General features: G+C 48.8%; 1 protein-coding gene across 1 annotated transcript; it reads left to right on the top strand.

The window, feature by feature from the left end:
* The first annotated feature begins 97,798 nt into the window (after window positions 1-97,798).
* TOX2 (TOX high mobility group box family member 2) lies at window positions 97,799-252,952 on the top strand. Its single transcript, XM_054845986.1, has 9 exons — window positions 97,799-97,972; window positions 157,904-157,969; window positions 187,958-188,203; window positions 226,580-226,819; window positions 231,203-231,430; window positions 242,047-242,127; window positions 244,089-244,496; window positions 246,597-246,727; window positions 251,836-252,952. The coding sequence occupies exons 1-9, from the start codon at window positions 97,871-97,873 to the stop codon at window positions 251,870-251,872; spliced, it is 1,539 nt and encodes a 512-aa protein (XP_054701961.1). The 5' UTR covers window positions 97,799-97,870; the 3' UTR covers window positions 251,873-252,952.
* Window positions 252,953-287,046: the final 34,094 nt, after the last annotated feature.

Here is a 287,046-nt window from a genome sequence, read left to right as displayed (position 1 = left end):
GGGTTAGGTGTGAAGGAGGCAGCACTGGAGACAGACCTCACAGGTGTACAGCAAACTCCCTTTGCTCGGAGATCGGATCCCTTCAGTCCTTTTTGTCCCCTCTCTGTTGGCAGCATCTTGACCCCGAACTCAGAGCCTTTCCTCCCTTGGCAGCTTTTGACCCAAAATCCTGCCCTCCACTCCAAAAGCTATGCCTTTGGAGAAGTTTGACTCCAGATCAGAAACGCTTTGACTAAGGGTCTTGATGTCTTTCATCTTTATTCCTTCCATCCTCCCATGCAGATCTGGGACCTGCTTTCCAAGACAGGGACATGTCCCCACCATAGGGCACCCCCCAAGAAAAGCACCCAAAACGCGCAAAAGCACCAAAATTTGCTGAAATCTGCAAATCCCCTAAAATCTGTCATTCCCTCCCAAAAAGTGTATTCTGCCTCTTTTGTCAGAAAACCTTCCTGAACCACTAGCCCCTTGCTAATTTTTACCATATCCACGTAGTTATCCCCACAGCAAGGCAAGGACTTCACCCTCCAGCCAGGGCTGTCTGTCCATCCCTGGAATAACGGATACAGTGGTTTCATTCGGTCTTGGGGTTATTATATTTAAAACAGAGGAAAAAATGAATTGACTGTGGAGAAAAATAAAAGTACCGAGGAGAAGGGAAATGCACAGGAATGGGGATAGGAGCAGTTCTACAAGAAAAGAAACTGGATGGAGCAGGACTGGGAAGGAAGAAGGACCAAACCCTGCTCCTCACTGCATGAGAAATCCATACCACGGGTGATGTATGGGAGTAGCATCAGCCCATTTGTCTGGGGATATTTTCCAGCAAGTTTTGTCCCAGAACGGTAGAAATTAAATGCAAATTTTTGTTCTTCCTTTCAGGAAACAGCAGGGATATGTCTGTGTAGGAGGGAGCTTTGAGAGGTACGTGAGAAGGAGCAGGGGGCTCACAGGCTTGGTGTGCCCACACTCTGAATGGGACTGCTTCTCTCTGGTGGGAGAGGCAGAGCAGTCCATGACGAATTAAATCAGACTGTAAAGAGGGCTGAAAACCTTCTTGCTCCTGCTGGCATCAACGGGAGCTCTGGGTGTTTGACACCTCTGAAAGCCAGAAGTGCCTTCTGGGAGCCTAACTCCAGCCTGAAGGTTGCTCTGGTGAGAAGCCCAGACTTGGGCTCCACAGCCAGTGTCCATTGGCATTGCTTTTCCAGTGGGGAAGGAGCCTTTTGTGGCCACGTCGTGGTTGGCTGGGAGCTGAAGGACGTTGGCTTCTTCCAGTTGATTGTCCATGGGATCAATGGAAATTGCAGAAATGAGCCCACAGGGCTGGGATGGAGCGAACTCCTTTTACCCACGTCCACCACGGGGGCTCGAAATGAGCCTTACAGCAGGGGAAGCAGCACGGGCACCCACGCACCCTTCCCCAGCCGTGCTGGACACAGCAGGGACTGCAGCCCCCTGCACTGCTCCTTTCCCCAGGCGATTCACAGACCCCAAAAGGGGTAGGGAACCTAGACACATCCCAAGTGCTTGCCCATCTCTACACCAAATGGTCTATTATTATTAATGATCATAACAATAATTCAGCCTATTACTATTGTTACTGTTCCTGTGGGGAGAAAAAAAAAAAAAAAAGACCTCCCAAACCTGGATATAGTTATGAAATTTTCTTTTGGCCTCTGTAAAACATTTTCAAGTAATTATACAAAGAGTAGAGTTGAAAAGGAGCTGCGCACAATTGTCATAAAATGTAATTAATTTTGAGTAATTCACAATGGAGAAAAAGTGCTGTAGAGAGTAAATTGGACAGGAGACTTCTGTGCCGGGGAGATGAGGTTTTGAAAGGCTGCTGACTAATACAGCACTGACCTGAAAGCAAATCCTTACATTCATGCTGGACCGGCTGTTTCCATGACAACAGTTGTTATTAGTAACTGAAAATGTATTGCTGTTACGAGTGGCAGCATATTTTTTTCAGTTGAATTCAAGAGCAGCTGGGTACTTTACTCATGAAGATAAAGTGCTCAGATCGCTACAACACTAATGTTATGTGCTGCACCTCTCATAATACGAACCTTATACTTACACATGATACAAAGAGATGTGTGGATTGCTTTAGGGAAAAGACCTCAGAAGGCATAGCGTAAATGGCAACTTGTATCAAAGAAATCAAAAGAAAATAACCATGGTCATCACCGTGCTTTAAATTAACTCTTTAGTGAAATTCCCTGGGGATTCAGGCTGACTGGAGTGTTCAAGTAACAGGTAAATCCTGTTAGGAGCTAAGCGAGCTAGCCTGACATCCTGAGATGTAATGCCTGCCTCCTGAGAGGCACTGAGGACATCTTACCCTTTAAATTAAGCTGCTTCTCATGCACTACCCCCTCTCGTTCCTGTCCCGAGAGCAGCAATTTTTATGATCTTTGAGGAAACAAACTTGCAGAGAAAAACCTCTCCCCTGGTCCAGACCTGTGCAATGCCACTAACTTCAATAGCATCGCCCTGATTTTTCCTGATGATGAACAAGACCACACGTCAAAGGGCTCGGGGCTGAGCCAGTGCCACCACCCTGCAGGCGAGCTGGTCGTGCCAGTAGTCTTGGCCCCTCTCCAGTTCACCACCCGTCGACAGTAACCAAAATCCTGCGGGTAGGCACCAATTGCAGCAAAAACAATTTAAGCTCCGTCAAGTTTGACTGGGGCTGTTGCGCTGGTATGTATTTCAGATGTCCCCCTCTGGGTCCTGTGAAGGGAGTGTAAATCTTTACACCGGCGTAAGTGAGAGGAGTGTAGCCCAGGAAAATATCAGTTGTCAAAGTTGCTCATGTAGGCAAAATTACGTGCGTTATATTGTATGAATGAGTCTGCGAATAGCAATAACATGTTTGGGAAGCAAATAAGTTACAATCCATAATCAAAAAATGTTGCAAATTACATCCTTAATAGATTACATTTATAATCTACTTGAAAGAGATCTTTAGGCACTTAATTGACATATTCCAAGATAGCTATAACATATTGGCTAGTTAGATACCAATTGACATACTTATTAAATATCAATTAGCGCATTCCATAATTTGGTACCTAATTAGCTTGCTATAGCTATTCTATCAAATGCCAATTAAATGCTTGAAATTTCTTACAAGTTGGCTGTACTAAGATAATAATTAAGAATGCATTGCCTAAGTAATTTTTAGTTAATTACATGGCAAACTAATTTTGGCTACACACATTAGACCTTTCAATAAATCCCTCTTTATCAATCAATTGGTATCTAATGAACTCATTATTCTTTTGCTACATCTGAATGAAAGGCTGCTTTGCCATTCTCCTGGTAGTTGTATTTAGATGTATCTCAGCATGGATGCGGGGCTCCGTGTGCCTCCCACCCCAAGGTCTCCGGTAGGGATGGGAAATGCCCCGTCCCCAGCCCGGGGAGCAGTCCCTGTCCCCCTGTCCATGCAGGCAGGAGCCCTGTGGAGTCTGGGCAGGGGGGTGGGCATGCAGGAGTCGCTGCAGTCCCCCCTCTCACTGCCACCGCTCCAACCACCTGCGGCATGGAGGGCTCAGCACCGACCCACCTCGTGGCAGATGCACACAGGCTGATGTGCAAGAGCCATGGTGCCTGAGAAAGGATTGAGAGGCATGAGCTTGTGCTAGGAGGAAAGGGCCAGTCATCTGAGGCTGCTCCGTGGTTTGGGGAGAGGGTGGAGGAGGCTGAAGGTGCTGGAGCTCCTTAGGGCGAGATGGAAGAATACGGTAAAATGAACTTGTGCTGATCCAATACAGAAACATGTCTCCCTGAGCTCTTTATGTCCCCTACGGCAACAGAGCACCACTCAAAAAATAAAAATAGCATGCTGTATTGATGTCTCCTCTCTTTTCCCCAACAGTTATGAGTCAGCTGCCTGATTAGGCTATTGCCATATGTGGAGCATCTTTTATGTCGGAGGAATTTATTGCATTAAGGTAGGCAAGTCTCGTGTGTCTTTGTGGATACGATGACCCTCTGGATGCATCGTTCTTTGTTGGAAGGAACTGTACAGTGCCTGCCCCGTTCCTGTGACTCACAGTGCTTAGCTGGGCAGCTGTAGGTCCCACTAGAGCTCAACTGTCATCATGGCCCTTGGAGACCTTGGAGAGGGGAGCTGCTGGCTTTGAATGGCAAGTTGGAAGTTTGGCTACGGACTGCAGTGAATATGAAGACTTATGTGGTAAATGGCAACACATATCACTCCAAGACGGTGCACGTGGGTGGCTTCACATTGTCTGAGAAGATACGCAGGAGATATAGCCCATGACTCTGCTCTGAACCTCTCTTTGTCTCTCATTTTGACTGTAAATAAACGGACTTCTATTGCTGAGCATTTTCCCATAGGTTCTAGTCCTCTTTTTAACTACATTTAATAAATATAATGAAAGACATGCCCGATATACCCATATTTCCCTTTTTTCCAGTTTTTGCTCACATGTATGTTTGATGTGTACATGCTTAATTTAGCAAAGTGATTTTCAATGAAGTGGAGAGGGATTTTTCAAAATGGATGTCTGAGTTTCCTTTGGGCACTCAGAGAGCGTTGCATCCTGCTGCAGAACATGTCTCAGGATGCTGGTGGAGGTGACCTGGGGCACAGCGAAGGGACATGCACAAGCCCAGGAGGACTGGAATGGGTCTTCCTCAGCACTGGGTACAATCAGCCTGGGTGTGCTGCTTCCTCTTCCCCATGGACCATCTGCTGTTTGTTCTCCGCACCAGAGCCCCATCCAAGCAGTGTCTCTGTGGAGTGACAAGACTCATGCCCCTTCATCCCTGTGCAGAAGTGAGGGGTTGTGTGCTCATGCTAACAGGGTGGGGAAGAGCAATTCACTGTGTGGGGCTTGACAACTACATTTTTTACATCAAGCAAAGCCAGAAGCTTGAACAAATGCCTTTGTGGTGACAGAATGAAAGGGCTGCACAATTTTTTCTTCGTTTTGACATAATGAAAAAAGGCTTTTGACAAAATCCATTCTGCCCTTTGAATGAAGTTATTTGTTTGACTAAATGCACTGACTCCATCCAAATTATTTATTAGACTTGCTTGATGTTGCAGGCAACCTGGATTCCTGCAGAGCTGGGGGCAAGAGGTGGGTTCTGGATTAATCTCATCAACCGATAACAAGGCAAACCTAGTAAAGAGCTTCTTTTTACTTAAAAAAAAAGAAGGGCATGAGGGGAGATTCAACCACTGCACTTCTTGCAGGCTTGGCCTGGGACACTCAGGTTGGGCTATTTTCTTTCCACAGATCCATGACACTGTCAATAAAACTCATCACTGGGTATCTGTACTGCTATGGTTGTCACCATCAGTTTTTCAGAGGTTTCACTAGATCCAGACTCTGGAAGAAGGATTCCAGCTCTTCTCCCTGTGGGCTTAGAAAAAGTAAAGAGGAGAAATCTCTGCTGAAGACAGAGGAAAAGGAGAAACAGGAAATAAATAATTGGAGAACACATAGTGGAACAGAAAGGAAAATAAGAAAATCGAGAGAAAAGGGCTGTATGGAAGAAAAGAGCACAGCTAGCCAAAAGGATGACACAATTACAGAGGCAATTGGGAAAGGCTTCACAAAAAGAGGTTAAGTAATATAGTTTAGAAGGTATGAAGAAGAGAGAGAAAGGACAGTAGGAGTGGGAGCCATGCTGAACATTATTGAGAAGTTCTGTTATGTTTGTGGAGGTGATGTGATTTGGGAGCGAGAGTAGAAGCCAAGTCAGTCTGTGTTCATGCTGGTTCCCCAAGCACCAGCACCATCTTCCCTCTCCTACAGTCCCTGCTGTCCTCTTGATTTCAGCATCAAAGCAGCTCCGCCAGCTCTGCAGCATGCCATGAGTGGGTGCAGGGACACGTGAGCCCAGAGACAAAGCAGAGGGGCATCTTTTAGGCACTTAATGCCCAGGTGGTAGTGTGCAAGAATCAAGAAAACCTGAAGAGATGTAATAGCTGAGGTCACTAAGAGCACATACAGCCAGAGCTCAGCAGCAATTTGTGGATTCAGGGGGACTGAGCCCTCTGACAAGCCCTCACTCCTGTATACCCGTTGGAGATCCCTGGGATGCCTCCTGTCCTGGGACTTCTCACCATGTGTTGGGCCACTGACCGCAAAGCTCATGCTATTTAACATAGGGTCCTGGAGCATTTGTCACGTCTGATGTGCCAGGGCCTGCTCTGCCAAGGGAGTTTGTCAACACTCACTCAACCTATCAGCACACTAAGAAGGAGAATCGCCAGTCTGTAAAGCCTTTGCAAGCACTGGATGACTCACGAGTACATGAAGAGGATGCTGAGACCCCCAAGACCTATTTTGGTTTTTACATGTGGCAGTGATGCAAGTTGGTGAAGTTCTCGTTAAGACTGATATTTCTTTGGAACTAGATGATCTTTGAGATCCCTTCCAACCCAAACCATTCTATGATATGATATGATTCTTTCTTGGTAGGAAGAAAACCATTTAACCTGTGCTGTTCAGGAGACATGCCTGCTTTTCAGAGAAGCCAGCAGCCCCTGCTAGAAGCTGTTCTCTTTCCCTGGACTAACAGAAATGACTCCTCCAGCAAGACACACTTGCATCTTCATTGCTTTTCTTTCCACAGCTTGGGCAAAGGAGGTCCAAAGAGAGGTGAGTTTTAAAACATACCTAGAGTATCCACTATTAACATGGTCACAGCTTCAGAGTGCTGATTTTTGGAAGTCATACACTAAATAAACTTCAAAACACATATAAACTCAGTAAATCCGGGTCAAAATTCCACAGTTCAGACAAAGAGATTTCTCTTGGTTCCCTGTCCTTCTCATTTGCTACTGCTCACCCTTTCAGAAAAGAAGGGCAGCAATATAAACATGACATCTCTTACTGGGAGACTTTCATGTTCTGATAGTATGTTGGTTTTTATCTGTGTGAAGCAGGGAATGACAGGGAACAAAAGAAAATATTCTTTACCTTTAGTTTTATTTCATATGTAAATATAGTGGCTTAGAGCCTCACAGGAGCAGAGAGCTCACTTCTGGCCCCTCTTGTGGAGCAAGGAACAGAGAAGTCTGGAACATCCTACAGTCTCCAGATGGTCCCTATACAAGTGAGTCATCTGTCACATCTGCTGGAGAATGAGGAGAACAAAGTGCATTGTCCAGGCCTTTTCTGCATCTCTACTCTGAAATAAGTAGGGACATCTCTGTTAAAGCTCGATACTGAGGAAATACTGTCTATGTATGTGAAACTGTATGGAGGGGAGACCTGTCCCCTGTAGCTGTTGTGGAGATGGCTGGGCCTTTAGCTAGGAGAGAAAGCCCTAGGCAAGGCAGGGGAAGTACAGAAACTTTTATTCAGGATCCTCTACCGTTGACATCCTTGATTATTCACTGTTTTCATGTTTGTGTTTCCCCTTTCCCCATGAAGCTACCTCTTCTCTTCCTCCTTCTCTTCCTTCTTCCCTCCCTTCCTCAGGTGATGGTACTTCACTTCACAGGTTTGTGAGGGTGGCTGGGCATGCTTAAACTGAACATGGCTTCTAAGTGCCCAACATCTCCTAGTAGAAGGGATACCTGAGACTCTAAAAGATGTGATTTCTCCTAGAACTGAGATGATAACATATCACTCACACATGCATGATGCCTGTTCAACCACTGTGCTGATGGCATCTCTTTCCTAGTGTGTAAGACCTTCTGTTGGGTTCCTTATGAGCAGACATTTAAAATGAATGCAGATTTTAATAATGAATAAGACAATGGGGAGGACCAGCCAGCAGAAGTCCTCCCACTGGGACCCTGATGATAAGCCCACCAGGGCTCATGGTGCTCCATGTAATAGGGTTGTGAGTGAAGAGCCCTTCCCACATGTGTTGGGTTTGCGTGGCAAGGTTTTGGTAGTGGGGGGGCTACAGGGGTGGCTTCTGTGAGAAGCTGCTAGAAGCTCCCCCTGTGTCTGACAGAGCCAATGCCAGCCGGCTCCAAGACGGGCCCGCCGCTGGCCAAGGCCAAGCCAATCAGCACCTCTGTGATAACATATTTAAGAAGAAAAAAAACAGTTAGAGAGAGCTTTTGCAGCCGGAGAGAGGAGTGAGAAGATGTAAGAAACTCTGCAGACACCAAGGTCAGTGCAGATGGAGGGGCAGGAGGAGCTCCAGGCGCCGGAGCAGAGATCCCCCTGCAGCCCGTGGTGAAGGCCATGGTGAAGCAGGCTGTCCCCCTGCAGCCCATGGAGGAAGGATGAGGGGGTGTAGAGATTCCACCTGCAGCCCGTGGAGGACCCCACGCCGGAGCAGGTGGAGGCACCTGAAGGAGGCTGTGGCCCGTGGGAAGCCCATGCTGGAGCAAGTTCCAGGCCGGACCAGTGGACCCGTGAAGAGGGGAGCCCACGCCAGGGCAGGTTTGCTGGCAGGACTTGTGACACCGCATTTCCTCCTTAACCTGAGGATCAATTAGTTTGCAGTCTTGTAGCTTAGGGAATCATTAACTTAAAACCCCTTTACCGGTCAAATGCAACCACTCTAGTGCTGTGCAAGGCTCTCCCGTGTGGCTCTCATTGGGGAAGGGGGAAGGCGTGTGCCTGCATCCAGCACTTTGAACACAGCCATCAAACTGGGTTGGTTTGTCAGAAAGGCAGATTTTTCCTGGCAAATTTTTTTCAGCTTCCGGAGCACAGCAGTGTGCAGAAGGAGGTGGATGACCAGAAAGCTCAAGAATCCAGACCCAAACACAGGATTTACCCAAGCAACAAGGCATTTTGCCAGTTTAAGCACCTGAGACCAAACTTCCAGGCTGCAACTCTCCCCGCTGCTCTTCCATGACTGCTACCTACCAATGGAGTTGCCCATACTCTGGCACATTTTTATTGGAAATTGTACCCATACCTGCCCGACTTGGGACAGGGTTGAAGTCATAGTGGTGCAGGAACAAGGTGCTCCTCCATTGCTATGCACCCTGCCATCAGACACAGCTGGCTCTGCCCCAGGGGCTCCCAGCTCTGCAACGCTCCCTCCGAGCATGGCTGGAGATCAGCATGGTGTTTAGGTCTTGACATTGCAACAACCAAACCAAGTCAGTTGTCTTGGGCAAGACCTGTTCTGGCAGTTTACGTGAGAAAAGTGGGCTGGGTGGAGTGATAGTTCATCTAGGTCACTTTGCTGTTTAATGTGACTTTTCCATCAACTGAGCATAAATTTTTACCCCTATTTATTTGTGTCCCTCACTGACTTGGCCTGAGCTTAGTCGCTGTCAGTGGAAACTACTGACATCTGAAATGCTGACTCTGAGGTTACTGAAACTAAACTAAGACAATCAGCCACTCCTGCACCGCGTGGAGGCAAACAGCCCTCTCCCCTTCTCACTCTTCCTCATTGCTTGGTGCTTTTGTGGTGCATCTCAGTCGGGGTTTCACGCCTTCGTGTTAACGGCTCCTGCCCCCCTGCCTGGCAGTGGTGGGTGGCCGGGGCAGGCTGGGATGGGCTCCTTCACTCACAGGACACCTTGGAGTTACATTTTCTTGAAATCAAGGATCGTGCGTCACAGGGAGCGGGACCTTCCATTTACGTAAGAGGAAAAATGAAATCAGTCTGTTTTGCGTCTCTGCAGTTACGGGAATGGGACAGCTCCTCTCCCCCCATCAAAAAACCCAGCCGTGCCGTGGCCTGGTGTCATGTTGACTAAACCTGAGAGCAAAAATTGCAGAAAAACTGTGGAAATTACCAGGCAGAATGAAACCACCGGAGGAAAAGTGTGCAACTTTTCATATTTGACTTTGGTGCGAGGATCCTGCATTACGGGAAATATTTGCCATAGTGCTATTAATAAAAACCTGCTGAACAAATATCGAGCTACTAAACAGTTATCGTGCACACTAATAGTAAGATACAGCATAATATTTAATCCAACTATTTAGTCTGTAACGGGACTAGCTGTTCCTTTGCTTTTAATTACAGCTTTCTTTTTAAGCTAACTGTACGAATTGGCGAGATTTATGAAGCATCGCTGAACACCATACCTCTGCCTGCCTTTTGGCTCTACAATTTAAACGCTCATTTTTGAACACTAGATTTGTTTAATCCACTAAAGAACCCTTGGAGTCATTTGGACAAATATTTTAGCCTTCATTCCTTTCTGAATGAACATTGGTGCATGGGAAATCAAAACCAGTTCAAAGTCAGTGCACTGTAATGGCTGTGGAGCTTTGTCAGACTCTTAAAGGGCAGCAAAGAGACCTTCAGTATTTGGCATGTGTTTGGCATGAGATGGGCATTTCCATTTGTTTTTCATTGATAAATTCTAGTTTTGTCCCCATGAGCAAGTCTATTGCTTCTGTAAGCAAATTATCTCAAATCTAGGGGTAAGTAGCTGCATCATGAATAAGAAAACCAAAGCATCATGTTAGTGAGTGGGAAGCAGGACTCACTCCTGTCCAGGCTGTCTGAAGACTCAAGGTTTTTGTGTGTTGGTGCAGTGCTCATTTGGTTCTGTGTTTTGAAGGCTCTGTTGTTGGAGCACTGCACAAATATGGGATATAGACGTTGCCTTTGCTTTACAAAAGAAATTATTCTCCATGATGAGAAACACCACTTGTTCTTCCTTAGGAGATGTAATGACAAAGACTTAGCTCTTCACTAACCCATCAGGAAAAAGCTCCTTCCAAATGTCCACAATGGGCAGTGAGTTAATCAGCCAAACCTGACTGTCTTCTTCTCCCCCTATCCCTAGGTAGAAGCTTGAAGTTGGAAGTGTCTGCTTTCCTTTTCTGCATTTTCCCAGTAATCCAACTGTGGAAATCAGGCAGCCTCATGTAAGGGCAGTCTGCCTTTGCTGAACTCCTACCCAGCTTGGGTCTGGCTCACATGTGGTCTCCACACTTAGCTCTGGCCATGCGAGGAAGACAATCTTCTGTACACAGGAGATGCTTATGGGAAAGGGGCATTGCAATGTAATTTTTATCAGAGCTAAGACTGAACAATATTGCCTTGAAACAAAGCAAAGCAAGAAGCTGCATCTCCTGGTACAGGTGATGGGAGATGACATGGCAGCCCTGCTGTAACACAGGCAAAGCAAGCAGTTGCCCAGGGCAGCAGCCTGAAGCACTGGCATATGCACACGTGGGATGCTCCAGGGCTTTTAAAAGCTGCTCCACACCCATAACCGCTCCAAAGTGAAAACAGACTAAGCCCCTCCAGCACCGCTTTCTGCAAAGACAAGTGGAGGGGAAGCTCTTCCCCTTCTAGCATCACCTCTCCACCCTTCCTAAATCCCTCCTCTGCACTAGCAAACATCCTCCCTACATTTACCCTCTCCTTCAGAGCTGAGTGGAATCCCAGCCAGCCCCATGTGGTCCCCAGGGCTGTGCCCGCTTTGCACATACCCAGCCCAGCAGCTGCCCTGTCCCTGAGTTGTATGACCTGGCATTATGGCTCCTTGCATCTCAGGCAGCACTGGTGTGTCTCCCTCTAAGTTTCGTTTCTGAGTGGGGCAGCCTGTGTCTACGAGGAAATGAAAACTAGAAAGAGTGATTTCCAGCGCCAGCAGCCCCCTCACATGGCTCCTTTCTCACCCAGCCCACTCCTCATGCCGGGAGGTGGGAGGCTGACTCAGCCTCTGCCGGGCTTCTGCTGCCCGCAGGGTCCCTCCCGCCTCGCCCCGGGGACTCGCAGGGGAAACCTCCCGGGGCAAGGGGTGGGGAAGTCATGCCTGCAGCCACCCGAGACCAGGCAGGTCTGCAACAGCCACGCGTGCTCACGTTGGCACTCCACATGGCACCAGCGCTGTGCTGGCATCGTGCTGCCCTCGCACTGTGCTGCCTGCTCTCCTGCACCCTGTCCTCCTCCTCTCCCTTTCAGTCCTTGCTCTTTTCTGTCACTCTTGTTTTCAGCACTTTTACCCCTCTCTTTCTAGTTTTTTTTTTTTTTTCTTGCTCTGCTCTATTTCCTCCTGAGGAAAGAAGGAAAGTGTTGGCCCTTAAAATGCCCCTTTCCCCGCTGACCAGGCAGTGCATGTCCTGGGGGTGAGGGTCTGGATCGAGGATCCCACTGTTCTTTGCACTCATTCTGAATCTCTTTGCCATCTGTGGTGGGCAACCTGGAAGGTGCAAAGCATGGGGAGAGCAGCCATCTTCCTGAGTTGGAAATCTTTCCAAGTCACGCTGTGGAGGGTGGCAGTGGCTATCTTCATGACAGAGGGCTGAGCTCTTCCAGTTCAGCTAACTCGGGACCACCGAGGCGGATTCCTGTGTGTCTTCTATAAAGGACCCCAGGCCCCACCTGAAGACACCAAAAGTTGAAGGAACACCTCTTCCTTTTGGAATTTGTCCCAGTGCTTTTAATTGCCATCTCTCCTGAAAATGTGTGCCTTATTCCTAAGTTGAAAATGTCTGACTTCAGCTTCCAGCCTCTTCTTCTTGTTCTACCTTTCTCTGGCAGATGTGTAAGCTCTTTAGTACCAGACATTTCTATTCCAAGTTAATTTTTCTTCTTCATTTTGCTAAGATAAACAATGTGTTCTATAAACCTCTCATTTCAAGACATTTTCTCTTGCCCTGTTATGATTTATTTGGCTGTTTTCTGAACATTTCAACATCTGATTTAAAGTACGGATGCCAGAGATCTGCACAGTTTGGCCACACTAGTTTCAGCAGTGCTGGGAACAGAGGTAAAAGCACGGTCTCTCTCTCTCTCCCTCCCTCCTCCAGTCCCTGTCAGAGACACCCCATGTGCTGCAGCAGAGGCTCATGTGCAAGTGCTCAACCATCCTCCAAAGAAACTTGGCTTTGTGAAGATCCTGCTTGGAGCAACTCTTTCCCAGCCTGGCTCTGTGCTCTTTTCTTCCTTGCATTTGGCTGTATTAAAACGCTTTCCTTTCCTTTTTGTTTTTTAATCAGTCCCGTTTTACCAAGTGACCCAGATAGCTCCGTATGACTGTGTGGGACTGGGTCTCTGCTACGTACCTGTTCACCAACCTTTGTGTGATCTGCAAGGCTGATTGTCAGGAGTCTTACCTCCGGGTCTTTGATGGAAGGTCTTGAACTGGACAGCCCTCTGCCTAGCAGTGGTCCTTGCACATAGCCACCAGACATCCTTCCTTCTCACCTTCCCCATGGTGGCTCTTCCCTGGCAGCTGCTCAGCCCTTTCCCTGTCACGTCTCCATTTGCAAAGTCACAGAGTTACTTACAGCCCTGAGAGTTTCAGTCCTGCAGTGCCTGGCACCATGGCAGGCAGGTGGGCTACCTCCACAAGTGGGAGAAGACCCCCTGTGGGCACAGGGTGGAGGTTATTCTCCATTTATTATTAGAAATCATCCTGGAGCCAATCAATAACTGCAGACTTATACATGGGGTGAGACTAGGAGCCTCCAGCAGCTGAAGGCAGCGGCATATCAGCTCATATCAGACAGCACTGCCTGAGACAAAGAGTGTGAAATTAGCTATTGAGTGTAAAACACAGAAAGGAGGGGGTTTTATCAGGGTTGTGGGGTTTTTACCTGGAGCAGAAAATCTGGGGGTTTTTTTTAGTTCTTTCCATAGATTTTGTTATGCTCATAAAAACCATCCTCCCACTCTGTCCTGGAATAAAGGCACTGACATTGGCTGGCAAACAGCCCAAGTTCACGGCTGTTCTGGGATCACCAGATGAACCCAGCTTTTCCCTGGTCCAGCACATGAAATCGTAGCTACCTTTAGAGCACATGGGAGAACCTGGGGATTGCACGAGATGAAACAGGCTTTGTGGTCAGCCTTGGGATGAACACAGCACAGTGTCACACCTTATGTTGTACTTTGTGTCCGTTTCTGGAGAACATCGCAGAAGTTCAACACAAGTTGTGACAGGACTGAAAAGAAACAATGAGGAAAAGGTTGAAATATTGGCATGCCACGTTGCATCGTTAATGAGGTCATTACCACAACAAGTAGTTGGACTATATTCAGTGAACAAAACGTTGTTGTATTGATGCATCCCTGCCCATTATATTTCTATTCTTGTACCTTGAGGAAATAGCAATGAGATGGAAGCTCTCCAAAGAGGACTCTCTTGACCTGGGAGTGGGCGGGCAGATGGCGAAGAAGAAGCAAAATGTGTACACAGCGTCAATTTGTCACTGAACCCAAAATGATGAAGAAAGCAGTGAAAAGTCATTATAAGTCTGTGGAAGAAAGACCTTGTCCAAGAGTCTCAGGGGAGACTCCCACACATATGGGCTGATGGAGATTGGATAAGGTAATTACATATGTAATCTGTGTTATTTCCATAAAAGAGTGATATGGCCAATGGAAATGTTGGAAAGAAAACACAGTTACTCCATTATAAAAGCCCCCACTTTTATAAACAAGTAATTCTCTCAAAGAATATGATTTGGGCCACAAAAAGGAAGTAGTAGTCTGGAGGGAGAAGTAAGATTGAATTAAATTTCAGAACAATTTGAACATCTCATCATACTGTGTGCAATTATTATAACACCAGGAACAGTCTTGGAAGATGTTGGTTCCCCTCCCTTCACTGCAACAAATGTGCTGTGTGAATTGCAAGAGAAGTGAACCACGCCCTTTTGCCACCTTCTGACTTTTTAATTTGGAAGGACCGGTGTTTTCTGCCTGACTTCACTGAGCCCCTTGAAGGGAGAAAAAATTTTTCCAAAAAAATATTATTTAAGGGTAAAAATTTGTCTTTGCAGAGACTAAGGATCAGTTTTGATGTATCTTGTGCATAAAAACTTCTTTTGGAGAAAATATAAGAAACATTTCTTGGTAGTCTTCAAATAGAAGGTTTGGTTTCAAATTTTAGAAGTACTGTAATCATAAAGGCTTTCACTAAGAATTCTAAAATAGAGTCACAAAATACTTATGAAGTTGTAGCTAATCCAAACTGAACTTTTCAGATTCACAATATTTGAGATTTTGACTTTTCAGCTACTTTTGTAATCTGCATGCCAAGGAGTCCTGGCTCAGCAGGGAGCCCTGACATTGTGTAGGAATCTGAAAGCTCAAGGGCGAGCAATGGGACCTGCTCTAGAGTCATCCATCCCCAACTTTCCTCCAAAGCCTGTGGAAAGCAAAATCTACAGAGCCTTGGAAGGAAGTAGATAAGGAGGTCAGAGAAGGGAAGAACAAGGACCAGATGAGCATGTTTAGAAGTAGAGTGTTTTGAAGACTCACAATAGAATTAAAAACTCTATCAAACCAGAAACAAATCAGTGAAAAGGGTGGAAACAGTCTCCCTTTGGATTGTACTATGCCCATCTGACTGTACAATGGAACAAATGGAAGAAAAAGGTGTGTGCCTTTCCCTGCAGCTCAACAAGGTGCTCAGGAAAGATGGAGAGATGTCTTGGACTAACTCCCATCACCATGACTTGCCTCTATAAAATGTTCATAAGTCAAAGGCATTTTTCCCCCCAAACTAGTGGGAAAGCACAAGAAAAGGCCCCAAAAAGGCACCTTTAAAGACAACAGGGGTTTGAGTCTTTTTTTTGTTTGTTTTGCAAGACTGTGAGACATTTGCGTGGGATTCTGTTCTCAAGTCCATAAAAGGGAGTAAAGACTTAAAATGTGAGTGAGAGCAAAGACAGTGGAAAATAATAGCATAGGCCAGTAACCCACACAGACTCAAGAAAGTATCACTGGTGTCTGCTGCAAACAAAAAAGTCACTAATAAGCCATGCACAGGTCATAGAATCATACAATCATACAATCATCAAATTGTTTAGGTTGGAAAAGACCTTTAAGATCATCAACTCCAACTGTTAACCTAGCACTGCCAAGTCCACCACTAAACCATGTCCCTAAGCACCACATCTACACATCTTTTAAATACCTCCAGGGATGGTGACTCCACCACTTCCCTGGGCAGCCTGTTCCAATGCTTGACAACCCTGTCGGTGAAGAAATTTTTCCAAATACCCAATCTAAACCTCCCCTGGCACAACTTGAAGCCATTTCCTCTTGTCCTATCACTTGTTCCTTGGGAGAAGAGACCAGCACCCACCTGGCTACAACCTCCTTTCAGGTAGTTGTAGAGAGCGATCAGGTCTCCCCTCAGCCTCCTCTTCTCCAGGCCAAACAACCCCAGTTCCCTCAGCCGCTCCTCATCAGAGTTGTGCTCCCTTCACCACTTTGTTGCCCTTCTCTGGACATGCTCCGGCACCTCAATGTCCTTCTTGTACTGAGGGACCCAAAACTGAACACAGAACTCGAGGTGCAGCCTCACTAGTGCTGAGTACAAGGGGACGGTCACTGCCCTGGTCCTGCTGGCCACGCTATTTCTGACACAAGCCAGGGTGCTGTTGGGCTTCTTGGCCACCTGGGTACATTGCTGGCTCATATTCAGCTGGTTGTTGACCAGCACCCCCAGGTCCTTTTCTGCCAGGCAGCTTTCCAGCCACTCATCCCCAAGCCTGTAGTGCTGCATGGAGTTGTTGTGACCCAAGTGCAGGACCCAGCACTGAGCCTTGTTTAACCTCATACAGTTGGCCTTGGCCTATCGATCCAGCCTGTCCAGATCTGTAGACCCTTCCTACCCTCGAGCAGATCAACACTCCCACCCAACTCGGTGTCATCTGCACACTTACTGAGGGTGCACTCAATCCCTTTGTCCAGATCATTGATAAAGATATTAAAGAGAACTGGCTCCAGTCCTGAGCCCTGGGGAACACCACTTGTGACCAGCCATCAACTGGATGTAACTCCAGTCACAACTCTTTGGGCCTGGCCATCCGGACAGTTTTTTACCCAGTGAAGCGTAAGTCTATTCAAGCCATGAGCAGACAGTTTCCCCAGGAAAATGCTGTTGGAAATGGTATCAAAGGCTTTACTAAAGTCCAGGTAGACAACAACCACAGCCTTTCCTTCATCCACTAAGCAGGTCACCTTGTCACAGAAGGAGATCAGGTTAGTCAAGCAGGACCTGCCTTTCATAAACCCATGCTGATTGAGCCTGATCACCTGGTTGTCTTGCACATGCTGCGTGATGGCACTCAAGGTGCGCTGCCCCATAACCTTCCCCAGCACCAAGGTCAGCCTGACAGGCCTGTAGTTCCCCGCATCCTCCTTCCGGCTCTTCTTGAAGATGGGTGTCAGATTGGTTAACCTCCAGTCAACTGGGACCTCCCCAGTTAGCCAGTACTGCTGATAAATGATGGAAAGTGGCTTGGTGAGAACTTCCAGCAGCTCCCTCAGTACCCTTGGGTGTGTCTAAGTGGTGTACCAGGTCACTAACAATTTCCCCTTGGATTAAGGGGGCTTCATTATGCTTCCCATCCCTGTCTTTCAGCTCAAGGGGCTGGGCACCCGGAGAACAACTGGTCTTACTATTAAAGACTGAGGCAAAGAAGTCATTAAGTACCTCAGCCTTTTCCTCATCCTTTGTCACTATGTTTCCCCCCACATCAAATAAACGATGGAGATTCTCCTTAGCCCTCCTTTTGTTGCTAATATATTTATAGAAACATTTTGTATTGCCTTTTACAGCAGTAGCCAAATTAAGTTCTAGTTGGGCTTTGGCCCTTCTAATTTTCTCCCTGCATAACCTCATGACATCCTTGTAGTCCTCCTGAGTTGCCTGCCCCTTCTTCCAAAGACCATAAACTCTCCTTTTTTTCCTGAGTTCCAGCCAAAGCTTTCTGTTCAGCCAGGCTGGACTTCTTCCCTGCCAGCTTGTCTTTCAGCACATGGGGATGGCCTACTCCTGTGCCTTTAAGATTTCCTTCTTGAAGAATGTCCAGCCTTCCTGGGCTCCTTTGCTATTCAGGACTGCTTCCCAAGGGACTTTGCCAACCTTTCTCCTAAACAGGCCAAAGTCTGCCCTCTGGAAGTCCAAGGTGGCATTTCTGCTGACCCCCCTCCTTAGCTCCCTGAAAATCGAAAATTCTATCATTTCATGATCACGGTGCCCAAGATGGCCTCCAACTGTCACATCACCCACAAGTCCTTCTCTGTTCACAAACAGGCCTGGTGGGGTGCATTCCCTAGTTGACTCACCAGATGTGTCAGGAAGTTCTCTTCCACACACTGCAGGAACCTCCTGGACTGTTTCTCTTTGCTGTATTGTATTTCCAGCAGACATCTGGTAAGTTGAAGTCCCCCATGAGAACAAGGGCTAGCAATTGTGAGACTTCTCCCAGCTGCTTATAAAATAGTTCGTCTACCTCTTCATCCAGGTTGGGTGGTCTATAACAGACTCCCACCGTGATATCTGCCTTATTAGCCTTCCCCCTGATTCTTATCCATAAACACTCAATCTTATCATCACCATCATGAAGCTCTAGACAATCAAACCACTCCCTAACATACAGAGCCACCTCACCACCTCTCCTTCCTTGCCTGTTCCTCCTGCAGAGTTTATAGCCATCCATTGCAGCACTCCAGTTGTACAAGTCATCCCACCATGTGTCTGTGATGGCAACTATATCATAATTTTCCTGTCACACAATGGCTTCCAGTTCCTCCTGTTTGTCGCTCATGCTGCATGCATTAGTGTAGATGTACTTCAGTTGGGCTATTGATTCCGCCACCTTTTGGAGGGGAGAAGCCCTAATTTCTACATGACCATTCTCAATCTCTTCCATGGTTTCTAACACATCAATAACCCTTGTGTCTTTGCTGCCACATGGATCTCCATCCCCTACCTCCACTGAGATGGCAGATCCCACCAGGGAGCTAAAAAGTCTGTGTTTTCATCAAACTTTGCCATTGCTTCTTTCAGAAAGATGGTTTCCCCATTTTTGTGCTCCCCATGACCACCCCATCTCTGCTGCTGCAGGACCATCCCCAACAAACCCATTGCACACATAGGCACGTGAGCATTGTCTAGAAGCTGTGCCACGAATTGTAGAGATGAATTGCTTGTGCTTCTGGGTGGAAAATGCACGTAGAAGACAGCCTGTAAAATTGGCATACTCTTTCCATTTCCTCTCTCACTTAAGCTCATTATCCCTGCACGTCTCTCCCTGAAAACTGTAAATTAGCAAGTTGCCAAGGTGAAAAAACACTGCCCAAACCGTGAGAATGGATGTGCTCCATACAGCCCTGCTGTTACCATCTAGGGACTTGCACAGGACTCAGCTGCATTGAGATTTGATCTTTGAGATGGCTGATCCCAAGGTGTTTGCAGGCATCAGTACCCTGGGATCTTCTGAGGCGTCTGTGCAAGGTTTCCAGAGTGCTTAGGGAGAAAAAAGTTCTCTAGGTGAACATTAAGGCATGGAAATTTATGGTGTCTGAGTTAGGAGAACTTGGAAATCCAGCGTTAAAGGAGGCTGAAGTCTAATATTACTGCAGAGTGAGTGAGCTCAAGGCTACAGAGGAGGTTTCAGACACTATAGCCAGGAGGAGGTGTCAGAGGGAGCTGGATGCACACCTTGAATTCCTGTCCCTACACACAGACCAGAGCTGCCAGAGATGTGGTAGGAAACCACCTCCCTTGTGCAGCACCTGAGCTGAGCCCCTAAACTCTCAGGGGTAACAAATGCATCTTAAGACCATTTATCAATACTTCAATCCAGGAAGCAGATTTGGTTTCATTTTGATACCATCCCTCCACCAGCACCATTTTATTCACAGAAGCTTTGAAAGAAGGCATTCTGTTGCCAAAATAAACAAGTTAAAAAGGGAGAAAAATAGTTTTAAAGGGCAGGAAACCTGTATTTACTGAGTGACTAACAACTATTTCAAAAGAAAGGGGATTAAAAATTTTGTTTGGTTAGGGGGGCTTAAGTGGGGGAGAAAACCAACAATAACAGAAATGCCCTAATGAAAACCAAAGCATATTAAAAGTCCCTGAGAGCACTCTCATTTCATTTCCAGACCTGTGTCAAGAAAGGATACACAAGAGCTGACCACTTTATAGGTGCATGTAACTCAATACAGGGACATGATTCGCAGCGTGCGGCAGAGTGCAGTTGCAAATAGGTCAATCAATGTTATCTGCATAGTTTATATTTTTGAAGGATGGAATTAGGATATCTTGGACCCAGTTGAACAAATTGATTTGCAATTAGCTCAAGTAATTCAGCCCTTGCTTTGAATTTTCTGCTGTAAACATATTTGTTGTCCCAGCTTCCTCAGCTGCTAACGTACGGTTTTCCAGCATGGAGGCCAGCAGAATTTGCCGGCACAGGGCCTCATCTTGTTAAGCTTTATGCAGAGGCTGATGCAAATGCTAATCTCAAGTGCTTTCACCCTTCCTGGAGATAGTTCGGGTTTGATCTCCCATTTCATCAATGTGCACAAAGGCCGCTGGTTTCAAACGACTGTCTCTGGAGGGAGAACACGCCGCAGCACCAGACCCCCAAAAACAAAGGGGAAATAGAGCATGAGCCAATGCTGAGCCTCCACTACTGGTATTTATCATCAGCTGAACCTTGTGCTTTTGAAAAGCTCTATCCTGTAAGACTCTGGAGGACTCACTCCAGTCCAGGTTACCCTTTGATGATCTTAGCAAGCTGGTATTCAAGGCTCGGCGAAGAAATGTTTTTTCTTGCATCGGCCCTGTTACATGTCTGCGTGGAGTGCGTGTTTCTTGCTGCTAGGCAGCAGCTCTCAGCCCCTGCTTGCCATGGGGAAATGCTTGCCCAAAGACTCCCCCATAGGGTCTTCACTGCTGTTGTTGGACTCACCATCAGAAGAGGCAAGTGAGTTGCCATGGGTATGACAAATCCCCATTCTCCAGCTGGCTGAGCTAGACAAAGCCCTGACCAAAACCATCACACAGGACAGCCCTTCCTCCCCCTTCCCTGCCCATGGGTTTTGAAGCACCGTCCAACAGTGCAGAGACACTGAGCTGAGCCAAGCAGCACAGGCACAAAGTGAAAAGGTTATTTGGTAATACAGTGCTCACTTCCCACACACTGATTTTCACTTGACTAGAAACTGCTAATAAGTTACACCCTGGCTAGCACCAGCCCAGAACAGTACACAGAGGTATCACTAATTAATAGGGGTTTTCAGTATTGATCTGAGATGAAAGTAGTCATCACAAATAGGGGTGGGCGCATTAGGGATAAGAAATAGGCACCTTCACAGAGCAGACTTTTAGCCACAGAAATCTTGACTTAACGGAAAGCCACAAGTATCCGTAAGCGGCAGTTTTCGGAGCTGATGCATTTGTCAGACCTCCCTGGAAAGCTAGGGGTTCTCAGGCTTGAACCCAGCCTGGGGTTTCTTTCTGCATGGGTTAATGAAACAGGCCTGTGGGTAGCTGGGAAGGGACACGTGCTGCTGCTGCCACTGGAGGTTCATCTGGATGGGGTACCCTGTGGCTGATAACCATGAAGGGACCACTTGGGATTAGGAGCAGCCTCACCAGCTACCAGGGGACTCATGAAACATGTCATGAAACATCACTCAGCCCAAGGTGATTCTTGTCTTGTGAATTCCAGGCTGTAGAGAATGTGTGGACACAAGAGCTCCTGCTTGATTTGTGAGAAGATCCTTTCCAAGCTAAGGGATGCACTGGGGAGAGATGCAGGGATCAGGGAGTGCCTTAGTAAACAACAGTTTAAGTAAACCAAGGCAGTGCTCTTGGTTCTCAGGGCTGGGTGGGTCCTTCTCATTACCAGAGTGCTATTCAGGTGTTATTAGCTCATCTCATCTTTCTTTTTGTAGTTCCAACCACCAAGCATATTCTGAGAACATGATCATTGGCCAGCCTGACACCAACAAATAAATGCTGGTTTAAAATATTTTTAAATCCCATGATATTTTAAGTCACTCATCTGGAGTGTGAGCCATGATCACTTGATGTTGACAGAACCAGAGAGGATCATGCTAGCTGTTCTTTGGGAATCGTCCCACCAGCTGAGCTATGAGGAAAAGGACACAGCATCAGGAGAAAAGAGGAAGGAAAGAAGGAAAGCGGACAGTCTGAAAGCAGGGCCACGCCAGTATCCTTGGGGGAACAGAGGATGCCTAGGATCTGTGAGGCCTCAAAGAAAAGAAAATGGCAGGAAATTCAAGGAGGAAATGGAGTAAGACAAAAGAATGCTGTCCCAGGTGCCCAGCCCTATTTCAAAGGAGTGACCATCATGGCAAAACTGGGAGCATGAAAGCAAAGAGATGGAGGGGATTCTCCATCCAGTGTCAGTTCCCATTCTGGGCAGGGATGTCCTGCATGGCACTGGCTCCTTCCTGCGGTGCCAGACCCTGCAGAGGGTATTTGAGCTGGCTAGCAGAGCAAAGGCATGGCAGAGGCAGTGCAATGACTGGGATGCACTGTCAGGGTGGGCTGAAACCTTTCACACAGTGGCTGTAGTGTCCCATCTGCAAGGAGGACCTCACTCCTGAGCTCCTCATAAGCTGGGTGGCAGAGCCCCAGCAATAGCCTGTCTGTTAGGGTGTGAGGCCACCCTGCCCCGTAAGTGCACAACAAGCTCTGTGCATGAGAGGAGTGGCTGCACAGCTCAGCAGCCTGTCACCACTTTGGGGGACTGATCCAGTAATAGCTTCCACTTGTAGGTGATGACAACCTTGCCTTGGTTTTCAGATGCTGCTGTCTCACTGAGTTAACGTTTCTTCTTCCATTGTTTTTTTTGGGCCCTCGAGTTTATGCTGGTGAGTCAGGAGAAGATGCTGATCAGGATCACTAAAAAATGAGTTCTCAGCTGTAAGTCAGCCAAGCATGATGTTGGCTTGCTAGGGACACCTTGGAGCAATCAAAGTACAACCGTGAATGGATGAAGCAACGCCTGGCAGAAGGGTTTGTGGTGGATGGCCAGATTTGGTTCACAAATGATATTTCTCCCTCACCAAATCTTACCAGCAGGGTGTCCAGTCACAGTTATGTGACATTGACCTTCTGCTCACAGTAATTTTTCCTCTTCAAAACCCAAACCAAAGATAAGGAAAAATTGAATTCAGGATGACCTCAGACATTGGCGCTCTGGCTCCCAGAGCATCTTCAGAAGCTTTATCTGGGATCACATAGTATGCAGTTTTGATCCAAACTAGACGTAATAGTTTTTTAATGTTCCCATTGGCTTTGTTGTTTACTAAGAGAAGTCTCCTGATACTCCTGTCTTCCAGTCCTCTTTGTGCACCTTCAGTCCCCGTTAGGTCTAAACACTCAGCTTCATATCTCCTCTTTTTTTTTTTTTGCTAAAGATCATGCCAACTTAGCTTTTCTTTGGGCAGGCTTCAGAGACGGATCTGAGAATCTCAGCTAAAAACTGAAGCCACAGGTGTTCCAGCACCAAGTCCATAAATCTCTCCTTCAAGAAAGTTTTCCGGGTCACGCCAAGGTGATTGTATTGCACCACTTAAAATTCTAACTACTAGTCACAAAACATCATCCTTTTTGGTAATTGCAGACCAAATGCTCTTATGTTTTTTCTGTACCTCCACTGCAGGATTAGAGCTAAAGGGATGGCTGATGGGACCAAAATATTTTAAGTCTTGAAAAAAAACTCAATCAGAACATTCAATTTCAACAAGTATCTCAGTGACAGATGGGACTTCCCATTACAGGCCACTTCCTCTGTGAGAAGGAATCCACTAATATCGGAAGCACAATGCACGGCCTGTACAACCTCTCTGTGCTCATCTGGTCCCCTTAATACATCGAATGTGAAATTCCATCTGGTAACCATGTGCATTCAAAACACATTTATGTGGAGACAAATTACATAGCTGTAGGAGGCATTTCAGAAGCTCCATTCACAATGCCATCAAAGACTGTAGGAAATGGGTGCAGAAAAGCCTCGTCTGAAATGATACCAGTTGCATCCACTCTCATGGTTGGCAAATGGGGATTTTATGGGACTGTGAGAGATGGAGTTGGTGAAGGAATAAGGTTTTGGTTGCTTGTTCTTTTATGAAGTCTGATTGTGTCCTGCCCTATTTGCAATAAGGTCTAACGGGCAGCAAAGAGCAGCTGTCTTGCAGGCTCCTGCCTCCGGTAGCAAGCAGAGGTAGCAGTGGTAGTGGACAAGTGCTGAAAAACCTGGGGGGACTGTATTGGTACATGACTCTCAGTTAGCTACTCTTTGATCTGGTGTACTAAATATGATCCTTTTGGTCCAGCCACCGTGCTTTGATTACAGGCTAAAAGCTGCATGCTTACTTAAATGTGTGAGCAAATATAGTGAACTGTTTCTTGGAAAGCGAGCTCTTTCAGTTTAATTTATCTCACTTATCCCTCCAGTCTGGCAGCTTATAAGTAACTGCTATGATCAGAGACAAGTTGTTTCCCATTCTATCTGGAGGCAAATAATAGTTTCACAGAAAGGGATCTGACACTCTCTGTACCTAAGTGTTTCTCACATATAGAACATTTGAAAATCATGATTCAAGTGCTGAGTGTCAGGCAAGAAGTCAGCCTTTGCTTTTTGTGATGAATCTGCTACCTGGACCTGGGCCAGCACGATGTACCATGGATCAGGTACATACTGCGGTTAATGAGGCAGCGACAACACAACTACCATTGTGTTCTTCATAATAGGAACTAATGGGGCATTGCTGAAGAGTGAATGATGCCATGTATGTAATTGTTAGATGGATGTGTGAATTTAATAGGGCACAGATTAGAAAGTAATCAATAAGTCTGGACCATAGCCTTAATGGAGCTGATAGGGTAGAGAAATACTGGGCAACCTTTGCAGAACAGCTAAAGTTCCTAAATGGGGTTTCCAGGCTGCCTTCAAGAGGGGCTGAGGAGGATCCTTACCTCTGAGCATGCATCCCCTGGAGGAGGGATTTACAGATGCTCCTGAAAAGCTGGGTCTTCCCTAATGCAAGATACTCACCTTTGACTTGATGGTTGGACTTGATGATCTCAGAGGTCTTTTCCAACCCTAAGATTCTATGATTCTATGATTCTATGATTGACTCAGGGACCGACATCTGTAGTGACACTGCACAAAAGTGACTCAATTTCTTCACACCAGTGATTTCTGTGCTAGCTGGGATCCTCACTGTCAATTTGTGACCTACCTGGTCCAGTATGACTTTGCTCAGGAGCTAGCACCCCAGCAAGAAGAGTGCATTGCATGGGATGGAAGTACAAGTTGTGCTTTTACAGACTGATCTATTGGCTACAAAAATATGTGGGGTCTGAGTGAAAGCTCAGCCCAAAGGGCTTTAAAAAACTGTGTGTTGAACATGCATGCATTGCACATGTCCCCAGTGATACCCCTGGGCTGGGGGAGAGTTGCACCATGGTAGAGTATCTCCATCTTCTCTGGACACCAAGCTAGAGTGGATCTGTCTCGCTGTGCATGAAGAACTCTTTGTAAAACAATGTGGAAAGAAGCACGTTACATCCTTCTAACTGAATGACACTAGCTTAGGTAACAGTATTTTACTCCCTGTGGTGCTAAGCAAGGCATAAATCCTTTGAGAATTGAAATAATAGACATAAACCCTCCCCTCTCTTCTTCCCCCTGTGACTGCACTCTTCTCCACTTCTGTATTAATGGATATTTTAAATCTGGAAGGAATTCAAGAGTCTGTAGTAGGTAGTTAAACATCCAGATGTATCAGTAATAATTATGCTCAGCTTGGGGAGGCGAGGCACTTGAATAACAGGCATGGTTTCCATGGATGGCTACAAGATTATAAACATAAAATTTATAAGTGGAATGGGAACATTTGGTTTATTTTCTCTTCTCTTTACAATCACTGCAGTTTAAATTGAAAACAGTGAAGGGTAGCAGAGCCAGGCAACAACCTGAAGACTGTAAACAAAATAATTCATGTCTTACTGATGGGATATGGTCATATAATCAGTAAATTAATTTAGCCTACTCTAGTTTCACCATTAACTTTCTATTTTCTCATTTCATTGGCATTTCCCTGCCCAGTTTATGTCTCTCCTCAATACATATTGTGCTATAAACCAGAAGCAAATATCTTGAAGGGTAAATAAAGAGGTAACAAGTCTACAAAAAAGATGTTATTGAGGTACATTAACTCCTACTTACTATCTTTTAAACTTTTCTTGATCCAAGATTCATTTTTACTATTTGATCGGTTTCCAATATAAAAATAAAATGCCAAGACATTAGATTTTTACACTGTGTCCTTAGTACCTAACAGCACCAAATGTTTCCCTGAGACAAGACAAGTATTTACGACCCGGAAAGGAAGGGAAGGCTTGCAAGCTTGAGGGTATGAAATCAGAGTGACTCAGAACAGAAGCTGGAAAATCACTTCCAAAGGTCTTCCTCGCCATGTCTCGGACAGTTGTTGATCTAAGCCATGGTCTGGCAAGAGAGGAACCAATAATTCATATTGATTTAGAGCCATCTTTGCTACAAAACAAAGCAGACACCTGATATCCATGTGCAAAACCTGTTTGTGCAATAGCACATCTGTGAACGTGTGCAATTAGTGCAATTAGATGGCAATTTATATGTAAATGCCCATCCAGTCAAATGTGCCTTTACTTAATTTGTGTATGCACTGGAATATAATTTCAGAGGGGTTTTCTGCATTTTCAAAATATGCCCGTTAATAATTGAACACAAATGTTTGCACAATGCAAACCACATTTTAATCACCAGCTTGCAGTGCTCTGACACGGCGGGAGCAGGACCAGCGAGGTGCCAGGACGAGGAGTTTTTCCCCGGGCGCAGTAGGGTGCAGGGCCACTCCGGTGGGTCTGTGCCGGGGGAAGCAGGATTCGGCTCACAAGAGCCGGGTTGCCCTCTGGCTGGGCTGCTCTTCTCCACTAGCTCTTCAAGCAGCGAGGTCTGTGAGATGAGCAAGCCCAGTGCCATGCCCAGACCCTACTGACTATCCAAACGCCTGCTCCTCCTGCCCCTGTGTGGGAAGGGTGCTCGGGGATGTCCCCCCCTCCCAAACACCTGAGTACCTCCAACTGCTGCCCCATGCATGCCAGCTGCATCTGGCCATCGCTGCCACGTGTGAACTCAGGGTCGTTTCAGGAACCCCAGTGATGTGGGTATAACCTGTCTGAGTGAAGTGTCATCTCCCGTGGGCCAAAACCTGGGTCAGATTTGGGCTCTGTTCTTCTACAAGAATGAAGTTTGGGTGGTAAAGCTGGGAGTTTGTGTGTAGAGAAGTGACTCAAAGGCCATTGCTGTTCTGAGAGAGACTAGGCTGTTACTCAGGACTGAAGCTTTGGCTCTGACCCGCTGTCCTTAGGCGACTGCCAATTCGTCACTGGCAAAAAATTACACGGCAATACTGCTTTGTGTCTTTGACAAGCACCCGCAGACAAGAGGACCTCAGCCTCTCCAGGTGCAGGAAAAATACAACCTCTTCACTCATCTCTGCCTTTAAAAGCTGAGGAATTTACATTGGTAAAACACATAGGTTCGTGATAATTGGCAGTGCATATCAAGACTAGGTTAGATGATGTAAAACATGACCTCTTCTCCCTACAGAGGTTAGGCCAGGCTCCTGAAGCATGTGCGCACGGAGAGGATAAGTAGCAGTTGTGCGAGTACAATATGCAACTTGTACACACAGATTTACCAAAAAAGAGGATAAATTTTAATAGCAGGAATATTTTAACTGTTCAACACGTAAACAGCATTCTGGGCTGATCTGATCAATGCTGCTTTGCAGACCACATTTGGTATGGTGCTATATATAGTGTTCCTGGAGTTTTATTTAATAGGACGGTACATTTGATCCTAATGTGCCATCTCAGAAGTAATGAAGCAGAAAAGATCTTTATCTTCTGTGAAAGTTGCAGTTATTGGCAACCATTCAGAAAAAAAATAAAAGTAATTGCACAATCTTTGGAGATATTGTATTGCTAACTGATTTTAGCGCGAAGCTTGGGTGGTTTTCATTCTGAGTTAATCAGGCAATGGACCATATATGTTGCAAATACATCACTTTCAGATACTCTCCACATATTGACAAATACAATTGCTGGGGCTGCTGCCTGAATAAAAGCTTTCTGTATCTTTGGATCCCTCTTTTAGAGCAAAATAAATAAATAAATGAGCAGAAGAAGGAAGACTCTTAACAATGTGCTAAAAGCATCCCTCTTCCTAGAGTACAGCATGGTTTGCCATTCAGTTGCCTTATTTTTGAACAACTGATGCAGATGGCACAGGAACTCGTATGTTTGTGATTGCTCAACATGCTAAATATAGAGCTGGGAGTGAAGACAGGGGCCTAAATTCAGAAGAAGGACTCAGTGACGCACTTATTACACTTTAGTGCTGCTACCTGTCACACAGGAGCTGGACATCTTATGTACAGCATGAGGACACCTCATTGCCTGCTAGCCTCAAAGTGTGCATGGGTCAAGTAGCTGATTAGTAGTGGTGGTTATAAAAGAGCAAACCAGGAGGTGCTGAAATGACAGAAGGTGTTGGGGAGAGGTCTGCAGGGTTAACTCTGCCCCCTGAAGATGTGCCTACATGACTCCAGGCCATCCACACTGAGGGGAGGAGGCAGCACCAAGGGTTGCAGCTGGGCAGCAAGTTTCCACTGCACCCTCAGTCTCAAGCTAAGTGAGCATGGGGAGGACACTGCAGGGAATTTTAGGACTTTGAGAAGCTACATTTTGAGTTTATGCCCCAAAATGCTGCTGCAGTTGCTCACATCCCTCTTGCGAATCTAGTTCCATAAGCCCTTTGAACAGTAGGCTCTCCTGAGCGTTGGATGAGCTCACTCTTCTCTCTCCCTGAGGACTTCTGTTTCATTTTCTGAACAGCAGAAGCTCAGGATTATATGCCCAACTATATGTGTAATTACACACCATGCACACATGGATGTGTGGCAGATGTGTGCATGGAAAAGCAGTACCACAACACCCCCCTTTGATTCCTAGCCCTGGAGTCACAAAGGCAGCTGTGGGGACAGCTGCATTTGTGTCACGAAATTGGCTGAGAAATAATCAGGAGGTACAAGTGGATGAGTGGTTTCCTCGCTGCTGCTAGCAGTCACAGAGGCTCTTCTCTGCTTTCTGGCAGGGCTGGTTTCCCCACCATTCCTTCACTTTCTCCTACTATGTTCGTTGCACTCAAGATTTGTCCAGCCTGAAGATGTGATGTGCTCCTGACCAAAGGGCATTGAGGCGATCTGGTTCATGCCATGCCTTGCCCCACATGACCAGACTCGTATTTTTCACCTAGGAACATCACCAATAACTCATCGGAAAGACAATGAACGGACATTGTGCAATAGGAGCTGTTATCAAATGGTCACAAGAGGTCTATCTCACAGGGTTAAGGGTAGAAAGTCCACCAATTTTCAACAATGTTCCCTAAAAGATATTTGGAACCAACCTGAATCCCTCTGTCTACCTATAACTCATTTGTGGGTCACCTCAATCGGTCTTAGAAAACAATGTAGTTTGGATAGGCCCTCTGGAAGTCTCCTGTCCCACTTCCAGCTCAGAGCAAGGACCACCTCAAAGTAAGGCGAGGTTGCACAGGGCCATGGCCAGTCAAGTTTTGAAAAATTTCTAAGGATGGAGATTCTTGGTGTCTGGCTTCCAGCTTACACACAGCACATGTAACGTGAAATGTCCCCTTGCGTATTTACACTTCCTGAGCCGCACAGCGTAGAATTTCACCCAGAATTTGGTAAATTGGCCTAGTTAGAGGCTCTGCTGATGTTGCAAAGGCTGTGGAAATAACCCTTCTCACAGAAACTACAAAAAAAAAACATCACAAAGGCAACTCCTTCCCAAGATGCAAGCAGCCAAATGAACAGCATGCTGTTGGCAAAGTTCAACTAGCAACATCCCCAAAACAGAGGCACAGCCAATGTTGGCACCATGGGCAAGGGCCTGGCTTTGAAAATGAGGCCATGAGCTTCAGGGCAAGACTCTGCAGTGCTTTGTTCCTCCCCAGGTTCTATCACAACCTGGCAATACGGGGTTTGTACCTCTGCTTCACCGTCCTTAGAAAGGATGGTACAGTATGACCTGCAGAACTTTCTGTGAGTGGTGCCCTGCTGAGGCACGTGAGCACTGGTGGAGGTGGAAAATCATTTATTTTACAATGGAAAGTCTATGTAATGAGAATGGTAAAGAACGGGCTATTTCCTAGCAACGTCAAACCTCCAGGTTTCCAAATGATGAGTTAACATCCCTGCCTCTCTCTTTTCAAGATACCTCTGTCCAACAGCGTTACGATCTGTGTTCATGTACACTCCTGAAATCTTAAGTGAAAAACATCTTAAAAGATCAAACGATATCCCACATGCTAAATCTCCTTATATGATCTTTCACACCTCGTTAACTTCTTGGGCAGAGGGGTGTTCACAGTCCTGGAGACTGAGTAGCTGTGCTCAGCATCCTACACTAGGAGAAGTCCAAGATGAGCATGAAAACTTGTCTTCCACAGAACTGGGAGGGAATGCAGCTCTCTACAGCCTCCTTGCACTCTTCTGGCTTTTTGAGGGTATTTCCTGGGAGTTTTGGGGGCTTTGCTGGTTTGAATCACGTTACCGTGAAGCTCTCCACAGCCACTGCGATGCATTCAGCAGCTTCCCCCCCCCGCCCCGCTCCGGTTTGTCATGTAAATGTCAACATGAATCATCAGGACAGAAGCAAGAGTATCAAAATGGCTGGGTTTCCTGCCCCAGCAGTGACATTTAGAGCATTATTCAAGCCAGCAATCTTGATAGTGGGGACTTGCAGGAGTTTGTCAGAGGATCCTAATCGCTTGTGAGGAGCCTCATCGGAAGCCATGTGGTAAAGGGCACCTGATAAACCAAACTGTGCCTAAATATGAGGATGTTTCAGCCTGACTCACAGCACACATATTTTCCCTGGGGTGTTTTCGCAGACCTCTCGCCGTTTCCCTGCCTTGGGCTGCCGCAACGTGTCGGGGCAGCTTGGCTGCAGCTCCAGGCACTTGGGGCTGCTTGTGTAGCATCTCATGAGTGGTTGTGGAGGGCAGATATAAACCACCCTTTCCCTTGTGCTCTCACCCCAAGGCCTCCAAACACCATCCCTGGTACAGCCCAGCCTCGGTCCATGTTCCCAAGCACCCAGGTGGGGGGACTCTGTCTCCCACCCCGCTGTGACTGCCTCACTCTTGAATTGTGGTGGTACCTTGCTGGTTTTCCCTTGGGGGGATGGCTGTCCCAGTTAATCCAAGTATTTAGCAGGAAAGATGCTACTGAACTGGGAGAGTTGTTTCCAATTTTCTTTGGGTGAATTATGTAAAGGAGCTTCTGTGCTCCTACTCCCTGCTTCCAGCACTCAAGCTTTGGTTGCCATCTCAGTGATCCCAGTGAAACCCATGTTTTCCAGGGGTTTATTATAAAGAATGACAAAATTCCCTTTCGGGCAGTAGCTTGGCAAACACTTCATCAACACAAAGAAGGGGACTAAGTTTTAAATGATCCATTTTCAATCATCTTCTCCCTCAAACATGCTCCTGCTTCCAAGATTTAAATGAAGAAAGAATTTTTAGGGGAACTAAATTAAAAATAAAAAATCCTCTCTCCAGCCCCCATACTGGCAATTATTTCTTCCATCCTAAAAACCTGGTACAGCCACTCACTGGAGTGAACTGAGCTGAGCAACACAGTCTAAAATCAGTAAAAGCCCCCTTAGGCAACATCTTTTTAGGTTCGCTATTTTCTTCTCTGAAACTTCTCTCTGTAATTTGCGGTGAAGGAATCTTTCTCTATTTTTAATCACCTTCATCATCATCTCTGCTCTAGCCTTCTCCTCCTGGCTCGGAGACTCCTTCCCGGGAGCTGCCTGCCTGTCTGTCTGTCGGTCATGGCAAGCTGGTGCATTTTGAAGAGTGACAGATTGCCAGTTGGAAGGAAGGCACAGTCTGGGAGTGCAGTCTTTAGCTGATAATAACTATTTCATCAACATCAGTTCTTCTGTTTTACAAAGCATAATTCATAAAAAGAAAACCCTCTTGGAGATTCTCACAATACATAAAAGCATATAAATAAAATATAAATGAAGAAAACAAGACACGTTAATTACATACAGCAGAACAGGCTCATCTAAAAAGCTTACTTGTCAGTTTTGATCTCAAGTTTGCTTGTGATAGACTCATTTTTATGGCTGGTGTAAGCAAGTTGGAGAATAATCCTATCCAGTGATGAAAGGCCAGTGTGGTTTGAGCCTGGACAACAGGGCATCCAAAGGCCCTGGATTTAGGTGGACAAGAGAGCAGAGGAGAACAGAACTTGAGGACACTGGACTGCAGAGAAAGAAAGATCATGCATCCCTTTCAAGGTGAGATGGAGGCTTTTGAAATTCAATGGAGTCTAAGCATAGAGCTAGCAAAGCAGGCACGAAGCCGGGGAGATGAGATGAGCACGTTCGCAGCTAACCGAAAGCTGGGGAGCTGCCTTCGTGCACAGGGAGAAAAGGAATGTAAGGAAGGGACCGCGAGCATAATTAAGCCTGGAAACACTGGCGTATGAATCAATGTCTCTATGAGACATGGAGAAGCTCTGACAACAGCCACAGGGGCTAGCAATAATTCATAAGTGGTACAAAAAGAAGCTGGCCGTGCAATTGATATAGAGACAGAGCACGCATTGACTCCAGGAGAACATGATGCCAGCAGTATGGAAAGCGCAGATACAAACTGCCACCCTAAACCCCCCAGCCCTGGGCACGTACAGTCGGCTGTCACATAGAGCATCTTCCCCCACGCACACCCTGCAAGTCTAACGCCCAGCCCATTCGCACACACCCCCACCGCTTCCGGGTGGCGTCCCCAGCTCTAGCACTGCTGGAAGTGTGGGGTGAGCTGTGTCTGCAAAAAGATGTGCGTGGAGTGGACGGTTAAAGAGAGAGACAGGAGAGGGAGAGTTGAAAGGCTGAGTTAAAGCAATGAAAGGGACCAGAGGTCCCACCGGGGTGGAGTCATAGGGCAGAGGACTGACTGCGGCAGATGCCTCCTCTCTTGGGGACATAGGAGAAGTCCTTCTGAACCCAGAAGGTCGCTGCTGACTTGTTTTCATGTCATAGGACTGGAGGAGCACTGTGGTGTGTCTGCTTGGCAATAAGAGCACTCAGCAATGAGGGCTCGGGAAACATAGACTACTACACTGAAAGCAAATGTGAAGACAGCATCTGAGGAGACCACTACTTGGCCACACAGGGAGAAATGCTGTGGAGCACATCTGGACTAGACATTCACAAAGTGCAGACTCAACATGACTTCTAGCATAGCAAAGACAAATCTGACCTATATTCTCCATGACTTGAGCCCCAGCAACATTAGAAAGGGTTCTACACCATATAGAAAGGCCTTTGAAAAACATTGTGCCATCATTTATAAACCTTGCGTGCAGGCACAGAAATTCAAAAGCTCATCATTTGTGAGGGTAGACCCAGAGGCTATCGCTGTGACTATCAGTATGTGCAGGACATGTGGATAAACATATGATCAAATGAGTGTCACAGCTCCCTGGTGTCATGCCAGAAAGCATCTGTATCAGCTGCTGGCAGTGACTTTTACAAACTTGCGGCTCTCCGCATCCTTGGGTTTATCAAAGATCACACAGCAGCCAACAGCCTGTTGCAGCTTAAAGACCAAATAAATCTGTGGCTTGTCTCCCAAGGTCTTTCCTCGGGTGCTCTTATCTCTGCCAAGAGGAGCAGAGATGTAGGAGGGCGGCAGGTTCACACACACGCTGTAGACTTGTACCCGCTGTCTGAACCCCCTGGGCCGCCCGTCTCACGGGCGTGAGGATGGTTTAAGTGCCTGGCGAGGGCTGAGGAGTCAGCACGAGGCTCTGCTTCCCCATAACAGCCACAGGAGTTCTGGGGGGGAGTTGTCCATGTTGGCAAAACAGAAGTGAGAGGGAGTATTTTTTGGTGGTGGAGATGGCTGGGGTGGAGAGACTGAGGACAAACATTGCCCTACACAGACCTTTGCTGCTTTGAGGACCTGCTAGATGTAGGTTCCGTACTGGTTTTGCTTCATTCCTCTGGGAATTCTGGATGTAATTCCCTTGTTTGCATAGCTGGCAGGGGCATTTTGTGCATTTTCTTTCAACGTTAATACTACTTTGTCAGCAGCACCACTGGGGAGCGGTTTCAGAGAAAGCCCTATTTGGGTGAAAAAATTGCAGGCATCTAAAAACACAAAATGCATTCAGACTCATTATGGTTATGAAAGCTTTTTCAAATTCTGAAAAATATGAAACATATTCCTTTTATGATTTGAAGTTAATGCAGTTTTATTGAAAACATTGTAAAAAATGAAGAAAAAATTGAAATGAACCACTCTATTTTGGGCCAAACAAAGCATTCAATTTTTCCCACAAAGATTTCTTCCTATATTTACTGGTTGAAACACCACTGGGTGGCTTAGATCATGGATCCCAGCTGCCGTGTAGCAAGGCCTGTAGGCATGTGGACTTTCTGGCTGTTCAGGATGTCAGTGGGGAGGGACCTGCACAGTGGGTACTAATGCATGTACCACATATGTGTACCTGTGCTAGGGCACCAGTACCCAAAGCTGGGCACCGCCTGTTATACGTCAACGGCTGCACGTAAAATCCTTCCTTGTGCTGCGCAGAGTTACTTCATGGCAGCATGTAACAAGTGTATGAAGGCAGCAAAGAGTTTACATCTCCAACAGTTGCCACATAAGCTTCTACTTCTAACAAATAACAATCCCAAGTGACATGAAAGCTGACAAAAGGAACATTCACACTTCAGGTTTCTGCAAAACCCACTAGGACAGGTCTTGCTATAAAACCCTGCAGAGATGCATAAGGATTTGAAAATTATACCTGTTAGCGAAAGATGATCAGGCTGAACGGGGAAAACTTCAGACACAACCGAGTTGCAAATGCATCCTATTTAAAATATAGACAATTGCAGAAAATTACACAGAAATTTCAAGCTGAGACGTGAAAAATTTAATCTGCAGAAAGACAAAACAGATATTCCTGCCCATTCTCAACCTGGTTTTGGAGTGAAACCTCGAATATCTCTTTGCTGGCAGCAGAACTGCCATTACTTCAGTCTTGAACTCCACAAAGTCTAGGGTGGGAAGGGGGAGGTTTCTCCTCCAAACTGGAGAAATGCCAGCAGATGCTGAGATATGATGTGGCCAGTATCACACAATTTTAAACCAGGGGGTAAAAAGGAAGCAGCTATATTTCATCAGCTGCTTTTATACTTTCTGTGTCCCAAAACCTCTGATCTAAAGGACAAGCCCGAGCCAGGAAGCGCAGCTGAGCTGTGGATGGCACAAGCGTGCCTGGGCCAGCAGCAGCCCCCAGCTGGGCTGCGTGTGGCAAAAGCCTGTTTAAATGCTGTTAAACTACTGCTACTTTGAGAAACCCCTGTGGGTCTCGGGTTGTGAAGTGCAAAGACTCCCTCAGCACTAACTGCTGTCAAATATTAATGCTGTTCCCCTTCCAGCTCTTATTCACAACAAATTTTCGTTGCAGCAGGAAATGTTGCTACCCACCAGCTAGTCTGAATAGCAAAAATGTGGAATTAATTGACAGCTGTAAGACTAAACAAGGAGGCTTCTAACTAAGAAGATACCGTTCCCTGCCACAGAAGATGCTATCAGTCATAACACGAATAGCAGGGAGGGACAGGGAACATGCCTTCAAGGAGAGAAACTTCAGTGTGATGGAAAGGGGGCTTCTGGTCAGAAATCCCACAACCTCTTGACAACTCTTAGCCTGGGAGAGAGGCCACAACACATGCCCCATCAGCACACCCTGTGCCCCTGCCTCGAGCAGCCCAACTCCACCGGCCCAAGCAGGTTGGACCAGATGTGCTCCAGTGTGGTCCATCGCCTTGCTGGGGCACCTGCAGAGCTGTGGGTGTAGAGGAAACCCCTGATCTGCTCCAGCCCCACAGACAGCACTGCAGGTTATCCTGGATAATGCAGAATCCCCATGCTGCAGCCACCAAGCCCATGGTGCAAACTGCAGCATCTTCTCCCCTCCCACACGTGCTTTGTGCTCCTCCTGCCCTCCTGCGAGGTTGCCTTGGGGGGGCAGAGCCCATTGCTACAGGTGCAGGGCTGCAGAGACCGTGAAGGGCTGATCAGGCCCAGCCCCAGGGTTACTCCTGTTCCTGGACACCCCCAACCTTGCACTGAACTGGTCTGTATTCTCTCGAGCTCGGCAGTCTGGTCTTGTTCTCAAGCCCAGGACCTGAGCCAAGCAAGGCTGATGGAAAAGTAAAACCTTACCAGGGGCCAAATCCAGGTCTGACAGCAACCCTTTGGATTAGGATCTGATCTCACTTACCTGAGTGCATATCTGAGGTCTGTCTTGCTAAAAGTCTCGTTCACTCTGGAGTGGAGGAGCAGCAGGCTTTTTTTCTCCAGCAGCTCTCTGCCCCTGAGGATTCCCCTCCTTTCGCCTGCCCTCTGCGTGCCTGCTGGCTCTGCTTGACAACAGTAATACCCTTCTTTCAGCCCTCACGGAGGGATGGGGATGTGTAAAGGGTGCTAGTTTGCTGAAGGGAGAAAAAATCGTGCTGAAGTCCTAGCTACAGCAAGGACCTCTCCCTCCTGAACAGCAGCTGCAGCCACTGAGCTGCAAGCATGCTGTAGGACATGGGCCAAGGCTGAGCAGATTGCGATGCTGTATAGGCAGACCTTTTCTGCAACTAAGCACGCCCAAAATAACAGGGTGCATGAGTCCATCCTCCCTCTTTACAGCAGCCTTCATTTCCTTGTGACTCATTCAGTCTGGGTAATGAATTTTCTTTATTAGTCAGAAATCAATTCCTCCTACTCCTGACCAGTAGACGATGCACTGTGCCATATTATGTTATCTGTACTTCTGTCTGGCCTGCCAGAGAATGCAGCAGTGACTGGAAACTTCAAATTGAAGATGCTTAGGACGCAGTAGGAGCAGAATGGCCTGTGCTCTCTCCTCCACAAACGTCAGAACTACCCATTTCGTTATTGGATTGTAAATTTCAGATTTAATCGTATCTGTTTTCTCAGGGTGAAGCACCATTAGAAATCATTGCCTGAGTAGAGAGGACCTGGTCAGGACATGCAAGTGTGTTTGCTTTATGTATCCTGGAAAATGCACAGAAAATCTTTGGTTTTCAGTAGTAGTAATAACATATAACTGGTGTGTATCTTTGCCTGCATATCACTTCACTCTTCTTGCAACACTCAAAAAAGTTATCTAGTGTTACAGATTCTTCTTATAATGTGCATTTGCACTTTTCCATAAGCACATCTGCATTTGAATGTTAGAGATATTCACAGTTACGCTGTATGTGTAAATGCTGCAATGTAGAAATGCTATAAGATCCCCAGCAGAACCACAATGGTTTGTTGAACATACACAACTGCGGTGTCCCAGGGGCTTGTGCAACGCATCTAACCAAGCCCTGGAGAGCCATCCACCACCGACAGACCACCGCACGCAACCAGCCCAGCCCCAGGAGTGATGCCTTCAGCTCTTTCCTTTCTTTGTTACCTACAAAATGCTTCTGGCTCCCACTGCTGAGTGTCAGGAAGGTTAATGGCTACAATCACTGAGGTCAAAACTGGGCAAATTCTGGAAGACTTGGGTCTGCAAGGTAAACGTGGGTCTGCAAGGCCAGCAGGTCCTTGCTGTTAAAAAACTAGTTCAAGGGCTTCCTTTGACTGCAGTGGAAATGGGGTTCAGGAAACAAATGATAAACTCAGAGAGAGAAATGACAAACTCAACTAGTCCTACTCATTGCTGTGTGCTTCTTTGCAGTAAGAACTACGAAGTTGTAAGGTTCTCATATTCAAGGCAGCCAAAATTCTTGTAAAAGCCAAGAAACGAAAGGGCAGGTCCTAAATACATATTGATTGCTCGTTAGAGGGTTACATGTTTGAGACCTAAGTATTGCAGTAGCTCTGCTGGGAAACTGCAGTGATCCGCGCTATTGCAATCTGCTTTGTAAAGTCAGTCCCAGCAGAACAAGCACCACGAATAGGTTCAGCCCTTCCTGCCTGGGAACACGTGTGTGGAGGAGGGGTTGGTAGGGATGCAAAAGGTGGTTATTTGCACTAAATTTTTTATGCTTTTGAAGGAACGCACCTGCACAGCCTCATGAAGGATGTATATAGACAGCTCCAGCAGAATGGAGCAAAGGAAAGCTCTCATCTGCAAAAGAGGCAATTTTGGAAAAAAAAAAAAAAAAAAATAGAAGGTCTAAATAGCTGGATCTGAATGAGACAGTGACATTTTTTTTTTACAGGCAATAGTGAGGGGTCTGTAAGCCTATACTTTGCACTAAGGAAGAAAGAAATCACATTGTTCTACAAACAGCAGCAAGGGTTTTCCAGAAAACCCAGAAGAGCTCATAATCCTGGATGGCAGGACATTCCAGCACCATCCCGCTGTGCCGGGATAACCAGGTGCCATTAAGGCATTAACAGAGCTGCAGATTATAAGGTCAGAGGGAACACTCTGATCAGAATGAGATACTCGAGAAAATATTCACTGTTCAAGGTGAATCACTCTCAAAAGTGAATTAATGTTAAGGAAGCTCTGAAGACCTCTGGCAGAAATAATCTCCAGAAGCCTGGTGTAGTAAGCTGGAGAGCTGCGAGGAAGCTGTTTATTTACAGAGTTCAGCAGCTTTGCCTGGTGATTGGTAATATTGCTAGTGTTCGTCTTCACGTATCATCCCGTGTGTGACTCTGTGTGAAGAATCTAGTCCTGTTTCTGGGTTTAACAGGAGACATGCAGAGCCTTGCTGGAAGTGGTGAGATTTGGGGAAAAAGAGAGATTTATTTTACACACCTTTCTGCTGCTTGTGTCGGTGCATGCCAGGGTCGGGTTCTCCCATGTCCCCACTTGCTGTATATCCTGCTCACCGGTCCTTTGCCCTGTGCACGTTCATGTACCAACTCTCTGGTGCTGCAGGAATGCTGGAGACCAGCAGGTACCATCATACCACGTGCATCTTAGCACTTGACTTGCCCACCATCTTAGAAGTGGCACTTCCAATGCCAAGTCCCAAGCCTGGAGGAACAGCTTCCAGCTCTTTGTAAACTCCATGCAACATAGACCTGGGGGCCTGCCAGCGAGGAACCGGCCAACTAAGCATGACAAAGGCATTCGGTATGGGAAACAGGATACTTGGAAGCTGGCAGCACCCAGCTCTGCTGTAGATGCTGACCTGTGAGGTGTCCCCCCATACAGGCAAGAATTTAAAACGTGACCCCCTGTGTGGGATCTCAGAGGTTGGGAGGGCTGGTAGTGGAGTCATCTGCATTCACAATGCAGTGGAGTTCAAACCTGCATGTGTATTCATACAGGGGAGCAGGAGATTGAAAACCACATTGCTAAAGATTTTCAGTACTCACTTCCATCTCTGTGGCATTATTTTATTCCATCTAATCAGAGCAGATGTATTTTTGCTGCTGCAATAAATTGCCCAGTCTCTGATACATGTCTGAGAGATACACATAGATGTCTGACGGTGAATTCAGTTTTGAGTCTGTGTTAAGAATTACAGGCCTAAGGGAATCCAGTCCAGAAAATCATTCTTTCTGTAAGCTGGTATTCTGCTGTTCGACAATAATCCAGGAAAGGTGAGACATGGACACACACTGGAGTTTTCACCAAGGGCAGGATGTACCAAGATTTGGGCCACAAATTACCTTCAAAACCAAGGGATCATACAGCTTCTGAAAGTGACATCCTTAGGAATGGTCTGGAGGAAAAAAAAAAAAAATTAAACATTTAATTTTATTCACATCTTGACTACAGGTTAGAGGTTGAGTTTCCAGATCAGATGCAGTTTAAAGTTGGATTGTGGGACCTCAGCCTTTATTTCATCTGGCTTCATGGGCGCCTATTTGGATAATTCATTTTGCAAGATTTTTCAGAAGCCATCAGAGATGAATACAGTGTTGACATGTGAATGGCGCTGCTCAGAAGGGTCATAGTTTCTACCTAGCCTCCGCTGCGGGGATGCCAACATCTCAGAGATGGCTGAACTCTGGTATCGGCCTGGCTTCAGTGGTTAACAGTCCTTGAGAAATCTATGACAACGCTGGAAATCACCAAGGAACCAAGTCACTTTATATTTACATCTCTGACCTGACCAGGGCTTGCTCCTGAGTCCTCATTCCCTGGCTGGAACCTGAATCTGTTTTTTGCCTTGACCGGAGCTCGGCGAGCTAAGCCGACATCCCAGAAAGGGCAGCTACAGGCAGGGGATTGCTCATGAAGACATTTTGTTTTTCTTTCACAAACTAGTTCCTGGTGCAGGTATTTAAAGAACAAACAGTCCTTTTGTAGACCAAATATAAGCGGTTTGTCATTATCTTGAGAACAAACTGTTTGTTTCTACAGTTGTAAACACACTGAGGACAGCTATTTAGTTCTGCCACTACAATTAATAGCAATTCAGGTCACTTTCGCAAGAGGTTAATGTCTTCTCAATATATACTGGCTGTAGACCTAAACTACCAGAGTTGGTAGCTGTCCTGGTAGCTAAAGGATGGAAGGAAAAAGACAATGTACCACCTCTTCTCTAAAACATACAAGTTATACAACAAAATGCAGAGGAAATGCTGCAAACAAGCTGCTTCTTCATGTCCATGTGTACATGTGTGTGTGCTACCAAGGCAGAAAATATATCCATGTTTCCTGAGAGAATGCTTTTTGTCAGACACCAGAGAGGCTAAGAGCTTATTTAGCTGAACATAGGAATTGGCAAAGCACGTGTATTTACCCCCACTCCAGCAGTCTCGCAAATGTAAACTCTTCTCTCAATCCCTTCCCTCTCTGAAATCAGACAGTCATACATAACATTGTGTGCTCATTTTTCTCCTCTCAAAATATTTCCCATCAGGAGCCATATATTTGTGGGAGAGAAAAAGTCCTCTTCTAAGTGGTAGTGGTCTTACTGTCTTTTGCTATGTTTCTGGGTCATCAAGGATCTGACTTATGCACTGAAAGAAGAAAATAAGTCAAATTCTCCAGTTAGGGACTGGAATTGTGCATCTTGCCTTTCTTGGTTGGACAGCCCACGGAGCTGGGGCAGTGAACAAATGGGTCCCATGTGTAAGCAGGTTGGTTGCTTGATATCAAACCCCAAATTTCCTGACCTGTATGGGAAGCCTCTTTCGAGGTCTGCAGGTGGGTGTGTTTGCACCAGAAAAGGAAAAATCCCAGGATTTAAACATAAGGCTGCAACATTGGCCCCAGCCCTCACTGTACTTAGTAACACAGGCTCAGCACTTCCATTCATCTATCTGTCAATGTTTTGGGGCTGTTTCTCTTTCCAATCAATCAGCTTTAAAAGACCAGTGATAATAGTAGCTGACATCCTGACCTTTTAGGGTGGAGAAGAGGCAAAAAATCACTGTAGCAGATTGCAGAAAGCATAGTTTTGTTTTTCCAGCGCCCATTAGCCACATATTTCATACCAAATGAGAAACAACGGGAAAGACCCAGAAAAACAGCGAATTGCAACGTGGGTGAGGTTTGGTGCTGGTGCAAAGGCGGCAAATGTAGAAGGCAGATGTCATGTTGGGAGGTACAACAGAAGCATACCTGGGGGCAGCAAGAGCAGTTCCTCAGATTGACTCAGCATTGGTGGATCCCCAGGTGTCCTTTGTTGTCCAGGAAAGTCCAGGAAAGAAAAGACCTAAAAGAGAGTCCAGATGAGAGAATCCAAAATGGGCAGAGGAGGGGAAAAACTCCCGGAAAGATTAACAACTGAAATTATAGAGTCTGCACCTGTATCTCAGCCTGTTGCTAGCAAAGGATCACCGAAGTCTTTTGAGAGAAATCCAAGGGGTGTGCTTGTACTTGACTAATATTTGGCAGTTGGAGAATAATAAATACTTAGCTTTCAGATAAGCAAAATGTTATTGTTTTATAAAATCATAATTTGAGTGTTGTAATTAAAAGCATTTTAATTAGTCATTGCCAATTACGCCTACTAGTCAGCACTAACAACAACTTGTCATCCTCACGGGAATGTATTCCAAAGAAGGAAAGGGATTCTGGTTTTTCTCTATTATTTTTTAGACAATTTTCTCCTGTTCTCTGGACTGTTGATAATCCAAAAACTTGTAGCCAAGTAAACTTATGTAGAGGGAGAAAATATTGGGGAAATGTCCACAAATAGAAGAGTTGTAAAGAGGAAGGTAACCACCTATTCTCCATGTCTGTGGTGGAGAGGACAGAAGTCACGTTGCGAAGGGACGGTAAAGTACACAAGGTATAAGGAAAAAAGGCTTTTGATTCTGAGGATAGTGAAGCGCTGGGGCAAATCACTCGGCAGGACTGGGGAGTGAGGGAGAGGATGTGGCTAGGAGTGTCTATCACTGAATTTTAAAATAAATAGGTTAGGCTCATGTCAGAAAGGACATACATGAAGCTGATCTTGTTTAGGATCAACTTTGTGAGGTCCTGTCATGGTTTACCCCAGCTGGTAACTAAGCACCACGCAACCGCTTGCTCGTCCCTCCCATCCCAGTGGGATGGGGAGGAGAATGGAAAAAAACCCCAGAACTCATGGGTTGCGATAAAGATAGTTTAATAGGATAACAAAGGAATATGATGATGATGGTGATGATGATGATGATAACAACAACAACAACAACAACATATATATATATATATTAAAAAAACAAATGCTGCTCAAATGCAATTGCTCACCACCCGTGGGAAAAACCCCCGATGCCCAGCCTGTTTCCGAGCAGCGATCCCCGCTCCCGGCCAGCTCCCCCAGTTACACACGGCGCATGGCGTTCTACGGAGGGAATATCCCTCTGGCCAGCCTGGGTCAGCTCTCCTGGCTGTGCTCTCCAGCTTCTTCTGCACCTGGCAGGGCGTGGGAAGCTGAAAGGTCCTTGACTCAGTGTAAGCACTACAACTACCTTGCAACAACTGAAAACATCAGGGTGTAACACCATTCTTACACTAAATCCAAAACACAGCACTATACCAGCTCCTAGAAAGAAAATTAACTCTATCTCAGCCGAAACCAGGACAGGTCCCTTCTAGCCCTCCTCTTTAGGATTTTTGCCATATATTATACTTTAAGCTAGATGGCAAACTTTCAAGGTGCCTTGTTTGACCACGTCTCAGGTGCCTGATTCAGGGCAAGCTCAGACAGATGACTACTCATCTCATATCTTCAACTCACTCCTTTGGCAAGATCTGGATTCCAGGGCAATAAAATCTGCTGAACCCTTTGGCTTTGCAATGTACAGGAGACTCCACAACCTGGATCAGAGTCACACCTTTAAAATGCAAGGAAATTGCATCTGGCAAGCCTGGCATCTCCCTTGCAGGTTCGTGAGTGTACTGGCAAGCACACAGAAAAGTCAGCGAGCAGCAGGCAGCTGTACCGCTGCATATGGAAGGGAGAAATCCCCGAGGGCTGGCTCACTGTGTCGTACAGTGCTGCAAGAAACACTCACCATTTGGGTCTAATTTATGATTATCCCGCTCACTTCAGAAAATTCTGTTTATTTTTCCAAGACATTAATTTTTTTGACCGCGGAATAATTTTTAGCCGAGTTTGTAGTCAGATGTCTAGAACGATGCTGCTGCGCACGGAGCACGCTGCCCCTGGCATACAGCTGGCACTCGTGGGAGGTGGGAGGACGAGGACACGAAGACAAGCTCCCACCAGACCAGCTTTGTCCCAAGCCACCTGCTCACCTCTGTTCTCCCCGATTAATTCTTTACTGCCATCCCCTCAGGGTTTCTATCCCAAGCACCTCCTGTGCGCTTTATAGGAAAATTTTTCCATAATAGGAAGAGCTTTCCATTAATCTCTGGGGCCTGAGAGAAGATAGAGAGGGAAGAGAGACAGGTCACTGTGTTCACCGCAGTCACTTGTCCACACAGAAGCTCCTGTGGGATCGCTCTGGGCTTTCCTGTCCTGCTTTCACTTAAAGCCACTGAGGACTTTGCCTTTCAGGGCAGTGGAAGTGGAGTGCTTCCGTAGTGATGCTCCAGTATGTACCATCTTGTTCTCACATTCCTGTGTTCATCCCATACCAAGAGCAAGGCCACTTGGAGGAAGCCTGGATTCACCACAAGCCTTTTCAAACCAACATGAAGAAGATTTTAAACTTCCTGGAGCAATAAATTTTAAAGGATTTTTTTCCTATGAAGACATTAATATTGGGCCTAGGATGTTCTCCCCTCTGTGGGTGAGATCACCATTATACCCTTTGTATAATCTATGTATTCATACCAGGAGGAGATGAGTGAAAGAGGCCACTTGCAGGTAATGTTCCCACCACCACCATTGCACTTTCACTCTGCAGACCATGGGACTGAATCCAGCTCAGCACTGGAAACCGATTGCTAACCACCCCAGGTGTTCCCTGGTAATCAAGTTAACCTCCTTTAATTAAAGCAGAAAAAGAGGGATAACCTAGCACCCATAAGTTGCTTGGGAAGCATATTTAAAAGATGCCTTCAATTCACTTTTTCGGCAATAGGTGAGCTGATACAGCTTTTAAGCTGGGAAGATCATATTCTAGAGCTACATGCTACCTATGAAGTCAGGTTAGGATTTTAATAAAGGCGAGTTGAAATGCTCTCAGTATGCCGTGATTGCTGTCTCAGTTTGCATTGCTGGTGAAACTGAAGGGAATGGCATTTCTTCTGAGAAACATTTTTGTGCAGCTAATTATTTTATTTCCAAAAGTAAACCATTTGACAAATCCACTGTGGTTGATACTAGTTTGTTGTTAGCTGGAGAGAGCTGCCTTATTTTTCCATATTTAATAGATCAAGGGAGATGAACCAATAGCCTTTGGGTGCAGTTTCAGAAATACTTGATGTTGACCCTTTACCAGCTCCTGCAGATGTGTGACCTACAAAGCAGATCATCCTGCTACACCTTCTTCAGAGCATTTTATTAGGCTGGAAAATACCCAACACAGGACCCTGTAGGGAGCTGCCTAGAAGCCAGAATGGGTCTGCGCTAGGCTAAGGAGCTAAGGACAACCTAGGGCACTGGCTTAATCCATGGATTGTAATCCAGTCCTTCTGGGCTGATTTGAGGACAGGACTCCTCCTCCACTGGGGTGGGGGACAGAGATACCGCTGGCTTCCCCTCCTGGGGCGGCAGATCTGGGCACTGGGCACAGAGCTGCCCAGCACTTCTTCCCCTGCCAGAAAAGAGAAAATCTCCTCATTCCAGAGAGAGATAATTATCCCTGATCGACCAAGTCCTCAGTCTCTAATCTGCAAACAGCTGCCAGTACATAATCACCCTCCTCATTAAAAGTGACAATGCTCCTGCTCCTAGCTTCACCCACACCCTCTCCTGTGCTTGCTTGACATTCTCTCTCATCTCCCTCTGCTTCTGTCTGAGCGATCTGATCTCTTTCCAGCAGCTCATCCTGAGCACCACGGTCAAAAAGAAGTGGTGATGGCTCTTCCTTCTGCGTGCCCTTTCTGGCAAATTAAGGCAGAGCTGAATCCATGAAACTCGGATCGACGCTGGTTGCCTTTTGCTGCTGCTTGAACCCGCGATCCTGATTCAGACTCAATTGTTCTCTCACACACGAACGCTCCTCATTTCATCTCAGTGCCAGAGATGTTGCTGAGGCCATCATGAGGAAAAGGACTGGATGTTTCTGTGGATAACGAGAAAAGTCGCTACAGGAGAATGAAGTTCTGGCGTTTGGGCTGGAGCATCAGCAGAGAGCTCAGAGCAGAAGTTCTTATCAGGGCCAGGAGGACACTGGCTGTCTCGGTTGTGTTGGGACTGCTCTCAGCTCTTCTTCCTTTGAACCTGCTCCTGCCAGACATTGCTCAGAGACAGGATATGTGGTCACCTCTCCTCCTCTGCTTTTACTCAGCAGTATCTAAAAGAGTTGCTCATCTGGGATGTCTCCCAGCCTCTTCTATCAGCATGGCTCCTGTCTAGCACAGGCTTAAATAACAGCCATCACTGATGTCTCCTGACGAGTATTTGCCCATCTAAATCGTCCTTTTCAGTTCGCAAATGTTCTCATGTTATTCTGAATTAAATGAGACACCCCTACCAATTTTCTATTTGGAGCAGACTAATGTCTCAAACTGCCTGCTCCTTTTGGAGCAGAAACCAGAAAAAAACATTTGCTGACTGGCGAAAGGCCTCATTGTGTCCACGTCTCATCTTTCACACCCATGCAAAAGTCTGTGTGCATGTGTGCCTGGGTGTGTGTGTGTGGGGGGGGGGGGGGAAAGCTATTTGAACGCCACTTGCAAAGGTGGAAATAATGACAGAAAGTGAGAGGCAGGTCTCATTGGGTCTAAGACTTAAGGCACCTGCAGTACTCTGGTGCATATTGCCGTGGGAACTGGGTTTTGCAGTCTCTGGGGTCAGTTTTAACGTCTCATTTTGATGCAGTTCCAGTCATGTGTGGGAAAGGCTGCTGGAACCAGCTAATGGAGCTGTTTGCTGCCTGCTCTCTTCGTCCCTTCTGGGGCCAGCGTTGGGCACGGCATCTTAATAGCTGCGAGATCCAGCTAATCCCATCGCATGAGCGAAATAGCCCTAAATCATCCCTGTCTGATTCTTGACTCCAAAAAGACATTTCATGGGTGATTGTGAGTGATACAGTGTGCAGTAATGGATGTATTTAAATGGGATTTATGGGTGACACCTGTCACATAGACCCTTCCATCAGTGACAGGCTGGAGAGATTTACACAGTGACACTGAGATGTGAGCTTGTTGTAATAGCTCCCTCAGTCACCGTCGGAGTGTTTGAGCCTTACAGATTTTGTCAGAAGCACAAACTGGGCTGCTTTGGCCACTGTATGATATGGCACTACACAAAATTAGTGGCAAAGACTTGAGTGCATCTTGGCATCCATCCACAGCAAGCGGATTTCCTTAAACCCAAAAGCTCCACTCGCCTTTTCAGCAAACATTGTAGGAGGTGGTTTGTTGAGCCATTGGTCACAAGAACTTCATGGGAGCAAAAAGCAGTCAATAAGGTCACTGCCACACGATTTCTCCTCTCTCCTGTGTGCTGCCCGCCTTCCCCTTGTCCCTATTTCCTGGTGACTCTGGCTAAGGCTGTCACTCCAAGGGTCCCAGCTTGCCTGTACCCCCAGCTGTGCCACCAGGTTGCCTCCTCCATTCCTGCATAGACCATCCAGTTCAGGTTCCTACTCTCCATTTCTCCAGGCAGCCAGTCTTCTCCCTGCATCTCCAAGCTGCGGTTTGAAATGCTTTCCCCCACCTCCTTATTTACTTCATCTGCAGGTTCCACAGCAGACGTTTCTCCCAGCCCCATCCAGAAAAACCTTCCTGCCCCTTCCCGCTAGAGGATTAGTGAGGATATCTGCAATGAGATTATTTCTAGGAGACCACTACTGCCATCCTGATGCTAACTCACAATGTCAGCTCCGCTCAGGCACAGCCAGGCTGCAGGAAGGTTCCAGGCATGATTTCGATTGTTTAAGATTTTATTTGGGGGGTGGGGGGGGAGGCTGGAAGACTGATGTATTTTTTTTCTCGTTGCTCTTTCCCCAGAGATCTGTCTTTTGCTATTTATGTGAAGCAGTTCATATCACAGCACACACAGACACACACACAGACGCATATCAAACAACTGAAGTCACCAATCAGTCTAAACATGCACAATGTACACAACATTTTGCTCCCTGAGCTATCAAAGGCGGCTGGATACTACCTTGAATTGACCTGTGGGAGTTGACTCTGCAGGAACATTTTCTCACTAGCGACATGATACATTTCTTGGTTCTTGGGCATTCTTTTTTTAATATATATATCTTTATAATTCTGCCATAAGGCAGCCATGGGTTTGTAAAATTAGCCTGTCATAACAAATTCATGTCCTCATCAAAGGCTGCTGCTGTGCTTCCTCCCAGACTGGAGCATTCACAGACTAAAGCTGCATTATCACAGTAATTTCAAAGTTCAATAGTGTATTTTCAAAAGCAATTGCTTTTAAATACAGTTTGTTACATAACAGCAAATTTAGACTTACACTTACCTCAAAATGAAAATGAAATTCTTTAAATAATAAGTCAGCTCCTGTTCACTCTTGTCTTTGCTTTTTTTTGTTCTAAAATGATCCAGTTGCCCTTGGTGCCCCTGAAAGAGCAAGGTTAGAAGGACTATATAAAGCCTTTTTATCACAAAGAGGAGGATTTTCAAACCCAGAGGAAAGTGGATTGCGCATTTTTAATCTCTCAAAAGTTACTCTTTCACATGACTCCCGGGCCTGAATGAGAACCTCTTCTGCAGAGAGGTCCAGGGCAGACTGGGATTAAGAGTTACAGATGGCTATGCCAGAGGCTATGGTTTGAGGAGAAGGGGAAGCTGTAGGTTAGGAATGATAAGGACATTGGTGGAAACCTTTCTGATTAGTAAAACCCCTATCACTAATCCAAAAGACCTCCTCCTTCTGATGCAGGACACAATCGTTTTGCTTCTGGATGAATCAAGTCCCCATCTTGACAGAGTTGAAAATGTTCTTCTCCTTGAAATCTTTTCTCCTTGCATTTCCTTGTCTCCTTGTTCTCCTGACTTTCCCCCTGGCTCCACAATTGCTCTTTCATTATGTTGGTCAGAAAACTGGCCTCCTTACCCAGGATTTCCATGGGTATGGCCTCTTTGACCATTTCTTGCCCACAAAGAACAGCCCAGCCTCCCTCCCTACTCATGCTCTTGACATCCACCCCCCTACCCCAGACAGTCTTGCTGAGATTCATCGCATTTTCTGAGCTTGAACGTGTACAACTCAGCAAGCCACTGTGAGCATCCTTGGCTGGCAAGAGGAAGGAAGACCTTGGTGAGCACAATTCACCTGACCTGTCGGAGATGTCTGCTTTAGGTAGTTGTCTTCATAAATATCATCCAAACCACCTCGATACCATTCTGCAAATCCACCCTGAAGACTTCCCTTTTTCCTGGCAGCAACTCACAGGTCCTGGGTGCATTATAACCACCATCTATCACATTAACCAATAAAGTCAGGCTGTTTGCTTGTACTCCCTCCTCTGTCTGTACTCCTGTTTTATTTTTCCTTGTTTTATTGTTACGCTGTAAGTTTCAGAGGTGCTGTCTTCTAATCAAATTCCTAAGTGCAATCAAAATAATAATAACAATGGTGTCGATGATACATGTTTCCAATTAGTTGTGACAGATCTTTGATGGGTGAATCTACACAGGAGGATGCTGGCTAATAAGCGTTTAGATTACTTCCCACTGGAATCACTAGGAGATTTTCCTTGTTTTTTTCACAGGTTCTGGCTTGTCTCATAATATAATTTGAGAACACAAGCACTGAGCCCTCTTACTGCTGAATCAACATTGACATGCCTATTGGCTTTTGTAAGAACTGTGGTCAAGCGGCCAGGTTTGTGAGCCTAAGGGCACTTTAACTCCAGATGCTGATCATCCCAACCTACCATCTATGTGCAAAGACATATAATAATTTATACAAGCGTGAGCTGAAAAGCTGCAGGAATTTGAGCCTGTAAGCCCAGCACTTACCCTGTGGTTAATTAAGGTTATGTCTTTATTCGTCTTTTCCTTTGTGGGGTCTCAGACAGCAACAATCCAAGTGAATAGAAGATGGTCTTAAGTTAACCTTTCTTTTCTTGGCAGTTTGGGAAATTATAGCTTATTGATTGCAAATAAATTCCCTACCACGTGGTGCCCTAAGTTACAATGTGTAAAGAAATAAACTGTACCAGATACAGAGCTCTCAGGTCCCCTTGCATGCTGGGGGTAGATTGTTTTATCCAGACCCCTCTCATGAAATATGCTCAGTAACCAGGAGAGGTAATGTTAGAAGAAGTAGAAAATGAGCTTTACCAACGAGCAGGCAAACAGCGTGACTGATGTGATGTCTTTCGGGAAGGGTGGGTGTTGAGCATCATGAAAATGTATAGGAACAGATGCTGACTTTTGAATGGTAACTGCTGCATTTTGACTGCAGGGTTTGAATGCTCAGAGGTGTTGAGGTGCTCCTGGTTCTACTCAGGCTGGGGGAAGTAGGGAAAGTGTAAAGAAGTGGGGGGGGGGGGGCGGGGCGGGGAAGGGCAAAATTGGTTCCCAGGATCACCGCCACCAACACTGCTGGCCTCTTGCATAGTGGTGAATCTTACCCAGTAACACTGTGCTTTACAAAGTGCTTAAAAATAAGAGAAAATTTCCCAGGAGGCTTCCAGGCCCAAGAGAAAACATTGCTGCTGTGGTTTGGAAGTAGGAAAGGCTTTTTCCGTGCTAGGCTGAGGGCACCCGCAGACTTGCCACTGGAGCCATCGTGTTGGCTTTTCATGACAAGCAGGCAACTATCGGTCATTCAATGAAAAGTTCACAGGCCTCTCAAGTTTTAGATCTTTGCTAAAGGCTGATTCAATCACAAAAGAAACAAAATACTGGCTATTAGCTGCCAGTCACTCCTTGCTTAATTTTTTCATCATCCAGCTATGTAGGAGGAGCCGTACTATAGCACAGAGGTGAACCAACACCAAATAGTGAGTAATAAGGAGCAAACAGTGAAAGCAAAAGGCTGAATGTCTCAGCATAAAATTCACGGGATGAATTAATGAATGATTTTCATAGAGAAATAAGAACTATATTCTCAAAGGAGATTACTCACAATGAACAATTCGATCAGATCCAGCCTGAAGAAAGGAAAACGGTGAGCATAAATAGTCCTTCTCCAAAAGGAAAGGCTATTAATACTGCAATGTCTTAATGGTTCACATGAGGACCATTGTTAACAAGTGTATTTATTAATAGCCTGAATGCCTGAGCATTCATTTCAATCCATGAGCAGTAAAAAGAAAATTTGTGAATAAATATGAAAATATATGTAATGTCCAAGTCTTGAAAGCTCAGTTAAGGAATTCTGCAAGTTCCATGAAGGGGCAATGAGGCGGTGCAACAAATTTGGTGCATTAAAGACAAAGTAAAGGAAATTGGAAGGGACAATCTGAACTATTCATGTCCTTTAATGGGTTCTAAATTGGCTGTAACTGCTCAATAGAAGTTCATTGTCAATGTGAATATGCAATGAGAACATCTGCTTGGTGTGCAGGAGTGAAAAAGTAAACAAAATTTGTGAGCTAAGAAAGGAGACAAGAAAGAAATGCAATCAAACATGGTCTAGGAGGGTCACACTGCCAGAGACCTCCATGCTTGGTGGCCCATCCCCAGCTCTCACAGCACTGTACTGCAAAACCACTGTTGTCACCTCCCCTAGCTCACGACAGCGAACAGATCAGCCCCAGGAGAAGGCTTTCCAGACCTCAGTCCACCAACGGTTGCGAGAAGTCCTTGTTTTCCAGCCTTGAAGCAAGTGCATGTATCTCTGCTGTAAGGTCAGATGTCCTCCTGCACAGAGGAGATCATTCAGACCTACCCTTAGTGTTTCTCACCATGATCCTCCACCAAATGAACTCAGCAGGTACCAGCCCTGTGCACTGTTAATACCAAAATAACAGCCGCAATGTAAGGGACCATCCAAAAAGCCCTTCCAGAGTTGGCATCTCCTCCCTCACCCTTGCTGTTGGCCTCAGGACCCAGCAATGTCCTTCAGCTAGCCAGGTGCTTTGTCATCCTTTAATAGTACTAATTGCCTAATTATCTGCTCAAGCACTGTGGTGAAGCATTTGAGTCTTTTAATCTCCACTTCCCTGGGCTCCTTACTTTGGAAAATGAATATGTGTCGCAGGGAGGTGAGTTTCTAACTCTTGCATGAAAAAAAACCCTCACCATGCAGCAGCGAATCCCAGGCAGCAGCACCAACCTCGCGTCTCACCCCTTTCCACATGGATTCCTCCATCACCCTTTCTGCTTTTGTTGTCTCTGCCTGCGCTGCCTGCAGAGCTGTCTAGGCTGGGCCTTTGGTGGTTTTCACAAGTCTTTTTTTTTCCTCCACCTCAGCCAACAACAAACTTCACATTTTCTGTACAAGAAGCAGCTCTTACCTCACCTGCCCTGAACCCTGAATGCCCTAGAGTTGCCTTCACACCAGCGCGACCCGTTTAAATTGGGTGTTTACAGCTGTTTGGGTGGTTTGCATTGTAAAACTTTACATATGATTTCATCAGACCCTGAACTTTTGCGCTGGCTTTCCGCGCTGGCTGTTAGAGCACCTGTCAACAGACACTTGCAAGTTCTCCACGTTTCCTGCTCCAAAATCTTCCTTTATCCTAAGCCTACCTCTGTGGACATGGATGTTTGGCAGAATATTTTCCCTTGGAGTACAGCTTGTCTTCAATCACCTTCCATGTAGTGCAGCACTTAATACAAGTCACGTAGCTCTCCTCCTTTTCAGCTGATACACATAGTAAGTTAAAATGCAATCTTATGCCAATTCCATAAACAAGCTTCCAGCTAGCATTCTCTCCCTAATGTCCTCTACTTTCTGCTTGGGTCCTTAAAATCTTCCATTACTCTGCTCATTCTACATATTTTATTGTTTGTTCAAATCACCTTCCAGTCCAACCTTTTTCTCCTGTATAGAAAAGCAGAGATGCTTTTCCCATCCTCCCCTTTACTGCATATTTATCTCATAAAGTATGTTGCTAAGCAGGTACTCATGGTAGAGTCTTTCAAATAAAACTGATGCATGTAAAATATTGTACAGGTAGCAGCGATTACTGCAGTAAGGAAGGCCCCAGTTCTGCATAATTCCACTGGCTTCACTGGAGCAACTCTTCATACAGACATGGGGTAGGGAGAAAGTGTTTCCAGCACTGGCTGCATTAGAAGTCGTTATTTTCAGGTGCTCTTAATAGGTTTGCAGAACGTTGTCCTTTGGGCTGAAATTGCCTATAATCAGCACCTACCCCACAGTGATTTTTTCCCTTGTTTTGAAAGTTTGAGCAGAATTAGGAGAGATGCTTTTGAATACGGTAAGAGGAGATTTTTTTTTTTTTTTAAATCTTTCTGACCTTTTTTTCTTGGCAGCTCTACAGCAGAATTGGCTGTGGTTTGAAAGATGCAATTTGGCAGGAAAATAACTCTCATTGGGGAGCAGTGCAGGGCTTTGTATTGCAGGAAATTGGGTTTGATTTGCCCATGCTACAACTATTCAAAAATTGCAATCTGACCATATGCAGTGCACGGCTTTTGCTAAGCTTATTAAAGGACATGGAGACCAGGGAATAGAATCTGCATGTCTGCCGAGCCAGAACAGAAGTGAGTTCCTGAGGCATGGGCAAGGACACCCCAGCGTGGCAGAACAGGATGCTCCGCTCCTTCCACCCTCAGCACCACTCTCTGCAGAAGGCAGGAAGGACGAGCTCCTGCGGGTGAGATGGGCATGAAGCAAGATCCAACCACAACCTGCCTTTATGTCCTGAAAAGCATTTTCCCCAAGCTTGTACCTATGGTTTGGTTTGGTATGTTGAAGAGTCTGATCTCTGCACCCCAATGCATGTAAACCCATGCTTTTTGCCATGTGTGTGAACTATACCACTATTTTCAATGGCTTTTTTCTGGTTATTTAAGATCTTGCAGGATCAGGTCTGTGCTGCATAATGAAATGAGACTTTTTCCTAGGCTGTCTCCAAGGCTGAACACTGGGAAAACTGAGTCCACTGAGTCCAATAAACAGGATCCATGTTTCTGATCCATTTTAAACCAGAAAAGAGATTTTTCACAAACTTCCTCAGCTATAAGGATTCTTCAAATCCTCTTCACTCTCTTTAAATATTAAATCATTCTCATGCAGACACTAGGCATAGCCCATTTCAAAAAGCAGTGCATAGAGCTGCAGAACTACTGGCAAATCATATTCACATGCACATTCTTTGGAGTAGTTGTGGGACAAAAAGGAGGATTTTTTTAAACTTTGTGGGTGAACTGACTGAATTAGTGGAACAGAATATTTGACTAAAATAAAAATATCTTTGGACCTGGCAACTGGAAATCAGTTTGCAACAGTGATTTCTGAGAGACAGTTGTACTGCATGAGCAAATGCCATGCTTAGGGAAGAAAAGATCAAGAGACAGGATGAATAAGAGGTACAGTTCATAATAACTAAACATCAAAAAACACGGTCCTTCTGAAACATGGTGCTGGCCATCCTGGACTGATCTGCTATGGCATTGTTCTCTTTGTTACTAAACTGAATTTTCCTAACAGAAGTAATTTTACTTTTTTTATTCAGAGCCAGTTTCAAGACCCCTGATTCATGCTGGTTTGTAGCTTACTCTGAAAATATCCCTGCTGAAACCAAAGTGGAGGGATAAACTGACCAGTATACATATAAATATATACACAGAGAGAGGGAGAGAGTTGATTAAATTGAGCTCTTTGCCTTACAAACACTTTCCACTTTGGTTTGCCAGGGAGATGAAGATGAGATGTAACATGCAGTTTATCTGATCTATACCCTACCTATGGCCTTTGCCATTCACGTCCACTCAGTAAGATGGGCAATTCATACATTTTTTTCATTCTACTTTGAGAATACTCATTATTCACAGCATGAGAGTACATAAAGCATAAAAAGTGAGGCAGCGCTATTTCTGCCCTGTGCTGCAGTAGAAAACCCATTAATTGCATTTTTGGCAATGAAGCACAATGAGGTACATGCACATAGGACTTCAAGCTCTTTAAATATGCAGGAAATCTTCCTCTGACGAATAGCCTTCACTACTTTGGAGCTGCTCTGCGAAGTGCCACTGACACAGGAGTGACTTCACCAGACCCCGTGTAATTGGGATGGGTGATCATGTTTAGGGCAGAGGTGACAGCAGCTGGCCAAGGAGTGTGAAAGCTGCTTTTTAATCCGGTTATCAGGAAACCCTGTACCTCCAGGAGTACTGAAGATAGTGGAAAGGAGGATAATATTATGCAGCTCAATATAAGTTATAACTCAATGAAAAAGCTACATCAGGGACCCTTGAGATTACACAGATGGTCATTCTGTACCTTATGTTAATGCTCTGTGATATGGGCTTTAGTGTGTGGCTGCACACTGTTTCTCTCATGATACAGTAAATCATATTGGGTTTTTTTCTTCATTTGCAGCCTGCTCCCCCTTGACAGTGGATACATAGAGACAAAGATATGGTATGATTTCCTGCATCTCCATGTATGTCCTCTAATTTGGATCCATCTTTGCATTTTATTACCTGTCCTCAGTTCTTCTCGAGGCACGGATAAAGACCTACAGGTTGGATTTCAGGGTGAAAGAAGGTAACTGGTGCTCACAGCAAGACACGTGTCTGTGCAGGGCAATAGGAGCTCGAGATGACTTGGTCCAGCTTCCCATGCCCGCGCTGTTCTGCTTTGGGATCCAAATGTATCACAACTGGAGGTGGGCTTAGGAATGAAACAGCAACTAGTAGGACCAGCTAATCCTGGTCATTTTAAATTCAGAAATGGCTGCTGATCTAGAGGAACTGGGAAGAAGAGCCCTTAAGAGAGTGAATTTATATTCTGAGCTTTTACTTCTCATTCACAGCTGTCTGAAAAATGTCACTCCCCCACCCAGCTACTCAATGAGGAGAAGAGAATGAGAAGAAGGAACAGCTCAGATCTGGATGGGCTGTTTGTCAGGTATGAATTCTCTCATCCAGCCACTCTCACTTCTATTCAGCACATGTAATGAATGTCTGAAAAATCTGGAAATTTATGTTCAGATCAATGGGAGCTGATTAATTACCTAAGATGTATTCAGATAACAGAGTTGAGAGGAAAAGCAAAGGCAATGCTTTCAAAAATGCTCAATGAAGTAAACCAAGTACATTGAGAATATGTTTAAAGGATAAGTGCAAAGACGACCCAGGCAAGCGGGGTATCAAAGAACGGAGACATCCAAAAGCCAGTCTTACAATCAACAACATAGACATGAAGGAGAAAAGAAATCTCTAAAGCTATTAAAAATCTGGAAGCCTATTAAAAATTGATGAAAAAAGGTACAAGGAATTCAAATCAAGAGACATGGAGTGGCACTTACGAAAGAAACCTTTACCAGAGTGGAAAAATTACTCTGTGATCCAAGTGAATTTAAATAGTGGCTCCAGTGATGATGGAAATGGCACTTCCTTATTTCACAGACCCACTCCTAACGGATGAAATGTTGATGTGTGTTCAGTCTATGCAATACAGCCGGGGGCTCATCCCGCATGTCCAGCCATACCATTCCCACCTCAGTTGATCAGTGACCCAAGTGACGCTTAAAAATTTAGGCTCTGCTCAGCCTCCTGCTTCAGCAACAGGATCAGCTCATCCTGCTCATGTCTCGGTTATGTATTTTGAATCAGGAAGACCACCGTGAAAGCCAGCAAGGGTAAGGTTAGTGCAAGTGAAAGATGAATCTGTCTCTTAACTCCTTTCTGCGGTAGTAACCCTCTCAACTCCATGATCTGCCAAGGGCCCTGCGGAGATGTTGTGCCCAGCCTGCGATGCTTGCCACGGCTCGGCACTCTGTGGGTTTTAAGCTCTTTGCCCGTGGAGCTGACTGAGCAATGGAAGGGGGAGAAAGCTGAGATCATATTGGCACACAAGACAAAGTTGATGTTTTTATGTCTAGCCTCAAAGTACAGCCCTTCTGCAGAGGACTAACATTTTTTCCAAGACGTGAAGGGAAGTCCCTTCTGCCCCAGCATCAGCTGCTTCTAGCAATGCACCAGACTCAAGCACCAATACCTTGGATGAAGGCAGGTACTTGTGGGGGTTAGAATGGCCTTGCCCAGTCCTGTCTCTTCTAGGTGAATATCGCCCAGCTCTGGCTTCCTCTCCCTCATACCCCATCTCTCCTGGGTGAAAATCTACTGGCAGCTCTGCTTTTCCCCACTTTCTTACTTTCAGCTTTATTTTGTCTGCAGAAGCATCAACACTAACATCCAAAACATGACTCCAGTGGCAAAGGAATTTAAAAGTTACCCCAAACCAGGAGATTTTTGTAACAGAATCATGGGGCTTTTTATGTGAAAGGTTGAATGTGCAGAGACATTGGAAGCATTTGAGTGGTGACCGTCATTGCTGCGCCTCCAGGTGAAGCAACTGGGCAAGTCTGGCTGTGCCACAGGAGCTGTGACCCACACCTTTCACCTCCTGCCCAGCCACTTGTTTCACATCCCCCTCCCTAGCCGTAACACCGGAGGATGAGAAAAGACCTCCAGCATCCACACCGTATTTCTCCGTCTCTTCCTCAAGCCTAGGTTTAGTTTCCTCCTTCCCCTAATCTTCAGGAGTCTGTTCCAGACCATTATAACTCTTCTATTAAAAATCTTCTTATAACTTCCTAAATGCTTTCATGGCCAGCATGTTGCATTTGTTCTTGTTCCAAGATAGTCCTTTAGCTTAAATAGCTTTCTTCCTCCTCTCTGTTTATTCCCCCTTCCCTCATCGCAGTCATGTCTCCCTTGGCCATTGCTTTTTCCTATTACACCAGCCAAGCCCTTCCTCTCCCCAGGCAGACGAGCTCTCAACCCATATGGCCCCTTCTGCAGCCTTTCTCTGCACCTTCCTGTTCGCTGTCCTTCGACAGGGGTGGCGAGAGATGTCCAGTGGTCCTGGATGTGGTCGCACCTGGGCAGGGATGCAGTTACTCATATTCACCCATTCCTAGTGGGAAAACATTGCCTGGGATAAAACATTTGCCTGTTTCAGAGCTGTACCATGCCAACAGCTCACCATCCCCCCATGATGAAGTTTCTCTCCTCTTCTGTCATTTCCAAGTGATGAGGCCCAAGCTTCAAGCAGAAGTTTGTGTTATTAGTCCCAGTGTGCACAGCTCTGCACTTTGTACTATTACATTTCATTCTATTTCTATTACTTCCCTCGTCAGGATCATCCGAGTGTTTTATTTGTTATATTTGATCCGATTTTCCATTTACCTTCAGGTCTTTAATTATTCTTTCCTTGCAAATTTATTCTAAGCTTCGCATACTGTCGATGTCTCTAGTTGCCTGGATCCTTTATTTCTTTTTTCAAATGGGAGAACTGGGCTTGCCATTTTCTCCTGCTTGATTCATGTATTAAAAATCCTTACGAGTGGACTCGTGATTTCGTGTGCCAGTTCTTTTAGGAGTCTGGGCTGGATTGTTTGTTCCCCCTGGCTCCAGTGCATTAAAGCTCTTTCAGTTTTGCTTTCACCTTGGATACCGAAATTTCCATTTTTATAAATCTTATGCCCATTAGCTATCATCCGTGTGCCCTTGTGTCCTGAAGCATCATCTTTATTGAAAACTGAAGCAAAGTACTCATTTAGGTTTTTTGCTGTAACTACATTTATTTTTATTTCATCCATCTTGCTCTCTTTTTGTCTGTGTGACCTAAGATTTTTTTCTTTTAAAAACATAAATAGTTGCAAGTTGTAACTCAGCTTGAGTTTTGGCAAGTCTCATTTTAGTCTTGCAGTTTCTGAACTCTGAGGGAATTTGTTGATCGTTCTCTTCTTCTGTCCCTTTCAGGCTCTCTGCTTTCTTGCAATATCTCTTCCAGGAGACCAGCTGCATATGTACTCCCTTTGCCTGGAATGTACCTTCCAGATCGGTTTGCACTTTTGACTTCCCAAGGTCTCCTCTGTATTCAGGCCCTAGCGCTTTCCTGTAGAGAGCATGAGTAGCGCTGGCTGCATTTGTTTGCTCTGTTTCTCAAAGTCTGCCCTTCCCAAATAAAGATCCAGTTTAGTTCATCTTTCTGTTTAAACTGAACCAATCTGTGATCACCCCAGCGCAGTTCTTCTCTACACCCAGCTCTTCCATATCGTCCTCACTGGTTTACCAAAACTGCCTGTGAAAGGGCTTCCCCTGCAGTTCTCCCCGCTCGGATGCAGCCTGGGGAGCTGTAGCTCCAGCCAAGGAAGCAGGGGTCTTAACTGGCTGGAGCTTGCAGCTCGGCCAGCATCAGGAACATCTGCCAAAAGGTTGATGGGACAATCCGGATTCATGGTCAGCTCATGGTCCCACCTGAGGACCATGCATGGCCAGGACAGGAGGTGGGAATCCAAGCTCCAGAAAGCTGTTCATCGTGACTGCACGTCACCCTGTCCTCTCTCCCTCTGGGAATACTCTGAACATTGCTACCTTTGACACCACTGGGTAGTTGAAGAAAAAGTAGCCAGATTCTCCTCTTCTTTCTTCGGCTTACCCTAGAGCAAAGTCTTATGGCAACAATAAAATAAAAAAGGAAACAAGAAACTTTTCTAAGAAATTAGCAACCCTTCCCCTGCACGCATGGTTCCTGTGGTTTGGTTAATGTTTAAAAGAGCTCATGTTACTGATATTACAATTCAGATCTGATTAAAAAAGACTTCTCTGTTGAAAGCTGAGGTTTCTCATCTGCATTTCTTCTCCTTGAAGATTTCTCATTTGTCTGCAAATGCAGTGTCTCTGGATGTTTTTCAAATGACCAAAACCAACCAACCAAAGAAAAAGCAGTTTTAAGGTAGACCAGTGTTAGAGGAGACACCCTGGAGAGTCTTGTTCCATGCTAAGATGTTCTGCAGCAAAATAGGGCATCCTGCATCAGCCATCCTCATCCTCTGTAAAAGGGGACGTGGTGGAATTGGAACGTTGCATCTTTCATGCATTTTTTTAATTAGGTTCATTATTTCACTGAAATCTCATGATGAGGGAGAGAGAGCAAGCTCCACTAGTTGTTAGAGTCCAGTGGGAAGCATCTCCCATCCCATTGAAAAATATTGAGATGTTAAAGACTTTCGCAATTTACGCTGAGATGAAACCAAGACCTTTTTGTTAAAAAGAACGAAGCCACATTCCCCTGTGTTTAGGCCCACTCCTGTGAGACAATAAACCTGGACCCAGCTCTGTCTTTTGCCTAAGCTAAATCCGCAGCTCATGTCCAACCCCATCCCATGTTCGCTTGGGAGGTGCAATACTTTCTCACGCTCTGCTGTCCCCAACATTTAGACAACATGCGGAGAAGGGACAGGAGTCTCCTCATCTCACACAGAGCCAGGGGAGCGGAGGTGTGAGGTGAAACCAAGGGAAGAGTGAACGCCAGTGATCGTGGGCATTGGGTGGATGGGAGCAGGCGTCTCAGGGGGAAGGGGAGGCCATCGGAGTAGTGGTGGTCCCCAGAAGGGGACTGATGAAATGCAGTTCCCTAAGCAGGGAAGCAAAGGCCGAGAGATTTTCCAGCATATGAGGGATCCTCACTGATGAACCATTCTTGGCCCTGCCCAACCACAGCAATACTGACGGAAATCGGGGCTGTGGAGGAAGGCTCCCCTCCTGTTTGTTCCTGCTAGTATATTGCTGCACATCTCATTTACGGCATTACCAAATGCAGAATCCAACCCATGACGTAAAGCAAGATGCTGTTAGAATAGCAACATAAATCTCTGTCTTTGGGATGACAAGTCAGCTCTTATGCAAAAGGGAAGGAGGAGAGAGACAATTTTTTAAAATGCCTTTGGTCAAGTAAAGAGTTCTAGCTTTTATTCAAACTGTCGACTTTCTTCAGAATAAAATAATTCCTTTATTAATGAGATCCAGCCCAACTCAGGAAAAGAAAGTGAGTTCATTCAGCAGATGCGTCTTTGTTATTCCTCTGATTAAACAAAAACATGATTTCTAGACAATGTCTTTTTTCTATCTGATCTCCCAGTTCTAATTATCTGCCATGCAAAAAAGTTTTTTCTAATGAAATCCAATGTGAACTAATAAAGACCAGCTTGTTGTTGACAACGACACCTTTTGCTCCAATTCATGCAAACAGTCCCAGGGAATCAGCTTCTTAATAGCGCAGGGAAGTTTTGGTGAGTGCTGTTGATAGACCCTGCGACGTCGCTTCTGTGCAGCCGCATTTTCCGTAGGCTGCATTAGTGGGACTGAGCCAACACGAAGGTTCAATCTGAGAGCTCATCAGATACTAATTTACTGCTAGTCCTGCTATAAATAATGCATGCCAATGGGGAGCCGCGATGGCCCTTACTGGAGTAATGCACTCAGGCTTTCTTCCTCCCGCAGAGGCCAAACCTCGTGTCTGTGCTGGTACCGCAGCAGAAATTTTTCAAAACCGCCTCAGTGACTTAGGATCATTATAGGAAAGTCACTGGGATTTAGGAATCTTTTATCTCAGTCAAGATATTTATACCTCCGTCAGGCTATTTCTTCCTTTATCGGCAAGAGACTCTGGCTAAAAAGCAGAAAGCAGGCAAAAGATCTATTGGGATTTCCCATGGGGATGAGACGTGGATTCCCTGCAGGGTTTTCCAGCCACTCCCGTGAGGGCCAGCAGGTCCCTGGAGTGGAGGATGAGGATGGTCTCTAGAGCTGCTGGGGAGGGTGGTCTGAGAGACCCCCCGAAGAAGCAGGAGGATGCTCCTGGCATGGATGGGGAGGAAGTTTCATCCTATCCTGCGTCTAAGCCCTGGAAAATGAGAAAATTATTTGTCAAAATCAATTTTGAGAAATACGGTCAAAATATTTTCTGAAAATCCATTTGAATGTATTTTTCCCCATCCAAGAGGAGAATCCAGGTCATCCAGTCTTCCCGGTATTGCAATGCCTGCATAGTCAGGGTGAAACCTCGAGCTTCTGCTACCGAGCTGTGCAGTCTGTGACTCTCCAGGTTTTCAGCACAGGGGCGGTTTTAGTGACAGACTGGATATTTTTTGTTTCTGTTCCACCTTTTCTTTCTGCAGGATCTTAAGAGATCTGGGCTGACACCTTCCCTGCCTTGTGTGTTTGGTGGTTTTTTTCCTCCTTATTTCTTAAGTTAACTCCCTCTTGTGTCCCCTTTACAAAACCCTGATGGAGCTTTGGCCTTTCTACCCATGAACAGATCCAAGACTGTGTGGGGCTTGTTCTGTTCATGATGAATAATGTAGCTTCCCCATAGTTTCCTTCCCTTCTCTTTACTGGTATTTCAATGGTGCTGCAAATTTTCTTGCAGACTTCCAGTGTCTGATGCAATAATATCTCTTGCTGCCTGTTTCTCTGTGGGTATCTGTTTTGGCCTCAAGCCCCTCTCCCCTCCTACCCTGAGTTTCAAACATACCTCTTGCCTGCCATCCTCAATGCTCCCTTTTATAGGATTAATTAAAATTGGATTTCCATTTTCAAGAGAATGACTGTGGTTTAATAATGTCTTGAATTTTCTCACTAGGCAGAACAGGGCTTGGCGTTTGCTTCCACCCTTGTTTCTTTCCTGTTTTTTTTTCCATGAGAAGTTTAAGCATTTATGTTCTTTGAAATTTTTTAGATGGTGGTGGTGGTATTTAATTCCTCTTATGTCCCTAAACATTGGCTTGCCATCACCTCCAGGGAGTCCCCAAGGGGTGGAGGCTTCTTCTGGGGAGGACTGTGAACTTAAAAAGGAAATAATGAGTTGTGTTGCATCCTCCACTTTGCATTCATGCTGGGGTGATGTCATGCACATGCCTGTGCAGGGATGTGCTGGTGCGGCTGAAGGTATGAGGCGCTCAGGGATGGTGTTGGTAGACTTTCTTGGGCAGAGATCCCCAAACCAGGGTCATCCCGGTGCTCTGCTGTGCATGAGCAGTGCCCGAGCCCCTCATCACACCTTGGTGGCCAAGGGAACAAGCTGGATCCCCCAGACTCGAGCCAGGAGTGGTCCAGCGCATACAATGGGGCTGAGCCTGGGCAGCATGGGGTGCAGGGGGTGCAGGGGGTGCAGGGGGCCATGCCCACAGCTAGTGAGGCAGTGCCTGCAGATCATTCAAACATTCAGAAGCTGTTTTTCCTCCTGCAAAGCTAGTTGCTCTGAAGAAAACCCTTCAAGCTGTCATAAAAACTACCATACATTCCATATAGCTTCTTGGGACCCTTGAGATGTGTCTCCTGTTTGTATGACAGCATTGTTAAATAACAACATATCTAAAGGCCCTGAGAAATTTGCAAGGTTTCTCTTGGGTTCTAGTTTGAGATGTAGACATATCAGGGGCACCAGCATCTCCGGCAGCCCTGGGGAGCTGCCCTGGGACTCCACCTGCACCCCCTGGGCTCCATGCCCAATCCAGCCTGCCCCACAGCTCATCCTCCCCTACAAGATCCCCATCCCCAAGGCAGAGCCCCACAGCAAGCATTTGGGCCACAGGGCCAGGAGGAACACAGGTCCCATGCCGGGCAGCAGCCTCCACCAAGTAGTACCAAAATTCAGCTGCTGAGAACTTGGGTTGGAGACAAATCCCCAGTCACACCATGAGAGTCCCCAGCTTATTAACCACCAAAGCAGCAGCCCAGCTTTGTTTGAGAGAGGATTTAGGAAATCTAGCAAGCTGTTTTGTTGTTAGATGCTGAAAGGGGAAGAACGGAGATGTAGTATTTTTTTCTTTTTTTTTTTTTTTTTTTTCTGAGTCCCTTTTTATCTTTTGGCAGCCCTTTGTACAATTAAATAGCTCCACGGGGATGCCATATGTTGCCAATAGTTTTACACTTCTCAGTAGTGGGAGGCTGGAATGCTTTCCAAATTGACATGATAGGAACCCATTACAAAATTCTTCTCTAAGAGGAACAGCTAAATGTTCTGTCAAGGAACTGAATTAAAAATAGACCAACTGGTATTGTTATCTCCCCAAAAGAATGCACTTGGCACCACGCATAACATGGTACATCTGGTGGTACATCTCTGAATCTCTGGAGCCCAAACGCCAGTCCAGTAGGGCTGTAAGAGGCAAGGTGCAGAGCTGGGTGCAGACCCCAGGTCAGGGTAGTGGGATCAGGATCTATCTTCTGTTCCCCATTGCAGCTGAACAACGTTAGCTTGGTCCTGCCAGATCCATTGCCCTGGGCTCTGTGCTCTCCCAGAGACAGTCCCTGCCTGGAGAGGTTGTCACCATGAAGGACAGCACAGGAGGACCTCATGGGACTGGCTTCACTCGCCTAAGCTCCAGCACCTCCCAGATGGGCGTCCTCCTGGTGTTCTGGAGCACAAATTCACCCGAGTGCTCCCCAGGTCAAAGCTAGAAAGTGCCAAATCTAACTGCACTTCAGTGCAGTCTATCTGTGCACACAAAACTTGCTCCAGATGAATTTGTTTTCCCACCATTGTCTTCATGAAATTATGAATTTTTGCCCTCCCCCACTTCACCTTATCTTTGATTGCCTCGTTCTTTACTTGTTTGCTCAGTGACTCCTCTCTGCTGGGTGGGTGACTTGTTCTGCTGTGGGACTGATGGGGACACATCCAGCACACAGCTGTGGGTGGTGGAAGGGGGATCTCATAATAGCTTGATAACAGCTATTAAGTAAATATCGCATACTGGAAAAAAAATGCTTCACTTCAACCTCAAACAGGGTGGGGTTAACTATCAGAACAGAGTTGTTTACCTTAGGCTGAAGCGCATGAATAGGGGGACTTTGAAAATCTGCTCCCATGAATTACTGGTTTCCACAAAGGTTTCTGTTCTATGGTAGTGACAGTTTAAATAAGCAGACATTTCTCGGAAGGATTTTCTCTTTGTCTCAGTTATGCCTTTACTACAGTCCCGGAGCATCATTCACACAATCAAAAATTGCCAGTGTGCCGGGTACTGCAATTGCCAGTTAGAGCTGCCCCTTTATTTACTCTGATGCAGTGTTGATATTGAGCTGCTTTAAAAAAAAAAAAAAGGGAGGTGGGGAGGGTGGGGGGAACCAAACCACGTCTGATTTCTGCTTGAGTTTGAACTGAGAAACATAGTAAAACAGCAGCAAAATGACGAGTCTATCCGGTGGCAATCTTCGGTCTGATTAGGAGTAGCTCAGCATAAGGCTATTTGGTTTCTGTGTGCCTGTTCCTGGGAATGTGCGGTGCAAATCCTCCCTGGACCTCCAGGATGAACCTGCTCTGGGGTTATGTTTGCAGAGTGTGTGCTGGGCACAGGGAAGCTCTGCCGAAAGGCAAGGTGTATTAACTTAAGCTGCGTGACATGTTAATGGGTTTTGGACATCTCTGTGAGGCAAGTGAACATGTATCTGTGCTTATGTACCTCTGCAGGTCTCTCTGAAGCCTGTATCCACTGGCCAGATGCAGAAGGAGATCAGTAGTGTAAAAGACAGACTGTGGCCTCTGCACAATTCAGACAACTGGACCGTTACAAGACCGGTTGCCAAACCAAGGGATTTCTTGTGCGTTTGCCAAAAAACCTCAGAGAACAGTACCTAGTGTGATAGAGCATACCCAGAACAAGGCTATATGAATGCCATTTTGGTAAAGAAATCAAAAGTTAGAGGATAACAGATTCCAATTACTATTTTTTTTACCTTTTTCCCCTTGGGTCACTAGACAGAATGCACACTGCCACCCCTGGCAGTTCCTTCTTGCTCCTTCTCTTTCATGCATCCCACCACGATGGCCCACAGCTATGGGGAGGGCTGGTACCCACTCTGTCACCCCACTGCACCTCACCACGGAGCCTCTGAGTGCTTGAGCCTCGTGGGCTGAGGAAGTTTTTGTTCATGCATTTCCGTGGGGGATGTTACAAAATGCATGATGCCTTTGGTGGGCACAGGTAGGGACCACACTTGGCCAAGCGGGTTGCTGCAATCCTTGTGTCGAGCACAAGCTAATATTTTGCCTTCTGGACAGGATTAAGTGCCCATAGGCTGGAGCAGATCAGCCTTTCAGCTCTAGCGTCTGAGACCAAGTCTGAGCCCAGGCAGGATTTTAGGTACTCCCCTCTGCAGAGGGCTTCCTGCTGCCTGGCCCAGGGGTCTCTTGCTCATGGGCTGGCTGCTCCGGCTCCCGTTGTGACGCTGCCAAATTTGAGTGAGGCAGAATTCAGGTGGCCTTGCAGGACCACACAGAATTGAAGTGACTTCCCCTTCTTCTCCTTCCTAGGCTGTGCAAGCCATGAGTGTGGTCCCATGCGGGAGGAACCAGCCACCTCTGCAGGAGGGAGATCCTTTGTGCTGTTCCCACGATGTGCAGAGCTGCTTGGCTCGTGGAGGGGGCTGTGGGTGAAACCTGAGCTATTGCTATGCAGGAACTCAGGCTGGATCATGGAGTCCTGTCTCTGAAGCTCAATGAATCTACAAAACCATCTCCCCTTGTCATCTGTGCTAAGAGATTCACAGCACCTGCACAAAAGTGCTTTTATGTCTACTTCATGCATATTGAGAGTTGACATTAAAAGAGAGAGAAAGAAAGAACAATCCATTAGGCTCTGTGCACTAAATCCTACATTTCAAACTGACACATCTAAAAATACTTATGATATGAAAGCAGATACAGCATGATAATTATATACTGCAGGTCTGTTGTACTATTGTACTCTATGTGGGATTCCTGCTCCAGCATCTACTGCAACCGTTGTAAGAGACAGGAGCAAACCAGCCTGGCTGAAATGAAGAACCATGCTGTCAGATAGCTTCGCATCATCAGCATCCCAAAACGCTCTGGTCCTTGGTCCAGGGCTCTTCAGTGTGGAGTGCTGGGATTTGGCACTGGGTAGCTCTTCCTTGCCCAGGTTTGACATATTTCTTTAAAGAGTCCTTCAGTGGCTGACCTGAAACCAATTTCTTGTCTGAAGTGGTTAGCATCTATGTTTTCCCACTTTCTGGAGAGATTTCTCATGTCCTTGGATGTGGTAGAAAGCATGCGTCATGAAACTACTGACCTCGAGTTGGTATGGGGGGAGCCACCCAGGCTCTGAATCATTTAACTATGTGAAATGATGAATATTGTGTGTTTCTGGCAATTTCCTGTAGTTATAAACTCCAGCAAAAATTAAGATTAAATTGTAGTCTAATTAGTTAATGATCTAATTTTATATAAATAAGTTCAGTAAATCATGTTCATTATCGTACGAAGCTTGTGTTTAAAACGAGCTCCATAACATGCACCATCCGTATCCATGCGTACAGACCGTCCCCCAGCTTTCACACTCAAACTCAGTGGCTGTGAAAGCATGGGACAGATTTATCTAAAAATCAACTCTGCTGCTAGAGGTCTGCTGCCTGCCTGAGAAAACATGCAATATCCTCTTAGCCCAGACAAAAACCAGCAATGGGCTGGTTTGGAAACGGCTATTTAAGTGAGGATGGCAGGGAGCCGGAAGGAAGAGGGACCCATGCTGCAAAGCGTCACCCAAGTGTCCCTGCCTCCGATATCTGTGTTGCATCTTCCAGCTTCTGCAACAGTTTTGAAAGGAGGTGTTGGCCAGGTGTGGTCAGTGAAGATCCATCACACTTTGCAGAGGGTCGTTTGGGAGCCTCCGGCCAATTCAGCGGTGGGCAGCGGTGCTGTGCCAGCCTCGCCTCACCTTGCGCTTTCAAGCGGATGGGACAGATGGGCTGCTGTGATGAGCTGGCGATATTTCTGGGTTTAGTTGGTGAAGCAGGCTGAGTTCCTCCAGATGAAAGACTCTATAAAAAGGCAAGTTATTCCCTGTAATTTGAGAGTACAGCCAACCCCAAATGCTAAAAAATTCTGAGGTTCCCAAACCACAGAACCAGCCAAACTGTCACAAGATTTTCATTTTTAATTGGAGTTCCTTCTTATTTTCCTTCTGGTTTTGAGCTGTTGGGTCATGTTCTTATTTGCAGAGAAAAGTCACGATGAAGCAGAAGCTGTCTGGTTTTTAGAAGTGAAACCTGAACCTCTCTTGTGTTTGCGTGTCTCCTGGAGATGGGGCTTCTGTAAAATGTCAAAGAGGGGGGAGCATCGTGACAACGGCACCAGAGTTGAGCAGGTGCCTTTTTTTTTTTTCCATCTGACCGCGGTGGTGTGTGCCCGTGCATGTCTCACGCTGCTCCTTGCACCTTTGCCCCCACCCCCCGCAGCTGCTCCCAGCGGGGAGCAGGGCCCCCGAAATGCAACCTTGTCCTTTCCCAGGGAGAGCCGGGGCAGTGAGCTCTGCGGGAGGAAATCACTCCTCCTGCTCTTTGAGAAAACCACCTGCATTTAAATGGGTCAAAGTAAGCTGTGAAGTTCACACGTCCCTGCGGTGAGAGCAGGGGACGTGTTACAGAGAGGGTGGGGCTGTCACCTTTGGTGCTGAGCCTCGCTGGCAGCAGCAGGGACCGGGGCAGTGGTGGCTGAGACAGAGTACGTGATTGCTATTGGTGCTCACAGCCAAAATTGCTAGAGGAAACACCAGGAAGAGTCCCAGAGGAAGGCAGCTTGGTTTTTTTAATTGTTTGCTACCTCACAGTGATGGTCCCTCATGCGTCTACCCCACTCCTGGCAGTGACCACCTTGTGTTGTAGGGGTACTAAAAGCAAACACCATCCAACCACTGCATTTCAAGACCAAAGTTTGAGCCTGTGCTGATATACAGTGCCCAACGTGCAGCTCTCATGCTCTCAGCTGGGGTTCTGGAGGCACCACAGCATGATCAGAGGTTTGTGTGTCCGCAGACCCACCAGCTGGGGCACACGAGCAAGAGTTACAGTCCCCTACCAGGGAAATGAGCCCTGACTCATGTCCCTTTTCTCAGGAAATGTAGGAAACAGGTCCCAGGTCTCCCACATCCTTGGCTTGTGCTGAACATCTCTAGAAGTAACTCCTGCATGAGGCATGGCCACATGTCCAGGATATTGAATACCTGGTGGAAGCATGAGTTGGAAGTGAAACCTTCAGGGGCTGAGATGGACAGTGCCATACTCACAACGATGAAGCTGGTGGAATGGGATCCCCCAATCTGCTGTGGAAGAAACTGCACCTTTGTGCCTCAGTTTCTCCATCTGTAAAATGGGCACATGGGTGCTGCTTCTGTAGGCAGAGTGCTTTGACACACATTCCTGCTAAATGCTGGATGAAAGGCAGGAGCAGCAAACCAGAAGGGGACAGAGCAAGCCCAAAGTTGCTCAGTAACCCTCCTTGCAGTGCCAGGATCTGCAGACAGCTCTCAGATGTGGACAGGGATGGCCCTGCAGATGGGATGCCTTGGCCCTAGGGCCTGCTTTACCATTACAGCTCTTTCTGTCAAGCTGCTTCAGCATCTGACTGGAGCAACGAGGCCCTTTTCCCCAGTGGATACACCTTCTTTTAGCACTGAGCAAGACACAGGCCTCGAAGGAGGGGTCAGGGAGCAAAAGGCTATGGGGCGGGTGAAGGCAGAACGCAATTTCAGTGTCTGTGTAACCCTGGCTCTCTCTGTATGTGCTTTTTCTTACTATTCCTCCCAGCTTTCAAGAATCTGTCACAACAGTTTTCCACTGAAATACCTGTCCTGGCAGAAATCTTATTTTGGGTACCATTATTCATACAATTTCCTAAGTAAATGCACTTCTGTAAGGACTTTCCTATTGTATAAGGTCACCCACCCTGCAGAGGTTGTGCATCTCTGTCTCCATCAGTACCAGGTGCATGTGTAACATAGAGAGAAATTCTCAGAAACAGGAGCTCTGAAATCAGTCCTACCAGGAAATTAGGACAAGGGGAGATACTACACCTTCCCTTTTTTCAAAGCAAGAGAAAAGTTGCAAAACAGGAAGAGAAAGGGTGTTGTGCGAGTAGTGGAAAGAAAAAGGGAAAATAATAATTGGAAAGGAAAAATAAAATGTGGAAGGAGACAGACAACATATGTGCAAGGAGAAGGAAAAAAAGAAGGGATAAAGCTGCGTGGGGGAAAGCCCAAGCCACCTGGCAGCCTGTGCTCCGTTACTCAATGGGCTGTGCAGCCAGGTGTTGCTGATCCCCGCATCCTGCCCTGCTCCACAGATAACCGCCCACGGGACCTTTGCCAAGAAAACCGGCCTCATCCCCTCGGGTTTATTGTTTCTTCCTGTCTCAGGTGGATCTCTGGGTGTGCAGTCCCAGGTACACGTTGTTTGCAAACCACCTGCGACGAGAGACGTCGTGTGTTGTACTCCTCTGCTAGGGCCGGCTTCACCACTCCCTCTTTGAACTAAATCCTGCTCCAGCCCCCTTGAAGACAGAAGGGGAATTTGGGTGAGGGGCTTCAGCATCCCCTCCCAATACTGAAATGAAAATGTCCCATGGGTAAACTCCAGAAATCCTGTGTAGCTTGGCTTGCTTTCTATAGGATTAGCTACTCCTGTGCATCGTCGCATAGGGATAGATGTGTCAAACGACCATAGATTACTGTCGCTGTTAAGGTCACCTGCAGGAACTACTCCGGATCCTCTCTGATAGCACAAAACCCCAGCCTATTCAAGTAACATAAAATAAGACAGGCTGTGACAAATTTCTAAGCTACTTCCCCATCGCTTATCCTGCCACCACCACGAATTCCCACCGTCAGTGCGTTGAGCAGAGGCTGGCAGCGCGGGCATGGGCTCGGCAGGCCAACGTACGGAAAAATCAGGCGTCTCCAGTATTTGCCATCATGAATTGAAACGATATTTGTTTTCTGATAAAAGGTTTGTACTTTGCTCTTTTGCAAGCTACATTTAAAAGCAGTTACTCTGGGGAGCAATTTAACTCCTTCCAATAACTTCTGTCCCTGCCTCTGCCAAAGCACGTGTAGGAGCTGACATAAAACTTCATGAAGCTCCTGAATACTCAAAGATATCCAGATCCCCTTGCTGAGGGAGAAAAGAGCCATCCCCAATGAAAGTTATTATTGCTGAAGCTTTTAGGAGCGTGGCAATGACTGTGTAATACAAAGCATCTCATCCCCGACAGAAGCGCCTTCAGGTCTGGTGGCCCTCTCTGCTCTCACAGCTCCCTGGTGGGAGAGGGGACCTGGAGGGAGCACCCGGGATGCGGAGCACAGCCCCACACACAGCAGTGGCCACATCGCCCCACGGGGACGGGTTCCCTGGCGATGCACATCCTACCCAATGCCCACAGCACTTCTTTCAGAGGAGGTACTAACTAGTTAATCTGAGAAAGTCAAATAGGAGAAAATTATTTTGGTGAGTGCTATTTGCCAAGTGACAGGGAAAAAAAAATAGTGATTCATTTTTGGGGGTAACTGTAGTTCAAACATCCTCAGAGAAGGTTAACTACTCATGACAATATGCCCAGAAATAATTTATTTGGCAGTTGATGAGGAAAAAAAAAAAAAAGTTGAATAAACTATTTTTGGACAGCGCTGGTGAGCCAGGAACAAGGACCAGAAAGTACTGAAAGGTGGGTCCGTGCAGCCAAGCCCTGACCAGGCACCGGGTCCCGCATGCACCTGCACTCACAGAGTGGTGAGCTGGCCCCTCTCAGCTCCCCGTCCCGTCCCACCACATCTGCCTGGCACCCGGGCGCCCGGCTCTGTCCCCCCTCCCTCTCAGCCCCCCTGGGCTGCTTCGATGCTACGTGGTGGGCACAGGGCCAGTTTGCTGGAGGAGCCTTGCAGAAAGAAACCCTTGGTCAAGGGGTAAAATTACTTGGAAAATGAAAGCCGCGGTGTCAGGCAGCGGCAGAGCCGTAGGAGGAAAACCCTAATTAGTATTCCTAGAGCCCTGCACTTTTTCAGAAGAAAAGCACCTACATTTAGCAACTAGAGTAAATATCATGCCTTAATATTGTGTGTTAATAGACTTGCTTTTTCAGCTACTGATGACTGTAGTTTTGGAAAATTTATTGTTGCCATAAAGTCTCTCTCTCTCTCTCTTCCCTCTCCCTCTCTCTTCTGCTAATTGACAAAGAGGCCCAGTAATTAAAGGACAATAAAAGTTTTCCAGTAATTAGTTTCTGTTGTTTGGTTACAGGCCATCAATTGTTCTTTAATAATACCAATCGTTAGCATGCAGTAGTCAGTGGGCTCTCAAAGGCTTCTGGGGCACAACCACTTACCAACACTACACATTCCATTCCCATGAGGGCATCCTGCATCCAGCGGGAGATTAACCCTCTCCTAGGATGAAGTGCTCCTACCCTGCCTTCCTAGTTTTGGGTAAACGCCTCACATAACTAATGACGGGGAGCCAGCAATTAGGGTAAGGTAATTATGGGTAGCTGAGGAGCAGGAGGTGGGTAGCTCTGGGTGGTAGTGCAGGGCACGGGCAGCCCTGGGGGGTTATATCCTCACCTCTGTTGTAAAGCTGCTCTTCAGCATGGCATGCCCTGCTAAAACTTCATTGCAAAATACTCTTTCAAGGCCTGGTTTTGCACAGGGGCATTCCCAGTGATTTCAGCAGGATGAAGTGAACGTATAGGCAAGTAAACATATGCCAGTTGATTGAATGGCTTCATATTTGCCTGCCTGAACGCTACATTTTATGCTTGAGGCTCAGCGTGTTTGCAGGATTTGGCACCTGCATAGTGATGGCTGGAGACGGTGTTCCCTGTTGGCCTCCTTTTTCTTTTGCTGGACCCAGCTGAAGCTGCAATGAGAACAGATCCAGTGAGCCAGACATCACAGCAATGCAAAGATGTAAGGCTTTGATCATCCTACATAAAACTTTAACTGTGAGATTAGATCCTAATTTAAAATAGGTGCCTAAGATCCCCCAATGGTGTAAGATGCCACATGCCAGAGATGTTGCCCCTTACAGCTCCTCCTCTCTACTGACTGCTGAGAAGGTGCAGGCACCTTGCCTGGACTGGGCATCCAGCCTGGACTGAGGTCCCAACCCAGCCGAGCTCCCTACCGCCTAGCTGCCGGACATCAGGAAAGATGAATTTGAGGAAAGTCTTTAATAAGGAAAGGAGAAATTCAATCCTTCCCCTCCACGAGGTTTTTCACGCACACCTTATTTAAACACCTGACTTGGAATACGTGTGGAGGCTCTACCTCAAAAGAAATCCCATGTTGGTTATGTGATTGCTAATAATCTTTGGTGGCGTTGCTTCATTACAGGTGTCCCTTGGAAGCCATGGCTCCTGGAGCTGGTAACTGCCCAGCAGTCTCAACCATCAATAAAAAACCCAACCCAACCCAACCCAAACCAAACCAAAAAACCCCTGAGCCTCAGCATTGCAGAGAAAAGATTAAAAACACAGTCTTCGAAATTCAGAAAGCAAATTACAAACACCTCCCCATTCCTTATTCACACGGAGATACACATAAATACAGAGATTATTTCTGTAAGGCAGAGACCCAATTTGGGGATATATGACTCACAATTTTTGAATCCTTAGGGTTGCAATGGAGGGGCATCTTGCAGCATCTCTCCTCAAGCTGCAGCCTTTCACTAACATTTACAGCGTGGCTGAATTTAATATTTCATTTTCCTATTTCATTTTCTCCACCTAGCCTTCTGCAACAGGTCTGATGTGAGGCGGGAGCAGTTCTCCAAGGGCATGGTCCTCAAACGCACCTCTCTAATGGAGCTTTTATGGCAAACTTTTCTCAGGGCTGGGGTTGACCATCAATGGAAACCAGTGGAGGCTGTTCCCAGGGAACAAAAAGACTACTGCTCCAAAGTTTGGGTCCTCCCTGGCCTGGAAGACCTTCTCTCCTGCAGGCAGCTGCCTGCCCTGCCACTGCCTGTCTCTGCTTTCGATCAGAAATTCTTTACGTGACGCTGCTGAACAGCCTGCTGCGCTCCTATGAAAAATCTTGATTTTGCCTAATCAGAATTTTGTGACATTTCCTGGAAGATTCCCAAAGAGCACTTAAACACTTTTGTAGCCTGGATTCTGGGTATAATTTCTGTCCATAAATAGCCAGCCTGAAGTTCAGTTAAATAATCATAGCATCCAATCATGTGGCCCCTGCCAGAAGCTTGGCATGACGCTTGTCACCCTGGGACAAGTGCTGCCCGGTTGTGCTGCGGTATCTGCAGCTGTCCCTCAGTCTCTCTGGTGACCTGGTCCACCCAGCACCTCTTCCTTGCAGTGTCCTTTGCACAGGCTCAGCCTGGACATGCTCTTGCCCCAGGAGGTGCTTGGGAAGAGCTTTCCAGATCTCCCACAGCGCTCAGATGCAAATGTGCTTGGGTGGGGGAAGAGATGTGGAACTGCAGATCCCATGTTACCAGAGAAGACTGCATTTCAACACCGCACTGAAACCAGAGGCCATTATCCCTCAGATCAGTTGTCCTGACCGAGGTGTGTTGCACCACCGCAGTCTCCAGGGAGGTGGATGTGGGCAAGTGACATAAAAGGCTCTTAAGGTGGGTTTGTCATGCTTCAGGGCAGGAGGAAGAGGCTGCTGAGCACACACAGAAGGACGTTACCTTGAAGATGGGCACACAGGCACTTGCCAAGGGCTTGGTCCATTGGGCTCTGCAAGCACCTCGTTACCTCTTCTCTAGTGAAGACGAACCACTCAGCAAAGCCCATCTCCAATGCTGATGCTAAAACCTTTTTCCATACAATCCTTTGCAATGAATTTGCCTGCCCAGACCAAGCTGGCAGAAACACACAGTGAGACCTTGCCCAAAAAAACTCATGTCATATTCAGTTATAACTTTCCCCCTCCTCAGTTTCATGGTTGCCTTGGTCCCAGCCTTGGCACACATTGCACAGTTTTCCAAGGGACTTTCTAGTGTCCCCAAGACTGGCAAGGGTCTGGCATCACTTTGTGATGGCACCTCCATGGCTCAGCATGAGGCCCCTTGCAGGTGGCCACCAGGTGCTCTCTGGAAGGATCACTCAGGGCCGTTGCAGGGCAGGCTTCATCCTCCCCTCTTATTTCAGTCCAAATGGCGTAGAGGTCCTACTGAAAACCCCCAGGGGACTGAACTGCTCTCCCTGAGACATGATGTTTAACCCTTCCAGGTCCTCCTTAACCACCTGCTTTCCCTCCCCTCTCCTACATGTTCTGGATAAGACAGTAGCTGAAAATCACCTCACAAGCAGAGAAACAATTAATGCTATTTTGGAACCCATAGCATCATTTCTGCTCTTTCTCAGCCTTCGACAAACAGTTTTCTCAAGGAATAAGTCTAGCTCCATCACTGTTGGTGCTAAGGCATGGAGCACTCCCAGCACAAGGGATAAATCTGCAGCGTGCCCGTCCTCGTGCTCAGAGGTCATTGATGGACCCAGTAAGACTTTCTGTCTGTATGCCACTGTTTTCCTTAGTGACAGCAGATTCTGGGACTCTGCCAGCAGTTCACTAGTGGAGAAGAAGTAAGTGCAAGGGTACATGGATACTTTACTAATGTCTCTGCTTTCACCTACCTCCCTAAATCCCTCCCGGGAGAAAGGTCATCAGAAATGGGAGGTGCAGCTTCTTTTTCAGCCATCTTAGCAGCAACATCATTCTGCAATGACAGGGGCATCACAAAACGCTGAGAAGCCTCAATTCCTGCTGCAGCTGCGCAGGATGGAGAGCTGCTTCTGCTGCCCAAGCAAGATAGGCCCCTGCATGAAGTCAGACACACGTCATCACTTTACCTCTTTTTTTTTTTCTTTTTTTTTCTTTTTTTTTCTTTTTTTTCTTTTTTTTTTTTTTTCTTTTTTCTTTTTTTTTCTTTTTTTTTCTTTTTTTTTCTTTTTTTTTTTCTTTTTTTTTTTACAACAAGAGAGCTGAGTGTTATCAATCAATTTTTGCATGAGTGGCTTGCTCAGCTCTGCCTGTGTCTGGCAGAGCTGGAGAGGCCTTAGAGACTCATGTTGAATTCCACTGTCCATCCACCTGCATGCAGCCCTGGCTTGAATCTATACCCCATCCTTGGCTTCAGGGACTGCAGAGTGAAGGTATATACTGCCCGTGTGTATATACAAATTATTCTCAGTTACCTACAACTTACATGCACTGCCCTCTTAACGATGTGACCTCTTCTGGTGGGCAGGGTTGGGTCCAGGCACTCCTCCGTCCAGCTCTACACAACTTTTTAACCTCTATTTCATCTGATGGCAGCGGGTTGAGGAACCAAGGAGAAAACCTCAGTGCGTGCGCAGTGCAATTATTATTTCTCAAAAGGCTGGGGGAAAAGCTGGCAGTGCACCCAAGGAGTGAGAAGCTGCTAGCTGTGTCCTGGCTCAACGAGGCCAGGGCATCTGGGGTGGCAGGCAGGGCTGCGAAGTGCCAGGGTTTTGATAGAAATCGACTCTCCCAATTCTCCCCTTTCCCTGTGATGAAGCTTATAACGAGCTCTCCAATGGCTGGGTTTGACCCCGCTGCTGGAGTCATATAAAAAAGCTGGGAGCATCTTCGGACTGCGCGGATGTGGTGTATAGCCAGAGGAGGATTGTTTTTGGCAAAACCTGAGGCGTATCAGACAATCCATTTCTGAGACATGGGTCTTAGGGAAAATAAGTGTAATTCAGAGTGTTTGAAGCATCTCCTAATGCTTTTTCATGTCATATCTCAAAAATGGCTTGGCCTAGAAACTTCAGATTTGTTTAATTCAAGAGCCCTTGACGTAATCTAGCACAGATGAGGGTTTCTGAGAGGCTGCAGTGCTTATTTGGAGTTATTCTCCTCCAAATTACGAATATATTAGAGTTCTATCAGCAGCTGTGACAGTGAAAAGTTAAGACAGGCTTTCCAGACTTTGTCAAAGCATCCTTGGAGTCCTTTTCCAGGATCCCTGTGTCAGAATTGTTTCACCCACAACAACCCTGGGGCAAGGGCTGCTAAAATGCCCTGGAAACCAAATTCAGCCCGGATATCTACATCAGCCAGACCTCCTCAAACCTGCTTTCTTCCTCAAAAACCAGGGCTTTCCTTTCTTCTGACTTCAGTGCCCCATTCTGGTATCACTGCTTCCTTGCCAGATGTATTGCTGGGTGGGAGGGATTTGCAGACAGGGTGAAACGGGCTCGGCCATATCCAAAGCACGGGCTGGTGCATGTGTGTGCACAGAGCACACTCAGAGAGGGGTGGCCCGGCTTCTGTCCCAAGAGGCTGAGAAATGCCTGCTGTGCTCCCACCAGAGCTCCTCTGGGCACGAGCGCAGCCTTGCACAGGAGATAACAGGGGTGCAAGCTCAGCTCCTGCCGATCCTTCCAAAAAAAAAAAATAACCCACAAAAAATGCAGATCTAGAAATGAGGCTGTGGAAACAAAACATCCTGGAGGGCTTCACCAGGGAAATGCTGTAATAGACAGGACTGATAGCCCGGCACAACCCCGTTCCCCGCTTCCCAGCCCCAAATTACAGCAGGACCCCTTCAGAAGCTCTTTCCTGGGACTGCCCACCATCAGGACCGACCGCCCTACCATGCCTGTGCCACCCTGCATTGCTGGCCCAAGGGCGTGCTGAGTTTCCAGTCCTCATCCACATCCCGTTTCAGCCAAACCTAAATAAAATGCAAAAGTGTCAGACAACTCTTGGCAACAATTCAGCTTAGAGAAGGAGGAGTGAGCCAGCATGAAGTTTCGGAAGAGCTCTATTTGCAGTCATAAGACTGAAAAACTACTGAAATTCGTTTCTTCTCTACTGGCCAGGGTGACTGGGAGAGTGTGTATTTTTTTCATAATTATCAGAGCTAAGGAGAGATGTTGCAGACGGGGTGTTAATTAGAGCTGATATACTTGGGTATATTGCATTTCATTAAGAGAGTAAATAACCCCAGCAGATTTTAATCCTGCTGGCAACTTGCCAAGTGCTGCGGAGAGATTATCCTTGAGGGTTAAAACTAGGCCAAAGAGCTAAAAGCAGCCTTTCATGAAAGAAGAAGGCCAAGGACCCAGGCTAGAAGTGGTTGGCCAAAGCTCTGGGATAATCAGATTGAAATTCTTGGCAGAAAGTACATTAAAAATGAGATAAATCGCAATTGCCTGACTTCTGTGGGCGAACAGGCAGGCGGGAGCGAGTCGAACCCGGACACTTTGTGCAACTGGGAGGAGACCGTTGCCTGATGTTATTTGCCTTCTCAACCCCATCGCACCGAAACGTCTGACAGAGCTGCTGTGGCCGTGGAGGCTGAGGGGGGTGACCCAGCACCGACACTACGGAGCCTCGAGGGCAGCAGAGATCCCCTCTGCTCAGCCACAGCAGCGGGGACGATGGTCTCAGGGTGCCATAACACCTCCGTGTAGAGGTGGGTGAGATGTCCCCCATGGTGAGGTCATCCAAAAAGCCTTCTGGTACCTCCGTAGCTCTCTCACACCACCACAAACCCCTCGGGGGCGACAATTGCTCACGGGTAAGGAGACGCTCAAGGGAGATGAGCAGAGTGTCCCTGGAGCGCTTCAGGTGTGATTTTAGGTCAGCCCCATCCGTCTCGGAGCATTTGATGCATGGGGGTTTAGTTACTTCTGGAATGAGCGTCTCTCATAAATGTACACACAGAAATGAAACCGAGAGGTAAGGTCTCGAATTGATAGGAAATGGGATCTGCGCATAAATTTAACAGCACCCAGTCCTACCTGACGCAGGCAGTGCAGCTCCTCAGAAATCAGGGGAGCTGGTCCCTTGTCTCCCCAGGGCTTACTGCAGCTCCTTCTCAGACCTCTCAGCCTTTTGCCAAGCAAGTGCAGCAAACACCATGCCCAGGGTTCAGGTAGCATCGGGGAAAGAGGACACACTGAGAAGTCAGGTCAGAAGCATCCTGGCCCCTCTCCTGCTCCATGACCCGGTTCACCAAGGGGAGCTGGCTGCTAGATTACAGATCAGGCAGGTAAAGCACAGTGGGCACATGTGTGCTGCGCTCTGAAGGAGCGAGTTTTAGGGATTACCGTGGGTGGGTGAGAAGTTGGGGTCAGAGGAGTTAGTTGTAAAGGGCACAAATCTGCATCCTTCAGCAGAGAAGGGAAATGTGCCACATTGCAGAGGATCCAGCAGATGCTTTGAAAGCAATCAAAAGAAACATGAGCAGACAAGAATGCTCCACCTGGCTTTGTCTTCCCCTCTGCTCCCGAATAAATTAGCACCGGTAACGTGGCCTTTAGGCAAAATGATCTGCATTTGCAGGAGTGCAGCAAAGCATCGCCCTCTGCAATCACAGACGCAAGAAAAATTAAGTAGATCAATGTAAAAGGTGCAAATGAAAGGAAAAAAATAAGCTCGAGCTGTGACCTTCTCAGAGCATTAGAAAGCAAAAAGTGTTGAAAGAGGTTAATAGGGTCTGCGGTCAGTGCGAATTTCCATGTCCCGCTCTCCACCTGACTCTTCACTGTCAGAAATTTTTGAATGTTGAAAGTCACTTCTGAAAAACGCAAGTATCAAAAGTTTTCAGCCTGTAAATGAGGTAGAAATTAATTTTTGTCCTTTCTACTTGAGAGCATGAGTTGTAAATCACTCCCTGAGCTATTTCAGGGCAGGACCGGAGTGTGATTATACGATGGCTGGATTACTTTGACATAGCTTAATTCAATTAAAATGCAGTTGTATCCTGAGAAGGGACCCAGATTCCTCGCCAGTGACTGCACAGAGACTTGCACTGAAGTAACCACAGGAGGGAATTACACCATTTTATGATCTCAGCTCCAAGTAGAGACGGTCTAACCCTCCAGCACCCACAAGTCATGACATCAGTGCTGGTCCCACAAGGGCACCTTGCAATCAGTGGATATCTTTGGCTGGAGGAACCATGGGAAAACCAGGGTTTGCTAAACAAATCAAAGAACCAGAGAGGAGCACAAACACAGTCACATAAATATCTCCATCCACCCCTCTGCAGTGGATACAAAAAGACTCGGAGCTCACTGGAGCATGAGGCTCAGCGGCATCTTTGGTGTCTCTGGTTACTGCTGTCATTAACTTTGCTGGAAATCCTGCTCATTTGTCCTAGACTAGAATTTGAAATGAGTACTTTGAGTTTGGATCTTCTCTTACATCTTTGATGTAGTGATCCTTTGGAAATGAGAGGGGAATGAAGCCAACCCAAAGGGAGGAGTAGATATCAGGGATGATTTTTGCATTTATTGAGAGATCAAGCCTAGGAAATTGTTTCCTTCCCACATGGCTGCTTGTAAGTCCCCTTCAGAGATGGTACTCATTAATGCCTAAGAGGCTTCAGTGCCGCAGGTGGATATGAAATAACAGCAGAGCATCTGTTAGTAGGTCTCAAAATACCTTATGCTTTGACATAATAATTACTTCTAAAGCTGAACGGGGATTTGGTATTGTAAAATTCAGGAAAATAAATTAAAACTAGCTCCAGCTATAGGAAATGCCCAACTGCAACGGGAAAGGACTCCTACGCTGTGCCTAAGACCACGGCCGGATCAATTCAAAAGGTATCTGGTATTTAAACGTGGGTGATGTTTATTCTCAGAATGTTGCTAGAAACAAAGGATCAGCTTCTCCCATACCATAGCTATTAGATCTCATACACGGGATGACAATCCGATATGGAACCCGATTTTCATGATGGAGTTTCTTGACATCAGTGTGATTTAAACACAACCCTAAAGTTAAGTGTGTTGAAATGCTTTCCTACACCTACTAACTTTGATGTAGCCTGTGCCCAGTACTACTCCCTCCAACCAAAAGGAAGCAACTCCTGGTGCTAAATGGGAATAAAAAGGAGAAAGCAGTACAGCCCAAATAACAAAATCCTTTTAATTAAGTACAAGGGAACTCTTCATCACATACAGTAGTTCCTAAAAGCACCAAACTGAAGTGAAAAGGTAATGGATGATTAAGCACAAGAAAAAATAGGAAGCAAACAGCAAGAAGGGGTTTTTAGTGGCTTTTATCACTGCATTACTCAAATCCTTCACCTGTGAGCCCTGGCTCACCTGCTGCTGGGGAGCACTGGGCTGCTATTTAACAGCCGTGGGCAGCCAGCCCTGGGTGAGGTCATGGGTACTGAGGAGATCCTGCAAATTGGGGTCATGGCATGGAGGGAGAAGGTGTTTTATTGAGCAGTGTTTTGAAAGGGCTCTATCATCTGAAAGAAAGAGGGGCTTGGGGGGGGAATAATGCAGTGTTAAAGGGGCTCATTCTCCAGCTTTATCAGATGTGTGTGATTCTTTCTCTCAAATACCAGGTAGGTGCAAGCTACTGACTTTCTGTTCTTTTGGGGTTATTTTACATCTTTTGGATTCAAGGTCAGATGATGATGCCTAGTACAGAGAAGGGAAATTCAGGCTAGTGTATGTAGTTTAAAATTTAAAAGAAAAAAGGAATGGGGATAGAACAGTAAGTTTGGGAGTAGAGAGTTGGGGGGATAATTTATTTAATAAAAAACAGCCAAACCTCATGGAAGGGAAGAGGCCTCTGAGGAATACCAGGAATGTTTATTCCCTAAAGTGTCTGGATTACAAGCATTTCCCCAGCTGGTATGCAAACCTTTCCCTGCTACTACAATTAGTCACACAATAGACTAATATTGAACAATTAGGACTGTTTGCAGGTAACTTAAGAGTAGAAAAACTTTCCTGATTAAGGAATCTGGGGCATTTAATTGGTGATGAAAACAAATCTCACGTGATTGAGCTGTCTAGTCATGAGGCTCTTAAAAGCATTCAGAAAAGCACTACCTACTGAGGCTCTGTCCATCCAGCCAAGCCCTGTGCTTGGTTCATGGACCTGTCAGCCTGGCTGGCCAAATGCCTTCTGCCCTTGGTCCGTACCACGTTAACTGATGTGACTTTAGCCCCATGGAGTTACAGTGCCCACCTGATACCAACCAGTGGTGAGAAACTCTTCACCCCATGGCCTGGCTTTTTTGATACTCATGGCACCCTGTGGAAATTGGACTAATATCAGGGTTTTTTTCCCCCAACAACCTCTTTGGAAAGGATGTTTGGGAAAAGCTGGAGCTGGCTGCTAGGGATGGTACGGTGATGGGACAGGAGCATGGATACCGGGTCACTCAGTGCCCAGATTTGCTCAATACCAAGCAATTCTACTTTGCCTCCAATAATTTCAGGATGTAAATGAAGAAAAATGAACTTGGCTTCCAGGTTATTGGAGACAGATGACATTCATTCAGTCTGGCACTTAGCTATTTCAGTTGTTTACATTTGATGCTTCTCATAAATACACTACTTCTGATTAAGAAGAAGTCTTTTTATAAAGGTTTGCTTAATTTTTCACTTCAAAGTCAATCTTTAAAAACCTCTGTGCCATTATCAAGCCTGCAATGGTTTCATCCTAATCCCTCTCACGCTCTCCATTCTTATCCTTTGCTGAGGGGAAATGATAAAAATTTTTCTGACACAGAACTTGGATCCAGCACTGAAAGATAAGCTGTTTCAAAATAAAATTATGAATTTCAATTTCAAGCATTGGTTAATATTGCCACTTTTATAGATATTTTCCTACTGCAGATCGAACAAAGCATATTAGCTAACAGGCCTTCTCCTGAAATAGTAGCTCATACTTTTCTAAGACTCCTTCTTCATTCTAAGTTTCCATTTTTAAGTACTGTCTTTCTCTAGTAGCTAACATCCAGAGATCAAAACCATCTTTATAATTAAAATTCCATCAAAACTAGGTCTTGGAAATTTCCAGTAGGTGAGAAAACCTAGTTCACCTACAGCTAAGACTGCTAGATGTCTTTATTGCAAGACTATTTTAAGATGCTTAAAAGTTTGCATGTTTTAACAACTAGCATTCAGACTTTGTCAGACATGCTCACAGGAAAATTGAATTGAGGATGCACGAGTGGCCTTGAACACTTGTCTCTGCAAATTCAACAGTCTTTCAGTGCAATTTCCATTGGAGTAATGGAGGTGTATGTTTACAGTTATGATCTGGAAAGGTCTGTCCAAGGGTTTGGAAGAAACTGTCTTGTCTAATGGAATGAATTGTCCCAGTGTAATTTTTTTTTGGTGAGTATGAGCTGGAATAGTTTCACTAAGGCCAATAGCTGGGTCAGCATCACCAGCTGGAGAGTTCTGAATCAAAATCATAGGAAACTGCATGTGCATAACACAATTCAGTTAAAGCTGTGTGTTTTGAAGGGAACCAGAGGGAGGAAGGTCTGCTCTGTTTATGCTCTGGCTATTCTAGGTCATTTCTAGAACAAAGCATCCATGATAGTGTGCACACACACCGCCACCCCCATGAGCTGTGCAGACAGAGTAGGATACGTTGATTGATACGAAATACAGAGTTCACTGCATCTTTATCACTGGGGGAGTATTAACCCAAGGAGGGAGTGGTGGTTCAGGGGGTGTTCTGGGGGTTCAGCTCTCCCTCCCCTGCCCCTCCATTCCCTGCTTGACACCAGTCTGGAATCAGAGTCTGCAAAGAGCCAGTGGAGAAACCCCCTGCCCTGGGGCTGCTTGTTTCTGGCTTAATAGGGAAACAGTGACGGTGGCAGCTGGAGTCCTCCACGGCCCTATTCAGGTTGTAGCAGGACTATGCCAAACCACTACCTGCCCACTAATGCTACTGCTGCAGGGTCCTGCTCACTTGCTGCAGAGTTCGTGGCTGCAGCCATGAGAACATTTCCATCAGGCAGTCTCCAGCTACAAACTGCAGCATGTTTGCAACACCGTCTTGTAGATACAAGCAGCAAATAGTCCTGGAAACTAGCACCTGCACTTAAAACACTTCTCTTTTAAATCGAAGTATAGGTGTGGCAAATACTAGGTGTGCAGAAAGCTTCTGAAGTCGTGTGTTGCGGAAAGTGCTCTGGTGAATACTGTGCAGTGAAAATGTTGTAGAGGTCAGTGAGGAACATCCCTGTCCCACAAAACCTTCCAACTTCCCCAAAATGTTCCTGCAATGGGACAAGTAAGAGGGCTTCACTAGTGTTTTCAGGTTTAGTAACACTGAGGAAGGTGGAGACTAACCCTCAGACCCCAGAAAAAGCACATTTTCACTTATAGCCTTAGGTCAAGTATGTTTCTGACCAGCTGGCCAGGAACTTGACCCCAAGTGATGCACAGAGCAGTTGTGTGATTGACTGTGGGGCTGCTGGCTGCCTCTGCTGGTGTAGGACCTCTGGGTGCAGTTTTTCGCAGAAAACTTAGGATTCAGCAGAGGTGCATCAATGGAGTTGGTTGTCAGTAGTCACGACTTTCAGCCTTTGGTATGGAAAATGAAGCTTAAAGTCACCAAGTCAATGAAGACTTTACATTTACCGTGTGGAGATGCTTCAACAGGAGATAAGGGGAGAACCATACATCAGGAGCTCCTGTGTCCCATATGCAAGTGTCTGTCTTCATCCAGCTCTTGGATACGTTGTGCTGTATGTTCCCAGCTTTGATCAGAAATTTCATTGTTGACCAGAGACGTCTTTTCTTAAGCAAATTTTTGTCAGAATCAATACATTCCCATCATTTGGATTAATCCTACATGTCTGATATTTAGAAAATGTCATAAGGAAAAAACCCAACCCACAACAAACCAATCCTGGTCTGATGTTAATGAGATCTGCATCGCTGTTTTCAAAGTGTGAAATTGGCAGTGATATCTTAAGCCTGAAAATGCTACGCATGCAGCAAGAGGAAGCGGGACCTGTTTAGTTTGTGAGATGCGTGTTTCACAGCGTTGACATGTCTTATTTGTTGCTGTTTTGCACATAAAACCTCTCTCCTCTTTAATGGCACAATAAGGTTCGTGTCCACATTGGAGACTTTTTTTTATTCTTAGGCATGATAGCCACCGATTCTTCTCCATCTCTGCAACGCTCTGTATTTTCTAGTAACCTTTGGAAATTGTTCACTTCAATTTTATTCACCAGAGACAAAATGCTAATACCCTGGCACTTCAAATGGTGAGGGGAGAAGGAGGGGAAGGAAGGAACGAAGGAAGACCTATGTGATCTATTCATTCATTATTCCACGGTGCATGGGAAGTCATCTCTTTACATGATTGACCTGCCTGGATTTGATTACAACACACAGCAAACCTTTTCCAAATCTGGTTGTGTCATACAAGAAAAGGGTTGAAGGCTGTTGCCATGGTATTAAGGTATCTCTTGAGAAAGAAGAAAAAGAGAGAGAGAGAGAGGAAATGATGCTTCTTTACTTCCTAGCCAAGTATAAACAAGAAACACACGCACATGTTTTTGTTTTGGAAGAGCTTTCAGCTTCTTATCGAGCCTCATCTATCAATGCATTTCCTCGGGAAGGGAAGGAGGAATTGTCTGCTTTGCAGATCAGTGTCTGTTCAGGGGGTGGGGGGGGGAGATGACAATTGGAGGGAGAAAAAAAAAAAGGAATAAATCAGTCTTGCTACCACTCATGATTTATTCATGAGACACGTGAGTTTTGCATTTAAATGTGACATTCTCATGATCTCAATATTGTATATGCAAATCTAAAGATTTCTGTATCTCTCCACATGCCCAGCTTAAGTCTCCTCTCAGATGCGTAGCTCTGTAAATGCAAAACCCGCAAGGTTCCCGCAGCTTCTGGTTTACTCCCCATTTATTCTGTGACTCAAAGACTGTAAGCAACACTAAACTGCTCTTAATATCAGAGGTATAATTTAGATGTCACTATTTTTTATTTTTTTATGATAGTGAACTCTCGCAGTCAGGAAATTACCTGTAGATTTATTAATGGTTTAACTTTCTCGGGTCTTGCCTTGCCTGAGCTTTGCAAGCGCTTCTCTGCTACGGCAAACAGTTACCGCTCAGGAGAGCATATCGGGATTAACACAGAGTAAATGCCGCGCAGCTCTGAACAAAGCGTTTACACCTTGAGCCGTGCCTGCTTCAACGCTTTCAACACAAACGGTTAAGTTGTCACTCACTAAATAAGGGGGAATGATCTTGTTTGCAGTTTTTTAATGAAGATATTATTGATATATATTAAAAGAAACGTACCAAGTACGCCGATAGAGAGAGGAGAGGCTTCCCGCAACAGTGGTGCTCGATTCAGGACATAACCTGAACCCGGGTAAAATCTGTCGGTCTTTGTCCCTGGCCAAGACTCCCACTTTGGGGACACTCAGCAGCAGGAGAGGTGTGAGGGCATGACTTTGCAAAGCAATGCAAACTCTGCTCCTAGCTAAACCGAGACGTACAAGCTCCCGCGCAGGAGAGACCTTTGGCCCGGTATTTGCAAAAGTGGATTTTGTAGGGAAAATACCATTCTTGGGGCTTTGCCTGATCCGTGTGGCTGGAACATTGCTTCATTAATTACTTAGGGCATCTTGTTGCTGCTTAGTGAATAAATCGGAGCATAAATAATTTTTATGTGATATTGGGTCAGTTCTGTCACTAGGTTAATGCAAATATCCCTCAAATATGTTATTGACAACCAACCATCACGTTCATCCATAACAATAAAATTTGTAGGTTTTATAGCACTTCTCACCTTCAACTCTTGCCTCCTGTTTTCTTGTCAGATTGAAGGCAGAGCTTGCTGCAGCTGATCACTTCGTATTCACTTGCGGTCAGGGCCCATATCAGGAAAATGATTTTAAAGCCATAAATGTTTCCTAAATATCCATATAACCTAGTATCCTATCTCTAATGGTGGCTGCTTAAGGAAAGTGTAAAAGAGACAAAGCCTGCAGTGAATGACACTTCCCCAGGGCATTATCTCAGATTTAGGAAAAGATGAATGTAGAGCGTTCCTGATGTTATATATTCAGGTCATCGCAACTAATTGCTTTAAAGAACTTGTCTCTCTTAAACCCACCCGTACGTTTGGTCCCACAGCACCCTATGGCAATGAGTTCCACAATTTGATTTCCTATGGAGCAGACAACTACTTTCTTTTGATTAATTTAATATGGGTCCCACTGTTTTTTCCATTACGAGAGATATTAAATGGTAGCTCCTGAACATCTTTCTCCATGCTGCTCATGTTGTTCCACACCTTTCCTCCAGCAGCAAAGCTGCCCTAAGACAATATGTGAAAACTTTTCATTATCTGCAAACATCTTCATCGTGTTAATTACTCTCTTTTCCAGCTCACCGATGAACACACTGGCCCCAGCCCACGTCCCCATGGGGCTCCACTGGCATCCTCCCTGCACAGGTGAGACCATCCATTTGTTCCTGTCTTTTGTTTCCCATCTCAAAACTAATTATCTAGCTCTACAAGGCACCTTCTTTTAGCCCACGACACCGGCTAGGAGCCCGCAGCATGAGCACGTGTTTGCCTCTCCCCGTGATCCCAGAAACTTGCGTTCAGCTGAAAGACAGGGGAAGATTACCAAGCAAAAAACCATCTCACTGGAATTAAATATTCAAAAATAACGTACAGATGTTTTCCCCATCATTCTCACATCCTCTTTTGCCATGTTTTCAGTACTTTGAAAGGCGGGTACTGATACAAGCACCTGAAATAGCACATTTAACAGCCGGCCAGACTGGGAGCCCTGTCTTACCAGCCAGGGAAAAGAAACTCACAGAGAGCTTACATTGTTATTTAAAGATATGCTATCAGCTCATTTTAGCCCCCATTTAAAATCTGAGAGGGATAAACATTTCCTTGCAGAAAAAACCATATATACGAGTACTAAATTCAAAGACTCAGAGGAGACCGAGTTTGCCAGGTTTTCATCGTTTACTTGTTTTTAATATGGGTTTAGTGGCTGGTGTTTGCAGCTGCGCTCAGCAGCATTGAAACAAAGCAGTTTACGCCTACGAATGCCACAGCGATGTGCTTGCTCTTGCACAGAGCTGCTCGCTCCCTGCCTTTGAGGAATGCAAGGACCTTTTTGCTGAAGGGTGCTGCTTGCAGAAATACTGAAATGCATGTTATTAACCAGACTGAGTGTAGCCCAGAGCTGGATGAAGTGGGTGCTCTGGAAACCCAGGCCATGAATGATTTCACTATTATAATTTCATTCTCCAGCAGTGGATGGGGCAGGCTTCTCCATGCCTTCCAGCTCCTACAGACCTCGGGCATTGCAGCTCTGCCTCCAAACCAAGCAACTTGGACATCATTTGAGGCTGCATTTCTGAAAAAAGGGGTGAAGGGAATAAGCAGAGCTGTCACACACGCTCAAACGTGATTTAATTGTGCTGTGCAAGTGGGTCTCACCATGTTAAAGTCTGCTCGTGCCTGCGTTCGCGTGGAGCAAGGGTGTATTCTTAATGCAAGCGAAGAACGCACTCCCTTGCAGACCTTGGTTTCTGCAAACGTGGCCCCTGTGAATATAATCGACGTTGTGCAGAGCTGCTGAAATCGAAAACAAAGCCAGAATGATCATTGTGCTAAGTTTGGGTTCCTCATTGTTCATCGAATTACATCAGTGTTTTCTTTAGTTGCACAGTCAGCTGGCAAAGGTTTGTTTGAAATCTCGAGACTCTCCCCTTTCAGGGGAAAACATGAATTTCCGGGAGATGTGGGCTCTGCTCTGCATCACGGTGTTCGGTCTGCCGTGGCCTGGGACGTGACATGACAGCCCAGAGCCCGTGGGTACAGGCTGCAATGCATCCACAGGAAAAAAAAGCCCCGGTTTGTTTTGTGTTGTTTTGTTGTGGGTTTTTTTCAATCTTTCTATTTAACTTGCAGAAACTATTTTAGGAGCTTTACGAAAAAAATAATTAACCATTAAAGCTTATTTTGTAGAAAATCCCTCTCCCCAGCGCATGACCATAATGAAGTATTGTGTTTCACTGGCATTTTATTAAGGTGATCCTATGTGGCAAAAATCTTGCTTTCTCCAAAGACTCCCTGGGTGCAGAGTGATCCACAACCAGCGCAGCCTGACCTCCCAGGGCACCTCTCCCTGCGGCGAACCCCGGAGCCTTGTTCCCCTTCCCAGTGGGATGGTGAATGGCTGTTGTGTCAGGGTCATGTGGGATCCCCTGAAATTCCCCCTGGAACATCAGGATGGGGTAAATCCTTCTTTCCCCCTGCTGCGTTCACGTACAAAGTCCTCCAGCAGCCAAGGGGAAAGGAGCGACTGATGCTTCAGATCCTCAGCACAGACTGAGTTTGGGTGCGTGCCTGTGCCAACGAGCACACGTGCTGCCGCATGGGAGTCACTGCTCGTTTAAATTCAGCTTGACTTCCCTCTAAAAGTCTGATTTTCATCACCCACAGCCTAACCTCCCCCAGAAGCCATGTCTCCTGGCCCGCCCCCCCATGCCATGTCTTAGAGCAAACTCTTCTGGCAGGTTGCGGTGGTCAGAACACGAGCTGTGGGGCGGTGGGGTTTGGCTTTTGGAAAGTTGTAGATTTGTTCGATCCAGAGCACGTCCCGAGTGGCTCAGCCTCCGTAGCCCACGCTCGTTCCGCATTGTTTGCCTTGCTCAGGGAGCGGGTTTCTGGCTTTTTTAACTGTGTAGAGGAAAATAGTGGTAAAATGGCAGAATCTAGGAAGACGTTTATTAAGAGTCAAAGCAAACGTCTAGCGTGGAAGAAGCTGCACGACTTCCATGTCGTACAAGTTTCTTGAAAAGCCTGCAGAACTTAGGAAACAAAGACAAAGAAACTTTGCCAAGTCTTGTGATACTTGCTGCTTTTATTTGGGGGGTGGAGGTCTTGCATAGCCATGGAGAGAAGCTGGCCAAGGTGAAACTCAAGTCCAGTAGTACAAGGAGGGGTGGAAGAAAGGGGCAGAGACTAAAAGGAGGAAGAGTGTGGGTCGTGGTTTGGGGTATTTTACCAGGGTGTCCAGAGCTGAGAACCAGGGTCTCTGCAGCTGGGCCTGAAGGCGATGGGGCTCGTCCTTGGACGTTGAGGGGAGGAGGTATCTTTTTGGTGAAAACTGAATCTATCAGAGTTAAACAATTTGTGATTTGTATTAATTTTGCAACTTCTTTCTGCCAGAGAAAGAGAGGATGGGGAAACAGATTGAAAGTATTCAAAATACCTCATTTCAACATTCTCAAAAATGAGCCATTTCCAGTTGTCGCTTGGAAAGAAGGCCTGTTTCCTGACTGATGCAATTATCTTAAGATACAGAGGGCAGGAAGTAACCTGACATTTAGCTGGAAGTTTTGTTTCAGACACAGGACGTTTTGGGGGTTAACCCGTGATAATTCCCCACACCCTCCCTGGCATTGCTGGAGTCTTTAGCTCTGTCATTGAAATGAAAATCCATTATTTGTCCGGCTCAGCTAATAACACTGACCGGCATTTCCACGGGCAGCAGAAACCCCGGAGGAAGGCTGCCAAGAGCCCGGGGAGTCAGAGTTCCTCTTCGTGTTCAAAGCTTCAGACTCACAAATGCTTTAGCGATGCCATTACAAATGCCTGATGTCAGACTTGTGTCAAACCTCTCCTCTCCCTCACTCCATTAGCCCCGCAAGGACGACGATAAACCATCTGAAGAAGCAGGAGTCATCCCAGGTCAGGCTGAAATAGCTAGAAACCACTGATAATCGCCACGTTCATTAACGTTTGTGGGTTTTAAAAAAGGTAACTTTCTGTCACTAGGAATGTATAATATATATAGCAAGTGGAACCTGGGGTATAATTTTAGCCTTGTTTCTTAAGGTGATAATATTTTGCGTTGTCGAGTAGGGGCGCAGTGTGTGTTAATGTGCAGGAATACATGCAAAAATGTTTTTAAAGTGAAGTACGTGTACCTAACTTCAGATCAGAGGCTACCTTGGGAAATTCCCACCCTGCCACGAAATGCCCAGTGATGATATGTTGGGTGAATGCAAAAGCGGAGGCTTGGAAACATTAGAAAAAATTGCAGCAATGAAACTGAGCTAAAATGAATTTTGACATTTAATCCTAGATCAATTGGCAAATCTCACAATAGACAATTTTTTTCGTGTCACTCTGGCAAAGCAGAGCCATGTGAAACTGCTTTAAAAGATAAAAAAAAAAAATTAAAAAAATTAATTTTGAAGATCAGCCACCACTCTCCTCACAGGGCTGAGGGGCGAGCACAGGAGCTCCCTCACACCACCAAAATATTGAGTAAGTTTAGAGAAAGCAGCCAACTACCGCAAGCTCAGGAGATCATTTATAAAACAAAAATCACTCTCTGCTGCATTGAAGAGCCTGAGAGATGCTCTCAGAAAGATTAATTTTCTGGGTAGAGGAGGGGAGCGTCGGCTTCACCCCTCAAAATGAACCGGCGAGATGATTCAATTGCATCACTTTCAGAGCGTGAGCCCGAGACATTCATTCAAAGCGCAGTTATAAGAAATGACTCCTTTACTTTAGGAGGAAGAATACTGAAGAAACTGTTAAACTTGGTCACAGTATGTGACATCCTTGAAATCAAAAGCAATACTTCTTCTCAGCGACTGCACAGTAAAATTAAAGATACGAAGCCAAATTCATCTCTGGTGTAATACTCCTGCCAGTGGCCGGGGAGGCACCTGGGATTAATTTCCTCTATTATACAAGTGGCACAAGACCCTGACAAATTGTTTTGAATGTTTTTTGTAACACTTAGTTACAGAAACCTTATTCACTAAGTGTCCCATGCGTGCAAAGTCGAGCGGCTCCGAGCTCCGCCTCGCCGAGGATGGGACCGCGGGGCTGACGGCAGCCCACGGGGGTGACTCCCACCCCATTCATGTGGGCGAAAGGTGGGAAATCAGTAAATTCTAGCGGCTTCTCCTGTAGAAAAAGTACTGGTGATCAAGGAGGGAACGTGGACCTTGGCGTTCCTGCCTCGGTGAAGGGGCACGTCTTTGATGGCTGGATTACAGGCGCATTGCCCTTGACCGGCGTGTCCCTGGCAGAGTTGAGCATCACCCCCTCAGACTCTCCGGTGACACCTTCCCCCGAGAGCGGCAGAGCAAGCTTGCCTCTCTATTCCAGCGGGCCTTCGCTTTTTCTTTGGAGTAAAGCTTGTAAGCTCAATCTGTGCAAGACAACGCCTGTATTTACGCTCCTGGACATAACCCACTTCTTTGCTTACAGTTTGCCTGTGGAAAGCTTACATTTTCCTGGAGGAATTATAAACGTCAGCGTGGCGTGCCGGTGCTCGCCGTGCCAGCGTGCCGAGGTGAGAGCTGGGGCAGCGCTGGGCCAAACCCCCCCCCCCCCGAGATGGGTCTGGTCCTCCTCTCCAAACAACCCCAGGTCCTCATTCCTCCCCGGAGTGCAATCTCCTCTCTCTTGTAGCCACTCTTATCTTTCTGCCCCAAATTTGCATGAGCACCGCTGGCCAGGTCAGGTTTGAGCAAGCACATTCCATTCAGATAGTCTTCTCCTGCCATGCGGCAGCAGTAGGAAGGAGGGCAAGCTGTTACACTTTCCTGTGAAACAAGGATGCCAGGCAGCCAAACAGTCAAATAATGTCCAAAGTCAAATGCAAACTTGGGACAGACGTGAGTACGGAGCCCATGGTCAGGGCTTTTCAAGCAAGCCACCTGCAGCTGGCCTCCCAAGGCTGCGTCTGGCGAGTAAATTCATTTTCTGCAGTGCCGGCTCACTTCTTGGGGGATGGGGTCTGCTGGTCACTTGATGCTTTGAAAAATCGGGAGTGTGTTTAGGTATGGGTTTAAGGAGGTAAGGTTAAGGAATAGGTGCTCTCATCCTTTATTAGTGAAAGGATTTCACCCCACGTGTTGAAACTTCTGGCCAGCAGAAACAATACATACGACCTTTGAGAGGACAGGTCTGCTAGCAAACCATAAAATACCCTCCTCCTGCCACATCGCATGTTTCCTAAACTGAGACCAGCTCGCCGTGGCACTCTGGAGCAGAGACGATTGACGCAGTCCTGAGCTGACTCTGCAAACCATCAGCTGTCATTCTCCAGCCCGTGTGTTGACATTGCCCCAAAGAACAGATTTACCAAGAAAACTCAGAAAGAGGAGGTCTCGGGCAAATGCTCGTGCCTCTGAGCACCGTTGCCACCTCCCCGTGAGGCCGAGCTGGCCGTCTGGCACTCTGCTGGCACGTGGCATCTTCACCTCGCAAAGACCTGAGCTGCTCCTCCGAGGGTTTTGACATTCGCTGCCAAATCGCTTCATAAACACCAGGTAATCAGTGCAGCCATGTTTGCTACGTTTGGCGTCCATGAAACGTGCTGAGCTTGAGCTTTGTTATATTGTCATTTCATAAAAAGAAAGTCAGGTGAGGATCTTACAGGTTCCACCTACCCGCGACTCCGTTTGGGTAATACCCTAAAGGTTAGGAGGAAGCGCGGAGGCTTGACGTATCAAGGTATCCAAGCACTCCTATCACCTTGAACGTGAGAAGAAGCTTGCTGATATATTTTACAATATTGGCACCTTTTGTCTTCAGCATATTCATGTTAATGGAGATTTTTGGGGGAAAATAATTTGCTCATAAGCATCAGCCAGTTATTTAACCAAAGGAGAGCAGGTGTTTTCACTTGGGCAGAAGAACAATGTGAGTTAATGTGTGAGCATCCTTAATGCTTCTCTGTCTTGTCTGAGCTTGTTTTGTTTTGTTATATTTGGGTTCCTGGAATGTTTTATCCTATCAATGACATTAATTATGGAGTAATTGCCTTAGTAGCATGTAACAACTCTTCTCTTTTTTTTAAATAGATTTTCACACAATGTGTAAACTTTGCTGTATATCTGCTACGTTTCTTGTGTCATGAAATAATGTGTAGACAAAATAATGTTTTTCCTGTCAGAAATTCAATGGGCGTCTAAAGCAAAGTGACAGGTGGTTAAATAGCTGCATTTAAAGGATGTCAAGAAGATTTTTTGGACAGGTACCAAAACCCAATGCCAAAAAGAAGGCCTAATACCATCAGTTTTGTTAGCAGAGATGCAATTTTACATTAGATTTTAAATGACGTGAAATGCCAAATTCATAACCTTGATTTGTGGGTCAAATCTAGCTTATCTAGATTGTGGATGTTTTTATTTACTGGCACAGTTCCTGACCCAGAGCACACGCAGGTAAACGAACACACTTTCAGCCAGACCCGTTTTAAAGTAATAGGAAGCTCTTGAGCTGCATTTAATTTTGTTTTGTATTACATGTAAATCCAGATGCAATGTGGATTTAATTAATCCAATTTCATTGCATTTTAATGTACACATTTGCATCGTGTTTATTGGCAATTGGTTTTATCCATTTGTTCAGCATTTTTATGACCAATGAAACTACTGAATATTTAGAGATCTATATACTTTCTAGAAGGAATGAGGAGTGTAGCTCTGAATTAAATAGTTCTTGGAAATAAACTGGGGATAAGAATAAAATGTCAAAATATAGCTGCAAAATACAGTGGAAAAATGATATCAGTATTTTAAAGTAATAAACTGTGTTGTGCTAATTTTTTTTTTAAAAATCATTTCGGCAGGCATTTTAGATGGTATGTTGAGAGGAGGAGGACTACTCTGAAACAAATAATGAAACTGATAGATTCCGACAGTTTTTCCTGCTTCTAAAAGGTGCCTTTGAAATTATGATTGTTCAGGTTTAGCCTAATATTTAGAAATACTCACTGTCGAGTTTTCTCTTCTTTGTGAGGAGTCCGTGTGGCTTAAATGGGATTGCTGAGATAATCACACTCTGCTGTTTCTGTTCCAGGGCTAATGTTAGGCATGAAATGTGAGTTGTCATGTTTGGAGCTCCTCTTTCAACGACCCGGCCAAAGCAACTACAAATGTTCTGGGTTTTGTGAGGAGTCAGTTGTGAAAAGAAGGGAAAGAACGGCATCTTTTCGTTTCTGCGTTTAGCTGCTTGGCTCGGCTCTGCTCTGCTCTGAACGCTGCGGCTCGGGTGGTATCGCTGGCTTTGCTGTCCATGCAGCCATCCTGGACCGTTCCTTTCACCTTTTGACTCTTGGCCAAAACACAAGGCCTTGACTCACTTTTTTTACCTTGGTCCTCTATTTGTGGATCCAGGAGGTGTTTTGTTGATCAATGGCTGATCCACTGAGCCACGTGAAAGCTGCTCCTCTGCTGAGCATATGTCGTGTTGAGGGGTGAGGACGTTCCACCTGCCTGGAGGTCTGGCCTTTATTTCCCCACTGCAGTGAGAGATCCCCCAAGGATGGTCTTTTGAGGTCTAACTGACCTCAATTATTCCTACAGGTTATGTTGGTGCCGGTAACAGGCGCATGGGCTGGGGCTGATCCCTGCAATTCTTTGCACCCTTGGGATGCTCCTTGCTCGGCTGGTGATATCTAATGCAAAGTGAGCTGAGTCTCTGCGACTGGAAGGTAAGACCTGTCCAACATGGGCATCGCTACAGGAGAACAAGCATGTTGTCATCGTGAGGCTCAACATCCCCCTGCTGCAGTGGCTCCTGCAGAGCTGGGCTTTCCAGGGATGCTCAGCCTTCTTTCTGCTATCACCAGCTCTGAAAAAGGAGAAGCTGCTTTCTCTCTGACCTGCTGGGAAAGACTGAGACAGGATAGATATCAAAAAGTAGGGTCTGGGTAGAATTTAGGTACCTGCATTCAAATCCATGCCCAGGAAATTCCCCCACTTGGGGCAAAAACTAGTAGTTGCCTGAATTCATTCGGCTCTCTCCATTCGGACAACAGAGATCCCAAAGAGAGACCTTCCAGGGGCATGAGGCACCTTGCTCCTTCCTAAGCTCTGCTGCAATCCAGATGTGGGTGACGCAGCAGGAGCACATCTGCTGTGTGCACACACCGTCTGGCGTGGAGCTCAGGAGATGCAGTCATCCTCATCGGAAACTTGGCCAGCGCTGGCTGTACCTTTGCAGTCCCCTCGGGGCAGCCTGGCAAGCCCAGGTAAGATGTACGGTGTGTCCTACGCCTGCCAGGAAGAAGCTCCGCACCATTAATCCCCCTGCCTTGGTGGGGAGAGGTTGTATAATGTTGGTCCTACGCAGAGAGGGACACCAAAGTGCTAGGGGAAAGCAGAAGTTCAGACAAATCCGCATCTCCTTGTAGACCCCCGCTTGCTCCATGGGGCAGACGCCAAACTGCCGCCAGGGACAAAATACTTTGAAACGCAGGTAAAAACAGGCTGAAGCAGGATTTAACAGCAGGTACAAGTTGGAGGTTTCCTGAACACGTGGTGAGCCCGGGCAGGTCCCCCCCGCCCCGGCGCAGCGGGAGCTGCTGACGCAGGGGCAGAGCGCTGCAGAGGCTGGAGACACCTCGTGACAGGTCATTCTCCAGGCCATGGCCAGGGGTCGTGCTGGGAAGCCGACTGATGCTCCACTCGACCACGTTATCTTCTTCTGACAGTCTAACGAGTAGAAGCACTGAAGACACGAGGTGAGCTGTAAGAACATTTGTTTGATGAAGAGCGTTTCTTCTGCCAGCTTCCCTTGGCATATATCAAAAAAAAAAAAAAAAAAGGCATTTATGGATATTAATAGCAATAACACTTTGTGACGACGGGTTTTTCAGATCAGTCTCTGTTTGAGGTCTAACGAAGGCAGAGGAACGTGCAAAGTTTGACAGGGCTGATTGTTGTAAATCTCGTGCTCCGGGGATCTGAGGAAGCATTAAGAAAACGGTGCTTCGTTTGGGAAAGACGAGCTTTTAAAATGGTTTGAATGGGACTGTTGCGGTGTCTCAGGCACTGAAGAGAAATGGGGTTATAGCTGCCAGGGAGATGCTGCAAGTTTGGTGACAAAATGTGTTAATTTTTGTAGGAAACAACAGAATTAAATCCCGCTTTAAGTGAAAAAGCCAATTCAGCCTTAACTGTAAAGCTGCTAGCAATGACTCCACAATATATGAAATATAATAATTATGATAATTAATAAAGATAATAATACAGTAAAACCTTTCTAATTCATACTAATGACTCAGAGGCTGCTTACTAATTACTGAATTTCGTGGATAAACAAGCTAGAATAATGCATCATAAAATACACTTTGTTCCATTATTTTGACAACTCTCATTTAGTTTTAATTATTTATACTTCATAATATACTAGTCACTGTACTTAGGAGGGTTTTACAAAAATATTGAAGCTCTAATAATTTGACATGTCGCTCGGTATTTGCTGAAACAGGGAGGAAAACCATCCCTCTCTGGATGTGTGCAAATCAGGAAGAGCGCAGGTCAGCTGAACACAGATCTTCGAAGTTGTAATGCAAAATATTATACGTCTCTATAATGCCTTTGACCGGGAGCCCTCGGAGCAGCTCGCCGCGTGGAGAACTCCCGCAAGCAGACCTGCTTCGCTGCTAAACACAGAAGGATCGATGCTGATTCTCCAGAAAATTCATACGGTTTGAAAAATAATAATAAATGTGAAGTAGTTTTTGTGCCCAAATCAATTTTTATCCTCAGATCAATTTTTTCCACCATCACGAGGGCTAAAAGCTTGTTTTTCATTTAAATGAGAGCTACGATTTTTACATAATCACTCGATTCCCAGAGCTGGCATTCCCTCGAAACCCCAGCCCGCCTCCCCGCTCCTGAATTTGGCAGGAGCTGGCCGCACTCTCGCAATGAAAGAACTCAGCGTTTATTTAACTCCGTTTTCCAGCTACAGAGTCCTGTAGGGTTCATGTTGTAACTGTGCCTTCATAATCAAGATTTAAAAAAAAAAGGGGGGGGGGGGACATTTCCATCAGAGATTTGCCAGAAAACCGACTATCAGCCCTGTCCTAGCTGTCTGCGAGCATATGGATCAGTTGCGGTAACTCGCTGTATCTGGGAATGGAATAACACACTGCAATACCGCTCCGTATATAACATTATCTTCCACTGGGATGGTTTTCTGAGGGGCCTGTCGGGAGATGTGCAGAAGGGAGCGGGAGAGCGCAGGGCCTGCAGTGGTGTCACAGAAAGGGGGTAATCCTGCACGGCCCAGGGTGCTGGGCAAGAGCTCAGCCTCTCCGCCTCAGAGCATCCTCCCTCCCCACCTGCTAGATTGGGGCTTTCCGTGCCAGTCTGCCCTGCCAGCCCCGGCCTGTGGGGACTCAGGCGGGAGAGGGGGCTGCCGGTTGGCCACGGCTGGGTGCTGCCTTTCGGGGTCCGTAAAGACGGCGAGGTGTACGAAGCCGGGTGACGGGAGGCCGCAGGTCTCCACGCCTTGGGGAGCAGGAAGGCAACACCGGCGTCGAGGCTGAGACCCGCTTTTCATCCCCCCCGGCTGGGAGAGCGTGTAGGGAGACGCAGGCCTTTGGGAAGCGAGGCCTTTTGGTGATGGGGTCCTATTTAGGGTGGATCGGCATGATGGAAAGCATCCTTCTTCAGGGGGTGGGCGCCAGGGGCTGCGCAGGGGGAAAGGAAGGCTTGCTCGGCACCGTCCTGCGTCGGGAGGAGGGCAAAACCGGGCACGGCGTTTCGGTGAGGGCTGGGGGGACAGAGCAGACGTGACAGGGTCCCCGTCAGAGAGCGGGATCCGGTGTCTCTGCCGGCCCCCCGGCGGCCGTTGCAGCCTTCCCCTCCCTGGGCCGGCTGGCGATGGAGGGGGAGAGGGCCCGTCCCGCTCTCCCCCCCTTACTCGGCGCCCCCGGAGGGGCTCCAGCCCGGGTGCCCCAACACCCGCCGGTACCGGCAGCGTGGGCGGGGGCGGCCCGGCCGCCGGGGGGAGCCGCCCGGCCCCGCCGCGAACAATAGCGGCCCCGGCGCGGGGCGGTGCGGAGCGGGGCGGGCCGGGGGCCACCGCCCGCCCCCCCGCCTGCCGCCGCCCGCCCTCTCCCCGCCCCCCGCGCCAGAGGCACCGCCGCCGCCGCAGCCGGGTCCATGCCCGCTGGAGCCCCCGCCTGCCGCCGCCCGCAGCCCCGGCATGGACGTTAGGTTTTACTCCTCCGCCCCCACCGCCGTGGGCTCCCTGCCCGGCGCCGACCCCACTTGCCTCGGGCCGCTGGATTATTATCACTGCAACAAGGTACCGGTGCGGCGGTGGCGGTGCGGGGAGAGGAGGGGGTGCGGGGGGCGGCGGTGCCCGGCGGGGCTGCCCGGGCGGCTCCGCTCTGCGCGTCCCGCAACTTCTCCGCGGGCGGGGAGCGGGGGTGGGGGGGGTTGTGTGGGGAGAGGAAGGAAAGTGCCGGCGGCGCCCGGCTCCTGCGGGAGGGAATTTTGAAAGTGGTCGGGAAGCGGCGCGGGGAGAACCGTCCGGTCCCCGGCTCCGGCCCCGCCGCGCTCCCCGGTGGGGCGAGCGGAGCTGCGCGGCGGGAGGAGCCCGAGCCCGGGGCGCTGCTCGGCGGGGCAGGCTGGAAGCGGTCGCGGGCGGGAGAGAAACGCTCCGGGGTGAGCGCGGCTCTTTGGGGCTGTTCGTGTGTTCGTTTTACAGCGGCGGGTTTATCTCGCGTTCTCCCTACGGGCGCGTTTGGCCCGAAGCGATCCGCGTACGTGGGTCGGTTTTGGTGGTGGTGGTGGTGTTGTGGTTGTTGTCGGGCACTTTTGGTGGTGGTGGTGGTGTTTGCTGGGTTGTTTTGTACCTTCTTCGCAAGGCTGCGGAGCCGCTGGGCTGGGGCCGCTGGCACCTCCCGGGGGGGGGGGGGGCACGGAGCCCCCCCCCCCCCCCCCGGGAGCTGATGCTCCCGTGAAGTGCCGGGTTTGGGGGTGTGTGGGGCGTGCGTGTGCTCCCCAAGACCCACAGCACGGCGGGGAAAGCTCCCTAACCTACATTTTCCCCGCTCGCTGCAGCTGCAAGGCAAAGCACCCTCCTCTTGTAACGAGAGAGGGGTCCGCGGGGGATGTTTGAGAGCGCCGCAGGTGCTGGAGGAAATTTCCTTCACCGGAGAGAAGCCGGAGCGGAGCGGACAGATGCTGTAGTTCAGGGATAAATAGTTCTCTGCGAGTATCGCCCTCCTCGCGTGTAGGTAAACAGCGCTGATGTTACAGCAACAAAGCCGTAGGGAGCGAGACCTGTTTGGGGGGGGGTGGGAATCAACCGAGACATCACCCTGGCTGCCTCCTCCTGGGCCAAATTCGGGTGATTGCGCTGAAAAAAAGTTAATAAAGGGAGAAAACACTACCCGGCGTTGGGACTGCGGCTCAGGATGCCCATGGCTCATCTTGTTGCTTTGAGGCTTCGGGATCAAACTCTTTAGAAACAAGCAGAGAGAAACCTTTGTGGCTTCCCAGATGCAGCAAATTAATCTTTATGTATCAATATATATATTTAACTGTTCTCTGTCATGTGGGTTATTTATCTCTTTTTATTAAGTTGTAGCAAACTTAATAGTTCTAATTTATTTTGAGATGCCTGATTATGCTGAAAGAAAACAAATTGATTTTTTTTCTGTATCCACGTACTGCTAGTTTCAAACTGTTCTGTTATCATTGCCGTTGCTCTTAAAACACTAAATATGCTCTTAAAATACTATCGAGAGACGGTCACCTGGGAGCAGGTCTTCTGCGCTACTGAAACCTCAGCCGATAAAGTGCGCAAAAGCTGGAAGTCTGGGATCATGCAAATGTGTGCCGCTGGGAACCGCGGCAACCCCAAAATCCTGCTGGCTTTAGGAACTCGGATTTTGCCAAGAAGTTGTTAGATGTGAATATGATTTAGTTTGCCTTCCAGTTTTCCGTGCAGGAGCTGGTGGTCTGTCGTGCACGCAGTGCTGCAGGCCCTTGCCGTGGGGCTGCGTGGTCCAGGCATCCCCCCAGCAGCGCCTGCCCGAGCCTTGGGGTGCGTGGGGCCCCACGTCGTCAGCTCATCCGTGGCCTGAATCCCTGAGATTAGTCCCGGATTAGGCGATCGCAATTGATCCACGGGTCCTTGCTGTTGTGCGGCGCTGTGGACGGGGAGGCTGGAGGAAATCACCTCTTCTGGGTCTCCAGCGAGCGCAGCCCAGGAGAAGGAGTGGGGTGCGTTTTGGTGCTGGTGCTGGCCGGGGTGGATGGGACACTGAGAGGAGCACCCCAGGTACTGACCACTGCCACCAGATGCTGCTGTTGTCACTGCTACGGAGGATCTTACGGCAGCAGGAGGAAGAAAGGAAGTGACTTACCCTTTTCTGCTATTCAGGGCTCTTTTTTTTTTCTTTTTTTTTTCCTCCTTCTTCATTTCTTTTCTGAGTTATCAAATGACATTTGCTTATGCGCAGCGGTGCACGTTTGTCTGTGGGGTGAGGCTGCTGGAACGAAGCCAGAGATGAAATGGGTTGACTTTGTTTTCCCGTCTAAAAGCAGGTACAACGGTTGTAACTTCAGCATCAAAACGTGGCCCAGTGCGGAGCAGGCAGAGGTATCACCGGCTGCCTTTGCTGCCTTTGCTTCGGAGAGCTTCTCTGGCTGGTGTGGGGTGGCGTACGGCTGAGGATCGCCACCAGCGTGCTCTTATCTTGTGCCCGCTACGGAGAGTGCTGTCTGAGCACACCCGCTTCCTCAGAGCCGCATGGGACCTTTCTGGGAGACTCCAAAAACTCATACTGGTCCCAACCCCGTCACTCCCATCCTGTGCTGGTTGCTCAGCCCAGAGCTGAGCTAAGACAGTGTCTGCCTCAAAACATTTCCACTTTAAAAAGCTACAGAGGAGGGTAGGGTGGGCTGGAAAAATCAGAAGTTGTCCTGCTACCGCATGCAGGTATCCCGGGTGAAATCCGGCACTAGGAAGGAGCTGGGCAAGGAGCACTTACAGGCTCTTTGCCGTCCTCCTGCTTTGCCGAACTTATGGTGGGGCTTTAAAGCCCTGCGATTTAAAGGGCTTGTCTTGTTCAGGTTTGGCTTTTTTTTTTTTTTTTTTTCCCCTGAAGGGCTGCTTGGTTTATTTATTTATTTAGGGGGGAAGCAGAGAAGCCGGGAAGGAGTGTGCACTGTCACTGTGTATAAATAGCTGGCTGAGAGCACGGCAGAGCTCTGCCTGCGCACCCATCGCCAGCGAGCTTGCCGGGGAGAGGTGCTTTAGCCCAAAGCATCCTGAAACGTTAATGTAATTGTTTCGTGCACTTACTGAACATGATATTGTTACCGTGAGGTCTCCAATCTCACTTGCACGCTGCAGTAAGCCACAGTTTCTCTTTGCAGCTACAGAGGTGCCTATTGCGTATCAGCAGTTCCATTTTTAAAAGGATAAGGGATGTTTGGAGGGATAATGAAACGGGAGCGTACGTTCAGCCGAGGCCTCCCCAGAAGAGGGCTGTTTGCACCCTCTCTTTAACCATTTCTGGAGCATCCCTGTTTTCCCTTGAAGGGCTGGCCACTGGGAGGGACCAGTGGTGGGGAGCGAGGGGCTGGACACCCATGGGTGGAGAACAGGGTCCCTCATGCCCCGGCAGGCAGGGTGAGAAGGAGCCTTCCCCTCTGCTGCCTGCATGTGGCGAGGAGTTTTTATGCATTGGGCACGCTGCTGGCATCGAAGCAGGGGAAAAAGGGCTCCCCACGTAAACCGGTCCCCATCACAGGTGATCCTGCGTGGAGCAGCTTGCCATGGCAGCTGGGAAGCAGAGCCAACCCCAAACTTCCCGGTGCCCGGGGAGCTGCCGCTCGCAGCCTGGAGGACTGATGCTCCTTGGCAGGATTTTTAGGGTTGCACTGGGCTCAGCCCAAGGTGCAGGGGTAATAAGAAGCGACACCTTCCCGGAGCCACCCAAAAGCCTCCCTAGGGCACGCTGCCGCAAGTGTTTCCTGCTCCAGGGTGCTGGCCCCTCGCCTCCTTCCCCTGGGCCGGATCCAGGACCTGCTCCATCACTGGGACCGCACAGAAGAAACACCTCTTGTGCGTTAGGTTGTGTCTGCACGGCGGCGGCGAGGGGCTGGGGAGGTTCAGCTGAAAGTGGTACCATCTCTGCAAGGAGCCCTTGTCCAGACTGCGACACCCGTCTCTGTCATCGGCCACCTGAGCCCTGCTGAAGGGAGCACCTACCTCCATTTCGGATTCCCCTTTTAAATCTGGGTCTAAACCCCCTTTTTCTGTCCTCTCTGGCCTTTTTCCTGGGGCATTCGTACCTGCTGCAGACCCCCCTCCTGCTCCCTTGCCGGGGAAATGAAGCTTTCACGGTGTCTTGCTGCTGCCTGGGTGTTGTGATGGTGTTACGGGGGAGATGCAGCGCGGTCCTGCACCACGTAAGGGGGTTGTTGGTCTGTGGTGGGGTATTTTCATGTCCCTCCAGTTGCTTTGTGAAAATTTGGGGATTTTTCCCTCTTAAACTCTAGGGAGATTCTTTGATTCTGTATTTCACGATAAGTAAACCATGGAAAAAAATCATACAGTTTAGTAACACAGGGGCTCATTCTGCTCTAAGCAGAGCTTTAGCGACAGGATCTGGTGTGCTGGTTGATGTACCAGCATGGAAGGATTTTCCCAGATTTTAAATTGTGTAGGTCCACAAAGTACAGGAGGGAGATTCTCCTCCTTAGCCCGGGGAAAATTGCTTTTACAAGGGAGGGATACGGCAGGAATCCTCACGCGGTGTATGCGGTGGTGCTGTGCTGTGGAGGAATGCTCCTGTTCCCTACGGGTAACTTTGGGGAGTGAATTAACATCTCTGTATTCTTCCTGCAGAAAGAAATTTAAATATAAATTCTCCTTAGTTGCTTGTGGTATTTTGATGATCAGACTCGGTTAGCGCGGTGCCTGATTTCCTCTGAAGGCACTTGACGGGGAGGAGGACCCAGCGTGGGAATACGCGATCCTTGCAGAGGAAGCACGCTGCTGCGACACTGGGGGTGCCCATGGTCCTGGGGGACCTGCAGCATCTCCGGCAGTTCATGGGAGATACGTGCTGGGGAGCCCTGCTGACCCCGTAGCATTTCTGCAGGATTCAACAGCACCATCAAAACTTGTCCCAAATCTTTCTAACAGGGCTCTGTGCTTTGCATCTCCAAACGCACTCTGTGTCTTGCCTGATGAATTGACAAAAACTATTTTGCCAATACACCATCATAAATTATGGATAATTAAAATCTACTAGTCATGAGATGAGTATTAATCTGCAACCAATGCTCTCTTCTTCTTTTAAGAACCCTTCAGAAATGGGATCTGAGCTGCTGGTATGAGCCCGGGTCGATATAGCGAATGCATTTCTGTGGAACATTCTGTTTTGTTTTGACTTTTACCATAAATTGTACTTCGCAGTGATAAACACGGTCCCTTTTTCATCGTTCCAGAACTGCTTTGCCATTCTGGAAGATAAAATATATTCTTTTCCTTTCTACTTTCTAAGCCAACTCTGTTTTGAAGTAGCATAAATCTTTCTTTGGAGATGGAGGATTTTGGATGGGGAACAAAGTCAGGCAAATTTTTAATTTGGGGCCTGTTTTATTCTCATTTGGCAGGCAGCTCCTGTTGATTTGCAAATGTGGATTTTTTTTTACTTTTTTTTTTTTTTTAGGCCCTGAATATGGGCAAGGGCTTCTTCTGAAAAGTGTTTGAGCTACTCAGTGGGACAGCCCTGCGTTCTGCAGAGCGATCTTTGATGGGCTGCGCAGCAGAAAGTGTTTGAAGCTCCGTTTTGCCTTGGGCTTTAAGTCAGGGACTGGGAGCTAAATAATGAATGTCCATCCATTCATAGGAGTTGTTGTTCTCTCCGTATGTGCAGAGAGAAGGCTTTAATCTGGTTGGTTTTGGAACAATGGGAGATATTTTGAAGACTGGTCCGACTTGTATATAACAATGTGTTTGTTAGGGCTGCTTCTGAATAACCTTGTTAAGGGCCTGATCCGTGAAAGTCCCTCTAGCAGAGGAGGCATCAAGAGACCAAAAATTCAGGATCGTAATCTTTTAAGTTTCTTTGATTTATTTATGATGCTTCAATTATAAACACCATCCCCTAAATCAGTGGTCCAAAGCCTATCGCGTGTTACACCGCCATAACCACGGAGTAAATCCACGCACAGCTCTGCGCTTACCCCTCTGAGCTTGCAACAGGCACCGGGATCAGTTTGTGGATCCCTAATGGAGAAAACATTTTCGCTGATAAATTGTATTTTGCATGGAACAGACCGGAGCATCCCATAGCTCGCGTAGCGTGTGGTTGCTGCTCGCTCCGGGGCGGTGGGGAGAGCACCTGTAACCCCTGCAGAGCTCCTTCAGGCTCCTGCTTTTGCCAGTTGTAAAGATGGGTGCTGCTGGCTCCTTTCCTGGTGGTGGCTGTTGCCATCGTGGTATTTCTGGGGCGTTTAAAGAAAAACCTCTCTTTTCATTCTGCCTTTGCTTTGCACCTCTGATGCTGGATGCAGGGAGTGGAGGTGAGGACCGCTCCACCGCTGCGTACGGACTGGCCGAGCAGGAGCATGCTGCGGTGGGGGAGCGTTATCCCCTCTAGGTGCACAATTTTTCCCAATTACCTTTGTGCTCATCTGTTTTTTTTACAAAATGAGCTCTAAATGCTTTTACCGTAAGTTGGGTTATATCTTTCAGTATAAATGAAGCATATAATTGTGTTTTCCTAACAGCCCTACATTAAAAATAAGTTATTGTGCTGCTAATGTGTTTTCCTTGACAATTTTCCATCCAGTGAGTGCAAGGCTTCTGTCTGAAGCTGTTGTGTACCGTGTTCTCTGCCTCCTCTTTACGTTTTATTCTGCATTTCCAAAGTCGGGGTGTTAGTGTGATTTCAGCTTTGATACCATTAACTCCTAATAAGGAGGTTTGAGCTCTAATGTTCCACCTTTGTGATTTTACATGCACTTTTTCATATAATTAAAGCTTATACTTGGGGATGCACAGTTCAGCTGCAGGGGGGGAGAAATCTCGCAACAAAACTTAACTGAAACAAGCGCTAATCAAACCATTCTTTTTTTTTAAAAAAAAAAAAAGTGATCCAAAACAGTGTTAAACTGCCTGGTTTTGCACTTATATGACCAGATTTAAATATTTTAATCATCTGCGCCCCCCCTGCTTCTATTGTTTCCCTCCGGTGGTTTTGTTCTGATGGATGCCGTTTCTTCTTTGAAAAATGGCATTGGCTGCTGCGTCGCCTGCAGGCGAAATCTTTGCATTATGCCACGGAATATCTCTCCGCCGCCGTAATCTTTTGCGTAGATTTGTTGACCTCTGTAGATATAATTAAATCTCTTCTTGACGACTGTGCGATTTCAGTTCAGCTCTGTGGCGAATGTAACTGTTAGGTAAGCGTTAAATTAGGGCCCTGGACCCGTAATTGTTATTATGGAAAGATGATTTGAGCATCGGTTTATGCCGGTTGCCGCATGTGGCTTCTGAGGAACCTTATCTGCAGAAATCGGGTGGCTCTTGGTCTGAGGCAGTTTCTTGACCTCTAATTATAGCCTGGGTGCAGGAGGCTGGTTTGCACGAGTGTTTAAAACGTAGATATTTTAATTTTTTTCTGTTGGTTTAAGGACCCAGCTTCTTGCTCTTATGGTGCTTTTGGGTTTTTTTTCCTGTGTTTCTAAGGATCTGTCACCTAGCAGGAGCCAGAAAAGGGGGGCAGCAGTATGGGGACCTATCTCCAAGCGGGGTGGATGGTGAAACTTTCTGCGGCTCTGCCCTGAGCCTCTCCTCCCCGCTCCCGATGCGCATCTTTGCTTCCACGCGGCTGAAGCCACCAGCCCTGGCCGCAGCCCTGGCACCTCGGTCCTCGGGGGAGATGGAGGAGGGAGCACCGGGCGCGCTGGCACGTCCCACCCTCGCCTCTGGTGTGACATGCCGCCGTCCCCTCTGTCGCCCTGGTTGTATTTTCCCCCGGGACCACGCTGCCCGTGCCCCGTGGATGCTGTTCCACCTCGGCAGCGGCGAGGAGCGCTTTTTCTGTCGGATTAGCTGGATCGCATTAGCAGGTTTTTCTTCCCACCAAACCTACCGATGACTCAGAGTTTCCATTCCCGTCTGGACCCGTCAGGGAGGCTCCGTGCCCCTTCTCCCCGGCTGCCTGCCTGCGCACCGCACTCCTCCTCTCCTTTCAGCTTTAGAGGGAACCATCGTCTTCCTCTTCATCTTCCTCTTCATCCCCTTCTGCTTGCGGGGTGGAGCCTGCGCTTGCCTGCGGTCAGGCTGGGGAGATAAGGGCTCTGCCACTTAATCTTCTGCGTGAACTCGCCTAGGGCTCCCGTTTCGGGGTACCCCAGGCATTTGAGGGTTACGTTTATTGATAATTTGCGCCATCCTGAGTGCTGGTCATCCGTTGCAGGAGACCTGGGTCCCTGGAGAGGTGCAAGCAGAGCCCAGGGCACCCCAAAAGGCTTCTCTCTTCCAAAGATGTGGATCTCCACATTTATACCTGTGAAAGAGTTTCCCTTTTCCAGCCTGATTTACCCAGTGGTTTATTCCCTGAGCATCTCCTCCCTCTCCCTAGGGAGCTGGTAGAGCTGTACAGCTCATTAGAAGTTGGGAAGCCATTTGAAAACCCTCAAATGCAACAGTTTTAAATGTAAAGGACCACCCTGTGCAGGGGAGGAGATGGGGCAGGGGGTGGCAATGGAGAGAGCTCGCTGTCCGTGCGGGTGGACCTCAGTCCTGTTCCTAGCAGCGTGCAGGCTGAGCTCCTTTCTCCCCCAAAAGCTGATCTCCAGGTCGGCGATGATCTCTACCGTCACCTTTCCTTTACACCACAGGGAAGATGCTGCCGGGGCCCCGGGGACCTCCCTGCAGCCGGGGGGGCACAACGTGGGCTGATGAGGGTCCGAGTCCAGCGCTGCCGCACCCGCGGGGGTGTTTGTGGGCTGCGGGTCTCCCCGGCTGACGCTGCTTGCTGGCTCTGAATTAAAAGACTTTTTGTTTCATCGTTTACAGCTACTGAACCCTAAAATAAAGGTAATTTTTTTTTCTCTGTTAAAAAAGAACAGTTTAGAGCCATTCTGTGTTTCTCATTTTTCACGGGTGCTTCTCTGAACAGTGGGTTTTTATACGGTGAGCCGTCTCAGCACGGCGTGCCTGCCGTGGAAGAATGATGTATTTTTTGGGAATTCGATTTCTAGTCCCTAGCGTCAGAAGAGGGGCAGCGTGCCCCAGAAAGAAACTTTGACAGTGTGGGAATTTAAATTTATGCAAACTTCAGAGGAAGTTTTGTATGGAAACAATTAAATGATCTTGGTTTGTCCCAGTTTATGCGATGGGTGCAAAAAAGCGTTTGGATGTCATTTGAAGAAGAAAAAAACCCCACCAGAAATCCTGGTGGGGGAGGAAACTTGAACCACAGAAGCTGGGGCTTGTTGTAGCACTGGGAAATACGTGTTCCTCCTGATATGATCCTGTTTGGCAGTGTTAAACCCAGGGAGGCAACTTTTCCCCTGATGCATTATCTTGTCTCTAAATAGCATTCAAAGCAGAAGAAGAATGTGCTGTTAAAAATATCAAACTTTTGGGAATGGCTGGCAGACTTTGCTGCTGATAAGCATTGTTGATTGAAGATCAAACAGCCCTTGAAAGCAGAAGAAAAAACCTTCCAAGAAGCGCGGTGGATCTAACCCTGCAGCCAGACAGCGAGGTCACGCAGGCTTCGGTCCGCGTCTGTTTAGGAACCTGCACTGGAATTACGGTCTGGTCTCCAACGCGGTGGTTTTAAACCTGATAAATCTGTTAAAGCTGAGAACAACTTTTATTACATGCCAAGAAAACCAGAGTCATGTTTTCATTATTAGGTGGAAGTTTTATATTCCCCCTCCCCTTAAGATAAAGAGTCTGCCCAGGAGGAGAGACTGCAGGTCATAAAGTGAACTGAAGACTGGTGGCATGTGTTTTTTAATTAATTGACAGCCTGCATTTCTGTGTCAAGGTGGCAAATTAATTGTGGGTGGCCGTCTGTTTGCAAACCAGATAGTTCTGTCGTGGCTGTGCCAAACGGTACGTGTGGAGCATCGAACTATTGGATTTAAATCAGACCAGAGCGTAGGTTTTCTGAAAACTATATTAAATCAGCTTTTCCACTTAAGAGTTGGGCTTTGAAAAGGGGAAAAATATTACTGAAATGGTCTTTTTAGCTTGATAAACTTGCAGCTCGTTAAGTAAGGTGGTTGGTGTGTAGTGGCCTTTTTTTGGGGGAGGCCAGACCCTGGTGGGAATAACAACATATAACTTCAGTCATCCGTGGAAGTGGGGCACCAACTTTGTGTGAGCGCGCAAAAGAAACAAATACATGTTTAAACTCATAGCTTAGATTGGAAGGGACCTCTGGATGTATTTAAAATAATCCCAATAGCACCTTCTGGGATTGAGATGGCAGGAGAGAAAAATATCAATATACAGCCCACACCGACTGCGAGCGATGGATTTTCTGCTCCGATACAGTGAGAGTCTCAGCGGTGGCGGCTGCAATCAAATGCTAAATAGGAAGTTTGTAATAAAAAGGGCTTTAGTTAGAATTAATAAAATGTGAAACGCCTCATTCCTTGGAAAACATGCGGTATTGACTGAGATTTAGAAACACATCCTGTAGGAGCAGGGATCCAGATTGCTGGCTCCGGCATCCTTTCCCTGCATGTGTTACTATTCCTGTTAGAGTGCAGGGTTTCATTTATTTTATTTTCTGCCTGGAAAGGTCACAGCGTGCAAGTTTGAGAGGAAATTAGTGAAGAGCTGGAAACAAGGGCAGCCCCCTACAAAATTATCATCCTCTTCTCCCACTCTTGCGCCTTCCCGTACCCTGCGTGGCGGTGCGATGCCACCCCACGCACGCGACTTCCCTGCTCCGAGGCTGTGCTGGAGTCACGCTAACTCCTTTTGTAGTAGTCCTGCTGTGTCCAGCTGGACCCGAAAACCTGTTTTGGTGTTGATAGTATCTAAGGGCTACCTTCCTGAATGTGAGGCGCCGCGCGCTAAACCAATGCGACGGAGGACGTGCCCCATCTCAGGTATAACTCTGTTGGGTCCTCTGTAAGCTCCCAGAGCAGAGACTGAGTGCTGAATTTCAGGGGATATAGGCAGGATCTATATGTAAAGATGAGGTAGTCGTTAGCAAAATGGGATCCTTGTATCACAGGCAAATCCAATTTTATCACGGAAACTTTTCTGATTTGGACTGAGTTTAATTAATTTTAAGTGCTGCTATCTGAAGCCATTTTCCACGAGCTGCTTGTGAAGCCATGGATGAGGTTCCCACTTGCAGGAAGGCGCTGCTCTAAGTTAACTGTCCGGGAAATGTTGATTTCAACATCCTTTTGTCTTGTGGAATTGTCTAATGATGTTCTGAAGCTCAACTGGGGCTTCTCATTTGCCCCCAGAGCTGGAAATCTCGGGTAGCTCAGAGGCAGGAGGAGGATGCTGCTGGACCTGGGGCTTTAGCTTGTGTCACTGTCATCGTGCCAAGAGCATGGGGATGGTGCCAGCTTGGAAGGAATCCTCTGCTTGGCAAAAAAGGGTCTCGAGAGCAGGCTGCCTCCTTGCTTAGTGCAGTTCTAGCAGGAAGACTGTGGGACCTGGAGGCTTCTGAAGAGCTGCTGTGGCTCTTCCCATCGCTAGGTCACCAGGTCAGAGTGCCGAGGGACCAGACGTCCCCAGATGCTGTGACGCAGAGCTGGTGGTTGCCGTCCTGCTCTCTGAGATGGGTGTGCGTGTCACGGCTGCTCCTGGTGCCAGTGTGGCACGTACAGCAGGACAGGGCTAGCCGGGCCACCTGGAACTGGTGGCCTCTTCCCTTTGGCCAGAGCTGGAGCCACTAGAGAGACCAAGGGGGGTTTCTGCCGTATTTCGGGATAAACGAAACCTCTAATACTTCTAACCCAGCAACACCCAGGCTGAATTGACTTAAAAACGACAACGTGAGGCTTCTGAGATTGAACGTTTCCGAGCGTGACGCCTGTCGGCGCTTTGCCCGATGCAGCGGCAGAGCCGGGCTCTGCAGGGCTGGTTAGCCAGCGCGATGGGCGCCTTGGGTCCCTGCCCGGGCATCGCTGAGCTCTGCAATTAGCGGCCGCGGGGCCGGAGGCGGCTCGGCAGGAGCTGCGCAGACCTCACAGCTTGAAGCCCTGTGCAAGACGGCTTTCCCTTCGCGGTGTTTAAGTGGCGCAGGCTTGACTGGAGTGCCTTAATAAAGCCGAAAGCTTAGTCCGACGGGGGTGGGAAGGAGGTGAAAAAGGAAAGCTTAATTCCCTGCTCATCTCGGCTGCGATTCAGGTTTCATTTCCTCTTGTGGAGGTTTCCCCTCTTCATCCCTGCTGTCCAAGTGTTGCTTCTGTTGCATTTGTTATTTATTTTCTTTTTAGCCTGAGGGCTGCCGCGAGAGGTGTCTCTTTGCTCTGCCGACTGTTCCTGATGCTTCGTTTTCCTTGCTAATACCAATTGTTTCTGCCAAAATCATTTGGTGGTGTTATGTAAACCTAGAATCACACGCTAACGCTCTAATCCGGGTGCTCCTAAACACGCTGGATCGGATTCGCCCCCGTGCTGCCTCCGCTGCCGTCGGGCACCTTGTGCCGGGGGGGTCCCCTTGGCTCCGCAGCCCCCGGGGGTGGGGTGCCGGCGGTCACGACATCCACAGCCGTCTGAGCCAGTATCGCCGTTGTTGCTGGTAGCTTTAGTGGGAGGCATGAAAACACCCCGTAAGGCACTCAGGGCTGTTGGTAGAGCGTGGTACCTGTACAGCAAAGCTTATTTTTTTTAGCACCGGGGTCTGTGTTTGTGCTGTTGGGTTTGCAGCAGCGTTGGTGGATGCTACGTGCGTGGTTCCCTGCTAGCACCAAGAAGTGGCTCGCTGCATCTCCGCCCCATCGCTGCCCACGGTCAAGGGCAAAGCCTGCCTGCATGGTCCCTGTGCTTGCCGCCAGCCAGCCGATGGGATTTGAGCTCATGGAGCATCTTTGTGGAGATACTGTGTTCCTGCAAGATGCTGCTGGATGGGCACCTCTTCTGTGCCAAATAGCGTGGGCTCTCCTCTGAAAAGCGCACGCTCTCTTGGTGGCAACCGGTTGTTTACCTGGAAAGTGATATTAGCAAAGGTCTTAATGCATTTCCAAGTGCTGCTTAAATAATTCTGGCTGCCAAATCACATTTAAAAAAAGAAAAAAAGAGATCCACCACTGTTGTGTGCACAACCTCTTCTCCATAAACTCTGTTTTTGAGAGATTAGAGAGAGATTTAATCCTGCGGAGCTGGCAGGTGATGCTGATGAACGTTTGGAGGGGATTAGGGTAAATCCATTCCTCCTCCTGATTTAGGTCAAGATTTGAATTAATTGTTAAAATTTGCTCAGGTAACATCTCTGAAACCTCCTCTGAGCCGGTGAATCTGCAGAGGTGTAAGTGAAGGCAGAACTTGTTTCTGGAGCAGAAAGGTTGATGAATGTTTAAGACAGCTGTACATCTATGCCTCTTGCAGTGTCCAATTAATCCGCAGTGCCACAGAATTAAAGGGTGCCTGGGCTGGCTCCTCAGCCTCATGCCCCTCACCGCTCTGAGATGCTCTGCAACAACCGACTTGCGTGAGCAGGACACCGTGCTCGTGTGCCGCTGGAGCTTCAGCCAAACATGCCGTCTCTCAAACTAGAGGTGAAGTGGAATGGGTGCAGCTATGCATCGGGGGCTCAAGGGGTAGATCCAGCCAAAGCTGTGTTGGTGTCCTGGCCGCTGTTTTTCTTCTGTGGTGGCATTGCAGTGGGTCTGGAGGTTAAGAAGGATCTTCTTGGCAGCCTCCAGCAGCTGTTGGACCTTCTGGTATGTCTGCATGCATCCTATGGCACAAGCGCAGGGATGGCAGGACTCCAGAACATGCTCCTCTAAGGTGTCCTGGCATCAAAAATGTTGTCTTCAGAGGGGCGTTGGCACCTGCAGTGTTGCCGTTTGGGCCGAGGACCAGTGCTGTGACTCTCACCAGCAGTATGTAGTGCCCTGTGCTGGGCATCGTGCTGGGGCTGCGGGAGGGAGCACGGCTCTGTGACAATTCCAGGGATATTTTCAGCATAAGGTTCAGCAACAGCATCGAGCGACTGTCCTGGTGGTGGGAGAAATAATAGTCTTCACTTTCTCTTCTCTGTGGTGTGCATAGTCAAATTAAGTTCCTGAGGACCAACAAGACCTGGGAGCGTAGGGGGGTGCAGCCTCCACCCAGGAAGAGCTTTATGAATTGGGTCTGCAGAGGGGTCATTGCAGCTGGAGATCTGCACTGCCTGCAGCATCTGCAGGAGAGGAAAAAGTATTTTGCAGAAGCGACTTCAGCGTTTTTGGCTTTTGGAGAAGAGCAGCTCGCACCTACAGCCCCGTTTGGAGCCCTTACGCTGGGGCTGCTCATGCAAGAGGGCTGCAGTGTGGCTTGGCCATCTCAGGATTTCATATCACCTGCAAACCTGCGCCCACCTCGGCTCTGAGTTTCCCTGCGAAGAAATAACCGTGGGATTAGTTGCAGTGGCAGCTTTGGGATGCTTCGGAGAAGGTGAGCCTGTAAGCAGCAGGTATCTTCATGCTGCAGAGCAAAGCTGACATTCAGAAATCACCTGAATGCACGTACAGTTGCACGTAGACCTTTTTGACCAAAGAGATCGACCGTGCTCATGCAAAGCCTGTCTTGGAAGCCTGGGGAACCTCAGAGCACGGTGGACCCAACATACGAATTCAGGGTAAATTGCTCAATAAATTTGTGGTAACTCTGGAGGTGCAGGAGCCAGCTGGTGTGTGTCTGGTGTGTCTGCTCACTTCAAAGCCCGCAGCTGCTCAGGGAATCCAGCGAAAGTTGGCTGCTGCTGCGGAGCTCTCTGCTCTCTGTAACTCCATGACTTGTATATCTCGTGAAAGAGCGCGCTGTTAGTGCTGGCGGGGGCCAGGTGCACTTATCCTGAGCGTGAGCTGAAGTGCCAGGCTCTCTCAAATAGGACTGAAGTCAGAGACGGTCTGAACAAGTGGTAATGTGGCGTGGAGGATGCAAGGATCAGGCTCAGAGCAAATCTGTTTGCTTCCTCTGAGTTGCTTTGGATTTGTATGGCTATAGCAGCAAACGCAGTCCTCTTCCCATCATGATAGATGCTGGTGGGATGGGTGGGAAAAATGAAGCCCAGTGGCAGGTCACAGACAAGTCGGAATCCTTTCAAGAATGTAATGCTGGGGAATAATTTAGAAATAATGTGGGTTTTTGATGGGTCATTGGAATTACACTTCTCTAGAAAGTAAGGGGAAAGAGAACTTGAAAGTGTGTGTGTGTATATATATATTAAACAGGGCTTTCTTAACTGTCATTAGGCATGAGGATTTTGAGGGAAGTGTTTTCCAGATTCTCCATCGTCTTGCTGCACAAGCTGGTGTTTGCCAATGACTGTGTCTCCTTCAAGAGCAGCAAAAAATAAAGTCGAATGCGCCATGCGGAGGGGGAGAATATTTGGTATCCGTTTTTTGTGGTGATGGTAGTTTGTTTGAAATAGTTACCTTTGTATTTGCTTAGTTTAACTCTAAACAGGAAAATAATGGCTGTTGTAATGTCTCTATTAGAGGAATATGGTTTTAAAGCACTTTGGGGTTACATTAGTTGAGTGCAGAATGAATTCCCCCTGTGGAGCAAATAAACCCCAGGGGGCTGAACGCTGGGAGCTGACAGCTTGATGTGGGGATGTGCATCCCAGACGGGTCTCCGGGGGCCGGTTCTTGATGTAATTCTGCATGCTCCTTCTCTTCCGTCCTCCCTTCACTCCCCTCAGTGAAGTGGCATCTTGCCCCAACAAATTGGTTAAAGCACTTACATCTCAAACTGGAAGGCACTGGGCAGCGTGGGGGGGCCAGCAGTGCTAACCAGAGGTGGAAGGAGCCCGGAAAGCTTTAAATGTTTTAAACGTGGCCTCCCCATATGTCAGCACACGAGTAAATAGACTTTCATGAAATATATTTTATTTTATCATCTGAACACCAAGTTATACTTGCAGTTTGGGGAGTTTTCTTGGTTTTCTTTTTTCCTAACTATACCTAAGCCTGACGGCAAGCGGAGGGATGCAGCAGGAAAGCGCTCGCTGCTGATGCTGTGCGTGTGTGTCAGTAACTGCATAAATAGCTCTTGGGTGCGAGGTGGCTTGCACAAGCAGCAGCCCGTCGGTGCACAAAAGGCTTCTCCGCACCTGAGTCAAGCCCCATCCAAGAGCCAGCTCACCAGAACTGCAGATGCACACGTACAAAGTGAACTTATGCCTCTGAAAACTTGGCACGGGTTGGTTTTCAAGCAGCATCCGATGATGTAATACAGCAAATATTAGGAGAGCAACATCTGGTAGCTCTGCTGTCTACATGGCCGTTGCAAACAATTTTTCAGACCTGTGTAAATGTTCGGTTTAGTCACACAACAGTGTGGTAAGAGACCCGTGCAGTCAAGGCCACCTGCTTGCCTCTTTTTCTTTTGCATAAAATAATGAGGACAGTTTTTTGTTTGGTTTTGTTTCCAGTGCATTAAGCGACACTTTAAAAGCAGCTAAATGCATTAGAAAGAGAAGTCAAGATCCCTTTGTGCAACGGTGTCACCGTTTTTATTTTAAGCTTAATGTTCCAGTTAATTCGCTGTCTCCGAATTGTAAAATGTAGGTGGGGATGACTTAAATATCCTGCTGGAGGGGTTAGTTCCCAAGGGTGGATGGGAGGTGTTTTCTGTGCAGGGTTGGGTGTGATGTGCTGCTCATGCAGGTCTGGGCTCCGGGGGTCCTGCTCTGCAGCCTCCCCCGTGACGCGGGTTCCCAGTCTTGGATGTGGCAATGCCCCTTCTCTGTCCCCTCTCGTCCGAAAGTGAAACGGAGCTCCTAGTTGGTGTGAAGCCATGAAACTATTGGTGGTAAAAGCGCTGTGCAGCCTCCAGCCCTTGGGATGCAAACCTCCCCGACCGGTTTGCAGGCAAGCACGTAGTGGTGGCAGTGGGGCGTCCCAGCTCTGCATGAGCAGAGGGGATGGACGAGCTCTTCTGGCTTCCTTTGTGGGTAACGTGGCTACAAGGCTTTGTTTAAACTTAGAGATCGCAAAAATTGGGGTTGGGTATTATTGCAACTACGTGTGGTCCAGCAGAGTTTGGAGGCCCCAGCTGAAATGGGTTCTACTGGGCACTGAGCAAACACCTGGTAAAGGATGGTCCCCAAGAAAAATAGCAGAGATGGACAAAGAGCGTGTATATAAGGCGGAAAGAATTGACATTGCTCCCAGAAAATTTCTTTCCGTGAGTATTTTTTAGATGAATCTCAGTGCTGTAAGTTGTGCATTACCAACGTGTCTGGTAGGTGGTACCCAAAACCGTGGTCCTGCGCTCTGAGAGAGGCTGGTGTCCGACATGAGACTGGTCCTTCCTGATCTGCTGCCGGGGAAATCATTGTTCTTGCAAATCACACGCTTGGTGAGATTGCTGCTGGGCTGTGGCTTCTTCCTTCACTTTGATGGGGAGTTTGCACTCTGGGGAAATCATTAGATGATCGTAAGAAAGTACAGGTGTGATGCAAGTGAGAAAGTGTGGTTTAAGCTCATCTTTAGCTCCAGAAGACCTCTGGTGACGTAGATGCCATCAGCATCCTACAACTATGTTATGCAGAGTCTGATGCAGCCGCGAGCGATTTACATCAGGCTGCTGTGTTTCAGCAGTGCTGACTTCAGAAGAGGCTCTGTAACAGATAGGACTGGTCAGACATCCCTGGTGGGTTGCAAAAATGGGACTTCAGACGTCAAAGAATCCATTCCTCTTCTGAATTCCCTGGGCACTATGGTCGATTAATTTGTGACGTAGTCTCCCAAAGCGTGCGGCACGTGGTTTATGGTTTTACCAAAGTCATCAAGGCTGAAAAATTCAGGAATCCTATTCCTTCCTCCCAGTGACCACACACTTGGTGAAATTTTCACATTCTTCCTTCCCCTTTCTCTCTGTGTGACGTCCCACCTTCTCATACAAAACGCTGCAGAGAGCACGTGGCTGCCTGCGGTACGGGAGCCCTGGGCACTGCTCTGCGCCACGCTGGAGTGTAGCTATGGCTCTCCAGGCTTGCAAGATGCTCCATGCTTAGTGTGTCATCTTGTTTCTTTTCCTTTCGGAAAACTGGAGGGGGAGGAAATGGTAGAGGAGCTCATCCACTTCCATGCTTACCTCCTTGCTATAATGATGAGAGGGTTAATAGGAAAGGTGACCGTTGAACTGGTAACCACTGTCTGTGTGGGTTTTGCTGAGTTCCTAACACACAAACTTCAGAGCTGGAGCAAGATCCATGTTGTTGGTGAACATCATGAATTGCATGTCTGTCCTGTGTACGTAAAAGTTGGGGTTTATGGGGGAAGGGTAACGCTGGTAGAGGCAGTTTCCCCAGTCGGTGAATGGACAAGCACCTACTGAGCAGTGGTGTTGGAGGAGGGTCCCCTGGTCCCCAACAGGGACCGGCACGTAGGGGTTGGGGTTTCTGCATCTGCCTGGGGAGGAGGGAGCGGCAGAGGAGAGGAAGGGGTTAAAATGAAGCCGACTGTTCAACTGGTGTAAGCATGTGGGTGTGAAGGAAAACAGACTTTTCTGTTGCGTTGTGTTGTTTTCATTCAAAGGATCAGCTCTGGACCACTGCAGAGACCCCGCTCCCCTGCCCCGTCCGTACCTGGTGGGGCATTCCTCCCTGGCGCAGAGGGGGTACCCAGTCTCCATCCCCAGGGCTGGGCCTTGGGCATCCTCAATGGCATGAAGCCTTCTCTGATGCTCTAGGACTTCAGTTCACGTTGCCCTTTTCATTGATCTTGGGCATCAGTGACACGTGTGAATGGGAAAGAAGGCAGTTCCAGTTTGCCTGTGTTTGTTAAATTTTATATGAGCAAACTTCATTTAAAAAAAACCTGAAACAACCCAACCTTAAAACATGAAGCCCAAGAGATGGGTGAATTTAAATGCTGTTAAGAGATTATTGGTAACGCCTAGCTGTGCATGTTGATTCAGCTGCGGGGCAGTAGGAGCAGTTCATCAGCATTGTCAAGCCTACCCCCTCATTTCTCTTCCAAGCGCAGCTCGTCCCTGGGCTGCAGAGCCCCCTCTCTTGGTGACGAGGAGTATCTGGTTTCTCCTGTCTCCTCTGCCCTTTTCTCCTGCCTTCGCTTTGCTGTCTCTTCCCACCTTCGCTCCAGGAGCCCGCCAGCCGCCTCTGTGGGGACAGGAGGGACGGTTGCCCCGAGATGTCCATGCTTTGGTCAAGCAGCATCCCGCTGTTGGACATGGCCGGGGCTCCGGAGCTCCCCGTGTTGGGGGTAAACCAGCTCCCAGCACTGCTCCCATGAGTGGCCTGAGGCCAGGGTGAGGGGCCTCGCCTGGAGGGCATTTGTTTACAGGCTTTAGTTTGATCCCTTTGCAGCTCCTCCCTCAGACTCTTGACAGTGAGTGCTGCTCTCCACCAAGTCACTTTTGGTGGTGAATTAAATCATTACTTTTTTTTTTTCCTCTCCAGTATTCAGTGTTCTGAGCTAAATTGGAATAGAAACCTCTTCAAACTGTTCCTTTAATAAAGTATTTAGTTAATAGATGATGCATAGCTCACAAAGCTTGCAAGAATCTGACATGGGGTATCATAATATTATGATATTTAACAGCAAAACCTACTGCATTATCAACTTACCTCTATAGCATGGAGGAGGCAACAGCTGAGGCATAAAAACTAATGCTTCAGTATGACAGAGCTAAAATTGAACTTGGCAATTACCGCGTGCATGATTCGCAGTATTGTGAAGTGAAGCTACTATATAAATCAGCTCCAGTAATCATAGGGTTTAAAATTAGTCAGTTACTATTAACTCTGCCAGTGTTAGCATATGTTGAAGAATTATAAAAGTGAAAGGTATGGAATATCTGAAGTACAGGTTTAAAGTAAACCACTTGAACAAGCTCCCAGTGGGAGGATTTTAAGTTCATGCAGAAGTAAGGTTTTGGGTACTCTGACAAAGGTTTGTGGAACACATTTAATTGCACATTGCAGTCTAATCTTTTGAATGCTTAACATCCTTTAGAAAGCACCTTTTCATGTTCCCAAGACTTTCACAGTTCACAGAGGGTAGAGTGATGATTGAATTTAATTTTTTCTTCCTTACAGAAATTTTTTTTTTTTTTTTCAGAGCAGCGCTATTCAAATAGTTTGCAGGGCTCTTCAATGCCAGCATAGAAAAAAGGAAACAGCAGGATAATGTTTTAAAATCATTATGGGGAAGTGAAAGGCTGCTCTGAGCACAGCACAGAAATTAGCAACTGCTATGATTGCTAAATTTTTATTCAATGCAAAATTCATGGAATTTGCTGCTATGAAAAATACCGGAGTCAAGTTATTTAATAGGATTCTAAATTATGTAGGATGCACAAATATTTTATATGGGGCGTGGGGCTGTGTGTGTTTCTGTAGGAGAGCAGGAGCTGGGAGCAGCTCTGCTGGGGTCAGATGGCTGCTCTGTGTCCAGCTCTCTTCCCTCGCTCCTCTGGTTCGTGCTGACGTTTTCAGCTTAGCTTCTGAAATAACACCGTTTTGGTCTTGGTGACGCACGACTGTGGTGAATGTACACGAATGGAGGTTTATAACCCATCCGAAGGGTGAGGATAGGCGGCCGACGTGCTGCAGGGCTCGCACCCCTTGCTCCGGACTTGCCGCGTCGGGAGGACACGTCACCCTGCGGTACCTCCTGTGCTTCAGGGGCCTCGTCTTGCAGCTACCGGTGTTGGGGCTTTGCTGTCCGTGAGTCCTTCTGAGTGAGTTGCATCCAGTGGAGGGTGACGGCACGGTCCTCTCGGATCCCCCAGCCTAGCCTGGGCTGCCGCAGGCAGTGTCCTAAAGGATGCTGCTGGCACTTCATCTCTTTCCGAATGCCTCAGTCCCTGGTTTCTCCCTCCCCACATCCCCTCCGGGGAAGGCGGGCTGTACTCTGATGGAGTTTCCTAGCTGGATGCTTTTCCTGCCCGTGAATCTAAAAGCGCCTTTCCTTGGCTCCGTCCGTAGCTGAGGCTGGGCCCCACGCACCTTGCGGTCCTGCGCTCCTGTGAGGTGGCTCCCATCCCGCTCTCTTCTCTTCCCACATCTGACCTGCAGAGTCAAACGGGAGTCACGACGACTTTTCTGGGTTTTCTTTATCCCTACTTGCCTCCTGTCCGTACCGTTTTGTTCAGTTACAGCCACGTCTGATTCCAGAAGAGGCAACTTGTGTCTTGTTCCTAATTCCAGTGAAGTGGAAACGTTGTGGCAAATCTGGGCTTTAGTCTTTCTTTAGTTTTAGTCCCCCCATGTGTCCTAATTATTTAGTGCAACTCGTTCAGCCAGTGTTTTCGAAGACGTTCGTGCTCTGGCAGGGAGAAGGATGGGATGAGACTGTCTTCTCTCTTTCTCTTTTGTTTTCTTTCTCTCTCTTGCTTTTTTAAATAGAGAAATAGGAGGAGGGGCGTACAGTGGGACCACGCTATGCTCCGGGTAACGTGCAAGCAGCACGCAGGAAAAATGCTTTGTTAATCAAAATGCAGCCTGATCGGAGGGAGGGATGGAAAAGTTAACACGGAGGGCTGTTTGGGTGCTGCTCCGGGGCAGCGCCCGCACGTGATAGAGCTGGTCGCTGTGCTCGTGATAAAGACTGAAGACTGTGAAGGTCACTGTGCACAGATGAGCCTATTTACCATCATATTTGGGACTTCGGATTTTGGAAATAGGCTCTGTTATTTGTCTCACCAGCAGCAAGGTGTTACCTTATCAGTCAGAGATAAACCTTGCTGCGTTCTGTTAAAGGATTTTGAAATATGTAATTTTCAATTGGCTGATACAGGGTAAACTGCGCCCGTTCTCTCTGCCAGTAACTTTTAAGATTCACGAAGAATTTATCAGTGCATTTAACACTTCCATTGAAACTATATTTCTGAGGTTATGGAAATGAGCTTCAAATGAAAGTCACAACTCAAAAAGCAGGAAACATGCCTGTAAGCGAGGAAAAAGCTGTCACTGGCATTGTGAAGAAAGAGAGGTATAAATAGGGCATTGGGTTAGAAAGCAGGAAATCTGCGTGCTGTGGGTTTTACTTGGAATTTCTTCTGGTGACCCTAGATAAGATTGTTAACCCTTGTCTCTGCAGACAGTTGTACGTGCTCATTTACGGGCTCTGTTTCTGGCTTTTGGGATTGTCTGCATGAGCTAGCTGTTTGAACGCGTAGCTGCTCCATCAATCATGGGTGTGTGGTTTTCATGCTTAGGAAGGATCACTTTATCAAAGAGGCTGGATTTCTCAATATTTCCTATATAGTTTAGTCTTGTCCTCACACTGCATGGCCTGGGGAGGGATGATCTCGTGGCAAAGTGTGTGTCCTTACAAGCAGGAGAGGGGCGGGTGGGCATCGCAGATACAATTCCTGCCGCCGATGGACTTAATGCAGCCGATGACCGCAACTTCACGTTCAGTTCTATTTTTATAGACAAGATAAAATAAATAGCGTCAGTCAGGAGGGACTTTCTCTTATCTCCATGGTAGACCCAAGAAGACCCTTCCACGTGCGCCAGTGCCGTGGATGTCCACGCGTGTCGGTCCTTGCAGCCTGCGCAGAACCGCAAGTGAAACGGCTCCGGTCGTGACACAAGGCTGTGTCCTGGGAGATGTAAAATTCCAGTTCCTGGAAAAGGACAGGTTTCTGCCCAAAACACGTTACAGCCTTTCAGCCTCCTGCCAGCACTGCTGAGTGTGTAGCGTATTGGCAGAACGTGATCTGGTATTTGTCATGCCCTTCTAATAACTTTGTTCCAAAGCGGGTTGTTTTTTTTTTTACGGTGTATGCCAGATAGAGCGATAGGCTGGGGGAAAACCATCGAGGTGGATGGTTGCAATGGGGAAGCCAAAGAGATAGGACAGATCATTACCGATGAGGTGCTGTGCAGCATCCCACCCATGATAAGATGTGGGGATGTGCATTACGTCATGTCCCCCGTGGCTGGAGACGCAGGCCTTGGAGCATCCCGGCAGTGTGTATACCAACGCGGTCCCGAGGGAACGCTGCCTCCCTCCTGCCCATCACCGCCTCAAGGTGCTTTGGGTTGTTGTGGTGCCCTGCTCCTGGGGGTGACCCAGCACCGCTCTGCCAGGCAGCCAGGGGAATGCCGCCGTGGAGAAGAGCCATCCCATCACGGCGTTTAATGACTTAAAAACCATACTGCGACAAAACCAATAGTGTGAGAAGGGGCCTGGCCTCTCTGACACTGATGCTTTTGGTTCCCGGGCTGACAGCTCCGGTGCACGTGTAAGTCAGGGGGTCATGTGGGTCTTTAATAAAATGACAGGTGGGTATGATGGTCCTGGCTGTTACAAGTTATAAATTTGGCCTAGGGAGTTATTTCAGGCTTGTGCAGTCTAAAATTGTCTCGCAGCCTGAAATCACATCTCAGATGGAAATAATAACCTCCAATCTCTCTGATCCCTGCGTGCTCCATAATAAACAAACGGTGGCTTCCCCGGAGGTGTCAGCCCAGCAGCGGCACAGCCGCTTCCCGCGAGCGCTGGTGTCCAGGAGCGCTCGTCTCTCGGATGAGATGCAGGAATCGGGATGTTTCCCGCACGGCTCATGACGCTGTAGAAGTTGGTAGTAGTGTTTGTGTGTGTGTGTGTCTTGGCTCTGTTCTCTGATGGTTAAAAAGAAAAAAAAAAAAAAAAACGGTGAATACTTCATACCTTGGCAGGGGGGACTGATTAGCTCTTGTGAGCTGAATCTGAATCTTTCAGAGGAAACCATGAAGGATTCCCCATGTTTCTTGTTCTTTGATGTCCTTCGTACCACCTCGCTGTTAATCCCGGTACTTTCATAGGAGTTCCTAGTGTCAAACCTGCATCTGGTGACTCAGTGCAGAGCGCGACTTTCCTGCCTGTGACTATGACTTAAACCCCCAAAGCCGAGCATATTTGGAAAAGATTCTGCACCGCATGCGAGGCCCTTTGCAGAAGCTGCAACCGAAATCGGTGGGGACGGAGCTGTCGTACCCCCTCAGAAGCAAAAGCAGAATTTCTCTCGTCTGCGGAGCGCGCAAACATTTGCTCTGCGGGCTGTGCTGCAGCGCGGCTCTTCTCTTCGTACAGGTTGTTTTGTTTCCTGTGGTGTCTGGGTTGCTGTTGAGGCAGTTCCACGAACCTCCTGTTTCTCCCAGGGCTGTTTGCGTGGCAGGTGTTTGCTGTGATAAAATATCGACGGGGAGGAGGAAGGAAGGCAGGCAGGCTTCGTTCTCTCTCTGTCCCTATCTCTTGTTATTTTTCAGGTGGGAGGTACAAAGAGGGCCACATCTTGATTTTAAAATCAGCCAAGGATTTCTAGGATGTGAATATTAACTGGGTTTCGGTGCGGCTTGGGATGACTCTGTTAAATTCTTGACGTTGCTAGGAGTTGGAGCTGGATGCTGGCGGGTCTGTTTGGGCATGGATAGAGGCGCAGGGCAGAAGATGTGGTGGGCGGTGAGGTGTCCCGGGACGCATGTTGGGCGTGCGGCAGCGTGTGCCAACTTGTGCCGCTGTGCTGGATGTCCCAGCAGCAGAAGGAACCGTGCATGTCCTGTGCTGCCCCACCACTGCTGCTGGTCTTCAAATGCCCCAAAATGCAGCATGTTCCTGCTCACGTTGTCCTCAAACTGTAAGGAAAAAACTGAAAAAGCATCGTAAAAACCTCTGAACTCCTTGAGGAGCAGAACTGCCCACTGACCTCTGGACTGCCTGGATCCTTCTGGTGCAGGATGAGACCCCAACGCGATCCCAGCCCGTAGCGGTTGCCACAGGCTGAGCCCCCAGCTTTGCCTAGGAGCCCGCCCGAGAGAAAAGGTCTGGCAGATGTGTGGGGTGTCAGAACATCAGCCAGAACAGCGCCTGGGCCGGGCGAGCCAGCTGGTTTGCACCCCTGCAGGAGAGGCTTTCTGAAAGGCCAGCGTGCAGCAGGACTAAGATAAATGCTTATAGGCGGGTTATTGGGCACCATCTACGTGACCATGGCAAAACCAGGAATAAAGGGGGAGAAAATCAGGTGAGAAGTATGGGTGTGGAGGCTTTCCTCTGGCAGGGAAGAAGGAGCATTGGTGCAATGCAGAGTTGGATGGGTTTTAGGGAGAGCCGTGGAAGGGAATCGCTGGGTTGCACGCATCAGGGTGGCCTCCAGTGAGACCGGTGAAGCTCTACTGGGTGCTGTGCCTGCTCAGGTGAGCCGTGTGCTGCAGGCTGCCCACCCAGAGCAGGGCTCAGGATCTAGGTTACCCTTTGGTAATATTTTTTAATACAGAAACTGAAAAAAAAAAATAGCCAACAACTGCTTTTGTCTTAATTGAAACAAAAACCAGGAGGTGAGTGCCCCAGAAACTTCACTGTGCACAAGCTTTAAGTGGCTGTGGTTTTAGTTTCTAGCTAGCTATAACTATCTGATGAACCGTTTCTGATGTTTTGGGGTTTTTTTTCTCTTCTATTTTTTCTTTTTCTATTTTCCCTGTGTGAAGGAAGACAGAAATTTTTCTGGCCAGTTTGTAACTCTGCTGTTCCCAGCTCTTCCCATTAGCAGCTGTGTTCATGCTCGGCGTGAGCGTGCTCTGAATCCCCGTGCACGTGCCGGGTCTGAATGTGACCTCCAGCAAGGGTATTAAATGACTCTAAAAGCCTTTCTGCAGTAGTGCGTGTGTAACACACCACGGGTTTGGTGTTACTATTGACTGATGGCTATAACGTGAGCTGCAGGATGAGGATTGCAGGTTGTCCTGCCCCGTCAGCTGGGCTGGGGTTTCCAAGTGCCTGTGGGAGCTGAGTGCCTCCAGTGTGGGCATAAGGTATGTCCAGTCTTCTGCTGAGGGTTAAATATCTGCGAAGAGTTAAATATCTGATGAGAGTTAAATATATTTTCAATCACAGTTAAATAAATGTTCAATCACTCTTAATACTGAAGAGAGAGGTACCTATGCTCAACTCAAAGGGACAAACCACTAACTGATACGCAGGTTTGGGTTTAATTTTTGGTCATTGCAATGAACACTTCTGCTTTGTACTTTTTTCCCCTCATTTCTATGCACCTTTGGACTTGCTGTTCCTGTTCACTGTTGCTCGTGGGCTGTGCTGCCCAGGGACTGCTAACACCCAGCAAGGGAGACTGGCAGAGCCGATCCCCCAGCGTTGTTTCAGCTGTTTGCAGTTCCAGGCAGTATATAGTTTTGTGTCGTTATCCAGACATCTTGGCTTCTGCTGTGGGGCGTTTGGAGGTTTTTTTTTGAAGCTTCGCAACACAATGGCTGTTTCTAAAGGAAAGGTGTTGCACTAATTGGTCTGACCAGCTGCAGCAAATCCTACTGCGCAGGATTACTTGACACTAGAGTGATGTTCCTGCTTGACTAAGTTGGCATGTGGGTATTGAGACTAAATCCTAGAGCAGAGAGGGAGATGAAATTCAAGTTTTGCTGTAGTTGGAAAATGGGAGATATGTGGTCTCTTCAATATTCTGCTATGAAATGGTGGTAAAAAGGTGATACTCTTCAGTGGAAGAGTTTTGCCTTGTTGCAAGCATAGATCCCGTTGAGAAACGGGCTTAGCAGCTTTTGCTGACTCGGGAAAGGGATATTCTAGCTGGGGTTGTCCTTACAAGAAAACTTTGTTCTCTGCAGCCTTGCAGTCTTTAAGTGGTGGTACCAAACTGCCAGTGTAATGAAACGTGGATTAACAACACATAAGTCCTGTCTAAACCTTTGACTCTGGTATTGCCAGGAACTGATGGAGTAATGACTCTTAGGTTAACACTTCTGCCACTTGATCGTGGTTTCTGCATTGGCCTTATTCTGGTGAGGATACGCTTAGTCTTAGTTATTACTCGTGGTTGGCATTGAAGTAGGCTCAGAGAGAAGCGCTTGTTGGTTTGTTGGTAGTGCTGCTCATACCGTGCTTCTGCTCCATCCCCCTTTCCATCGCAGTGCCTCGCTGGAGCAGGGCCAGGTCGCCCACCTCTGCGGTGGAGTCCAGGTACGCCCCGGGGCAGCTCATTCTGCTGCCTGGGTTTCTCTCACCCTAAGAAATGCCAGCTCCTGTTGTCATTAGCATCTCATTACAAAGAAATGTATCTATGTCTTATCAGATAAACGGGAGAATGTTGCCGATAAGGATACAAAGACAAAGTCCTTAGATAAGATTCTTCTGAATTATGAGGTCTCTCTGAAATAGCTTATTCTGAAGGGTTTTCAGCCACCGTTCTCGCGTGATCCAAGACAGAATGTCCTTGTGCATCAGACCAGTAGCAGATGTCAATTGAAGGACGTGCTGAATTACAGCCAGTTCGTGTGCCAGGAGAACAGGCCAAGTTTGCAATTGTGAATGAGGTTCCTGTGCGACTGTGATTCCTCTGTCTGCTCACAAACTGGGTGTCGACGCCGTCATATTTTACTGAATGTGTTTGCCTGGAGGTATTGTTTAAGGAGTAGTTCTGTATGACTGAATTCCAACCTGTTGGATGTTTGCAAGCAGTTTGGTGTGGCTATTTATTGGGTTTTGTGTGATTGGTGCACAGCTGAATAAACGAATGCTCATTCCTTCGGGTGTTTGCAAGAAGCAGCCCGGAGCCAGCTTGAACGAGCAAGTGTCGCTCCGCATCCTGACAGCCGTCCTGAACTACACCAGGAGAGGTGAAAGCAAAGTCACCTCCTGGAAAGGAGAGAGAGAAAAAAATAGTTGTGTCATTAATAAGTCTTGTTGGTAATTTTATGTTGGGTTTGGGGTTTTTTTACTTTATTTTGAGGCTCCTGATGCAGCTTACCACTGCTGTAGCCCTCGCTGGCCTCTCCTGGGGATGCCGGCTGTGGTCAGAGGTGTGTTGCTGTCGGGTGTCCCAGCCGGATCGTGGCTGTCCCACCTGCCAGCCTGGGGTGTTGGGGTCAGCAGTGACAGCCATGGCAGGTCCGGCTCGGTGCGTAGCAGAAGCCGCCGCATACAGCCACGTACCGCTTCTGGGAGCAGCAACTGCGTGCGCTGGCCACAGGAAGCTTCTCCCAATGGAAATACTATTTATTATGGCCAAAAAAAAAAAACCAGTTAAAGTAATGAGACCATCACATTATGTACACCCATCCTTGTCTTGCTTACCAAATATTTGACCATCCTACCTCTGATAGGTCCCATCTTCCTTGCAGTCGCTGAGATCTGTGTCTGGCTGACGCAGCTCTGATCCCTTCACTCACAAACGACTTCTCCTCCTGGCCTTGGGAGCTGCGTCTGGTTAAAAGCCACCCATGCCAGCCCTGCCCCTGTTCCTGGGAGAGCGGCACATCTTCATTCTCCGTAGTCCCTGGTGCGTATTAGCCCTGACAGGAGCTCTGTGCCCCTTCAGCTCCTGATGCAGAAGCACGTCGTTGCCTTGCAGTTACGTTCTCATGTGCTGTCTCGAAGCCGGAAGGATGCACCCTGCAAGAGGGGCTGGGACGGCAGCACCCTCATTGTTATGGCCACCGCACACACAAAACGCTTGAAGTCATCGCTTGCAGATCGTTATCCTGCAGTTCTATCACGTCCCGTAACCACCACCTTCCTCTACCGCGAGCAAAATGCAAGATCTGATGTTAAAGGGCTGTGAATTCCCAATCAGAGAGGATTTGAGGGTGTAAAGACAATTAGCTTTTATGCTTCTGTGTATGGCACGTGGCTCTGGACCAGCATGGGACTGGGAGGGCAGCGGCCTCCCCAGCTGGGCAGCGTTTTGGCGTTGATTTAAGCCTTTCCATAAGGCATGAGGTGTTTGCAATGATACTGTTAATTTAGCAAACCTTTAGAGTGCCTGCTGCCCCATGATCCGTATTAGTGTGACTTCATACCCTCGGGCAAGCGGATCAGCATCCACACCAGGGGGTTTTAGTGGAAGTAGGGCATCCGCGTCTAAACAGAGACAAATGAAACGATGCAAAAACCCGTGCGAGGGGAAGCCGAATGCTGGCGAGCGCGGCGGGGTCCTCCCCGGGGCTGTGTTTCAGGTGAGCTCATGGTGGGGACGCGGTCATCGCTGGATGGGGTGAGACGAGCGGGGCTCTGTCTTGGTTAGCAAAGACTACAAAGAGCAAACATATTACTTATTTATGCAGCCCGGATCCCGGTGTGACGGAGTGCGGCGCAAAAGCTAAAATGACAGTAATTAGAACGGATTTGCACTCAGTGACCCAGAGAAAAGTGAAAACCCGGGAAGATAATCATGAGTGAAAGAGGCAACACAAAACAGAAAATGGTGACGGTTACAATTTGAATGAGAAAACGAGCTCCTAAAGCAAACTAGCTCCTGGAAATCCCATTAACGCTGACAAATACCTAGCTCCGGGATTCGGGAAGTATCGCAGCGAACATCTGTTCAGGTAAATAAGGAGGACGAATCCAGTTGGTGTTTGAAAATCCTGCCTGCTCCTCTGTTTAAGGTGAGCCTGTTAATATAGGCTGCCTGTTAAAATTGCTCGCTATCATTACAGTGCTAACAATTATAATATTCTCTGTGGTTGGGGATTATTGAACACCTGGCTCCCCAGCATTAACAGCAGCGTGGCACCACAGCCGCTCCCGCAACAGCAGCTCTGAGGATAACCCACGTTCTTGGCTTTAAGGATGATAGATTACCAAAGAGTTGTTGTGTTTGAGCCCTCTAAAATGGGTGAGATTCCAGTAAATTCAAGTCTGGATTCTGGTTGACTTTGCTGCTCCATCCAGCTATTTCTGGTTGGGTTTTAAATCCGAACAAATTTTTAGTCCTCTGATGTTTCTTGAAACTGTTTGGGGTTGGTTTGTTTTTAACGAGGAGCCCGGCTCACGAGCTGAAAAAGACCTCAAAGCCCCCATCTGAAGATGGCTTTGCACTCAGTTGAGTGGAGGGACTGATTCAACATCTCCATTTTGTAGGCATCGAGCACAAATAATTTATAGCCATAAAAATGACCCTGAGAAGGATCCCTGTTCATCCAGAAGAGCTGGGAGGGTCAGGCTGGCTTCGAACTTGGCAGTCCTGTTAACTCTATGAGGTCTTCTGGTTGGCTTTGACTTTGTGAAGATAACTGGAGGTGGATCGGAGACTCGACTCCTCCGGGGACACGTGGGAGCTTGTATGTGTTTGGAGGAGAGGCTTGCCTCTTGCATCCCTGCTGATACACCAAGTGGCACTGTCTCGACTGCTTTGGTACAGAAAAATAACAATAAATTGGTCCGAGTTGCCTCTCAGCTGGAGAACAAAGCTGTGTCATGAGTCCAGAGGCATCGCCTGGCTGTACCTGGACGGGGAGAAGATTGCAGGCTGATCTGTGAACACCGGGGGTGGCAGTTGTTCGGCTTCGGCTGCTTTTCCAGGGGGTTACTCATGTGTGAGGCCCGTTCATGTGTAAAGGAAAACGGCGTTGCGCTGGAAGCACTGTGCACGAGTCGAATGCCCCGGTGCAGCCATCCCTTTGCCTCTGCTCACTGGTGCCATCTTCTGAGCGAGAGCTCCGGTGCTCCTGCTCTCACCGGTACCTTGAAAAGCAGCAGCTTTTGTCCTCAAAATGTTTGTGATTCCTGCAGGAGTAGGGGTATTCCTGGGCCTGGGAAGTGAGAGGGAGGTTTCAAGCTGTGGTGGACACTTCTCCCAGCAGTTGGCATGGGCTGGAAATGGCCACCTTGAGCCAAAGCAGGTCCAGGAGGTGGGCTTGGGCCAGGAACCAAATGCAACATTATCTGTTCGAAAAGGACCACGGTAGGAAGAGATTCAAGTAGCTCTGGTGTTCTCCGGAAAGTCATGAGTGTTCATGGGGATTTCCTGGGGATCTGAGGACAGGTTTAAGTTCAGGGGTTAGTCTGGTGGTCTTTTAACAGCAGGAGGTGAAGTGAACGGTGTAGCCCTGTCACCCCTAATGAACAGGGGTGGCAGCAGCTCTGTGGTGGATCTTGGTTCATGCTGCATATGAGCCCAGGACTAATGATGGAGAAAATTAAGCAGGAACTCCCTCTCTGGAGATGTCACACATCTTGTAGCACATCTCTGGATCTTCTGAGAACCAGGGCCCTGCAGGCTGTGGTAGCCATCCTTGGTAGTCTGAGACCCTGGCATGGTGACACACCATGGGATCCCTTGGAGAGCTCTGGGGCAGCCCAGCTTGGCCATTTTGGCCATGAGGAGCAACCCAACAGCAACGGTCGTGGAGCTCAACAAACCGGGATGAGAAATTGCATTAGAAATATCTGACCACCTTTTATCCACAGGCTCACAGCATGTGTACATGGGTTAAGAAAGAGAGATGGTGGGCAGGAGAGGGTGTAAGCTGCAAGTGAAGGAACACAGTTAAACAGAGAAGGCTCTTGCTTGGGTTGCGGGGCTTTGGCTGGAGCATGGTGTGCAGAAACCAGCTCAGAGTGAGCAAGGTGTGATCACTGTGATCCCGGAGCAATGTGGGCTGCGTCTTCAGGACCTCATGCCGTCCTCGCGCAGGCAGAGCAAGCCTGCCGTCCTCCACGGGGATTTTTGCCACAACAAGACTCCAGGATTTCTCTTGGCTCTAGTTGCTCGCCAAAGGCAGTGGGTGCAGGAGGCCAACCTGCAGGAAGGGAGAGTTGGAAGAGATCCTATTTCTTTTCTATTGTTTTATGCTACAAGTAGGAATATTTTATTATTATGTTTTTAAATGTGAAGTGTGTTAAATGTTTCGGAAGTGCCAGGGCTGGGATGGGACCCAGCACACGCAGAGAACAAAGCGTCTGAGTGAGTCCCTTGTCTCTAGGCTGGCTGACAACCCTCTGTTCTGGCTAATTTTTGGTGTCATCAATCACGAGTACCTAGACAGCAGCCTCGTGGTGCCCTGTGTGCACCGCGGAGCTCATTGAGTGACCTATTAGTGCTTTCAGTTAATTCTGGTGACATATTTATAGCACGGAGATCTACAGCACCGATTTCCTACAGGACACATCGTGGTTTGACATCAGATTAAGTTATAGAGTACCCTTTCCTGGCTGGATCAATGGGTAGCATCACACAGAGCCGTGTCTACATGCAGATGAGGAGGATTAGATTTACATCAGCAAATGTCAGTAATGGCTGTTTTTCCCACCAAGGGAAGAATAGGCAGGGAAAAATTTCCATCATTAATAATTGAAGTTTATAGAGGGGAAAAAAAATGAATGTATCATATACCGCTCCTGCAGATACTGGGGCCCTGCTTTGCTGATAATTCTGTCTGGCAGACAAGTGCTAAAAAATCATTATGATTATCACTGGGTTTCTGAATCTGCTATGAATCTTCCGCACTCGTGGAATATTTTAACAAATGCCCTTTTGTAGCAGAGCTGAAAATACTGTTGGTAGCACAAAAATGTCCATAGAAAAATACAGGCACAATAGTTGGAAATGAGAGTTGGTATAATTTGCCAGAACAAGGAGAATAACAAATTCTGGTGTGGACTTTGTAAATCAGGGTGACTGGAGTGGGTGACTGTTTTCCTCACCAGCACCTGGCACGGTGGGTGCTGGGGATGCAGAAGGGCCCTGGCGATCCCTCCTTCACCCATCCCGCGGGAGAACGCTTTGGGCTGGCGGCGTGGTGGTGCTCCGAGGCTGCCCAGGGGCTAGCGACAGACCTGTGGAAGCAGTTAGAAAGGAGCTTTTCAAAGCTGTTTGCAGTGCAATGTGTGAAAATGCAAAAGCTGTGTTTCCACAGGCTCGAGAAAGTGTTTTCTGTTCTTTTTTTGTATTTTTAGGGAAAGCTCCCGGTGGTAGCGCTGGGTTTACATGTGCAAGCCATATCTTCCAGGCTTGCAGGCATGGGACTGCTTTCCCATCATATGTCCATAAAACGTTCTGGTCACTTTTTGTTGCTGCTACTCTTTATGCTACCGACAGTTTCTCCAGGCTGCAAAGCACTAGAGGTCGTGGCGCTTTGCAGTGCGGTTCTGTGCTTCCTGCTCGCTCGGCATCCAAGAGCCTTCATCCCAGCAAGCATTCGAATAACAAGAGCTCGTGTAAATCAAGCAGGAAATAATACATGAAAAGAAGTGAGCATGAATTTCTAATTAACTAAATTTGCAACTGGTACACACAAGTTAAAGGGCATGTGATTTATCACCTGTCAGTAAAAATATAGCTTATATATTGCTTATAGCTCGTGCTTTGGTACCGTAGTGTGTGCGTAGCTCAGCTGTGGAGTTAAAGTGCATCCGATTTATCACCCGACACCAGCCATACTGGTTAGAGCCATCATGGCCGGGATGGCAGAGACACCAGAGAGCTATTTCCTTGGTTATTCCTCCAGCGGAGCTGTGCGAAGGAGTTTGTTTCAATGAATGCATAAATAAAGGGAAGTTATAGTAAGAGCTGTTGTTCACCGGTTGAAAGGGAGGTCTGGAGCACAGGAGAGCAGCCAGTTTGGGCAGCGTGAGGTGAGGCACGATCAGCCTTGGTGATTCTTCAAGTATGTTGGTGGGTGCAAGCCCTTCTCTTTGTGTTACAGGGCTTCACGTCTGATGTTGGCCAAAAGTGCCATGCTGGCCTCCCTTTTCATCTTTGCAGGTCACAGTCTTGGCCTGAGCGTGAGTTTTGAAAGAGTGTTTAGGCCCTAGTGGGGCTCGGTGGTCGTTAACCAGATCTGTGGGTGGTCGTGGATGCACAGTTGACTGAACTCCTCTTCTTTGTGCCTGGAGGTTTAACTGCGTATGCGAAGACCAGGCTTTACGAGACCTCTTTAATTCCAGGCTCTTTCCTAGATACTATGAACTTGGGTTGTGCTTGTTGGCCTCACTTGGGAGCTTAAGCTTTTAGTCCTTAGGAAAACTAGATCCTTGGTGCTAGCAAAAAGATGAGCAACCTCGCACAAGCTGTGTATTGTAGTGTAGATATAACTGGCCCCTTCCCTGTTGGATAGCAATGTCTAGAAAATGGAAATCCGTTAGCTTCAATGCAGAAAGTTCAGCACAACTTAATCATGACCAAATCAGCCCAATTATCTCCATATATCGGATGCTGATTTCCAGGGGGCCATGTAGAAACCTGTGGAAGCTGAGTGTTCGTTGTACATGGAAAGGTTGGCAGAACTGAATTCCACCCTTGGGTATCGATAGATATTTGCAGTTATCACCCCATATTTTTTTGCCCGTGTTCTCCTCTTTTGTACCGTGATAGACTCCAGGAAAGTTTTGAGGTTTATGTGCTTTCTGAGAAAAAGCAGCTGTTGCTAAAGGTGGAGTACGTGAGTTTCTGCTCTTCCTTGTGAGCCCGTGCTGAGGCTAGGTTCTTCCTAGCTCCTCGTGACCTTAAACTGTCACAGGACCCTTTGAGTAACCCATTGCTTTCCTGGGTTCGGTGTGATCCGCCACAGCTTCTCTGCAAAGGTAAACTGTGCTTCTCAGCACTAATCGCTTGAGAGGGATGTGAGAAATGATGCCAACACAGTTTGTACAGTTTGGTCCACCAGAACATAAACCTGTTGCATTGGGATCATTTTAACCCCGAGTTGCCATTAAATGTTAAGATAGTTTGTGGTTTTGTGGGTTTGTGTGTGTGTAATATGACAGCTTTTGGAGTATCTAGCATAAAATATTGAAAATTTTCTATAAATGTTTGTGCGCGCAGTCGTTGCCATTGGCTGCATCAGCAAGACGTTCAGTAAGAAAGCTCTATGGACCACAAAAACCTCATTACATAATGTCTGGAAATACAAGACATGTATGAGTTCAAGTAACAGATACAGTAAATCATGAGGCTCTTGAGGATGGAGGAAACTCTTTTAAGTGGGCTTTAATTACCAAGCTCAAAAAATCTCCTAACCCAATGCTGAGTAGAAATCGGTGCTGACTGGAAGGGTTGGGTGCTGAGGCTGATGTTTTCAGCTGAATCGGTTCCTGGATGAGGCCTCCAAAAAGCCCGCAGAGAATGAGCAGAGGCTGAGGGTGGTGGGAAGCTGTGTTCCTCACCTCCCTGCTCCCCGTTCTGCGGCCGCGGGTGACTTAGAGCAGCACCGAGAGGTCCCACCAAGGGCAAGGAGAGAAGCCCTGCTTCCCCACGTCCAGCTCTTTGCCCCGCTCTTCTCCTGGGCTCTCCGGTGCGCTTTGGTCCTCATGTTCCCCAGGACCCATATGTCAAGATTTAGTTTCAACAGGTTTGGTTTTTGTTTGGTTTTCTGTGGGGTTTTTGTTTGGTTGGTTTGTTTTTTTTAATTTTTAGTCTTCCTCTTTCTTTTTGCTCCTCTCCCAAATGTTTTGCAAATCTGGGCAATTATCAGGGCAACCTAAGTGCCCTACTAGCGAGGGAAATATTCCATCAGCATTGTGTCTTTTCTACATAAAAATAAAAGTGCAGCGGGGTCTTTCATGTAGCCGGGGTCTTTCATGTAGCCAGGGTCTCAGAGGGGGTGAAGGAATGAAAAATAGGCAATGCGATAGCATTTTCCTACTACCTCAGCTGAAGGATGGAAGGAATCAAGAGGCAACACGTTTATTTGACAGGGAATATTTTGTGTACTTGTGTAATCTGTTGATCTGAAAATTAAATCACTTTCTTCTTCATCTTCTGTGCCATTGATCTTGGAGTCATTAGTGAAAGTACAAGCCGTCACGGTGACATGTCCCCCTGCCTCGCACAACCCTCGCGGAGGAGAACATGCATCAGCAGATGCTTTTATTCGCGTGAGTCAAATACAGGTTGTGCTTGTCCCCAGACCACGTTAACTATAAGGAGAAAAAAAAAATAGAGAGAAGCTGGAAGACACTAATGAATTTCATTTATTTTCCCTAATAGTTGCTTTTTCCCTTGTTTTTTGCAGCTGACCCCCGTGCAGTGGAGTCCACTCTGCTCCTGTGAGCCAGGTTTCGTGGTCCCGGCAGTTGGGTGCCGGTGGCTGTGAGGAGCTGGTGGAAGTGGGGCTGTGGTGGGGTGCCCTGTGCTCCTGACACCCCAACCCTGCACGACCTGGGGGGCAGCAGAGGGAAACTGGGGGCTCAGCGTTTGTGTGTGTACACACACACACACACACACACATATATATATAACCACATGCCCACGTGTATTACCACGTATGTGTGGACATAAATACATGCGTGTGTAACAATGTGTGTGTGTACGTATGCATTTATAACTTCTGTAATGTTTTGGCTCTAGATAACCTCACTAACTGTGTTTTCTAATTGTAGAAATGCAATACGGTTGTGCTTTAAATGATGCAGAGAAATGTGAAAATTTGAGAAAGTCTGCTGGAAAACTTGAGCAATGACTTATTTAAACATTCACTCTGTAAAGAGAATTGAAGGCAACCTTACATTTTTAGGTAGAATCAATACTTTCCCCCCCCCACCACATCCACCAGCAACCTGTACGTTTCCTGACGTCTCTTCTGAGCATCCCTGGGGATTGCTGTCCCAGTGCGTACCCCTGCAGGGATGGTCCTACCGAAATATCCCTGTGCGCCGGGGCTCTGCCTGGAGCCCTCCGTGCTTCTCTCTGTGCGGGTCCCTCCATTGCCGCAGAGAAAGCGCAAGCTGTAGAAAAGTGCGATGTAATGCTGGATGATAAGCTACCAGTTGAGGAGGACATGGTTTTTTGGAGAACGTGTCCCAGCCTTGACGTCAGGAGTGGCCGTGGGTGCCATGCCACCACCCCCTCCCCGGGCTGGCACCCTCTCCCCGCATGTCCGCTCTTGGCTTTCCAGAGAGGAGCTCTTGTGCTGCTAAAGCTGTTATTTAAAACCCTCTTCTGCTGGTTTACTCCAGCTGTGAGCGGTCCCTTTAGGAACCCCAGTATGCTATTTGCCCACGAGTGCTTTTGGGCTGAAGGCAGCGTGAGACCTGAGCATGGCCAGGAGGGACGTGCCATGGAGTGGGACGGATGAAAGGAAGGTGGGCATTGAAAACATCGGGCAAAATAACACAGCACGTGGTATTTAGGATTGAATCTTCCAGCTGCGTTTCAGTTGTTTTATCGCATTTAATAGCTCTGCCGCGGGGAATGGACGCAGTACCAAAAAGCAGGGGCTCGCTCCCCACCACGCCTGCAGCGCTGCTTCCCCTCCGCCATCACCCTCCTCCTGAGCTCCCGGCGGGTTTTCCTTTGTCGAGCAGAGTGCCAGGTAACCGGAGGCAGGTGCCAAAAACCCGGCCCCATGTTGCTGCCAGTGCGGAGCGTCGCCCTGGGAAGGGGGGCAGGCAGCAAACGCACCCCGCTCTGCGTGCACTCCGTGCATGTGCATGGGGCTCGGCGTCTCCCACCGCCGGGAGGGATAAAGAGAAGGAAGGTGAAAGAAACAATAATGTTTTTACACTTACTGTAACTCAGATTCAGTTTCATATTTCATTAATTATTGTTTTGTCATGTTAGGAGCCTGGGGAGGAAAATATTAATCACGGGTTTTGCTGAGTGCTGTTTCAGTAAGTAAATTAATTTCAGACGGGAAACTTGTTTGTGTGGATATTTGGCTCCTTCCCACTGTCGGCAGGTGAGCTCGCCGTGCTTCCCGGCACCCCACCGAGCCGCGGCCCGTTCCCCGCTCGCCGGGCTTTTGGGCACGTTTTGGTTGCAGCATTCGGCTTCACTGCAGCGAGCAGAACTTGCAGGTCCCGTTGGGTTGTCTTTTGCTTGGTTTTGTTCTTTAATAACTTAGAGGTGCCTTTTGTGGATCCATCGCTCCTGCCCCCTCTCTCCGTCCTCTCCATCCCAAATCACTGCTCTGCAGTCACCCGGCGTATCCCAGGGCTGCACCAGGGCCGTTTCCTTCTGTGCACCATCGCCTTCTTTTGCCGGCTCTTAGCAGCGGGGCAATTCCAATGACACGTTTGCATCTTCTTTTATAATTCAAAGCCAGCTTTTCTTTGTCAGGGCAGACAAGCCTGAGGTAGATCTGATTAATGGCATGCAGCATGCTCCCCCCCACCAGGGATAATTCCCTCCCTGTCTTAAAAGCAATTAAGGAGCTGTGTGGGTTGTGTATGGATCAGAGCAGTTACATCTCAGCTACTCAAAGCAAACCTTTCAGGTGCTTATTTTGGGAGAGGGCTTTGCATCCTTTCTCACTTCTGGAGTCCGTGACCCCAGGCAAAAATAAATACCATCTAACTGTTCCTGCTCTGGTTTATTTCTGGCAGCATAGCCAAGTAACTGAATTTCAGAGGGCTGTGAGTGTATGTGTATATAAAACAGTAGATCTCGGTAAGATAATCAATTATATGCAAGAGGAAACCAGAATTTTTTCCATTGGTTTTATCAGATATTGTGGTCAGTCAAGGCAATTCAAAGCAACTCAGAACCCTATTACATTCATTCTTGCTATAATCACTCCATCTCTGTTTACCATATTCAGTTAAAGTGGCTTGTTTGCTACATCCGCTCTGCTGCCAAAATAACCTCATTTACTCTTGCAAACGGCTTCTGTTGCTGCTGCTGTAGTGTTCCTGCATTGCAAATATATTCTTGGCCACAGCACTGAGGTTTGGATATATTGTTCTTTGAATCCTGCCGTAGAGTTGATTGGTTGGCATTCTCATTCACTTTCGAATAGCATTTGAATGACAGGGGTGCGTCGCTTTTTTTTTTTTTTTTTTTTTTTTTTTTGGAAACACAGGCTTTGCTTTCACCTGCTGTGGAGCTGAACAGTCTCTGAGCTTGGGGCTGCTTCGCTGGGGTGTTGGTGTTTTGTTTTGGGTTTGTTTTTTTTTTTTTTGTGGTTGCCATTGTTTTTGCAAATTTCATCTTCAAACAGAAGGGTCTGTTAAAAATATTCAAGTCGCTGCTTAATGGAAAGTTGGACCCAAAGTTCGCAGGAGGCTGCGACGACTCCAGCAGCGTATGCAAAGGGCAGGTTTGCCCGCAGAACGTGCAGCCGGGAATAGAACGTGCAACTGGGAAGAACCAGCAGCCAGCGAGCCGCTCTGCGGAGCTGTGTCGTTGGGCTCATTTCCTCCTGCCCTTTGCCGCTGCCGCGTGCGCGGAGCCCTGCTGCGATGGCTGCCTTTGGTGCAGGGCGTTGGGGCCAAGCTGGAAGAGCTGTCGCACTTGGGGAAAGGGGGAGGAGGGAAGGGAAACCTGGCCGAGATGGCCAAAACCTGGGTTTTTGCCTGGCGTTCTGTCCCTTTGCTAAGGCTCAGCCCTTGCTCCTCGCTCCGGTGGGTTGCGTGAGCCTGGCCACACATCGCCCGGCCCTGCGGCCATCAGTGCCAGTGCTGGATGTGTCTGAGGAGGGAACAGCAGTTAATGAGCTTCCCTCCTGGTTGCTTGACCTTGGCGTTGGTGGTGCGTGGAGGTCTGTCCGGTCCCAGGGGCTGGGCCAGCGGCGGAGCTGCTGTTTTGGCAGTACTGCGACCTGTGCCATCCCTTTTGAAGGAAAACCCTTTCGCTGCCGGTTATGTCGTTGGTGATGGATGATGCCAAGACAAAGAATGACGCGATACGCTCGCCTCTTCTGCTCATCTTTTGCGCGTTGTTGGTGCAACCACAATTGCTTTGTCCTGACTACAAAAGCCATACTGATGGGCAGCAGCTCCCTGGTCCCTGAGGACCGTGTGCTGCTCTGTTGCCTGTCACCACACCTGGGACAGGGGGGGGCAGCCGGTGCTGAGCACCAGCACGCTGGACCTTGGGGTGGGATTTCATGTCTCCTCGCTGGGCGCCTTGATTCGCTCCCCTCCCTCCCAGCCAGGCTTTGCCACCCTTGGTTGAGGTAGTTGAGGTGCACCATCGCTTGGTGGAAGCGAAGAGCTTTGTCTCCGTGCAGCTCAGGAAACAGCTGTGGGAACAAAGCCCCCAGAGCAACCTGAAGCAGGGACGGGTTTATAGCGCTGATGAGTTTCTCATGCTTCTTGGCTCAGAATGTGATTTTAGTGCCCTGAAATGAACCATCTTGAAAACACTGTGGGGTTTTTTGGGTTGTTTAGGCGGGGGGAGTGAAACTTGTCATAGGTATAAATCTAAAGCCAGAGGTGAATTTGTCCCCTTTTGTTTTCCTATGGGGGTTATCTCCTGCTTTGAGATAAATAATTTTTTTTTTTACCCTGGCATGCTGTGAAATTCTGCTTTCAGTGATCAAACCTTGATTTGTTTCACTATGAATCGCGCCTCTGACCCAACCCCAAGTGGGATCTGCGTCTGCATTACCAGACTTGTTACTTGGAGATAGGAAGCTGAAATGGCAGGACACGGTTTGGTTTGCGGGGGTTTCTCCTTCCAGCGGGCGCACAGGCATCGCTCCTCGCAGGAGCATCGTGAAACGTCTTGCTGCTGTGCTGGAGATAAACGTGGTTGTCCCTATTCTACGTGTGGGGAAACCAGCAGCTTCTAAACGAGCCCATTTCGGGTGAGATCAGAGCAGTTTTGCCCTGCACGCTGGGGGTCCCAGCCAGTGCCCGCCGCCGTGCTTTCCCATGGGGGGCACGGGAACAGCCCCTGTGCTGGGGACTCACATCCCTGCATCGAGCGATTTGCCAAAATTAGTGGGGTTTTTAATGTCGTCATCAGGTCTCTTCCACCTCCTTTTTTGGGAAAACAAGGTCTTTTCCATTTTTCTTCCATTAAATAGCTCCATGTTTCAAATGCCCTCTGTTGCCACAGGGCCTCAGTTTGCCATCTTTCCACCCTTGTTTTCCCATCTCTCTTCTCTGAGAAGGGGGCAAGTGGAGCTGAATTCAGCACCTGAAGCAAGAGTGTGCTGACAGTTTGGATAACAACATTACGGTATTTTCTTTATTATTTTCTGACCTGTTATTTTTACACTCTATCATTTTGATACTGCTGTGCTTTCAGTCGAGGTTTGCGCGGGGTGGTTGATCTGATAGTTGGTCCTACCGCTTAATGTTCAGTTAATTTAAACCCTGCTAAAATCTAGAAGGATTTCAAACCATTCCTTCCTGCATGGACTATTTCCAGCATAGGGTTTCTCCTGCTCTGATGTTGCCTTCTGCTTGGTTAGGTGGCTCTGAAATTCCCAAGATTTCCTCATTTGTAATTAACCTAAATAACGTTCTTTTCATCTGCAAACTTTGTTTCACAACGCAGCCTAGTTTCCAGGTCATTAATAAAGATGTTAAGCAACAGGAAACCTGGTTAAATACTTCTGTTGGTGTGTTGTTTATTATTTCTGTCTTGAAAAACAAATTGCCTGCTTAGTCTTGTCATGGCCTTCAGCAGTGTTGGGTCTGCGTACAACATCACCCACGTCTAAACCCCAGCTTGGCTTAAACCAAAGCACAGCTCAGCGTGGGAACTCTTCACTCAGTTGAGATCGGTCTTATATTAATTTAAATTTAAGTCAGTTCCTCACAGAACAACCGTATTTAGATGAAATTTCAGTTGAGATCATCCACGCCACTGGAAGTCGGTGCAAAGACAATGCGCCTTTACTGAAATGGGTTGAACCTCGAATCGAAGTAGGTTCAAAGCTTTGGAGTTTTCCTTGTAGAGAGCTCCGAGAAGAAACCTTGGAAAGCATCAGCACGCCCGAGCAGCTGGTTGTCCCCTAACGCTGGGTCGCTGGGGGTGAGCCGTGGGAGAGGTGCCCATTCACCCCCCCTCTCAGAAGCACCGAGCTGTTTGCTGCAGCCTGGGGCCATCGTGATATCTCACACATTCCTCTGGGTCTGGTGTGTTGTCACCAGTCTTTCCTCACCCCACGGTAAAGCTTAAGTTGTCCCCACCTGCAGGTTTGCTTTCCAAGTTTCTCTGAGGGCCAGATGCAGCATTCGCCGACCTGGAGCTCTTGTGCAGAGCAGCTGATTGCGCTCGTGATTTTGTACCTGACGTTTTAGAGGTTCCTGTGGGACTGTTGGGCAATAACATTCAGAGGTTTTGGCTCCGAGTGACAGGACACTGCTTTACCTCTGTCTGGCAGGTGAAAGAGCCACCGTCTTCATCCTCACGTATCTGCAGGCTGAACAAATCAGTGCTCGCTTTCCCGGGGGGACGATAGACCGACCTCCTTGACAGCTCTGCTGCCTGACGCGGTTTCCCCTGTTCCTTAGCTGTTGTTTGAATCATCCACGAGCTGTGCCTATGGGAACTTCGCTCAGCGCTTGTTGCTGGGTCTGATACACAGATAACTGAGATGTTAATGCCCACTAGAAGTTTTTTGGGGGTTTTTTTGGGTTTGGTTTTTTTTTTAATTTCTCAGTGGCTCTAGCAGTCCTGGGCTGTCAGGGCTGGGCATCATGTGAAGAACAAATCAGCTGCTATGGCCCCAGCTGTAAGTGGGGACGCGTGTCCTTGGGAATTACCCAATCCATCCCCTCCTCTGCTATCTCATTCCTGACCATCTGTTTAGTACTTAAAAAGAAGTTAATACAGGTATCTCCCTTGTGCTTTGGGATGCAGGGGGTAGGAAGACTGCCGCAAACAAACTCATTCCATCTCTTTGCATTCCCCATGTGTCCTGCGGTCCCAGCGAGGTCTTCTGGCAAAGCTTCCTCCTCCTGGTGTGCCTCCTGCGTGCCCGGGTTGTGCTTCTCCATCGCTTGGCTCTCAGTCCTCCTGCTTTCCTGCTCACGGTGTGTCTGCTTCAGCACGTGCTCTTTTCTCCAGGCTGAAGTTTCCAGTATTTCACAGCAGAGCTCGGCTCTGGCGTACGCCTTGGGCTGGAGATGCTGGAAGTGGTGGTTTCCTGTTGCTTTGACCCAGTAGCTCGAGGGCTGTGCTCGGAGAGGAAAAGCTAAAAATGACCTCACCGTGGCCTAAGCTGGAGTTTAAGCTGTTGATAAAATGCTTCCATAAATCTTGTCCTGGTGGGATGTTTGGGGTGGTTGGTCTGAATTCAGAGATCCTGTGCCCCAGAGCTGCCCCAGCCCCTCTCCCCCAGCGTCGTTGGAGAACCCGGCTGGGAAGCCGTGGAGAAGGGCAGAGCGGTGTGACTGATGCCGTCCTCTTCGCTGGCTGATCATGCAGTGGTGGGAGAGCAGAAGCTCCCCAGGAGTGAGACAGTGAGCCTAATTTTTGAATTCAGAAGAAAATAATTAAATACACTCAGGTGTCGTGCGGGGTCGGGGGCTGTTGGGTGCAGGCAGGGGTTGGTGAGCAGCGCGTCCCAGGCTGCTCTGAGACGCAAGAGGTGGATGGATGGACAGAAGGGATGTAGTAAAATGATGTTTTCTGTGCTGCCTGCAGTAAATATCTTCGTGCAGACTGAAACTACAGCCCCGGCGGGCGGCAAAGGTAAACGCGATTTGCACATAAAGTGTTTTCTTGGGGGTTGTCTGCGTCAGCCCTTGTAGCATCCTTCAGATCCGACCGTGTTGTGTATTGTTTCCGCTATGACTTGCAAAGATTTAGATATATATTTTTACGCTTTGTATATTAATACACTGTTTTTCAAGAAATATAAACTATGAGCTTTCTGCTCTTTGGGATATTTATTATGTTTTGTTTAAAGGAACCAAACTTGTTTTTCTTTCCAGTGAGCGCACAAGTGTCCAGTCCCACTTACCGGCTAGAGAAGGTGATTAATTCTTCTGTTTTTCTAGTCAACAGCAAAACGCGGTCTGGCGATACATAACCACTGTGCAGCCTCGCTGGGGCTGAATTATCTGGCACAATGGAGCCTATAATTAGCAGGTGGAGAAGATGCTGCACATGTAGTGTTAGAGGATTGCAGAGGGACAGGTTGCAGGGCAACCAAGGGAAACAAGAGATTATAGCCAGGCAGTAAAAAAATTAAGTGTTTTCATCTCTCCAGGATGCTTAAATCTTCATAATACAGACTCAAATAAAGAAAACCTTCATTGATGCGATGGTGTTTAACCAAAGCAGAGTCTGCGGCTGTTGTACCGCGTCGCGTGTGGCGCAATTCCTGCTGCTCCCTGTGGGTTCAGAACAAAGAGGAATCTTTCTCTTAACAGTTATGAAAAATTTGAAAGTAGGGAAAAAAAAAAATCATATCTTTTATAGAACTGCGGCTGAAATATAAATGAAACATATCCACTGGAGGGCCTGAAATCTTGGCGTGACTTCCAGAACTGGGATGCAGAGTGTTTGGTGGAAATCACTTTCCTCTACTAAATGCTTTTGGAGAAAGTATGAGAGAATAATCTTGTTTACTGTTAAATGTGATTTTTCAGGTGCCTGACTTAAGCACTGTGAGGACCTGAGTAGAGGTTCCCAGTCTCTGGAAACGTGTGGCTCTAAAAGATCTTGCGAGGCATCAAAGCTGAACTTGAGTATCATCTCGTTAAAACCCCGGGTCTGGAGCCGTAACGTCATGTTCCGTTTCAGCAGCGCATCCTTCCTTGCTGCAGAAGGACCACCACACCCCTGCAAGGCTTCAAGCAGCCCAGCCGGGGAAGCCTGTGAGGTGGTACCCATCCCTCATGTGCCCTTGATGGGCATCACAAGGATTTGGGGAGCAGTGGACTCGGTGCAGCTCAGGTCACATCTATCGGCATGGTCCTATCTCTGCATTTAGACGCTCGTGGGGTGGCATGCGTAAGGAGCTCTCTCTCCTCCCATACTGCTAAGGCGAGGAAGGAAAAACAGCTTTTCCTACTCATGTTTTGAACTTGTGGGCAACTTCTTGCCCAAGGCCGTGCTTTTGTATGGGTCACTGCTGCTTTGTGGGCTCTTTGGTCAGTGGGTCCAGCCTTCTGAAGTTGGATGGGCCGTTGGAGACATGCTCTTGATCCTGTGGCTCAGCAAAAAATGGCAACCAGGAAAGAGGCAGAAGCTGCTGTTTGTGCTTCGTGCAAGCACACCTACTCCCCCTGGCTGTCCTAGTTTTGACCTGGGAGGTGTTGGGCTTTTAACCATACCTGGCCTTACAGCCTGTTTTGCAGGTGTTGGCTGCAAGTGTGCTCCAGGCCAGGATCTGTTCCAGGGCTGAAAGCATGCTTATCTGGAGCGAAACCACCGGTGGGTCCGTGCACGGCACCCCTCAGGTGTGCTGGGGGGCAACGCATCCTGGCAAGGAGGGAGGGATGCTGGCGAGGACCCGGCCCTGGGGTCACTTTGGTTCTTCAGGTGATGTTTGCTCCTCTGCGGGAGGCCGAGGGTAAAGCCCACGCAGGCAGCTGCTACGACAGCCAGACCCCCACAAACGTGGAGAGCGATACCCCATAATACCTCTCACAATCATTCCTCTAACAGGCATTGCCTGGATTATGTACGAGAATTAATAATTATTAAAGTGGATTTAAGAAAACCCTTCGGTGTCGGGAATCACGACTGCCAGCCAGGGCAGGGGGGTGATTGCAGCCGCCGCCCCCAAGGCGCGTCCCCTCCGCGCGTCCCAGCGGGCTCCGCACCAGCTTCTCCTCCTCCTGCAAAGTCCGTGTCGGACTCCTCAGGGCCGTTCTGGTGGCAGCTCCGGTGTCACCGCCGTGCCCGTGGCTTCGCAGGAGGGGTGCAGGGTGCCGGAGCAGAGGCTAACGTTTCCCTTTGCCTCGTTAGTGCAGATGTGCTGATTAGCGGGCTGCTCCCACGCAAACGAGAAGGGCCAGGTCTTTGGGGTTCCCAGCCCATGCCAAAGCCGGCAGCAGGCCAGTCGGGGAATGTCAGCGCCCGGCATAAATCCCGCGTGATTTTGAGGGTAAGGGCTGGGGGAAAAAGATGGGAACGCAGCTTGTCAGGGGAGCTTTGGCATTTTCCCTTTGTCAGCGCGAGTTCGTGTTGAACAGGGCAAATGCTTCCCCGCCGGAAGGAGCCTAGCAAGACCTTATTTGTGAATATATGAATACCTGTTTTGTAAATAGCGCATCTGAATTTATGAATGATCTGGCACCGACAGGTTGAAAAGAACTCTGTAATTTCGTTGCGTTAGATTTAGTAGGTCGGACATATACATGCCGAGTCAAAATGACCTAGAAAACCTTTCGAAGTCAAACTACGGCTTGATAAGTTGTCTTTTTTCAAAGGCAAGGCTGAAAGATTTCATGCTTATTCTGACACGTTTTCCTTCTAACAGTGCAACACAAGTCTTCGGGACGTGGCAGAGAATTTGTCATCTCCTACGCTGAGAAGTGAGAAAGAAACATGAAGAAGGGGGACACTAATTTCTTAATGTAATGAGGCCTTTTCTTGCCACCTCTCTTATCCACTATACTGTCTCAGGACGCCTGGCCGGCAGGATTTTAGGCTAAAAGTCTCAACACCGATTGTATTAACACCTTGCTTTTTCCAGCAGTGCTAAAACCTGCCAGACTCCTGGGTCCGGCAGCAACCAGCACCTCCAGCCTACCTTTGGAGCCCTAACCCTTCATTAGGTGGGAAATTATTTATTAGAAGGAACTTTTTCTCTCCTGAAGAGGCTCAGGGGAGGCTGGTGAGCGAGGTTGGCACGCAATGACTTCTTCACCAGAGCGATGGGATGGGGCAGAGCCGTGCTCTGCCAACCTGGGCACCGCAGCCCGGGTAGTCGTGGGGTAGGGGAGGTTGGAAGGACCCAGGACCTGGATGATGTCGTCCTACAGCTTATGCTGGCTCTGTTAACGCTGCTGCAGTCTGAGCAGATGCAGCTTTCGTGCTGTGAGAAGGAAGCCCGAACTTCTAATAAAAGCTCGGCTGTTCGTGTGGGTTACTTCGTATTTAGGTGCAAATGTAATCGTGGCTCCAACCAGCAGTGAGAAGGGCTACCTCCCACCCCCCGTATAGTTTTGGACTGAGCGGAGCGTATTTGTCCCGCGGTGACGCTGTGCAGCGTGGCTGGACGAGGAGCTGGTGCTGGTGCTGTGCTGGGGGCCAGCTGCCAGGCAGAACATGCTGAGGTGCTGGGCTGAGACGGCGGCATCCTTGGAGGTACCCGAGCAGGAGTCCCGCTTCCCGGCCACGGCCGAAGGCAGGCAGCACCTCCACGTGTTGTTTGCGCATCGTGCCCTTCCCTGGGAAGGACGGCCGTGCCCCGCGTCCCGTCCTGTGCCCGGGGCTCCCCCCGCTCCCCTCCAGCTGCCCGAGCCAGGCACGGTTAACCCCACAAGCAGGGCTCAGCGCAGGTACCGGCACGGGGAGGGGGGGTGATGCTGCGGGGGGGCCATCCCGGCTGCTTCTGCCGACTCTCTGGCATCCGGCGATGCTGCCCTGCCGGCGTTCCCGCCGGAGCGGCACAACCCGAACTCCACAGGTTGCACAGCGTTTGTTCAGCCCAGCCGTGACCTACTTGAAAGTAGCTTTTGCCATCCCAGGAAAGTGGGTAATCAGAGGCTGCGGTGCCTTCTGAACAATTACAGCTCACAGCAGTCCAAATGAAAATGTTTGTTGAAAACAACATGTGCATAATTAAGGCTTAATGAGCCCTTGTCTGTTTGGAATCTGCAATTAGATTTATAATAGAAAATACTAGCAAATGCCAAATAGCTTTAAAAGAAGCTGAGATAAAAGATAATTTTGCTGCAAATCTATAGTAATACTGTAATTTAATGAGCTGGAAGTGGTGCAGAGAAAGGCTGTAAAAGCTTTGGACAAGTTTGTATTGTGCGTGTTTATCTTATCTGCCCATTTCCCTATCTATAAAGCTGTCAGTCTTGCTTTTAACGGCTTGGAAAAAGGCAGGACTTTGCTAAAATCAGGAAGACTCCCTTTGTTTATTTTTATTTAAGTCATTAATTAGTCAGGCGAAACTGCTTTTTCGCTTTCTCATCAACATGCTTTAAACTTCTTGTTAGGGTTAATAATAGTAATAATAATATCTCTATTCAATTATTTACAGTGAGGCAGGGCATAATAATAATCAGAGGTGCCTCTTTCTGATTAGTTTCATTAATTTTAATGAGTTTTCAACTGTCTTTTTAAGACATTGAGAATTTTCAGTGCTAAGGTGTGTATTTTAAGAAGTAAACCGGCTTGGCTGCGGTAAGCACGAAATACCTTCTCGCCCTAATAAAAAAAAGTTACGCAGCAGTAAAATTTGCTGGAAAGATTAATAAGAGGAACAGGGAGAGGTCTCAAAAGAAAAAAAACAAAAAACAAAAGAGCTGAAAGTAGAAGTGCTCGAGAGGAAAGGTTTGTTGTTGTCAGTTTTGTTTTTTGGTTTTTTTTAATAACCAGAAGTTGAGGTTGCGAATGAAGCGGGACCAGCTTTGGATACGACGTGTGGATCTGGTGGGGGCTGGAGGCCGGGGCGATGCGGTGCTGGGGCTGTTCTGTGCACACCCCCCTGGAAACGCAGCCCGACAGCTTTGACAAACCTAACTCAGCACTTCATCTAATAGGACGTACGAGGATGTGGTAATGCTGCCCGTGGAGATACCGTTCCCATGTGCTTTTGTTGCCCGTGTGAAATGTCGCTGAGCTTCAGCTTCTGTAAAACCGTGGGTTTGCGTGGCTTGAGTCTCGGGCACGTGAAGTCACGACACCGGCGCCGTGTTCGCAGCTTCGTGCCCGCAACATCTGCAAAGCTCCGAGCCGTCTCCCCGCGACCTTTCAGCTGGCAGATTTTTGGCTCCAGCCTCCGGCTTGGCAGCGGCGATGAGCGCCCGTGCCCCGAGCGCGTTCGCGACCCTGCGCCCGACCCGCCGCGACTGCCGCTCCGTGGGGTTTCGCTGTTCTCACGGACGTGGGGCAGCACTATTGGAGCAGGTTATTTAACCCAACCGCACTGCTCGCGTCACTGCTGAGGACAGAGCTGCCCTTCGCAGCCCTGCAGCCGTGTGTCGCTGCTTGGGGCTGTATTGCAGGTGCTCCTTGCACCAAGCTTCCAGTAAAATTGGTTTTTTGGTTTTGGGGTTTTTTGGGGGTTTTTTTTTTTGTTTTTCGGAGGCCAGGATTGTGAGGCTTTTTGGGGATTTTTTCCCCAAATGGTTTGCTCAGCTCGTAGCCTCTGAGGCAGTACCCCATCTGCTTGGCCCCACAATGATGCCTCGACGGCAAACGTTCTGGTGATGAAAATCTGGTGTTGCTCCTTTGCTCCCACCACTGGAGGGGACGGGGTGATAAACGATGGGGGCTGTGCATGGCGGTGGGTCCCCTGGGTGCAGCACAGGCTGCTGGAATGGCTTGGGGGGGGGCTCGTTGCTCTTCGTTTAAGAAGATAATTGCGATTTTTGTTAAAAGGCAGCATCGTTGGTATAGTCAAAAGGAGGCCTGTGTGCTGGAGACGATGCTCTTCCAGAGTTGGGATCTGAAGTCTGGCCGCCTTCGTGCCTGCCAGAGACTTTCATCTGAAGAGGGAGGAGGTTTGGGTAACTCCCTCCGCTCCCCAACCATCTCGGCGCGTTCGGGCTCCCTGCGCGCCCTTCCCGCGGCACGGTGACCAGGCGTGCCATTGTCCTCTCTGCGTCAAAACAGAGGTTGAGGTAGCGAGTGGCCGCCGTGGGTTGGGTCGCGTGGGTTTAGGGACAGTAACGCGGTGGCGATGCTGGCAGGGCGAAGCCGGTACCGGCAGCTGGGTGCTGCGTTATTCTTCGTTGTTTGTTTGCGTTGGACCTTCCTGGCTCCCGCTAGGATTAGGGTCCGGTTAGGTGGTGTAAAAACACGTCCAGAAGATGCACACGGAGACTACGATTTAAGTAAGATGGGGCCAAGTAAGAGAGGGAAAAATGCAGAGAGCTCTACTGCTGTATGGAAAGCTGGCAGTGAAGATGCTCCCGGACTTCCAGGATGTAATTTCATAAATTACCTTCCTACCATCCTTGGGTTTGGGGGTGTTTTTGTCTTTAAAGGAGATCTCAGTTTTTATTAGTTTTTTTTTGTTTTTTAATCACGAACGTGTCCAAACGTCTATGGTAAAATTGTGAAATGGATTGTACTTTGTCAGCCTTTTTTTTTTTTTTTTGCAAGTCATACTATGTATCGCTGCAAGAGTTATTTGAATACACAGTTGAGTGCAGAACCACAGAAGGCAGGTTTTCACGGGTGCCAAATATTTGTGTGTTGGAAACTGCTCTCTAAATGATTAGTGTGGAAGCTTTCTGATTTTTTTCCCCCCTCCTGACTAGCTGGTTTTGCATAACGCTCTCCGTTCTCACCAAAGTTGTCTTGAAAATCGATTATTCTTCTCTCTTACGCTTCGCAACAGAAGAAAAAAAATATGATCTTGAGTTCCAGGGGTGGGGGGGGCACAGAGATGTGTTTTTGCTTTTGCTAGTGGGGCAAAGCTACAAGTGATGGAAGTGCTCGGCAAATAGCGTGTGCTTCGGACTGGCTTTGCTGAATTAACAGCGGCTGTAGAGAGAATTAGTTCCTGTTTTTCTCCTTGAATGGCGATTGAGTAGCACCTGCGATTTTTGTGAATTACTGGAGTGAGTTAGGAAATATTTGGGAGCCAGGCTGTTAACCTGTACAGCTGTCAACAAGGCATCGGCATCAGAAGCGTAATACACGGTCTTAAAAGGTTAATAGCTTTAAGCAATCTTTGCATCGCTCCGCTGACACCTCTCTTCCTCTCTGCGACGCGCGCTCGGGCACTTTTTATTTATTTATTTACTCTGCAGTCGAGAAGAGATAAATGGAGATTTCCAAAATTATTCCCGCACCGCGCGCGTACGTCAGACCCGGCGTAACCACAGCGACTGCCGGCGCGGGGCTGCTCTGCCCGCAGCTGCTTCCCACACCGCCTCGCCCGGCCCCGCGCCTCCCCGCTCCATCGCTTTCAGCCCACCCAGGCGTTCCCGTGCAGCCCCGCGCTGGGGCGCGCGCCCAAACGTCGCTGCCCACGCGGGGTCCCTGGGCCCGGCGAACAAACCCTCCTCGAAATTACGGGGTGGGAAAACTTTCTGGCTTAATGTTTGGGTTTTTTTTTTTTTGCCCCGATTGCTCACTCGCTTCCTTGGGCATTTTGGTGCCAGCGGCCGCGTGTAGCCCCTCTCCAGCGATGCCTCTGGTTGCAGCGAGGGCTGCTGTTCTCTATCGAGATCAGCGTCTCCATAACAGGCTTCCAGGGCAGAGCCTGGCTGGTGGCTGCTTCTGAGGCAGACAGGTATAAGCTCTATTTTTATCTCAACCCTGAGGTTTTATCTTGCAAAACCCAGTGTTTCTAGGTGCCTTTGACGCTGGCATGGTTCCTTGCACAGAGCCTCCACGGCTTCTTTTAGATCTTTGTACACTTGCTGCCTTCGTTTCCTGTGAATTACAAGCGTTGCTGGTGAAGCAGGCGGCGCAGTTCACTCTCATTAGCGCTTACTGTATTTGTTTCCGACTGTCTGCGCACCAGCCCGGTGCCACGAACGTGCTGCGTTCATTTACCTTCCTCCTCCCCAGCACCGCCCGGGGCACCTGGCATTTACGGTGCGAGCTGGTGCCTTCAGCTGCTGCCGGGACAAGGAGCAGCTTAGCAAGAGCCCGTTTTGGGTTGTTTTCTGTTGCTTTTTTTTTTTTATTTGAGGTTTGTTGGGTTTTTTGGGGGGTTTTTTGGGGTTGGTTTTTTTTTTTTTTGGAGATAAACTCCTTGAGCACCTGCGTAAGTGTGATAAACAATGCAGGATGTGCTTGTTGTTTGGCTTCAAAAAGGAAGTGATGTACATGCCCGAGACTTGCAGCTACATCGGTGCGATCGTATCTTGCAAAATAAATAGTGTTAGGCATGGTCATCGATGGGCTGGAGGGGTCCCGGGTGATGGCAGGGCTGTGCGGGGTGGGGGGGGTGTCAGGGTGCTGCTCACCTCCCAGGAGCCTGTTTTCCTTATCCATGCCCGGTCTTTGAAAGAAATCAGGAAGGGTTTGGTCTGGGCAAAGCTGCAGCTCTGGTGAGCTCTGCACCGCGGGAGAGGAGCAGGATGGAGATCTCCCGTGCAGCTCAGAGCACTACGCGACACCACTCCCAGCCAGCGTTACGTCGGGGTGCTTGGCAGACTGCAAGCTAAAAACTAAACGCCGTCAGCTGAATATGATCAAAGTGTAGTAGATCAAGATCTCCCCTCAGGGGCAAAACCTCCGAAGCTAAAAAAAAAAAACCAACCCCAACCCCTCCTCCATGCACAGCAGAGGTGAGAGCGTGAGCAACTTTGGCCTTTAAATTAATAGTGCGTTTCTCTGAGCATCCTTCTCCTCCTTGCTGCGGCTGGGAGAAGGAGAGGGGGCTGGATGGAGGATTAGCTGGCTTTGCTGCTCTGCTTCTTTTTGGAGTTGCACGTGAAAGGGTTAAGCAGAATTTTGATCTCGGCAATATTTTCATGCTTATACATTCTGTTTCTCATTTCCATGACAAAGATGGTAGGAAGAGCAGAATAAGGTACAGAATTTGCAGAGCAATTTTAAGACTGTAATGAGAACAGAAAATAGTAGGGGGAGAAGAATTGTAATTAGAATATGAAATGGGAAAAAAAATTAATCTATTTCCATGTCAGTCTTAAGACTAAATTCTGCTGCTCCCTGTAGCTTTCAGGACGGATTTTTTTTTGTGTGTGTATGTGAAGAGCTTGAACTCCTTTGCAGGTTCTGAAAGGTCCAGGTAGATGAGTTTAAGTCCTCATTCCCCCCAAATAATGTAATAACAATAATTTCGTGTGCAGCGTTCGCAGAAAACCAGCAGTCTCTTAGATAAATGAATGCTGCCACTTGAATAGCAGTGGCATTCAAGATCTCCCCAGCCTCGAGTGCCGGAGAAGGAAGGGGGATGCTGGAGGTCCGTGTGACCGCCTGGGTAAGCATCGCACGACCACGTATCACCGGAGCACCCAAACACCAAGCGCTGCTGGCCAGGAGGGACGTCTGCGTGTCCCCAGTCCCCGAGCAAAGCCAAGCCGACCAGATGAGGTTGCGCAGCACCTGGTCCAGCCGAGCTCTGCGTATCTCCAGGGATGGAGATCCCACAACCTCATGGTCTAATATTTGACCACCCACACGCTGGAAAATGTTTTTCCTAATATCTAATGAGATTGCATCTACGCACAGAGCTTCCAGCAGCCCACAGGTCAGGGTCATCTTGAGCTCAGAGGTTTAGCTTTACTAATCCCCTCTCATTTGTCCAGTTGCTATTCTGGATCCTTCTAGGCTGCAACATCCTACAGCAAGAGGTTTTGTTGTTGAGTCCTGTATGAAGAACTTCTCTGTAAGGTGTTTAATTCCACTAGCTAATGATTCCAGTGTCTGCCTCCTTGGTTTTGGGCTATGAGAACCAGAGAAGAGCCGTTCCCTGTTCTCATCTCGTGACTTCGTGTACATCTCTGTCAAGTACTTGCCTCTACATCTATCACCTCTTTTCCTCATCCACGTACGCCATTCCACACCTTGGATCCTCCCTGCTATTGCCCTCTCTCTTTCTCCTAACCGTACGAATGGTAAAATAATGCTTGATCTTTTATTCTCTGTTCTTTTCCTAATTGCTCCTAAAACTTGAATGGCGTTTTTGGCAGCTGCTGAGGACTGAGCAGAAGTTGGAAGTGAACTCTCCAGAACAAATGCACGGTTTCTCCTCCGGGCAGTAACAGCTATTTTAAGGCCCATTGTTGTATCTGTATTGTTAGGATTGCTTCTCTCCAGTGCGTTACTTTGCATTTATTGACATTAAATTTAATCTTCCACTTCCTCACCGCCACTTAGTACTGCGAGAGTCTTAATGCAAAGCCATTCGAAGTCGCTTTTAGTTTTGGCTAGCCTGAATAATTTTTGTCTCATTAATAAACTCAAATCCTTCTAGATCACTTATATTATGAACTGGATAGATTTTAGTGGAGATGGATCGTGGACCATGATCCTTCTCTTGCTAAATCCTAATGAGGATCTTTTCACTGGCTGTGAGCAAGAGGACCTTTCCTTTTGTCCCACGACAAGTTGGGTTTGGTTTTTACAAGCTCTTTGTTGAGGAACCTCATGAAAAGTCCGGCCACAGAGGTCATTCCCCCCTTTCCAGGCACTTGTTGACCCTTGGGCAGACACTGAAGTGTGACGTGAGTCACGCCGTTCCTCACCTCCCATCCCTCTCTGCTCCTCGGTGGTGTGCACGGCTCCGGCCGGTTTCACGCTGAAGGAGTCAGACGTGCTGCTCTGGCACCTTCCCCCTGCCACCCCGGGTTTTTCTGGCTAGCCATCCCGGTGTGAGACCTGCTCAGATGGGTCTTTCCAAGGAAGATGCTCTGGTTTGGGAACCACTGAGAACTCCTTCAGAGTGCAAGCCAGTGCAGATCATTCCTGTCTTTCCCACCCGGTTTTAGATTCCTGACAGTCTCTGTTGTACCTCGGTCAGCCCTTGACACCACCAGCTGTGCAGTAGGTTTCCTGCTTCTGGGATGTTTGAGAAATAACTGTTATTAGGCTTTTATCTTATTTGTGAATTGCCCTTAAAACAAATAAACCAACCAAACCGCTTTTTACTAGCTGCTTTTAAGCCTTAAGACTTCATCTGCATCACTCTGATTTTACCCTTGGATAAACTATGGGGATGTTGACTGTGTGAGCAAACCCAGCCCCCGTAAAGCCCCAGTGACTCTTGCGGATGCTCAGCTGTGCCACCCGTTAAGGATGTACTGCCGCTGACACCTGCTGTGGTGTCGTGCTCTCGCGTAGCGACATTTGTCCCGGAGCGAATCGCAGCGAGCGGTGAGCGCGGTGGCCGGGATGGAGATGCAGAGCTTCCCTCGCAGGAGGGTCCTTGCGGGGGGTCGTAAATCTATCGCTGAACTTTTGACCCTCTTTGACAGGATCAACTGAGGGGCTATCCAAGCGTTTCAGCGGACAAATAAATAATGCTAAGTAGATCACTTTGGGCCAGAGGTTGTGTAAAGACCTTAATGGGGAAACTGCAGTTAAAGAGATTAAGCTAACCTCAGCGATGTATTCCCTGAAGAAGCGTGATGCTAAATTACTCCTATAGGAAATCACAGCAGCAGCTCTGCAAGCAGCAGCGCCGACAGGGTTGGGCCGAAGCGAATATTTCACATCCCAGGGACGTGGCGGAGGTGTGCGCTGGCAAAGAGGATCCCTGCCAGCGCCGGGGTCGTGGGGCTGAGCCTGGTGCACGGGGGTGCCTCACGCCGTGCGGAGCAGCATCGTGGGGATGCGGGGCTGGAAGTGCCGTGGCCAAAATGCAGTTACAGCGGAATGTGGTTATGCCACTCAGATACTGCTTGCCTGATAAAAATTAATTGTGGGGAAAAAAACCTACTTCTGTAAAACTTTCTGGAGAAGAGTTCTATTTCTGCATGGTGGGTAGGGTGCCATCGGAGGCAGCTAAATAAACGCCAGCATCACGTGGGCTGCGGTAATTTTATTGTGTTTGTGGGGTTTTTTTATGGGGGAACATTAAATGTGGCATTGACTGTGTTATGCAAGTTTTTTTTGTATCCTAACTTTTATTCCCTGAAAACTTAAAGGCATTTGTTGCATGGCATTATTGTGGGTCACTCTCTGTCGTGATGCTGGGGTGGCTGAGGTGTAGCTTGCTGGACACCGAAACCAGCTACGTCCCAAACATCTCCGGCGAAGGGTGATATCCCCAGTGCACCCAGTTTGGGAGTGAGGTTGTCGTGAGCGGGGACCTGCTGCCCGTCTTCTGCGTCCTGGCACAGGGAGGCAAAACTGAGAGGCAAGTGCTTTAGCTCTGAGCAGTCGGAATCACTGGAAGCATCCAATTTGTTCTTCACAGGGCGTTTAATAGCTCCTTGATGATGATGGCTTTTAGTTACCGCTGGATTTGCATTAAGAACTTTTTAAAAACTCCAGATCCTCAGTAGATTTGCAGTTAAGGTGCTCTGGTCCAGTATTACCAATAATGAGTGTTAAAATTTAGGCAAGACCCCTCAAAAAAAAACCCAAACCAAAACCAAACACCCAACCCCTCCCAAAAAAAAAAAACCAAAACCACCCCAAACCCAAATCCCACCACACTTAAAAAATTCAAATAAAATCAAATAAGAAGTTTAGATTTTTGAGATCTTGTAGGTGTCATTGAAGCCATTCCTGGTATGAGTGCTGCCAACGTATTTCTTACAAAGTTGAGGATTTCAGCTCAGCTCCTGACTCTCAGGAAATAAAAGCACGCAACGAGATTCGTAATAAAATTGTACAAGCTGGCAGTGCCATCCATGAGAAAGTAACACCTTCTCTGAATCTTGGCAGGAGGTTGTGTTTCTTTCCACTGGGTCCTTCCCAGTTAACAAACATTTATTCTCTGTGTTTGCCCAGAGCCGGAGATCACACAGCTGCTTTGCTCTGGGCTGTCCCAGCTTGCAGCATGCATTTATTTTTCTTACTCATTTTCATCTTACTAACATCGGACCCGAATGACCTCTGGGCACATTTACAAGTTTGAAAATAATGTTGTGTCGCAAAAATAACAAACCAAAGAGAGTCTAGAAAAGCAATAAAAATAAAAAAGCGCTTTGTAGAACGTCCTCTGAGTGAAGCCTGCGCTCGGCTCCCCGTGTGTGCTGGTGGATGCACGGCAGCGGGTGCACGCAGCCTCCCCTCCGCAGCCGCGGTGCCAGCTCCGGCTCTCCTGGAAGAGCCATGGTAAAAGAGTTGTATTTTTAAGTAAACTCTCCGCAAAAAACTAAATTTCAGAGGGTGTTTTCTCGCAGAACTGCCCTTGTATCTCTTGCTTGGACCCAAAATACACGGTAGCGTGTCCGATGCCGAAGTCACCTCCTATGGCAGGAGATCAGGTCACGCCTGTGCTCCTCTTCTTTTGGGTTGGGGTTCGTGTCACCTGCGGACAAAGGCAGCTTGCTGGCCTTCGTTTGGCAACATGCCTTTGTTGCCAGAGTTGGTAGGAATTTGGGCAGTTTCCTCTGAGGGTTTTTGTTTCTGTCCCGAGCGCGTTACGTGAGGCAAGGTTGAGTTGGGATTTGGCAAAGTGGGGCTTTATGGGTCCTTCTTGAAGTAGAGGTCCTTGATTCTAGTTGGGGGGGGGGGGGGGGGGGGGCACCATCCCTAATGTAAGTCAGTGCAAGTTAGATAAAAATGAGTCCAAGCCCAGATGAAGGAAAGTCAATTAATCGCATCTTCTCGCCTCTCCCAGTTTCCCAACTGGGTTGCACAGGGTTTGTGTTTCCCCACGTCTGGGATGCAAGGTGCTACGAGCAGAGAGTGATCCCAGCTCACCGCTGCTTCACACTCGTTCCATGCAGGAGAGGGTGAGAATTAGCCACAGCCGCTGATTTGTTTAATAGGCTGCTTCTATTAGCCAGAGAATAACAAAAAGCTAAATAATTACAAAAGAGCAGAAGGATGATTAAGACAACTGCACGAGAGCACGTTCCTTTCAAATTGGGACTTGAAAATGATGCCCGCCACTCCGCGTGTGCACATCGTTCAGTACCGGTTTGATCAATTTTGGGGGGCACAGAGGGTGATGAATGGATGCACCCGGGTCTGGGACTGCCTGGGAGGCTTGACACACACCGGGAGTTAGACCTAAGCAAAAAGGGAGGAAGCGTTTGTAACCAAAGGGAAATATTAAAATGTCTGTTTCTGCCGTAAATCTACCTGGAATGATGGGGCTGATTGTTTTGAAGTGCATTCTGTAGCGAAACAATAATGAGAAGAGGGAGAGCACATTACTTATCTGCTCTACCTGGCTGGTGTATAAGTGGCAAACGTCTAATTGAAAAAATATCCTGATGGGAGAATTTCTAATAAATTTGTTTGCACCCTCATAGCCTGGAGGAGAGTGAAAAAAATCCAATCAGCACTGGGGAAGTTCTAAAGTTTCCATTGCATTTTGAGTCTTGATTTTCAGGCTCGCTGCTCAGACTGGCAATCAGAGGCACAGTAATTTTGAAGGCAGGATTCATTACCGTTATTACGAAGGCATCAAGGGCAGAAGGAAGTGTGGAGCGGAGGTAGGAGAATAGTAGAAGGCCATTAAAAAAAAATAGATTCTGACAAACAGAATGACACAGAGAAAGCAGAGTGCTTGTCCTGCCCTGGACCTCCCCAGTGAAAGATACTTTTTGTTTTCTGAATGTAGATTTGCAGATGACTCTTGTTTTCTGGAGAAGAGCTGTTTGACACAAGTTTTAGGCTAGATCTGCAAAATACCGCACTGGAGTGGGACAAAAGTGGGGGGGGCAGGGGGCGGCATGAGGAAGAGGGATGGATGGACGGATGGATGTGCATCACCAGAGTATTTAAGTCTCTTAAAGAGGCAAAACTTTTACTCAAGAGCTCTTCCTTTCCTGATGTGGAAGTAAATATTTCTGCAGTGCAAATTCCTGACTAGTTCCAGGGATGGACAACGCTATTTCCCCACTGGAACATTTTCTCTCTCTTCAGGGCTGCTTGCTGGAAAGCTCCTGTGCAGCTGACCTGCCGCATCTCAGCGTGTGGTCTCAGGATGCAACGGCTTTTTAGGGTCCCGCGGTGCCGCAGCGTGTCTGTGCAGCTGGCCCGACACAACGCTCTGCCGCTGCAGACCGGACCACAGGGAAGGACCCTACATCCACAGCCTTGGCGTGTCTGCTCCAGGATCCACCTGATGATGTTTGGTGGGGTGCTCAGGGGGACCTCAGGACCGTAATTTTGCCTGTTTCAAAAAGATTGACTCTCCAAAAGCCAGTGCTGCTGCCCGTGCTGAGTCAGAGACCGGCTCCTCTGGCAGAGCCTGGATCCTGGGGCCACAGGGCTGAGCATCTCCACCGAACCGTGCCACCACCTCTCCTGCAAATCCAGCCTTCTCTGCTGGGCTGGGCAGAGGGTATTTAGGCTGTGGAGCTGATTGAGTCTCCGTGCTCGGAAGCGCAGCGGCTCCAGCTGGAACTGTGTTAGCAGGAGCCGGCTGTGTCAGGAATCGTTTTACAGGTGGAGGGAAATTCAGTTTAAAGCTGATAGCACCCAGCTGGCTTCCCGGAGAGCTGCTTGTCCCAGCAAGCCCGTGAGGCTGCCGATGCTCGCTGCATCCCGCGGCTCCTGCCTCGCTGACGAGTTTAATGAAATCCTGCATTTGCACAGGGATCGCCTTCCGCCCTGCTGCAGCTGCTATCGGTATTAGTTACTGAGCGTCACAATACCCGCTCTAATTTTGCTGCCTTTAATTGGTTTGCTGTGCTATCCCAGAGGATAATTTGGCAATTAGAGGATGTCTGTGCACTCTAGCGCCGAGCAGAGCTGTGTTACCCCCACTTGGCTTTACTAACTCTGCTGACTTTAATAGCTAATCCTGTAGCACTCTGAGAAATGGAAGTGTAATTAATAGTCTACACTGAAAATCTTCACCTGGTTTTATTTAGATTCCTCTTTCATTGTTCTTAATACGGCCCATTTCTGTTAAGGCGTAGCTGGGATCAGAGAGCGAGAGGACACACGAGGGGTGAAGAATCTTCAATTCATCATTCAGCTTGTAAGGGCAAGAGGGTTGGCTCTTCCCCTGGTTAAGTGTACGGTGTCATTCACAGCTGGTACCTTCATCCTTGTCTCGGGAGTGTTTTATGGCACAACCCATTTTATTGCCATAATTAATTTGTGAACTTAGCCTTGAGAACTGCCCCAGCCATGCTTCGAGCCGGAGACAATCCTGGAGGGCTTTTTTCCTTCGTTTGGAATCGGAGCAAGTGAAAAGCTCCCGCTGTAGCTAATTAATGAGAAGAGTTTTGCAGTTCTCCACGGGGGTTTTGTAGCCTAGTAAGTGGATTAGCAGTTCAGAACCGGGTGGAGGGGGCAGGCGTGTTTGCCGGAGCCGGGGGTGGGGGGCACGGGCGAATGCGCTGTGCTCGGGCTGCCCTGCCGTGGAGGCAGAGTGCTGGCAGAGCAGGCAGGGGAGGAGGAGATGGGGGGAACGTGCCTTCATGCAGCCAGCGTTTGGGAACAACAGCAAACTGGTAGGAGGGGGAATGGGGCTCTGCATGGAGACCCCCTCGTGTACGGCCCGGAGTGGCTTTCTGCATTGCTGCTGTGGGGTTGCTCTGGTGGTTAAGGAGTGTGTAGGTATCTGGAAGAGGATCAAATGGGACCTGCCTGTCTCTGACATTTCCATCAATGGAAGTTGGCTTTTTAGAGCTGATTGCTGGGCTAGTGGGAATTTTAGCAAGAGCTTCATTGGGGTGAACTTTGCTGCTGGGTACATCTGTGGTTTTGCACAGGTTTGGTTTATTTGTTTGAATTGGAGTGATTAATTCATTATTTCACTGAAAAATTAACATAAACGTGCTATGTTACCATGTCCCATTGCAATAGCAGTGACGTATGTACACTCACACATGCCCAAAAGTTTTAAGGGTCCAGCTCAGGATTTTCTTCTGGGAATCTTGGTTTTTTACATGAAGAGCCAGGAAAGTATTTGGGGCGTGCATAACCCTGGTGTGCAGACGGCATTTCACTAACTCTAACTTTCTTTTGTCTTTCTAGTTTGATGGGGAGAACATGTACATGGGAATGAACGACAACGCCCAGGAGTTTCTATCGGCGAATCAGGTAAGCATCAATTTGCTTGGCTGGGCTGTGTGCTTAGATTCTCTCGGGGACTTAGGCTTTGCCTAAGCACAAATTCTAAGAGCTCTTCATGAATCTGCACTCCTGGGACACCACGAGGGTCCATGGAGGAGGTCAGAGCTGGCTGTCAACCCGGCTGCTGCCGAGGAGCAGCGGCAGATGCACTCGGTACGGGGAGAGGGATGCTCTTGGTGCCTCGGCTGCTGCGTATCGCCGGAGCCCGCCAGAGCCAGGGTTCTCCAGTGAGGCATCCTTCACTCCAAATGAAGGTGCAATTGGTGTTTCTGGACATGGCGAGGTTTCCAAGTATTGTGTGTAGGTCAGGCGTCTCCTTCACTCATGTAGAGTATTTCCTGCAGCTAAATAGATTAACAGTTAGCTGACTCGGGGAGAAAAAGGAATCAAAGGTTTCCTGTTTTGGAGCTATAAACCCATGGAGGACCAGAGTAGAAGTGCTCACATCTCACAGGTGCCTGAGCCTTCAGGGTGCTCTCTGGGCTTGGATACACTTGAAACAGAAATGTCCTAAACAAACATACATAAAGTTAAGCCCATGCTTAGGTCCTGCTGGGAGGTGAGCACGTGCTTACCTGTCCTCCTGACCAGGCGATGAGAGATGGTCCCAGCTGCATCCCCCTGGGGGGCCGGGCACAGCTAGCGCGTGCTGGGCACTCGGTGCATCTTTGAGGTGCCTGACGCTGCACCCTCGGGACGAAGCGTCTCATCCCGTCCCGCTGCCTTATGAGGGAAAGTGCGACTTCATTGCTGATATTTTTCAGCCCATTTTTTGGGCTGTGTTGAGCCGTTTCGTTGTGGGGCCCTGTTGACCACGGACACGAGCATCGTGGGCTCTGCGGGGTTATGTTGTGCGAAGGCGATGCACTGCAAAACATGGAAGGCAGGCGTGCAACGATTTCCATCCAGCGCAAGATGCTGCCGGCTTCCCATTGCCCCGGACCTGGCGTGCGTGCCCCGGGGCGAGGTTACGGTGTGCTCCTGCGCTGGGGTTTGGTACTTCCCGCAGCATCGCTGCAAATTGCAAGGCTAGTGAGCCATCCGCGGTGTATTTAACTCAGAGACCAGCGGCGATTTAAAATATATACCTATTAAACCGAAAACAGGATGAAAACCTGTTGTTTGCCGCCTCAGAGTGCGGCAGCGCGTCGGCTCGTTGCTCGGGAGAGTTGTTCCTGCTCTGGCTTTTGAAGACGGCACGCGAAGCCGCTGCTGCCGAGGCATGGGGAGAGGGCCCTGCTCGCGTGAGAAGGGTTTCCAGAGGGTGGGGAAGGAACGGCAAACTTTGTGCTATCGAGTGATTCAGCAGAAACAAATATGTAGTCGATCAACAGCAGCGTGTGGTTGATCGTTAGAGCCGGGAATTGCCAGAGGTTGAGTAAATGCGGAAAGGAGCAGGGCGACCCCAAGCAGCCCCGGCTGGGGGTCAGCCCCGTCGTGTCTGTCCGTCCCCCCTCGCCAGGGCTGCGCAGAGCCTACGAGCAAGTGGGGGGATGCTAACAAGGCAGTTGCCTCAGATACTCTGCCTTTAAAACCTCCCAGGGGATGACCATTTCATTTCACAGCCTCATTGGGAAGGGCAGGCAGCACCGGCTCGGCAGCCAGCCTCACTCCCCGGCCCCGATGCGCCTGCGGGATCAGACTGGGCTGGGTCTGAACCACGGCCGATGGGAACCGTTCGTGTTTCCTCCTCTACATCGGGAGAAATCACCCCGCAGCCCCTGTCGCATCCCGCTCCCCCCACGGGTGGGCAGCTGGAGGGAAATCAGAAGGGATGCCGCGGGGTGGGGAATGGTTTGCTGCACCACGATCGAGGAGGAGGAGGGCTGGCTTCGAATAAAAATAGAGGCTGTCGTTTGGTGGAGGATTCATGTACTGTTTGAACCTGGGAGAAGGATAAACCAAACCAGCTTAGATCCCCGTAACCTGGGAAATAGAAGTTTACCCTTCATTTGTTCTCTATTTACCTGGTGACCTTTATTTCCTATTTTGAAACAGCAGTTAAGGATGAAAAGTAGCTCTCTGTGGGCAGGGGGCAGGTACCCCCTGTTACAGGGATGGTTCGTGCGTGGGGGCCGTGCCGCTGCTTTATCTGTTGGAGCGAGTCCAGAGGAGGCCACGAAGATGATCCGAGGGCTGGAGCACCTCTGCTATGAAGACAGGCTGAGAGAGTTGGGGTTGTTCAGCCTGGAGAAGAGAAGGCTCCGGGGAGACCTTAGAGCCCCTTCCAGTCCCTGCAGGGGCTCCAGGAAAGCTGGAGAGGGGCTGGTGCCAAGGGCAGGGAGTGACAGGCCAAGGGGAATGGCCTGAAGCTGCAGGAGGGGAGATGGAGATGGGATGTGAGGCAGAAATTCTTCCCTGTGAGGGTGCTGAGGCCCTGGCACAGGTTGCCCAGAGAAGCTGTGGCTGCCCCTGGCTCCCTGGCAGTGTTCAAGGCCAGGTTGGATGGGGCTTTGGGCACCCTGGGCTGCTGGAGGGTGTCCCTGCCCATGGCAGGGGTGGGACTGGATGGGCTGTGAGGTCCCTTCCCACCCAAACCAGTCTGGGATTCTGTGATCTCCTGGAGCAAAAGCTCTATGGGGAGTGGGGACTGACATGAAAAATAGACGGGGAAGTTCATTTTATCTTGCGTCTCCAGTTCCCCTCCTTGTGCTGCTACGCTTGGGACAGTCAGAGAGGAGCTGGGAGCGGGACCAAGGGGTTCAAGGTGGCACCCAGGGCTCTGCCAGGGTGGGTGCCCCATGGGATGCTGCAATGACCCCCCATAACCTCACCCGGGGCGGAAGGAGGGGAGGGAAGGCGAGGATCCCAGTTCACGCCAGGCAAGGATGACAGTGGTGGTTCACACCCAGCATGAGCTTTGCCCGAGGAGGACGGGGAGCAGCCTTCCTCCCTCACCCTCATTAGTTTGTCATCTCCCTCTATTTACCTGCACATCAGCGCTTGTTTACCAGAGCGCACTTTATAGCGCTGGTCATGACTTTATGACTAGTAACACAACTCTCCTATTTAAATGGGAGTTCCAGATGTTTTTTATTGTTCGCTAAACCTGTCGTAACCTGAATGAGTACATTAAACAGCAGGAGCACAGTTTCACAACCCCTCTTGAGAGACGGCTAAATCGTCGGCCCCAAGATGCCTGTGCAGCACACGCGGGACATCGCTCAGCCCTTGGGATCCTTGGGGACAAAAATCGTACACGCTAATTACTGAAGCCATCACATTGTAATAGATGGGCCTGGTGGGTTGGGGGGTTTTCCCCATTTTTGACTTAAACTGGTTGCACTGGGCACCGTGAGGCATCTGCAGCTCTCGGCAGCAGACACAGCTTCACGCTGAGCCCAGCTCGGGCGCAGGGGCTGGGACGTCCAGCATTAACGGTGGGAAATCTTAGCTTCACATTGCCTGTTTTAGGGCACGCTTGCTTATTTACCCCCGTTTTGCACTACACAATGAGCTCCTCCGGTGCCAGCGCACTTGTGATGGCTTGGATTGAGACTGCCACGATGAAGTCCCCCAGATCTGTGCCAGGGCTTCCAGCCCCTCCATGCTTCGAGGTGGGTGGGAAGGGCTGGGAGAGCAAGAACTTCATCTGTGTACGTGGCTTCATTTCAGCTGGAAAATTTTTAGGGATCCACAGATGGAAGAAGTTCAATAGTCTTTGTTGTAGGAAATTCTGTATTGCCTTGCCATTTTTCTTTCAAAATACCTAGAAGGAGATAGGTGGAAAGCAGAATTCAGGGGGGTTTAAATGGCTCCTGCCTGTCAGTGCAATGCTTCACACTTTCTGCCCAGAGATCCAGCAACCGCTTAAGCTCTTGAGTCATCCTTTCCCATCACACGGATAAGATGATTCTCATTTTACAATTGGAGCTACAGAGACGGTGTGGTTAGGGCAGCTCCCGTGCTGAGCAGTCCTTGGACAGCAGCGCGATCCTGCAGCACCTCGACACCAGCCTTATCTCAGCTTTTTGTACGGTTTTTGATCCTAAGGAGCTTCTGCAGTATCTCATGGCAAGAGCGTGGTAAAGCCAGGACCAAGGTCTGCCGATCTGCTAACTTGGGAGGGGAAGAAGGAAAAAAAACAACAAAAAAACCCCACCAAACCAAAACCCCCCAAACCCCCCCAAAAAAACCCAAACAAAACACCATCCAAACCATCTGAAAGCCAGCTGATCTGCTCCCTCCCCTCATCCTTCTGGCTGTGATTGCTTATGTGCTGTCGGCTGCATTTCTCATCGTCATCCCGAAAGGGGTTTGTCTCAGCTGAGAACAAAATACAGAAATACAGGAGCCTAAAACATAATGAGAGCGCTGACAGATCCAGACTCACGCTGGCACAGCCTGCTTGGGGAAAATAATTCCTCTTGTTCCATCAAATAGGAGGGACATTTGACCCCAGGAGTGAGTCAAATGTGAAATGTAATTCAACCCCCAACAGGGGCCAGAGTATAAATGCAACTTGACATCCGATCAAACCATCGTGGACATTCGACCCCCGAGATGAGTGAGGTATCTGTTGTGTCTCATGAAGTCAGCGGAGCATCATTCCTCACCCCTGTCAATTTTCCTTCCTTTCTTCCATTCCCCCGCTCCCCAAACCAAGTCCAGGAATTAAGTACTGCAAAAATCCCAAGGATCGGACAGATTACCAACCATGTGATGTACTCTGAAAGATGAGTGAAAACGCAATGGCTCTGTTCAAAGAAATAAAAACACCCACGACATCAGTAAGAAAAGGCATTTATTAAGTTCTTTGTGATAGGGAGAGTAACCCCAGGGAAGGCAAAGGTTGGGAAATTCCTCGTGTAGCTGGACAGGAATGAGGTTGGTTTTATTTGGCATCGAGACTTTTGCACTCGCAGGAAGAGTCCACTGGTGCTTTGTAAAGACGAATTAACTACGCCTGGGAATACCCTGCAGGGAGGTATGGTTATCCTGCGTTACGGGTGAGTAAATGCAGGAAATACCTTGCCGGGGAGCTGGGGATGATGTGACGTTTGGCATGGTGTGGAACGGGCCGGGCCTGGCACGGCTTTGGGGACAGTTGTCCCTTGGCTTGTTGGGAGCAGGGATGTGACTCTGGTCCATGGAGGAACATTATGGAAAGCTTTAGGGGAGTGTTTGCCACGTTTCTCCTCTCTCCACTGCGTCTCTTTGGCTGCTGGCAGCTTCGAAGGAGGAAGGAGCTGATGACTTACCGCTGGGCATTTCTGACCCTGCGTTCTGCTCATCCCAGGAGTTTTCAGTGCAGGGCTTGTTCCAGCTGAGCAGCATGACTGTTTCTGTACCAACAAGTTAATTTGTGTGACTCCTCGTGCAAATGCCGTTATATACCAGTATAGTTTATTCAGGCCAGGGACATGTATCGCCACAAGCGACTCTTTGCTTTTGTAACTGAGAGCACAGATAGGACCCCACCGCTTTACCTGCGAGTGTTGAAAATATGACAGTTAAATTGACTGAAAGGTATTTGCACACTATCTCCTCCTCCTGATGCTATTCTTATAAGATGTTCTTGCTAGCACACTCATGCTGCCCATCTGCGTACGAAAAATGTCAGGTCTTGGCTGCCAGGAACCACGTGCGTCCTATGGACGTGCGTGGGGGCTGTAGGCTTGCACGGCAGCATTGAAAAAGCGTGATTTCACCCAACCCTGGTGAGCCACCTGACGCTGATGACCCCGCAGAGCGGCGAAGAGGGCTTTGGTTTGGGCTGTGTGCGTTAGGGCGAGACTGGGTAACTCACGGATGGAGCTGCTCACGTTTATACCGCCAAGAAAGTAGATCCCTGGGCAGAGACGTGTTTGTACGTGGCAGCACGTGTGTAAAATAGCAGGTGGGGTTTTCTCTGGCTGTGTGCATCGGCGGGAGCTCAGCTGAGCGCGGGGGTTGTACCGATGCACCAAGGGAAGTGGAGTTGAGAGATTGTATTTGTCACGTGCGTGCACGTTGTCTGTCTTCACGTGTGTGCCTGTGTAAACGTTACTGTGGGGTCATACATGCCTGCCCCTTTCTGCACACGTGAAATCCATCTGCGTACGTGTCTGTGCGCTTGGATGTGTATAAATCAACATTTATCTACGGCGTCTATTGCCCTTTATCTGTTTATCTCCATAAATCTTCAGGCTCGGGTCTGTATTAGCCATAATAGATACAGTAAGTCGCTGATCTGGTGGGTCAAATGGTCAGGGCTCTTTGATCAGCCGTCAGGATACATTACCACCAGGGCCTCCGGTGGGGCTTGAATTACAACTTACATTTGACTCATTTCTGGGGTCAAAACTTCCCTCTTATTTGATCGAATGACAGAAATTGTATAATTTGTATATATCCCTGAGCCATATGTGCTCTGAGTGCCACTCTAATGTGTTTTATAAAGGCACAGCTGTCTTGGTGACTTATTTAAAATGGGATTTTGAAGTAGTGTTCTTGCCATTTAATGTCCTCATTCAGGGTTACACAAGGTTTATCAAATAATAAATAACATTTAGAACATTCATTTTAGCATAACAATGGGCTTGCTAGTTATAAGGAACTGGACAGTACAATAAAGCTGTGTTTGGTAAATAAGCAATAATGTAGAAAGCAAGCGATAGCATAATTAGAAATTAATGACGGTGCGGGAAGCTACAGACACCTTCCTCACATTCTGCTAACACTCCAGACTAGACAGAGCTCATCTTGGCAGCCTCTGCTATAAAATGTGCCATCAAACCTTGTCATAACACCTGCAGACACGTTGTCCTCCCACCTCCTGGGCCTCCCACCGATCTCGACTGAATTGCAGCATAAAGTCAACAGTTGATAAAATAAACCCAGGTCTGGGGCAGATCTGCACTGTGCAAGTGCCGGGGGTCCCCTTCCCCGCTGGGGACCGGGGAGCCAGGACACGACCACTGCAGTCCTGAGGTGGCCATGGAGCCCCGGGCAGCGTGAGGGCAATTCCGTGTTGCTAATGAAGACACAGGTCGTCCTCCCGTTGTTCTTGCTCCTTCCTTCCTAGTAGGAAACTGTAAAACAGGACCGATACGGACCTCGGTTTTCGCTCCATCAGTGGCAGATGCTCCGTCAGTGGTAGAGATGCTCTGTTGCTGATAGTGAAGCTGACAGTGAAGTGACGCTGTGCAATTGCTTGGGTGTAACATGTTCTCATGTTGGTTGGTCCCTGACCTACTAGGACGTGTGAATTTGGAGGATTTTCCAGCAGTTTGTCCCTGAAGCTCATGAGGTGCAGCAGGTTGCTTGTAGTCACTACAGCTACTGTCCCAGACCTGGGTTTTCTCCAGAAGAAGGGCTGGAAGAAACCAGGAGACCATACACATGGATGAGCAGTACCTTAGGGTGATCCTTCTCTTGAGTCTTGTCGTAGTAAAGACTGCACAGCAGAGTGGTGGAGGAGAAATTAGAGCCCACCATGAGGTTATTCTTCATGTGATTTCCACTCAAGTGCCCTCATGAACTTTTGTTGTGTTTCTAAGGAGTCTGATCAGTCTTTGTGTATGAAGAAACTTGTGTTTGTTTTAACTTTGAGGAGACATGTCTCAAGGTCTTTGTAATCTGTTGGTTTTGGCTATTGACTGGCTTGATCTATTGATCACAGGAACAGGTGATGGTCAGAGGATGGTCAGGGTTAGAGAAAATCACTGAGGGTTTAAAAAAAAACCACAGGGTTTAAAAAAAAGGGAACCTGTCCTCCAGGCTTGGAGAGCTGTGATGCTCCTGAATTCCCAGCAGTCTTGTGCTCCTGGGCTTCAGTTTCTTGTCTCCCAACAGCATCCTGGTCTCTTCCAATCTGCAAATAGTCTGCATTTTTGAAGTCTAGAGTCAACCACAGCAGGGGCAGAGTACCCCTGAAAGTAAAGAACCTGATGACTCCCCAATCCCTTTACAATGATCTACTGCAAATATTGCTAGAACCTTCTATATATAGAGAAGGCACCTAGCGAAGAGAAGTGAGAGCTTTATATGGACTCAAAGTTGAAAGGGGATTAAACAAGAGTTTGGCAGTGCAGTGGAAGCTGGGAGTGCGCGCTGCAGCAGGCACCCATGCTAAGATACAGATTTTGCTCTTTCCCTGCTGTTCTTTGAGTAATGCTGTATAATTTCATATGTTGTGCTAGAGAATAAAATACGGAGGGAAGACATTGATAGATATTAAATGCCTTTCTTAGCAAACGATTCAGGAAGAATCTTATGTACTATTTTGGAATGAACAATAGAGTGTTACATGTCATTTATTATAATCAGCAGCTAATGGAAACCCTTCCAGGCGGGGTTTTGGAGGTGAGCACAACTACAGCTGATGATCCAGGCTTGTGAATTTTGCATGAGCTCCTATGTGACAGTGAAATTTTTGAAAGGTGCAGTCAGAAAGCGATTTCTGTAACTTGGTCATAGCAAGAGAAGCTTCTATTGCTGGTGGAGGGTCAGCTGCAGCGCTTAAATAAAATAATAATAAAAAATCCCTTGGTATTACAAGCAGAATGAGCATCATCTTCAACCCTTGGTCTCAAAGGACTCCTAAGTTGCTAACAAAGGGTGTTTGAAAAACAGCCACCAAGCATCACAAAGTGAAAAACTAATGTAACTGAGCAGTTCCTAGACTAAAATGGATAGTCTCTGTTTCTATTGCATTTACTCTAGGGGAAAAAAAAAAAGAAATAGCTTCTCATACAGTTGAAGATATCTGTCAGGTGACACAGTGCCTTGTAGGGACAGAAAACTCTGAAATTGTCATGGTGGTTGAATTTCATGTGTAGACATTTCATCAAGGAACTGAGGTTCCTGAATAGATCCAGGTTTAGGGGCAAAGGCGGGAGGGAGGAGGAGATCCTCGGGTGCATCGGAGCAGTGGTCGGAAAGCAGAGGGACAGCACGTGCCGTGGCTGGCAGCCTGAGGGCTAGGCACAGCGTCCACCAACGTCTTCCAGGTGACCACAGCCAGCTATGGCCTCGGGTCAGTCCGAGCAGTAATCTTTCCTTCTCTTTCCCAAGTCTTTCCCAGGTTTTCTGGGATCTGAATCAGCTCAGAGATTGGTTTTGACCCAATGGTAAAGAGCGTCTGTATTAAGCAGCATGCCTCACTGTAGCCCTCAGTCTGCGAGGTGTGTGATCAAACTGTGCATGAGGACCTTCAAACAGGGCTCTGATTTCTTCTGCAGTGAAGGAGTCCATTAACCAGTGAAACATTTAAAAATTAATGGTAAAAACCCAATCAATGTAGGAGAGTGGTCCAGGGCTGGAGGCAGCACAGCTCCAGCCCGTGGTCCAGCTGCCCGGGGGCTGGAGAGGTGGTGGGTGCCCAAGGGCTGGCAGAGAGAAGGCAGCAGCAGCAGGACGATGTGTATCCCACTGAGGAACAGTGTTTGCCGCTGCTGCCTCTTGATCCAGTTTTACATGTAAAGAGTACTGATACCGAGAGGAGCTCTGATAGAGGGTTGGACATGGGTGTTCCTTGGTGCCGAAATGCCATGGTGCCCACCAGTGGGGCTGAAGGAAATGTGGACCTGAGATTCCAGAAGTGCTCCCTGTGTGCTGGAGGGAGAAGGACATGGAGTAACTGGGTCTGCTTCAGAGCACCGTGGGGCACAGCTGAGGTCTACTCAGACTCGGTAACACTGAAGGGGATCTGCTGGTGTGCACGATGACTCCTGCGGTGAGGACGCATGCGCTGGCTGTCCAGCAGTGCTGATGAGCTCATAAAGCCAACAGCTCATAAAATAGCACCAAAATGTAGAGGAAGGTGGTGTGTGGTATCCTTTAGCCAACAAAGTGTCGCTTCATCAAAGATTTCCCACTGTGCTCAGCGCTGCTGTAAAGGGACTGCATGCGGTGTAGGCAGAGCTGCTGCCTTTGATGGTCAGCGTGACCCAGGGCAAGGTGCCCCCAAACCTGGGGCAGCTCTGGAGGGAGCAGGTCACCTTCGAAGTATAGGTATCACGTTAAGATGGTGCTTCCGTGTCCTTAAAGCCTCCTGACTGTGCCCCTCCGGTCAGCTACTGCTGCTCCTGGGGAGGGTGCTGGGTTGTCCTCTAGTGGTGGCTGTCACTTCAGACAAAGGCAATCCCAGAGCTTTTATGCACAAGCTGTTTCTGCCTTCAGATCCTCCAGCTCCCTGCACCGTGCTAATTCCTCGCCGCTTGTCTCCCGAATTACCCGCTGTGACACAGCGTGATTGGGAGCCAGGTCTTTACATGCTAACGATTGATGCTGAGCTCTGATAACGCGATAGCATCGTTATTGGTTAGCAGTGACGAGCAAGATTTTCTACCGCGCCCTGTTGGGGGGTTTGGTTTTGGCTCCTGCAGAGGTTGGTTTGCTTCTGTAATGGACCTCTGGGGAGTGGCTTTGGAAAATTGTGTTTATTTGTGGAAACATAGCAGTGTGGGCTGCAGGAGTATGAAAAAAAAATCTGGCCTGTTGCTCTTGGGATTTCCTTTCCCAACTGATTGATTACTTTTTCTCTTCTCATCGGAGTCCTGGCCTGAGCCGGTGTTTGGGTCTGCCGTCACAACAGAGTGATTAACTGGGGAGCCGCTTGCTTCCAGCAGGAAAGTGTTATTTTCCACTCCAGAGGTTGGATGAAGGTTGTGCAGAAAGGAAGACCCCTCCATAGCCCCAACCGAACGAGCCCTTCGCTCCATGTCGGCTCTGGGGCTGCCCTGGGCGTGTGCGGGGTTCGGCCCCGCTCCAGCTCACGGTGGCCTGACCTGCTCAGCAGAGCATCTCGGGGCTCTGCGGGTACTGGAGGATGATGAGGGGTCTGTATCCCAAGTGCAGGCGTTCGCTCCAGCCCCTGCTCACTCGTGCAGTTGGGCAGAGCCGTGGACCCGAAGTGGTGTCCAGTGGTGCTCTGGGAGCAGGTCTGTGAGCGCGAAGTGGTAGCCAGCCCCCCACTGCTCTAGCAAGGTGTTGGGACCCCGTGGGGAGCCATCATCCCCCGTGGGGAGCCATCATCCCCCGTGGGGAGCCATCCCCGGAGAACGGGCTGGCCTGGCACCTGCACACCACGGGTCGGTTGTGTCAGCTCTTACGCTTCTGCTGCGGGATTTGTTCAGTACACCCCTGGGCATCCCCCTTCTTGGAGCCTGAGGGGCTCAGAGTGGGTGCAGCCGGCAGGTACCTGGGCAGGGGAGCGTGGGTGCCATGGGGAACCCGGGCAGGGGAGTGTGGGGGCCATGGGGTACCTGGGCAGGGGAGCGTGGGTGCCATGGGGAACCCGGGCAGGGGAGCGTGGGGGCCATGGGGTACCCGGGCAGGGGAGCGTGGGGGCCATGGGGAACCCGGGCAGGGGAGCGTGGGTGCCATGGGGAACCCGGGCAGGGGAGCGTGGGGGCCATGGGGAACCCGGGCAGGGGAGCGTGGGGGCCATGGGGAACCCGGGCAGGGGAGTGTGGGGGCCATGGGGTACCCGGGCAGGGGAGCGTGGGTGCCATGGGGAACCCGGGCAGGGGAGCGTGGGGGCCATGGGGAACCCGGGCAGGGGAGCGTGGGTGCCACGGGGTACCTGGGCAGGGGAGCGTGGGTGCCATGGGGTACCTGGGCAGGGGAGCGTGGGGGCCATGGGGTACCTGGGCAGGGGAGCGTGTTGCGGGTCCCCAGGAGGGGAGCGTGCACTGTGGGTACAAGGGAGCATGCACCATGGGTGCCCGGGAGAGGGGAGTGTGGGATGCAGGTAACCAGGGAGTAGGCAAGCGTGCGATGTGGGTACCACGGGTGGGGAGGGCGCATTGCAGGTACCCAGGGAGGGGAGCACGCGTGCCACCAGTCCTGTGTGGTTCTGCTCCTTTGGGGAAGGCTTGGATCCTTCCCTATCAGGTGATGCACCAGGCCAGGCTGGTTGGAGGTGTGATGGGAACCAAAAGTCAGAGACAGTTAGGGATGCGCCAGTCTTTCGCAGGGAGGTGTGCTCTGGCACTGGACCCGGCTGAAGGACCGCTGTCGCAGCGGTCTTAGCTCCTGCCGGCGAGGTGGAAGGTGGCGAAGCTGACCCAGAGCTCTGCGTTTCACCTGTGCGTCCGTATCGCGGTTCTGCCGAGGACCGTGCTGGGTCTCGCTCGTCGGTGACACCGCTTTCGTGATCAGCAGCCTCTGAGGAAGCCTGAATTAAATTTATCTCAAACTAGGAAATCCATCAGCAGCCATCAAAAGTGTCTGAGCTGATGCTGTATAGCTCAGGTCTATACATCTGTGTACACTGTAAAGGGCAAAATATGACTTGGCTTTTATTACTTTAATTAAAACATGAGTGAAGAGTATGAGATTCATATTAAATTGTATTTTCCTGGCTGCTGTGTGAAGGAGCTAACTGATCTGATTACCATGAAGATTACAAACTATCAAAGTGAAAAAGAGCTTTTTGCAAGTATTTCATATTAAACCTTCAAACATAACACTTTAAGAATAATTATAGTTGTATTACTGGAAAATGATTCATGAATTCTGAATAAATATAAGACCCTTAAAGGGAAATGTTCCAAGACCACAGTTTTCGTTCCAATCTGATGAAATTTAGTATCATTTTGCAGCTGTAGAATAAAATGAAAAAAAAAATGTACATAGACTGTATTGAGTATATGTCAGACTAAACTAATGAGATTTTTTTCATCAACTCTAAGCACGCACACAGACAAATGGAATAGCCATTCTCATTTTCTGTAATAGAAAGCACCGAAAGAGAAGGCAGAAAGGATCTTACTGCTCACAAGTCTTTATTCTACCCTTGATTGTTAAATAATATATTTTAAGTTCTCATTTCTCGACTGCAGAAGGTTTGAACCTGACATTAATGGGTATATAAGAGAAAAGAGCAAGCTAAAAAAAAAAAAAAAAGTGAGGAAGGGCTAGGATCGGGAATTTTATTAGTATTCCCAGTGGGCTGTAATAAAGATACTTTTCACACAATACAGTGAATGTTTACAGCAGACAATTTAGTTTCCTTCCAACAATTATGAGAGAAATTGAATCTCAGGAAATGTTAGTTTTCTCTAAAATTAGACATAACAATAAAGATACCCCTGAAAGTTTATTAAGGAGGGAAGAAAGGGAAGAAAAAAAAAAAGCCATCAGTCTCTGGAAGACAATTTAGCAAATTTATTTTAAGAATTCCAGATGACTTCTAAACAACACCAGACACCTACGTGGTGCTGAGGGCTCACGCACCCCACGCCCCCCACGCCAGGCTCGAAGCTGCAGGCTGCTTTTTTCTTGGAGTTTTGGGGGTTTTTCCCCAAGCTTTAGCAATTCCTGGTGCATTTTGGAAGCAAAACGAAACCAAAGTTGCTTGTTTCCACCGCTCAGCTGGCTGGAGGAGGATGCCCGTCACTTCTGCAAGCAGATGGGGCGCAAGGTAGGAGCAGGTCACGCTTCTCTGCATGCAGGTCAGGATGCTACGAGCCTGCACCAGTATCACAAGGAAGATGTGTGGTCCTCACCTGCCCAGCCCTCGTGCCAGGTTTCCCTGCACTGAACTGCAACGAAAGGGAAACATCCTTATTTACAGCAAAAGTAGCAAAGCTGTCGGAGACCCATTTCATAAAATCAGCGGGATGTTTGCTCACCTGAGCGGTAGAAAGTTGAAAACTGTGTGGTTTTGTGTGAATATTTGCAGGCTTTCTTGCAGGTGCAGTTAACGTTGGTGCTTGTGCAAACGCAGAGCTCCGCGTGCAGGCGCGCGTGAGTTTGCATGCACAAAGGGCTAGTTAGGAGAACACTGTCAGCTCCGGCCTTTAAGTTTTTCTCAAGAAAATTGGTTGTGAAATGTCAAGAGAGGAGCTGCAGGGAAAGGATGGAAATTACTTGGCACTTGAATGCGGCTTCAGGAGTGAGTTTATCATGCTCACACAGAGATGCGGGGGATGGAAAAGGGAAAGCCGCTCTGTAAAACGCAGAAAACTCTGAAGCTCTTGGAGCAGCTCATGCTACGGTGTTTAATTTTTGAAACGCTGCGATTTGAACGTTCAATGTAGTTCTTCTACTTGCCCTGGTTTCCAGACTTCTGCATCAAGGACTGGCTGCAATGTTCATGGTAGAGACACCTACTCTCTTCTACTTGTGTGGTTTTTCTTTTGTCCACACGGTCCTCGATTGCTGACTTCTGCCTTGCTCTGTTCCAGTCCGGAAAGAGATTCCTGTTATTTGATATCAAGAATAGGGATGGGAGGAGAAATGGTGAAAGCCAGTGTAACTTAGCGTGCAGCCAAGGTTCTCTAGTAATCTTCCTTGAAAGGATCTGTCCCATTTTAATCATATTTGTGGCTAGACTGGGGTGATGCTTTTTGGTAACACCAAGTAGGACTCTGAGGTACCCAGCTGGTACCAGTAGTAGCAATAGAAGCGCTCGGCTCTGAGTCATCACAAGTCCGTGGAAATAGTTAGACTTTGTGTGGGCTTGGGTTTGAAAGATGGCAGCTGAAGCCCTTGAGTACACTGAGCAAATGCAAATTTTTACCATGGGGTCATTGTTTTGGCGTTGTTACCTGCAGCTCTGTTGTGCTCAGCGCTTCCCCCACCTCTCTGTTAGTATCCCTCTCTCACTTTGACTCTTCCACTTCTGCCCATTTCCCTTGGAACAATTCAGGTTCTACCTGGCATGTTGTAAACCAGGAAAAATAATAGAAAAAGCTCTCCAGCTGCTTAACGAATGCAGTGTTTCAGTTGTTTTGGCCTCTGGATAGCTGGGGCTGGTTTTCTTTGGATGCAGCTGCTAATGGAGTGCCTTCCACCTCGTGCCTTGTGTGTTGGGTTGGGTCCCTCGTGGTCATGCGATGAAGGCCGTGCTGGTGTTAATGCTCTTGCACCTTCATCTCCTCTGCAGAGCTCTTCTATTGCCTCTAGAGCTGCCAGTGCCTACAACAGGTCCTTTCTCACCACCAGCGTTGGAGGTGATCACTGCTACAGGCTCCTGGCTGTGACCAGCAGCTTGGTGTCCTGGCTGTCCCTCTAGATGGAGGCTTGTCATTACTGTCAGGAAACGTTGCTATTTTGTTTGTTAATTTGATGGTTTTCCTTTTAGCCTTCCTTCTGAAAGGATGGCACCTACTCTAGCTATTCTTTTGTCCAGCTTGCGTAATGCTTTAGCAGGTATTTGATGAGTATCTGTGATTGAGGACGTAGATGAGCCCCTCACAGCAATGTGTGTGTTCTTGCCTTTTCTTAGATACCGTACGTAAGCCTTTCTTTTATTAAAGAAAAAAATTGTTAAAATTGTTAAAGATAAAATCTGTTTGTTTCCCAAAATTCACATATTGGAGGCTTAAGGCTGAGATTTTCACACCTACGCTGGGGATTTGGGTACTTGGCCGGGCACTGTGTTCCAGTTCTCGCAATTTTGTCATGGGTCTCTTGGTGCTTCGTGCTTTCCCTAACAGCCCGGCACCTTTGTGCTCTTGTGACACGACAGCTTCTGCTTTGGATAAGTGAGTAAATGAATAAAATCCTTGCGCTCGTGGTCGTGGAGGAAGGCTTGTAATTGTGGCTCTCAGCAGCTCAGTAAATGCAAAGGAAGTAGAGGTCCCAAGTGATTATCTTGACATCTCATGGACTGGGAGGACTGGCACATTGATGAGTTTTGCATATTTAGGGTCTGCAAGGAGTGAGTCATGCTGATCCCATAATTAATCTTTAATATCTCCTTTGACCAACCAAAGCCAGGTCGTGCTTGCTGCAGACACACGTTGCCTGCCCTGGCTTTGCCCAAACCCAGTCATTGAGAATGCAGTCGGGTGGATGCTCTCGCCTCATCTCAGGGTTTACTTTGGCAAAGCTGACTCAGAGGTATCTGGCTTTGGCACTTCTCCCTCGTGCTGGAGCCAGGTTCTGGGGCTGAGGGTCTTTGGGATAACATGGGAGGCTGATTTATTGTGCTGGTGGTTTCACTTAATTTCCTTTTCCCATCTCGGCAACTTCCTGGCAGTCTGAAATGTTTTGCAGTGGATGGACGGGTAAGGGATTTCAAGCTCCTCTTGGGGATAAAGAGGAGAGAGGGGAGGGAAGAAGGTGGCGTTTTACAAAGCATTGATATGTTCTTAATTTTAATAAAATGAAAGAAAAAAAAAAGGTAAGCAGCACCTTAGCTGCTAAGGCGACAGGCGCTTAAGAAGCACTGAATGAATACATAAAACATATTTGCTGAAGGCATTTGTCATTGGAAGTTTAAACATTAAACATGCCTGCTTCCTCTGATACCGTAATAAAGCAGAGATGTTCAAAGAGCCATTAGCAGTGCTCTGACTACGGCTTTACATCTTCACTATATGTACCAAGGAAGCCGCATTATGTCAGCGATGCCTCAGTGAGTTTTGCCCCAGAAGGGAAAGTAAGTGAATTCTGGGAGAGATTTCAACTTGGGCTTGGGCTTTTCGTAGTGCTTTTCCCCTTTCATATTGATTGACGTGGATGTTTTGGTATTGTTCCCTCATCAAGTGCCGGGGCAGGTCCACGGGAGGCAGCAGCTCTGCCATTGTCCCCATATCTCCAGGCTTAATAAAAGCTGGCTCCAGGCCTGATGAGACAAATAAACAGGTTTGTGTATTTAGTTTTCTAAATTACAGGATAAGGAGGAACACAGATACTCAATCCATTAAGAAATAACTAGGTGGGTGATTCACTACCATTTGTGTAAATGGCACTAACTCTGGTCTGCCTGCACAATTTATTAATACTTCACGGGAGGAAAAAAAAATTATTTTAATCTCATAATGGATGATGAGCTGTGAAATTGCTTCTGCAGCAGCTGGGCACCCTGGGGGAGGTGCTAGATTGCACCACATTATGCAAGCTCTCCCCACATCTCTGCCTTCCTCGTGCTAATCAGACATGTCAAATCTGGGCGATGGGGAGGGGGGTGCCACTGCTTCTGTTGGATTTTATTACTTTTTTTTTTTTTAATATATGTAGGTTTTTTGTCAGTTTGCTTTGAGGTCCCATGTCTGACTTTGGAAGCTGAGTGCGTTTGTGGTGAGCGATGCTTTGGGCTTCAAAGGTCCTGGCCTGATCCCTGCCACCACTGGCCACGCTGACCTAGCTCACGACGTTAAATAACTAGAAATTTAGTAAACGTATACTGGGGCTGACCCGGTTTGTGATTCCATCTGGCTGATACCCTGACTTTGTAGGCAAGGGCTGCTACTGCTCAACAGCAGCTTTACTCTGCCTTCGTAGGCTTGCACTGGGATCAGGAGCGGTATCGACCCTCCAAGTGCCGTGAAGATTCGTTTGTGTGCTAAAAGGAGAGCCTGGGGTGAAGCGCTTCGGTTGCCTACGGGAAGGCAGCGCACATGTATAGTGCAGAGAGAAAACCAGGTGTAGTGTTGGACCGCTTGGGAAAAAATTGCAGATTGGCCCCTTAGGCTCTGGCAAGGGATTTGCAGTGTTTGCTTCTGCAGTTGTGTGCTCTCCGTCGTACACGCGTGTCTCAACACCCTGCAAGCACCAGTGCTGGTGGCTGCAGATGTGCCCTGGGGTGAGGACCGCACAGGGCTTCGTTTGAAAATTTGTCTTTGCTGATGGGAGGTAAAAAAAAATAATAATCAGGGCACATCTGGGAGAAAAAAGACTTGATTCGAGATGGGTTGGATTGCTGGAGGATCTTACTGCAGATGTCTAGGGAAAGCAGTATTTGCCGTGCTACCCGCGGCACAGAGTATGGCTCTGCTGGCTGTGTGCAGAAGGCTAGGACGCATCCTTTGAGATAAAACCCTGAAAAACTTGCTACAAAGCATCTGTGCAAAGCGTGCCACAAAGGCGTGTTTAATCCCTTAACCCCACACCTTCAGTTTAGAACATAAGGGAAATACTCTCTAAGACAAAAACCGAAAGGGGACAAGTACGGTACAGAATATCGTTTCCTTCCTGCTCTGGGTCCTTCGGGCTCGACTGAAGCCAGGTTGAATTAATTTCTTAGAGTGCTTTTTACTAATTCTTCCTTGCATGCACTCCATTACTGTTTTCAGGCCGCCTTATCTCTTGACCTGCTTACAGTGCATTATACATCATTATATAATGTACCCTTGGCTCAACACAAAATACCAAATCCGTACAGTCCAACAATGAGTTTCTGTGAAGTGCGCTGATCTTATTATGCAAGTTCAGTATGCCATGAGACAAAAAAGGCAATTATGTAAAATCTTAACTCCTCAAATAATTCCCAGAAATGCATGATATTCTTGAGTAGAGCATTACCATATTCCTCGTATTCACTTCCAGGCGAGATACGAGGAAAGAAAGGGGGTTATATTAGCCTGGCCCAGTCAGTCTAATTTTAGATCCCCCTTGGCTCCTCTCTCGCTGGATGTACAGTCCCTTCAATATCTTCTAAAAACAAGCAAAAATCATTATAAACAATTTTAAGGAGGCCGATTGTGGAACAGATGACAGAGGGTACACTTTGCCAGCGTGGAGCGGAGCTTGCACATCTCCTAGCTTTCCCTGGAGCACTGCCACAAAAACCCACATAGTGAAATGAAACAGTTCTCAATGTGGGTAGGTAACTAAAACATAGGTGAAGCTAGATATTACTATGGGTGAGCCAGGAGCAGCTACGCATCAACCATGCCTTGCAGTCCTGGAACTGCTTACGAAGATACAACGAAGTTTTCAGGAGCTCTGGTCATTGCCGACGTTTGCATAAGCCAATAATGAATGCTTCTGAGAACACTGTCAGCAGACTTTGAGCCTTCGTATCCCATCTGCTTATTTGGAAGTGGAAGGTCTCTGTTACAGGGATGTGGTGTTGCCATACAGAGTTCAGCCTCCAGAGCTGGAGCTGGGGTCCAGATGTAGCACCTCCACGTGTGCCACAACGTGAATACTCCAGCAGGGATCAGGACAGCGTGGGGCTGGGGAAGGTGATGCCTGGATGTGCTCTGTCTCCTGAAATTTGCATTTCTGAGAAGTAACAACAGCAAATTTGCAAAGCGATAGGTTTCGGCGAATTTTGTAAGGAGCCTTGGGAACTGTCTGCCGCTAGACGTTGATGTCAAGAACATAGTAGAGATGCAAGGAGGTGGACGGACGATAAAATCAGATGAGGTAGGTGAAAGGGAGGGATGAATTGTTCTGTTCTTTGAGGAGCTTCCATAATTGTTCACCAGGGATTTTTAGATCTCCTCCAAAGTGCTCACTAGTATTGGCTAATTTTTAGGTCAGCATGTTTGACCAGACGAACTGCTGGTCTGATTGCTTACATGGGTCTTGAGTTCTTGGGAGGACGGTATGTGGTTGTGGGTTTCCATTCCTCCCTGCAAGTGGTTTTGAGAGCTTTTCCTGCCAGGATGTACTTGGTGGCATGAGAAGGTGGATCTGGAGGGACAGTTGTCCCAGCAGGTCCAAGTGGAGCTCTCTTGGGACATGCTGTGGCTCTGACAGTCCTTCCTGCACTCTCTTAACAAGGCAGTTCCTGCCTTGCAATGAAAGGAGGAAAGGCTGAGATATCTGAGGTGGATTACATTTTTCTTCCTCTTTATTCCCGGGGGTAACTACTTCCAAAACTCATTTTTGTCTGTGTCACTGGGGAATTAGAGGTCTGTCTCTCTCTCCCTTCCCCAGAAGGATAAACGCAGCATTACTAATCCTTTATATACCATTGCATGCTGCACTGCTGCTTCCATGCATGTATATCTGCCTTTATGGTAACTGTAACCTTTTCCTGAACCAGAGATTTTCCTGAACAAGAGCCCTTTGGGATCTGTGTGGGCTTTCCTGGATACATTTTTAATAAACACAATAATTTGACTGCAAGCCCATTACCTATCCCCTGTTTGTTCTATGGGATAGTCATTTCCATGCCTGCAAAAAACACTAACTCATAGGGCAATCAAAGGGAGAATGACAACCAGAGCAAAATTGGTATGTGTTGTGATAAACCAGTCCATCTTCAGCATCATGCACCATAGCTTTATATATTGCCTGTAAATAATGGCCTCAAAAAGATATTAAATCTTTAGAAAAAATCAAGCCTAATTGTAACTATATTTTTGTTTTCCATTTTGGTTTATGTACAGTATGTGACTTTTGCAGAGACATTTTTATTCCAGGAAAATGACAGGCCAACAAGAAGCCATAATTGCACTGATTTTTAGAAGTGCCTGCATTACTACAGATCTGATGTACTGCAAGACATGAATCAGAAAAATTCTATTAAAAAATCTCTTGAATGGCTGACACAGGAGTATTATCCACGATGATTAATTTGACTTGGTCATTATGAACACAGACAAGTCTGACAAAATTGCATTTCATTCCCCACTGAATTCATAAAATCACTATACACATAATAAGAAGTTATAGTTCTCTGCTATCCACTATTCTTGACAGGATTCCAGTTCTGGATAAGATGCTGATTAAAAAAAAAAAAAAGTAGGGGGAGAGAGGGAGTTGGGAGCCTTTTTAAAAGCCTACAATAGGGCTGATTTCTTTTGCTATAAATTGTTCATAGAACTCCATTATTTTTAGCTTTTTTTGGTGAAGTGGTGATGCAGGTCAAGCGCAGCTTGGACTGTAAGCTCTTATTTACATGGGAAGGGGTGCGGCAGAAATGCAGGGATGTGCTTCCCATCGTGAATGCCGAGAAGCCCTGTTGGGCTGTACCTGAGGGCGCGGGGCAGGGACCGTCACCGCTGCTGCCTCTCTTCGACCACAGCCACAAGTGCATCCTCACCCAGAGTGGATGGCGGGGATTGTCCCTCACAGAGATGATTATTAATAACTGGGAACTTGTTCTTCATTTCCAGCCCACATAAATGAGGTACCAATGGGCAGGTTGAGGCCGGAGAGTCCCAAGAATGTTGTTTCTGGCTTTGGTGGCATGTAAAAAAACAAAAAAAAAAAACTTATCCAGTGAGCAGCAGAATTGGATGCATGCCTCTCAAAACTTTGTCTTTCTGAGTGAACTGAGATTTTCTGTTGCCTCTGAATATTCCTGGCTGGTTCCCTTCACAGTCCCCATCCTGCTGAGCACCGCGGCACCACATCGCAGCCATCCCTTTACTGCTGTAGCGACTGGCCAAGGAGATCAAAGATTATTAGGGAAAGTATGAATGTTTAGGACCCTGGTATATCCCTTCTGTGCACATGTGGTTTTATGAAACTTGTAGAAAAGAGACTTTTGTGTGCTGTCAAATTTGATGGTTGGACTTGATGAGGTCTTTTCCAACCTTAAAGATTCTATGATTCTATGAAACCTTCTGGCAGGCTCAGCTTTTGGAAGACCCACGGCTGTGGTACCGCATGGGATTTGTGTCTGTGGGAGATGGGACACGGTCAGCTCATGTAAAGTTAGAAGGTAAACATCCAGCTCCATTCCAAGGCGAAGCTGTGCAGCAGCGCTGCGGTTGCGCTGGAGGCTGGCTTTCTGCTGCAGAGTCTGCATCGAGCAATGCCTGCACGATAGGAGGAAATGGTGAGAAACGGGGAACGTGGAGGTGTGTGCTTGATCTTTGGGTGAACCGACGTTTGCTCGGGATTTAAAAACCCACTACTGCAGGTATGGGAGAGGAGCACAGAGGCAGGCAGAGCCCAGCTTTCCCACAGGTTGCCTACTGCTCTGCTGTGCTCCCAACCTCCCCGGCACGGCCGCCTCTTACTGAAGATTGTGCAGACGCTTCCAATGCACATTTATGTTCATGCAAGAACTCATTTTTCCCTTTTCAACCGCATTCCCGTAGTCAAAAACCTGAGCATGTGAAAATTAATGTAAAAGGGGCTGGGAACACTTCAAAGACAATTTGTAGATTGTATGTGACTGACTTAATAAATACTTCTTCACAGTATTTATCCAACTCTACCCAAGTAATTCATTGGCCCTGCTATTCACATGCTGGATCTCCGTGTGCGAAGATGAGACAAATCAATTTCCATTCCTAAGACCCAAAGCTGCTGACGCGGAAAATCAGCGCTACTTCACTCCTTGGCACGGGGCTTTGGGAATCACAGGTGCGAGTGCAGCCCTCCGGCATCCCCCCCCCCCCCCCGGAGAAGTGCCGAAGGGGTCTGCACTCCTGCCCGCAGCCCCCCGGGTCACCCTGCAGCGAGCACCGAGCCATTTCCCTTGCTGGCCCCAGGGAATTTCTCTGGAGTTTGCAATGTCCAAGTGAGTTCCACCTTCTCCTGACACCTGAACTAATGTTTCTGTCCCTGTGGCTTCAGCGCTTTGCGCCAAGTAGAAAACCTCTGTGGTTCATGTGCCGGAGAAATGTATGAAAATCCACTTCTTGCAAATATGATCGTGCCTGTGCCAAGTAACGTGTGTGGTGGGAGAGCAGTTCAGAGGCTTTTAAGGAAATGTGGAGTAGCTTGCCTTCATTAAGCTTTGAGTTTCACTTTTTCACTATGTTTGGACTCTTTTCCTCTTTATATGCCCCATGGAAGATCTTTCTTTATATGGAAGACCTTTCAACCTGGCGTGTCCTGCAGCTTGCATGAACACTGGCGCACAGTGAATCCTTTTGTATGTATGTAAGAGAAACAGAATCCCAGACTGGTTTGGGTGGGAAGGGACCTCACAGCCCATCCAGTCCCACCCCTGCCATGGGCAGCCTGTCTCCATAGCAGAGGTGCTCCAGCCCTCGCATCATCTTTGTGACCTCCTCTGGACTCGCTCCAAGAGGTCCATGTCTTTCTTGTACTGGGGACCCCCAAGCTGGAAGCAGTACTTTAGGTGGGATCTCACCAGGGCAGAGTAGAGGGGCAGAATCCCTTCCCTCGACCTGTTGGTCACGCTGCTGGGGATGCAGCCCAGGACACGGTTGGCTTTCTGGGCTGCAGGCACACATTGCTGGGTCATGCTGAGCTTCTTGCCCACCAACACCCCCAAGTCCTTCTCCTCAGAGCTGCTCTCAATCCATTCTCCACCCAGCCTGTAGTCGTGCTTGGGATTGCCCTGACCCATGTGCAGGACCCTTGCACTTGGCCTTGTTGAACTTCATGCAGTTTGCACGGGCCCACCCCTCAAGCCTGTCAAGGTAACCTCTGGATGGCATCCCTTCCCGTCTGTCCAACGTGTTGACCGCACCACACAGCTGGGTTTCATCAGCAAACTTGCTGAGGGTGCACTCAATCCCACTGTCCGTGTTGCCGACAAAGATGTTAAACAGTGCCAGTCCCAATACTGACCCCTGAGGAATGCCACTTGTCACTGGTGTCCACTTGGACATCGAGCCGTTGACAGCAACTCTTTGAGTGTGACCATCCAACCATGAGCGGTCCATCCGTCAAATCCATGTCTATCCTATTTAGAGACAAGGATGTCATGCGGGACAGTGTCAAATGCTTTGCACAAGTCCAGGTAGATGACCTCAGTTGCTCTGTGTAACCCCATTGTAGAAGGCCATCAAAGTTGTCAGGCACAATTTGCCCTCAGTGAAGCCATGTTAGCTGTCACCAACCACCTCCTTATTTTCTATGTGCCTGAGCACAGTTTCCAGCAGGATCTGCTCCATGATCTTGCCAGGCACAGAGGTGAGACTGACTGACCTGTAGTTCCCTGGGTCTTCCTTTCTTCTCTTTTTAAAAATGGGGGTTATGTTTCCCATTCTCCAGTCAGTGGGACCTTCACCAGACTGCCACGACTTCTCAAATATGATGGAGAGTGGCTTACCAACTTCATCCGCCAGTTCCCTCAGGACTCATGGATGCATCTCATCAGGTCCCTTGGACTTGTGCACCTTCGGGTTCCTTAGATGGTCCCAAATCTGACTTGGGCGGTGTGGCTAGAGCACTTGCTGGTGAAGACTGAGGCAAAAAAGTCATTAAGCACCTTAGCCTTCTCCATATTCCAGGTAACCAGGTCTCCCATTTCCTTCTGGAGAGGGCCCACATTTTCCCTAGTCTTCCTTTTATCACCCATGTCCAGCTGGGCTCAGGTGGGAGGGTGGGGATTGCCATTGCTGCTTGTGGGACGGCATGGGCACCCCATAACTTCTCTGTCCTCCCTGCTCTTTATGCACACCAGGAGCTCAAGGTGTAGCCCTTGGGCTCAGCCTCACAAATAGCAATCTTTTCCTCACTTTGCAGACTTGCTGGTTTTGGTCTGCTTAGACCCATCTAATCTCCAAAGTGTCTAGAGGGTCACGTTCCTACGGCAGTAAGCTCTTGCGTTAGCTGCAGGAAAAAGCCTGGTTAGTAGATGAGGGATGGTACAGAGTCCATGGTGTTTTGTGTCATCTGGATGATTAGGGTGGGATGGATCATGCCAGCGTACATATTTCCTTGTACCTTACCAAGAATAAATGTTCTCTTAGGCTCATATTTACTGTTGAATGTTATTTGACAGGGCAAATATTTACCTGCAATAATACTGCAGATCTCTGTCCTTCTCACTGTGAGTAATACTTCTCTGAATCAATGCTTGGCTGCAACTACTGCATCCCTGCGGAGAGTCGCACAGAACACGACTCAGTGGAGAATTGGGGTCACCGGACATTTGCTGTGCTGCCGAGGAGAACGGTTTCTCAGGTCCTTGGTCAAGTCACGTCCTCTATGATTAATACCAGCGCGCAGTGGAGAAGTGATGCTGGCCGGCTGTGGAGTGTTTTGTAAAGAAGGACAGCGCTTTCCTCCCCTTCCAAGAGGGGAAAGGCAGCACAAACCTAAAGGCTTAATTTGTAGATGTGCTCAACACTTTGTAGCTCCCTCCTGGGTCACCTGCATGGTGACTTCATAGTGTCTTTCCACACATGGCCGTGGTTATGGCTTTGGCTGAATCGCAGCTGGTCCCCCAGGAGCTGCACAGCGTTAAGACGTCTGGACGTCCCTTAGATCAGCTGGACATCTGGAGCCACCTGGCCACTGCGCAGGGGTGGGTGGATGGATCCAAAACTCTTTGCTGTGGTTGCTGGAAACGCTCCCCTGGGCTCGGGCCCAAGGTTAGGCAGGGTGGTTTGTTACCGGGTGGTTGGTGGGAGCCCCTGGAGCTTGGCTTTATTTTCAGTTCAAGAGGAGGTACAGCGTAGGAGCGAAAGATGAAGCAGCAGCAACATAGTGTGGTTTTGAGTCTGATGGTAGAGGGCGTGCGGGGTCGTCGTGCCCATCGGGCCATCTCGCAGTGCAGAGGTGAGGGACACCCAGGGCGTGTTGATAACCCACAGATGTGCTCCATGATTGCAGCAGAGATGAGCTGCTTGCCATCGATAGACCAGTCCCCAAACCTGCTTCCTGCCTGAGAGCCTTCTCCTGCGCTGGGCTCTGCGTGCTGCAGGGCAGGGAAATGTCTGGGCCCAGCATACACCAAGTACAAGAAGTGGAAATCTGTCCCAGTACTTCAGATTGATCAAAGTGAGAGCTGGGAACGTGTGTCTCCATTCCCGTCCCTGCACGCTCCGACAGTCTCAGGTGTGCTGGTGATCGGGTGCAAACGCATCCAGGGGTGTTGTAAAAACGCCGAGTGACGTGGTCAGGCGTTCTCAAAGCAGGCAGGATGGGTTTGTGGCTGAGGCTGTCACTGCCCGCCCTTCTGCCTGCTCCCAGGGCAGCCCCCGGCGCTGTCACGCACCCGGCCCGGGTGGCTCCAAGGCAGCTCCGGCACCGCTCGCCTGACCTTCCCCCAGCGCTGCCTGGTGCAGCCTGCTGATAAGAGCAGAATAACGGTGGGATTGTTTCTCTCCCACCCTGGAGCAGCAGCAGCAGAGTGTTCCTTTGTTGGAGGTGTTTGCCCTGCGTTACATCCATGGTAGATACTTGCCGTGAAAATGCTCGGCGCTATTTCCAGTTTGCTCGTCACTGGATGCTGACAGTCTGGAGTGAGAGCTCCTCACTTCTTTCCACCCACAGTAATTTTCAGATGCAGCTTAAGGGCATGTAGAGAAGATGTTCCACAATTTGATGAGCTTATAATTGAGGTGCTTAACCAGCCGTATAAAAGAAGATCCAGTTTTACTGTTAAAACTCGGGCTTCTGTGCCTGGGACGCTGGAGACGGGCAGAGGGACCAGCTCGTTCCCCTGTAAAGCTCTTGCTCTCCACCCACTCTCCTGATTCAGCTCCATGTCCGTATGTGGCACCCTTTATCTACAACTCCTGCTCCTTCTGCACCCGCAAACGTGCACCGCAGAACCACCTGGGCCCAGGTCGGCACCGCTTTGCTCAGGGTGTGCGCAGCGCTGGTGCTTGAGCGTGCATGCGAGAGGCAGAGACCCGTGTCCTCCCTCTTCATCCTCAAATAGCTCTGCTCCCCTCGTTGGCCAGGACCTTCACGCAGGGCTCTGCTGTGTCACCCTCTGTTCTTGCTTGCTCGTTCTGCCCCCACGGACTTGCTCCTGCCAGCTCCTTAACCCTTTTCCAGCCCCACCGCTTCCCCGTCCTCCCTCTCGGTCTTCTGCTGCACAAGCTGTTGTGTCCTTCCCCACTAGCCTCATGTGAATCACCCCCATCCTGGGGTTTTGGTTGTCTCCTATCCATCTGTCTCCCTTTCCTGGAAAGCATCAGGGAGTACAGGAAGCCTGGGAGATCCTGGCACATCGTTCCCGTGGCGGGAAGCAGCGTTGGCAGGAGACCACGTTGGGATGTCTCCAGCTGGTGATGTGGTTACCTGTCCTGACTCCTCCTGGTCCTGTACACGGCCTGGGTGTCACCTTGCTGGGAACCAGAGCCCTTCTCCCCGTTACAGACCCGTCCGTACTCCATGCCTTTGGGAAGGGAGCTGTGGCCCAGCAAGGCGTGATGAAAGGGTGGTGGAGAAGCCACGTGGCATGAGCACAGCCAGATGGATGCGTCTCTTCCTGTCCCCGCACCACCTCTCCTTCACCTGTCTGTCCTCTGCCCCTGAAGCTGCAAGTGGATGGAGACGGTCCAGGGACGCCTGTTCAAACTTGGATTTCAAGAAGGAAAAATTGTTTTTAAATATGACTTCACTGCTGTTGGAGGTGGTCATACCTGCTGCAATGCCATCCTGTGGCATCACTGCACGTAGCCCCGGTGCCGTGCTCGGGGCGGTTTGGTCCGTGCCCGGTGCCTGGCCCTGCAGCACAGCCCCTGTAGCTGGGGCACAGAGGTGCGCAGGGGTCTGCGGGCCAGAGAAGAGGCACCATCCCCGCTCCAAGAGGGCTTGGCTCGATCCTGTTGCTCCGTCCCGCTGCAGGCAGAAGCAGGCTTGGACATTCCAAGCAGCACCCGTCTGCCCTGCAGCGCGAGCCAAGAGAGGGTTTGCAGGAGGCTTCTTGTTTCAGCTGATTTCAGTGTTTTAATTTGAAGAGGAATAATGTGTAATCACAACAACTGTCATCTGTCTGACAGTGGAAAATCCTGGATCTTCCGTGGGTTTTTGTGTGCCGTAATGGGCAGCCTTTCAGCAGAGCGAGCTTCTCTGCGCTCGCGTTCGGAGTCCTGGTGGGATGAATGGGTTCAGACCAGCTCGCTAATCTAATTTGTAATGTATCCTTATAACGTATAATTGGCTGTTTAATTTAATTCAAATTAACATAAGAATAGAAAATAGAATCTGCGGCATAGCCCACATGGTGATAGAAAGGAGTTTTGGGTGTTGCTGGTTGGAGATGACGGGGTTTGTGCACGCGACGTGAGACCACCCTGCGTGGGGACGGGGAAGTCACCTCGGACGTGTCAATAGGCACAGTGTGTGATAATAAATCACCCCCCCTTTCCCACCCTTCTGAGCGTCTGTCTGTCTCACCTCCCTTATCTTTCTAGCGATCTATTTAAAACATATATAGAATAAACGCGGCTTGCTTTGGAAAATTGTTCGTAGCGATAGGGTGGAAAAGCTGGCAGGCGCCGAGTCTGATTATGTTGATTGGATATTGTCTAATCTGATTTTGATTGTGTACAGCTTTGGTTGTGATTTTGATATGTCTGCACAATACTGTAGCTATTCAGAAAGCTTTGTGATTGAAGCAGGTCTCTTTTTTTTTTTTATTTTTTTTATTTCCCCTGACTGAACAGAGCAGAGGCAGAAATGTGCAGGGGGTGAGCGGGGCGATGGGGCTTTCGCGCTCCTTACAAAACCACCTCAAAGCCCTTCGGAGAGCTGCTCTGCAGCAACACAAGGAACTTGTAGTTTTGAAGAGAGCTTTAGGAAACTTTGAGTGGCTTTTACATAATTTAGTTAAGTACAGCAAAGCCACTTGCTTATATACCTGATACCAAAATAAACCAGTTGGAGGAACAAGTTTGCTGTGCAACGATTTATTTAAATCCCTTTCCGTAAAGCACGGAGCGAAATCCTCTTAAATAACTGGGAAAGAATCGGTGTACCTCGAAGCGCGTAGCCCAAACGGAAACCTAACTACTAGACGTATTAGACGGGATCTATCTGTCTGCTGTTGTTACATCCTCGCAGCCCCCTGCCTTCCCCGTATAATACCGCTGCTAGACAGGAGGTTGCTGGAAAAATAGCTGGGCTTGAATTTCCCCCGAATAATAACCGTTGGTACGGAACTATCTCAGCCCGGGCTCCGTCTTGTATTTCTTGCATGCTCGTATTTCCCCGCAGCCTGTGGGAATCTCAGGCTGAAGGGCCGGGTGGGATGTGCGGTACCTGCTCTTTCCTCTGTCTCTTTTTGCAACGGGACGAGGGGAGGCGAGAGGTGGGGGGTCCGCCTGAGCAGAGGATGAGCCGTGACCCCCTGCTCGGACACCCCGAGGGACGCGTCTCTCCCAGAAGTGCTGGAGCGTTCCCGCTGGGAGCCCTTCTGCCTTTCCACCGACACCTCCTGCTCCCCGCTGCCTCTCCCACTGACTTCTGTATGCCGGTTAAATATGAGCTGTATTGTATTTTATTAAGGGTTTTCTCCCTGCGGTCTGGGGCGATGAAGAGCGTGAATCCGAGTGTGAGCTCTGGGGCAATGGATTAATAAAGCCTACAGTGCTTAACTGGTTTTGCACACATCTGGGGTTTTGCTCTTAAATCAAGTATTAAGTCAAAATCCAACCATGAAACTAGGTGATCTGAGAAATTTAGCTTAAAATCCATGTGTATAATAGTATAGCTAATCAGAATTTCATATGCTATAATAATATGTGAAACAGTAGATGTTTAGAATAAGCCTGCTCTGCCAGAGACTCATTCTATTCAGCTTTGATAATTAATAATTTTGGATAGATTCGCACTTACATTACGAAGCAAATATGGTTTTTGTCTGAAGTGAGAAGGATTGCACAGGTGCTGTAACATATTCTTTCTCCATATAAATTGGAATGCTTAGAAGTAAACAGGCCACCAGAAAACAGGGGAAGCACAAGGAGCACCAACATCTCTGCGTGCTCCTGGTTGCCTCGAGGGAGCGTTGGTAGGGAGGTGGGGGACCGCTTCCCCAAATACAGTTTGGATGAGGATATAAGGAAGGACAAATCTCCCTGTGTGGTGGAGTCATGCAGGCTTTCTTTAAAGGATTTAAAAAACATGTGATGGCTGTGTTTCCAAATCTCTCTCCCTGATTGTAGCTTCTGTGCTGGAGATTGTGAGGAATCAACGGGAATTTTGTTCCCAAGTAGTAGTTAATTCTACAGAGATAATTCTCCTAAACACTCTTGAAAATACAAACTGGAGATACTGTAAGAGCTGAGCCGGGTGCCCAGAGAGGGACTTTACCTTAAAAATGCAGCAGCTGGTTGGGAAACGGCCGTGCTCTTTCGTGGCTGTGGGCCCTGCAAGCATCGCTTGCCTGGCCACGATCCGGGCGGGGAGGTTTCTGCTGAGGTTTTGGTGAGCTAAAGATGTGCTAGAGGGATGCGGCGTGGGAGAGGGCAGCCGTGCGGATGCCCCGGGCAGGTCTGAGGTGAGCGAGGACCGGTGGTGTCCCTGACGGACGGTGTCGCGCTGCCACACTCTCTACACGGTTCCTATGTGGTTGTGACCTGCTGGTGTCCCAGGCTGGAGAGTTTTTACTAAACCAAAACCATTTCCACTGGAATGGGCTTTTGTATTTCTTACACAAATAATCACTTTTCTTTGCTGAAGCAACAAGGCAGTGATGCATTGCAAAATGTCTTTTTCGTGTTTTAGACGTATAACGGTCAGAATGAGAATAACGAAGACTATGAGATCCCTCCCATAACGCCTCCTAATCTCCCCGACCCTTCCCTCCTGCACTTGGTGGACCACGAAACTGGATATCACTCCCTGTGCCACAGCCTCCCTCCGAACAGCCTGATACCAGCGTACCCCTACCAGAATATGGACCTGCCGGCCATCATGGTCTCCAACATGTTGAGTCAGGACGGGCATCTTCTCTCCAGCCAGCTACCCACGGTCAGTGACTTTCCCCTCTTACGATCTTTCGCTAAAGCCGCTCTGTGCGTCGTGTTATGAGTTCGACTGAACGCAGAAGGATGTTAACGATGAGATGTTTGCACTGAGGGTTGGGAAGAGCTGGCGATACAGCCCTGCCTTGCTGCGCTGCTGCCCGCCAAGGTCAGGGTGCAGTGGCAGATGCTGCAGTCAAATGCATGGCCATGCTCGTGGTGGCAATTCTACGTTTCCAGTTTGGTGTCTGCCTGAGCCTCTCAAGAGCAGGGGGAAGGTAGTTTTCCTCCGAGTATGTAATGTCCTCACTGAACTGAGCAAAGTGCACGTGCTCCAACCCCACGTGAAGGTGGCCAGCCGAAGCCCGTAGTTCATAGCCCCCATGCCCTGCATCCTTTCTCCTGCTGTGAAAAGCCCGCAGCCCATCACCCCTGTGTCCTGCTGCCGGGGTGGCCGCAGTGGCATCAGCAGGAGGAGCACGGATGCTCCGTGGAGGGAATGCTGTCCTATTGATTTCAAGGGCAACAAGATCCCTCTTGCACTTGCAAACTCAGATTACCTCTTGGCTCACCCCGTGGCAAGGGGATACCTTGCGAAGTTTCAAATGACTCTTCTGTAGGGATAAATACGGCGGGGATAATGAAATAAAGTGCAGCTCTGGGAGGAAACTTCAGGGCTAATTAGACCTTACGACGCTTCTGTATCAGCAGCACCGGGGAAAGGTTGTGACTTGATTTTGACAGTGATATTGCATTAATACCGTTGCTGTTTAATAATATTTTCCTCTTTAGCAGATTTAGCCCTGTGGTTAGTTTTCTACATTGTTTCTCTCTAAGATCATTGATTTTCATGGATGCCGTTGGAAGGCATCAGTATCAAACAGAGTTAATTTTACTTAAATAGCATGCCTGCGAGTCTGCCACTGCGCTAGCTGGAGAACATTTGGTGTTGATTGCTTGAATAGATAACAGTCTGAAAGGTAGTGATATTTAAATATTTAAATGGGATATTATCTCTTAGTCTAGGAAAATCCCAAGGCTTTCTAAAGTCTCGATGCGTCTCCAAGTTTCATTGTTAGTGTGTTTAAGAAAAATATCATGTTCTGCCCATCAATATTGAACGCAGGCATATTTCTATGAAATTAAATATTACTTAGGCCTCTGTGTTAGCTTTTAGGTTTTTAGGTGATTAAAACATTCATTTCTGAGACAAAAAGAGTCAATTTCAGCTGAAATATTTTCCCCAGTTTAATTTAAAGCACAGCCCCTTTGCCTGACCCCTATTTTCATAACACGATAATTTTATCCTGTGTTGATTGTCTCATTTTTGAGAGGTGATATTGCACTTATAAATCACTTTCTAAAATACCTAAAGAAACAAGAATAGTGGGATTTATTAAGCAGCTTCTGTACGTCTGAAATAATTTATTTTGGAGTAGTCCTTGGGAAATGTTCTCTTTCTTACTTTATGGTACTGTTTTACAAATGCAGCATCGTGACAATAAATCAGGACTGAGCCAGAGAAGATAAGAAAGGGGCTTAGTGGGCTGTAAACGTAGAATAGAGAGATTAAGATTTGTTTGCCCCTTACCACGAAAATAAAAAATCCAGTGAACCCTGAATTTTCCAGCCGATACTGAATTGAAACTGTTTAGTTTTGAGCGGAAACCCTCAGAGCTGTAATACATCTTCAGAGATCCCAGCAGCAAAGAAGTAGACCAGGGAGTGAATTGTGCTGCAATTTCAGGTCAAAATTAAATCCTGCCGTGCCCTCTCGTCAAAGCCTTTTTTCCATGCCGTCAGACTTCTCCCACCGAAAGGCAACACCTTCAAGCCCCTTTTGGGTGTTTTGGGTGCCCTAACCAAGTCTCCCCTTGCTCCAGCCCCAGCCCACCGTGGCAGCGTTCATCCCGTAGCACACGTAGAACTCTCGTTAGCGTTAATGGGAGCAGCACACGAGACCGCGATAAAATCCCGGAGACAGAGCAGATTTTTGAAGTCACATGGTGAACACCTCCTGCCCACGTGCCCGTCGAGCCCCGTGAAGCTACGCGACGGCGCAGGGCGCATGACGTGCTACAACCCTGCCCGAAAGTCACCCGCCTCCGGGTGGGTGTTTGCAGCAGGAAGCCTCCAGATGAAGAAAAGGGGCTTGTTTGCTAATGTTTCCAAAAAGAAGGGATTTATTGCCACACGGGTCGCGGTGGGATGCCAGTCTGGGAGCGAACCTTGCCTGAGCGCTGCGGAGGAGGCGCGTAGAGAATTTGTCTTTGTTCCAGGACCGACGTCGCTCGTGCAAATGCCGGAGCCGGGAGCCTCTCTCCTTGCTGCTGCTCTTTGCTGTAGTTCATACCAGTTTTTGCATACGCAGCTATTTCCTGCCTTGGCTGCCGTGTCTTTTGGTTTGAATACAGTGACAAATGACAAACAATTCAAGGTAAAATGTTTAGACGTTGGTTAGACTTTTCCTCTAAAAAAGTAGCTTGAGCCTTGGGATTCTTTTAAGGCATCCTCATGAAAAGATCTCGAGCTGCTGAAAATACGTGAGCCAGGACTCACTGAGAGCTAAGGGCTCGGGATTTTGCTCTACAGCTCAGAAGCGAATAAGGAAAATACAGGTGCAGGTTGCCGTCCCCTTCGGTGTGTCTCTTGCCCTGGGATGTCCCAACATTATCCCTGGATTGGATTAAGCCTCCCAGTGCCTCTGCAAGGGAGGAGCCCGCTGCTGCCATTATGCAGATGAATGCCGAGTCAGAGCGGGTTTAAATCAGCGCAGAAATTCCCATGGCAGGGTGAGAGCTGGAGAGCGAAGGCGGATTTGCTGGGTGCCAGACCCTGCTCCTGGCTCCAGCCCGTCCCGGGGGGTCAGGAGCTGGAACCCCTCGTTCGAGCAAAGGACCTGTACCCTAATGGGGAAGAACCAAAGCCACTGTCACCTCTGCATTTCCTTAGCCCTTCAGCATCGCCTTCCAGAGCACCCTCCACACCTCCGGCCCCTGCACCCCTCGCTCAGCCCCGTGGGCCAGGTCTGCATTTACACGACATGGTTCTCCACTGCTGTTTCTGTCACTTTATTTCCTCGCTATTTTTATTTTTCTTTTTTCCCATCAGCTTTTTTTTTAGAAGTCAAGGGAATTTTCAGACGCTGAAGGTGGGGTGCAGGGAGCTGGAGAGGAGAGAAGCAGGGATGGGTGGACCAGAGTAGGGAAAGAGATGGCAGAAGATGTGACATTGGGAAGACCGATGGAGCGAGGAGGCAGGGCTGGCTCGTTTGGGGAAGACGTGTTATTTTTTGTGTTGGTGACGAGGAACAAACAGAAAATTCTTAATACGGTGGATTATTTTTTTCTGTTGTCCTCCCTTTTTCTGTGGGGAAGGAGGAGGAATGGCAGGAGGGAAAGAAAATAGGAGAGATGTGATTTTCATTGAGAAATGGGAATATTTAGGAAAAAATAATCAGAGGAAAAAAGATGTTTTCCTTGGAAAGAGAATGACTTTGCCCACTGTGAGCACCCCAGCAGTGTTACCGTGTGGACGAGCGGCCCCTGAGCCCCCCGGGGGTCTGCAGGGAGACCTGCTGGGCTGGGGCCACACCGGGGCCGGGGGACGTGGGGACAGCAGGGGAGGGGGCAGAGAAACACCGTGAATCGGCAGCGATCGCCGGCGAGGTGGGGTGCCCGCTGGGTTCAGGAGCCGCCGTGAATAAATGAGATTTCAGAAGGGATTTGGCAGAACGTATTTGACAGAAACAAAGGGCGATCAAGGGCAGAGCCCAAGAATCTCCAACGCAGCGCAAACGTATTTCCATAAATATTAGATAGCGGCCGAGCGGGCTGGGGGTGTCTCTGCTTATCAGGTGGGACAGTGCCCGGTGCTGGGGTGCTTCCGGGCTGGGGGGAGCCGGGAGCCCCCGGCCCGGGGGACAGCACTGCCCAGAGACCCCCCTCAGACCTCTTGGGACCCCCGTAATTTTGTGCTCCTCCAAGCCGGGTTGAGGGACATTGCCACGCTGGGGCATGGTGACAAATCAGCCTGTTGTCCCATGGCGCGCGTTGTGGGGCCACAGCTGCCCCGCTCCTTTCCTGCGCTGCCGTGTCCAGGTGAAACCAGGGCAGAACCGGTATTTTTACGTGGGGGAACCATCGTTTGGACATGTGGCAGCTGGTATGAGCAAACATTGGCTTTGTAGCAGGTTTGTAGAGTTGGATTGGAGAGACTGGCAACTATCCTCATGTCTGCATCTTCCCGGTGCTTCTCATGGTGGGAGATCTTTGTGACTATTTTAAAGGCACTAACATTTTCTTGAGCCCAGTGGGGTAATTTTGGTTTTTTTTTGCTCGCAGCAAGCTGGAGCATCAGCTTGAGTGAAAAAAGGCTGCAGCCACAGCTGGGAAGTTCTTTGTTTCAGTTTGTTGAGTGAAAATAGATTATTTGAAAAATATTTTAAAAATCTCTATTAACTAAAAGCACATTCATGGTGTAAAAATGTCAAATTTCCAGTTATCCGTGGAACCTGTTTATGTAAAGGGAAGAGAGTAAAGGGTAAATGGGGGTGAACTGTACTACCAAGGATGAGTGAAGCCCTGATGTTCCTGAAGAGTTGGTTGGTTGACTTTGCAATCTGAATAACTGTGTCCCAACGCTATGGGGCTTTGCTGCGGAACAGAAAGGAAAACAGTAAAACAACTCAGCAGTAACCCGCCTGCCTGTCTTCCATGTGGGAAACGGAAAGGAATAGAATCACAGAATCGGAGAATCATTTTGGTTGGAAGACACCTTTAAGATCATCAAGTCCAACCGTTAACCTAGCACTGCCAAGTCCACCACTAAACCATGTCCCCAAGCACCACATCTACAGGTGTTTTAAATACTTCCAGGGTTGGTGACTCCACCACTTCACTGGGCAGCCTGTTCCAATGCTTGACATCCCTTTCAGTGAAGAAATTCTTCCTAATATCCAATTTAAGCCTCCCCCGGCACAACTTGAGGCTGTTTCCTCTTGTCCTATCACTTGTTCCTTGGGAGAAGAGACCAGCACCCACCTGGCTACAACCTCCTTTCAGGTAGTTGTAGAGAGCGATCAGGTCTCCCCTCAGCCTCCTCTTCTCCAGACTAAATAGTAGAATAGTTGCCTGTTCCCAGAGCTGGGGTGTGCATGCGCAGGCTGTGGGGGTGACATAGGGCTCCAAGGAGAAGCCTCTTCTCTGGTGCCCACCAGAAGACCTTGAGCAAGGTCTTCCCACAGGCAGGTTGCAAGACCAGCCCCCTGGCCAGCTCACTTGGCTCTGCAGGTCTCTCCCCAGCTCCCAACCTTCCCAAGACCGCTGCTCCCTGTCAAACACGGCAGCGTTTCTTATTTACAACCTGAGCTGGAGGCGGTGGGAATCGCAGCGGTTTTCTCTGGACAGCCCAGGGTACAGCCCTAGGAAGGCGGTCAGGGCTGAAGGCAACACAGTTGGACGTGGCTGTCCAGAGCTGGCGAGCGTTAAAAGTTTTCCGATACAGGATATAAGAAAGAAACCAATTAGATGTTGACACAAAAGCCAAGTAGAAATGCCAATCATTTATCTAAGTCATTGGAGATACATGATCCCGGTAGGCAACCCAACTTCCATGTCGTTGGTAAATACTTCCAATACATAAATATTTCAATAATTTTAAATCATTGCCTGTTAAAGTAAGTTATTTGAAGTAACCTGTATCCCAATGCAATGTACATGCAGCAGTGCCCTTTAGAGCACATCCACGCTCATCAGAAGAGCCTTAATAAATAAAGAACCAAGCAGGAGCAGCGGCCGGGCAATGCTCAGCCGGCTCCGTCAACCCGCGGGCTGGCAGCGTGTCACCAGTGACAAAAACTTCTCAGAGTCCTCCTGTTTCGGTCCTGGGCAAGTTTGCACTGGCAATTTTGTGCTGCGTGCTTCAGGTTTTGACTAATTTGTCTTTCTGCTTATTAATGGTTCAGTATTTAAAAACTAAACTCCCGAACATGAGCCCTTGGTGGAAAATAGTAATAATACAACCATACACGAAGGGTTCTTTGTATTAAACAGAGCCCTGTTTGCAATTCCCTGCTAGTGTTTTTCTCAGAGGCAATAAATGAAAGAAATATGTCTTTTTAAATTTTATAAAACTCAGAAAAATGGTTTTAAACAGCTTTTCTTCACCTCCTATAATTATTTATTTTCAAACAGTCCTTCAGGGTAATGTTCCGTTTTCTTATTTCACACTCCTTTTTCTCATAAATGAACCATCACTTCAATAAATCATTATGAAAACAGAGACTAACACAAACCCTGAAAGGTTGAAAGATTTATGTAACACATTTATGTTTTCCATTTTCTCATTCTGGTACTCCACTGCTAAAGCTAAGCTAATAAAAGCTGCTATTAATATTTCTTGTTGCCTAGCAACCGCAGAGAGGGAGTAATAGCTTTAGCTAGAAAAATAGATGACCGATAAGGAAAAATTCAATTCTTTTATTATCTCAAGGGAAAATGGGCTTTTACTGGAACATTATGATGTACGAGTGTGAAGTTGAATACAAAGGATATTTTTTCAGTTGTTTTTCTATTTTTAATGAACGTTATTTTACCTTCACAAACTCGTTTAAGGCATTTGCCCCACCTACTTGTGAGCTTAATTTAGCAACACCCACACATGCTTCTGGCTTTAAGTATCTGTTGGCATTTTCACTTGAAAGCCCCCTTCCCTCCACATCCCCCCCCCCACCTCGAGCTTTATCGCTCCGTCATAAAATTTCACTCCAGGTCAGAACCTGGGAGACAAGATTCCCAATCAAAGAGTAAATAGTTCTCGTATGTATTTAAAAAAGTGCTTTCTCAGAGGAAGGGGCACGTATCGGTAGTTACTTGCTGAAGTTTTAGCCGCCGTGGCTGAGCTGTCTGTGTTCGGGGAGAGCAGGGATGCTGCTGCTCCTGCCCGTGCGCTCAGAGCTGGAGATGCTGGTGCCTGCAGGCAGAAGTGCGGGTCCCTATGGGAATACGGGGTCCTCTTCTCTGGAGAGGTCCTTCCTGAGCTCCCCCGTCACCCTGCACACCAGTACATGCTCCCTGCAGAGCAGCAGCCCCTCTTCTCACATAGCTGATGAAGATGCTTCGAGTGGTCCCTGCCAAGTGCTGCTGGGAGAGAACTGGGGGGATGGGAGTCACGGTCAGGTCCCAATTCTGCGAGTGCTCAGACAGCAGCGGAGCTTACGAGGACTGCGTTGTGCATGAGAGGAGGGAACCTGAGGGACCAGGCTCCTGCCAGTGCGCTTGCGCGGTTGGTCTTTGGGTTCACCCGTGGGTACCCCATTTCTGAGATACGAGGAAGTAAGGTGTCATGATACGCTTTTCACACAAGTGAACTGTTGGGGTAGCTGAGAAGCAAAGCAGATGTGGGGTTTGCTGGGTAATGCAAGATGTACTGCCCGAACGAGGGAAAGGAAGAAGGCAAGGTGTCATCTTGGCCTGCAGGGTTTGGAAGAAGGTGACCTTCACCTGCCAGGGTGGGGATCTTGCGCGGGAACCTGTGTTTTTTCCTGAAAACCTCTCAGATCTGCCTCCCTGCAGGACAACTGCTCCTCAGCAGCTCAGCTGGGCATGAGGGGAGGCTGCGGGGACTCTGGTGACCCCCAGCGAGGTGATGCCCCAACTTTCACCCGGAGTAGCTTCTCCAGAGGCAGATGCGGTCCCAGCTCCCCTTTCACCCTGGTCCATCCCCTATGGCTCTGGTCAGCTCCCACCAGAGCAAAAGCACATAAATTAATTTACTCTGCAATAAACCAAGTTGCTTTTTCCAGTAGTTTAAAATCCTATTTTTGTCTCGTGCTGTGAAGTCCCCTTACCTCAGCGTGCCTCCTGCCTGCGTCTGGCCGGCGCTGTGCACGGAGGATGGCCACAGAGGAGGAGAGGGGCTGGGGAGCGGGCGCTGCAGCGGCAAGAGCATGTTGCACTCGTACGGAAACGGCCAACGGGTTTTTTGAGAAGTGATCTTCCAAAAGGCGGGAAGATACCCAACCTGGGGAGGAGGACACTGTGTATCTCCTCCTTGGTGCTTTATAAAGTGGGTTTTCCCTCTGCAGACAGTTTCCTCCTAACAGCCTAGATCCTCCAAGAAAAGAGGCTTGATTGCAGCCTCTAAATTTTATGGATGGCTGAAGGGTCTGGACAATGGTCAGCACCTCTCAGGCCCAGTTTCCCTTTGGTGTATCTGTGTGGAGGTGGGCTCTCCGACCTGCCATACACACAAAGTGCTTGGTGTTTCCTGGGAGGCAGCAAAAGTCTTCCTGAGCTTTGCAGGCTTCTGCCAGCCCGTGCCGGATTCTTGCCTGGGGGGAACCTACCTCAATGTGACAAATTCCACCTGGCACCTCTCAGAGGATGAGTTGGGTGGGATTACTGCGTCCTCTAGGAGGTCTCACCCTTAGGAGAGTTTCTGTGATATCCACCTATAAATTACTTTATTATTTTTGCTGCATGATCTTCATCATCATCATCATCATCATCATCACCACCACCATTATTATTATTATTATTATTATTATTATTATTATTATTCAGTTGCATGCTGTTACAATTGTAATGTCATATATGTTATACATACCTGAGCCAGAGCCACGGGTGCTGGACATGCTGCAAAACCTACAGGGAGGAGATACCTTGGAGAACTTACTACCCGCAGAGGCAAGACAGAAAAATAATATACAGGTGCCAAGTAACAGCCAGAGGTGCACAGGAGACCTGCAGCCTGTAAACCACAGTGCTCTTGCACCCACACAACCTGTTCATTGCGCCCTTGATCTAGATTTCTTCTTCCCCGTCCGTCCCTCTTCGTGCTGCAGCCACTGCAACACGCTCACGTCCACCCTGTTCTGTCTGTCCCCTGACAGGGGTGTAGGAAAGCATTAAAATGTGCTCTTTCCTACAGCACCACATCGTGCCGTGCTGGAAGGGCCTTGCACAGTGCGTGTAAGTCTGGCTGCAGCAGTGTCTCTTTTGGGTTTGTGCTGCAAACTGGGTCCTTATCTCCCCTGCTCATCGCTTGGCCAGAAAGACAGCAGGTCCCTTCCAAGGTGGTGTAACTCCTGCTTCCGATTCAGCAGCGTCTCTGCGCCACGCGGTCATCCGGTTGTGCTGCACCTTTTAGCTATTCCATAGAAATTCATCCTCCTAATCTTTCCTTTCCTCTCCTAGAGTTGGTCGCTATCTTTCTGATAAGCCGGTCGCTCCGGGGCAGTCCCACTAGTCACCTTATCAGCCATAAAATAACCGTGCCATAACCACGGGGAGGGTGCACGTGTTATCCCCAGAACATATGTCGAGTGAGATGGCCCCTCTTGTTTGCACTGCGCTGCACGTTGCCTGCCGTTAAGTATTTGTGAAACAATTTGGTTTGCTTTTATAGCAATTTAAAATCTTACCGATTGCATGTAAGTTTGCATTTAAGCAAACTTCTCTGGAACAATAATCAGCGCTATAAATACACGGTTTGTGTAACACCAATGAGGAGGCTCCTTGTGAACAGCATGTATGTATTAGTGGTGTAATTAAAATATCAATTACGCTGTGTTGACAGTTTGCCAAATAACTGGCTTTTGTGCACAGTAAACTTAATCACTCTCAAGTCTGCTCACAAGACCTGATGCAATCTTGATGCCAAACTAGTACAACATAAAAACAGCATTTGCTAAAGACAGCTTCGATATTGCTTTGTGTAATGGTGCTGCACTCCATAGCTGGTATCATGTTCTGAAAATTATCTTTTAATGTACAATTTGTATTGCTGAGAAATGTCACTTACTTTGCAGAATGTCTTGCCAACATAAAACCCAAGATTTATTCCTGTCATTTTTTGTCTCCTATGCCATGTTGATAATAAGAAGTCTACTTTATGTGTGTAACGCTCATGTCAGGTTTGAAATTTGGGGTTTCATAAAAGATAGTAGTATAAATAAAACATAATATAAATTAAAAATGTAGTGGAAAATAAAATTGTGAATTACAGTAGCAGATAAGATGAATACAGCATGAAGGAGGTTTTCAGAACAATATCACATAACTGGAGTAAATAGGATCAAGGTATGGGATGGATCTTTTTTACGAACTGATTCTGATCTGAAGATGCGTTTGTCTCTAGTACGCAGACGTGTTAGCCTGTTTTAACCCTTTAGATGTAGGTTGTGTGCTCCTGCAGGGCGACATTTTTTCCCCTTCTTATCATGCAACCCAACTTCAACAGTTTTTCTGGGTGAGGTTAAAAACGCGTTGTGCCGACATCAAACAATCCCGCAAATGAGAAGATGAAACCTCCATGTTTTGAAAAATGAACTAGGGGTTTAGAAGAGAGTTTCTCTGGAGTCCGGGATGTGGCTTTGGGGAAGGAGTGCCCCAACGCGGCCAGTTCCCCATCTCCTGATGGAGGATTCGTTGTGGTGGCCCCAGGAACCGGGGGCTGGTGCCTCTATGGGCTTCCCCCAGCCGCTCGGGCTCTGGCGTGCTTGTGGGACCATCTCTGCCATCTCCTTCCCTCCTGTCACAATTTGTAAAAATGTAGGAAATTATGCCGAAAGTTATCATTAGAAAAGATAACAAGATTGAACAGTCAACTAACAGTCAGAAAGTGTCGGAATTACCCTTGCCCGTGCGAACTTATTTAGGGCGTTACAAAGCGTCTTTGCCTTTAATTGCAGCATGAGATAAACCTGGCGCGACTGTCTTTGCTTGAAAGGTGGTGGTCTGTGGTGCAAAGGTTTGAGGTCCTGTTTGGACCTCAGAGACCCCAACCACTTTGGGAACAGTAAGTAAAGTTGACACTAATGTGCTTCCAGGGGCTCTCTGCTAACGAAGACCTGTGCTTCACCGCCAACCTGGGCTATAGGGATGTACCAGCGCTGCAAAACATCCATGTGAGAGCTGCATCCTTACTTCTGCCTCTTACTGGATGTGCTCAACCCTCTTGCAGCTGCTCAACCAGAATCTGCTTCCACCCTCCCCAAAATACTGTCTTTGTGCCTTACTGCGTGCATGTGGGTCAAACTTATTTTTGTTTGGGTCACGCACAGGAGAGCAGAGCAATTTCCAGGCACCGATAAATCCCCAAGGCACGTGTGTCTGTGCCTTGCCCCGCATCCCGTTCCTGCTCCCTGCGTGTCACTTCTTCTGGCGTGGGGGTGCAAAATGAAGCCGAGCTTTCGTTGCCACCTCTCTGGAGTGACAGTGATAGGTCTGATGCGAGGAAGGTGGCTTTGCCAAAGAGGCAGAGCTCCCTCCATCCCCCTGGGTGCTTGTGCCGTGTATTCCCCATGTCTGCTGTCCTCTCTGTCCCATGCTACGCTCCCCTCTTTGCAACGTGCACTTGTTCCGTGGGAGTAACAAGGAGATGTGGTGGCTGTGGCTCTGTGCCATATGGGAGAGCCTCCAAAGGACAAGTGAAGGGTTTTAACTTGCATCATAACCTCTGCTGCACTGTCAGGTCTTCATGCTCCCACATGTGTTTACACCCCGCATCATAAGGCAAGTCTTTTTTGAGGTGCATCAGGCAGCTGTAAATAAAATAATTTTTGCCAGTTTTAACCAGCAGCAGCTTGGGTGCAGGAAGAACTGTGTGCTGTCAATTATCCCACCAAACTAGCGTGTCTGGCAACTCTTTGCCATCCATCTTGCATGTTTTGATCAATGTTGCAGCCCATCTTTAATTGCCCTTATCCCTTAGATCAATCATATTTATCTCTTAGCTGTCATTTGCCTCTGCTTTGCATGTTGGCGGGTTGTATTAACCTGCTCCAGCAATTACTCATCGCCCCAGATTTTCCTTGCTGACGAGGAGGGTCCGTGCAACTTTTGAGGCTCGTTTCCAGTCACCGCACATGCGGCGTTACTTGGCTTGCTTTTGGTTGCCTTTCCAGAAGTTTCATAGTCAAATGGCCCTGCAGTGGCTGGTTTCGGAGGCAGAGTCCGTGCCATCCCGCAGCGCGGCTGCCGCCAGCACACGCCTGGGGCAGGGGAGCACAAAAGGATGGAAATTTCCACGGCTTTTGTTTCAGCTGTAGAGGTTATGATGACTATTCACTGCCGTAGGTGTGTGCACGTTGAGTAAGTCTTTTTTTATTATTTAAATGGGAGCCGTTTTTAGAGGCAAATAACAGAAAGTGCTTACAATAAAAATAATCGGCTGTAACGGGCTTTGTTATGCAATGAGGAGATCAAAGAGCTACATCAGCCACTCGGCTGATCGCGGGGAGTGAAGGGAGAAATGGTTTCTAATTGGTAGGTAAGGTTTCCTCAGCTGGTAAATATAAACGGTGATCCTAGCCTTTTCAGAGTTTTCTCCCGCCTGTGGACTCGGTGGGGTTTGCTGTCAGCGTGAGTGATGGTGGAGAGCAAGGAAGAACACCAACACGAATCTTGAGTCAGATTTCCCATTCTTCAAACACACACACCAAATCTCTACCTGCGTTTTACCGGTGGGGTGGGTGTGGATCTGCGTGGGTCCAGCTGCCAAATTCAGACCCCCCCAGAAGCCCAGAAGTGTTGAAGCTCTGAAGCAGACCCTGAAAAACACAGCTCAGAGCAGCCCTCCCTTCTGCCTCAGTGGTACAGGCTGAACCACTTCGCATCCCCATAGCCCAGAAAAATCAAAGTTCCCATTTAAATGAAGAATGCTACTTGAGTCCTGCCTCTGTGAAGAGGTGTGGGATGCAATGTCAAGAGAAATTATAATGATTGCTACAGATGCAGCTTGTCACAGAAAGAGAAAAATGTTTCTGCATCCGATGCATGGCAGCGAGCCAGTTGGTAATGTTATATGTCCGAGTGTTCCACTTTGGCTCTGCTGGCTGGAAAGCAGTCCTTAGTGCTCCGCGTGGCTGTTCTATTTGTCTCCCAGCTCTGCAGAATCCCATTAGGAACCTTCCGTTTACACCATGGAAATTGTTTGGTCTCTGCGAACGGCCGCGCAAGGGAGGGAGAAGTGTATTGCTGCAATTCTTCAACATCCGTAGAAAATGCCAGTGTTATACTTCTCACTTATCTCTCTTGCAGTGGGCATTTCTCATTATGGATCGAGATGTCCTGTAACCCACAGCAGGCAGCTGGTAAACACCGTGGTGCTGTTAGAGGGAGCAGGATCTGCTCCCTTCCCCTCCAGCCACCGGCAACGCAGCACCCGGGGCAGGCACCCGGCAGGGAGGCACCGGTGTTATTTTGTCTGAAACCTGCTGCTTTTGTGTTGGTTATCGCCTTGGAGCTGGAGTCCAAAGGCAGAGACGTAGTGGCCAACGTGGGCAGCCCCGAGATGCCCATCGCGCCCTTGCCGCTCGGGGCTGTGCTGGGCACGGCTCCCCCCGACCGATCCCCCTCCCATCTGGTTTCTGCAGAAATTGGGACCAGAGCAAGTGGAGATCCTGGGGTGGCTGGGAAGAACATGCCTTCTCCTTGCGACGGCAGAGGCAGAGGTGGATGAATTTGGGGTGATTTGAGGTGTTGCAGCAAGAAAAGGGAGTAGCAAAGAGCGAGGTCAATCAGGGAGTGACCCACAGGACATTTTCTGTGGAGAAGCAGCACTTTTTCCCAATCTCTCCTGTTCTTTATTATGTTGTTTGGCTAACATTAGAAAAACCAGTGATTAAAGACCCGTGCACATCATGATTTGTGGGGGTCTCTCAAGGTTTTGTTGTTGCCCCGGATGCTAAGTTGTTTATGCTTTTTTATTAACGATGCTGGATGTAGGCAGTGAGGAATAAAATTTGAGGGTGACACAAAGAAATTGGACATATTTGGGACAGGAGAAAGGGAATTCGGAGAGATTTAAACATAGGAGGGAAATGGACTGGAGGGTTGCTGAGGCAGTTTGTTCAGTGTTGATAAATGTGAATTAGTGCGTGTTGGGGAGAAAAATATTCGCTACTCATAAAACTTGCAATGTTCTAAATTAACTTCCAGAAAGCAAACGGGCTGCTCCCTAAAAACCCCTGCACAGGGACAAGGTGTTAGAAGACAGGAGAAATTCATGGCGGGGGGTTGGAGAGCTGTATACTGTGTGCAGTGCTGGGCAGCCTGTCTCGGGCAAGGAGAAGGAAGAAAAAGAGACTCAGAGGATAGAAACAGAAATTATCATGGGCCTGAAAAGCTCTTCTACGATGGCAGATGGTAGGTTTAAGAAGGGGGTGAATAAAATAACAGAAATTATGAGAGTGCATAGAACAAACAAGCCAGAGCGGCTAGATCAGGAATATCCCTTAACAAGGGAACTTCTCAGGAATTGCGATTTGGAAGTTCAGAGCAATAAAAGGAAATACTTTTTTCCACACAGGCCAAGATAAACTCCGGGACTTACTGTCCCAGAGAAGTGAAAAATGAAAACACCAGATAGATATTTTTTAAATGTTTATGGAGATAACAAAAAGATGGAGAGTTGCTGTAGTAAACGTTAAAATGCGTGTTGGTGAGGAGGAGGAGGTAGCTGTTACACATAATAAATCCAAAGCTAATTTCTAACCAGAATTAGTCTGAAGCTGAGGAGCACCAGGTCCCATCTCACCCATATTGTGTCTCATTCGGGGTAAAGTATGGTGGAATTGGGCCATGTCTGCCTTGGGCTACCGGTAACACTTTACACCTACTGATTTTGCCGTAGACCATCGTTTAAAAAAGTGACCCATCAGTACTGACTCTGCTGTCCTTGCCATGCAGCAGCACGAGCCAGATCTGTGAAGCTTCCCTCTGCATCCAACACTTAGATCCTCTTCACCTTGACAGAGTAGGGATGGAGATTTGGGCACATTCCCAAATTAAACCTCGGAGCATTAATAACTTCTTATTACTTGAAAGATTTTTAACGTGCCTCATCAGCATCGTTTTCTCTAACGCAAAGAGAAGGTCTGTCCCTTTGCTCTTTTCCAGTTCGTACTAATGCTGACCCATCTGGGATAGACCAGCCTTTGCAAGCCACCACTTTGAACGTGCATTTTTTCATGTGCGCGTGGTTTGCATGTGCAGAAATGGTCTCTGGAAAAGCCGAGCTCCAGTTGTTAACACAGCGCAGGTTTCATGTTCTTAGTGCAAAGCATCCATCTGCCATTGCCGATCCACCTGCTTTGTGGCAGAAGGTTTCTGCCCAGTGCTGGAGACAATCCTGCGCACAGCTCCAAGTTTCTCGCTTGTCGGGCTTTTTCATGGCGTGTTTCCAGTTCTATATCAGTTTTCTGTGTCTGTCCTAGAGACTCTCTGATTATTTCAGCCTGTGTTTTTTAGCAACAGTCTACAGACAGTTGGCCATCTGGTTAGCATTAATCCGAAGGAGGAGGTGGCATGCTTACCTGCAGTAAAATCACTTTCCTTTCAAGACAAGTCCTGTTAACTTTCATGTTCGTGTTGAGCTGAGCTGAGGTCATCCAGTTCTGGCAAGAGGGGAAAAGAGGTGAAAATGGGATAGCTGGGACCCATTCCCTTCCCAGCTGTCCCTTGCAAAACCCAAAGCTGGTATCAGCAACTGAAGTTGAGTTCTTGCGTTGATTTCTTGTCTTGGCAGCCATGGTGAGACAGAAAGTAACTGCCTTCTCACCCAGAATGACAGGGCAGGCCACCCCTCCGCCTCCAGAGCCAGCTGGTTTTGATTTGGTTGGTAGTATTGGCCAAGTTCTCTCTTCAGGGAAATCCATTCCTTTCTGAGTTTCCATTTCCTGATAGGATTTGTGGGTAGCACAGCCTATCTCCCCTTGCAGCTGCCCCATAAGAGCATATATTTGGGTTCATTTTTCCTATGACAGAGCTGAGGGTACAATCCAGCCTCTCTGAGGGACATAGGATGTCCGGAGGTCCATGAGAAATGTCCCGAAATGACCCACACTGTGGAGCTCAGAGATGGTCTGGGCATTGAGCAGATACTTGCTGGAGACAGAATCATCTTTGTGGCCCTAGAAGTGACTACAAGGCTCTCACTGGGGTGTCTTAGATGGCAGACTGCTATAACTGAAGAAGCAGTTTAATTTTAATGCATCCGCACTGCAGATTGAAGGACAGAAAGATCTGTACTTATGGGTCCTCCTATTGCCTCCTTCCCATGAGAGGACCAAGCACTTCTTGCTCTGCTTTGTCCTCCCTGGGGGTGGTCCTTGCTTCTTCAGCACCTGCCTGTTGCCGGCAGAACTTCAGCCCCGCCATGGTGGCCAGTAGATGCTCTACAGCATCTACAGAGGGTCTAAGCAAGAGTTGCCTTAAGAATGAAATCCAAACAGTAGAGGCCAAGACAAAAAGAAAAAGTTTTTTTAATCCTTCCACTAAAGCAAAGACTGAACTGGTGGTGTCCTGGTTGTGCTGAGGACCCGTACAAACCGTGTCAGGGAATTGGCAAGACAGATTAGAGATCCCTGTCCCACCCGGGTACAGCTGGTTTTGAACGTCCTCCTTTTATAATTCACCATCTGTGGCTCCGCCGTGCTGTTTTACAAGGCAGAAATCCAGTTCCTGAAGGGATGGAAGCCAAAGTTCAGCACCGAGTGTGGTGCCCCGGTGAGGGTATTGTATTAATGCCAAGTGGAAGAGCGATGCCACTGCTGATGTACGGGACGTGTGTGGCTGAGCAGCGTGGGTCTGTAAGCATTTCCTCTGCTAACCCAGTGGATATTCGTTTTGCAGTAACGATCTGTGACGTTAAGCTGGTTGTGGAAGGGACTCTCACTGTGTAAAAGGTCCAGCAAGCGGGACTTATAAAAGTAGTTTTTCTCTTGGCTTCTCACAGTCCCAGAGCGTTGGTGAAATGTGACCTGCTAGAGCTTCCCCGATGTGAATTTCCAAAGAATTTGAGGGGGAAAAGCCTGAGTCTGCTGGGATCACACAGAGCTGTGTTTCCAAGCCATATCCTGCAATGGTTTGTGTGTCCATGTCTGTACACGCTGTCGTTGTGCACTAACAACTTCAGGTTTGCACAGAAAGTCTTTTGTCTGTGGCAATCCTGCCTTTTAATTGTGTGCTTTGGGTCTTATGCCTCAAAAATCCAGGACTAAATTGGGACCCCTTTGAAAATTTGGATTTCCTGATCCATAATGGTTGATTGGAGCTGGAACTCTCCTGAGTGACAGTTTGCTTCATTCCCTTTTGCATTGCTTTCTCACTGAAGTAGAAAAGTCATATACAGTACAATGAATTTAGTGCAGTCAGCAACAATTCAGCCATGCTGATTTATTTGAGCCATTCACCGAGAAGTAGTGCACTTCTCTGGAAGTGCTAGTGCCCGTGAATTTCATGTTGATTTTTACTGTTGCCCATGAATGGTCAAAGGTTTTAGTTATTACAACTAGGTTTTTTTGCTCTCGTGTCCTCTGGGCGATGCTGAACTCTGTTCTTCAGCTGTCCTTGGAGGATGCGTGCGTGGAAGCAGAGCTGGGTCTGCAGCCAAAGGTCTCTGCGAGGAGTCAGGAGTGGGGTTCTCGCAATAATTTTACATCATGTTCCATTGTATTTAAATTTTTGCAGTGTTTGTGCTGCGTGGGATGTTGGCCATATGATTACAATAAAGATGTGTGAGGAAGCAGCCAGTAACATTTTTAACACCGATTCAGTTGCTTGGCACACGCTGATGCCATGTACACCATGAATAATAATAACTGCACTTCAGTTATAGCTTACATTGAAGGTTTGCTGGGGAAAAATTAGAGGAATTATGGCTGTAGCAAGATGGCTCCTTTGTAGTACATAACCTACAGTAATTTAAAAAACATGGATCATTAAAATCAATACATATTGCAACCAGACTTTATGAGCTTGATTGTCCCTTACGTGGAGATGTGTTGGTCTTGTCAAGAGGTGAGAGCCAAAGTTATGGAAAACAGCATTAGCTCAAGGAAGGTTGGGCTTACTATTTCCTCCAAGGAACCTTTTCCTAATTCACTTCTTCCTTGTATTTATCACTGAATAGAAATGCAGGTATTTAACACGAGCAGAGCGAACTTCTCAACCACTTTGAATTTGGCATGAAAATGGTGTAGCCAACAGTGCAGCAAAGTAGACAAGACTTGAGCATGCGTCTGGTTTATGGGACTGTAAGGCTTGGCTCCATGAGCCCGTTCCTTTGGGGTCAGTGCTGTGAAGTTCCCTGTTTTCTGGGGAATGGGAAGCTGGTCCTGCAGGATGGTGCCTTGATCAGCAAAGAAACGTTGCATGATATCAGGAGTCCAAGGCACCTGATATGGGGCAGCATGGAGCAGCAAGTATTTTCGAGGTCAGCAGGGTTGGTTTTATTGAGAAAGGACATTGCCTTTGAGCCGGCGGCTCTAAGCATGCATACCACAACATCTAAATAACCCACCATGAGGAAAACTGAGGGCACTCGGTCATAGTACAAATAGGCATTTAGGTGACTTCAAAGCCAAAAGGACCAAGAATGTGGAGATAGAAAGAAGTCCGCTGCCTTGATGGAGATTGGGCCAGAGGCATTGGGTATAGACAGTGTCCTTCTTGCTGGAGGGTCTGACAAGGGAGCTATGAACAGTCCTTAAGAGACAGTAGCTTACAGAGTCCTTAGGAAATAAATTATGAAAAAGCAGGCTTTCCAGCCGAAGCCAAGGATAAGATTGCCAAGTGCAGGGCAGTGTCAGTGCTGAGTCATGAGTATAAAAAATACTAAATATTAAGCCTGGCCATTTTGTTAACAACATGGCAAATGTGGAAAATGCCTATATTGATAAGCCAACTTTGTGGAGTGATATCTGGGCTGGGAGCCACTTACCGAGACTGAATTAGTCATCCAGGTTTCTTTGACAGTGAAGAGGCTCTTCTGGAGTGTGATTCATTGGACCTGTCTGAAATATCTACCTTGGGATGGAGCGAATGTCTCTGTAGGGATGCAAGGAGGACTAGACATCCAGCTCAGATCCATTAGTCCACATTTTCGGTGCCTGTGTTTGCATAGCTGTTAATTTTTCCAGCTATTCAGCAGAAATGAACAGTTGCATGTTGAAAGTGAAGGTTAATAAAATAATTCACATTCTGTCTTTGCAACCCACTGAAGAGACATTAGTAGACATGAAGATGATGCAGAGCAGCTAAAGTAGGAGAGAGATCCTGTTGTGGGCAACCGATCCTGGTCCTCAGCAGACAGGCAGTGATGCTGTGGGATGAGCAGTGGCTGCGATGCAGGAGGGAAGGGGCTGGAGGTGTAGGAGATAGCTGGCGTTCGCAACCTCTTCACCTGGTACGCAAGAAAGGAACACAGCAGCATTCCTGCTGGTATGGCAGGAAGGGATGTTCCTTGGTGTATCATCCCCCTGCAAACGTTGCAAAGGCAAAGCAACAGGGTAAGACGCTGCAGTTGTGCATCAAGGGAAGTTTCTTGTCTTCAGTTTGTGTTTCTGAAGGGCTGAGGCAGCCAAGTGCCTAGTCTGTACCACGGTCCCGCAGCTCAGTCCTGGGTGGGTTAGCCACGCAGCAGGACTGCGTGTTCACAGGGTGAGGGTAACCTCTGGTGCCACACGAACCGGACCTCTGAATATACACAGCATATATCCTGCCCTTCGGGACAGTCGGTGTCATCAAGGAATTTAGAAGAGTGGCAGAACGTCCTAGCAGATAGCAGCACCGATGTGAGGAGGTCCCTTCACGTACAGCTGTGGAGGAAATAAGGGGCATCTTCGACTTCCCATCAGTCCCAGGGAGACAAGCGAGAATTTTAAAAGGAAACATTGGCACTTGCCCACAAAACCTTGTGTTTGCCAAAATGGCAAGAACCAAATTCTTCCACAGGTTAGGAGCGTCTTTCCCGCTTTCTCCTACATCTACAGCCTGCCAAATTCCACTCTCTGAATGGACCACCCGTCCTGCCTCTGCAGACTCTGCTTCTGGGCTGGAGGCAGCAGAAAAGGGGACACCAGTAGTGATCCATCCCCTTTAGGGTGCTGGATACCAGGATCTACCCAGGGCTTCGGGGAGAAGACGCTTCAAGCTGAACAGAGTAAAGTGGCAGTTTCCAGTTTACGTGAATGCAGCTCACAGGGCCGGATGGATTATGGCAGAGTTTGTAGGAGCTCGGCCAGCTGCCCCCTTCTCAGGGAGGCACAACGGGCTCTGGATCTGGGAGCATAAAGGAAAGTGTGTCTGAATCATGCATTGACATCACCGGGAGGCTGCAGCTCTCCGACTCACGTCAGAGCTGAATTGATATGGTTACAGGAGACCGCGTGGCTTTTAATATTCTGGGAGAGCTGCTACAGTGGCAGAAAAAATTATTCATGGATCAAAAAAAGAAAGGCATTAGCAGTACAAAGTGTCATGATTATCTCTGTGCTACCGCAAGGTTGAAACGAGATGCCAGCTGCGGTACATGAGAAATAGCTTGAAGAAACACCAACAAAAATGCACTGATTATTCTTGAAAGACCCTTGCAATTCAAGCCAAGGTATCACTTACTAATTTATGGGGAAGTACAACGGGTGCACAACCCTCCACTGACTCACAGGCGGTTGATCTGGAACAAGAGGCATCACAACAGAAGAGCGTAACAGTCGCATGCTTTATGTCACTGGAAATAAAGGTTGAGGTGAACAGAGGAACTGCCGGCAGCAAAGCCACAATTAAGAGATGCCAAACCAGCTTTTTGTCCTAAAGGGGGGACAAAAAAGGAATACAAAGTTCACGGAGGAGACGGTGGTTCCTGCCGTGCACACAGGGAAATAGAGGAGGGAATAATCTTCCCCGTGAGGAATCAAATTCAGATGCCAACAAGCGAACGCCACGCTGAATATTGAGTCCTGTGGTGGAAGCGTATTGTTAAAAAAGGAGCAGATACAAAATCACCGTAATGCCTTCTCCCAGGATCTGTTCAACGTTGAGCGTTAGATTTTAGCAAGGTGGGTATTGCCAATGAAACCATGGGTGGTTAGCAATAGTCCACCATCGCCACTGGTAGAAGAAAGTTTAAATGCATCTAAAATACTTGTGGGTGTCTGCTGGAGGTGCTGTGAATGCCTTTTGGGGTTATGAAAATCTGAATAGGAGAAGGATGTACAGAAGGAACTTTCCTTGACACTGGGTCTAAAATCCTTCCAATGACCCCAAGCCGACTGAAACGCGTCGACACAGTAATAACTTTATAATAATGTTGTTTCATTAAACTTCTGCATTTTTGAAGTCGGTCACTCAGCTGATCCATGTGTAATTAACGTTTAAACACTTTGTGAATATTCATCAGCTTTGCCACCCCTCCTCGCAGAAGAACATCCCTCTTGGTACCCAGGAGGGGCCGAGGTCCTTGCCGGGGGTGTCTCGGGGGTGAGCCACGAGCTGATGGGGGACCCTCAGCCCAGCTCACCCTGCGGTGTTACACTCACCTCGGGACACAAAAGCCTCGGAGCGGCTCACGGTCACATCAGCAACCAGGAAAATCCCCTGCTGGGATAAACTGCTTGGCCTTTGGTCTTTTCGTTCATCCACTCGCTAATAAGATTACCCCGTGCAACAGAGGGACGGCGATATTATCCCCTAAGCAAGCAGGAGGGCTGCGCTGTGGATGTGAGAACGTCCTGGCTGGGTGTTCACTCAAAAAAAAAAAAAAAAAAAAAAAATTAAAAAAATCCGCATTTTTCTGGAAATAAAGCAGTGGCTGCAAAAGCTGTTATTTCTCACCCGGCAGCCGCGGTCTGTGCAGGTGAGAGTCAGTGCCTGCGAGGGTGCATTTGAGTACTAGGGATTTCCCTGAGGCTCACCGCCTTGCTGGAAATACTTTGCAGATTCAGTGATGCTGAATCGCTGCTACCTTCGGTCTCCCGTCACCAACCCTGTTCGCAAGGGTGGCACTTGCGGGGGGTGGATATTTTAATTTCTGATCTCAGCCAGCGTTACGTGGTGCTGCTGAAAAGCTGCAGATGCAGAGCCCCACAAGGCCGTTTTTACAGTCTCTTCTCAGAGCGGGACCTTGCTTTTAAATGAAAAAGTTCAGTCTTAAAATAGAAAACCACACTGAATTATACAGCCACTTGATAATTATTTTTTAGTGCTGCTGCTAAAAATGCCCCATTAAAGGACTATAAGTCATCGCAGAGTGCTGTCAGGCTACCACACACGAGGATTTTATTTCCAGCTGCATTTTATTTCCTAATTTTGGCGGGCCAAAGTCTTGAGACCAGAGAGTAAATATTTACATCCATCTCTATTTATCTCTCTATTTCTCTCTTCTCTGCGTGACGGGAGCAGAGCACGGCGTGGGTGGCGGGCTGGGATGCCAGCTCAGCGCTGGTCCCCAGGGGCTGCGGGGTGCCGGGTGGAGCATCGCTCGGGGGCACCCCGAGGGTGACACCCCGGGATTTGGCCGGGACAGTTTGGAAAGCTGCGGTGGGTGGACGTGCCAGGCTTTGAAAGCGTGCCAGTCCGCGTGTTCAGAGGCAAACAGGAGGGAAAGGATATCCGCCCGATATTAATTATGACTTTTGAAGCTTTGCCTAATTACATTGTCTCTCTTAAGACAACGACACAAATATTTATGAGTGGGACTTTTTATTCTCATTGTAATCAGTGACATAAATAGGTAACACCTTTATAAAGAGTTAATAAAAATGTGTCAACACAAGCTCGAGCACAAACTATCGAGCAGCGTGCAGTAAAACATTCCAGTGTTTATTGTATTAATTGAATATTCATGAGATGCCAATTTAAATTACAGTTCACAACTGTTGCTGTGTCTAATGAATAATTTAAACAAGTGTGGCCAAAGAGATTTCAACGCTGCATTAGCAAACTGCAAGGGATTAAGCAACAGAGAATTTATAATTAGCTTTGTATATCCTATAATAAATTCATTGGAAAGATGGTTTTAATTATCCCACATGTTAATTCAGAATTCAGTGCATTAATTTTCGATTGAAAAGTAACCCTTTCTTCCCGGATAATATATTTATATCTTCGTCTTCTGCATCGCAGGAACAGGAAATTGCAAGCGTGGAATGGCCTCATCTTTGCAAATCTCGTCCGTCGTGACACAGCATTTGTGTCTGCCCCTCTCAGGTCTGGGGTAATTTTTGCTTTTTTTTGCATTTCCAGCCAGGGAGGCTGAGACGGGTGAGATCAAATCCCTTCCTCCAAGTCTGGCTCGCAGAATCCCGCTGTAGCTTCTCCCAACTCTATCTGCTATGGCGTGTCCTCTGCAATGCACTTCTGGCTACTTGGGAAATGTTGTCTATTCCTGGAAAGCAAGTCTGTGAAAGTGATAAAAGATTTTGGCAGTCATCTCCTACAATCAGCTTTAAGGTTTTGTTTGAAAAAAGAGGATGCGCGTAAATAACAGTCTAAACCCCAAAGTTCGAGCTGAGATTGCGGGATTTTTTTAGAGCAGAACAGGAATAGGTTTTTTTTCCTCTCTTTGGCGTTTATGAACTGCTTTTTCTACGGGAGATGGGGCCCCTTTGGTTCTGGAGCAGGGCCGTGCAGCCCCCGCTGCTCGCCCCTCTCCGGGGCACGGGGGCAGCCCCTGCCGCGGCGGGCGTAGGGCTGGCTGTCGCGTGGCTTTACCCGCTGCGGCTGCCGGCGGGAAAAGGGGATAGCGATGTCCTCGGCAGCAGGGACAGCTGAGGTCCTCATCAATTGTGAGCCCCCCACGGAGATGCTAAGCCTTCAGAGGGGCGAGTATTGTCTCTGCTTTCCCCTCCACCTGCTTCCCCTAACCTGCCGTCTTTGCCGCGCTCTTTGGTTAATTCATATGGATAGAGGCAGCCATAGCTCTTGAAGAACCTGAACGCTTGTGCTGAGACTCGCTGGACAGGAAAAAAAAAACAAACTGGCAAGTATTCCAGGGAACGCAAATCCTTACACCTACATGAAGCCGCCCGTGTTCAGAGCTTGGCTGGCAAACTTGGAAGGTGTCTAGGTGTGCGTCGTGGAGGAATGCGCTTCCTTTCCAGGTGGTTTTGTTTAATTCCAGGTCAGCAGGTTAATGAGATCTCTGGGATATGCTATTTGATCTGGAATGTAAACATTCGCTTGGCATGTGTCCTTGATGTCTGATCAGATGGAAATGCAAATGCGGCGCTGAGCGTGGCACGCCATCCAAAATGTTTTGGTGACACAATGTGTAAGACAAAATAGCGCTCACTTTTTTAAAGAGCCTAATTGAAATGTTTTCTGTTGCCTTTGAGTCCTGCCATATCTATCAAACAGCAGCTCGGCACCGAGGGTAACGTGCCTCATGCTGAGGTGGAAGCTCCTCCAGCTCCCTCCGGAGCACCGAAAGAAAACCCCGGGCTGACAGACTTCCCCTAAGACCTTAATTGCTGGTTTAGTGCCTCTGTCTTTTGGGTGAGTGGAGTTATTTAAGTTGATAAATGGATAGCATCACTGTACTGCAGTATGTTGTCGTTGACACTTATTGATTGAACCTCGGGACTCAATTGATCAAGCTCCCCAGTGCCAGCATGTAATCCCAGTGGAAAAAAATCAAACCTTTAATGGGGTCATGTGTTACTCTTGGCTTTCCACTTGGGGTTATACATTTTGGGAGGGAAGGAAGTGGCTTTGATGGCCTGAATCCCCGCTGATACCTGTATTAAATAAAGATTGGCAGTAGGAACACTTGTTATTGTGGCAATCTGGTCTTGGGCAGACCCAAGCTTCATTAAATATGGCACATCTCACCTCCAGGAGCTGAGTGTCTTGATGTTAGAAGGAAAGAAAGGAATCTCTCAGGTGTCTGTTGCCCATCATGAAGAAGCCCAAGAGGACAGAGATGCTGCTGGTCTGAATATTCTTTCACCGGTCCTCCTTAATACGCTACAGCTGATCTAATAAACCGTATTGCACGGCGCGGGCAGGCGGTGCAGCAGCTCAGGTTAACGTTGCTGCCGGAACCTCAGTAAGCACTTCCTACAGTTGTATGGCTTTAATTCTGCATTTATTGCAGGTTTCTGCACGTCTGTCATTTCTGTTGGAATAGCATCTGCAGTTATATTAGCTAGTTAAGAAATGGGAAGGGTTTGTCGTTGTCGGGAGTCAGAACAGAAGTTGCGGCATCTGGCTCTTGTGGCAGGAGTCGGTGCTCGAGTTTCTCTTCTCTGTTCCCTCCTGCAATTAGTTTTGTACATACAGAGTCATTTGGGCTTTTCGTACCTATCTTAAAAGTGTTCAGCATTTGCTATAATTAAAGACGAGAAGATAATAGACTGTGCCTTCTGTTAACAGTTTACGCGATGCAGCAAAGTCATCACATACCTTGCAGCTCTCAGAGGTTCCCCTCTGCTGAGCAGGTAAATGCCACGCTCATCATTTTGCTGGTGGGGAACTGGTGTGTGGGAGATTCGGTTCCCCGTCTCACATTGCTCTGGCAGAGCTGAGTTTTGAAACTCAAATAGTTTCTCAACGAATATTCGGCCACAGAACCATCCTTCTTCCCTGGATGCTTGCGTTCCTGGTACTAGGAGACTCTTATGAAACACTTATTACAAACCAGCGCAATAATCCCAGCAATGTCTGGCCACAGAGGGATACCGAGGTGGGGGGCAAAAAAGGGGGCAGCTCGTTGCGGATGTGTAAGAGAAGGGATGTGGTTCGTGTGCAGATGTGGTATCAACACCGGGGAACCCAACTCTTTCTAACACTGCCGGCATTTCTTACAGTGCTAGAAAAGTGGGCTGTTAAACTTTGCAATAGAAAAAAAAAGCTTTTAAAATTCATTCACAGAGTTTAATCCCACAGGGACGATTTTTCTATGTAGTCTTCCCATTTTCCTGTTGTGTTCTGAAGTTACTTCTTTTTTCTTTTTCTTCTTCTTCTTCTTCTTCTTTAATGCTTCATGCAATAAAACTTGGAGGCCTGTCATTACTTTTGAGTCTATTGCTTTATGTGAATGCAATATCTAAAATGTCTGCAAAGAGCCAGGAGAGACATAAACCAAAGTGAACCGGACTGTGCAGAAAAGCTTCAATAAGCCGCAGGGGCTCCCAGGCTGGGGCCAGTAAATACCGCGGGAGATGATGGGGCCGAGGTGGCTGCAGGTCCGGCCCGTGGGTGAGAGGGTGGATGGGGGAGCGTGGAGTACAGCGGTAGGTGAGCTGGCTCTGGCAAGTCCCGTAGGAGCTGGAGGTGTTCTTGCCAGCGTTAATTTTTATCCCCCAACCGCACTGAGAAGCAAACACCAGGATTTACGCAGTCCCTACGTTGCCTAGCATCTTCTCCATCAAAAGTGAAGCTTCTCGCCCCTCTGCCAGGCTGGGGTGGGCTCGAGTCCACGTGCTCCACGGCTGTCACCCAGCACTGCAGAGCGCTGCGGCGGGGGGTCCCCCGGGGGCTGTCCCTTGTGAGCAGGACGGGGTGGGGGGGCTCAGCGTGATCCTGCCTTGGGCAAGGACGCACGGCAGAGCGAGCTTCAGCTCCATCCGTGGTGGTGTCCCGTTTGACAGGCAGGATAAGAAAAACGAAACGAGCGGCCGCCAATCCACCAGCAGCTTTTTGTCCTATCGGCAAAGAGCCCTCGGCTACCCCGAGCCCCGTCGGGGGCTGCCAGCAGCGGAGCTTGCGAGGGACAGAGGGACAGCAGCTTCCGAACGGCTTTGGGGCTGGCTGCCACGCGGGAGCTCTTGTCCTTCCTGCAGATCGGGCGGCGCTGAGTTTGCACCTCCCAGCCTCCCCCAGTGCCTCCCGCCTGGGGCTGGCTTCTTGGTGGTAGAAGGGCTTTCTCCATTACTCATTTTTCTCCTTTTTTCTGTTTTGCTCAGGTTTTTTTTTCATTTTTGGCATTGTCCTTTGTTGCGTAAGGATTGGAAGTGGATGTCAATTCTATTGCGTTTTCTGAGGAACTGAATTCTTCCTCTCCGGCCAGCCCGACTGCCGTGCTGGGAGTGCTGGGAGTGCCAAAGCGTTTGTGGGATGGAGCCCGTGGAGGAGGACTTCTGTCCATCCCAGCAGTTCAAAATCCTGTAAAAAGGAGGCTGAGCTGTAACTCAAAATGTTAAACATATAATAATGTCAAGGATCTGGTAGACCCACCAGGAAAAGCAAACTCCCCCAGGGAGTCTCTGCAGAGCTGGACATGTGAAGCAGAAAACTTTGTGTCTCTAGTATTTTCCTGCTTTCCCTTTTTTTCCATCCCCAAGGTTACTTGCATGAAACCAAATCTGTGCTTCTCAGGAATCTATTTGCATGTCTCAAATCCCATCTTTGACCTGTGGGACGGCTTTGCTGGGCAGGTGATGGTCCCCTGGAGTGCACGGCTCAGGATCAGACCCACGTTCGGAGGGGACCTGGGAAACGTGTCCGGGGACCGCCTGTAGCACCACATGACGTGTGGCCTGCCATCCCAGCCCTGGGTAGCACACAGCCACACTTATTGTCGTAGAAGGTTTTAACACTGGTTTCCGAATCCATCTCCCCACCAGTATCTGTGGGATTAAAAAGTGAAAGCCAAAAGTTAGAGAAAATCTGATGTATAAACAGGTCTGATGCTGAAGAGCTTTTCCCCCTTGCTTCCCGCGGGGATAGCGTGCCTCTCCATTAGACCAATAAAACGCAACAAAAATACTCCCCGAGACAGTTTGTCTGCTCCTCCATCCGTCTCGAGTGCGGAGACAGAAATCTGGAGTAGGAAATCGTTCTGGGTGGGCTTCAGGGCCGGTGCAGACCCTTCCCCGCTCCCGGGACCGTCTCGGTCCCTCCCCCTGCATGCCTGCAGGTATTTCTCATCTACCTGCTTTGCTTCTTTTCCCCTGCGTAGCTGGTTCTCGCTGGCTTTCCTCCTCTCGCCAACACGCGCAAAGGGGATGTGACAATTTTATTAAGTTTTATACCCCCCGTGGGCTGGCAGGGGGCTCAGGGTCTGGTGCCATTTAATTACCTCCCACTGTCCGTTACAGGGAAATTCTGGCCCCAGCTTTCGGGATGTGATGGTGTTATGCCTGGATGAGTGGCAATTGCCTTCATCTACAAATGGTTTTTACAAAAATCGCTAAATAACGTATTCAGAAAACATGCTGGAAATTAATGGAATAGATTATTTGCAAACATGTTCACTGAATTATCAGGCTTGTTCTTTATCTGTAAAATAATGTACTTAAAAAAAATGAAGTTTATTGAATGCGTTATTTACAGACCGTTTTCCAGCTGAGAGCTGCAGGAACACTGACGGAGCACACCCGCGACCCTGCTGCTTCCCAGTGGCTGGGGACAGTCACCCCCTGCCCCCCCAGGCAGATGCGTGGTCCAGGACTTTGTTTTCATTTTGCTGCACCATTTTGCTCATCCCTGACCTCAGGAGAGTGAGTTTGGAGAGGGACGCACGCCGGCTCTCCCCTGCTCCCCGTGGCAATAGTCACCACGGTTGCTTTGCTTCGTGCATCACCTTCTTCTAAGACTCAGTGCTGCTCCTGGTGAAGAGGCGAAATACCTCTAGAAAAGTCAGTGGAGGGGAATTAAGCCGTTTTGTGTGGCGTTGTCACACCGTGGTGCCCTGCTCTGGCAAGCAGCGAGGGATCGTTTGGGGACAGATGGTTTTGACCTCCCGCCTGGCCAGTCCCCACGGCAGCACATCGCCCTGCAGTGAGGGGAGCGGGATGGGTGGGAACCCCCCTCGGAGGAACCGTGTCTTATGGGAGGGGAGCAGTCTGAGCTCCTCGTGCCCAGGAGCAGTCCTGCCACCAGTCTTGGTTGCTTCTGCAGTTCTGCAGCGTCCATCCTGTTGAGTTATTCCTGAGCACCTCCAATGCAAGCAGCAGGGTTTATCCCTCCCTCAGGTGAAAGGAACACTGTGTGACACTGGGGTACAGGGATGGTGTCACCTGTCCACTGGTGATGAGGCAGTTCAGGAGCGTGAAGGTCAGCCCTGGGGTCTCCATAGTGCAAGCAAGGCGAGGCTGCGGGGCTGCAGGAGGTCAGCTGTAGGAAACGTCCCATGTGCAGTCCAGGGCCCCATCTCAACTGTCTTGTTTCTCCATCATCACACAGCTGGTGGGATTCGGGACTCGGGCTGGGCCAAGACCTTAAAATACTTTGGTCTTCTCCTTAAGAAGCAACGTCCCAGCTAGGGGTGCAGGTCTGCAGCAGTGCTGAGATGGAACACAGGTCTGGAGGTCCAGCTAGCTTGGGTTTGTCTTTTGACGTCTTGAGGTGCTTTAAAACCATAACCTTTTGCAATCTGTATAGTAACTCCACTACCCCAAGAGAGAGGGAAACACGCTCTGGAGCAGGACTCCTACCTGGTTGGCACTCCTTGGGAGGGAGTTACTGGATTTGGGACCCTCATGGACGTCTCTGTTGTACAAGTCCACAATAATGCTGCAGTTGGCAGATGACCACACGGGGGGTTGTGTCATAGGAAAATAACAAGATTCCGTTCATGCCGTACCGAGTTGGGCTGTTCCGTTTGGCTGTACCGTTCCAGCACCGGGAACGATGAGAATATAAATGAGAAATATTTCCCGTTTGCCAAGCACAGTCTCTATCCTGTTTTGCACCACTGTTCGCACCCAGAAGTTACAGTGCTTTATCTTTGTGATGAAGTGGTAATTGTGTTTGGAGGATTCTTTCCCCTGTAATAGCAGGATATCGTAACACAAGATCACAGCCTGTCAAAGTGCTGAATTCAGCTTGTCAGGCAGGTGCTTTCCAGAACCAGCCCTCGGTCCTGCCTTCCCCTGCCCGCCGGGCGCCCGGGGGCTGCACGCTGCAGGGAACTTCTCATCTGGGGGTGGGGGGAAACATGCAGAGGTCGTCGAGGCTGGAAAAGACATGAAGCAATTTATGTAGGAACAGAAGCAGATCAAAAAAATACCCCGCGGGTGCGGAGACGGAGATAAACCCAACTGAACTGGGAGAAGCCCTGGGAGCCTGGTCTGGGGTCGGCTGTATGGCTTTGCGGTGAAGCTTCGCGTTTGAAAACATTGCATTTGAAACTGCCAATATTAATTGGGAAGGTCGGGATTTCAAATTATGTAACATTTAAAGCAGACCGTAAAACTTTCTTTTCTCCTATATGGCTGCTCAAATCCTCTTTAAGTCACCAGGCTGAGCTAGCTTGTCTGCACATGGCTTGAAATAACTGACTGAGGAGCTCTCGGTTCTGCTAATTCTGGTATTTAGTAATTCTTGGAATATTGGGGAAGCTCTGGAGGACTAGAAAAGAGCAATGTGCAAAATGTGCAAATATTTAAAAAGGGAAACAGAACAGCCCAGGTAATTACAGACCTGTCAGTCTGTCATCAATCCTCAATGAAATAATGGAGTGGCAGATCCAGGCCTCAATTAATAAAGAATTAAGGGAAGGTAATATAATTAATGCCAATCAACATGGGCTGATGGAAAACAAAACTTGTCAAACTAACTTGATATCTTTTTTGATGAGATTACAGGTTTGGATGATAAAGGTAACAGTGTTAACATAATACACTTAGACATCTGCAAGACATTTGACTTGGAAGCACAAAGTATGTTGGAAAAGTTGAACAATACAAAATCAATGTTACACAAGTTTGGTGGATCGGCCTGTCACTCCGTCTTCCCAGAGTTTGTCATATTTTTGCCAAAGAAAGCATTAAATAATTGCCAGTGAAGTTTGTCGATGGTGCAGTGAGTAGGCAAGCAGCAGAAGATAGAGATGCAGAGCTTTCGGCGTGGCCTGGGTCACCAAAAATGAGCATGTGTTTGGAGAACCAATATTGTCCCACTTGCAGGAGCAAAAAAAGCCTTTCAGGATGAGGACTCTTCTCCTCAGAGATGGTGGCTGTGGAAGAGGGATGTGGGAACAGCGATGCTTCGGGGTGGGTGCTGGCTGATGGAGAAGTCCAAAAAGCAGCCGTAGCAATGAGCAGGGTCAGAAAGTTGGAGAGAGTGCAGAGGACTGCTCTGTGCCTTTGGCCAAAGTGGGAGGGGTTTGATTATGATCTGCAAGTGCTTTGCAGAAGGACAGTCTGGTGAGAGCTCTCTGGTCTGGCGAGCGATGGGATGCAGAGCTCCCGGGGCTGGCAGTGTGGGCTGGCCTTGCAGGCTGCACACAGGGCTTGCTCCAGGGACCACCCGCTGGGCGACTGAGCGAGTGAATCCATCCTCACTGGCGGCTTTTGAAACACACCAGGCAGGGAGGGGTTTGGGTGGTGGGCAGCACCTGCCCTCCTCTGCTGCCTCCTTGCAGCCACCCCTGCTCCATCCTGCTCCATCCTGCTCCGTCCTGCTCCATCTTCCTCTGTCCTGCTCCATCCTGCTCCATCCTGCTCTGTCCTGCTCCGTCCTCCTCTGTCCTGCTCCGTCCTGCTCCATCCTGCTCCGTCCTGCTCCATCCTGCTCCATCCTGCTCCATCCCCTCCACCTGCGGGTCCAGTGTCACGCCCCGTGGGCTCACAGTGCCACTTTAGATCCCGTGTCACAGGGACAAAAGTAAGAAGGCTGATGAAACCGAGGGCCTGGGAAAGCTGTGCCTTCGACTCTGCCCTGGGGCACGTCTGTGTCTCAGAAATGCTCTTTTCAAATCATGAATGTGGATTCTGTCTCTTTGCTACCTGGCTTTGAATTCAGAGATGCTCCTTCAGATCACGTTTGCAAACTTGAGTCTGTAAAACCTTTTTTTTCACTGTGTTTGATGAAGACAAACTGCAATCTCATTATAGTTCCAAAAAATTTCCACGTGCCCAAACCCCCAAAGCCGGCCCCACCGGTTCCCACGGGCTCCTGCGCTGCTGCCGCGCAGCCCGATGGGGTCACACATCCCCAGGAGCTGCAGGGGGGTGCTGGGTCCCTCTGGGGACCGGGAGCATCCGGGAGGGAGGGTTGTCCTGGGGAGTGACAACCACGGCCGGGAACCCCACTGCATATAGAAATCCTCTGCCGTATGCCAAATGCCCCCCACCCCTACAAAAATAAATTGCTTCCTTTTTAAATCCTTTCCTCCTGTTCCCCTCGTATTCGTAATAGGATGATCGGTGGAACCAAAGATGTGGCTGTTACTTTAAAGGATAAATTAGTTTGACTCTTAACTCAATAATTAAAACTGTTATGGCTATGAGCCTGCAGGGATAATGTACTATTATTATAGTCATTTGTTTCAATTAAATGCTTACTGATTTTACAATAGCAGCTGGGCACCTGTGTGAGATAGCTATTACTCTGAACAAGACATCTCAAATTCCAGCAGAAATTTGTCACTGCACTAAAGCATTTTACATAGACCATGAAAGTTTATTAGGAGCAGTTACAAATCGGGAAGAGGAGGGGTGGTAATTGGGGATATATTTTCTTATCAGCTTCTCTCTCTCCTGCTCTCTCTCTTTTTTAAGTAAATCATCTTTAAGCATTTCAGCTATGGTGATGCGTTTACATTTAAACTTCAATACAGAAAAAGCCTGCTGGGAAAACTTTGCTTCAAAGCTGTTCAGCAGATAATTTCTCTCCCTGGTTGATTGTGATTGTAGTGGCTCGTTCTGAGGAACAAACCTAAGGAGAGGTAGGCTGTGCCACCCATGAACCTCGTGGCCACCCCTGGAATGGCTACTCCCTGCACCGGGGGAGGCTGCGGCAGCTCTGCTGAGCCCACCCATCTGAACTCGCCCCAGGAATGGTGGCAGTCATAGGATCATAGAAGGGTTTGGGTGGGAAGGGACCTCACAGCCCATCCAGTCCCACCCCCTGCCATGGGCAGGGACACCCTCCACCAGCCCAGGTTGCCCAAAGCCCCATCCAGCCTGGCCTTGAACACTGCCAGGGAGCCAGGGGCAGCCACAGCTTCTCTGGGCAACCTGTGCCAGGGCCTCAGCACCCTCACAGGGAAGGATTTCTGCCTCACATCCCATCTCCATCTCCCCTCCTGCAGCTTCAGGCCATTCCCCTTGGCCTGTCACTCCCTGCCCTTGTCACCAGCCCCTCTCCAGCTTTCCTGGAGCCCCTGCAGGGACTGGAAGGGGCTCTAAGGTCTCCCCGGAGCCTTCTCTTCTCCAGGCTGAACAACCCCAACTCTCTCAGCCTGTCCTCATAGCAGAGGTGCTCCAGCCCTCGGATCATCTTCGTGGCCTCCTCTGGACTCACCCCAACAGCTCCATGTCCTTCTTGTCCTGGGGACCCCCGAGCTGGACGCAGCACTGCAGGGGGGTCTCACCAGAGCGGAGCAGAGGGGCAGAATCCCCTCCCTCGACCTGCTGGTCACACTGCTGGGGATGCAGCCCAGGACACAGTTGGCTTTCTGGGCTGCAAGCACACACTGCTGGGTCATGCTGAGCTTCTTGCCCACCAACACTCCCAAGCCCTTCTCCACAGGGAAGCCTGGTGGTCCCCATGTACCGGCCTCCCTGGCACGTGGGGTGATGCCTGTGGGCTGGGGCGGCACTGTCTGCCTGCTCCCGCTGGTCTTGGCCATCATCTTTTACACATCCCACTTTATGCAGCTCTGCTTTAGCTCGGGGGCTGCAGTGCAGCAAGGGTCGGCCAACACTGTATGGCAAGCTCCAGTCAAATTTCTTCCTTTCCTGCTGGGTAACATCTGCGAGCGCTTCGGCACAGATCCCACCTGGGATCGCAGCCCAGCCGCGTGTGCAGCAAGGGCAAAACGCGCCATGGGGGAATAACACAGAACTTCTGAATTTGTACCTCTGCCACCAACACATGGTGATATCTTCAAGGTGTGGCCGAGACCAAGAAAGCGGGAGGAGGAGGAGAAAAAATCCCATGCAAAGCGAAGGCAGAAGGTGGTTACAGGGCTGGGACCTGCCTCAAGGCTTCAGTTGGGAATTTGGATTTTGCAGGAGAGGACATTTAACACCAGCAAGCACCCCTGCCCGAGCCTGGCACCAGAGCCCCAGGTCTGCTGGCTGGTGCCGTAACCCTTACTGCTGGAAAGAGCTGCCTTTTACTTATGAATGGGGGGGGGGGGGCAGTTAACTTGAAGCTGCATTTGACATGTTTCAAAACATTATCTTTGCTTGCAGAGCGCCCAGGTCCCCAGCCAGGCTCTGCCTTGCGGCGTTTTGTCACTCGCGTTGGATTACCCCTCTCCCCAGAAACAAGGAGTGCAGAGCACGTGCCGTTTGTCAGCCTGTTTTTCTCTCCTTCTTAGGATTAGCTGGAGCGTTTATAGGCCTGATATGCATATTCATTAAAAAAATTGAAATATTGTGGAAAAAAAGAAACTGTCTTTGAGTTAGCACAGCCTTTGGGAATCTGCTAAGTAAGATGCACTTAATTACTTGAGCTATGACTACATCACATTTCACTCCTGTTTCCTCTGAGATGCAAAACATCTTTTCAGCGGAGGCTGCAAACACGTCCTGAGCCTTTTGCAGCACCTCGCGGTGAGCTCGTTGTGCTGAACGCCCGGGATGGAGACAGGATCTGACCTGGCTCTTGGAGCCACCCCTCCTGGTGACGGAGCTGATCACGATTGCAGGGTGGTTATTTAATTACACATGTGCCTCCGTTGGGCTCCGCGGGGATGCTGAACGCGTCGTGGAGGGGAAAGGCGCGGGTGCAGCCCCGGTGAGCCTGCGGCAGGGGTTGCGTCCCACGGGACCGATGTGCTGTGGGAGAAGAGGTTGTTTGCTTTTGCAGGGGGAACGTTGCATTTATTACCTTCTCTCTCACTTCACTTTGCTATCATCGCAGTTTCGTTCATCGTTTACTTGCCTAATTAGGCAGTTTGCTGCAGGGGAGCATCTCTGAATCCTGCTCCTGGGTTTCTCTTTCCTTAGGTCTTTTTTGGGCGGTGGGTATTAGCTACTTCGGGTGCCCAAAGCAGGACAAACCCCTCCCCCAGCTTGAGCAAAGCCCGTTGTTGCCCAAAGGCCCACAGAAGAAGCGCTGGGGCCGCACACGAGCTGCTCGTCTTCCTCCTCACCCCAAACATTTTACATTTGGAGAACGCAAATGGCTTTTCCACCGCTCGCCCTCTCCTGTCCTGAGGACATTGAGAGCCGTGGGCAGGGGCTATGGGGAGGTGGCAACCTGGCGCGTTGTTCCAAAACTGTATTTTTTTTTTTAAAAAAAAGGGAAGTGGAGAGAAATTTAGCGAGCGGCAAAAGGTGGGGCCAGACCCTGCCCCTCCAGACAGCGGTCAGCAGGGTTGCACGTGGGGAGCGTAGTCGCACGTGGGGAGCGTAGTCACACGTGTCCTTCTGCAAAACCTCCTGGCCAGGGTGGGAAGAGATGGAGACGTAGGAGAGAGAGGGAGTGGTCAGAACCAGTGATATTCAGCAAAGATTTGAAGTAAAACCGCAAATTTTTAATGATGTAAAGAAATGGGCAGCTACTTGGGAAGAGGCCTCTGGGCTAAGATATCCTTGGGAGGGGGATATCCCAGGAAAAATGCCAATGTCTCCGCTTTTTAAGAGAGGGCTGTGGTTGGGTTGCTGTCAGCAGGAGGTTTCTGCCTGGATTCTGTGAGCCAGGGCTCAGGTTTCTGTTTTTTCCTACAAATTTTCATAAGCATTGGCAGCACGTGTCCCATATCCATAATTGCACTCCTGGACTTGTTCTGCTCTGATGCATAAATAACATGCACTGTAAAGAAAAAGTGTATGATTACATCTTTAATGGATAAAAGGAGCCGTTTTGGTCTATTGGCCACATAATAAAAGTTTCAAAAAAATTGTCTTAATACAGTATTTACCCAAGAGACTGCCATGGCTGCAAATGTGAATGAGCTATTTTAAATTTTAAAATTTTTTAAGCCACGTTGCATAGCCTTCCCCATTTCTAAAACACCCATCTTCTAAACTTTTTCTTCATTTAAATTTAAAATAAGGACAATAAATTATTCTTTTCCTTAGCAGCTGGCAGATCTTCTCCAACATGAAAGGTCTGGATTAAACTGACAAAATCCAAGACAAATGGACCTTTTTCACTGGAGTCTGGGAAGGAGCCTGCTCCCAGCAAGGGCAGGAGCAAGCACACGGCAGATGGGTGCTGACCTGTCTCCCCACCTTGCAGACTCCCCGTTGCTGCCTATCTAACCCCTGGCCAGTCCCACGACGTTTGCAAATTCAATTGAAAAGGCAAAAATTGCCTCTCCGATGCCTCCTGTGCTGCCCGAGCCCGTTGTCCATCCCCATCTTGGTTGGCCGCAGTGTGCACGTCCTCCATGTCTTTTTGGCCAGGATTTCCCACGCACATCTCTGCAGCAAGGCAGGTTTTAAGGCACATGAAACTTGCCATAGTTCGAGCAGCAGCGAGTTTTCTCAGCTCCGTGACGGAGCAAAGCCAACCCTGCTGCTGGTGTTCCTTTGCAACCACCAAAGCCGAGGCCAGCAATTCAGCGTGGCCCCTAAGTCAGCCTCGGTCAGGCTCCTCGTGCTGTTGAAATGCAAGACATTATTTTCTTCCTGCGAGTTAAAGCCCTGCACTTCGTAATTAATACAGAAAAAGGGCAGATCTAGGAAAATCTGTTCCCCAGACACACGCTCCTCTACTGATGGAGAATCTGAAAGAGAGCAGAACGTGCTGTCGGGTATTGTGTAAAGCTCTTGATTCCTGACCTGCAGGAGTAAATCTGGTCTTGAGTTTGGATTTATTTCCTCTGAAGCCTACCGAGCCCTCGGAGGTCTTCCCTGGGTTTCTTTCTGTGTGCGCTGCTAATGGAGTTGGCAAGCCTCCCCTGGTAACGAGAGATTGCACCTCAGCAGGCTTATCGGAAATGAAGATTGTTAATAAATAAAGCCTGGGTCTTTAAACTCATGTTAACATGAATCAGATTAATATAAAAGGGAAAAAGTCTGGAAAACGTTGCAGGCAGGGTTTGCTCTCCCTCCCACCGGCTGGATGAGGCTGTGCGGCAGGAGGCAGCTTGGATCTGCCCGCGGGGGCTGCGTGGGGCTGAGCCCTGCTGCCGGGGGGCGGCCGGGCAGGGACGGATCCTGGGGTGAAAATGGGGTTTTCAGGGGAAATGGTACAAATGGAAATGGGGTCTTGGCTGAGCAGACAGCAGGGCAGCCCCAAAACCTTCCATGCACCGACAACGTGGCCAGGTTTGTCCCCATCTCGTCTCATCTTCCCTCCTTGGCCAGGGCAGGGGCTTGTTCCTGCTCCCGCCTGACCCAACCACTTGAACTTTGGTTTATGCCACGACAAGGGGGAATATACGCTCCACAAGATATTTTTATTTTGTCTAATGTAGCATTCGACATGTCTTATTAGCCATATATATACGTTTCATTTTTCTTCTGAATCTTTCAAGGCTGTTGGGCTCAGCACCCTCGGGAGGCAGCGCTTGTGCCGCTGGCCTGTGCCGTGTCCGTGCGTCCCTGCGGCCGTGTGCGATTAGTCGCCTTTCAGTCCCATCAGATGTCCCCTCGCTCTTGTTTTATGAGAACAGATAAATAGGTGTTAGGAAACTTCATTTTTGGGGATAGCTCTATCACATAGCCACGTCTCTCATCTCCCGTGCGTGCATATACACGCATCGCTTCTGGTCCCTTCCCTCGCTGGGAAAGCTTAACAGGCAGCCAATAATTTTCTGTGTCCTTGTCTGGACTTTTTTTTTTCCTTTCTGCTACATTCATTTCGAGTGGGATCAGAACTGATTGCAATATTTGACATCAGAAGAGTCATCTCCTGGAGGAGTTGCAGTGAGGTGATGGCCACCAGCAGAGCTTGCCCCCGCACGTTGGGGTCCGTCTGGGGGCATGCCGTGGTGCTCGCTGCCTCTGGGGTCGGGGACATACAAACCCCTGGCTTGATGGTAGTGTCACAGCTTTGGGCAGACTGACGTGGTGGGAGCGGGGACCCAGGGCTTCCACTGACTGCTTTTGTGCTTACAGCTTCTAGGTTTAACCCCAGGAGCACTAGCAACCCAACATCGGTGCAGATGACGCAGGAGGGTTGGTTCTGGTACCTTCAGAAACTTAGACAAGCAGATAGTTTTTCATCTATGCAGTTACTGTATGTCAACACCAGTATTGCTCAGAAAGAGCATGTTTGGGATCTACGGCCATTAACACTGCATCGCTGACGTACCAGGGCTGGACTCTCAGCCACGGCCCCACATACCCTGGCACAACACGTGCCGGTGCTCAGCGATGGCCCCACGTGTGCAGCAGCAAGGCTTGGCCCCAGAAATGCCTGGGACACTGCAACACCCTCGCTTCTCCCAGTCATTTGGCCAAAAGTTGCTCATTTCTGAACTTTTCTTTCAGCCCCCTGACTGGTACACGACACCACTGGTCCCTGGGGCAGGCAGGGGCACCTCCTGGACACACAGACGTAGGTGCAAACACGGTTTAGCACCTCTCTGTAGTCCCCATCGGCAGGCGATGGCAGGAGCGGAGCCCCGGGTGCACGGTACTCATTTCTTGCTCTTGGCTCGTTTGGAAGAGGGCACGAAGAAGACTTTACTAGCTGTGTATAATGATTTTAAATCAGTCGATAAGAGTTCAACATAAAGTGATTTGACAGTATGATAAATAAATGAAAACCTTTTTTAATTACAAAGTGATGTTCTCCTAACTCAGATCCAGGAGATGGTCCACTCGGACGCCACGTCCTATGAGTCCAACCGTCAAGTGCCCCTGATCAATCGCCCCGGGATGTTAGCCGGCCCCATGAGCGCTCTCAGCCAGTCACAGCTGATTTCTCAGATGGGGATGCGGAGCGGTGTTACCCACGGTTCCCCATCGCCCCCGGGAAGTAAGTCTGCTACGCCATCTCCCTCCAGTTCTACTCAGGAAGAGGAGACAGAGTCCCATTATAAGGTACGTGCAGTCACGCCTGTTTTAACAGACAGCAAGAGAACGGCAGATGATGTTTTTCAGTGAGGGATAAATCGCGCTAAATAAGAGCACAGATTTTTGGTTCGGTTTGTTTTTTTTTTTTCAGTATACATATAGTGGGAGACTTTCCCAGGGATGGGGGGATTGTTTCCAACCTAGAGTGAGGTGCAAGGTAGCACACATGCTTGGGTTGTGCACGCAGCAAGTTTGGCAATGAGAGTTGGGCTTTTCTCTGCACAGTTTACCAGGTCCATGAAGCTGCAGAGTTTCCTCCGCTGAGGGTTTTGATGAGCAAAGCAGGTTCATGGCTAAGGTTCTGCCAATGCTTGGGTGCAAAATTAGATTTCAGGTGGCAGGTAGAGGAGACTAAAACAGGGAAGGAAAATAATGCAGGGTGGGATTTAAGTTCACTGCCTTTTAGTTCATCCGGGCAGAGTTTTAGGTGGTCAGCAGTGTCTTAGTGGCACAGAATCTGCCTCTACAGCCAACACAGCTCCTGGTGAGCATGGCATCCAGAAACCCAAGGATTTCCTAGGGTTTTGGGGACATCTTGGTTGTTGCCCATCTTTCTCAAAATGCACCAGCAGATCAGACTCCACGTGCTGCATTCTGTGAGTCTTCCAGCTGTTATTTACTGAGGACAAATTGCAGCAATTGCAGGGCTGCTGCCCCAACACCTGATGGGTCTCCATGCCTGCAGGTCAAACACTGAGCTCCCTGGGGGACTTTGATTAAAGCCTTTCATGGAAAACCTTCTCCTGGAAGGTGCTGATCCAAGGATGACACCAGGAGCACTGGCTTGTCCCCTAAAAATAGGCAGTTGTGACAGGATTTGACTGTGTAACCAGTGCAGAGACCAGAAAACTAGGAAAACGCTATGACTGAACAAAAACCTTTCTCTTTCTATGGAAATCTTAAAGGTCTTTTCCAACCCAAATGATTCTATAATTCTATGAAATCCAGGCAAATGTATTCCCATCAATCCTGTAGGTTTTGATCCATTGGCAGCTTTCACTTCAGATCGGGACATTTCAAAGCAGAGTGCACACATGGATGCAAAAACTGAGCTTCAGTGAAATAAAACTGCAAAAAGAACGGATACACGTGATTGAAAACAGATGGAGTTTCTCAAACTCTGCAGTTCCACCTTTGAGGGACACTGTGGGATGGGTTGTGCCGCTGGACCCCATGGTCTGCCATCTCCCAGAGCCTGTGTCACACAGCTTCAGGCAATTAGCTGCGCGCTGAAATCTTTTGTGTCAGCAGAAAATGAGTTTCAGCTTAGTTACACACCAGGTTCTCCCTCTCAGCCTCTTTCAGCATCACCCAGCTTTCCTTCCCACCGTCCGGGGCCACAGGAGTCACCGGGAAGGACACGGCTTTGGGGTTGGATCTTCTGTTCTCCTTGAGCCAGTGATGCCTGTGGGGGTAGGAAGAATTTGGAGATGTCCAAATTATGACAGCTTGCAGAGATTTAAATTTTTCCTACTCCTAAAGGCACGACCCCTCATTTTTCTGCCCTGCGAACTACCCCCCCAGGACAGGTGGAACAGGAGTGACGTATTTGATGGAGGAAGGAGACCGCAAGTGTAAAGAAAGCAGCAGAACCGCGCTGTGGCCTGCAGGTTTCTGTTTGCTTTCTCTATCGACACAGCTGTTGAAATCACCCATCGGTCATTTTTTGTATGGCCATTAAGGGCCTTTCTGCAACAAGTCATCAAAGCAATGTCTAACAAGCTGAAATTAATCTTGTAACTGAGAAGATCACACGTTAAGGAAATGGGTCTGATGCTTAGCGGGTGGTTTAGGTCCAGTAGGTCCTCAGAGCCAGGGAGCTTGTGATTTTCGGAGGTCTCCCAGCCTCACCGATGCATTTACGTGCTTCATTGCTTCAGGGGGGTGTACACATGCATGGGAGGGCGAGGTACTTATAGCCCAGATTCCGGTTGGGTTAGCAGTCTCTCTCCATAGTTATTAAAATCATGGTGTCCATGAGGTTCCTGCTCTTCATGGGTTCAACATCTAAGAAGGCACCAAGCCACCTGCTTATGGGATCGTAGCTGTCACCTGTGAATTGCCCCAGTCCACACCCGATGTTGCACATAGCTTCTGCTGCCTCTCCAGAGCAGGTCCACTGGCGGCTGGTGACCATACCAGCTTCATCCCGCTGCACGAGCCTTCACGGCCGCTTTGACCATGGCTCACCCCTCAGGGGATGCAGTTGCTCCAGGGCAGCGAGGCACTGGCTCGCTGGGGCTCGCCTTCAGCCGTGAACATGGCTTAGGTTCTTCAAGCATCTTCTGCAGTCCAGGACTGGGCTGTTGTCTCATCCCATGCTGCGTCACACCTGGTAAACCCCAGCAAAACCAGGCAAAGTCCAGATCCTTGCAGGCAGCGTCTGTTTTCCATAAATACCATTTGCTCTTCGATGCTGCCTAAGCAGTACCAACCGTAAAACGGTCACCGTGGCTGTGGTCGCATTGCGCCTGGCTCCTTCGCTTGGTCAACAGCGGTGAGGAGAGCAGGTCCCCCCACGGCACTTAAGTGAATCAAACAGGATTACAGTTAGTTAAAATACCATCTCACTTGCTAATGGGCTGAAGCCCTGTCATGCTTTTTTTTTTTTCCTCCTAATAAGCTGGCCTTTCACCTCCAGGCCTCCCATTCAAGCCCAATTGGGCAATTTTAAATTAAATGCAATTTTTTTGGTCTCTCTGCTCATTCACTAATGGTCACTGTCTGTTTGACAAATGTCACTGCGCTGATACTGAACTTAATGACCAGTCAAGAGCTGCTGAGCGGAGAACAGGAGCGCTGCTGCCCTTTCCTCCCCATGCCTGCCCTGTGCCAGCTGAAGTGAAGCCTCTTAAATCCTGGCACTTCCAAGCACGCAATCAAATCAGCAAATCCATCAGGAGAAAAGGCCTTTTGCCCCCAACGCTCACCGGGAGGCAGAGTTTTTGCAACAGCTTGGTGTTTAGACCTGTGTCAGTTGCTTTTTTTTTTTTTAATTTTTATTTTTTAGCCCTCTAAGTGGCAGATTGGGCAACTTTCTAAGTAATATAATTAGCCCATGCGCCTGGTAGAGCAGGGACTGCCGAAGTCGGGTCGTGGCTGAGCACTTGGTGCTTGAGCACAGTGGGTCTGCGGGCGGAGGTGCTGGTGCCCCGTTTGCCCGCGAGGATGCAGAGATCCAAACTGCAGCAGCCACCTGGCAGCAAACGGGTTTATTCTCAGCTGTGTTTAACCACTGGTGTATTTAGTTTTCCCTCCGCTATAAAATAAGGATAATGGCGCTTCCCTGCGGTGCGAGCTTTCACTGACCACAGTTAATGCGTTGAGAGCTTTGGGGTGTGTCCAAGTACTTTCCAGGGGTCTTTTCCTTTGCACGCCATCACACACAGGCTTCTGCGGTCCCATATATTCAACGCGCTGCCCAGGGTATCCCAGTGGAGGCTCAGCCATAGGATCTTCTTTCTGTGCTGCCTTCGCTGGAAGCATCCCCGTTTCCACCTTGCTGTTTTACTTCCCAGCCCGGTGGTGGTGCCTCGTGCTGAGCAGCCACAAAGTCCAGCTGCTGTTCCCTGTGTCCTGCTCCCCTTGGTTCAGCCACCCACAGGGCACTGAGCGCGGGCACAGCCAGACCTAATCAGCCCGGTCGTAAAGAGCGAGCGGTGCAGGCAAAGCATTTAATGCATAAGATTAAAATAGTTTAATTCCTGGGTATTTTTCCTGGGTAAGGGTACCTACCTGTTAGCAGGGTGAAACAAATTTTGGATGGCCCCAGTGTGATGGCTGACGTGCTGCTCGTGGTGGTTGGCTGGTGCTCGCCACCCTCCTGCCTCGGGAGCAGGGACGCTGAGCCGCCGGCACACACACGGGTGAGAAAAGTCAGAAGCAGCTTGCAAAGGGGGATTATTGGGCTGGAAATCAGAAATCACGTGGAAGCCGAGTTTGGAAAAATTCATGGACCGCTAAAGGGATCTGGCTGGGAAGCAAGGTGTTTGGAGAGGTCTCAGGAGACGATCAAGGAGAGAGTGAGCTCGTGGTGCCGGGGAGGAGGAGGGGGAGAGGGGGTGACTGAGGATGAGTGTCTGGAAAGCCCCAGCTTTGGAGCAGGGATGACCGGGACAGCGAGAGGCGAACCCAAACTGTGAACCGGGCTGCGATGAGGCACCCGAGCCAGGCTCAGGCACCCACCGGCAGTTTGTGTGGGTCAAAGAGACCCCCAGGGCTGCTGCCCCCCTCGCCGCGCTGGGAGCCCTGCCCGTGCCCTCTCTCGTCCCCTTTGCTAAGAAGCTCTAGGAGGGACTCGTGTCAGACTACTCCCAGCCGACCGCTATGGGACCTCTCTTGGTTTTGCAGGTTACTGGAGAGAAAAGACCATCAACAGACCTGGGCAAAAAGCCCAAAAGCCAAAAGAAGAAGAAAAAGAAGGATCCCAATGAGCCCCAGAAGCCCGTGTCAGCCTACGCCCTGTTTTTCAGAGACACGCAAGCAGCCATCAAAGGGCAAAACCCCAACGCTACCTTCGGAGACGTATCCAAAATTGTTGCGTCAATGTGGGACAGTTTGGGAGAAGAACAAAAACAAGTGAGTTACTGATCTCTCTTTTTTTTCCTTTTTTTTTCTTTCAGCTGTTTAAATATGTTTGTCCGTGGTACAGACCGTCAGAGTCTTGCCAGGCACGTCAGGAGTAGCCGGGGCTTTAAACAGGCTCAGGTGTGTGCACAGAAACGGAGGGTATTTTCAGGAGTGGTGCTGAGGTGCCCGCTGCCACTCGAAGCGATGCTCGAGTGGTTTGCATCCCGTGCTCCCAGCCCGGAGCCGGCGCGGCGGCGATGTGACCTGGGACACCTCCTTGGGGTACACCCTGTACGGGGGTCTCTGCCACCCGCGCGCCCCGAGGAGGGAGGTCTGAGCCCCGTCGCAGGCGGGGCAGGGATGGGGCTGCAGAAGGATGCGCTAAGTTTGTTTTGCCTCTGCCCCTTTTTTTAGAAAAACCTCCGTTGTTACATGAGGAAGAGAAACATTTTTATGACAACTAATTATTCCTGATAAGATCATGCTTCGCAAAAACCGTCAGTGGCCTTTCCCTGGCATGGGGATTTTACAGCCTTAGATGGGAGATGGGTTTGTGTTTGCTTATTTACTTACAAGGAGTGACGGCAAACCAGCTGAAATCTATTAACTCTCTACATCGCTGGCCTCGAATCTAACATTAAGGCTTTAAAAGCTTAGGAAGGAGATGTCTGAAGTGGTCTGGCAGAGGAAACCTTCCCGCCCCAAAGCTGTCAACCACTTTCAGTCTGCTTCACGCAGAGAATTCTAGGTCCTGCTGTAACTGTTGTGTTGATGCTGAGTCAGTTACAAAAGCCTGTAATTGCCTGTTGCCTATTGAGAAAACCCCAGGGAACACTTTCCGTAGCAAGTATGTCTTTTTATCAGGCAGAGCGAGATCTGACACTGTGTGTGATGTGTCTCAGAACCCAGACATGTTCAAACGGACAGTCCCCCCATGAGTGGAGAGCCCTTCTCCTAGAGCCTGGCTGCCAGCATAAGCTGGCTCCATCTCCCGTTGGGTGTCCGGCTCCATCTCCCGTTGGGCGTCCAGCTCCATCTCCCGTTGGGTGTCCGGCTCCATCTCCCGTTGGGTGTCCAGCTCCATCTCCCACTGGGTGTCCGGCTCCATCTCCTGCTCAGTGTCCATGGCCAGCATCTGAAGCAGCTACATTTGGGGAGGGAGCAGCAAGGAGGAAAAAAAGCCATTGAAATGGAAGTCGTGCTAGGAAATAGCCTTGCTTTCCACCTGGCGCCAAGTTGGGCGTAAGAGCAAGGCATCTTCTGGGATGAAAGCCCTTTTGCTGATCCATTTGGAGCCTCCATACTGTGCAGATGTTGCTTTGATGTTTTCATGATCCTCCCTTTCCTCCTCTTTGAATGGATCGCTGGGGCATCATGCAGGAACTTCTTGTGCTGAAGGGAGGAAGATCCCTCCTTGTGCAGCCGGTCGGTCCCAGCTCTGCTGCCTGGGAAGCTGTAGGGCAGGGGCTGGGTTTGGGCTATTGGTTGAGGTGTGGGAGATTCAGGAGCATGGAAAAACGTTTATGTCACCTTTCTCCTGCTTTCATCCCTCCCAACATCTCGGTCTGCCTCTCCCTTACTCCATCTGGTTGCAAATATCTCTGTAGATTGGGCACTGAGCTCAGCTGCAAATGTGGTTTATATAATGGAAGTGCTGGAGCGACCCTGACTCAGCGCAGTGCAAATGCTCGGCTCTTAATTAACGGCAGGGATTAGACCAGTCCGTTTATCTTCCCTGCTAACTCTCCCTTCTTCGCTTTTATGAGATAGTAGCAGCCTTGCCGTCTCTTTACACACGCTTTCTAAGTGGCTCCATTTCTCCCTCTGTAATTGATTTAATTAAGTCATTTGTTCCTTGTCTGAATGCTTAAATATTAACTTCCTGGCTTTGTCTCCAGCTGTATACTTTTCTCCCATGACAGCTACCTCCCTGCCCGGGACTCCGGCTGGAGGGACGCTATTTATCTTGGGCTCTGGCACCGTATTGCTGGTTTGTGCGATGGGGCACGTTCACTCGAAGTGTTTGGCTGGAAGAGAGTTTATTTAGTCCCTGTTTGCTTTCCCCTGCCAGCATCCCCAGTCGAGTTTGTTTAGACTCATAAGGCAATGCATGGAAAGGAAAAAAGGAAAAAGGAAAAAAAAAAAAAAAAAAAGCATTAACCAATTGTCTTTAATACGTGAAAACAAGTGCCTAGGATGTCCTGCAGGTCCTTTCTCCGGAGGACTGCAGGACATGATGCATTCACGATGAAGGCAAGCAGCCCGTGCCAAGCACCCTTTTGGCACATCTCGAGAGGGGACAGTGACCGAGCAGGACAGCTATGCGGTGATGCCATCACTGGCCAAAATCCTGCTGGGACCTGGGAGACCAGACTGCCACGTGGCTGCACCGGACTGTGGTTTGGCTCATCGCCGGGCAGGAGCATCATGCCCTGGGCAGGGGTGGAAAGGTGGAAGAAGGAAGTATTTCATCCGGTGCGCTGCTTCTAGCTCTAGTGACAACAGTGGTTTTGAGTATCTTTGTATCCTCACTGCAGAAAGCCGTGCAGAAGACAACCCGGGGAAAAGCCAGCACAGCGATGGCAAAGTAGGCAAACAAGAGGTCAAATCTGAACGTTCTTCCTCAATTAGGACCAAGGTTTTAGTTAAAGAAAGCTTCCTCTCTTCCTGGCATGAGAAAAGAGGGTGAATTTGAGGCTGGAGGATATGATTTTGGGCTGGGATCCCTCACAGCCTGAGATGTTAAGGGTGGGGCTGGGGCATCATGTCTCCAGAGCACCAATGTGCAGAGACCCCAGCCCCACCATGCAGTTATTAAGCAGTCATTTATATCACTGTTAGTTTCTGCCTCAGATGAAGATTACAAACCTTATTTGCCACTTTCCAACAGGCACAGCATCGCCTCGGCCCTGGGTCTGGTTTGGTTCCCGCCTTGTGCGGGGAGAACAGCAGGCCGAGCAGGCAGGGAGCAACCAGGGCGGGGGTTCAAAGCAAGCTGGCCGATAAACCCAGCCTCAGCCAGGGCGTTTGGGACTTGTGATCCCCCAGCACGTGTCAGCAGCCCCCGGCGCGTGCCCCGCTGTGCCTGCAGACGTGTCCATCCATCCCTCCCAGCTCCACCACACACAGAGGAGGTACGCAGAGCGTGGGGTGGCCGGTGCCGAGGGGACGAGGAAAGCCCAGTGCCGGTGGCTTGTAGCCGTGCTGCCGGTGCGACGCAGCCGGTGCCTCGGGCTGGGGTGGTCCTGTGCCCCCGCAGGCAGGCAGAGCCTGAGCCCCGCTCCAGCTGCGCTCGCCCCACAGGCGCTACCTGGAGCATTTCTGGGGCAGAAACGAGCCGCCATCCCTTTGCCAGGTACCGCTCAGGCCAGCGCATGGAGGGTTAATCCTCTGCCATTTGTGCTGCTAATGATTATATGCACTGAAATATCAAAGCTGCAGCTATTTATTTGCCATTGAGCAGGTGCTGCTGCTCCCACAAAGCAAATTTGCTTTCTCCTCCTGATGAAACAAGCAAAATAAAGGTTGCTCACGTCCCATTTCAGATATGGTTTTTTTCCCTGTGCACTAGCTGAAAGACAAACACCAGGCGGGAACCAGAATGCGTATTATGCAAGAACCCATATAATCTAGGAGCATCTTTGATTTGGCTGCTGCTGTCAGAGACGTGTATTTCACAGAGAGGCTTTCACCACCCCCCACCCCCCCTTCCTTTCGTTCTTACTGGTTTATCATTTGTGCCTTTGTCATTTTGTTCCTTCTTCTTCTTCTCTTCTCAGCCTCTTCACAATGAATCTTCATTTTCCCTCTGACACACTTGTATCTAAATTTCCTTATTTCCTGCCTTTTTTTATTTATATCTGTTGCCTGGTGATTTGATCATGCTGTGGAATACAGGATTAGCAATCTCCGTGTCCTTGGGTACTGCTCAAGGACACCTGTTCGGCAAAGCACCGTTTTCTTCCCCATTTTAACCCTTTCCAGTGTGGCCACGCGTGCGTAACAGTAATAAATAACAATACCTTTAAATATCTCCAGCGCTGCATTAGCAGGATGTTGTAATCTTCATTCTTCAACAGCTGGCATGGCCCTTTCTAAGAAGCTTACATGGGAATCTGAAGAATGTGACTCGGGGAAGAAAAAAAAATTAATACATACTCTGTGAACTTTGCAAATAGTTTAGCAGCTGTTCCTGTAGAGATAGCTTAGACTTCGGTGGAGAGTGAAATGCTAATTCAGCCATTATCATCAAATGGGGTACCTGTCGTAGTAATCCGCCTGCAGCTCCAGGTCCCTGCTCGAGGCTCGCAGAATCCCATGCCTTGGTGTTATTTTTTTTTCATTAGCAGATATAGACCAGTGTTCGCAGCATTATCCAGCGAGGTTTAGAAGGGTTGCCTGATTTGACAGAAATTAGAAGAATTTGAGCACTAGATTGGAGCAAACTCTGCTAATTTACTGGGAAGGATTTTTCCCTGGCACGGACATAGTGCTCACAGCCCGGTCCCAGCTCGTACCACCCAGCAGGGCTGCAGCCCCCTCCTCTCCTTCCACCAGCCCTCCCGCGGGCAGTCTCTGCTCCAGAGGAAGTGACACCCAGCCTTGGGTGGCCATCCTCCAACAAGGGGATTTCATTTGAGTGATAAGCCTGGAAAGTCTCCGGAGCATATTGAGAAGTCACTGGTGGGATTTGCTCTTCTCTGCCATGTTCTCTTGTTCCATCTCAACACCTTCCCGTTGCCCACGGTATTTTGGTGGAAGAGGACATTGGTTTGGAGCCTGGTGATGATGGAGCATGGGGACACCACCAAGCTGGCAGTTGCACATGTCTCTGGAACCTGCTTCTTTTTTGCTAGGAAATCCAGCAACAGTTGGAGAAAATAAGCATTTCCAGTTGAGTTTATGAATCTGGGGACTTACTGGGGACACAAAGGTACTGGAGATGAGTTCCTGCTCATGGTAGCCCTGCTTCACCAGGACCAATTCAGTCATGCTAAGTGACTCCATGGCCAAATGCATATGTGATTTTCCCAGAGAAACGCACAGCCTGGACAATAACTCAGTGTTCACACTCCAGGGATAAATTACCCAGCAGAAAAATTACTCGCTCAGCAGAAAATAATAGATCACCCATCTAATCAGATCCATCTGCTCATTGAACCTGATACATCACCTGGTGACAGGACACTGCAGTGGGACAGAGGCATCTCGGGCCAGCTATAAAGCTGTGTTACGGCAGAGCCATCACAGGGGAGAGATCCCATGGGAACCGCATGCAGCAGGTGCTGCCTGCCAGTGTGGCCATCAAACTGCCACTTCCAGCATTGTACAGAGCTGTCGGCGGTGGAGCCACCCCTGGTTGCAGTTTGCTGCTGCTGCCCCAAAGCTCTCGCAGTGAGGGGCTGGAAGTGTCCAACCAGTTGTCCTGGCCTGGAAGGAGGTTTCAGCATCCTCTGAGTGTCAAGGAAAGCCATGTACCAGAGAAGGATGAAAGCATCAATCCCAAACAAGGTTTCAGGAGAGGTCTGGTGGAGACCAGGATAGTGATAGGGAAGATGTGAAGGGTCAGAACTGCTCTTAAAAGCAGCTCCAAGAGTATGACTTGTCTTCTTGGGGAGCAAGATCAGAAGCGTGGAAGATGAATGTTGTGTGCTTTTCATTGGAGGTTAGGGCTTGGCTTTGTCACCCTTCTCTGCTTCATTTGGAGTCTTCTGTGGGTTGTCCTGGGAGCACGCTTGTGCCTTCACATGAAGTGACAGATGACTTAGAACCAGGTGGCGCAATGAAGTCAAGGCAGAGAGGAAAGTAAGAATCTTTCAGGATACTTTAATTAGTGGTAATTGCTACTTGATTATGGGTTTACCCATTCATTCTCCAAAGGACTGCTTCACAACACTGTATCTCCACCAGGGTAAAGGAGGAGCTCTTCTGAAACCATGCAAATACTTCCTATAGCCAGAGCCTTCTATGTAGGTGCCCTCGGGGATGTTAAATGCTCAACAGCTCCCGTGCCATAGTTGGGAGAGCCTGGGAAAATTGGAGCACTGCTTAACCAGCAGCCTCATGATGGGCATCATTGACAGGTACCTCCCATGTCCAAGCTTGTTGACCTCAGGACTTAGCAATCCAGACTATAGGTATTAGGCCAAGGGAGACGTGATGAGATTTACACAGTAAACATAGCTTGGGTTAGTTGGTTTTAATGGGGAGAAGGATAGAATATGTCTTTCCCAAGAAGCGAGCAGGAGGGATACAGAGGGTGGTGTGAAGAGGTGAGGAGGAACTGGGAAGGAATAAGGATGACGTGGCCATGTTGGCTACATGCATTTCCGATGGCCCATGCGGATGTAGCCGCATGTTGGATGTAGCCAACACGGCCACGTGCAAAGAGCGGGGCGGTGCGGCAGACAGCACTGTGCAGGGAGGAAGTACTTTCGAGTCATCTTATGAGTAAGCTGTAAGTTACGATGATCCCAAGAGATACCTTGTAGGAAAGTGTATAATAGTTACAAGAAAAACCCTCCAGATTTACAAGCAGAATAAAATCCAAATTTATACATTTAGGGGAAAAAAAAACCAGTCAAGGAATCATAGAAAGGAGGGCAAGGAGAGACTTAAGAGGTCAACCAGACCATACTGCTGCCTGAAGTCAGGATCATCTCTACATAAGCCATTCTTGATGGATGTGTGCCTAATCTGTTCTTAAACCTTCAGTGGTGGAGATTACACATCTCCCCAGGCAATCTCTTCCCATGCTTAATTATCCTTACTGTTAGGAACGCTTTCCTCCTGCTTAGCCAACATTTCCCTTGTTACAATTTAAGCCTATTGCCTCTTTTCCTATCTGCAGTAGATGAAGAGGGCCATTCATTGCCTCTTTCTTCGCTGCGTCGCATTTGGAGGCTGTGGCTCCTCTTGGTCGTCTCTCCTAGCCGAATAAACTGAGTCCTTCAGCCCTGCCCCTGGAGACCTTCGCTGCACTTTTCATCTCTTCTCTCCTGATGATCTATCTCTTTTTTTGAAGGAAAATGCCCCAAACTCCACATAGGAATGTAGCAGAGACCCGTTCACTTGGGATCAGTGGACCCCTTGATTTTTTGGGGGAGAGTTTGGGTTCTTTTCATCCTTCTCCAGTCTTGGAAAGCAGCATTTCTGCTAAAGCAGGCGGGCTGGGATGCAGAGGTTACCGATAACAGCTCCGGCTGTCATTCAGTGCCTGCGCGACACGGAGCCGTTCGTGGGCGTCAGCAGGGTTTGGAATAATTGTCTTCTCTAATTAACTGGTTATCAAACAAGAACATTTCATTACGGTACAATTACTAGCTGCTTTGCTGAGACACAGAGGTGTCAGGATTACGATCCCAACATATGCTTCTTACAGCTCTGATTTTTTGTTTTCATAATCACTAACCATTTTTGCTCCCTCCCAACCCACCCACTCGCTTAATGACTAATGAATCCTCCTGCTAACGAATAAGGAAAATAAATCAGCGGGCATGGCAGGTTAGAAAGAAAAACATGCAAAATGTTTTGAGGATGCTTAAATCTGATAAATTACTTTGAAATTAAAATCCCTGGGAGAAAATGGGATTTAATTAGAAACTAACATGGTTTTGTCAATGTTTAAATTAAAATTTTAAAGGTTATAAATACTGCACTGGAGCTGCCGTTACACAGAGGATTCGTGAGAAGTTTTGTTCGGATCCGCTCTTCCCACGTCAGCGCATTTCCCCAGCGGCAGGCTGCGGTTTTGCTGCTCAGTGTCCTCGGGCGCTGTGTGGGTGCAGAAAGCCCTCCGCGTGCGGGACGGGACTGCCAGACCTGGCAGGAGACCCTGAGGGGTGGCTTTTTACAGTGAGGGTGGTGAGGCCCTGGCACAGGTTGCCCAGAGAAGCTGTGGCTGCCCCTGGCTCCCTGGCAGTGTTCAAGGCCAGGTTGGATGGGGCTTTGGGCACCCTGGGCTGGTGGAAGGTGTCCCTGCCCATGGCAGGGGGTGGGACTGGATGGGCTGTGAGGTCCCTTCCAACCCAAACCCATCTGGGATTCTACGCTCACAAATGACATAATCCACTAGGAACCTTCAGGAGCTGGAGAGAGCATCAGAGGAAGCCCCGCCTGGGCTCGCCCTTCTCAGTTGCCAAGGCTGGAGCAGGGGCTGGCCCAAGCAAACCTTTTGGTCCTCCCAAAGGAGGGCAACAAAGATGGCAAAGGGTCTAGAGGGGAAGATGTGTGAGGAGAGGCTGAAGTCCCTTGGTTTGTTCAGCCTAGAGAAGAGGAGACTGAGGGGAGACCTCATCGCGGCCTACAGCTTCCTCACGAGGGGGAGCGAGGGGGCAGGCGCTGATCTCTTCCCTCTGGTGACCAGTGCTAGAACCCGAGGGAACGGCATGCAGCTGTGACGGGGGAGGTTTAGGTTGGCTGTCAGGAAAAGGTTCTTCACCGAGAGGGCGGTCGGGCACTGGAACAGGCTCCCCAGGGAAGTCGTCACAGCACCGAGCCTGACTGAGTTCAACGCTCTCAGTCATCTGCTCTGATTCGGCTGGTCCTGTGTGGGGCCAGGAGTTGGACTCGATGATCCTCATGGGTCCCTCCCAACTAAGGACATTCTATGTTTCTATGATTCTATGAAGCCCCTCTCCTTTCGGAGGACACACAGCTCAGTTGCCCCTTCCCAGTCGTCCTGCATCAGACACCACCCGGCAGCGCTTTCCAAATACGAGTGAGGCGCAGCGCAGCGCTGTCGAGAAAAGACAAGGACAGATGAAGAGTGAAAAAAAAAAAAAAGGGTGTAGCAGAAAAAGCAAGTGATGGAGATGAAGACAGGCACCAAATTTATTAGTTATTCATTTATTTGTATTTAGCTTAAGGAAGTCTCATTTACCTGCCCTCTCACTGTCCATAAATTGCAGGTTTTTCTCCAGACAAGTCTTCCTAGTGATTGAATTCGTCTCCACGTAGCTGTGCATGCATACTTTGATTTCCCACTGTCCCAGATTTAAAAAAAAAAAAGGCAAAACCACTCTTGGTATTTTGCTGCTACAGAGGGAAAAAAAAAACCCCAAAACCTAAATATGTTTTCGATACATCAGCACCCAGCTATGGCCACCGTTACACCAGCCTCAGACACAGGAATTCGTATTTGGTTGCTGCGCGGGCATCGGGTACCGCATTTAAGAGCATCTGTTAGCACAGAGCTGGTGGACCCCCCCCCCCCCCCCATTTCTGCTGTACAGTAAACGCCGCGGTGTCACTAAGCGAGGCGAGCTTTGCAGAGAAAGGTAATAGCTTTTATTAGGGGAACTGATACAGTTTGAAGAAATAGTTGCTTTTCACAGGCAAACTCTTCTTCAGGCTGACATTTTGAAATGTAATTTTGTTCTGAATGGAGCAAATATAATACTTCCTGAATACCGTAAAGCCAAAGACAAACTTAGGAAAACGCTCCGTTTCAGAAAAATTACCATCTGAGACCTCCGCTGTGTCAAGTCAAAATGTTTCATTACAGGAATCTCTCTGATTTAGCAACGAAAATAAGGTTTTCAAACCATTTTTAATAGAATTTATCGGCACTGATTTTAAATTGAAATTCAAATAGCTGGATAGTTTAACTGCTGGAAGGTTATTTTCCCTTCGGAGGTCAGTGTTAGAAGGGAGTCTGGGGTGCTGCTGCGGCCCTGGAAATTTGCAGGGGAAGGGAGCTAAACATCCCCACGGGACTTCAGCGGCTTGATTGGTGAAAGCTGTCGGGTTTTTTTAGAGCAGAATTAAATGTATGCAAATCTGGTCTAATTGAAATCAACTTTCGGTGCACCGCTTGAGGAGGGCTTTGAGTTTCCAGCAGAGGAGAGGACTGATGGGTATTTTTCTTGGGAGTTTCTGCCTTTTTGCTGAAATTGTTATTCCATTTTAAAATATTCCTCTTGCTTGCTTAGTTTAATCTATTTTACCCATGGGGACTCATGCTGCTTGAGCCAGGCTGGATTACGCTGTTATTTTTACATACATGGAGGACCGAACTCTGGGCTGAAAGGGGAGCAGCGCTGTGAAATGATCATGAAACATGTCTCATTACAGCGAAGAGAAGGAAGAATAAACAATAATTCACTCTTACAAAGCTGTATGATATTATTTCTTGGGGTAGCAAACTCTCCTGATACTCGCCGGTTCCCTGCAAGCCCCAGCTCCCCAAGTCGTAACGTTAGGCAAAAATCTCAGCTTTTATATGATGAGGAAGCACTTCCCAGCTGTCAGGGCTACAGAGAAGAGCTGGAGTTTTGAGCTCTAAAGGCTTAATAACGGGAAAGCCAAGAAGATGAATGAGTAGTTTAGGATTTCTGAACGTCTCACCATTTTTTAAGCTAGTCCTGCCATTTTGGCTCTTGTATTGCTCTTCCAAGAGCCTGGATCGCACTTTCCCATGGTTCCTGTTGGGAAGTGATTTCGCTGAGTTCGCGACACCTCCAAAAATCCCAGCGTGGTCCAATCCAGGGGCTTTATTTGCTTGATTTGGGGTAAATTCCTCTCCAGCAGAAATTAGCTTTTCATGCATAGGGTTTTGTGGGGTGCAGCCAAGCCCAGCAGCACCCTATTCTGCTTTATTATTATTCACTGTTTGCTCCTTTCAGGCATACAAGAGGAAAACAGAAGCCGCGAAGAAGGAGTACCTGAAAGCCCTGGCAGCGTACCGGGCCAGCCTTGTCTCCAAGGTACAGCCCGCGCTCGCTGGACATGGCAATGCTGAGTTAGGGACCCTCCAGGGAGGAGCAAGTTTATAAGAAATACGGTGTAATTGTGCTGTCAGAACTGATATCGGAGTTAGCCACCTTCCCGAGGAGCTGCAAGAATTGCTCTGCAGTGCGGTCAGGGCAGGCGCCAGGCTGCCTTCTGCCTTTAGCACCCTGAAACGAGACCCCGCTTTGGGTTGTCTTCATCAGTGGGTGTCACGGCAGGGGAGGGGTGTGCTCGGGGGTCCCTGCTGCCTGGCCCCACCGCCTGGCCCCGCTGCCAGTGGCTGTTCCTCACCCGGCTCTCGGGGCGTGAGCAGCAAACGGGAGTGCTGCCAAGGGCAGGAGGACGAGGTCCACCCTGGGTGACACCGGGGGCTGGCCCGGGGGAAGGTGATCCCCCCAGCACTAGGCTCATCAGCATCCTGCCTGCACCCTGGTCCGGGCGCTTGGGCTGTTCCAGCTGCTCAGGACCGTGGTCCTGCTTCTCCCGTGCACGCTCAGCCGAGAGCGGGGTTTTGGGGAGTAACACCCATAACCGCGGGTTGGTGAGGAGGTGAGCACATCCCTGCTTAACGCACTGCTGTCAGGCTGTCGTGGTTTAACCCCAGCTGACAGGTAGGCACCACGCAGCCGCTCGCTCACCCCTCCTCCCCACGGGGATGGGGAGGAGAATGGAAAAAACCTCATGGGTTGAGATAAAGACAGTTTAATAGTGAACTTTTAGGGGATTTCAGGTTCATATGGAAATTCCTGGTGCTGCAAGGCTGCACCTGAGGCGGCGACGATGGGCCAAGTGCCTGCCCACCCCAATCCTCCAAACGTGGAAACCCATCCCAGGGGACCTGGCACCTTGCCCTCCTCCATGCCTTCGGAGAGGGGACACGAGCATTTGCTGCCTGTGAATTTGGGGTGGCTCCTGCAGAGGTCATGGGCTTGCTGGCTCGGGGGGATGTGCTGCCTGGGGTTGTGAGTATGTGTATCAGGTTGTTTTCCCTGCTAAGCTTCTCCTTGATACTATACCACACCCTCAGTGCTTAATCATCGCATTCAGCTGCCGTGGGAAATAATGCGATGTCCGGAATCAGCCATCATCTGTGGGATCCATGTGATTCCGGGGGTGGGCTGGAAAGGCTCAAAGACATGAGCACCGTTAGCTGTCTTCACTTGTCAACAGAACAGCAGCAAGGACAGAAAAACGGAATGGAAAGGACTGTTTGGGGGGTTAAAAGCTCTTTCTTGGTTGCTCTGGAAACCTGAGGGTCTTACCTTGAGCGTGCCTAGCAGCGGTGTGGGGCAGGTAGCGTGGAAGGCATGGAGCCACTGTGCTCCGTGGTTTCATTTTTCCCCCAGTTCCTCCAGTGCCCAATTCTTTGCAGAAGAGCGACTTTGTTTTGAGTAAAACAGCACAGTGTGATCCTGGCTGCTGGGTGAGAGAGGATCTCGAGTATCATTACAGAGCCCATCGCAGGACAAAAACCTCATTGTCTGAGCCAGAAAATGTCCCGTTGTTCTTCTTTTTCCTGCAGAAATGAGGCCACCATTGTCCTGTGCATGATAGACCCCACCAGGGCTGCAGGAACACACGAGATTACGAAAGCAGAGTTTTTACAGTCCCATTCGTTCTCTAGCGGAAGCAAAAGAGATTTTTGTCACCCACCTACGTGGAACTAAGGAGTGAGCTGCAGGCGGGCGGTTTGCCTCCGCGCTGGTTAATGCCCCTCCAGCGCTCCAGGCTCTGCCAACGGCACGGTTGAGTTACCGGACTTTAATTTCCCAGATGCAGATGCTGCACCCAGCTGGTGGAGAGGTGCTGGCCGGTGGGACAGGAGCAGGAGCCGTGGGGAGTCCGGGTAGCTCGATTGGAGGGACAGATGTCCAGGGGCAGATAAGGATGTTTCCTGCCTTCCTTCCTCATCACCCTCCGTTCTGTTTTCCCACAGAGCTCTGCCGACCAGGGGGAGACGAAAAGTGCCCAGAGCAATCCACCTTCCAAAATGATCCCCCCCAAGCAGCCCATGTACCCGATGCCGCCGCAGGCTTCCTCGCCCTACCCCGGCCTGGGATCCTTCTTGTCCCCGTCGGACCTGCAGAACTACCGCGGCCACCCCCACCCCAGCCTCTCCAGGACCCTCACCTCCAAACCCATGCTGCCCAGCATCAGTGCCTCCCCCCCGCCCTCCTTCCAGATCAGCCCCCCCCTCCACCAGCAGCTCTCCTTGCACCACCCGCAGAGCTCCCTCCTCAGCCAGCCCCTCAGCATGCAGCAGGTCCCCCAGCAGCCCCTCCTGTCCCCCCCCATGGCACTACAGGTACAGCCCCCCATGAACGCCTCACCTCCCGGGCAACAGGTAGGTGCTCGATGAGAGGGTTTGCAGCATGAACCGCACCATTTCCCCGCTCCTCGTTGGGTCTGTTGGTTTCTGGATGGTTTTGGGATGTTGGGTGTCGATGTTGTCCCCAGGCGAGTCTTCTCCTGGCTCCATTGGCTTGCAGATCTCGTAGTTTGGGGGTGACATTTTCAAGAGTGCTGAGCTGTCTGGGAGCATGAGCACCCCCACAAATCGGGCAGATTGGTGCAATGGAGCAATGAAGGCTTTTTCAGCGGGGGAAGATGCGGGAACTGGGGATGCCCCTGGTAAAAGCTCCTTGTGCGCATGGTCCCCCAGCCTTGTCTCGGGGGGGAATCGCCATCAGTCACCTGAAACGATGGGTTGGATAGTCAGTGAGAAACCCCTTTTGTGACATTGCTAAGGAAAGGGAGCGCTGGAAGGGCAAGGGATAATAGCAGGGATCCAGAGGGGTTGCCGGGGGGAGGAGAAAAAGGATAGAGGGAATTTCAGAAACAAAATATAAAATTAATATTTTTCCAGAAACTGCCTGGCAGTAGGAGAAAATCACTTTTGTGGCAGAAAGCCAAGAGCATGCAATGTGTCCTTGCATGTATGCCTATACTAACGGCATAGCGGCAAAGCAAAGCCCGTAGACGTGTGCTATGAACGTGTAAAACGTGCTGAAGGAAACCCCCCTTAGCCATGCCCGGCTCAGCCCAGCGGCCCACGCTCGGGGAGCCAGCCTGCGGGGCCAAAGTCTCTCCTCTTTAAACCTGCTGTTAAGAAAAAAACCCCAACATTTCCTATACCTTATAGAGAACTTGCCAGTATACGAAGGAGGAGACGAGCGGTTTCCAGAGTTTCTCCATCTGGAATATGAACTGGACGGATTATTCACAGAGGAGGACATATGCTCTGAATTCGTAGCTGCTACCAGTTACTTGATCATACTTTTAACTCTGGTATTCACCCAGCTGGCTGAATAATTTGTGTTTCACATGTTTGCTAGCTATATATCACAAAATTCACACAGTACTTTAGCAATGAACAAAGTTTTCTTTCCCATAATGTGACCTCTTCAGTTTGGGGCTAACTTTGAGAAAACGGAAATTGTTAATTTGGGAACAGATATTACAGTGGAAGAAAACCAAAAGCGAGCAGGGATGTGGAAGCACAGTTATCCCTAACCATAATAAAAAGACAGCACGTGTGGAAAGGTCAGATCCTCGATCAGACTTTAATTTCCCATCTGCTCAGAGTATCCCAAGTAACTTCTCCAGCACGGTGCCTGGGCTTTGACTCTGCATGAGCAAAAGTGGCTTCTGCAGTTCAGTGATAGTCCAAAAATGAGCAGAAAAGGGAATCCTCATAATCACTTTAATTGGGGTATTTGTTGTTGTTGAGGGCACCATTTTGTGAAGCTTCATCCCATATATGCTTGCTAATAAAAATTTAAATGTTAAAAAACAAACAACAACAAAAAAAACCCCACACTGGATGTTTTGGAGAAGTTCCTGTTCTTGGGCAGGTAACTACCATGTCTTGTTTATATACATTTCCAAATGTTACCTAATTAAGCCAACCCCAGAAAATCAGGAAAGCTAATCAGTTTTCAGCTAAAACAGTCCCTCAGCATCCTTGTTAGATTGCCAGCGGTGACAGCTGATGGAAAGAGCGTTGCTTGTCTGGCTGTTCCTTCCCTTGTTACTGTACATGATGATGGGGTAACGCATTACTGCAAAGGGAGCTGCACTTCAAGTGGAAAAGCAACTTTGCTTGCCAGACTGCTGATGCAGTGGCTTTCACGGCCGTGCGTCTTCTGCAGCCGTTTACCGCCCCCGAGGAGGGAGGTCCTGAAAGACAAGACGGGGGAAGAGGGATGTAAAACAGATGTTGCTGCGTTGACACCTGCTTGCAACAACTCACATTCTGCAAGGTCCCACCGCGGTGGTTTCGAGTCCTGGGCTTGGACCTGCTGCTGTCCCCAGGGCTCCCCCCACGCTGCTGCGTTTTTGGGGTGATGCATGTAAACGTGTTTATGCAATGTTACTGATCTGCTGTTTCTCCTGCTGTGTGTGCTCCTGTAACCCTTCCTTTCCTTTCCTTTCTGCCCTGCAGGACTTCTCACATATTTCGTCTGAGTTTCAAAACAGTGTTGGACCCCGTTCGCCTGGTGCATCAAACCCTCCAGGGAGCACCGAGTGGGACAACGACTACCCCAGCAGAGAGTGCGGGATTAACCACTGCAGGCCAGTAGACAAAATAGGAGATTGCTAATGCACTTTGTATTATCTGAACTGTGACAGCGTACAACAGCTGAGAATCTGCCCTAAAATGTACAGCAAGTTGGTGGGCTAATTATGGTCAATGAAGTTCAAGGTTTCCTCTTCTCTGTAGGCTCACTGAAGTGATGGTACGGAAGCAGGTAGCTTAAAAATCACAGATAAAGTCTTCATTGGGCATGAAGAGGTTTCCCTTTTTTTTTGTGTGTTTCCATCCCATTAGTGATGGACGAGTTTGGGTGTTTCCTTCTAGAGCAGGCCAGGGAAGCCCAGCCTCCCAAGCAGAGTCCCCGGAGCTTTGAAGGTGGCCATTTCCATAAGCAATGTCCTTCTGTTCCTGAAGTGATTGCTCTTATCACTGAGGCCACAACCTCCCATAGTTGTCTCTAGCAATGGGTCCCTTATGGGTCCTGGGGTTTCACCATTCGGGGTACAAAACCTCATCCTCCCGAGGGCTTTGGTGCCCTGCACCTTGCAGGAAAAGACCACAGAGACCTGCACAGATCTTCCCCCTTATGCCCTACAAGCTCTGGCATGAATGTGCCAGCACAAAGGTCCCTTCAAAGCTGCTTGAATTCCCCAAAAAGAGACATCAGGATAGTCTCAAAGCTGGGCAACAGGGAGGGTGTGAAAGCCATTTCCAGCCTCTGCCTAACCCACAGCCCTTGGCTCAGCAGTAGGAGTTTGGAGACTGCTATTGTGCTTGTAAAACAGGCACGTGGTTTGCTGGGGGAGCAGGTAGGGAAGGAGCCATGGCCGCTTCTGAGTATTGTTTGATTTGCTTGAAGTACTGGAACATAGTGCTTTCACTGGAGATAATAGCAAGTGCCCAGCCTTTTCAGAGCACAGCTCCCGTCTGTGCCAGCAGTGCACTTACAATTGCTGGGCACAGGCTGTACAGACATTTATTTCTTTCAGGGAAATAAATAACTTGCTGAGCCATTAGAATATCGCTGCTATCTGCCTGCCTGAGGGTGCTCAGCTACGTGGATTGTTCTGGGCTCTGCCAGCGACCTTTGCGTGGTCCTTCCTGAAGTCTCTGCAGACAACCCAAAAGATGGACCGTCTTTGGGACTTGATGATAAAAGTCATTTTAGATGCTCTGGGTAAAATGCTACAGCCACTTGGAGGGTTGTGGCACATGGATCCCAGTTTCCAAAGGTGCTGAGCAGAGGCAGCACCCACAAAAATTAGCCCCCCAGAACTAAGCATTGCTGCTTAGGGGATCAGCAGGGAAAACACTTGATTCGCTCTGCAAATCCCACTGCAGAAAACTTGGGGCACTCTAGAAACGGGTGAAATGCTCCCGTAGCAGGCGGGGTTGACTTTTGTGTTGCTAAAACAAGCTCTGTGACATCTGTCTGGAGCGCCGTATTGTAGGCAAAGGGCCCATGCAATTCATGATCAAAGCTCATGCATTTCATGCCTTTGTCACAGCAGAAATATCAAATTTCATGGCTTTATCGCAGCTTCCTGGAAAAAAAAATCATTTTAAAACCAGACAGATTATGCAGAGACTTCCAGATAATTATTAGAGTAGATTATAGCAATGAACTCAGATGGATATGGATCAGTACTGCAGAAAGTGCTCAGTGCACCGAAAAATGTCGCAGTTTCTGTTAAGGAAGGAGCCCATCTCCCCAGCCTAGAGACACACGAGCTGCTGACAACCCAGCTCCCAAACCTGGCTCGTTGTCATTTTACCGTAAAGCCTGGTGCGTCAGCGGTGCCATCACCTCCTGCTCCTGCCAGCCCCTGGTTTTTGCTGCCTGAGCGTGTGCTCCGCGTTGCTTCTGGCATCCACACACATTCGTAGGACTGCAGCCCTGGTGTGTCTCAAGGTTACGCTTGTGGCCAGAAGAGAGATGATCTGGTTCTCATCATCTTCCTGTCTGTAGCACTTTCTCCAACGTATTTTGCACTAATTCACGACCGATGTTCAAAGTTACCCTCGGGCTCCTCCGTGGCACCTTGCCATGGGCTGGGTGTGAGGGTGCAGGGTGAGCGGTGTGCCTGAACGGCCCCAGCAATCAGCAGGGCTTAGGCAAAGCAGCGATAAAGGGAAGGCAGATCTCCATGGGTTTGATTCATCAGCGCGGTTTTAGGTATAATCGGGAAGTCTCTGGATCATGTAATTGCCCATTTCAACCTCAAAACTGCATTCAGCTTAATTGCAATTAAAGCAGCACTCTGAGGAACAAAATCAGCAACTGTCTGGAAAGAAAAAGGATTATTTTCTGTTGTGATGTGGCTCAGCTGTAGAGTCCCAGATTCCTGAAAGAGAGGATCATACCAACGTCCCCAGCACACAGGCGGTCCTGTCTTGCTCTCTGGGGTAGGATTTTTATTTCACGTCTGACCTCGATATTTCTTTAGCTCCCAACGTGTCTTGGCACTGGGTTAGCTGGGGTAAAGCCTCCCCATCCTACATTTTCTTTTGTGTTTGTCATCCAGGCACCTTCTGAAAAACTAACAGGGTTGTCTTTCTGTCCTTCCCCATCTAATAAGGGAACTGCCGTAGGGTTTGGGGTTTTTCCCCAGCCTGTTAGTGCTAGTTAAAATGCCATTAAATGACATTTCTTCCCTTATGCCCCTCAAATTCTAGGATCCTGTGAGCAGACACTCCTTGGTTCATAAATCAGCCATGTTAGAGAGAGAGTTCTAAATGTTTCTTAGCCCATCCTCTCCCCGTTCTTAATGATTTTCTGCTTGCTGACTTCCATCCAATTTTCCTAGCTCTTTCTGGGCTTAAGCCCAAGCTGTCCTAGATTGCTAGCAAAGACGGGTAGCATTTCTCAGTTCCTGCTTAGTGTATGACTATCACTTCCCACAAGCAATTGTAGCATACAATTTTATTGCTTTTTGCCATCGTATCACAAACTACTTATATAGTCCCCTGTCTCCCTCACCTGACAGCCTTATTCTCGCACTTGCTCTTTCCCACTGAATGCCCGTGGTCTGCAGTGACTTTCTCCAAGGGAACTAGCTTACCTGTATCAAGGGTGCAGCTTGGTTTACAATCACTTGCAAGTCTTCCTTAATTCCTCAAAGCACCTCACTCATTTTTTCTGCCCTGTCTTCTGATTACAACTCTTTCCATACCAAAGCTGTCCTCAGGGTTTCGGTTAGATTTGCCTCCTAGCTTTTAGGTATTTTGGTGATAGCACTGAACGGCATTCATCTTTCTATGTTCTCTCACTCCGTCGCAAGGCACGGATTAGGTTCTTTTTGGGTACCATCATTCAGCAACTTTTCTCCCCTCTTCCCACTCTCCTTTGGGCTAAAAGACGGGATGCTCTCAGTTACACCTTGTCCAGACACACAAAACCGTGTACAGCCACTTCATCCGGACACTTCCAACCTCGCTAATTCCTGCTAACAATCAAGTGATCCTCTCCAAATGGGGGAATTTTCCAAATCAGAAACTAAACGAGTAAACACTGTAAAAAGGCAAGGATAAACCATCACAAATGCACTTAGTTTGGATTCAATTATTTATGGTGATACTTTGTAATGAACTAGGAAATGTTCCGTAACATGTTTTGTAAAATTAATGAAGTTTTAGTACTGGAATACCTCACTGCTGCTCAGTGGCATTAAATCTTTGCTTAGTGCAGTAGGGAAGACTGCATTTTAAATGCAGATTATAAAATGTGGAGATAACAAAGCGCAGGCTCTTCTGTGCTCTATCAGAAGACAGCTCTATCACAACAGCATTACCTTCCTGTCTGCTATCATTCCACTCATAAGCACACCCACACTGGAATCTCCCAAAGCGTTGTAATATTCTTCACCACCTGTTAAGGCCGAGATGTCTTTATGGAGCCAACGATGTTTCCATCAGGTCCGCATAGATGATAAAACCCATTAAAACGCCTGGATTTCAAAGCAAAACCCACATAGGATGTCAGCCAAGGGAGAAGGACGTCAGCCACTCCTCTCTCTATCATGTCCTGAAAATAAGAGCATCTGGGCTCCCTCGTAGGATGCTGCTGATGGCGAGTTAAAAGTGCCAGCCTGCCCACAGGGAGGGTTGAAGCACCAGGTACTACGGGCAGGGACGGGAGCAGTGATGCCTATCCGCACACCTTGCTGTAGAGCCATCCGCACGCGGGGCCTCTCAGTGGTGTAAGCTGGCTTCCCTCTCCAGGACACACCTGGATCTCTGGAATTCAAAGTCATTGCTTCAATAACGTGATTGATTCACAATCTGGTGGGCCAGGGACGTGCAGAGCACACGGCTTGGCTGCTGTCCCACCAGCCCTCCTTCATAGCATCATGCGAGTAAGGCAGTGCCGCAGTCTTCTCGGGTTCCTCGTACCTTCTGATTTCTTCGTCAGACCCACAGGACAGACCGGCATTTTGTCCCCTCACTTCCTGATTATTAGTTTATCTAGCTGTACTTATTTTGGGAGAGGAGGAGAGAGGCATCGAGCAGGTGGTGTCTTCTGCTCCTATGCTTTTCACCATCAACCTTATGTCAATTCTCCCGGACACCCGCCAGCATGTTCAGGCATAAACCCCTCAATCATATTTCTGAGACCCCTACTCATTGTACAGTGTCAGAATGACACATTTTACCCAAAAATGAGTGTACATTATCTAATTCTCCATGGCTCAGCCTAAGGACAGTGTGTGACAAAGAAGGGGACCGGTGGCCAAGGGGCTGATTCCAGGCACAACGTTCCACAGCATGATGGTGGAGTTGGTACCAGCATCACGCTCATGTGCTCTGCAGGGAAATCCAGAGTTGGCCCTCCCCTGCAGCCCCGGAAAGAGCGAAAATTAAGCCACAGGAAGGAATTTGTGTCTTACCCCTTATTGCTGAAATTCAGGAAGAACTAAAAATCGCACCAGGCTCTTGCTCCTAAGTGCCTTCGACTTGGTTCATCTCTGCACACCCATCCCTCGGTGCAGACCACTTTAAGCTTTGCATTATGGAGTGCCGTAAAACCCACGGCACGGCTGAGAACGAGCATGTGACCGGGTGTGCAAATGCTCATTTCAGCTCCCCCAGGCGACTTCCTGGCTGTTTCCCTGCACATCTCACCTTCTGCCTCTCGTTTCTCTTACAGCATGCTGCCAAGGGACAAGGCACTCTACCTCACCTAAAACTCAACATCTCTTTTCGAGGAGGCTGAGATGAAGGACACTGGAGAGGGTCTATCTTACAGACTACCCGGAGAGGCACCGAGCAAGTCGTACGGACGAGAGAGCTACCACTGCACCTCGTCGCTGGCTTCGTTTCCAAGCTCTAAGAGCAGTTTTCTTTTATTATTTTTGAACTCTAAAGTCTACTTTCTGTGGAAGCCCAAAACCTCATAAATCATGAAGAACAAAAAAAAAAAAAAATTAAAAAAATAAAATAAACAAACACAAAACCAACAAAAAAAAAAACCAAACCTAAGGACACCATTTTTCTGCTTGCCATCAGCTTAGCTACAGACTATTTTCCTAGTGAACTGCTTTTAGACGCAGCATAGGCTCAGGTCTGGTGTCCTACAGCATTAGGCCAGCTCAGTAGGAGGATGCACTCTTTTGACTTGCTAACAGCACTAAACTTTGTGCAAGAAAATGTGAAGTTTGTGTGAATATTGTACATGCAAAGGCCTTGGATGTCTGGCGAAAAAAAAATACAAAAAAATAAATAAAAACTATTGCTAGGTAGGTGGGGGGAGAGAGCAGAAGGCAAAATACGAGAGGAAAAATGTGAAAAAGATCATGAAAATATAATTTGTTGGATAGTTGTAAGTAGTTTACTAAGTGTTTTAGAGCTGTGCTAAAGACATCTTTAAGATTTTTTTGTGAAAAAAATTAGTAGTTTACTTTATAGTAAAAGCATTTTATATTAATTGTAGCACATTTTTTAGTTATACATAGAAGGGAGATGTGTATAAAAAAAACCAACAAAAAAAAAAGCCTGCCAAACTTGTTTCTATTATTTGTACAGCAAGAAATGGACAATTTATATCCATGTTGTATGGCATTATTATATTTTTTCTGCCATATGTCCATCTATTTAAAAATTGCTGACAATGATTTTTGTCTATTTATGAAAAATTAGAGAGCATAATTACAGTTTCTCATAAGGTGCATTTTTGGGTTTTTTTATTTTTTATTTTGTTTGACAGTGCTGCTTTCGCAGCACCTGGCACATTCGGTTCACAATGCTTATCTTACCTTTCTTTATAATAAAACATATGAAAAGTAGAGCTGAAGCAGTCCGTCCTTATTCTGGGGGTCCATCCTGGAACTGTCCCAGCCAGCGAGGTCCATGCCTTGTCCTCCTCAGCTTTCCCATCCCTCACTCCTCTCCCATCACGTTCTCACTTGCTTTCTCTTTCTCCCCCCTTGCTCTGGGCCCATACTACTTAATTAATATATCTGCGACCACCCCCAGCAATGAGAGCTATCGTTGAGCAGTGGCGGATAGACAAGCATTTTTCTTTCATTTTCTTGTAAAATGCCAACTTTGCACTCAGCAGAGGGTACTTTCCTTTCTCAAGCAGTAACTTGTTGCCCTATGCAGTTGCTTACAAATCTATCCCATGCCCCAGCCCTCTCGACCCTTCTCCCAACCCTTGAGCAGACATAAAATGTCCTCACAGACATGGGGGTCATCGAGCTGTCTGGTGGCCACCAGCAGATGCCCACAAGAGCCCCATTTCCAACTTTTCTTAGGAAGTTTGGATGAGAAGAACATGAAAAGGATGGAAAGTTGAAATGGCATAAGGATGGAATTGGCATTTCCATCCTTCCATAGTGCCTTTAAATGGCATAAAAAGTAACACTGCGTCCAGCTCTGGTCTCCCCAGGACAAGAAGGACATGGAGCTGTTGGAGCGAGTCCAGAGGAGGCCACGGAGATGATCCGAGGGCTGGAGCACCTCTGCTATGGAGACAGGCTGAGAGAGTTGGGGTTGTTCAGCCTGGAGAAGAGAAGGCTCCGGGGAGACCTTAGAGCCCCTTCCAGTCCCTGGAGGGGCTACAGGAAAGCTGGAGAGGGGCTGGTGACAAGGGCAGGGAGTGACACGACAAGGGGGAATGGTTTTAAATTGAAAGAAGGTAGATTTAGATAAGATATTAGGAAGAAATCCTTCCCTGTGAGGGTGCTGAGGCCCTGGCACAGGTTGCCCAGAGAAGCTGTGGCTGCCCCTGGCTCCCTGGCAGTGTTCAAGGCCAGGTTGGATGGGGCTTTGGGCAACCTGGGCTGGTGGAGGGTGTCCCTGCCCATGGCAGGGGGTTGGAACTAGATGGGCTTTGAAGTCCCTTCCAACCCAAACCATTCCATGATTCTGTGAAATTTTGCACGTTGGGCCACCTGCCTGGCGGAAACCTGTTCACGTACCATTTTCAGCCCAGTTGTCTCAGCACATTGGGTCACCAGCACACGAGCTACTGTCGTTTAGATAAGGCCCAATTTCTTCCAGTGTGCATTTAACATGAAGCTGGGGCATGGCTGTGTTTCTCATGCGATTTGGGGCATCGGCCTCGTTCAGGTCCACATGCCACACCTAAGATCCTATTTTTCTCCACTGCTACCCATCTATGATGAAAGTGGCCTTAACATTTATGTTCTCCAATGACTTGAAATAACTTTTTTAAGCTTTCAGACCATGTTAATAAACCAGGGAAGAGCTCACCCTTCAGAGTTAAGGGGTTTTTCTGATGAGGTAAATGGTTGTTTTCATCACCTAATGGTTTTACATACACTACAAAAACTTGCTGCCATGCCCTGTGCCTGTTGCAATAAGTCCCCATTAGAATACCAAGCCTCAGCTCTTGCTGGCCCACAGGCCACTGGACCGGGCAAGTAACATGTGGTGGGAGTGGTCCTGCTGTGTCCTCTGGCTGTAGCATCATCCCACACACCCTGCTGCCACATCAGATAAGACCCACCCCAAAATCCCACCCAGAAGGTGCTTGCTCTGGGTGGGACAATGAGAAAGACTTTCTGAGATGGAGGGGTGGTTTGGGGCATGGTGGATTTGGACCAAGCAGTGCCCAGCAGACCGCCCTGGATGGAGATAAAGACACCATGACAAGGGACAGCAAGTCCCTGGAGCTGCAGGACCCCACAGAGGCTTGCAGAAAGCCAGGCAAGTCACAAACTCCTTCTGTAATCAGCCTGACATAAAAATCTATGTTCTCCTCCACTTCTGAGGCCATCACAGTGTTATTGCAAGGCAATTGAGTGGCAGTCCTCTCTGCTGAGAACATTTGCTTTCTCGGCATGAGAGAGAGATGTGAAATCAAGATGTAACTCTGTGAATCAACTTTCATTAGAGCAGTTACACTTTTAACCCCAAGCTTCCTGCTCTCTGCAAGTATAAACAGAAAAAGTGCCTGTTCCTTGTCCCATTGACCATGGTGACTCTGTATTTTATTCTGGTGTAAGCACAGCAAAATCTCACCAACACAAGCAAGGAGAGCTGCTGGATAAAGCTATAAATGTGGGACTCTTCCTCGCTCGTGGCCAGCATAAGGCCATGAAGGTCCCTTTTTATCTTTGTAATCTTGAGACATTTGAAAATAAAACGAGGAGCATCATAGAACTTCCTGAGGAACAGCACGAGCAATAACATCTCAGCCCAGCTTGGCTAGCTAGTGGTGAGCAGGTAATTACTCTGCAATATCAGAGCCAGGAGCTTTCTTCCAAATATGCAATTATTAAAAGGAGGAGGAAGGGGGGGGGGTATAGGGCATTAAGATGAAAGTCTACCTTGAGTTAGCACAGCAAGGAGATAGGACTTTCTGAAATGTTAAGGTTTTTGTGTGTAGCAGGTAAGTGGCCTTGAGACTCTGAAATCACAGGGAAGAGGTTTCCAGCCCTGGGAGGAGGTCTGGAAGAGGTCATCACTGGAAGCGTTGCATTATGCCAGGTCCCCGTGCTTTCTCTTTTCTGAAGGAAGCGTTCATGATGCCCAGCAACTCCATGGGCCTGTGCCCCAGCAGGCATCTCCCGGCTGCGTCATCTTTGTGTCGCTGTGACAGTGGTTTTGAAGCCATTTGAAAGCCTTCACTGAGAAGATCTCCTCTGTTTGTGGGACCACAGTGCAGGGAGCCATTGATAGGTGACTGTCCCAATTTAGGATTAACTGTGCAAAGCAAGAACCACACTTTTAATGACTTTCCAGCCATCCTACTTACATTTCTGCAGCGCTGCCCTGCTGCCTCTGCTTATCTGCAGGCAGGCGGTGGCAAAGGGCTGGTGGCTGCCCCAGGGTGGCCATGGAGGGCACAGTGACCCATCTCCAGCCATGGGAGCCACCTCGGGGATGCAGGGCAGTTGGCTATTATAGAGCCTGGGGCATTAATAAGAAATTGTGAGACATTCCAGACCACTTTAATCCCTACTAATCTTGCATGATGGCAGCTGTGCTTAAATGGTATTCCAGCTGCTGGCTAATTGTTGCGGACCGGGAATTGCTCCAGGGAAGCAACTGGGAGCCGAGCCTCCCATCCACCATCACGGCTGGCTCACGCAATGCATCCAATCTCCACTAACGGGTTCAGCCCCAGCACCATGGGCAAGTGAGGGCAAAGCACCCAGGGCAATGGGCCAGGCAGCGATGGCATCGCCAGGTGAGCCTCTCCTTGGTCTGAACCCTTGCTCTGTTATTAACATCAGTAGAAAATGTGGTAGCTGGTTCTCGAGAAGCCATGCGATCGCCCCTCGCGCCTCGGGGCACGGTCAGCTCTTCCTAAACCCTGCCTGTGTGCCTAACCTCCCTTTAAAAACCTTTAAATTCCAAGCAGATAACCTAAATCTCTCTCCCTACAAAGCAAATCCCTTGCTTTTGAACAGAGGGAAGAATTTATTGCTTTCCTTGTTGTGGTAATTTTTTCCATATTTGAAGAAGGATATTGGCTCCTCCTCGCCTCCTCTCCTCCCGCCTGAGCAGTTGCAGTTGTGGAGGTCGTGTTCCCAGGCAGGACAAGCTGCAGTGCTTCCACTTTTAGTCAATAAGCGCCAGCTAGATCCTCGAAAGGCTCCGAAAGAGCTCTGGGGCAGGGGCTTTGCAGGGCAGAGGCGCTCTGCCGTGCCACGGGGGAGGCAGGACCCAGGCAGGTGTTCCCAGGCATTGGGGCTAATGATGGAGAGGGAAATTAAGAGGCACGAGCTGGGAGAGACCTGGCTAATTGACTTTGGTTTATGAAGACATAATTATCAGCGCTGTAGGATGTAATGGGGAGTTTAACAAATCTCATCAGCAGGATCTCAGTGGTGTTAACCCTTCGAGCGCAGGGACTCAGCCCTCTGGGCTAGCCCACGCAGCCCCAGGTGGGATGGGCATGGGTGCCTCCGGACAGAGATGCCTGGCTCGCACAGGAACGGGGACACCCACCAGCATCCCGCCAGGACGCAGCCTCCCGCACGCCCAGGTGTGCAGACAGAGCCTGGTCTTTGCCTGCGGTTTGGCCTTAGGCAGCACCCCGAGCTGCGCCCACGGCACAGAGCCATGGCCACAAATGCCCCGGCAGCACTGGGAGGACATTTTGTCCTCGTTACATCTGTGTTATTATTATTAAGATGATGGAATGGAAGGAAAAACAGTCCTGACAAGAAATATTGAGAACTTTACGCAAGAAGGATCAAAGGCAAGGACTTCATTTGACAAATCCCAGGTCCCTGACAACTGCGGCACATGCTAGGAGCAGAAGTTTTGTGCCATCCCCGGTGAGGTCCTGGTCCCCCACCGAGGGCAGCTTTGCACCTAGACAAGTGTCCCCATCCCCAGAGGTCCCACAGGGGCTGGGGCTGCTGTGTGGTGATGGTGGTGAGAGCCACGGTCCTCGCTGTGCTCCTGCTGGAAGCAGAGTGGTCAGATGTAGAGCAAGTCCATGGTGAAGGAAACGTGCTGCAGCACTGGGACCCAACTCGGCACAGCCCCCACGTAACAGCACTGGGACCCCCACGCTCAGGCTCAGCAGTGCCCTGCAGCTGGACAAAGAGGTTGTAGGTTGGACCCAGCATTGGCTGCACAGCACCTCCAGCTCATCACCCCAGACATACCTGTGCTTCACCGTCAAATACTCCCACCTGTGTCACAACCCAGCCCATCGGCGCAGGCTTGTGTTGATGGGCTCCTCGCTGCATGGTGCAAATGGCCGAGGTAGCTGGGATTTGAATCTCGTTGGCAGGACCTGCTGCGCTTTGCCTGCCCTCTGCCCACCTCTGTCACCAGGGGACGGAAAGGCTTCACCCAGCAAGCAAACATGACATGATGCAGCTTTGCCATCATCATTCTGAGGACAGAAGGGCCCAAAAGAGAGACTTTCTCTTGCAGTGATGAACCACAGTTAGTTTGGTCCCACTTCGTATGGTCCAGCCTGCAGAGGGAGGTTTGTGTGGCCCAGTCCAAAATGCTCAGCATCACCTTAGCAGCTAAGCCCAGAGTGCAGGCAAAGTACTTAGTCCAACATACAAGGGGTGCAAAATTATCATTTTGAACAATGATTTTTGAAGAAGAGAGATGAGAGGAATAACACTTCTTCTGGATTAAATACTGTGCTGGCCAGAAGGGTAATTTAGAGTCAGATCTGAGATCAGATGTTTTATCACTGTATCCTCAACTCTTCTTGACTTTCAACTGCAATTTGATAAATCAGCATAATACCTGGCACAGTAATTGCTGTAGATTTTATTCCTAGTGGGGTTACTTTATTACACTGCAAGCACATTAGAGAGCTTTCTGTTGCTCTTCCATTATTATTTGTGGGGACAGAAGGTCAAATAATGCAGAACTTACTAGGTGGGTATTTTTGCAGACGATACTGGAGAGCTCATTTGCAGGTATTTGTGCAGCTGAATGACTTGTTGCTCAGCAGTGCTCAGCTTCTCCATCCCAGCACCTCCAGGGCTGCTGCCAAATCACTGCTTTGCTTTGCTATGTGTGTTTATGCTCCCATCATGGCTCCAAGGCAACAAAAGGTTGGGAACCCACCAGGGAGTCTCTGCCCAGGATTTTGTTTAATCTCCCTGGGTAGTACATTACCTATTGTTCCTTATTTGCCTGAGTGGGTTGGTCAGATTTCCTAGACCAAAAAGATGCTGTGGACCCTGTGGGACATGGGCAGATGCTGCTCGCTATCCCATACCCCCTTGGCATGGAAAGTCTTAGGTCTCAAAGTCCCCAACCCCTCTCCTTACCTCAGTCCTCAGGGGGTTCATGCCTCTGCCAGAGTGGATTCCTCCACTTCCCTCCTGCCCTGACTCCCTCATCATATCACGACCTGGAGCCGCTGTTCCCACAGCTCCTGGCACAGAGGTCCCCACAGCCTGCTCCACCAGCACCACACCTCTGTCACCATGGCTCTGCGGTGGTTGTGGCCACGATGGATGGAGACACCTAGACCGGCTTTAGGACAGGCATAAAGGAGGAGGTAATACAAGGAAAGGCCAAGCCCTGGCCCACTTGCATCATGGCGTGATGGTGCGTGGGGTGTGAGAGCACCTGTGTTGCACTCTGACCCATCCCTCACTCCAGCACCAGCTGCAAACTCACCCACACAGAAGGATCACAGGGGATGAATACATCCCTCAGTGGGATCCTGAACACCCCTCCAGTCACTTGGCACGTCCCCATCCCTCATCTCCCAGAGCCTCACCCAGAGACAGGAGCAAGGACCAGAAGATGCTGCAGGGCAGTCCCACCCCATGGCCTCACTTTTAAGGTCAGCCAGGTTGGGCACCTGCAGCTGCCAGAAGCTGCTGGTGGTACTCAGTCACAGCAGTAGAACGCAATTGCTCGGCCTGTAATCACATTAAAATTTTATTATGAATGAAGCCTATTGCACTGCAAATCCGTGGGAAAGAGTAGCACTTTTACTGCTCTTCCATATGTAATTAATGTACATTTCATTGCTTTCCAGATGAACTTTTGGTCACAGGAGATAGTTATGACTATAAAATGACAGTTACTTTTGATGGGATAAAGACGATAGGTCAATGTCTTCTGCAAAGCCGAGAGAGGCCACGTGCTCGTGCCCTGCGCTGCCCGTCTGCTGTGGGGCTGGTGCTTGCGAAGGGAAGGCAGACGGAGAGTGCAGCCACCTGGGTCTGGCATGGAGATCCGCGGGCAAGGAAACATACCCCACTAATAGAAATCCTGAGGTTTGAAGTGGTTCACAGGATTAGCCCAGAGGAAATGAGCAGAATAAACCCACCTGTTAGAGGCATTGCCAGTCCGGTGACAATTTAACAGTAGAAAAATAGCCAGACTACAGAGCCTGAGATGCACCTGTCCTAGAGGGTCTTCTGGAGCTTGTCCTTGTCTTCTTACACCTATCTGCCCCATGGCTGAGCATCCCTGTCCCACACCACCCGCACCACTGGGACACTGTTCAGCCGGGCGGCTGCTCTGCTACTGGGGTTGGTCTGCTCCTCAGCCCCTCCTATGGCTCCTGTGGCTCCTGACAAAGGGGGAAACAGAAAATACCACCTATTAGTGATAAATAGCAGAAAATCCATAAGGACTGTTGGTCTATGAGACATATCCAGGCAGAAATGGCAATTCCCCTCTAGATTTGCTTCTGATCACCCACAGGCTGGTCATGTTTCACCATAGTCATGTCTGGGGCATGTGGATCCCTCCATCCCTGGTTCAAACCCACACTTCAGCCCTATGGGGAACACCCGGACCACTGCTTGCACCCTACATCTGATGGGAGCAAGAGCGAGCAAAGAGAGGTGGCTGGAGAGAGCCACGTGGACTTTCAGACCCATCTCTGCTGCAGTCAGCTTCAGGCAATACCCCTTTGCTGTGCAGCACCGGCAGCGGGGATCTGGTAGCTGGACGTTGAAAGTCAGACTGCCTCTCTCCATCCTGTTGGGGTACACGTGTAACATGCAATCACTTCTGTTTCCTGATTAGGAGCTTGTAACTCCCACAATAAAGAGGAGGACTGGAAGAAGTCCCAGGGATTTGGGATTTCTCCAGGAGACAGAACGGCTTGGGGGAAGTTAGCAGAGAAACAGGATAAAGGCATTTGAGAACATATTGAACCTTTTTTCTTTTTCTGGAACACACAGACATTCGCTAGATACCGTCTCCGGAAGCACTACACTGCAAGTAGATTTATTGGCTTGGAGCACAGTTTATACTAATTTTTTTTCTCTAGCAATTTACACAAAATATTTCTGTAGTTATGCAGGGAGTTTTTATAATTAGAGCCTTATTTGACTGCTTTAATTGTGGCTGGTCTTTTGGCAGAGGGCTTGTGTAGTACTACCCTTTCAAAGGCTTGTGATGTCTCCCACTCACCTGAATGACTGGTGGATACAGAGAAAAAAAGGTCTCAAGCATTCCCCCAGTTTCCCTGCCAACACTTTGGAAATGGCACATGGAGAGGCTCTTTCAGCTTCTAAAATTATCAAAGGAAAAAGGTGGGACAGGATGGACTTGAAGGCCTTTTCCACCCTGAAAACACATCTCCTGGGAGTTTCTTGCATCATCTCGGTCACCGAGCGAGCACTGTGCATGACCACAGCTTTGCTGCGCTCTCTAGGGAGAGCCAGCCTGCAAAGTGAGGCTGAACTAATGACACCCAGAGCACGTCACACCATTGCCCTGGCCATGGGCAAAATGAGCTTCAGCCCATGAATGGTCCCACTCGCCTTTGTTGCCTGGGTGGGCAAGTCCCAGCTTCCCCACTGGAGCTTCAGCAGCACCCACGGGGAAACTGGCTACTTCCCAGGGCTGTCCAAATATCAAGAGAAAAAATAGCTGAATATCTCATTTTGAATAATTGAAAAGCAATCTAAAGTTATGTTGCAAAACAAATGCACAGTTCCCATTTTACAGATTAGAACATTTTGATTTCTTAAACCCCCTTAGCAATTCAAGACTCCCAATCAAGAGTTTCATGTTTCTACGTTGTTGGGTTGGTTGGGTTTTTTTATTTGACCGCTTCATAACATTGAATGCATTAAAGCAAGAAATGCTCAAGAATTGATTTCTTTTCTTTTCTCTGCCCTGGAATGTCTTGACACTTCACTTTTTTACTTTTCAAGTTACCATTTTTACACAGTTGCAGGCATTATTTAAAGCTATAGAGTCGAAAAGACTCAAAAGTCTGGAGAGAGTAAGTTTCCTCTTCCCTATAAACATTTGTCATTCATCTCTTTGTGTTCTCATTTTTGGCACAGAGGGAAAGAGAGAGAAACGAGAGAGAGAGAAGGGGGGGAACTGGAGACATGAATAATTTCTTCCTTCTCAAAACCCAAAATGAAAAGAAAATGTGAATACAGAAGAAGACATAAACTTTAATTTTTTTCTTTCATCTAGAAATTTCCCATGAAAAGATAATAATGCACCTCCACTGCATCCTTCTCTTCAGTTCCTGCGACACGCAAATCCTTTCCCTCGCACCGAGGCAGGAAGGCTGGGGACTGCAGAGCTTCCCAGGGCAGCAACTGGAAACCCTTTGGGGTGTCTCTTGCTCTGGATTTCCACAGACATTAGCACCCTGCAGATATGGTCTCTGCAGGATGCTCCAGGTAGGGCAGCCATGCAAATAATCAGTCCATTTCTTTAGGAGTGGAGCGAGCTCAAAATGGGTTGCTTCTTCCTTGCTTGGATATTCTCCTTGGGGAAACAGTTGCTTCATTAGAGTGAACTGTGTAATATAGCCTTTTGCAGGTGGAAATAGTCATATTCTGCTTGATGTCAGACCAGAAAGACCACTTCCTGTAGGACATAACACGGCAGAGCCTCAACCCACCTACAAGTTCAGCTCCTGCACCTCTCACCAGGTTCAGCACCAGCAGCCAGCAAGGTGATGCTCCTGCATGGTTTAGCATAGGTAAAAACAGGTGAGGGTCTTATCTGGTGTGAAGTATATCTGCAGCACGTGTTTCAGCACACTGCGCCATGAGCATGCAGGAGCCATCACCAGCTGCTGTCCAGACTCCATGAGCCAGTCTGCCTTTGGGTCATGCTCACACTCACTCTGTAGTTAACCCCACTGGTTTCTTGGGTTGCTCCCCAGAACCCAAAACTGCATGACTGAGCACTACAGGCCTGATTCAAAATGCACTGCAAGGAACACATGACCCTTCAGTGCTTTTGGTGGGTTTTAGATCAAGTCAGCTTTAAGCTGTAGCAAGGTAACTTTTGAGCACCCTGGTTTTTTTAAACCACCAGCTTTGCACCAAGCCAAACCATGGCACAAGTGCAGACATCCCCCAGCATCGGTGGGCACAGACCGCAAAGATCAGTTTTATTCAGATGCTCAGGCAGTAGGTCAACCCACGGTCAACCCACGAAAATGCAGTGGTGTTTACAGCGGTGTTTACAGCGGTGTCTGCCACTGCAGGGCTCGGTTTCACAGATGTGTTCTGGGTCCTTGCACCGAGCACTGCTCAGCATCGGCTCATCCCGGCGCACAAGGCAGGTCATGGCAGCAGATGCCACATGGCCTCGATACTAAGAAAGGTGGAGCACATATAACTGAGGTCCTGAAGCTCCCCTGTGCATTTCTGCACAACATTTTTAAGAAAAATCAGTTCATTTGAGGAACAGAACAGCTCTGCTCAATTCTGCGTCCCCAGAATCTACTATGAAGGGGGTTGGCGTGGTGATGGTACCATCAGGTACTGCCAGGGTTAAAAAGGGCCTAGAGATATGCATGGACAACAGCCCCATAAGTGGAGAATGAAACGAACAGAGGCGTTCCCACATCCATGCTCAGTGCTGCAGCTGCAGGTGCTGGTGGAGTGCACGGGGAATGGACTGCAGGATACAGCCAGGCCCGTGTGCTCTCCTGAAATAGCATCACCCAGCACTGCTTCTGGAGACACAGACCATCGCTCTGACCCCGTACAGCATGGGATATCAGTTGCAGAGAAGTACAGTGGTACTCCAAGCTCCCTTGAAACCTTGCCTTGTCTTATCAGGACCTAAGTATTTGCCCTAGGATAACCTCCAAGTATATCAAGAACAAAATCCCATTAAATGCTGTCTGTCTGGGAACTGGCTTGACCTTCCCAGGTCCCTCCATCTCAGAGGTGCAAGGGAACTGTTTGGCTGTGACAAACAAACCTGAGCAAAGGTTTTCCTCGAAGCCAGATGATATTGTGCGTGCCCGAACCGCCGGTGCTCAGCTGGCGGTTCCTGGAGAGCTACAGGAGCCTTCTGTTCGTGCAGCTTTTTGCTGTTCTTCCTAATTATAATGTTTTAGGCATGAAATATGCTCTGGGGTTTTGAGCAGCAGTGAGTACAATCTACTGCCAACGTGCCTTCAAATGCTCGCAGGGCTCAGCGGGGCAGGGCTAGGGACACGCGTTGGGTTGTGCCTGCCGGGAGGTGTCTTCCCTGCCTGCTGGGTGGGTGCCGGCAGCCTCGGCGTTCTCCTCCAGCATCGCTGCGGCACTGCCGCTCTTGCTCATTTTAGCACCCTTAGTCTGAAATCCCCAGGGCGGAGCAGGACCTGGGTGCTGCGTGGAGCACCCTCCTCCTCGCCTCGCCACCCCAGCACGGGGGACCCAGCCCCTCTCACCAGGCAAGCACAGAGTTGGGATGGAGGTGGCCTGACAACAGCTGGGGGGGAGGAGAAGAGTCATCCAAAAACTTGAAAGAAAACTCTTTGCTAAAATAACTGCTGGTGAGACCCCATCGAGGAGCTCCCAGAAGCAGAATTGCCCCATGCCACAAGCCCTGGGCTGCTGGGTGCCGCCACTGGGGCTGCTGGAGAGGCGGCAAGGGACGCAGTGACCAAAAAAGGTTGGAGAAGGTCAGGGGCTCAACCGAGCACCGCTTTTTTGGGGTGAGCACTCCGGCACCCCAGCCCTGGTTATGCAAGCGGCAGGACAGAGGTTTCCGGTGATATTTGCAGGGGGAGGTGGAGCCCCCGAGGTGCGGAGGTCCACCTCCCCCCACAGACCTTTCCACTTGCCGTTTGATGGCGTTTGCTTCTCAGTTTATTATCTTGCGGTTTGAAACAATACAGGAAGGATGTAGGTGTTTGCAAGAAGAAAGAGAAAGAGGAGGGGGAAGGGAGGAGGGCTCGCCAGCTGCTGCCGGGCTCCTGGGCGGGTGTCACTTGCTGGAAACTGCTCACCCACGCACATTATTAAAGGTGATGAAATTAATCTGGGGGGAGAACAGAGCAGAAAAGGGTCAAGTTCCCACCATAGCTGGGACTGGGAGGGGCAAAGATGCTCTTATGAGTACCCTCAACCACGGGTGATGAGTATCCTCCATGGCAGCCCAGGCTGGTTCCTCTTAAAAATCAAAGGGAAGTTGCTGCTGGGAATGAACTGGGAATGCAGTGGAGACAGAGTGAAATTGGGGAATTAGTGTAGGCAGCCCCCAGCCAACAACCCAAGGGCTGTAGGAGGCCCAGCAGCGTTTGGAGAGCTTGGGCAAGGCGCTGCCAGGAGCCCAGGTGCTGCGGGTCAGCCCCCGTGGGTTTGCCACCAAAGAGTTGATGGATGGAGGGAATGGAGGGATGGAGCGTGCTGGTGCAGCCTGCATGGGATCTGCAAAATACTCCAGTGAATTATGTCTGCCACGCACTGAGCACTCAGGAAGGAGGGAAAGCAGAGAGAGGAACAGAGAGAGGTGAGTGCTGTGTCTCACCTGGTAATGGGGAACATCACAGGAACAGCAGCAATGGGTCTGAATCAGGAGAACTCTGATCAAACTCTGTACTTCCACTAGGCAGTAGCGTTCTGACATTCCTCCTAAAGCAGAACAAAAACAAGTATTTGTGTAAAATTCCACATATTTTATATAACATTTCCCCTGAACAAGAATCCCTACCAGACCAGCATTACTTTGAAAACTTCACTTTGGAAAAATATTGAATTGATTTTTGGAAAGATATCCTCATCTTCAACAGTATTTTATTGCATCAGTATTATGTTACACTCACATCTGAAGTTGGGCTGATAGCAAGACAGCAACGAATGATCAAACTAGTATTGGGGTTTTTTTCCAAGTGAAATCACCCCAGGCTGCTCAGACGGCTGCAGCTGATCTCCAAAGTGCCGGGCACCCCATGCAGGCGTCCATCCATTACCACGCCCAGCCTTCCTGGGAAGCCTGGGACCCGATGCAGTTTCCCCTGCAGGGTTTTATCCCAGATCCACAGCAGGACCACGGCAGAACGGCAGTGCCTCGGTCCAACCAACACAGCCCTCGAGAGCACACGGCAGCTCAGCTCTGCAGCTGGGTCCCGGGCACCGATGCCCAGGCGCTCGGCGTGACCCCCATGCCCACGGGAAGGACCCTGCCGCTGGGAAGGGAGCTGGCAGCTCTCCAGGGTGGGATTTGAAAGGTGTATCGCTGCTTCGGTGACAGGAAAGCTGTTCTCTTGAGCGGCGTTATCTCATCTATTTTGCAAATACAAATGTGATAGAAATCTGCAAAATAAGGAATATGCATTAACTTCTGAAAAGTTTTGACTACATATCATTATCTGTAATTTCACTGCTTTGATTTGCATATTCATAAAAGAAACATACAGCACGGATGTGTCAAAGGCTTTCAGATGAACACGAACAAAACCAGCAGACTTGCAAGCTCAGTTCTGAAGTAATTGCCAAGACGCCTTCACTTTCCCTGATGGTAGTGTCATATTTTGTCCCTGAGCTTGCAAAGCACTTCCTGGGTCCTGCTCTGGTTTGCTCAGCTCCGAGGGTTTGAGCAAGCACTTTGGCGGGGCGATGCGCCTTTACGTGCAGGAAAAGCAACCCGGTTGGGTAATACACATGGCCCACAAGCACTAGCAAGACAGCTTGGAGAGTTTCCAGCCCGGACGCTGTTATTTGGGCTATCCCAGCTCCAGCAGCACCCAGCATCCACCGACAAGGGAGGTGACATGATAAGAGACGCCGGGCGGGTGGGCTGCACCCCGATGAGCTTTAGGTGCTCAGCTTGGACGTGCCCCATCCCACCTCTATCAGTGGGCACTCTGGGAGGTGTTGTGCAGCCCTTATTTTTACAGCCGTGCCACACAAGCAGGCAAACCCGAGGCTGCCGTCCCTGCAGGCAGCCGGGGAGGCGGCAGCGCCTGCAGCACAGCTGATAGCAAGGTGATAAAAACTGCGACTGACTTGGCTTTTAACTTATTTCCATGCTTTTAAGCTGTTGAGTAGGTGAAGCAACTGCAACTGCCGCTGCACTGAGCCCCTCTCTGCGCTTACTCTCAGCGTCACAGTGATGTTATTCCGGTACTTTTGGGGCACTTGTGAGTCATGTCTGAGTCTCTCCATCTCTATACTATGCATGTACCAAACTCTTTCCTTCTTTTTCCTTACCCCCTCCCTTTGCAGAGGAAGAGCTTGTCAGAGATGGGGTCTCATGATTTGCCTACACCCCTGGGGAGAAGCAGCACCCCGCCGTGTTTGGGTGTCCCTGGGCTCTGTGGGTGCCAGCGTGTCCCCCCCCTCCAACCACTTGCACCCATCTCCGGCAGCACCCACCGGCGCAGAGCTTGTCAAGATGCTTGGATAAATGCCAGTTGCTGTTGAAGGAAAGCAGGTGTGGCAGCAGGAAAAGGGGAAAATATTATTTTTCAATTTCCCTCTGACATTTTTCAGGCGGGGAGCAGCAGGTTTTTTTAACAACAGAGAGCAAAGCAGAGATGACAGACTCAAATATACCCTGGTCTGCAATGTTGTTTCAGGTGGAGGGTGTGAATTTTTGGTTAAAAAAAAAAAAATTCTGGTTTTGAAAGCTTAACCCTTCTCCCTCCAGCTACCAGAAATTTAACCATTTTGGCAAAATTTTACAGAAATATTTGCATTTGGTTGAAGGCACTCTCGTGCTGAAAAGGCGCCTGTGCTGTTCACCGGCTCTTGGATGTGGTATGCCGAGACAGAAAGGATCTTCCCCACGTCATTCCCATGCTTGTGGCCGTGTCTCGTGCTCGTGGCCATGTCTCGAGCTCCTCTGAGATGTGAGCCAAGGGGAGATCTGAGTTTCTTGGGGGGGTTTGAGACCACCACTGAAGGTGGCCGATCTCAGGCTTCTCCGTGCGTGGCCAGCACCAACCCCGGCCACCATGTCACCCCAGGGACAGGACATCCATGGACCAGCACCAGCCACACTCCCCAGAGCAGTCTTTTGCTCTGGGTACATCAGCAATTTTGCTTAATTGCTACAAGGTTTTTTTTTGTGTGTGTGTGTGTCACCAAACAGTTTTTATTACAGGATATAAATAAATTTGCCTCTTTAGAGAGCAAATGTAAACTCAATAAGCAAAGACACATTATCAGGTGAATATATCATGGCCATAAACAATGCTGTGGGGGTGCTGCAGCGCTGGCACTGGGCTGGGAGCAGATGTTGGAAGGAGCTTGTGCATGGAGGGAGTTTACAATGGGATGGCCGGTTCTCCTCAGAAATGCCCCCAAAATATCCCACAGGCACCTGAGACTGAGTCTAAGAGAACGTGAAAGAGAAGTGGAGATGGGTCAGCCCCAGGCTACCAGGATGAAGCGTAATCAATCCCGCTTTTCTTACCCCACAGAGTAAGAAGAATGTTTTGAATGGAATGGTTTCATAATCCTTTCTCCCCAAAACAGCCTGCTGCAGTTCATGCCCAGTTTCAGACCCCAGCCCAAGTGAGTATTTTGATGGTCACTATGGTGCCCAGCTGCACAGATGACAGGAGTTACATTTTGTAAGGCATCTTCTGAGATTTTGAACTGGAGCAAAAGAGCAAACAGAAAATCCCTAAAAGGGGAAATTCCAAACAGATGTGTTTGTGGTGGACAAAAGGGTTTTACTATGAGATTGACTTCTTGACTATTAGCAACAGAGACTTTACAAAACCTCTTTTTTTTTTTTTAAGGCCACTCAAAAAGAGAAAAGGAGATATTTATTTCTGCAGCTGCTGATTGGAGATATGCTAATATGGCCAGCTATTCTGTTTCAAAGGGAAACAGTGGGACATCTCCCTGTTTTCCATCTCTACTCCTGCCAGCTCGTCCCCTCCATCCCTGGGCTGTGCCACAGTGCAGCCGCTGGGACACAGCACGATCAGCCAAAAGCTCCCTGTAACCTGTCACCCTGTCCCCTCCTGCCACACCAAATGTCCTCAAAAGAGTGAGGCAGCAAGGAACATGCCCTCCCAGAGACACAGTTTGCCATTTTCTTTTCCAGCCTTTGCAGTCCTTCCCCTCCTTGATTGCTGGATGGGGACAGGGACAGGGAAATGCTTTGATTGTCCAAGAAAAGCTTCAACTGGCATGAGCAAATGCTGATGCTGCACAAGTAGGTGATGGTTTAACTGGGATGGGGTATACTAGCGTGAGGGGAATCAGCCCATCTCCTGGAGCAGGGTCTGGTGCCCTGATTGCTCCCATTTCAAGCCAGTGCAGCCAAATTCCCCCTTCCTACCATTTAGATCAGAGCTGAATGTTTTCTCAGAGCCTTTTCATGGAAGGGAGAGACTAAGTGGGAACAACTGTTAGTGGCTGAGCATTGGCCTTGGGTTTGGGGCTGAACCATTCTGGCACCAAAGCATCTCCTGTCCTAGAGGCATCCCAGGAATGGAAGGCAGGTCCAGAGCAGACTCTGGCATCACTTCAGTGATGTTCACCTGACAACCTGCCACCCCTGTCACTACTGCAGCCTCCCTGGCAAGAGGACAGGTTCATGTCACAGCTGGGGAAACCAGTCAGCAGCCCACGGAGCAGCCTGCACCCCTAGCTTGCAGCACCTGGAGGAAAAAAGGTCACTGCCAGCTCTGCAGCCAGCAGGGTTGGAGGAGATGGAGGCTGCAAAGCACAGCCCTGCGAGGGAGGAGGGCTGAGCTGGACCTGCCACACTCCTGCTGCAAAGACTGAGGCTAAACCCATCCCTAAACACAGGGCTGCCGGTCCTTCTGTGTTACAGGGCTTGGCATTTTCTTTTTTCATGCAGCTGCAAAGTCCTTCCCCTGGCTAGTGTCCAGTAACTTACGTGAAGGCAAAAAATAAGTTTGCTTTTTGGTTTTAAAGGGAAGCCTGAAAATGGAAACACTGCATGTTCAGAAAGTAAAACTGAATACCCAGAACTCAAGAGGTATGGTTTTAAAAACAGATTTTTCTAGTCATCCACCCAATGGGTGCCACAAATGATGAGTTTTGAACATTCAGCATCAGCTCCAGGTTACCAAGCTCTGTCTGCAACTGTCTGTCCCGTGGGCCATCAGGGTAGCCCAAGTCACCGGAGCGGTTGGAAACCGAACCCAGGCACGTGCCCTCTGCGGTGGGGCTGCCCTCGCTGCACCGCAGAGGCAGCATCTGCACCATTGCGATGCTCCGGCACGTTGGTCAGAGGCTGGACACACGGACTTTTTGTGGCCAGGGTGTTGGGTGAGAGATGTGCTAATAAGCAGAAGAAGGACCGCGCTGCATTTCTCAGAAAGCTCACCTGGGACTTTCCTTTTTCTCACAGCAAGAAGCAGCCTGGGAAGGTCTGGGGCAGGCTCTGGGCTTTGCTGCGATGTGGTGGGGTGCACCCAGGATCCCTGGGGCGGCAGGGCTGGAGCAGGCAGGATGGGCCACAGCGTTCAGGTCTCCGGGTAAAATCCCTGTGTGCAGCCAGGTGCCTCCTTCCCAGGGAAAGCAGCCATTCCCCTGGGGGACTTGCCAGGTGCTTCCTGCTGGGAACAGCTCAACGTTGGCCCATGTCCCTTCCCAAAGTGCACCCACCCCTGCTCCCCTCCTGACTCAGTCTCCAGGGTCCCTCCAGATCCTGTTTCCTACCTTCTCTCCTGCTTGTTGTCCCTCCTCCTCCTCCCTGCAACCCGCTGACAGACATGGCGAGGCCAGCTAGGTGCCCAGTGTTGACCCACCTCAGTGCTGCCTTGTGAGGACACTGGGAAAGGAACCTCCTTGGAGGAAACCCCTGGCTGAGCTTCCTCAAGCACCCAGCCACAGTTGGTGTTTGCAGGCATGGCTGTGCAGCTCTCCCCTGTGAACCTTGGGTGATGGGCTGTCTCCAGGAAAGCATCCAGATCTGCAAGTCTCTCTTCCCATGGGCAAAACCAGGTCAACACCAACTCTCCTCTCCATCTGTTATCCCTTTCCCAGTTGGACCTCTTTCCTACTCAACAGGACAGGCTGCTGCGATCGTCTTTCTCAATACCAGCTGGTTTTGTCCTCCTTTTCCCATGTTCATTCCTCCCTGATCCACCTTGATCTTTTCACCTCCTTTGGCCCTTCCTGGACAACCCCCAGGTTCTCTTATTCAGTCCCAGTCTCCCACCCCAACACACTCCATAAGAAGCAGGCTTCACCCCCTTCTGTCTTGGCATGGGTCCCTGGTGAGCAGTTCCTCCATGGGATCCCACAGTGGAAGGGACAGGGGCTTCCTTGCCACCTCTAGTAGCCTGAGAGGACAAGGCTGGCTGGGTGCCACATCCAGCATTGCTCCCTCTGAGTCTGGTCACTGCATCTATTTTAGCCGTGAGCCTGTTTTCCTTACAAATAATCACGCCTCAAATTTTGGGCCAAAATTATAAAGAAAATAACTCAAATCAAATCTTTTGTTAAAATTAATGACTTCTTTCAAATCAAAGGATGGTGTTTTCATTTAACTTTTCAGCCGCAGAGAAAAAAGCACATTCAAGATTTTTTTGAAACCAAGGAAGTTCCTATTAAAAAAACAAACTGACCAGAATTATCTCATTCTTTTTGGAGTTACTTTTGTAGTTTCACATTAAAAGCTCCACAGTGCTGACAAGGAGTCACAAATATTTTCTAACCACCAAATTCCTACCCTGGAGCGCTGTGTCCAGATCTACTTTGATGTGACTTTGCAGCAACAAGTCGTGGAGCTGCTCCATGGGTGGGACCTGCCCTTAACCCAGTGTGTGACCACCAGCACCAGGGACTGGAAAGGGGCATCAGCTGAACACCAACCTCCACCCCATGGGCCCATCCTCAAGGACTATCAAGGCATGGGTAAATACTTTATGCGTATCTACATCCACCCCTGCAAGCCATGGGCTTGGACAGCCAGTGCTCCTCACTCCTGCCTGAAACCAGTATAAATGTGTGCACTTTTCAACTATTTCTGCTCGTCTTTGTGTTCTCTGAAGCTGCTTGACCCAGACACGTCTCCAGTATTCCTGGCCAGGGCTGCAGTTCCTGCTGCAGAAGGAACTAGTCCAGTTGGCAGTGGGAACAATCAAAATTGTCATTTTAAAAATAATTTTCAATTTATTCCCTTCTCTTTGCAACTCAGATGGGAGTTAAATTGATTTTTTTTACACTGCCTTCATTTAATGTACACAGCTCTTTCCCTCTCTCTGCATCACTGGAAGAAACCTATGAAAATCAGTTAAACAAACACATCTGTGCTCAGGGCCCTGGAAATGCAGAGTGGGCGTCTCACTGGGGAAACCAGAGTGGTTTGCAGAGTCCACAAGCAGCCCTCCCATCTACGTGGGGGCCTAAGACTACCACGCCTAGAGGAAGCCACGTAGACCAGGGCCTCAATTTGAGGCATGAACTGGGTGCAAGGCAAGGGTATGTTAGCAACGAGCAGAGCCTGGTCTTCTGCATCAGATGGTGCTTGGTGCCTGGAGCCTGATGCGCAGGAAGCACAGTGCCAGCACAGCCACCTGGTATCAGCATGGCTAAAAGTGTCACGGAGCATCCTGCATGGTCTTTCCTACCCTACCTGTCAGCCACTGGAGACTCTGTCACTCCTGCCATTGGCCTCGCCATCAGTATCACCCCATGGTCCTTCTGCTGAGCTCTTCTGGGGATGGACAGGGAGAGTTAGGTGACAGACCCAACCACCACCGCTGTGTAGTGCCAATGTAGTTCCATTAGTCCCTGCAGAAACAAGGGGATGGGAAACAGGTACTATTGGGCAGGGGTGTGGACCTGGAAGAGGCTGCAATTTCCCTAGAATGACCCTTTTGGTGACAGATTTCACCCCAGAAGAATCAAATTGCATGGAAAGTGTTGCTAGGAGCATGCTGCTGAGCAAGTCTGAAAGCTCACGGCTGTGGAAAGGTTGCAGCAGCCACATGGTGTACCTTCAACATCTCACTGACATGGTCTGAGAGGTCCCCAAAGACATGTCCTTCCCCTCCTTGGTACCACCGATTCTTGCAGGAACAGGGGTCCTGGCTTTGCATCCAGGCTCTGCTAGTGTAACACACCACCACCCCCAAAAGAAGTCCTCCCAGCCTCCCCCAGGCCCCAGTGACCGGTCCTCCCCACCTTGTCCCCTCCCTAGTCTATGCAGAAACTAGATCTGAAACTGGAGTCAAACCAAAACTCGGCTTCATTTCTTCCTACAGGAACGCTGGTCCCATGTCTGATTCAGCTCGTTGCTGCATAACTTCAAGGCCTGCCCTGAAATATGGACATTCATTGCCTCCTTAGCAGGAGAGCTCAGACACTCCTGGACTCTCACTGGGTTAGGTGCTTCAGGCTGCGTCTCTACAGCACGTGCTGCCTTCCCTACATGCTGTTGTGTGGTGGGAAATGAGACCTTGCACATGCTCCCAGGCTTCCTGCTCCTTACTTTACTGGGCAACCTCCCCTCAGAGCAGGAACTGTGTCACTGTTGTCCCAGGACAGCAGCAAAGGGCACCTTGGGCCAGACTCACTCCAGCTCCTGCCCTGCATGGGACCTGCTCTCTGCCCACCAAAGAGCTCCAATGCTATCTTGCAGCGTGAACAGAAGATGCTGTCTTTGATCCACAGGGAAAGTGAAACAGTTCATCTTTGACATCATGCTAAAGCCATCTTAGATGAATTACCTGCTCCAACGGAAGGTGCACCACAAGTCAGATACAGAAAGTGTCTTGGCCAATTGTAACAGGTCCTGGGAAAAATCGTCCTGGAGGAGCCAGGTGGGGTGGGAGCTTTGGGTGCCTGCACTGTTCCTGCCTCACCAGCTGGCCCCGTATGGGTAGTCAGGGCCCAGAGGAGAGGCTGGTGCTGGCACCTTTACCTTGCCCTACGTGCACAAGAGACTTCAGCCCTTGCCTCCACATCCATGCATCACCACTTATTAGTGTCCTCAGAGTCTTGACAATCATCTTTTGAAAAGGATCATATATGGAATTGCTCCCATTGCCCATGCAGACCCTGGGGGAGCTGGGGGTGAGGGACTACCTCCGGTGGAACACCCCCCTGGATTTGCCTGTCTGCATCTCCAGGAGTCATGCACACAACGACGGATGTTTTGAAGGGAGTTTGGAAGAACACAAAACTTCTTCTTTGGGGCCTGTTTTCTGTACAGACTATAAGTGCTGGTTGGATGAAGAACATGCTCCCAGAGGTATGTACCTAATGGATCTCAAGGAGCCACCATCTCTTTGCTGATGGTTTATAAAGAAGCTCAACTATTCAACCATCGGAAAAACATGAACAGAGACTTAATAAAGGCATATTTCCAATATACAAAAAATTAATGAATTTGTATGGTATCCTGCCTACAAGATGCATTAATTTAGATAGACAGCACTCAAGGCTTTAAGAGCTGGTACTGCAGAAGGTGGACAGAATGAAAGCAAAGGAGAGTAAACAGAGGAGAGATTTCTAAGTGCCCATGACATTTGTTCAAATACTTTATTTCAATCAGCTTAAAAGGGAAACATAAAGCTGAGGTTGCTCCTAGGAAAAGGAATGAAATTGAAAACCAAGTAATGCACTGAGAGCAATTCAAAGGGAGCTGAGAGGCGGCCGTCTGCTGCAGACAGGCTGTGAGCAGCCCCACCAAGGACGGGCTTTTGCTCTTCTGATGATATTTTTGTTTCCAAATACCATCTCACTTTGTCTTGTCTGTGGAAGCGAAGGCATTCCAAAAAAACGGTGCCTGAACGACACTGGGAGAGTTTCACCTGCACGGACTAAGTAATTTCACGTTTATTTTGCCAAATGGTTGGAGTGGGGGTCCAAACCGAACAGAGGAACCTGCCCCTCAGGAGAACATCCAGTGTTTAAAGCTCATGTTTAATTAGGTTTAGAAACACCAAGAACCATTGCAGAGAAAAAAAAAAAAAAGGCAAAAACCAAAATATCATCTTAGCAAAGGTGTGAAATTACACTTCAATGCTAAAAATTCCTCTTTCCAATTCTCCAGCCTCCTTCACTTGAGCCAGGAGCGTGCCGAGGGGAAGAGCAGTGTGCGATGTCCTACCCGGGTGTACTTTCCTGGGCAAAACCGTCTGGTGCCACTCTAGAGCAAGACTTGATGAAAACTGCTCCACGCTCCGTCACCACCCCAGCATGCCCCGCAGCAAGGCACACGGCTGGGCTGTCCTGGCACCTCCACGGCATCAAACAGCAGCACCAAGAGGGATATTTAGGTGGAAAAGTGGATTTGGGGTAAAGTGATACTTACGGCTTGGTTTCCAAGGAAAGTTGTGATATTTTTGTGTTTGAAAAATGGAAAACCAGCAAGCTGAAGAAGAAGGAAGGCTGTTTCTGACCACCTTCACTACAGTAGACTATGGGGTAAATGTATTTGTTCAGCAATGTAATTTACTTCTAGTAACAGAACAAAAAGGTGAGGCTATTGATTTATCACTATTTTATGTTTGTTTTCTTCTTTTTTACATTCATTAGCTCACAGGGTTTCTTTTATCTGTGAGCTGCTTCTGATAGTATTCAATACATTTAGCATTTCTATAAATATGTAAATATAAGATCTGTATGTGTAAACACACACGCATAAATAAAATGGTAATATGATGTGTATATCTATATTTGTGTATATATAAAAGCTAAATTATCTCCAATTTATCCAACGTCCTTTATATCTCCTATATGCATCCCAAGCCAGCACTATGTTCCTAAGTACATATAGTCTTCATATTTATATGAAAATGGCACCGGTGAGGAATACAGATAAAAACCTAAAAAGTGTTTCTGGTGGATAAGTAACTCCTAACTAATTCTTCCATTTCTTTTTACTTGTTCCCCAGAGCAAGCAGTGGAAGATAGATAAATAAGCCTGCACACATTTATTTCACCTCCTTGTTTAGCCGTTTTTTTCGGGTGGTTTGTATCAGAGATACCTGAGCTGGTACCGAGAGGAGCGAGCGATTCTCCCAGGAGCTCCTCTGCAGCTGGTGCTTTGGGCCTGACCCAGAGCAAAGTCTGGAATTACGAGTAGGGAAAAATAAGGTTGAACCAAACAAAGTAAAGGCTGAGAGGAAGGAAAACATCCCAGGGAGACCTCGAGCTGAGTTTTCCTTGAACGTCAGGTGAATGGGAAGTTTGTGTCTCCCAACCCTGCGCAAAGTGCCTGGGGCTGCGTGTGAGCTCCCGCTGGCCCCAACCCCACTGCAGCACCCTGGGGACCTTCCCCTTTTCCCCACACACACAGTTAATCCCAGTTAACCCTGAACCTTCTCTGGCTGCTAGAAAAGAAAATCAGATGAGAAAATTCTCTGTCCTTGTTAAAAATCATGAGATTGCCCGGCAGTACCCCGAGATCCAGACTGACTCCCACAGGGTGATGCCTTTGAGTCACCACTATCTCCGCTGCCACCTCCACCCTCTGCCTGGGAAGTTTTTGCTGGGACAAGGAGGAAAGGTCCTCCCATAAAGGCTGGCCCATGGCCTGGGGTATTTTTAAGCACCAGCAAATAGCTGAAAGGGCCAACCGGAGCTCAAAGGGCCAACCGCTGCTGGTGGAAACAGGCATAAGACCCTGGAAAATCAAAGGGATTCATGCATGAGCAGAACGAGCCCAAAAATTGCTGCTTATTCTCACTTATTTCAGGGTAAAGCAGTGCTCCGTGCAGGCTACTGGGACCATCCGCTCTCCCAGCTCAGACGGTGCAGGAGCATCCTTGGGAAAGGGGTTTGCTCCGGCTGTATGGGCAGAGAGCGCTGGCCTCGAAGGCAGCTCTGTGTGTGTGTGTGTGTGAGTGTGTGAGTGTGTGTGTGTACACATGCAGGGGTGTATCTGCAGTTACAACTGTGAGTCCAACTCCCGACTAAACGCCCTTTGTCAGCCGTCAGCTGCCATTTACTTCACCGACTGCCCGTCCCAGGCTGCAGCGGGGATCATTAGGAGGGACCTATCACCATCCTCAATTTCTCCTCAGCTAGTTAAATATGAAACTTCGACTCCTTGGCAAGAGAATTTCTTCCGAGAAGGAGGAAAAATCCCATATGGGATGGTGGAAGCTGCCGGGCGTTGGGCGCGCTGCCGCACGGCACGAGCTCCCCCTGCAGCGCCCGGAGAAGAGCAGCCGTGCTGCGCAGCCAGGCCTGCACCCTGCCAAGAAGTAAAGTTAAGCCAAAATTGGCTGCTTTTAGCCAAGAAATCACCCCTGCAACCGGCAGTGAGACAGGCCAGGGTGCAGATGAGCCCCCGGGGTGGCAGGCAGCCCTCGGAGGGACTCTGAGCCCTCTCCTCCCTGTTTTCTGCATTTCCCACGCCTGCCCGGATCGAGTCTGGATTTGAGCCAGCCCTGCCGGCTCCAACACCCGCAGCACCCAGGGCAGACCGGCAGCTGGACCTGGAAGCTCTGCTGGGGGGGTCCCTGCAGTGGGGGGAGTGGCAGGGGGACCGAGCAAGCCCCCCACATCCTCCTGCTGCCGCCAGCCCCCAGCATCTGGCTCCCACCTTTCTGCTCCGGGCAAGTTTCAGGAATCTTTTACAAACTGCATTTATTTTTGCACCCTGTGCACCCTTTTAATGAAAGGGAAAAAAGCCACTGATATTTTAAGGACTCCTGAGAGAGCCGTTTCCTAAATGCCAGTGCCCTGGGATCACGCCGATCAGAGCGCCACACTCCATCCCGTTGCCAGTGGCTTTGGACGCAATTTTGGATTTGCTCTCTAATGGAGCAGTGAGGTATTTATAGCTCTGATGGGCATTAATGCTGTCCTGGAACCAAGAACCTCAATTCCTGCTTTTAGGCTAAAATACCACAATCAGTGTCACCCCACGAGGGAAAAGGGGAGGCTGAGGATGCTGAAAAGCATGCTCGGTGGGACCCCGAGCAAATCCCCATTTGGCTGCAGGATGCGGAGGCGGGGCCTCGAGCCCAGGTTTGTGGGGCTACAGGGCCAGGACTCACAGCGCCCTGGCACCGGCGTTGCGGTGAGACCATGAGCAAAGCCTGGCAAAGCCCCACCAGCACAGGGGATGCTGCGTTTGCCGCCGGCCAGAGCGGCATTGCCAGGGGCTCTGCAGGCAATTAGCACTGCTCTTGCTTCCCTCCGAGACGTGAGGTTGTAGGAATTACCATCCACTCACCCCTCACTCGCCTGAGCTAAGATAATGTCCTTGGGATGGGGACGTGCTGTGGGATAGCGGAGCTGAGATGTAGTGCCCACGTCCTGCATTTACCTACGGGTCTCAAGAGCCTCCGCTTCCTCCAAGATGTGTGTGGAGATGACTTCTCCCTACTGCACGGGCTCCCACCTGGGGTCTTCTCTGGGCAGCAGAGCCCCGGGTCCATGCTCTTATTAAAGCCCCTGGCGAGGGAGCTCTGAGGCACAGAGCACCGGCAGCATCCAGGGATGCCATCTCCCTTCCCTCGGTGCCCAGGAGGATCCAGAAATATTTTGAAATGTTTTGCCAGAAGACATTTCCTGGGACAAGTGCTGAAATCCGCCCTGGGTGGGTGGGAGCGTGGAAGGGGACTTTGCGGTTCACCACAGTCAGTGTGAGGGAGGAGGAGGGAGAAATAACAGTGAGAACAAGCTCAGTTTTGCTGGCAGCCAGGCAGCCAGAGAGGTTACGGCAGGGATGACGCAGCCTAACGACCCTTCCAGCCCGCAGGCGATTTGCACGTCTTTCCCAGGCAGAAGGTGAGGTTGTCTCCATCAGCAGTTACTAAGGATGCTGTGGAATGGTCCGGTCTAGAAATCTCACCGGCCAGGGGACCAGTGGGAAACACAAAGCGTTAGTGGTTTCCGCCAGTGGGGATATGGTCGTGGATGTAACCTGGGTGGGGAGATGACAGCCGGGGAGGAGGGGGCGGTGGGCTGGGGGCCCCCATGGGTCCTCCTCCCCCAGAGCCCTGGCTGCCCACCTTCACTGGGGACTTACACACAAAAAAATGTGTATTTTGACTCCATCCTTTCCTGGGCTGATCTGAGCAGCTCCCTTACCTGTGGCAGGAGCAATGCTGGGCCAAAACGCCAGCTTTGGCAGGGCAGGGCTGGGGAGAGAAGCTGGAAAAGAGAGAGAAGAGACCCGATTGGTGCATCGAAGATGGGGATGACCGAAAGCAGGAGCACCCCAAGCCAGCTGCCATCACCCACCCAGGCACAGCACATGCCGAGCCCCCTGGCCGCTGCCTTCACCCGGATGGGAGGCAGCTCATCCCCAGGGAGGCCGTATCCCCCCAGATTTGTGGGAAGCGGCACAAGCCATCAGCTCCCTGCGGCTCCCGCTGTGCTGCGAAGGGGGGGACAGCGGCGGGTGGGACAAGGGGAATTAGCCCCCGAGCTCTTCTGCCCCCCCGGTACTGCCAGGGCAGGGCCACTCCTCTTTGTGTCTACATTTCTGGGTCATTTTTTTCCCTTTTTCTCTCCATTCCTGGGCCAGCTTCCCTGCTCCATGCTGCAGACAGCACCTGCAGGAAGGGTTCAGGCCGGGGTGCCCCAACAGGGAGGGTGTTTACCCCACGCCTCGGTCCTGCCAGCAGGCAGCACCCAAAGGTGCGCCAGATTAAACACCCCAAAACCCAGAGAGAGCCATGAAATAGCCCTAAAATGCTGAGTAATCCCCAGCACTCCCGGGCTCCTGTGGCATCCCACCGCCCCTTTGCTGCAGGATCTGCTCCTCCACGGAGGGTCCCACAGCCACCAGGACACAAGCCAGGAGATGTCCCTTGTGTGGGAGTGCTGGGGCCATGGGCACAGGGGACATCGAGGTCCAGCCGGGCGCCCCGCACGGTTTCTGTAGGGGATCCCAGCACTGCATCCCACCCTGGGCAGGGTGCAGAGCAGAGCCTGCTGAGGTGCATCTGCTGAGGTCGGACTTTTCCACTGAGCTGCTCATCCCTTGCTTCTTGCTGGGTAGAAAACCCTGGGTATCCTATGGGGGAAAATACAGCTTTTTTTTTTTCTCCCCTCTTTTTTCAAAGTGTTCTGCAAACCCCAACACATCCTTTTTTACCATTGGTGAAATGCTGGTTTGCCAGCACCCATTTTTACCCTCTTTACAAAATTCAAACCCAGGAAAAGTTCAGCCAATATGCTGGTTTTCCACAATATTTTCTGTGCCAAAAGCTCAAAACCTTCCCAAAAAGGCTGCTGCAGCTCCACAGCTCACAGCTGGCTGGCACGTGTCCCCGCAGTCAGGAGCACACGATGGGCCGCGATGCCCCAAAGATCTCGGTGCCAACCTGGAGCCGGGGCTTTGGCTGCTGCCACCAGACCTCAGCGGGGCTCCCCTGGGGCTCCCCTGTACCCCACACCACCCTGCACCAGCACAGCCCCGTAATTTCCAGCCTTTGCCACCAGATTTGCGTTGCTCTGGATATAGACATTGGGGTAGACCTCCTCCACGGGGGTCTCCGAGTGATGTACACGGGAGTGCGGAGAAGATGGAGGCAGCCGAGTCCTGGATGCGGCCATGGGATGCTTCCCCATCCTCCTGCCTGGTCTGCATCCCCGCTCCCACCTGCGGCAGGCTGCAGAACTGCCGGGATCACTCTCCAGACTGCTCTGGCTCATTCTTCACTCTGCTGCCCAATATTTCATCATCCACCTCAGCAAAATGTATATTTCCCTTTTAAGAGCTCTCCTAGAATAATATATTTTTTTATTATCGTGACAGTGAGGGCTCCTGTTGCCATGGATACGTGCCCTTTGCTAGAGCAGGAGCTTTCTGGGTGTTGGAAATTCTGCTATTTTTCCTGATCTACAGGGTGTGAGTTTTATATATTTTTTTTTTAATTTGGTATTTATTTCCATTATCATCATCTGAAACAACAGGTCATTTATATTGCATATGGATATGTCACCAGTACAGTAAAGCCTTCAGAAACAACCTTCTGTTTTTAGAAGGAATTTTTTTGGGGGGAAAAAGTCTGCCGTGCGGCATTGATAATATATAGTATAACAAAAACATAGAAACTCTGAAAAGGTCTCATCTGTATCTCACCACATTATACATTAAATCCCATTTCTGGCTTCAAGACTCCTGAATGAGAGTTATAAAACCAAGTCAAATTTTATGCGGTTTTCATACTCTTGCTTTAGAACAAACCTATATCTTCTGGTTGTCAATTCAGCCGTTCTCCGGTCCTGAGCCTCTTGAAACCTAATCTATTAGAGAACACACAGAGAGAAATTAAATGGATATATTAAATGGAAAGAGAGAGAGAGATGGATGGATGGATAGATAGATAGATAGATAGATGGATGGATAAATCAATTCAGCTTTTCACTCCAGCTTCCCTTACAGGTGAGTGCTGTAACATGTATTTACAGAGGTATCTCACACACACACAAAGACATCACAGAAACTTTTCCATAGCACTTCATCCCTCAGGGTAATTACTGGTGCAGGACTGTGCTCTGCTGCTGATGCTCACGGCTGTCAATGAGCACTGGGAGGGAGCAGGGATATGCCCATTTTACAGAAAGGGAAACTGAGGCACAGAGTCAGCCTGTACCTGTCCCAAAGCAGATGAGCGTCAGAGCTGGGGTAATATTCGGCTTTCCCTTGCTCTGTCCAGTGTTTTTAGTCACAGCATCCATATCAGCTGCCTGCTCCTTCTGTGGCAAGGAAGACAACTGAGATGTGACCTGTGGGCTTGTTTCCCTCAGTCTCTTCAGGACCAGAGATGCTGCGTGAGACCCATTTGCATCTCTCTCCTTGTAATCTTGGCTTTTTTGTTACTTTTTTAAAAAATGAAAATAGTAGAAATTCGTCAAAGCAGACTAAGATCACATGGAAACTCCCAAAAGAGCAAACACTACAGAAAAGGTCCAAGATTTGCCTACAGTAAGGCGAAAGGTTTGCTGCTGAAGTTTTAAAAGGAAACGGCTGAAGTGAAATACCAAGTGAACAAACCTGCATTGAGCAGACACTGCTACTTACTGGCTTCAGAGATTATAGTTGGGTGGGAGATGGTTTAGACGGTTCCCCCAAGCCCTGGTGAAGCCCTTTGCCCTGCACAATGCTCAGCCAGCAGCCGTGCAAGGGACCCCCACGTGCCCGTGCTGGGCAGCTCTTCGTGCATCACTGCCCGAGTCCCTGCAGCATCCACAGCCCCCCAGGTTCAGCAAAGAGATGGGGGGAAGATGAAAACGCAGATGTGCGTCACCATGTTGCACTCCAAGGGGCTCAGGAGGCTGCTGGAGGAGCCTCTGCTGCAGTGATCGGGACCCGGGCTCCCCCCCGGGGTGATGCCAAAGGGGAGGGAAAGGCTGCTCAGAGCCCTTTGCCTGCGGCTGGAGCACACGGGAGGGCCCTGGGAAGGGACGTGGAGCTCCTGGAGAGCGTGTGATGGCAGGGGAACATCAGCTGGGAAAGGGAAACAGGCCCAGCCCCATGGAGAACTGGGGATGCCCTCATCTGCTGGGGGGAAACCAGTTGAAAAGTGTTTATATCCCCACCCAAGCCTTGCAGAGACGCCGGCGCTGCCAGAAATGGAGGCACGGAGGGGTGAAGGGATGCCCCAGCGGTGCCCGAAGGGATGGAGGAAAAGCTCCAGTTGAACCAGGGGGTCCCGCCTGGGCATGGCCTCTCCCTGCCCGCACCAACCACCTCTGTCCCCCCACACACAAGCAGATTTCCACCCGAGGACATGGCTGAAAACCTCCACCATCAGCCACCCCGCAGCATTTTCGGGGGAGAGTCTCCTTGAGAATGTCACGTGCTAAAACGTGTCCCACCGCTATTTGATTTACCTGTAATACAGAGGGGAGAAAAGGGTTATCCATGACTCATTTCTCGTGTGAGCCGTCCAATTTCGCATCACGCTCTGTCACCATGGAGATGTCACACACGCGGGCTGGAAGGGGACCGAGCACCCCAGCAGGCAGGCACGGCACCGGGGTGGCAAGGAGGAAACAAATATTTTCCATAAAGAATGAAAGGAGGAGGAACAGCAGCAGCCCAGCGGGTGCAAGGCAAAATGTTAATTATTGGGGTGCGGAGCTGAGGTCCCTGCAGGTCGGGGAAACATCCCCGCTGGGCGCCGGGCATGGCTTGCAGCAGCACCCGGGGAGCAGGACCGGGTGTTTGGGTGCTCCACGCCAGCGTCTCAGCGCGGGGACCAGCTGCGGTTAGTGAAGCCCCAGCTTCACTAACTTCATTTGACAGCTGACTGCATTTAAAGTGCAATTTTTAGGAGCGATTTGATAAAAGTGAGAAATAAGCCTTTTCTGGAAAAAAAAAAAAACCTGCTTTTCCTGCGTTTCTCTTATTTCTTTGGAAAACTAGCAGGCTGTTGCACTGAGGGTGCACGCCACCACCGATGCAACTGCCCATGGTGTGAGTGTGTTCATGCAAGCGGTTGTGCCCAAACCCCTGTCGGTGCACGGCACACTCGTGCTTCCCAACACCTGAACATCATCTCCTCTGTCCGACCGAAAAGCAACGCCCGAGCAGAGCTGAAGACTGCGGGAACATCATGCAGATAGCGCTCTCGTTCCTCTGAGCAAAATATTTCCGCGTCCGGCTACTTTGGGAAATGCTGCGTGATGCAAAATGGTTGCAGACACAAATGGTGATCCTGGTTCTCATGCAAAATCCTACCAGGGTGTCCCTGCGCAGGAGGAAAATGTTAGGACTTCAGAAAGCAACGCTGGGAAAATACGGGAATAACAAATGGTTTAGACAGTTTATGCTCTTTTTTCCATAATTTAAACAAATATGTTAACTTCTTCAAATGTTGTATTAGCGAAGGCAGAGAAGAGTCGTGACAGAGTACATGGGGCAGAGTATTTTGGGCTGTTGTGGTGGGTTGAGCCTGGCTGGGGCCAGGTGCCCACCAGAGCCGCTCTCTCACTCCCCTCATTCACTAAACAGGGGAGAAAAGGCATAACGAAATGCTTGCAGGTCGAGATAAGGACAGGGAGAGATCACTCACTAATTATCGTCACGAGCAAAACAGACCGAACTGAGAGAGGGAATTCATCTAATTTATTACTAGGCAAAACAGAGTAGAGCAATGAGAAAATAAAATCAACTCTTAAAACACCTCCCCCCACCCCTCCCATCTTCCCGGGCTCAACTTCACTCCCGGCTTCAACCTTCCCCCCCTCAGCGGCACAGGGGGACGGGGAGTGGGGGTTACGGTCAGTTCATCTCACGGTGTTTCTGCCGCTTCTTCATCCTCAGGGGGAGGACTCCTCTCATCGTTCCCCTGCTCCAGCATGGAGTCCCTCTCACGGGGTGCAGACCTTCAGGAGCAAACTGCTCCAGCGTGGGGTCCCCCATGGGGTCACAAGTCCTGCCAGCAAACCTGCCCTGGCGTGGGCTCCTCTCTCCACGGGGCCACGGGGCCTGCCACGAGCTTGCTCCAGCGTGGGCTTCCCACGGGCCGCAGCCTCCTTCAGGTGCCTCCACCTGCTCCGGCGTGGGGTCCTCCACGGGCTGCAGGTGGAATCTCTACACCCCCTCATCCTTCCTCCATGGGCTGCAGGGGGACAGCCTGCTTCACCATGGCCTTCACCACGGGCTGCAGGGGGATCTCTGCTCCGGCACCTGGAGCTCCTCCTGCCCCTCCATCTGCACTGACCTTGGTGTCTGCAGAGTTTCTTACATCTTCTCACTCCTCTCTCCGGCTGCAAAAGCTCTCTCTAACTGTTCTTTTTTTCCTTCTTAAATATGTTATCCCAGAGGCGCTGATGGGCTTGGCCTTGGCCAGCGGCGGGTCCGTCTTGGAGCCGGCTGGCATTGGCTCTATCAGACACAGGGGAAGCTTCTAGCAGCTTCTCACAGAAGCCGCCACCCCTGTAGCCCCCCCGCTACCAAAACCCTGCCACGCAAACCCAACACAACTGTTTAAGCCTATTTCTGGGAGGAGGATGGTGCGGGGCAGGTGGGCTGTGTTGCCCCAGTTTGCAGCCCATCTGCTTTTGCTGCTGTTTGGAGGAGACAGAAGGAACACTGGAGGTCGTGAGCAGCAGCATGAGAAACCTTGTCCTGACATTTTTTTTTAATGGCTTTACCTTAATAAAGTGGCTCAAGCGGGAGGAGAAACAGCCACTGCTGCGTGGGGACGAGCCAGGGGAGCCACAGCGAGATGAGTGCAGGACCTGGGGGGTCCCAGGGGTGTTTTGGCTCTCAGCACCCCCCAACATCCCGCCAGCCCTGTATCTCACCAGGTAAACACCGCTAAATGCTCAGGGCTCGGTTCTCCCAGAGACGAGGCTGTAAAAGCCCATCACTGCCCGGGGACGGGGACGGGCACGGCACAGCAGAGCAGCCGCCACAGGGCACGCGAGGGGCTGCGGAGCCGCAGCGAGGGATGCAGCGAGGGATGCAGCGAGTGCTCACTTTTCGGGCAAGGATACAGCTGAGGCTGCATGAGAGAAAACATCCTCATTACTGCCATGGATTCTTAACATTTAACGTAGCTTCCCCGCTCCCGCAGGGCTCCTGCCTGGGTAAGATCACTCCTGTTTACATTCATCAAATGCCAAATGCAGTTTCCCCGCACCCCGAACGGGACATGTCCGTGGGATCGCTGGCACCAGCGTGCCGCACTAACTCCAGATGAATATTGACTTTTTAATGACAAGCACTCTAGTACAAATACCAACCGACACGATGCGGGCCCGGGCAGACAGCTGAAGGGGGCCGGCACGCCTGTTATTCGGCAAATGAATTATTTGATTCCCGTTCCCTGCAGCATGCTGTCTGCTAGGAAATTTTCATTCGGTCTTTCTAACTCGAGAACCAATTGTAAATGTCAGCGCTAAATGCTCAGATTTAGGTGTTAGGTTGTCTTGTTTGATTATGGCACTGAAAGGTCAGAGCCAACTAATGGAAAGTACAAGCGGAATCGGGAGGGAAACAGTGTTCTGCTGGGGGTGAGCAAACACCTGGGGACAACCTAATCACTCTTCCCACAGCATCTCTCTCTTTCCTCTCCAGCTCCTTCATTCGGGGCTGTTTTCCAGGTCTCATGACCTGGAAAAGCCATTTCTGGGGAAAATTCCCGCTTGTGACGACGCTGCCGGGGACGCTGACACCACCGGGTTTCCCCACGGAGGAAACAGAGCGCTCACCTTGCCGCGTCCCACAGGGATTTGCTGCCAAAGGGCAAGGGATGGCATGAGAGCGGGGCTGCCACCAACCCCACTGCCATCACCCGCTTCTCTCTGCGCGTGGCTCAGGCCGGCATCAAAGCGTTTTGGGTGCCGATGGCTCTGTGTCTCCATTTCCATCCCCATTTTACTCCCACGCTGGCAACCAGCATCACAAGAGTTCCACATAGAGAGCAAAATATGACTTTTTTTCCCCTCCTCCTTTCCCATTTGCCATCCATTGCCCACCACTCGCAGCACCTTTAAAATCCCCTTTTCCTGAGCCGTTTCAGTCATGGTGGCCAAATAAAACTACAGTTGCCTCGAAGTGACTCCGCTGAGGAAATTTGCTTTTTATCTGAGCCCATTACCATCATTCCAGTTCTATAAGCTGAGTTCATTATATTTACTTTAAAGCCGCTTTCAAAGATATTAGTCCTTCTGCCATAAAAGTGCCTGGCTGAATAAAACCCCGATGAGCTGTTACGCCTCCCTGGGGAGCAGCGCGGCGCGGTCCCAAGCAGGAACGCTCATCGCTCCATACAGATGCTGCCCTGCGCTGGGAACTGATTCCCCACTCCCAAAACCTTCCCCACGCAGAGAAATTCAGTGCCAATTCCAGATGTTTCCAGACATTTACATCAGTGAGAACTGGGAATTTTAGGAAAACTAGGAGGTTTAGAAAATTATTGCAATGTTTTTTCCCCCAAGACTTTGGGGTGTCTGATGAGCATCGGCCTCGATCCTTCAGCACGAGCCTGGAAGAATAACCACTGTCCCCAGGATGCTCACGCCACCTCGCCAGGCTTCTTCCTGGGAATCAGCGACGCTGCTGCACTTAGGGAGAGATTGCCAGCTGCCACGGGCTCCTCTTGGGGAGGCAGTTTCTATCCTCTCTTTCTGGGTGGTTAATGGTACAACGTCCTACATCGCTCAGAGAAATAAAGCCGTTTTATTCACAGGCCCTTTTGCAAGAGCATCATCGGGGAAAGGGTCCCATTAAGCAGAGGATGGTGCCAGAAGGGTGAAGAGCCCGAGAAACCACCATAAAATACATGGGGGGGGGAAAAAAGTCCCCACCCCATCACCCATATTAAATGCAAAGAAATCAAAGAAAAGAAATATCCATCTCCAAACTG

This window comes from Grus americana, chromosome 17, assembly GCF_028858705.1.
Source record: "Grus americana isolate bGruAme1 chromosome 17, bGruAme1.mat, whole genome shotgun sequence".
NCBI classification, from domain to species: Eukaryota; Metazoa; Chordata; class Aves; order Gruiformes; family Gruidae; genus Grus; species Grus americana.
This window is presented reverse-complemented; position numbering and strand designations above follow the sequence as displayed.

Bases quoted from the DNA above. Each gene is read 5' to 3' on its own strand.
- TOX2 (XM_054845986.1), top strand. From the start codon at position 97,871: ATGGACGTTAGGTTTTACTCCTCCGCCCCCACCGCCGTGGGCTCCCTG. The intron at 242,128-244,088 runs GTACAGCCCGCG...GTTTTCCCACAG, and splicing joins GGGCCAGCCTTGTCTCCAAG to AGCTCTGCCGACCAGGGGGA. The intron at 246,728-251,835 runs GCCAGTAGACAA...TTTCTCTTACAG, and splicing joins TGCGGGATTAACCACTGCAG to CATGCTGCCAAGGGACAAGG.